The 288,358-nt window shown below is 38.7% G+C and overlaps 1 pseudogene; it reads right to left on the bottom strand.

Moving 5' to 3' along the window:
- Positions 1-277,235: 277,235 nt before the first annotated feature.
- Positions 277,236-288,358, bottom strand: part of LOC149244405 (ubiquitin-activating enzyme E1 2-like) — a 12,893-nt pseudogene continuing 1,770 nt past the window's right edge.

Genomic DNA, 288,358 nt, shown 5'->3' with positions numbered 1-288,358 from the left:
CGCCGGGAAAAATACTTTACCGCCGTTATTCCACTTAAAGCTATTATGATTTATTTTTAAAAGATATCGCATGCATAAAGTTTCAAAGTAAGTTAGGAACATAATATCTCTGTAGTAAAGATAAAACATAAGAAGAGGGCATTATAATAACTATTGATGTTGAAAATACGACTTCAATACCATCAGCAGAGCTTCTGTTGCCTGCAGGCGTCTATAGCCTCGACAAAGTTGCTTTCTAACCCTTTGGAACCATGGTCCTCTATATATAATTGGGGAAGTGCATCATGATATCAGAGTAGAGACCAATGTGCCGACATGGTAACCAGATGAACACATTGCGATTCACTGGGAAGTAGCGAAAGGTGGGCAGGCCGACTCGTAATGAGACCTCCTGTTCCAAGGAATTTATTTCTTGATGCATCCATTGGATCATATCCCTGGTGTGGTGGCCATAGTGGGAATGCCACTTCGCTGCTTCCTTATGGTCATGGTAGGCTGGCTCGTGATGAGAACCCCTATTCTCCATTTGTGGAAAAAAATCATAGAATTGTTAGTAAATATATGTATATGTTTCTATATTTTTTTTTTTTGGAACAACACTTCCTATTTATATATAGAGGGTGGCTCAGCACTCCTTAAGAGTAGGGATGGCGGAAGAAGTTTGAACATATCAATAGAAAAAAAGTATGCCCTTAACCTTATTGATGATAATGAACAGAGAGAGTTATAGGGGCTAGGGGAGAACCAACATGGTACAGATAATCAGTCAATTCGATTTATAGTGGAAATGAGGACAATGAAGTGATATAGATGGTTGTGTCCTTTCTTTTTCGATCAATACAAAGCAATCTTGTTAAAGATGATAATATTCAATATATTTTCCTGTTCCAGTAAACTCTAGATTTGTATCCTTACATATATTTTTGTACACTTGTGCCCTAGATAGGATCATAAAGAGTGAGCAGGGATGGTCATGCAAAGGAAAGAAAGGGTGTTCTAAAAAAAAATACTCACAAAGTGCTATTTCCTAAAGGAAACAACAAAAGAAAATTTCACACAAAAAGTGTTGTTCCTTATAGGGAACAACAAGGAAAGAGACACAAAAAGGTGTTGTTCCTTAGAGGGAACAACAATTGTTTCCTGTAAGGAACAACAAGTGAAAAATACACGCAGACGGTGCTGTTCCCTATAGGGAACAACAAAAAGATATATACGCAAAAGTGCTATTCCTTATAGGGAACAATCGCTGTTCCCTGTAAGGAACAACAGCTGTTCCCTGTAAGGAACAACAACTGTTCCCTGTAACGAACAACAAAGGTAATGCACATGAAAATTTCTGTTCACTGTAAGGAACAACAAGGGAAATACATGCTAAAAATTTGCTGTTCCCTGAAACAATAGTTGTTCCCTGCAAGGAACAACAGCTGTTCCCTGCAGGGGACAACAGCTGTTCCCTGTAGGGAACAACAAAGAAAACACACACAAAAATTGTTGTTCCTTATAGGGAACAAAAATTGTTCCTTAGAGGGAACAACAATTGTTCCTTAGAGGGAACAACAAGAAGAAAAAACTACATGCTGAAATTGCTATTCCTTACGACTATTCCTTAGAGGAACAACCACTATTCCTTAGAGGGAACAGCAAGAAGAAAAACTGCACGGCGAAATTGCTGTTCCTTAGAGGGAACAACGACTATTCCTTAAAGGGAACAATGGCTATTCCTTAGAGGGAAAAACGGTTGTTCCTTTCAGGAAACAACAAAACGAAAAATTGCATGCCTAAATTGTTGTTCCTTAGAGGGAACAACACAACAAAATTCACACGAAAATTGCTGTTCCTTGTAGGGAACAACAACTGTTCCTTAGAGGGAACAACAAAGTGAAATATACACAAAAATTGTTGTTCCCAGTAGGGAACAACAACTGTTCCCTGTAAGGAACAACAAATCAAAATACACATGAAAATTGTTGTTCCCTGTAGGGAACAACAGCTATTCCCTATAGGGAACAACAAAGGAAAAATAAGAAAAAACTAATATACAATCTATTATCCAAGAAAATCCAATCAAATAGAAAGAAAACAGAAAGATAAATTTATGTACAGGCTTCAAAAGAATAAATTCTTTACTGGACTGGTGTTGTGGGAGGGTTGCCCTCCTCAGCAAGAATTTGTATTGTGGGATCTTCACGTATGTGCTGGCAAAAGGACTCCCTTGTAAGCGGTTTATGGTAGAGGCGCACTCTATGCCCATTTTCTTTAAAAGAGTAACCGGACCCATCGATGGTGGTTAATGTAAGGGTGCCATTATCATGCACCTCCTTTATCTCGTAGGGACCTAACCATCTGGTCTGGAGTTTGCCCGAGAAATCCTGGAACCTAGAATCGTATAGAAGTGCCCAATCACCTTCATGGAATATCTTCTTCTTGATGAGGGCATCATGCCATTTTTCTCTTTGTTGTTGAATCAATGCAGTATGCTGAAGAGCTGATAGCCAAATTTCATCCAATTCATTAATTTGATGTAGTCTATTAATCTGTGCTTCATTCAGGTCCAAGCCTACTTCTTGAGCTATCCTCAATGTCTGAATTTCAAATTCTATTGGGAAGATAGGTTCTTTGCCAAACACTAACTGGTATGGGGAGTATCCTGTGGTATTTCTCCATGTTGTGCGATATGCCCACAGGGCTTCTGGAAATCGGGTAGCCCAGTCACGTCTATGTGATGCGACTGTCTTTGTCAGTATAGCCTCGATTACTTTATTGGTACTTTCTACCTGGCCGTTTGCCTGTGGGTGGTATGGAGATGTGATTCTGTGCATGATATGATGATTTTTTAATGTAGTAGCCATCTTATGGCCTACAAATTGTGGTCCTCCATCCGTAATTATTTCTCTAGGCAAGCCATACCACATGAAAATTTGAAAAAGAAAGTGGATTACTGAGTCCTCCGTTGCCCGTGGCAATGCTTATGCCTCCACCCATTTCGTCACATATTCTGTTGCAACCAGTATATATGTCTTTTGATTAGATGATGGGTTTATTGGACCAATGAAATCTAACGCCCATCGTTCAAAAGGTTCAATGACTAACTGTGGATGCAGGGGCATCTCGTCAGACTGTCTAGGGTGGCCCATTCTTTGGCAGCTATCGCATGCCTGGACAAACTTCTTGGTGTCCTTAAAAATGGTGGGCCAATAATAGCCCATCTGTAAGACTTTGTGACCAGTCCTACGGTCGTTAAAATGTCCACTGCAAGGTCCATCGTGGCAATATTTGAGGATGTCAAAGATTTCGTCTTCCTTGACACACCTTCGGATATGCATATCGGCTCCTGTGTGAAAGAGGTATCCTCCGATCCAGGAGAACCAAGTGCTGCGTTGTACTATTTGTTTTCTTTCACTGGGCATTAGATTCTTGGGTAATTTTCCCACTACTAGGTAGTTTGTAACATCCGTGTACCATAGTGTTTTCACAGTTACTGCAAATAAGTGCTCATCAGGGAACTGGTCTTCTACTGCTGCCAAGTCGTCTGTCTTTGGCACACGTGAGAGGAAGTCTGCCACCAGATTTTCCTTTCCTGGTCGATCCTTGATTGTTATGTCGAATTCTTGCAAAAGGATCAACCATCTTGTCACTCTTCCATTTGTAACAGGTTTATTAGCTAGATATTTAATAGTAGAGTGATTAGTATATAAAACCACAGGGTATCCTGTTATATAATGTCTGAATTTATTAATAGCGTAGATTACAGCTAGAAATTCTTTTTTCGGTCACAGTGTAATTCAACTCAGCAGGAGATAGATTTTTGCTGATGTAGTATATCACATAAGGTTTCTTATCTTCCTCCTGGCCGAGAATTTCTCCAATGGCCGTATTTAATGCATCGAAAGAGATCTGAAATGGTAAATCCCAGTTTGGGCCTCATAAGACTGGGGCTGTTGATACTAGCCGTTTTAAATCTTTAAAAGCAATGTCACATTTGTCAGTCCATATGAAATCGATAGTTCCTGTTAATGCATATAATGGTGCAACAATTTGGGAGAAATTCTTTATAAATCTTCTATAATATCCAGAAAATCCCAAGAAACTATGTACCTTAGTTAGGTATTAAGAGAATTATCTGAATTTTTGCTGGATCTACTTGAATTCCAGCTGCTGAGATGTAGTGACCCAGGATGAGGCCCTTGGTCATCATCATGTGGCATTTCTCATGGCTTAAACAGTGCCTGGTAGCAATGCATCTTTGCAGAATTTTTTCTAGCGTTTGTGATGACGGCTCAAAGTCATCTCCATAGGGTGTAAAGTCGTCCATGTACACCTCGAGCCCCTTGTTTATCAAGTCTGAAAAAATGCTGAGTATAGCCCTCTGGAATGTGGCAGGTGCGTTGCATAGTTCGAAAGGTAAGACCCTGTAAGGAAATGTCCCCCAAGGACAGGTGAAGGTAGTCTTATCCTGGTCTTGAGGGGCAATTTGGATTTGATTGTAGCCGCTGAAGCCGTCTAGGAAAGAGAATAATTTTTTTCCTGCCAATGTGTCCAAGACCTAGTCGATGAACGAGAGGGGAAAATGGTATTTTTGGGTTGCTTTATTAAGCTCTCTATAATCGACACATATACGCCACTTTCCATTCTTTTTAGGCACCACAACTAATGGAGAAACCCATTTGCTATTAGATATAGGATAGATGAAATTTACATCTAACAGTTTTTGTAGTTCATCTTTAACAATATCTTTAAGGTGAGGGTTTAACCTCTGTTGAGGTTATCGAATGGACCTCACATCTTTCTCTGTATAGATGTGGTGCATGCATAATTGGGGATCAATCCCTTTCATATCTAGGTAATCCCAAGCGAAAGCCTCTTTATATTTTCTCAGAAGTTGAACAAGCCTCTGCTCCTAGTCATCAGTCAGGTTTTTGTTGATGTTTAGGACTTTCCCTAGCTCAATTTCAATGGTTTTGCTGTTATAAACAGTAGTTGTTGGTATTGACTGGTCATTAATATCTTTTAAGGGATCTTCTTCAATCTTGTTATCCAAGGCTGCTTTGATCATGTGACATTTTAGATTAGATACAACATCTGGTTGGTTAAGGTAAGTGTTAATGATGTCATCTTCTGTTTGATCCTTAAATTCGAGAGCATCTTCTACAGTTAGCGGTGATCGAATGTTTTCAGTTAAATATGATATAGGTTGTTTTTTAGTTTTTATTATTATTAGGATTGGCTGAGCTGGAGGATATAAAGCTAGATTTTTCACATTACTTCCTCTTGCTATCGTCATATTGCCTGTTCGACAGCTTATGTAAGCATCCGCGGTTGCTAGCCAAGGTCTTCCTAGAATTAGGGTATGTCCATCTAGCTGGTTTCTAGGATTAATAATCAAGAAATCTGCTAGGTATTCCCAAGAATCACAGACACCATTACATCCTGTAATGTCCCTTCTGGTTTGACGACCGATCAGTCATCAAGTTCCAGTAAGGTCGTAGTTGGGTCCAAGGTTGTAATGCCAAGTTTTTGACAAGTTGTTGTTGTGAGTATATTAATGGCTGCTCCTAAATCAACTAATGCATTGGGGAATGAACATCCATTTATTTGTACTGTGACTATAGGGTTTCCTGGGTCCTCATATTTCATCGGTGTTTCTCTGCCTGATAGTAAATCGGACAAAGTTCTGACCACGTGGACAGTTGGGGTTGTTTTTGTTTTCCTCTTAGGCTTTTTAGTACACAATTCCTTAATAGTTTTTGCATAAATTGGAATGTCCTGAATAGCTTGGAGGAGGGGTATTTTTACACAAAGGTTTTTTAATTATCCTAGAAGATCGAAATCAGGATATTCTATTGGGCGGGGTATAATCAATCTCTTTGGGAATGGTGGAGAAGAGGTAATAGTTTGATCATGGCTTTTCTGTTTAACTGTATTCTCCATTTGAGGTGTTTGTTCTATAAGTATCAGATCTTCTATTTGTATGTTTTTATCCCCCCTCTGACTCAATTATCCATACATACCTTAATTTGAGTTCATTGCATTCCCTCAACTTAGTTTCTGGCTCCGGTCCTTCAATAATTTGTACAGGTTGGATGGGTCTATTGTTGGGATTTGGGTTGGGCTGGGTTGGGAACTGTGGTCGTAGATTGGTCTGAGGGTTCTGTTGCAATGTGTAAGGTGCTGGTAGCATAGGTTGAGACAGGGGGATTTTTCCTGCTCGCTGGTTTGTAGGTCTTTTCCAGCTTGACTACTAGTTCTGGTTCTGTGAAGTGGAGGGTGGCCATTGGGATGGATATGTATTATTCTACCAAAATGGTGGGAAGTAAGGGGAATTTGGCCAACTATTATTTTGATTTGATTGATTGGACCAAGGTGGCATAGAGAATGGTTGCTGTGACCAATTAGGAAAAGGTGGTTGGTTCTGCCACGTAGCTCCTGTGTATTGTTGAGCATTATATTGCAAAGGCTGAAAGAAAGAAGATGGGTCAGTAGGCGTACCTGTTTGTCGTGCTTGCCATTGGTGACGCTGATTTAGTAGGTAGACTGGTTCTGTTTCTTCCTCTGCCTCCTTGAAGACTGCTTTTAACCTTGGGAGCGATGGGCAACTTTCTGTGGCATGATCTTTAGTACATATGGCACAGGTTTGTACCATATCCAACGGGCATTCTTTATGACTATGCTTCTTCCTACATCTAGGGAAAAATATCACCAGGTTCTGTTCTGCTTCAGCCTGCTTCTGCTTGGCTTGCATGATGTCTAATTGCGTCATCAAAGTTCCCAAGATATCTGTTTTGAAATCCTCCAGCAGGTTGCCAATTTCTGCACGAGTGATGCTTCCACCAAAGATTTTGCTGTCCCTGGTGGTCATATCACGTTCTGCTGGTTTCAATCTTGTACTGCCTCTTGAGTACCTGATATACAATTTAATAATACTAGCATAGTCTTCTTGATATATATCACCTTTACCCATAATATTTAATGTCTCTATCCATTGGTCTTTCATCCCTTTAATCAATGTAGTTTTTAGCACATTATCAGGCAAAGGTAGATTTGCATAGGGATACCTTTGGAGGTTATATTGAAAGCACTCCACATACTCTTCCAACGTTTCACTAGGTCTTGCTACCATTTGGAATATTTCGTCTTTCAGTTCCCTAGATCTGCAATAGTCCTGATATTTTTTAAGGAAAGCGGTTTTCATTTGATCCCAATCATTTATGGTTCCCCCACCTAGTCCCATAAACCAACGCAAGGCTGCTCCTTTTAACGTAGAGGGAAACAACTTTAGTTTCTGGGGGTCAGTGGTATAATCATAACCCTGACATAATACATCAAATTCAAATAGAAATGCATCTGGATCCTCTGATGTGAGTCCATGAAAGGTGGGAATATTTTGTAGAGGGATAGCTTTCATGGGTGCGTTGATAGCTGTGTCAACGATGGGATACTATAATGTAGAGGTCTGGGGTGCTTGTGGATTGTTGGCCATTTGATCAAATATATGCCAGTACCCTTCCGGGATTTCTAGAGCTAGAGAGTTATCCCTAGGATGTCTAGAAGGGGTAGAAATGATCTTAACAGCACTCCCTCGGTCTGGGATACTGGGTGTCTTTTGCTCAGTTACTACCTGAGGGGATCTTGGTTCCTCTGTTTCCCCTGTTTCTCCTCCTCCTTCACGAATATTACACAAATTCCCTTCTTGTGAGGGAATTGGGCGCGAATTTTCAATTTCTTGAAAACTCTGTTCAGTTCCTTTCGTTTTACTGTGGACCTTAGCGTAGGCTACAGATGGTGAGCCTGTGGCCCGAAGGGAGATAGTAGGTTGTCTGGAAGCAACGGTTTGAGGACCTACTAATGGCTGAGATTCAGCTTTCTTTAAAATGTCGTCTATGAAAGTTGATCGTCCAAGTGTCACTGGTATCTTAGATTTTTCAGGTTTGGGTAGTGGAATTGGATTGTTTTCAAGTCTTTTCTTCTTAGTCATTCATGCAAAAAATTCAAATGTTTATCTCTACCCTAAGTTCCTAACAATTCTATTGGAAAGCGGGCAGGGGAGGAGGCATTTTACTTGCTCTGTACACAGGTTCTTACCTTCCGTTTTTAATACCCAGTTATTTCTCAACAGACAAGCATGAAATACCTACTTCAGTTTTATGTAATTGTGCTGAAAAGTAGGCAAAGGAGCAAGCACTTTACTTGCTCGTTACTAGGTTCTTACCTTCCATTTTCAATACCCAATTCTTCCTCAACAACAATTATCAGATATACATCACTCTTTTTAAATGGCTACACTCTCCCCGGTAATGGCGCCAAAATGTTGGTTGATAAAAGGTGCATTTTAAAACTCCTAATTATCCCACATTAATTATCAACCCGGGAAAGTCCTCTTATTTCAAGAGTGTACACAGTATGTGGATGCTATTAATTCAGAGAGTAAAGTTTCCTAAATTGCAGTATAGATCTTTAAATAAAAGAGTAAACAGATGCATTTAATAAGCTCCAATTGCAATCGTTAAAGGAAATATAACATCTAAACTTCAAGACTCGATCTTCTATCGAAATTGTAATCAATCCTTACTCAAGCAATTCAACTAGCAATGGCATCAGCTGAGAGTACAGTAGCAATAACTCATCTCTTCTTAACTGATTTAATCCAAATCAAATGCAATCTCTAGTAAATAATCCAAACAGCAACAATATCAATCTGAGAGTCCAATATCAATAATCAAACTCTTTACAGTTGATTACATCAATGCGATTCACTATCTAGATAATATTCTTTGTAATAAACATAACTGGAATCAATTGACAGCGCTGTAACTTATAAACAGAGCATACACTATTTTAGTCCAAGAAAGTAACGAACAACAAATAAAGTAAACTCACAAAAACAGGAAATTATCAAACCAACCAAACTTTAGAAGAATTAGAATATAACACAAGAAAGCAGTTAAATCCACCAGAGGCCAGGCCCTTAGCCGCCAGCGAACACTGCTAAGCTACTTCAGATGATGCGAGGGAACAACAACTTTGATTATGTATTAATCATCGAATGTAAGTAACATTACAATATAACCATTTTCTCTCAACAGCGAGAGTCTATAATTAAAATTACAATTCCAATAATGACAGAGATTCCCCCCTTTCTTCTTACAATCACCTACTTTTATAATAAGAAAGGGTAAAAGATAAAAGGTAAATGGGATTCCTCAGGATCTCCCGATCCCAATAATGACAGAGATTCCCCCCTTTCTTCTTACAATCACCTACTTTTATAATAAGAAAGGGTAAAAGATAAATGGTAAATGGGATTCCTCAGGATCTCCCGATCCTGAGGGATTCACAACCGATTTCTAACTTTAGACATCCTTTCCTTTCTCGTGCTGATCCTCTTGATTCGCCTTTAGCCTTGTCCGCAACTGCCGCGTTCCTTCCTTTGCTTGTTGGTTTTTACTGTTCCTTCGTTAGGGAACAATAATTGTCCCTTTTGTTGTTTTCCTGCATGAGGAAGGGTAAAAGTTAGCTAAATCGTAACTGCAAATAATTCCTTCATTTCTTACCATAATTCCTCAATATATTAACGCATTAAGATATAGAAAAGATAAGAATAAAGGAAAAGGATGATGAGATTAATAGTAACTACATACCCATTTCGTGACTCAACAGATTCTGCATTGCTTTGCATATGATAAATAGACACAATGGGTCAAATAGTTTCCCTCGGTAGAATGGTGGTGCAACACATCCTTCCATGCCTCATAAAAATTGTCACTATATATGGCAGTTTATGGATATATCCTCCATCCATCACAACACCCTTGAAAGGGAATATACAAGTTTAAGTAGTAGAGGACCACATACAACACCAATAAGAGGTTATCAAACTATTGAAAGACATCTTTGTTATGGCTCAAAATATAATGAAACAACAAGCAAATCAACATCTCAATTAAATGGAATTTGAAGTGGGGGATTGCGTATTTGTGAGATACAACCATATAAACAAATGTCCCTCGAGAAAAAAAATAAGGACAATAAATTGGCACCAAGGTATTATGACCCTTATAAGGTGTTGTAGAGGATTAGAAGTGTGGCTTACAAATTGGAGTTCCCTCTATCTATACGTGCACGTTTAGTCTTTCGTGTTTCTTACTTAAAGAAGGCAATGGGTGAAAAGTTTCCAGTTGAAACTCTTCTACAAGAGATTAATGAAGAAGGGGAAATAATACTAGATCCAGAAACAATCTTGAAAACAAGCACTGAGTAGCAGATAAATTGAGCAATTACCAAGTACCTCATTAAATGGAAGAACCTACTAGTGGAAGAATTGACATGGGAAGATGAGTTTTTCATGCAGAAACACCCACAGATAGTCAGGTGTTCAGGACAACACTTCCTTGAAGGAGAGGGACATGTTAAGCCTTATATAAACCCCATATTAACCCAAAAAACCCTTATTAGGCCCTATATATTGAGTTATTACATTTCTATTGTTATATTGTTATGTGTCTTAGAAACCCTCATGGTACCATATATATATATACACACACACACACACTAAGGAGACCTAGTCTTAGGATCATCAAATGTTGTCTTGAATATTGTATTCATTATAAAAGGATGTTTCCTCCTCAAAGTAGAATGTAATTATTGGGTTCTTATCATTTTTAAGTCACAAGTTTCATAACATGATATTAAGTCCATTTTAACGCTTTATGTGGATTAGGTTTAAGGTATTCTCTAGTGCATTTCCCTTAATAGTTTATGTGAATATGTGATTAAATATTAGAAAAATAAAATATTATCACCTATCTTTCAAAACTGAGAGCCTTGAGGGTTAGCTCAATTGGTCGAGTCCCCATCGTTAAAGCACATTTTCTATTGAGAGATCTTGAGTTCAATTTTGTTGACACGCTTGGGGCCAGGTTCCATGGTTAAGCTAGTAGGAAGTGATCCATTCCGGTGGATTTTCCTAGTACAAATATTCTGTGGATGTAGTGGTCATCGATATCTGAGGTCCATGAACCACATAGAAAAAAATATTTCAAAACCGATTTAGTTTGCCAATAATACAAGAACAAACAAACCCTATAATAATGTAGTTTTTTCCACTTTCTCCAAACATGTACTATCAAATCCGAATTTCTTCAACAATCATTAAAGAGTGATTAGATTTACGATTGTTAATGGATCATCTTAGATATTGAAAGAATGTTGGAGCTTTTGATAAGATTAGTTGTGAGTTGCTAACAATTATCTTAGAGTTATATTTGACTTGCTAGTTTTTAGCAAATGGTTGTAACAACATGACAAACTTGTGTATCTACATTTAATATTTGTTATTTCAATTTCAAAACAATTTTATGTATAAATAAGTGTGCCTCTTCATTCTAAATGTGAACTCTTTGAGCATATATCCAACTTATGATGGTATAGAAGAAAACTTCTTGATATTTAGATTGTAATTTCTAGTTTTATAAGTAACATGTTTTGATATGATTTTATGAAGTTATAGTGTAGTTCGTTGCCTTGATTCCTTGGAGACCAAAGCTTACTCCATGAGATCTTAATGATATTTTGCTTTATTTTACTTTATGCAATTTGGTTTTATGATTATATTTGCATTGCTAAAAGTGTATTTCATTTTGTGATAATTATTTTTAGCTCATAGATTAGTTTTATTTATTAGCAATGTTGGAATTTATAAGTCTAACCGTTAGAAAACCTTCATGTACTTTTTGATTTATTCCTACCTACTTGTTTTTTTAATTAACAAGTTATTTACCATGTAAATACTGGAAATAAATACAAGTACATGCTCAACACCTTACAGATTATCAACTGAAGGAAATAGAAACAAGCACACAAGTGACACTATTGTTTTTGGACTAATGTCCCTGAAAAACCCAATGCGGGAAAACTGGTGAAGCTATATGAGGGTTTGATTTATTAAGCAGTTTCAGAATACATTCTGAGTGCCAAATCTGGCTCACCTAATAGAGAAAAATCTCGGCAGTAGTACCTCTCTACTCAGAAGCAAATATTTCAGCTGAAACCCTGGATAAACACTCCGATAGCTCCACAGCTCCAATCTGCCCCACAAAACCCTAGTGTCAGCCTCTCTCTGGCTGAGTGTTAGCCTAGTGTCAGCCTCTGGAGGCACTGCGCAACTCCTGGCTACCTCTGCGTGAGCCCTGGCTGGCTTTGTGTGAACCCTTAGCTACTTCTACGTCCCTCTCTCCGACTAATGCGCTGATCCTCTCTGTGCTATCTATGCCTCTCTGCTTCTGTATTCACTACCCCTCAATTGCAACTTTGATTAGTCTCTCAACTTTCTCAACAAACCCAGCCCCATAAAGTCGAAATCTTGATCTCTTGGTGTGTTCTCCAAGTGACCCTTAAGCCTCCTCTTATACTTTTCTCGTTGACAAATCAAAGGCCAAGATTAAGTCCCTAATCAACAGCTAAGATTAGATCTAGCTTGATCCATGACTTTTGGACCATTCTAACATAGTTTTATATTAATTCACATTAATATTTTATTTTCCCTAAGTTTAGACTTAGGGACTCCATTAAATATTAATTATTTTAATATCTCCTAAACTGTTTAGAATCTGCGCAAACCCTTCCTAGGTATTGGATATCTCATGTGCCTTAGCTTCTCCACCAATTTTCGTGGCTAGAGTACATCTAATGCTACCCAAAATCAACACTCCCTCTTAGTGAGGACTGTGCTCTAGCAATACTCCTCACTGGTATCACCTTGATCATCCATCATCGGTCCCTGTGTTAATGTTAGGCCTGCTACCCATCATCTGCACTGCTGCATTCTATACTACTACCTATGGCCCTACCACTGCTGCATCCATACTACAACTCCCTCTGCACCCATGCTGCTGCCCATGGCCCTGCGACTGCCACTGCTGCATCTGCACTGCGACCCCTCTCATCATGCTGTCCATAACACTACCACTCCTAACTGCTGCACTGCAACTCAGTTACTGAGAAGTAAGTAACTGATCTCCCAACTCCGACATCTTTGTTAGGCTAGAGACACCCTCGATGTTGAAACTCCCTCTGTCGCTGACAAGTGTTCCATTTCTGACCTCAGCGCTGCTGCAACAACTCCATGCATCTCGCACCATTGCACACCTGTCTATGCCATAGTGCACTGGTGCAACACTCCTGTGCTTCTTGTACTGCTGCCTTCCGCTGTCCTGGGAATCCTGTATTATAGCTCCCTTTGTCGCTCCATCCACATCCGTCTCTACTAGCATCGCCAGTAAGGCTACTCCTCTTCGGGGCGCCCATAGCAAGGTATAATCCAAGAGGCTGGGTACCTTGAGGATCCTGCCCCTCATCACCTGTAGTCTGTCTGACTACAATTCAATTTCTCCCCACTTTTGCTCAAGTGGTGTGTGTGCACTCATGGCACAGTCATTTTTTGTCTCCACTTCGTTCTTTCCCTTGCTGGCACAACCTTGGTCTTAGAGGCCTCTCCCTTGCTCTTCTTCCTTAGACACTAGGTAATTACCCATCTCCCCACAATGGAAGCATTTGACCTTGGAGAGGTCCTTCTTCTTTTGTTTCTCCTGCTTTCCCTCAGATGCTAGGGCAACATCCACCTCCTCCTCCTTCTTGATTCTGATCCCCTTGCCACTACTTCCTGCTTTGCTTAGCCTTCTGATCTCTTCTTGGCAAAGAGCAACCCACATTTCCTCTGATTCTGGAAGGGTCGCCCTGCCCAGTATGCTCTGGACAAACACCTCCCAGTCTTCTAAGACTATGTTCAGGGTTGTTCTCACCTTCAATTCTTGATCCTACGTGGCCCCTATGGAAGTCAGTTGATCCTGGATCTCCTTCAATCGAGTGAGGATTGGGTCAATCTGTTCTCCCTTATTCATCTGGTATGATCGCATCTGATTTTCTAGTAACATCCTTCTTTGCACAGAAGTATGCTGGTACAATTTCTTTAGGGCCTCCCACATCTCATTTGCCATTTCCTTATCGAAAATATGTGGTACTACATGATCCTTGACCCTGTCAAGAATGATGCTCTTGGCCCTTGCCATTGCCTCCTCATACTTGTCGTTATCAGCTAGGTCAACTGGGATAGCTATCATCCTCAAGGCGAAGTGCTTGACAATATTCTTGTCTAGAATGGACAAGATTTTGGCCTTCTAGACTACGAAGTTTGAGGCTCCATCTAGTCCCTCCTGGTCTCTTACCCCATTCACTACCATCTCACTGCTCCTCTACTTCCCTCCTGGAAGTTCTCGGTTAGACTCCCTCTAAGCCTCGATTTCCCTCCTGGAAACCCCTATGTCAATGTCGAGATGCCCCACTCCGATCGTTTGTGCAACTACACCACTGATCTGGATTTCTTGGCTAGAAATCCTCGATAACAACTCCCTCCTCCTTGGTCTTGCCCTGTTAGGTACTGTTCTGACTACAGTACCCCACCAGCTTCACTCTGTAACTTACCCATAGCCTCCTAAGCCCTAGAAAACTGAAGGTTAGAGCTTCTAGGCTCTGCACAATCTCGACACAAGCAAAATCCACACCTCCTGGCCATGGGCGTGTATCCTTCCTGACTGAGAAAGATGACCGAGCACTATGTCTAGTCTACTCCCCTCTGCCACTGTGCTGATCCTCTTCTTGGCTCAAACTTGATGATGCAGGCACTGCGTCACCCCTTCCTTGCTGCTTCTATGCTACGAACAACTTCTATCACTCGGGACAACTGTTTTCTGCTGCTGTTGCTCTACTTGGCTGATGTCCTCAGTTCTCCTATGATCTGCAACCACCCTTTGATACCATGTTGGAATTTCTAAGTCTAACCTGTTAGAAACCCTTCATGTACTTTCTGATTTATTCCTACCTACTTGTTTTGTTAATTAACAAGTTATTTACCATGTAAATACTGTAAATAAATACAAGTACATGCTCAACACATTACAAATCATTAACTTGAAGGAAACAGAAACAAGCACACAAGTGACACCGTTGTTTTTGGACTAATGTCCTCGAAAAAATCCAATGTGGGAAAACCGGTGCAGCTATCTGAGGGTTTGATTTATTAAGCAGTTTAAGAATACAATCTGAGTGCCAAATCTGGCTCACTCAACAGAGAAAAATCTAGGTAGTAGTACCTCTCTATTTGGAAGCAGATATTCTCGCTGAAACCCTGGATAAACACTCTGGCAACTCCACATCTCCAATCTGCCCCACGAAACCCTAGCGTCAGCCTCTAAGGACTGCGTCAGCCTCTCTCTGGCCCAACATTAGCCCAATGTCACTCTGGATTGGCCTGCGTCAACCTATAGAGGCATCGTGTCAGTCCTCTGGCCCTCTGCATCACCCATGCTGGCCCTTTGAGGCACTGCGCAGCTCCTGGCTAGCTCTGCGTGAGCCCTGGCTGGCTCTGCGTGAACCCTTGGCTACTTCTGCATCCCTCTCTCTGGCTACAGTGCTGATCCTCCCAGTGCTATCTCTGCCTCTCTGCTTTTGTATTCACTTCCCCTCAGCTGCAACTCTGATCAATCTCTTAACTTTCTCAGCAAACCTAGCCCTAGAAAGTCGAAATCTTGATCTCTTGGTGTGTTCTCCAAGTGACCCTCAAGCCTCCTCTTATACTTTTCTCGTTGACAAATCAACAGCCGAGATTAAGTCCCTAATCAACGACTAAGATTAGATCTGGATTGATCCATGACTTTTGGACCATTCTAACACAATTTATATTAATTCACATTAATATTTTATTTTCCCTAAGTTTAGACTTAGGGACTCCATTAAAAATATTAATTATTTTAATATCTCCCAAACTGTTAGAATATGCCCAAACCCTTTCTGGGTATTGGATATCTCATGTGCCTTAGCCTCTCTGCCAATTTTCGTGGCTATAACACATTCGATGCTACCCAAAATCAACAAGCAATGATTCACAAAAAGAAGAATTTCCTAAATAATGTCAAAAGATAACTTGGTGACAACATGGTCCTAGTAACACGATCAATGTTCAAGTATGTGGTCATTGCCAGGAATGGTTAAGCTTGATTTTGATTGATGAGGAGTGATGTGTTTTATTTTTGTATTTAAATTATTTTATCTTATTGAATCCTAATATCTATTCATTGAATTATATTCAGAAATATAAAAATGGACCTTTAGATCTTGAATATTGAATACTTAACTACAACTTGGTTTACAACACTTATGGATATAGTTGGGCATCATTCAATAATGGATTTGTTTTTTGTTTACTTCATGTAATTGATTTCACAAGTTTAAGCATAAGTAGAATAATAATTCAACATTTTAGTAGATCATATTGCAGCTAATATAATTTTGCACATATTGTGTTAGCATTTCACAAGTTTATGTACTCTAGATCAGTAACAAAATATAACAAGGTATTTAAACATATAAATTTCCTAACATTTTTTGCAACAATGTGGGGAAATGCTAAAGAATTGGGTAGTTTGTGCTACACTATTTTATATGTTTTTTTTGTTTTGTTTGAGTTGGCATTGAAAAAAATTTCTGACTATTTTCTTTGAACCAATTCAAACAATGAGTTTTTATTCATATAGTTTCTTACATAAATTTCTTTTTACATAGTCTAGAGAGCATTTTGCATACATGGAAATAGAGATGCTAAGGTGAGAGATAAGAACTTGTGCATTTGTTATAGAACTTCTAATTCTATAGTGAGTCTCTATTTCACTTGCAATTACAATAATTTAAAAATGCATGAATGATATTAGGAATAAGAGGATATATTTTCTTGGTAAACTACTCTAACCATTTCAACTTATGGTGCAGTAAGAACCACCCCATCCACTAATCGATTGGCACATAAATCTATAGGAGGGGGAAAAGGAAGCAAGGATGCAAACACATTCATTATAGGACAATGAGAAAAATCAAGGATGATACTATTTCATTGCTTTCATTTTGCATGTTTTTAGCCTTTAATGATATTATGACTTTTGTGTGCAAATAATTTTTCTTCCTCACAATTTTTTGAAGTTTCTTTTGCACATCTAATTTATTCTAATTTATTTACATTGACCATTTTTAAGCGTAAATTAATTTTCACTTTTCATTTCACTCATAGCATTATAAGGTTTTTTTTAAGACCAATAATAGTTAATCCTCCTTCTATGCACCTAGATGTTCAACTCTTCACTTTCTAATTCAGCCATATGGTGCACTAAATGCAAGGAAAACATGGAGGCTTAATGCTATACACTTAGTCTTCCATGTTATATTATGATCTTAGGTTGCTTAATGGCATTTTGTTACTTCTTATGTTTGATAGAATTCTAAACCCTTTGTTGGATAACCTCCTTCATAATCTTAATTGCACTCTTCCATCTTTATATTCACACTCATTACTTTCTTTTACCTACACATCCAATAAAACTTCTTTCTTTTTGTTTTTTATTACTTACCCTACTTTTTTTTATCTACGCCTCTTTCTTCATCTTACTACTACTTCTTTCATATGTTACCATTTCCTTCTTATTATTTCTTCACCTATTTTGTACATCCATTGTTTTACCATCATTCAAACCACCTATTTTTTTAATTAAAATATAAATTTGTCCTTTACTTTTTCTTTCACTCAATGCTTCTTTCATCACAACTTTACTTCCTTTTATTTCATATTCTTAGTAATTCCTTTTTTTTTTTACCATATACCGCTTTATACCACCTTACCAATTTTAACCTTTCTTTCTATCTGACTTGTCTTTACTCCTTTCATTTCCAACTTCTTTGACTACAAGCGTCCATTGCATACCATGAACAACACACACTTAGTAATTTTGCCTTTTCAAGTCAATGTAATATATAAATTAATATATGCTACAATAATGAATTGAGCATCATCTTAATAAAGTAGAAACAAATGAAGAATAAGGATGCTTCTAAAAGAAAGAAAGGTAAACTATGAAAATTGAGAGTTGGAATTTCAATAATAAAGTGATAATGTAAAATTGTTATAAGTTGTTGCAAGTTTTTTTTAAAGCCATATTACAATATCTACGAGAGATGTATAAAATATTTTTGGGGATAGAATCATTATATCATCATGAATACACTCACTAAAAATTCCATGCACCCGAACCATAGTTTAGGAGAAATAATATGATTTTTGAACTCTTGTAGCAAATTGAATTTGTAAACCTACTAAAACTAGAGTTGGGATGGTCACAATTTGAAGGAACAAATCAACATATTTTTGAAACATGTTTCTAAAGGATATAGCCCTTGCAATCTAGTTTCCAACCCAATTTGAGAAATTTTATTTGGGTGTCAAATAGAAAAGTTACACCCAAATTAGTAATTCTTGGTTACAAAACCTACTTTGTGACAAATCTACATCTCCTACACTTAATCACAACATGTATGGTTTAGAATACCTCCTTTGTGATCTCCTACATGAGCTTAACTAAATTTTTGTTGGATAATGTGTTATATTCTTTGCATGACTAGCCCCACTCATGATTTCTATGAGTTGAGAGCAATGTGGACAGAGCTCTTGAAAAAACATGAAAGAAGGAAATATTGGGTGGTTTATTGTTATAAATATTGTTGTCATCGATGTCAAAGACATGGGGAGACTAGTTATGTCTAAGATAAATATTGGAAAATGAACACTGTTGAAAACATTGTTCTTGGACTTTTGATGTTCCAACTGGATACCCTATATTTGAAGGCATTTTAACTCAAATTTCCTATCTTAAATTGGAAAAATAGTATATATGGTTGGAATATTATTCGGATACCTTTGCAATGGTATATGACACCCCCTCTAATTCCATAGGTGTTATATCCCTTGGCTTGATAACTTATGTAATTAATTGTGCACATGTGTGTGTCTAATTTTAATGTTTAAATCTGAAGGACATTGGAATAATTTAATTGTCAGTGATTTATTATGGGTAATAACTAACTATAAATTTGTAATTATGATGTTTTATTTATGTAAATAAAGAAATATGGAAACATTATTTTTGTGAGTACATGTGGCTAAAAGAGATGAGACTGCAAAATTATTACTGAAAAATTATTACCCATCAATAAGTCCCAGACATATAATATTGATGATTATATTTATTGAGAAATTATGAAATTGGCCAATTAATTATTTCCCTAAAAGGAGGAGGTTGTCTTTTGGAGTGGGAAACATAAGCTCATTAATGAGATAGCAACTATTTGCCACTTTCTTGTGAAGTGGAGGTAGTTACTAAACACCAAAAGAGTGGAAGATGGGTAATGGATACAAATATTTTGTCTACTTTCTTTTGCCTCATTCTAAGAGGAGACTGAAGATAAGCAAGGAAAAGAAGACAATCAAAGATTTGTAGGCTTGTTATGCTCGGGGGAATACTAATTGGAATACAATATCATGGTTGGGAGGAGTCAAGTACTCAACTATTAATTTTCCCAGTCTACTGATTTTCAAGTAGGTTTTCTTACCTGCTATGTTTTTATTTAAAAAAAATAGATTATGTTTTTCATTAGCAAGTTCTGTGTAGAGAAAGAGAAAGGAAATGGTTAATTTTTCAATTAGAAATTATGTTTTGAATAAGAAAAGGAAGGTTTCTATGTCATCATTTACAATTTTCTGCATAACGAAAAGAAAGGAATTGGATATGTTTCATTATAGAATCTAAACAACAAAAAAGAAAAAAAAATAGTTATGTCTTTATTTGAAAATTATAAACTTTGAAGAGAAAAGAATATCTGTTATAAAATATTGATGTTGTTTAGTGAAGAATAGAAAGAAGGGAGGTTATCCTTTATATGCAAGGAGTAAATATGTTGTGTGGTAAACAATAGTAGTTATAGGTGTATGAGGAAGAAAAACATAAACATAAAATGATGGTATATAAATAATTATATATAAATATAGGTATATATATAGACTCACGTGAAGTCTCAAGTTTGAGATACTAAGTATATACATATATACAAACAAAACTCCTATGTTTATTTTCATTGGACATGACATGCAGATAAAAAAAAAAAACATGTATACACTGTATAGCAGAAAGGAAAAATATTTATATTTGTTACATATAGAGATGAAATTATTGAGTATATATATGGAAAACTACTATTCCTCTTTTAAATATATAGATATAGATAAATAGATGTATAAATTGTAACTATAATGAGAACATATATACAAGAGATTCTTCACGAGAAGTATATACATACATGTACAAATACACTATAATGAATAAAGGAAGGTAGATTTCATTCATATGAGTACGTTTAGAACATTATAGGAGAAAATTGCTAAACAAGAGTAAAGGTTGAAAGCTTGACCTAAAAAAGAGATGATATTTATAGGTTAAAACAAATATAACTGGACACAAGATGGTCCCATAATTGTGTGCATACTTATAAATTACAAAATTGGTTTATAACCATAAGTAGATACTTCCTAATTAGGAAGAAAAGCTTAAACCACAAAGAAAAACTTGTCTACAGGCAGTGCAACCATTCCAGGTGGAATGAGATACCAAGGAGAGTGGAATCTCTGACATGGTAGAGAACGTAGCCAAATAATTAGTGAATTTGTATAGGATAAATTGAACTAGAAACATTAAAGGAAAAAGGAACATATCCTCTAAAGCATCGAAAGGGTTACTAGTTACATGAAATTATGCGATTATAATATATCTCTAGAAATACTCTTTAAAAATTCAAAAAGAAAATTATAATAGAGGGATAAAAACTATATTTACCCTTAACAATATAAGGAGTCATAAATATTTCCATTCCACTGCCTAGAGAACAAATCGGTGAATTAAAAGCGAGAGTTGGAAAATTGAGCTATTAGATAGTAGAAGCGAAAAGAATAGATTTGTAAAATTTAGTATGAATAGATACTGGAAACTATCGATACATGTTGGGCTTTAAAAGTATCTAAACATAAAAGGAAAATTACAAAAGACATTGGCATGATAGAGAGTAGAAACTCGATACGGTTTCTACAGGTAAATCAATTAATAAACCTAAAAGAAAACAACTAGATAAAAAAGCAGTATAGGAGTATTCACATATTCCAGTGGCTGATAGAGTTTACAATCATATATATATATATATATATATATATATATATATATATATATATGGTCTAATAAGTAATAGAAGAACCAAAAATTCATATCATAGAATATATATAAACCTAGTGCTAAAGAAAACCTTATGAGACATAACTCCAATGCGAGCCTCAAAAAACTGTCAATAACCCTTAATAGGGTTTAATAACAAAGTATAAATTCAGAAGAAAAAGTTGTACATCAACAAAAGATAAATTATGTTATCTAGCTCAAATCTGAGACTTATAAGAAGTATTTAACTTAGCCAAAAACAAATTGAATAAATGACCACATTCAACAAAATAAACCCAAGATATGATTATATACTAAAATTATTAGTAACTGGTTCTTGTCGAACGAGCCATTATCTCCAAAGGCTTAATGACAGTGAATTATACAAGTTAAAAGCAAAACAAAAGAAATATCGAGAAAAACCAAGAAACAAATTAATAAAAGAACCCTTGAACACAACGAGAAGTTCAAAATTAGTAAACTACTAAAAGAAAACGTATGAAGCAAGAGGGTTTTATGCAATTACCTATACAAGGTGGAATTAACCCATTAATTCTCCATTATAACCAGTGAAAAACCAACAATTAATAAATAAAAGAAAGGTCGTGACCTAATGGAGAGTTACCATGCAGCAAGAACCCAAAAGAGAGTAAGAAGATCTAACCCCAAGCTCTTGCAAAATTTCGAATGATCTTTCTTTTGAAACTAGAGGAGTAAATGAGTACCATATTTTAAAACAAATAATTGATAGCTAGAAGAAGTAGAAATTACCAAGAATAGTTCTCAAGCGACCAGGTTTAATATGCCATGATAATGAAGGCGCAGAAATAATTGAGAATGCAAATTGGATAACATTCAATGGATATATTCACGAGCCAAGCCATAGAACACTAATATTAAATTAAAACCCTGAGAATGGAGCTATTTTTCATAGTTATGGAGCCCAAATGGTGGCATACAAAATGAATTATGAAACAACACATTGAGCGGAGGCGATAATAGTCATTATCTCACCAATAAACCTTAAGAACTATTATCACCGTCGATCTAATACGATCACGTAATCACCATTGATCTGGTAAGTCAAAAATACCTATGTGGATCATAAAAATCAGTCACGCATACCATAGAAAGGTTTCAATAGTAACTATGTATAGTACTATCAGAATAGTTCTAGGAAATTTGGAGTAAAACCCTATGAATGGTGGATGCTGCCGATTTGAACAAAGCTACAAAATAACCATTGGTTTGTTAGGTGAAATAATCTTTCATGGAAGTATTGCGAACCGACGTGTAAATGCATAGAAATTTCTGGACAAACATATATGTAATGTATTAATGTATTCATGAATGATGTTGAACCAATGTCTGAGCATTTGAATAATAAACCACATTGATAATAAGGAAATACAATGAAGAGTTTTATAAAGGAAGAGCGTCACACAAATTACAATAAGGTTTATATGTATAAGCATTGAGATGCGACCACAAACCATATAAAGAGTGTTGGGCCATGGAATTGTCATATTTTTGCATCTATTTTCCTATTTCGTTTTCCTCCTTTTCGATCAATAAGACCACATTTTACCATTGCAACAACCTTTTATCACCTACGTATGTCCTTTTCCATATCTCACTTTCTTAGTCTAATTCTTCTTATAATTTGGCATAAGAACTATTATCTTAGGAATTTTTTTTATCATAAAACTAATATGAGCACTGTTTCAGGTTTAAGTGGTCTTTTGAAGTTGTTGTTATAAGATTACACTTGCAGTTTCCTTTACCAATTTGGATCAAAGGCTTTGTGAGTTGTTGTTGTTTACACAAACAATTTTCCTTGTGCATGTTGTCTTTTTCTAATTAATCATATGGACGAGATCTAGGAGCACATCAAAGTCAAAGTTAGCTCAACTACCACGAGATATTCATGGAGCATACAGATCACTTAGTTGAGATTCTTTGTAAAATTATTGTAATTAAGGGACAATGCTACAACTTCACCCCTACCATGGAAGTTATTGTGTAATTATTAAAATATCTTTTTATTTTAAGATCACATGAGAACAAAAACATTCTCATGATGATCTTTTGTTGTAATCGAAAACTATAAAGAATAGAGTCTTTGTTCGCGTGAGCAACAAAGACTTTAGAAAGATAGGATTGGAAGGAAGGGGGAAGCACTAAAGCATTGTAATCCTGATGTTTTGTTATTCCAAATCTCAACCTTGTGGAACTATATATTTCTCTGAGTAGCTTGTGTGTTGTTTAGTGCACCAACCCTTGCTGAGGAGGAAGGGACCTCCTTCTTAGCAGGGATCACTAGTTAATTAGAGTATATTAATTATTTACATTACTTCTTCTCAGTAATTTGATTGTTGTTACTGTCAATTTTATTTATGAGAATTTGATTACAAAGATATTTTGAATGGTGTGATAGCATAAGTCCTGGACCAGTCCCTCTTGTTAGTGTAGCAACAAGTTATTTACTTTTATGTTACATATTGGATTGCACTTTCCTTGAATGTGTGTGTTCAACATTTGATTGAGTGATTGATGGGTTGCAAGAGTGTTGTTTCTGAGTGAGAGTGGTTGAGTAACAACGTGGTTTATTATGTAATTGTGTCTCTTTTCTGGTTGTGTTGAAGAGTGTAACAACTTGAATGTTTGTTGAGAGTGAGTGAACAACCAACCTACCCATATTGATAACTAATGTAAGAGTGAACCTGTTGCTCCAGTTTAAAGGAATAATTGTTTCGCTTGACATTTTTGGCATTGTTTCCAGGGAGGATATTAATGTGCATATGCGTGAGTAAATTATTTGCATGCATTGATTGGAAGTGTGGTAGACGTGTTCATGATTCTAAGGATTTTGGGCAGTAAGACGAGAGGTAAGAACCTGTGCATTGCTTCAACATATTGAAGCGGGATAAACCTCACGAGGATCGGGGAACATAGGATTACATTGCATGAGTAGTGAAGAAGAAAAGCATGATGTCACCAAGAAAACTAATCGTGTAGGTGGAAGAGAACGCGGAAGGAAGAAAATAAATCAAGATTTAGGAAGGAAAACTTAGATACAAGAAACTATTTTGAAGGTTGAAGCATAATCCTCTACTTGGGGAAACGTGATAAAAAGGAAAGAACGTATTAAGATCACCCCACAAAAGCCAGTGTCTCTTAATACATCTGTACTAGGAAAGGAGATAGAGTTTGAGGAATCTTCAAAAACAAGTCCTAGGATCTCTAGTCCTTCTGTAATAGCAGGAGGAGAGGATCAAATTTTGAAGGACGGTTACAAGGATACAAACTTAAATGATCAGGGGATGACTCTGGATGAACAATTGTTTAATAATCATACTATGGACTTTGGCAGTGCAGTGAAATGACTTGCTAATACATAAGATAATGAAGATTTGTTAGGATCATCAAAACATTCTGAACAACATGAGAAACCTGAACAACTTTCATCACTAAAGGAAGGCCACCTGTAACAACTACTCTGAATTTTCAACAAAATTGCACAGTAAGAAGTTTAATTAACACTTTTATTTTCCCATTGGGAATCTTCAAGGGCAGGATCCGATGAAGAACATGCCCTTATCCGCAATCCTTACTTTTCAAGGCATGGTCTCAGAAGACCCTGACACATTTTGAGTTTGATGTCCTCTGTAGAAGTTATGACATCATCACTGAGGAACAAAAACTGAAGCTTCTTCCAGTTACATTAAAAGGGGCAACATTGGAATGGTTCATGGGACTTAGTAGGGGGTCTATTGGTACCTGGGATGTAATGAAGAAATGTTTTCTAGAAAAATACTAGGATTATTGTCATTATAGGAACTTAAAAGATGAAATATTTGGAATTATTCAGACACCAAAAGAGGCTTTGGAAGAATATGTTGAACTACTTTAGTACAATTTGTAAAGGTATAAACACATAATTTGGACATGGATATAGTCAAAGAAATTCTAATTAAGGGGATGAGGGATGACTGCCTCAATATCCTAAATATTTTGGGGAAAGGAGATATATCTAAGGAGTCTTATGATGACATGGTTCAACTTTGTTGAAGGCTCCATAGGATCAACTAGAAATCAGACCATTACACATGATGCCTCTTCCAGGTTTTTGAAGTCAACAAATACTGGATAAACTAGTGCAAAAATTGGGAATCTGTTGGAGAAATTAAAAACTAACATCATGGGTTTAATGCCTTCTCAGCTTGATGTATTACAGACAAAGAAAAAATAGAGATAAGGTGAGTGAGAATTGGCCATTTTCTACTCTTAGTGTTGAAAGAAGCACCCCTTGAGAGAGTGCCCACTTAATAGTTGCACCATATGTGAACGAGATCATTCTATGGAGCAATGTCCTTCACTACCTAGACTCAAGGAAATTTATAAGGAAGCAGGGGAATATGTTGAAGTAGCTTACTTTATTGGATCTAAAAATCCATGGCACTCTAGATCACTAGGTATGATGCAAGACTCCTTCCCTCCTTTCAAGTCTTGGTCTAATGTAAATAATGTCTAAAAACCATCCCAAAAGTTTCAATATCCATTAGTTTCATGGAAACCCCCTAACTTTATGGTACAATATCCTATGCCTTGGACCCAATGGTTCATTTATTCATGGCATTAAACTTGGTGAGGACTTGCTCTCCCAAAACAAATGCCTGTGCAGTTACCAATGCAAAAATAATTACAACTCCCTTCCAATTTTCCTATGACTGCTTTGTTACTGCGCCCTCAACTGTTTGCACAACCCAGTCCTAGCCCTGATACTAAGACAATACAACAAGTAGAATACTCAAATTTTCTTATTGATCCAGATCTTTTACTTCAAAGATGCATACAAAATTTCATTTTAAAAGAGCATGTAACCAAGTTACATAAACGCATAAAAAAAGAAAAAATCAAATGCAACCATGAGCCTCTTTCATTAATTGGCAGTGAAATCAAATTACAAGCAATTAAAAAATGACACCTTATACCTCCACTTCCGTGGATGGCCTGAAAATATAGACCTCTACTGAAGAAACAGATTGCACAGTTGGAATCCTCAGGAAAAATCATGAAAAATTACTATAACGTTGACCTTGTTTTGTGCTGGTGACCTCTGGGGCTCTAGGAAATCTTTTAGATTCCTTGTAAGATTCCATGTGGGAATATTCCCCAATATTCCCTAGAAATATGTCTCAAAAAACATGCCCGAGAGGGGCTTCAATTCGACTCTGGTCTGCACACTTCTAAAATCAGGCTTCAGGCTCCACACATCCACTCTCCCTTTGGCACTGGGTTGAAATGGTTTAAATATACCTGCGTGGCATTACCAACAAGGTGGCACCACTTGGAGGAATAGTGGTGGAAAGTTGTGAAGTCACTGGGATGATGGTGGTCACGGGGTCGAACCCCCACCTAACCCACTTGCTGTGGTTAAAAACCGACTTTGGTTATTGGCGCGGGGGTGTTGGTTAATGGTGTGTTATCATTTTTGGTGGCTGGCACCGTCAGCGGTGGACCGACTAACAGACCCATGAGGTGGTTCGACACCCGTCGCCAGTGTTGTTTTATAATATATATATCGTTCTTGTCGTTGTCCGTTGGCTGACCAGCTAGCCATTCGACAGGGTTTGATTGCCCATCGGGCGATGACCATATATTTTTTTTAAATTAAAAAAATTATTATTCCCACCAATTTTGGTTTTCTCGTCATTTTTTAAGGGAAACCAATCTTTTTAAACATACAAAAAATTTGTCGCCGCCGACCACTAGACTGGTCCAAATTGTTGCCTCCTTAGTAGAATCCGGTGATGTTGACTGGACTACCATGTGTCACGTCCTGATTGGTCTGTAGGTTGACTAGGTGATTGATCATGCTACTGACGTCAGCTACCATGTGTCACGTTTTGGTTGGCTCTCCCTCATCCATACTACCACATCACCTGCTGACATCAACATCCGTATGATTGACGTTAGCATTTGCATTCTTGACGTCAGTGTCCCAAGTGTCCCTGTGGGTCCTGCTTGTAAAAAATTTACTTGTTTCAGAAAACCTTCAGTTGGCCATAACTTCTTCATACGATGTCGGATTGAGGTGTCATTCACGCCATTGGATTTCGAATGACAAGCTATTCGATTTGAGACTAGTTTCATTGCATTTGGAGGACCTTGAAATTTTGGCCTTTTAGGATCCTCCTAGATCACTTACTTATTGCAAATCACCAATAATGTAATGAAATTCAACTTTGCTCAGGTAGGATAGTAACCCCTACTTCTTCCCCTATAATAATAGAAAATGAGGAAGAAAACTTATTAGGGGAAGGAAATGTGATTCAAGGTTATGTAGGAAAACAACAACTTGTAACAGTTGTTGATACACATAGTTTTGAAACAGTGGATGAGACTATAACAATCAACACTACAATTAGTGCTCCTATAACAACTAATGCCACTGTAACAACATATATTTCCCCAGTTGTGAAACCTATAATAGTTACGAGAATTGAGACTTCTTTGAGCCCACCTTATTCTAAAAGACTAACTGAGGCCAAAAATGTTCTCCAAGTAGAATCTGACTTTCTAATAAAATTGAAAAAATTGCATGTTCAGATTCCTTTGCTTCAAGCAATTCAGAATGTCCCCATTTATGCTAAAATAGTTAAGGAATTATGTGGTAAAAATCTAGGTAGAAAACCTAGGGACCCTCCTACTATGCATGTCATTGGTAAATTATTTGAGTTGATATTAGGAAATTATGTGCCTACTAAATATGAGGACCCCAGGAATCCCACTGTGATTGTTCACATTGGTGGAACAACCCTTCCTAATACTTTGATTGATTTAGGGGTTGCCATCAATATAATAACTAAGGAAGCAATGGAACTACTTGGGCTTATTAATTTAAGACCAACTCCTACTATTTTAGAGTTAGCAGACAGGTCTAAATATAAGCTTAAGGGGTATTATAAGATATTATTATCTCGATTGATTCTTGGTAGTATCTAGTAGATTTCATGGTGCTTCAGCCCAAAACATGTTTAGGTGGACATCCTTTGATTTTAGGAATACCATGGTTAGCTACTATTTATGCTTATATAGGATGCAGATTTGGGTATATGACTATTTCAAATGGATATACAAGTTACGTCATGTAAATGATGCTAGTAAGACCGTGAATGTATGTAACAACCTAGGTATGCCTATTATTTTGGCGAGAGTTTCATCCTAGGAGGTTTTTCGTCTCACTGATTCATTTGTGTTTCACATGGATGGTTGGTAGAGTTTTTCCCTCTAGCCTCACCCCAAAGCTAGTGTGGAATTCTTCGTCAAAGTCTTAGGTGAGTCCTAGTGTTCTAGTCAAGTCTTATATAAAAGTGATTTGGGAACAATTTAAGCTAATTGGCTAAATTATTTTTATTACAAATCACTTGGTATACTAGATCATATTGTGTCGCAAATTGGTTATGTTTTTTGAGGGTCTAAGCCAAACGGGTATTCCCCCTTTGAGGGTTGAAATTGTAAATCTTATGTGAAAAATATTTTAATGCATGGTCCTTCATACTTAGACACCATGCTTAAAATATTAGAGGGTGTAAAAAATAAGCAATCCCCTCATGAGTTAATTAATTAAATTATCTCGCAAAATGAAATTAAAATCCTAAGCCATAAATTTAATTAATTAGAATCAAAATTAAAATGTATTAGGAAAAATAAATTCTCCAAGTGAAAAAATCGTGGGTCTTAAAATGATTAATTTTTGGAGGTCTTCCACCAAGGGAATATTGGATATTTCAAGAAAAATTGGACCCCTGGGCCTTGGTGGTTAAGTTTAAGTCAATTTTAAGGAAATTAACTCAAAATAATTAATTTTGAGCTAATTAAAAGGGAATTAAATGATAAATTCAAAAATTCCTCAAAAACAAAAATTCAAGGGCTAAGATTAAAAGAAGATCAAATATTTTTCGATGGCCAACATTATTTTGACAAGGATCAAGGAAGCTAACCATTATTTTTCACTTGGAGGATTTATCTATAACTTAGAGATTCATTTGAGTCTCTAGCCATATGATTTTTGGCTAAGAAATTGTTGTTGTGGCATTTGTGTAAACTATTGTCCTGTTGGGAACTATTTTTTCTATCATAATAAAGACTTTGGGGTGCAACTCGAGGTGTACTTGTTCATTGATTTGTGGTATGTATTGATTACGGGCTTCATATGTTGTGCTAATATATGATTATTTTGAGATAAATACACAGTGTTTGCAAGTACTTCAGTCCTTGGTCTCCAAGTTCACAAACTATGTGCAGGGATCAATTTTTCTTGGATCTTGAATATTTATGTGGCGGATTAAATAATTGCTAAGGCTATAGTGTGCATGAGGTTTTTGAAGTGTTTTTAGACATTTATCAAAGAAAATAGCCAAAAAAAATATTTTTCTCAACAATTTTAATTTTTAAAACTCTTGTATATTTTGTAATTTTGTGAATAATTTTGTAAATATAATTTGTAAATTATTTTTGCTAACTTAGGTTTTGGGGTTTTAAGAATTTTTGTATATATTTTGGGTTTGGGTGTTTTATTTTCATTTTTGTAGGTTGAATCAAGAGATCAAGTTGAATTAGAGATATATCTAGGCCCTTGAGGATAAGATCTAGTCTCTAGAAAATTTTGCAAGGCTACCACTGAAGATTTTGCAGCAGAATTCAGATCTAAAGGATAACAAATTTTCTAAAGAAAGGGTTTCACTTTTTAGGCCTCCTAGGTTTGGAATCAACCTCCTCTACCCAACATCCTCCTTATCTTGGTCAGCGTTAGCCTTTTTTTTTTGTTGTGTCATCCTTTTTAGCCCTTTTAGGGCATGCCATAGCCTCTAGAGGCTTCAATATCCTCTTCTAGGCCCAACATTAGGGCCTTAAGGCCTTAAAAGGCCTAGTCGTGGGCCCTAGCCCACACCACTGCCTTTCCTTGACCCTAATGACTGCCCTTTGGCTTAGCCGTGGCCCTTTAGGTCCCTAAATTTCCCCAGAAACCTTAGTGTCTAGACTTCAGATGCCTTCCTCCTATAATGTTGCCTTTCCTTAGGTTCCTTTGCCTCCTTTGACCCTTGATTTGACTTTCTACCCTCTTTAACCCTCAACGCTAACATCATTAGGCCTAGCGTTGGCCCTCCTTGGCCTATTTTTCCCTATTTTTCCCTTGTTCCATCTATGAAATTTTCAAGACTGATTCCTTGGTGGTTTTGTAGGAGAAATTTGCTCAAAAACTTGTGTTTTCAGGTGCAATATAATTGGAGAAATTTTGGGCTAATTGGGCAAGTTGATCTTCAAGCCATTGGGCCTAGGATTTGATTTCTAAACCCTCATTTTGCCTCTGTTTTATTACAGCAGTAATAGCAGTGATATAAAAGCCCTAAAATCACATTTGGATTGGTCAAAATCACTTAAAATTGCAAAATTTAAATTTTCCTAAATTTTGGCCACTTGTGCATCTTACATCTAGCCTAGATCTAAAAAATTTGCTTGCTGGAATTTAATGTGTAAATTACTAAATCAAGTTTGCAATTTTCTGAATCACACATCTAAAGAGGGCTCAAATTTTGTTTTTTGTTTTTTGTTTTTTTTGGTAATTTTTTTTCTATTTTTGGGTATACTGGGCATTGGTTTTAGCATCATTAGCTTGTTGATCTGTTGGTTTGTTTACTACTGTAATAAGTTGCTTCAGATCCAATATATTACTGAATACATCATCATAAATTGGGCTAAATACATAAATTTACATTTGCTAACCATTGGAAAGTTTTATGTTTTATATGTTGGGTAAATGCTATGATCTAAAGTGACTTCATTGCTGTTGTCATAAGTCTAATAAAGTGCTGAAATTTTCTGAAGTATTACTGTTGATTTGATTTTTGAGATTGTTAGCCTCCTGCTGCAGCAGGTATTCATCTTTCATGATCGACATTTTTACATGCCAAATATGTCATACTTTGCATGCCGCAATGTTCCATATTTACTACAGAGGCCAAAGAATTGTCCATGAGAGTGTGCTAGTCTAAGTGCCACTGTTGTGTTCCATTTTTGACGAGTTGATCCATTTTTGATGAGCTTTTAGTTAAGGGAGGGCCAAACAGCTTAATCTTGGTCTCCCTAGGTTTCAATTTCCTGTTGTAGAATATAGATAATAAACATCTGTCCAAACTGTTTAATCTTGGCAGATTTGTAGATAGGTAGAGAATCGTGGGCGCTCAACAGCTTAATCTGAGCCCCGAAAGAAATAAGGGTCGTTTTAGATAGGAGCACAAAAAGAAGAAAAGAATGAAAAGCTGGGTATGCTAGTTCAAGTGCACCCAAACCAAAAGAAGAGAAAATTCTAGGTGAGTAGGTCAGGTAGGTAGCTTTGTGGTTGCAGAATCATGACTTGTGATCCATTTCATATTTTCAAGTGTCATATCCATTCATATCATAAGTTTGAGGTAGTTTTCCATTTGGAGGAGCTCAAGCGAGGCATGTCTAACTTCCCCTTCTTCCTCTCTCCCTAATCACTCACTAACTTCTGTAGGAATTTACAGGGTAAGTTCCTCAGACAGAATACCAAAAGGACACCGCTCACAACCAGATCGCAGATCAATACACCAGTATTTTGACGTGGTTAAAACCCTCAAAGAGGGAAACAGTCCACAGCCTGAGCCAACACGGCCACTTCAGGCAATTTATTAATAAAAGAATGAAAATTTACATATGTTTCTCTCATGCACGGATTACCCTACAAATGACCCTCCATGCGCTTTAAATAGAATTCATGGACCAATCGGGTGTCAAGCCACGGATCAAGTGTCGGTAATACCGAGGAGAGAATGAACCGTCGGATCACTACATATCGTGACCGTCGGATTGTAAGTTACAAAATGTACAACGGTAAAGAAACACACTTTACCTAACTCTATACCTAACTCTACACTAGACCAAGTTGTACTTAACTATTTCCTATGTGTCGGAATATCCTAACATCCCCCCTTAAGAACAACTTGGGATAGGATTGAAGGATTTACAAATATGACACAATAGGAGAAGGAAGGAGGCACTAGAGCCTATCCCCCCTTAGTGACAACTTCCTGAACTCCAACCATAAATCGAAGTTTAGTGAATTTCGCCTCTGTGAGAGCCTTTGTGAAGATGTCTGCAACTTGATCATCTGTTGAACAATATTGCACTTCAAGAACATGGTCATGAATGAGCTTTCTGATGAAGTGCATGTGCAGTTCAATGTGTTTGCTGCGCTGATGTTGGACTGGATCTTTGCATAGCTGAATGGCACTTTGATTATCACACCAAAGTGTAGTCGGATGCTGCTGCTCAAAGCCAAACTCTGACAGGATCTGACGAAGCCACAAGGCTTCCTTACTAGCTTCTACGGCACCACGATACTCTGCTTCTACTGATGAAAGAGAAATGGCACCCTGTTTCTTGCAAGCCCATGTAATAGGTCCTGAACCAAGAGTGAACACATAACCGGCAGTAGACTTCCGATCATCAGGGTCACCAGCCCAATCGGAATCAGTGAAACCAACCAATAGAGGAGATGCTTCGGCACTGTAATGAATCCCAAACTGAACTGTACCTCGAACATAACGAAGTATTCTTTTAGCTGCTTTCCAATGACTTTCACGGGGGTTTTGCATGAACCGAGCAACAAAGCCAACAGCAAAGGAAAGGTCAGGACGAGTATGGGTTAGATACAAAAGTTTTCCTACAAGTTGACGGTATAAGGTAGCATCAACTTCAGGAGAAGTACAAGTGACTGAGAGTTTGACTCCAGACTGAAAGGGAGAAGGGGCTGGCTTACAGTCTTCCATGTGAAAATGACGTAGAATATCACAAGAATACTTGGACTGGGAAAGGGAAATACCCTCCTTGGATTGCAAGACTTGAAGACCGAGAAAATAGTGTAAGTGTCCTAAGTCTGTCATTTCAAATTTCCTTTTGAGGCTAGACTTCACATGGTTTATAAGGTTGGGATCACTACCAGTAAGGATAAGATCATCAACATAAAGAACAAGGATGATAAGAGAGTTGCCCACTTTCTTGGTGTAGACAGTATTGTCAGAATGACACCTAGAAAAGCCAGATTCTAAAAGAAAGCTATCCATTTTGGCATACCAAGCCCGAGGAGCTTGCTTGAGACCATAAAGGGATTTCTTAAGTTGACAAACAAGGCTGGAGTCTGTTTGTATGAAGCCAATGGGTTGTTCCATATAGATTTCTTCATGCAAGTCCCCATGCAAGAAGGCAGATTTAACATCCATCTGATGGACTTCCCATTTGAAAGAGGCAGCAAGGGAAAGAACAAGGCGGATAGAGTTCATTTTGGCAATAGGGGAGAAGGTTTCAGTGTAGTCAATGCCTTCAACCTGTGAAAATCCCTTAGCAACAAGACGAGCTTTATGTTTATCAACTTTCCCATCTGGTCCATACTTGGTTCTGTAAACCCATTTGCATCTAACAAGTTTTCGTCCCTTTGGTAAAGGAACAAGATCCCATGTATCATTTGCTAATAATGAATGATATTCTTCATTCATAGCTGCTTCCCAATCTGGATGGCCTGAAGCTTCATCAAAGGTGTCAGGATCATAATTTACTGGAGCTTGAGCCAGTAAAGAAGAGGCTCTCTCGAACTGAGAACGTGTGCGTCGCTGATCTGTAGGATCACCGACAAGATCACCTGCTGCATCTCGAGTAGCACGAACCCATTTTGGAAGCTCAGGAGCTGAAGGAGGATCCTGAGATGGTGGGGGAGGATTGTCATCCTCACTTTCATCATCTGAAGAAGAAATGTTTTCAAAGGTAGAAGAGATAGGGAGAGGTGGCACATCCGCCGGACTAGGCTCGCAGGCCGATATATTTTCATCAAATTTTACATCTCTTCTAATGATAACATTTTTGGACTTAAATGGAATAAGTCTATAGCCTTTGACATCTTCAGAATATCCAACAAAAGTACATTTTTCACTCTTAGGTTCTAAAGCTTTATGCTTTTCATCTGGAATATGGGCCCACGCTTCACTTCCAAAAACACGAAAGTGACTTACATCTGGTTTGATTGAGCTCCATGCTTCTTCTGGAGTGATATTCTTTACAGCCTTAGTAGGAGTGCGATTTATTATGTAATTTGCACAGTTAATTGCTTCTGCCCAAAAACTAAGACCAAGTCCTTTAGATTGTAGCATACAATTAGCCATTTCCTTTAAGGTGCGATTCTTCCTTTCAGCTACACCATTTTGTTGTGGAGTATATGGAACAGTATGTTGCATTTGAATTCCATTCTCAGTGCAATAGTTGATGAATGTGTTTTTAACATATTCTCTGCCATTATTAGATCTTAACTTAAGAATTTGATGTCCAGATTGTTTTTCAACAAAGGCCTTGAAGGCCGAAAAGGTGTTAAAAACTTCACTCTTGAGTTTTAAGAAGTATACCCAAGTGCGTCTGGAGAAATCATCAATGAAAGTTAAGAAATACTTGCAACCAGAGAATGACACAACTGGAAGTGGACTACATAAATCACTATGCACAAGCTGTAAAGGGGCTGAGGCGTGCCAAGAGGCACGTTTTTCAAAACTGTCCCGATGATGTTTTCCGAGTACACATCCGGAACAAACACCATCTCTGCAAGATACCATAGGAAGACCTGTCACCATATTTTCTTTACATAGATGCTGAAGGGAGCGATAGTTTAAGTGACCAAATCGCTCATGCCAAAGTTTGCTCACTTCATTGTTATGAGCAACAAATACTGAGGGAAGATTTGATGACCCAAAGTTGTGAAACTTATACAACCTTGTAGAATCATCAGCAATGCCAGTAGCCAAAATCTGTTTAGGATCTCTTAAGTCCTTGATTACAACATCATGAGGTGAAAATTCAACGATTTTACCTTCACCTGAATGAGTTATCTGATATACAGATAGAAGGTTGCAGGATAAGGTTGGAACACATAATACATCATTAAACTGACCATTGTCTAGATGAACAGTTCCAGTCCCTACAACATTAAGAGATCTATCATCACCAACATATATATTTTTGGTGTTACAATCATTTAAAGAAGAAAACATGGCTTTGTTTTTGGCCATGTGATAAGAAGCTCCAGAATCAATGAGCCACTCATGAGAATGAGAAGAAGAAGATACATTTAATGCATAGCCAGACCGAGATGCTTGACAACCACAAGCAAAAAGTGCCATTCCTGAAGATGAAGTTGAAGTTGAAGATTGCCCCAAATGGATGTTATGCTTCTTCATTGCTGCTTCCAAGGCTTCCATCTTCTTAAAGCATTTTGATTCTAAGTGCCCATCTCGATTACAAAAATTGCAATGTCTATCAGTCTTCTTCCCTTTGTTTTTATTTGTCTTATCATTTTGTTGAAATGATTTTTCATTTTGGGGCTGAAATTGCTTAGGACCCTTGTTTGGTTTAGGACCATTCTTTTTAGGATATGACTTCTTAGGATTCTTTGAATTTGGTTGCTGCTGGGCAGATAACGCTTTCTTGGAAGAATTTCCAAGATTAAGAAGACCAAGGTGTAAGAGTTTTTCTTGTTCTCTTATTAAAGAATCACAAAAAGAGTCAAAGGAAGGGGACTTGTAGTCTGTTCCTTGAGAAATGAAGGCTTCTCTTGTAGAATGGAAGGTGGAAACAAACACAGAGTAGGCTGGTCCCAACTTTGTAAGAATGGAATAGATAAGGTTACTATCTTCTTTCTTAACTTTAACACCTTCCAAAAGATATCTAAGGGTCTTGAACTTGGACAAGAAATCTTCAATGCAAGAAAAATTATTAGGGTCCAATGTAAGCAACTCATTTTCAAGTTGATGGGCTCTAATTTCATTTTTAATCCCAAAAATTTTATTGATTTGTTTCATTGCTTCATCAGGAGAATCAATTTCTGCAATATGGAATCTAAGATCTGGAGAAATAGACATCCCTATCAATCCACGTGCTTGATCTTGCCTATTTTCCCATTTAGAAGCCTTATCTTCATCCTTCGGTTTCTTTTCTTGGCCTGAGGCTATTTTGAAGAGACCTTTACTTCTAAGTAAATCCTCAATGTAAGCCAACCATTGAAAGTAGTTGGTGCTGTCAAGGGTAACTTGGTATTGACTTTCCATTTCAATGGAAACTGAAGCTAAATATGCTGAAAATAAGTGTTCCAATGGATAGATCTCGAAAAATTAGGCTGGTTTAAAAAAAACGGCTCTGAAAACGGCTTCCGGATGAAGAAGTTATGGCTTTTTGAAAAAAAGTTGTTGAAGTTGCCGACGAAGTGCGGGAATGTGCGGAAATGAAAAAGTCCGCCCCCACAAAATGGAGACTTGAACCCAAGACCTCTACTCTCTTAAAATAGCTTTGAACCAATTGATCTATACAAAAAATTTGAGAGAGAGAGAGAGAGAGGGTGGGGGTGGGGTGCTTTGGGTTGCGTGCTTGCTTTGAGAAAGCTCTTTTTCCCTACAAAACAAAAAACACAAAACCCAACACGGACATGCAAAGAAAACGAACCTTACGGCTCGAAGTTAGCTTTACCCAAAAAACTAAATATTTTCAAAAATGAACTTTGCGGCTCAAAGTTAGCTTTAGCCGAAAAACTAAATATTTTTCTCAATGTTTCTGATTTTCCGAGATCACACTAAGGTGTAGGGAAAAGAGCATACACATGAGAAAAATCCTTCCTTTCTGTTTCTGATTTGCCCAAATCGCACAGAGTCACAGGGCAAAGAGCATACGCAGAAATGAAAGGTATAGATCCGGTAATAAAAAAGCTAAATAAACCGAAACCGAAATAAACAGAGAGAAAGTAACAGTAAACTGCAAATAAACACTGTATACCTCTAGATCTTAGAAATGACGCAGCTAGGGCTACCAGAAACCTTTTCGCGTGAAACGAAAGGGGTTCCTCACTGGAACAGATGCTCCCAACACACCAGAGCAGTCCTCTCGGCCCGAAAGCAGTCAGAAATAGCAGATCTAGGAAACGACAGTCAAATGCAGTTCTACCGGCTTCATAATTGGATCACCAACGGACGCAACCCTCAAATAGCTCTGATACCATGTAGGAATTTACAGGGTAAGTTCCTCAGACAGAACACCAAAAGGACACCGCTCACAACCAGATCGCAGATCAATACACTAGTATTTTGACGTGGTTAAAACCCTCAAAGAGGGAAACAGTCCACGACCTGAGCCAATGCGGCTACTTCAGGAAATTTATTAATAAAAGAATGAAAATTTACATATGTTTCTCTCATGCACGAATTACCCTACAAATGACCCTCCATGCGCTTTAAATAGAATTCATGGACCAATCGGGTGTCAAGCCACGGATCAAGTGTCGGTAATACCGAGGAGAGAATGAACCGTCGGATCACTACATATCGTGACCGTCGGATTGTAAGTTACAAAATGTACAACGGTAAAGAAACACACTTTACCTAACTCTATACCTAACTCTACGCTAGACCAAGTTGTACTTAACTATTTCCTATGTGTCGGAATATCCTAACAACTTCCCCTAAAGAGGTCAAGATCTGCTTGATATCTCTTAGATTAATCATTGTTCATATCAGTTGCCTTGGTAAAGATCTGCTTTACTCAAGGAATGTTCATACTTCCTCTACAAGTCTCTTTTCCCCCTTGATAGCCTAAGATTTACATACTTAGCGCTCTCTCATCACATTTCATATTAACTACTAACTTTATTATGTAACTCCTTATCTATCTTCCCTCCCCCTACTAAAACTATGTTAATAACTCCCCTATATACTTATCCCCTCCCCCTGGTTGAAAAATAACCATAAATACACTTGGGAATTGCTAAGTTTATCTGAAACTTAGCAAGAGCGCTCATTGCCCCCCTCAAACCATCTTCTCATGTATCTTGGACTCCTTCCCATGCATAAAACCCTTCATCACTCCATAAAACCTCCAAATGCTTTTTGACTCCTTCACAAAGCCTAAAATTCCCTTCATATGTATAGAAAACCATCTTTTTGACTTATTTTCACCTTCTCAATGCATAAAATCCCTCCTTTTCGGGCTATCGGACCCCGTCCGATGCCTTAGAATCCACCCAAAACATTCAAAATGGCTCCTCCGAATTCATTAGCCTATGCATTTTTACAAACTTCATGCTCCGATGTGAAAAAGGGGTCTTTGGTCCCCCGCCGACGCGATATCACTGTCGGAGGTCGGGCAGTATCATGTGTTGGCGTTATTCCCATAAGCAACAGGTTTCCGAGCCGATGGCCCTTCGCCGATCGCATATCGGCGATCGGGCTTCGCAATGTTCCATGGCATATATCATATATCAATCCCCGCCCATACCGCCGACACAATATATTACATATATCGCATATATAACACATATATTATATCGCGCCACGTTTATAGCATATCACATATGTTAATATTTGTTAACATATCACAATCGCAATATACATATAACACTGCACTTCACCTCGCCGACTTCCGATCCGCCGACGGATCCAGGACCGTTGGATCGGGCCCCAGATCTGACGGTCCAGATCTTGTCGCATGACTCCGATCTTTTCGCATCGCTCCCATATGGCGGAGCCGAAAAGCAATAAAGCATGATATATTAAAATTTCGGGTCCGAAAACCAAATTTTTGTAAGTCCGCCGATATGACATCACCAAAATGTCGAACTCGAAATCCATCAAGAAGGAGCCTATAGCATTTTGGGTCTGCGACATTTCGGAGGCATAGTGTTTTGGGACTGCCGATCCGCCGATATGCGATTTAGCGCCAACCGTTGGATCAGCCCGCACCGGATCCAACGGCCAGAATTTAAGGTTTTGAACAGTGTTCGCCAAAGCACCATTTTCGTTAAAAATCATGTTTTTGATGCGTTTTGCGTGTTAAAAGAAGAAGGCAGTATTTTAGTGTTTATTCACGCGGTACCCGCGCCCGCCCAGGTATAAAGGAAACGATGGTTCCCTTGGCATTTTTGAAGTCGCTTCGGGCCAGAACATTGCCAAACGTAGGGTTTTCACCTCGGCGGGCCTTTAATGATCCTTTACTCATCCAGTTCGTGATTTTAAGTGTTGCTGAAGCATTTTTGAGTCGGCCAAGGGCCGATAGGCGCCCAGAAGTAACAGAGGGCTTCTCAACAGGGATTTGGGCCGAGCAGCGGCCAGTAATGAGATGATTTGACAGTTCAAGACCATTTTTGAAGCTACAAAGGACCACAGAAGCGGCAAAGAGTATCAGTCCAGATTTTCAAAGCAGATGAAAGCAAACCGGTCCAGCAAAGTCAACAATGCAGCCTTCAGCCTTTAAAGCTCACCTACTTGCAGTTGTTTGGCTTTAAAGCCACTTGAAGGCACAGATAAAGGTTTTCAAAGCAGATATTTGCAAACACAATGAACCGAGTCATATTTTTGGAGCAGCGCTGCTTCCTTAAATGCGCAGTTATCACACAGAGGATAGCGCGTGGCTCAAGGAACTCTTTCAGTCCATTTGTGAAGCTGCAGGACCATGCGCAGCCTTAGAAAGCCATTTTTATGAGGCTGCTACCTCATGAACACCTATTTTAGATATTTTATTGCATTTATTTCCAGCACAACTTGGCATTAGAAACAGTTATTGGCACAGATCTCATTGGGATCTGTTTTGTTAGATATTTTTCAGTGATTTCCCCTTGACATCTGTTCAAGGGCCAGGATGTAAATATTTTCTATTTAAACAACCCTACGAACTGTTGTAAAGGGTTGGTTGGTAAATGCACTCCAAGAGAGACTCGCTCTGTAGATCTGATATGTTTTCCTTAATCAAAGACTGCTGAAAGCTTGGAGAATGGACTGTGTGCTATGCATTAATGTTTGAAGAGTGAATTATGGAATTCTTGTGCTGCAACATGACTCAATGAGTGCCTCTTATCTCTGTTTTCATTGATATATGCTCATATTATACATGTATCACCATCTAAATAGCAGAAAGAAAGATTAGCTTAGAACTTGCTTGGCTGCACTCTATGCTCAATGTCTACTGTTTCTTTATGTTTTCATCTGATTTAGTAATGAATATGAATTCCCTTTGACTCATATTTCCTCTAATTCACACATGAATGACTGTTATCTAGGAATTCTTAGCTGCTCCTAGATAGAGCTCATTCACCTTCCCTCTGCTAACCTGAATGAGAGATTCTTAGTTGCCTCTCATTCCTTAGCCTTCAATCCATCTCCATTTAGCTTGAATGTTGTTTCATGAGCAGCTATCCTGCTCCATATTCCTCTCGTGACCAAGAAAACGCACCAGCAGTCCTACTCCATGACTCCATGCCCAATGGTTTGAAACTTACCACGCTATGCATTGCCTCTCTACTTGAAAGCATCCTCCTTCCCACCAAAACACAAACAAAACCCCTTGAACCCAATAACTAGCCTAAAATCACTATCAACAAAGCTAAATCCTAAAGAGAGAGCCCTCTCTGACTGCTGGTAGGCTAGGACCTACAGTCTAAAGATTGGTTTGTGGTTACCTCGGCCGTATTCCCTTAGGAGTCAAAGGGAACAACCTAAGTGATAACATAATGGCGACTCCACTGGGGAACCTCATTCATCTGGTTATTACTATAAATCCCCATTTTTTGACCAGTTTGCCTCTTGTATAAGTCTTAAAGCTGTTTGAAAAATCCCAAAAAATAAAAAAATCTCAAAAAATCTCAAAAATATTTTGTTTCCTGGAGAAAGTGCCCCTTTCTTCAGATCTATTTCATATTCAGCTGATCTGTGTTGGTGGACAGAGATCCGACACTTCAAAGTTAATTCATCCACTTGGCAACTCCACATCATCCTCATAATAAAGACTCCACTGGAGAAATGAACCCAAAAGAACTATATGAGCAGATCAGGCTTTTGACTTGGATTATCATCCAAGAGGTCATGTTCTTTCTCTTCCATAAAATTTTGCTGTGTATACTGTATTTTAAAGATGATTTCAGAATAGATTTTTATGATTTGCCTTTTGAAAATGTTGAGAAAAGCCCTCCTTGCACATTAGAACAACAGCTTTTAAATGCTGCTGAAGATCATCATGCAGCCAACGAGGAACCAAAAATCACAACCAATCATCCTATCCTTGTTCATATTGAGCCCAATCATTCAATCCCTATACATAATCCCGTGCCTCGTAAGGTTCCTGATAGATATAAGCCTCTTGTTTTGCCTCCTGTGCTCAATCCTTTGCCTAAAGATCATCCTGAGTATCTCCCAAGATTTGATGGAGAGAATGGTGTTACTGCCCAGAAGCATATCCAAGCTTTTGAAGACTATCTTAACATTTTTGAAGTGGAAGATGATGATGTTAGTCTTAGGCTTTTCACCCTTTCTTTGCAAAGTGAAGTTAGGACTTGGTTTAAAGCCTTGCCTGAGGCCAGCATCTCTAATCTTAAGCAGTTATTCAAACTCTTCCTTGATAGATGGATGATCAAAATTAATTTCCTCTCGCTCATTGAAGAATATAATCAGTTAAAAAGGCTTCCAGATGAATCTGTTCAGCAGTTTTCAGACAGATTCAATCAAGTTTATCAGTCCATGCCTTTAAATATAAGACCTCCCCCTGATTTAGATCTATTGCAATATCCAAGAGCTTTTGATTCAGAAATTGAATTTCGTTTGAGAGAAAGAGGCCCGTCCACCATGAAACTGATGCAGGACATAGCTGTGGATGTGGAGGCAAATCTGAAGAGGAGAGAGGAACAACACAAAGAAGAGCAAGAAGAAAGACTTCTTTATTTGTTAAAAGAAGCAGAGGAAAGGATGCAGTAGATCACAATGAGAGCTGAATGTTTGGAGCACCAAGACACATCCGTTTTGCAGAAGGAAAGTAGTGACACTCACGAACAAACCTACCACAAATCAGATGACATATTCATAGAGCCATATGTGAAGGAGCAGTCTCCTGATCTACTGTGTGAATATAATGGCTTTTCTTCTTTCAGCTGTCTGCCCAAATACGATCAATATGATGATGATTATGCTCCTCAAATCCAAATCAGCCTTGCAGAGGAATCAAAAGCTATTTTGGCAGAAAGCAATGTTCAGGATCAACAGCCTGAATTCGGTGATCGGCCTGCTCATTTCACCTATGAAGAGCAGGAGGAGAATGCAGAAAATTTTGAAGCCAGCGAAGGAACTTTACCATTTTGTTTTGAATCTTTTCAGTTTATCAGGGATAACTATCATGAAGTTAGGAATCAATTGTCAGCAAGCGTTGATATTGACCATCTAGAGGATAATCAAATTTTTGTTCATAATGCATCACCTCTAGTTTTGCAGCCCCAGAGTGCCACTGAATATCAGATTGAAGAAGAAGACTTAGAAGCAGCAGCATATGATCAAGAGATCCAAGTGGATCCCCGGCCACTCTGTTTTGAGTCTTTTGAGCTATATAAAGAAAAAGAGGAGCAGCAAGTGCCAACCAGTCAAATGCCATCTGAGCCTGTTTATAATGAATTGCAAATATCATTCCAAGTTCTCTGTGATCCATCTGCCGACAGGCTGAGTGATGAAATAAATCAGTGCTCTTCTCCATTAGCAAGCTGCAAGGGTCAATATCAAGACAAAAGTGATTTCCAGATTCAAAGGCATGATAGCCATCCTAAACCTTTGTACAACTCTTTAATTCATCTCAACAAATATGTATATATGTTGCAGGGCCCTTTTGTACAGTTTCTTGATTCAGCAAAGGAGGTCAGCAGTTTCCTGATCTTCTCAAAGATTAACAAAGCTATATCTGATGGCAAGATCTCCATTTCAAGCACCAGCAAGCACAAGCAGCAAAGCTCACTGATGTTCATATTGCTTAAGTGGCTGCACTGGCTGTTTCATTTCACCTAACAACAAAGTAAGTGCTGATTAGAGTAGGTAGGTAGGATTTCATTTTTTTGTTTGGATAGTAAGCTTGCTGCAGTTGAAGCCCGAAGTGAAGGCCCTGAGCTCTTCAAGCATGCTATTATATAGATAAATAAAGCAGCCAGCAAAGGGAAGTTTTCAGAGCACAACAACAATAGAAGATCAAGGCAGTCTGACCTGCTGTTCTTGGCTTTTCACAAGGAAAAGCCATCCCCAAGTGGAGCCACTGTTAGCCTCCTGCTGCAGCAGGTATTCATCTTTCATGATCGACATTTTTACATGCCAACTATGTCATACTTTGCATGCTGCAATGTTCCATATTTGCTACAGAGGCCAAAGAATTGTCCATGAGAGTGTGCTAGTCTAAGTGCCACTGCTGTGTTCCATTTTTGATGAGTTTTCAGTTAAGGGAGGGCCAAACAGCTTAATCTTGGTCTCCCTAGGTTTCAATTTCCTGTTGTAGAATATAGAGAATAAACATCTGTCCAAACTGTTTAATCTTGGCAGATTTGTAGATAGGTAGAGAATTGTGGGCGCTCAACAGCTTAATCTGAGCCCCGGAAGAAATAAGGGTCGTTTTAGATAGGAGCACAGCAAGAAGAAAAGAATGAAAAGCTGGGTATGCTAGTTCAAGTGCACCCAAACCAAAAGAAGAGAAAATGCTAGGTGAGTAGGTCGGGTAGGTAGCTTTGTGGTTGCAGAACCATGATTTGTGATCCATTTCATATTTTCAAGTGTCATATCCATTCATATCACAAGTTTGAGGTAGTTTTCCATTTGGAGGAGCTCAAGCGAGGCATGTCTAACTTCCCCTTCTTCCTCTCTCCCTAATCACTCACTAACTTCCCCTAAAGAGGTCAAGATCTGCTTGATATCTCTTAGATTCATCATTGTTCATATCAGTTGCCTTGGTAAAGATCTGCTTTACTCAAGGAATGTTCATACTTCCTCTACAAGTCTCTTTTCCCCCTTGATAGCCTAAGATTTACATACTTAGCACTCTCTCATCACATTTCATATTAACTACTAACTTTATTATGTAACTCCCTATCTATCTCCCCTCCCCCTACTAAAACTATGTTAATAACTCCCCTATATACTTATCCCCTCCCCCTGGTTGAAAAATAACCATAAATACACTTGGGAATTGCTAAGTTTATCTGAAACTTAGCAAGAGCGCTCATTGCCCCCCTCAAACCATCTTCTCATGTATCTTGGACTCCTTCCCATGCATAAAACCCTTCATCACTCCATAAAACCTCCAAATGATTTTTGACTCCTTCACAAAGCCTAAAATTCCCTTCATATGTATAGAAAACCATCTTTTTGACTTATTTTCACCTTCTCAATGCATAAAATCCCTCCTTTTCGGGCTATCGGACCCCTTCCGATGCCTTAGAATCCACCCAAAACATTCAAAATGGCTCCTCCGAATTCATTAGCCTATGCATTTTTACAAACTTCATGCTCCGATGTGAAAAAGGGGTCTTTGGTCCCCCGCCGACGCGATATCACTGTCGGAGGTCGGGCAGTATCATGTGTTGGCGTTATTCCCATAAGCAACAGGTTTCCGAGCCGATGGCCCTTCGCCGATCGCATATCGGCGATCGGGCTTCGCAATGTTCCATGGCATATATCATATATCAATCCCCGCCCATACCGCCGACACAATATATTACATATATCGCATATATAACACATATATTATATCGCGCCACGTTTATAGCATATCACATATGTTAATATTTGTTAACATATCACAATCGCAATATACATATAACACTGCACTTCACCCCGCCGACTTCCGATCCGCCGACGGATCCAGGACCGTTGGATCGGGCCCCAGATCTGACGGTCCAGATCTTGTCGCATGACTCCGATCTTTTCGCATCGCTCCCATATGGCGGAGCCGAAAAGCAATAAAGCATGATATATTAAAATTTCGGGTCCGCAAACCAAATTTTTGTAAGTCCGCTGATATGACATCACCAAAATGTCGAACTCGAAATCCATCAAGAAGGAGCCTATAGCATTTTGGGTCTGCGGCATTTCGGAGGCATAGTGTTTTGGGACCGCCGATCCGCCGATATGCGATTTAGCGCCAACCGTTGGATCAGCCCGCACCGGATCCAACGGCCAGAATTTAAGGTTTTGAACAGTGTTCGCCAAAGCACCATTTTCGTTAAAAATCATGTTTTTGATGCGTTTTGCGTGTTAAAAGAAGAAGGCAGTATTTTAGAGTTTATTCACGCGGTGCCCGCGCCCGCCCAGGTATAAAGGAAACGATGGTTCCCTTGGCATTTTTGAAGTCGCTTCGGGCCAGAACATTGCCAAACGCAGGGTTTTCACCTCGGCGGGCCTTTAATGATCCTTTACTAATCCAGTTCGTGATTTTAAGTGTTGCTGAAGCATTTTTGAGTCGGCCAAGGGCCGATAGGCGCCCAGAAGTATTAGAGGGCTTCTCAACAGGGATTTGGGCCGAGCAGCGGCCAGTAATGAGATGATTTGACAGTTCAAGACCATTTTTGAAGCTAAAAAGGACCACAGAAGTGGCAAAGAGTATCAATGTAGATTTTCAAAGCAGATGAAAGCAAACCGGTCCAGCAAAGTCAACATCGCTACCTTCAGCCTTTAAAGCTCACCTACTTGCAGTTGTTCGGCTTTAAAGCCACTTGAAGGCACAGATAAAGGTTTTCAAAGCAAATATTTGCAAACACAATGAACCCAGTCATATTTTTGGAGCAGCGCTGCTTCCTTAAATGCGCAGTTATCACACAGAGGACAGTGCGTGGCTCTAGGAACTCTTTCAGTCCATTTGTGAAGCTGCAGGACCATGCAAAGCCTTAGAAAGCCATTTTTATGAGGCTGCTGCCTCATGAACACCTGTTTTAGATATTTTATTGCATTTATTTCCAGCACAACTTAGCATTAGAAACAGTTATTGCCACAGATCTCTTTGGGATCTGTTTTGTTAGATATTTTTCAGTGATTTCCCCTTGACATCTGTTCAAGGGCCAGGATGTAAATATTTTCTATTTAAACAACCCTATGAACTATTGTAAAGGGTTGGTTGGTAAATTCACTCCAAGAGAGACTCGCTCTGTAGATCTGATATGTTTTCCTTAATTAAAGACTGTTGAAAGCTTGGAGAATGGACTGTGTGCTGTGTATTAACGTTTGAAGAGTGAATTATGGAATTCTTGTGCTGCAACATGACTCAATGAGTGCCTCTTATCTCTGTTTTCATTGATATATGCTCATATTATACATGTATCACCATCTAAATAGCAGAAAGAAAGATTATCTTAGAACTTGCTTGGCTGCACTCTATGCTCAATGTCTGCTGTTTCTTTACGTTTTCATCTGATTTAGTAATGAATATGAATTCCCTTTGGCTCATATTTCCTTTAATTCACACATGAATGACTGTTATCTAGGAATTCTTAGCTGCTCCTAGATAGAGATCATTCACCTTCCCTCTGCTAACCTGAATGAGAGATTCTTAGTTGTCTCTCATTCCTTAGCCTTCAATCCATCTCCATTTAGCTTGAATGTTGTTTCATGAGCAGCTATCCTGCTCCATATTCCTCTTGTGACCAAGAAAACGCACCAGCAGTCCTACTCCATGACTCCATGCCCAATGGTTTGAAACTTACCACGCTATGCATTGCCTCTCTACTTGAAAGCATCCTCCTTCCCAAAAAAACACAAACAAAACCCCTTGAACCCAATAACTAGCCTAAAATCAGTATCAACAAAGCTAAATCCTAAAGAGAGAGCCCTCTCTGACTGCTGGTAGGCTAGGACCTACAGTCCAAAGATTGGTTTGTGGTTACCTCGGCCGTATTCCCTTAGGAGTCAAAGGGAACAACCTGAGTGATAACGGAGATCTAACACTTTCTTGTCTCATTCTAAGTTTACAATTTTTTTTTGTAATTTTGCACTAAAATCACTCCTACAATTAAGCTCTAAATCTCTGATCTTGTGATTGTTATAAGTTGCTTTAACAATTGAGATCTAATCAAAACCATTGTGTTTGACATCTAATTGAGGCATTGCTAAGAAATCATTGGATAACTGCTCTAAGTTAGAAGATCATAATCTTAAGAAACTTTGATATCTTGGTTGTCTATCTTAAGCACTTGGCATCTTAAGTTTCATTGGTTGAGCACCTTGTGGAATATTGTTGAACATTGGCACTTATGTCTTTAAGCACCTATCTGGTCTTATGATTGTTACCTAATCATTGTTAAGTAATATTTCTACAAGTTAATTTACATTAAGTACTTAAATAAAATAAACAATCTTAAATCAAGAAGACTTCACTTAATCTATCTTGCATAAGCATTCTAGGATTTAGTTTGCATTAATAATTTACCTCCAAGCATAAGCTTGGTTGATAGAATCTTAGTGCATCCTTTTCTAATTAGCTTGAGGGATTCAACTCTTCTTAGTGCTGACCTTGCAGTCATCAGAGTGACAATCTCTGTAGCGCTGGAGGGACTGGGTGGTTGGAACACAAGGGGAGGTATCGTTAATCGAGCAACTTCCTGCTTCCCGTTGGCTTCCATTTCACAACCTACTTTGAAGATTGTTTCTCAAAATAGTTAAGGGAGAGGTTCAACTTAGACTAGGCATTTAAGCTAAAAATAATCAACATCCTTGCATCACACCTAGATCTTAGGAATTGCATATCATATAGGATAGTCTATGATATTAAGTAGCAAGTGTTCATTCGGTTACTTGGTTCCAATTTATAATAAGCAAGAATTGTGACTCCATAAGGCACATGTCTCATACTTGAAATTTAATCTAATCATTAATCTTACTAAAATTCTACTGAGTAACTAAGGCACTCATTCGTGTCTCCCAAGAAAGTTGGTTCCCAACTTATTTTCCTTCACCTTATTTCCATATGGACTACCCCCCATAGTCTGTTTTTGGGAGACAACTAGAACAGAGTGGGCGGGGATCAAAGTGACAACCCTCCCCCGTGAGTAGTTGTTGCAGTGGTTGTATAATCCAAGCGACAACATGGTTAATGAATGTTTAGAAAATTTTATGGATAATTTTACACCATATGGGAGTGGATTTGATGAAGCCTTGAACTGCCTTGAAAAAAGTACTTGAGCACTGCATTCAAACCCACATTTGTCTCAACACTAAAAAATTCCACATGATGACGAATGAGGGTATTGTTTTAGGATCATATCTTTCTGCTGTAGGTATTCAAGTGGATCTATTGAAGGTAAAGGTAATTTAAAAGTTCCTACTCCTAAAACACAAAAAGAGGTACACAATTCTTTTAGGGAAAACAGGTTATTAAAGGTGATTTATAGGGATATTTTTCTAAAATTGCATTTCCTTTATTTTACCCGTTAACAAAGGACAAGGAGTTTGAATGGACTGATAAGTGTAATAATGATTTTGTAGAGCTGAAGAAGCGCGTAACAATAACTCCTATTTTGAGAGGACCATATTGGAATTTGTCATTCCACATCTCTATAGATGCTTTTGATATAACCATTGGATTTGTGCTTGCTCAACAAGAAGGAAATACACCATACATCATCTATTACATCAACAAGAATTTAACTCTTACTGAGGTAAATTCTACTATTATAGAGAAGGAATTTCTTGATGTTGTGCATGTTATTAATAAATTTACGCACTAAATCACTGGTTATCAATCATTTGTGCATACATATCATTCAACTATCATATTTTTAATAAAAAAAACCTATTACAAATGATAGGGTTACTAGTTGTTTGTTGTTACTCCAAGAGTTTGATATTACTATCATAGATAAATATGGAAAAGATAATGTTGTTGTAGACTTTATTTCTAGGCTAACTAATGCTACTAATGATATTCGTATTGAGGATTCTTTTCCAGATGAATATTAATTTGCAATGTCCACTTATTCACCTTGGTATGAAAATATTGATAATTATCTCGTTGCAAGAAAGCTACCTCATCACCTTTCTCCTAGAGAAAGAAAGAAGATTGGACAACAGAGTTCCAGATATTTCTTGGTGGATGGAAACCTCTTTCACACTGGTTTTGATCAATAGATTAGGAGGTGTGTGAGGGAGGATGAAATCCATGATATCCTCAAGGCCTACCATGATGGACCTTGTGGAGGGCATTTTGCAGATAGGAGGACAGGTCATAAGGTGTTGCAAATGGGCTACTTTTGGCCCACTATATTTCGAGATGTAAAAAGGGATGTTTGGGGTTGTTACAACTGCCAAAGAATGGGTTAGCCTACATTGTTACAAACCTAGTTGGTGGTGGAACTTTTTGAGAGATGGGCATTAGACTTTATGGGACCGATCAATCCCCCATCTCAGCAGAAAGTTTACATTCTTGTTTGCATAAATTATGTTACCAAGTGGGTAGAGGCCATAACACTTACTAGGGAAACTGATCATGTTGTTTCATACTTCTTGTTTGAAGAAATTTTTGCTCGATATGGAGTGCCAAGGGAAATAGTAACAGATGGAGGAGCACAATTTACCTCTCAACTGATACAAGATCTTGTCAGAAAAATATGGAGTTCATCATAGGATTACCTCACCCTATCATCCTTAGGAAAATGGGTAGGTGGAAAGTACTAATAAAGTACTTGAAGCTATTCTTACAAAAATTGTGGTAGGACATAGAAAATATTGGGTGGAGAGACTTCTTGAGGTATTATGGGCTTACAGGACAACTTGGAGAAATACTATAGGATTTTCCCCTTATGAATTCGTTTTTGGTAAGAATACCATCTTCCCCATTAAGTTTAAGATTAAAACATTGAGGATTGCCTTGGAAGTAGATTTAAATATGATTGCATCTCAAGAGAATAGGCTGAAACAATTGAATGATTTGGAGGAAAAGTGTCTGGATGTTGTACAACAAACATATATTATTCAACAACAATGTTTTAAATGGTATGAAATGTTTATTAAAAAGAAGTTGTTTCAGAAGGGTGACTGGGCCTTACTCTATGATTCTAGGTTCAAGGATTTTAAGGGCAAGCTGCAAACCAGGTGGTTAGGTCCCTATGAGGTAGAAGCAGTCTTTGACAACAGGATTGTAAAATTAACAACCATTGATAATTCTCATGTATACTTTCTATTAAATGTATGTCATCTCAGATTGTATCATAAACTTACCTATAATGATTCATTTGTGAGTGTTGTCTCAATTGCAATTCCATACTTTGAAGTTGTTGGGGCACAGGAGATTCCTCCTATGTTGCCAATTACTTAGGTTTTTTTCAATAAAAATAATAATAAAAAAAGAGAAAAAATAAAAGAAAAAAGAAATAAATAATAATAATAACAATAGAGAAAAAAATGTTGAATGGTGAAAACCCCTTTGGGGTACTATTAGATGAGTGTGATGATCGAAAATCGTCTTGTTGGCAATCAACACCTTTTTATTTCTCTATAACAACATTGTGACAATTCTTCCTAATCATTGATTTATTATTTTAAGTTTTGTTGTTACATATTCGACCCAGGACTCATTTGGTTCATATAGTTCAAATTTGATTAATATTTTTTTGTTACAACTGAATATATGACCAGATGTCAGCTTTGTTTACAATTTCATATGGTTGTTACTGACATTGTTGTTATAGTCAAAGACCTTTTTGGAGATCCATTTCTGTTGCTTCAGACTAACTGTTTGGTCATAGAGCTAATACAATATATGTTGTCACAACATGGATCTTTCATCTCATCATACCAATAGAATTTCACTTTTGAATTTGTTCCACAAGGAGATCTTCACAACATCATTTGACCAGTATAGTCCCATGTCATCATAATGGTAAGCCAAGGACTGGTTTATTCATTTATCATTTATTTGTGGGATTTTTACTTAAGAAGTGACATCACTACCCTAATGTACATATTCCAAGGACGACTGTTACAGTAAGTGGGATGGAGGAGTGTATTGTGTCATTAAATGATACACTGTGGTTTCACCCTAATCATTAATCATCGATGGGCAATCACTTCACCTTATTATAATAATGTTTGATTGGACTTTCAGACGTCATTACCTTTTTACCCTCAAGTATAATTGGATCAACGTAACCACCATCATCTTTTCCATCATTACCCTTACCATTATTACCTTTATGGTCATATTTAGAAATTGATGCAATCGTGCGAAGTCCTTTCTATACTAAAAAATCCCAATTTGATAATAAAAGGGAGTAATTGTTGTTAATTACAATATATCAACATCCTCTCCTTAGAAAGTGTTTATGTGAACTGATGAAAATCTGTAATAGGTCTCTAATAGTGCTGAGTAGTTATAGTCTTAGGCAGCCATTGGAGGAGCAATGGTAAGGCATGAACCTGACTCTGTCGACGTGTTGTTACAATACTTGGAGGCTCTTGAATTTTTTTGAAATGCATGATGGTTGAGTTATTTTGAGAAGTTGTAGGGTTTTAGTGAATTGGTTTCTCTAGAGTTTGCTCAAGCCCTAACTAAACAACACTCTGAAGTTAGGGGATTTAGAATTGTTGATACGAAGGAGGTAATTTCAAGTGTAATAGGGTTGCCACATACAGGGGCTTAGTGGTTTTCAAGGAAGGTGGTGAATCCATCAGCCAAGGCTATGTTTTTGTAGGAAGGAGAATAATTGAGGACTAAGGGCAGGGGTTTTGATAGAACATATCTTCCCCACCCTTGGGAAGATGTAGCCCTTTTCATTTAAAAATTTATTACCTATGAGGGTCGTTTTGGGATCATATTTAATTACCATTTTCAACTGATGGCACACCTGAGGATAGGGAAACTGATAAATTTTCCATATTATTTGTTGAAATCCTTACAACATATGGCAGAAGCAGTGTGAGGGGAAAAACATAGAAACTTTCCTGACCAACCATGCACTTATTAAATTAATCATAATTCACTCATTATAGGAGAAAGGAAGTTCATGGCATGGCCTGGTAGCAAGACCTTGTGTTGGTGTAGAGGATGATGAAAGTGAGGAGCATGAGGAGAGTGTTGAAACAACACTCAAAAGTAAAGCAACCACACCTCCTAGGAGTAAGGTTGCTACACCCCCCCAAAATTAGAACAACTGCAACTCCTAAGAAAAGTATGGTTGATGCATCTCTTAGACTTGGTTGTCGTAACCCTAAGAGGTGGATCTCTATTAAAACTTATGTTGGTACATACTCAAGAGGAAAAATGGCACGAACAAAGGAACCTGTGGAGGTGTCTAGTGAATCATTGAAAAAGAGCCATCATGGGTGCCCTATTAATGAAGAACCAGAAGGAGAAACTGTTGAAACAAAAACTAAAGAAACCAAGGATGCTTCAAGAAGGGTGAAGGTTAAAAAGAAAAAAATTGAAAAATCCAATTAGTGGAAGGACCCCTAGAAAAAGGGTGCGAGTGGATGTTTCACGAAAATATACCCCAACATATGAAGAACATACTTTTACATTTTAATCAGAGAAGCCCGAGGAACAACAAGATCAGGGGAAACAAGAAAATCTTATAGAAGAATATGTACCCATATTTGAAGATGTTGATGTTACACAAAACTTTGAGGGATGATTGGAGGAACTACGTAAAAAAGGAGATTTAGTGACATAAGAACAAAAGGTTTCTTCCTCACCAGGTAAGACTAAATTTGACCCTCTTGTCCATCAAATTGAAAATTTGAAAAAGGAAAATGAGGAGTTAAGGAAACAACTTGCTCTAGTTGAGAAACAATTTCAATTTAAGAAGGATATTGGACTAGACACATTAGCAAAAGTAGTAGAAATGACATCATCCACTTAAACAATTGTGAAATTTTGTAAGGGGTGTCAACAAATTTTTAATGAAGCCGAGATTATGGAGTCTATTACTGTCTCAGTAGGAGCTCAAGTGGGAGAACAAGATGAATAATTTTGATCTGCTGCTCCATAAGAATTTGCTGATGATGATTTTGCTACACAAGAACCAACATTTGAAGCAAAGAAGGGAGAAGAAAATAGTCTACTGCTCCACAAGAACCTGTTTATGATGCTGCTGCTACATAAGAACCAACAACCGAAATTGAGAAAAATGAAATTAATGTGATTGTTGCCCCACAAGAACATATTAATGATGTTGTTATTACGCAAGAACCAATAGTTGAGATAATGCAACAAGAGAAGAAAAGGGATAAAGAAGAGATTTTTGAGTCTGAAGTTGTAACAAATTTGAAACAACTCAACTGAAACCTAAAGAATTATTGAGAACAACATTTTTGCTTGTAGAGATGGAAAAATTGAAGAAGTTAACAATTTTTCCCAAGGATGAAGTTATTTTCTTAAAATAACATGAGGAGATGGTCAACAGCCTTAAGAAGGAATGAGATGAAAAGTTGAGAATTCAAGATTTTATAAAAGTTCAAAAAGAGAGGAACCAAGCAATAGAACAAGTAAAGGAATTGCAGGAGGAGGTGCAACTGTTACAACAAGAGAAGGAATTAATCTATGAACTTATTAATGGTTTACTGTGTGGCATGATCCCTTCTCCATCTTATCCTTTATATCTTCAAGAAAGACATTTCCTCTTTGAATTGACAACTCTTATGGAAAAACGACCATATAAAACAAGGAAAATTTAAAATTCCTTGGAAACTTTTCAGAGTGCTAATTTCTTAGAGAAACATTTGTTGTGTGAGTTGTATATGCATGACCTTGCTTGTTTTGGAGATTAATCTTTTAATTTGACACCTTATGTGGGGGGTGTTCAATTGAGGGTTTTTGTATATTTTGTCCAAAATCAGGTAGGCTGGAAGACTACATATGGAACTGTAACATCCAATGAGGGATGAGTAAGGTTGTGCATCATAAATGCGCCCGGATCAACTGAAGTTGTTGCATACAAATACAACAAGATATGACAATTTCCAACCACCAAAACGTTGCTAATGGACTATCGAGATTTGATCTTACAAAGATGCCTTAAGAATATACAGGGGATGAAAGCTAGTGCATTAGAAGGGAGTAAGCTAAGATGGGATCTTTGTCGACAAGAGTTGAAGGAAGAGGACCCCTATTGCTATCAAAAATTTATGCAAGCTCTCTCCAGGGTTCATCAATATGTGGAGTGTATTAAGAGAAGTGGTGCAGGATGGATTGGACTTAGATTCAAGTTTCCTCTTGTTTGGCTTCCAACCTATCAGTATCAACATCCATACCATCTTTCTGATAAACTATGGGAAACAAAGTTGGTCCTTTCCCGAGGCTATAGGGCTAGAGGAGAAGATATTGTTGGATCTTATGATTTCACAAGACTACACTCTCAGCATGTCAAGAACCAGTCACAAGGGTCTACATGAGGACATGTAAATGCTTAAGCTGGGGGGAGATGTTGGGCCATGGAATTGTCATCTTTTTGCATCTATTTTCTTATTTCTTTTTCCTCCTTTTTGACCAACAAGACCACATTTTACCACTATAACAACCTTTTATCACCTAAGTATGTCCTTTTCCATATGTCACTTTCTTAGTCTAATTTCTGCTAATAATTTGGCATAAGAAATATTGTCTTAGGTGTTTTTTACTATACAACTAATATGTGGGTTGTTTCAGGTTTAAGGGGTTTGTTGAATTTGCCGTTATAGGATTACACTTGCAGTTTCCTTTACCAAGTTGGATCAAAGACTCTATGAGTTGTTGTTGTTACACGAACAATTTGGCTTATGCATGTTGTCTTTTTCTAATTAATCATATGGACTGGATCTAGGAGCATGTCAAGTCAAAGTCAGTTCAACTACCAGGAGATATTCATGGAGCATAAATACCACTTAGGTGATATTCTATGTAAAATCATTGTAATTAAGGGAATTTGTTAAAGCTTCACCCCTACCATGGAACCTATTATCTACTTATTAAAATATCTTTTTATTTTAAGATCACATGAGAATTGAAAGATTCTCATGATGATCTTTGTGTTGTAATAAAAAATTATAAAGAAGAGAGTTCTTTTCTCATGTGAGCAACAAAGACTTTAGAAAGATGGGATTGGAAGGAACGAGGAAGCACTAAAGCATTGTAATCCTAATGTTTTGTTATTGAAAATCTCAACCTTGTGGCATTATAGCTTTCTCTGAGTATCATGTGTGTTGTTTAGTGCACCAGCCCCTACTAAGGAGGAAGGGTCCTCCTTTTTAGTAGGGACCACTAGTTAATTAGAGTATAGTAATTATTTGCATTAATTTGCCTCAGTTATGTGGTTGTTGTTTGTAGAATTTTCTCTACAAATCAGCTAGCTCACTGATATCATGTAGAAATTTCACCTGCAGATCAAACTGATATATGCAATGTACTAAAGCATAATACTAGATCTACATCTACCATAAACTTAGCGGAAGCTTAATTGAACATGAGCAACATCAAGCATGAACAGATATAACTGAGAATGAGAAGTAATCAACCATAACACAGAATATATAACATGGGGAAAGAACCAGACTAAAACCCCATCTCTATATTATCAATCAAGTGGAAATCCTCAACAACATACAAAAAGAATCAACTCAAAAGCTATCCTACTCTCTCTGTACTCTGATGATGTAGCTCATGGACTACCTAGGCCTATATATATAGGCTACACAAGTCCTCCAAGCTCCTATTTCCTTGCGCAATTTTGATTGGGGTCCAATGTCATAACATGTGTGAATTGGCCACATCATACCTGCTGTAACCTCAGGTCCAACTACGCAATCCATAAGGAATAATATTCCTTCTACATGCAAGGAATATCCTAGCAACTAATAATACACTATCCCTCCATCTAATCTTAACTGGGTCTCTATCTAAATTGACATACATGAGTTATCCATGAGTAAATACTCAGTTATCTGAAATACAATAGTTACATGCATGCAAGCATTAACTGACCGAACTCTCATTAATTTAACAAACTGTTAAATTAATCTAACTGGACTTGACTAAGTTAAACTAAGTCAATTGATCATACTCAATATAGAACTCATCCTTATCTCTTTAACTGATGGTTAAATCCCTCAATCAAAGGAGAAACTGTTGAATGTCCTCACATAGACTTCAACTTTGTTTTTCCTTAACTAATTAACTCAAACTGAATTAATTAATTAATTTACAAACTGATGTTAATATCAAATTCGAATTTTACTTCCTATTTCTAGTCCAAGGACTGACTAAAATAGGAATCCACACTGAATTGCTAAAAATAGAACTTCTGTTTTTAGCACTTCCATTTTTCATTCCCTGTTGCCCAATCCAGCACTGATGCCCAAACTGCTATTTTTAACAATTTCTTGTTTCCATTTTTCAACACTCCCTCTCAACAAGAAAGGCTTCCTCTCGAACCCGATCCTGTACCTTTGGAATGTTCTGCATGCAACACTTCTACCAAGTGTGGTTGCTCCAACAACTCTCGGAACAAAAAAAAAAAAAACTCCCAACTGACCTCTTTGTTGGGCTAGAAACATACTCTGATGCTGAAGCTCTACCTGCTACTGACAAGTGCTCCCTCTCTGACCTTTGCGCTACTGCAACATCTCCATGCATCTCACACTGTTGCACACCTCTCTGTGCCATCCTGCACTGGTGCAACACACTTGTGCCTCTCGCATTGCTGCAGCCTGCTAGCTTTGCATTGTCTTGGGATTCCTGCACTGTAGCTCTCTCTGCCGCTCCATCCACATTTGTCTCTACCCAATCAGTCAATCCTGCTACTCCTCATCGGGGCTCCTGTAGCAAAGTCAAATCAAAGAGGTTGGCTACCTCAAGGATCCTGCCCCCATATCAGCCCCCGTGGGAGGATCACTCCACATCGCCCCACCTCATACCTAGAGGTATGGCTGCATGTGATCCCTCTACCCACCTGGCTCGAAGTTTCCCCATACTAGAGGTCTCTTCATGAGTAGATGTCTCTACTCAATCTCCTCTTAGCTTCCCCTGTTGTGGCTACTCCACAACTTCCTGAAGGTGCTGCACCAATCGTGGCTCCTCCACAATCATTTGAGACTTCTTCTGGCGCTGCATGTTGAGAGGTAATTTACTCTCCCTCTCAACCACCAAGTATCTAACCTTTGCCTTGATCCTCAAGGATTTGCATCCATCTTGAACCTCAAGAGCATACAGGTTCTTGACCCATGAACCGATCTGCTTCACCTGTCTAGTGATGATGTGTCTAAGGAAAACCTTTCCCTTACTGAAGACTACATCATAGCCTTTGTCTTCCAACATCACGATCGACACCAAGTTTCTCTTCAATCTTGGTACATACTTGACATCGGTTAAGGTAAGGTGAGCTCCATGCTCCCTCTGAAAGATAACCTTGCCTACACCTGAGACACTATACTTTTCATCATTACCCATCGCTATGAGTATCTGGAGATCTTTCTCCTCCAAAGTACTGAACAAACTGTTGTCACTGGTCTTGTGGAAAGAAGCTCCATTGTCAAGAAACCAACCACTTCCCACCATGGATGAAACCATGCATGCGAAGAGTGTGAAATCCAACTCGAACTGTGAAGCAAGTGCCTCACCTTCAAATCCTTCCCCAGATCCCTTCTTAGATTTTCTCTGTGGACAATTTGTAGCAAAATGGCCCACCTCATGACAACGAAAACATCACACTTTTGATTTGTCAAACTTCTTCCCACCATGGGAAGAACTAGACTTGGAAAGAGAAACCTTCTCCTTCCCCTTTTTTGCCTTACTCACTAAGGCACAACTTTGTTCATTGTCCATGGATGAAGAACCATCTTTGGTGCTTCTTCTTATCTCCTCTTACATCAAATCGACCAAAATCATTCCCAATTTGGCAGTTTCTCTCTACCATTAACCGAGTCCTGGTAGCTATTATAGCTCTTAGGAAGACTGAGGAGTGCAAGACTCACCATGTCATCATCATAGGTCATGCTCCCTACACTTCCAAGCTCACCCCTGCATGAGATGAGCTTATTCAAATACATAGAGATTGTGTCCCCACTTTCACACTTGATCTTACGAAGTTTGTCCTTCAGCCCAACTTCATTTGATCATTGCTATTATGATAAAGATATTTCAATGTTTTCCACATCGAAAACAGAGTCTCCTTCCCATGGAGGCTCGAGAAAATGTGATCTCGAACTCCCTCCAAGAGGATTCTCCTAGCTCTAGCTACACACTTCTTCCATTCCGCTAGTTGAGTAGCATCAGTTGGCTTCGGGATTTCTTGATCAGTGAATTCCTTAAGGCCATTATCTTCTAATACTGCCTCCATGCGATCCTTCCAGGCTATATAATTCGAACTGCCATCAAGGGCATATTCGAGTCTCAAACCATAGAATGCCATCAGTGAAATAGATGTGATAAGAACTCAATTCAATATTCAGAAACCACAAACTTCAACTTCTCCCTTCTTGTATACTGTTCTTCCTTGATCACCTGTGCTCTGATACCATGTAGAATTTTCTCTACAAATCAGCTAGCTCACTGATATCATGTAGAAATTTCACCTGCAGATCAAACTGATATATGCAATGTACTAAAGCATAATACTAGATCTACATCTACCATAAACTTAGCGGAAGCTTAATTGAACATGAGCAACATCAAGCATAAACATACATAACTGAGAACGAGAAGTAATCAACCATAACACAAAAGATATAACCTGGGGAAAGCACCAGCCTAAAACCCCATCTCTGTATTATCAATCAAGTGGAAATCCTCAACAACATACAAAAAGAATCAGCTCAAAAGCTATCTTGCTCTCTCCGTGCTTTGATGATGTAGCTCATGGACTACCTAGGCCTGTATATATAGGCTACACAAGTCCTCCAAGCTCCTATTTCCTTGCGCAGTTTTGATTGGGGTCCAATGTCATAACATGTGTGAATTGGCCACATCATACCTGCTGTAACCTCAGGTTCAACTACACAATCCATAAGGAATAATATTCCTTCTGCATGCAAGGAATATTCACAAGAAATATCCTAGCAATTGATAGTACACTGTCCCTCCATCTGATCTCAACTGGGTCTCTATCTGAACTGACATGCATGAGTTATCCATGAGTAAATACTCAGTTATCTGAAATACGGTAGTTACATGCATGCAAGCATTAACTAACTGAACTCTCATTAATTTAACAAACTATTAAATTAATCTAACTAGACTTGACTAAGTTAAACTAAGTCAACTGATCATAATCAATATAGAACTCATCCTTATCTCTTTAACTGATGGTTAAATCCCTCAATCAAAGGAGAAACTATTGCATGTCCTCACTTAGACTTCAACTTTGTTTTTCCTTAACTAATTAACTTAAACTGAATTAATTAATTAATTTAAAAACTGCTGTTAATATCAAATTCGAATTTTACTTCCTATTTCTAGTCCAGGGACTGACTAAAATAGGAATCCACACTGAACTGCTAAAAATAGAACTTCTATTTTTAGCACTTCCATTTTTCATTCCCTGTTGCCCAATCTAGCACTGATGCCCAAACTGCTATTTTTAGCACTTCTATTTTTAGAAATTTCTTGTTGCCATTTTTCAACATTGTTACCATCAATTGTATTTATGAGTTATTGATTGCAGAGAGATTTTGAATGGTGTGACAACATAAGTCTTGGACTGGTTCCTCTTGTTAGTGTAGTAGTAAGTTATTTACTTTTCTGTTACAGATTGGACTGCACTTTCCTTGAATGTGAGTGTTCAACATTTGATTGAGCGATTGATGGGTTGCATGAGCGTTGTTTTTGAGTGAGAGTGGTTGAGTAACGACGAGGTTTATTCTACAATTGTGTGTCTCTTTTCTGGTTGTGTTGAAGAGTGTAACAACTTGAATGTTTGTTGAGAGTGAGTGTGCAAGGACCTTGGTTTAAGATTCATTTTTCTAGTTAGCATTGCCACTACGTATACTTTGTGTGATAGCCTTAATTCCAGCCTACGCAGATTGATAATTAATGTAAAAGTGAACTTGTTGCTCTAATTTAAATTGTTTCGCCCAACAAAGAGCATAAATAATAGTCATGCTAGGTCGTATATAGACCCAATCACATAATAATTGTTTTATATCATAAAGTAGAAATTTAGTTGGTGAAAATTTTCATTACAAATATAATCATAGGTCTTGTATTGTGTAATAGTTATAAACTTATAAAACAAGATCACCATTAAGGAGTTAACAATGATGATAGCACAAAGGAAAGTGTGTGTTACTAATGTAAACATTCTAGAAGTAGGAAATAAACCAAGATTAAGCATAAGTTTAAACTTATATAGGTGGGAGATAAACATTAAGGACCATAGAGGAATAATGGTTTAAAATTGTTGTAAGTGACCTTTTATTGAGAATGAGGCAAAAAATGAAAGACTTTATTCTTTGAATATAACATCTAAACTAATGAATTTAAACTTATATATATATATATATATATATATATATATATATATTTTTTTTTTTTTTTTCCCTTGGAAAAAAGTCGTAATTTCTATTAATGTATAAGAAATTACATTTTGTAGATGCCTAAGCATATGCATGTTGCCTGTCAGATACAAAAGAACAAAAATGATCCAGTGATATGTTCTCCATGCAGGGAGCATTAAGTATCAGATACCTAAAACCTGGTGCTTGTCTCTTCACAGAGAGTATATACATCAAAATTGCTTCTGTCTCTTCGCAGAGAGAGAAATTTACTATAAACATCAAAATTGGTGACTATTCATCACAAGCTAAAATTGAAGTGTAGTAAAGATAAATAGCATAAAAATATATACAAGTGTTCATGCAGTATATAATGGGCCTATAGCCCATGATCATGAAGATCGATGAAGGGTCTGTGATATATATATAATTGACTATAAGTGAGGTACATTTCAATAGGAATGAGGAGATATGAAATATTTTGTCAAGATAAACCAAAGTACAAGCAAGCTCCATTTGGATACCCTATATTTGAAGTAATATTTACTCTAATTACCTAGCTCAAATGGGAGAATATGATATTCATGGAAACCTTATTCTAAGACCTTTCCAATGGTATATGGGACTCCTTCTACTTCCATAGGAATGAGGAGATATAAAATATTTTGTCAAGATGGCCCTAACAAAGTACAAGTAGGCCACACCAACCAATTTTATAAGCCAGACACATAATTTGACATAAAAATACTATAAATAAAGGGAATATGAGTTCATTTTAACCTCAATCCATCGAATAATGAATATGAGGCCGCAAGAGGAGTTTCAGAATAACTTTTGGAGTGATTCTCAGAGTCTAAAGCTGGAAGAAAAAATGTGATTTATAGAGTGAACGAGTCATCTTGGAATTTTTGCTATATCTTTTCACCTGTGATGTTTATGAACGTGAAACTTGAAGGAGTTATAGAGAAGATATTCATGTACCTTTGGTTCAAGTTTTATACCTTCATTCACTATAATTTTGGAGATATTACTGAGAAAGTAGTTAGGGTTCTTGAATGCTCTTGGAATCTTCTTCAAATAGGTCAGATGGGATTTTTTGTTATAAATTTTGTTCTAGGACATTTCAAACCATGAAAAATGGAGAAACTATAGAGAATATCTTCATGTACATATGGTTCAAGTTTCGGACCTTAATTCACAATAATTTTAAAAATATGCCTGAAGGAATTTAGGCTTCCTAAATGCTCTTGAAATTTTCTGCAAACAATTTAGTTGGGAATTTTCACTATAACTTTTGTTTTGGGAGGTTTTAGACCGTGAAACTTGGAGGATATAGATAGAATATATTCATGTACCTTTAGTTCAAGTTTTAGACCTTTGTTCTTTATAATTTTGGATAAATGATCAAAGAAAAGTAGGTTTCCCAATTTTTCTTGAAATATTCTTCAAACAACCAAAATCAACAAGTTTTGGGATAAGTAGACTTGGTAAAGGAAGAAGGAGAAGGTAGAACTAGTGAATGCAGAAACAACTAATAGAGCTAGTGAATATAGAAGGAGAAAGAAACTTGGTGAAAGAGGAAACAACTAACATACATCCAAGTAGGTTGGTGCCTACAAATCTTGCAGCAGAGGGTATTGGTATCTCTTATAGGTTGGTGCCTACAAAGCAGTAGAGAGGATTGGTGTCTTGTGTAGGTTGGTTCCTACAAAGCAATAAATGGGATTGGTGTATCTTGTAGGTTGGTGCCTACAAAGCAACAAATGATATTGGTTTCTCTTGTAGGTTGGTGTCTACAAAGTAGTAGAGGGGATTGGTGTCTCCTGTAGGTTGGTGCCTACAAAGTTGCAGAGGGGATTAGTGTCACTTGTAGATTGGTTCCTACGAATTGATGTAATAGTAGGTTGATGCCTACAAGGTCTTTCATATGAAGAAGTTTTGTGGTTTTCTCCCATAAGGGTTTCCACATATATCTTGTGTTACTAGTTCAATTTATGGGACTGATGTTTAATGATGGCTGAATGGAATTAAATAAGTAAGAATTGTCATTATATTAATTCACCCCCCCAGTATAATTGTCAATTCCAACAATTGATATCAGATCAAGTTCCTTTTAGAAGTAGTTTAACCACTAGAAGGTATATCTTAAAGAGACCATGATAGTTAGGATGAATATTAGAAAATTGAAGTTCCATTATTAAATGGATCATATTATGTTTTCTTGAAGATAAGGATGCAGACACATCTAATTTCTCTTGGTGTTGATGTTTGCCATTCAATGATAAAAAGTTATAAAGTTCCAAAATTTCCTCCAACAATGCAAATGAGAAGATAAATTATGTAAATAATTCCAAAGAAACAAATTCCATTTTGAATGGCCTTGATAAATTAGTTTTTGTCAAGGTAATGCACTATGACTCTACTAAAGAACTATGGGACAAGCTTCAAAGCATATATGAAGGAGACGATAAGGTAAAACATGCCAAAATTCAAACTCATAGAATACAATTTGAAAGTTTAAATATGAATGAAGAAGAAGGCATTAAATTTTTTTTACTTCGAGTAGATGACATTGTGAACACTATTGAAGGATTGGGTGAAAATATTGAAGAATCAACAATTCTTCAAAATTCTTGATATATCTTCCATTGAGGTTTAATACAAAGGTTTCAACTATTGAATAAATGAAAGATATCAAAAACTTGAATATGGATGAACTAAATGGAGTAATTAGTGCATATGCGATGAGAACAAGTAAAGATAAGTCTAAACTAAAGGAATAAACCTTCAAAGCATTAAAGAAAACAAAAGGACACAAGGATCATGATCACTCCAACGTTGAATTAGATGAAGAAGAAGCTAAATTTGTGAGAAAGATGAAGAGAGGATCTGGAAAATATAAAGGTAAGCTACCATTAAAATGTTTGAAGTGTGCTAGAATAGGTCATTATGCTTCAAAATTTCCATATAGAAAATTATAAGCTAATGATGTTGAAGAAGAACATAGAAATAAAGAAAATTTCATAAAAAGTGAAAATATATCAAGATGAAAAGTTTATATTCCAAGGAAGATAATAGTGCATCAAAATATAGCGATGAATATGCATTTTATGATGATAAAGAAGAATTCCAACTCATGACCGTAAGAAATCAAAAAGAGAAATCATATGTAGTGCAATCTATCTCAAAAGGAACCAACAAAGGAAAAGGTAATCTTCCATTATGTTTCAGTTGTGGTAATGAAGGTCGTTTTTCTTCTAGATGTCCATATGCAAAATATGAAAGCAATGATGATGAATATGCTTTTTTAGTCATGAATTATCAAAATTTTGATCAACAAAATAAAGATAACAAGGAAGAGAATACATATGTAGAGGAACAAATTTAAAGTAAGAAATATTTTCAAAGTGAGCTCTTTTTTTCCTTATAAGAGATAAAGAGACTCACAATAATAATAAAAAATCAGGAGGAGCTATTGCAGGAGTATGAAAATAAGGATCATGATGAAATAAAGAAAATTATTTTCATCCTTAAAACTCAATTAGAAGAAGGAAAAATAATGAAAGAATGGTGACAAGCCAACTGGAAGAAAAGGAAGGAAGTTGTAAGAAACTAGAAGCTTAATTTCCTTAAAAAATGATATTGAAAAGGAAAATTATCAGTGGAGGTTTGGAAGAAGTTCTGAGATCTTAGATAATTTACTTAGTTTCTAGACATATCCTATTGTTAAACCAAGTCTTGGATATCATGAAATTTCCATAGGAGAGCCAAACTCATTGTCATCAGAATAAAAATGCAAAAAGGAATCTGAAATCTATGTTAATTTGCTCAAAATATCTATCAATGAAAGCATCAACAAGAAAGGAGAGGACTAGAAAAGGTATGATCCTCAAATGAAAGAAAGAAACTCCAAGCAAGGAAGTGAAGACTAGCTGAGACCCAGGTATGGATTTAGGAGAATTATTCCCCCACTAAGGCATTTTACATCCAAATATCCAAATATCTTTTATGGCTATAGTTTTACATGTAATAATTTTGTTCATAAGGAAATAAATTGTAGAGCATATGTAAGAAATGAATTTATGAGGAATGGGAGCAAGAGATCATATAATATCTCAAGGAATGCTTGTCTAAGCAACAATCCTAGAAGTTTTATTGAGAATGCTGTTAGAAATTACAATTCATTTTCCCCCTTATTGGATCACATTGAATGTTTCAATTGTAACAATTTCTAACACAGCTCGTGATTGCAAAAGTAGTATATGAGGGCCTCAAGACTAAAAAAGAAAATAATACATCATCATCAATCAAAATTAAAGTATGAAGATATGGAGAAGAAAGAAAGTGCAGCATGAAGAATGCAATCTAGCTCTAGGTGTTCAAAACACAGAAAATAAATGGTGTATAGATAGTGGACGCTCAAATCATATGACAAGTGATTTCTCTCTCTCTCAAGGAAGTTAAAAGAGGTAGTGTCATCCTTGTAAATAATGATATAGGAAGAATTATTGGAAAGGGCACAGTTAGTCTTGATGATGGAAGAATCAATCTTGATGGCGGAAGGACAAAAACTCTAAATGTTCTACTTGTTGAAGCACTGAAGCACAATTTATTAAGTGTAGGTAAAATGGTTGATTAAGGGTATGATCTCACATTCAATTCCAAAGGATTTGAAAAAAAAAAAAAAAACCATTTCAGGAAGATTAATAGAAAATACAATCAAGTCTCCAAATAATGTATATGTCTTCAATGAAATTAAAAGAAAGAAAAACTCCTATATGGGAGTAATATCCCTAATACCTCATTAGTAAAAGAGAATATGGCCTCAAGTGAAGCAAGAGATCACAGGTCCATTAAAAAAAGGAATTTTTAGAATATCTCACAAACAAACAAAATGTCTAGTAAGTTTCATTAAAATTGGAGACAATCTTGCAAAACATTGGCAAGAACATATAATTTTTTTTATTTCCCTACCCACAAAATGGCATAACCATTATTTTAGCCAGCCACGAAGATACTAGTACTATATGCAAAATTCTAGCCCACCATATTTATGGCTCATTCATTATGAAGGGTAGTTGCATATTTGGCCACAATATGGGTATTGAAAAAGAGGCTAAGGAAAATCTCTTCCTTTTGCATAATATTTGGTCACCCTTTATTAGGATAAGAATTGTTGGCTGTGGAAATTGGCCAATTCTCAATAGTTGGTGATGAGAATTAGGAAGGTGAATCTTTCCATGTGGATTATAACCATGATGTTGTTCCTCAAATGATCCATGCATTATTTAAATCAATTACTAAGCTCGTCACTTACAAGAACTAAATGATTGATATCCATATTAATGGACATAGAAAGGAGGCTTGAAAATTGATTGTTAAATACAATCAACAAGAAGCAAGCTGAGTTAGTTCATATTTGGTATTGTTCTTAAATAATGTGTTCTTTCAGTAGGTGTTGTTTCTTTGAATACAATAATCATAGGATAAGCTAAACACAAACTTGCAAAACAAGGACTCCATTTGTTGAACAAATGGAATTGACAGGTGGGTTAATGTAGCAAAGTGAAAAATAGTGATATAGCCTAATTGAAGTGAAGAGGAAAGTACATAAAATTATTGTACAAGATGGATCACACCCTAGACAAGAACAATAAAAATGTGTATTAAGAAGGGAACATGAAAGGAGATAATAAGAAATAGATACCAAAATGCATATAAAATCATAACCAATTCATTGAAATGTTAATATCTTGGGATATATCTTTGCAGAGACACTTGATATGCAATTGAACCCATGTTGCAATGCATGAGAAGAGAAGAATGAGAACACAATAACCTAACCCTCATTATTTGTGCTTATTGGGAAAAGGTGCTAAAGGGGGACTGATCAACAAGTAAAATGGGTGAAATTATACATTTTGAACCTTTTGGAATGTGGCTTGTGGATTATGAACTAATTTAAGAAAAGAGGAAAGTCCCTAATGTGCTTCTATTGGTGAGCTTTAGAAGTTAATTATGATACAAATTTAGCGTAGTTCGCAAGGAAGATTTTCACATTGTAGTTGTCCAACTCTAATTCTATAAGTTGTGTCAAGAGCATGTGAAAACAAAATGGGAGATGTTGGAATTGAAGATTGGTGAAGCATCCTCTTTATGGGGATTTCATGACATGTGTGAAAGTGTGTTAGAAGAATGGACAAAATAGGAGAAATTAATCTTTTAGGATTATGTGAATATGAACCCCATATCATCAAACAACCTATTGAATTGGAATGAAGGTTTTTTGAACAATGTGGCATTTGAAAAAGTTGGTTTTAATACCCTTTCAAAAGATTTGGTAACATTTCTGCTTTGTTTAGTTCTAACAAACATCTGCTTGCACTAGATAAGAGAATTTATCTTATTTATATGGAAATATATATGGGAAATAAAGCAAAGGTGAAATCCCACATATGAGTTGTGATTATAAACATGCCAAATAAAGTATGATGATGGTAGTGATGCAAGCAAGAGTGTGATGATCATGTAACAATTGTCCCATAGCAGTTTACAAGTTGTGATTATACATGTATATAGATGCACTGAGAACAATGCATAAATAAGGGGGAGGAGAATGTAATACCCCCAAATTAATCCCAAAGTTGCATTGAACATATATATATGATATTTAAGCTAGTGATTTGATACATGTGAAATAGGTTAGCGAGCTAGATTATATTGATGCATGTGTGCCTATATGTATAAAAATGTGTTAGGATGGTGGATGAGAGTATTGATGAGTTTTTAAGACCAGAGTGCCTATGTAGTTGAGAGTTTGTATTATTAGGTTGGTGAGTTGGATTATGTTGGGTCTGTGTGCTTATGTTATAGTGCTAGTTACATGAGGCCTACAAGCCTATGCATAGATATGTTTTAAGGTCAATGTGCCTGTGTGGTTAGGCTAGAGAGCATGTTAAAAAGATAGAAAACTTATATAGTGCAAAGCACAAATATATTAAAAAGAGAATCATAATTGTAGGACAGGGGAAAAAAGAGTATGGGGGGATAGGACTCCATGAAAGAAATAAAATTCTCAATGTATTGTTGTTGGACACCTAATCCTGTAAGGGTTGGTGTGGAAGCTAAATGGTCTAAGGAAGTCTAAGAGACCTTGGAATATGAAACCAAAGGTCATGTGAATGTACTATAAATGTATATCATTTGTTGTTGAAAAGTGTGCAACAAGAAATGCTTGTTGAGAATGCAACAAGATGATGGAGCTTAGTGAAAAGGAGTCGCCTTCACTAAGTGGGCTGCAGGAAAATTTTGGTGCAAAGTCTATTTTTAGACATATGGATCATGGTCTATGAGTTGCAGGATGCTATTTATGGATGATTGGTCATGTTGGGAAAAATAGATGGACTTCTATTTTTGGATCATAGCGGAGTGATCAGAGTCTATTTTTAGACTGCCAGTTCAAACATAGAAAAGTCAAATATTATTAGCCCTTAATAATATTTGGACTATAAACATTATCTTATTCTCTTGGAGCACTTCAGTTCGAGCTATAGATGTGGCACATGCAACTGCCTAAAGGAATCACGTGGTTTCCTATGGGTTAAGTGAACTATTGCATGAAGGACTTCAGTTAGAACTCAAGTGATTGAGTTCTGTGGAGTTGGACGTGGAGTTGATGGAGTTGTGTTCAGTTTGACTTAGTTGAACTAGTTGTATTTAGTCTAACTGGCCAATAGATTAAGTGATGAGTTGTGTGAATTAGTTATTAATTAATTCACTAATTATTAAATCATAAAGCAACTAAAGAATACATCAGTTAACTCAGTGCATGGATAGTTCAGTGGAGACAGGTGTTAGAGATAAGTGAAAGGGTGAGTTGTGACTATCAGTTGTGCATGAGATTTGCACATGAAGGATTGAGTATGCCAATGAGGATTGCGCAGTACATACCCAATGAAATATAGCTTGTGCTCACATGATTTTCACTTGGGGATTCATTCATTCTCTTGCAGGATTGCGCAGTGGAGGCAGGCAAGCGGCGAGGGAGATTTGGAGATCAGATCTGAGCTAGTTTGTGTGTAACAGGTGGAGATAGTACTGAGTACTTGTGAAGAGTATTGTACTATGTATTATTACATGTTCTCAATCAATATAATATAAAGATAGTTGGGGGTTTTTAGCTGTATGCTTTCCCCGGGTACATACTGTGTTGATATGTGTGATTGATGCTTCTATGTGCGCATGTGAATGTTTTTGATTCTGTAAATTGATGATCGACGTAGAGGAGGTTATGTATTATGCATGTATTCTGCAAGTAATGTATAATCAGGATAATCTCTGTCAATAAGTGTCATATTATTCAAAATTTCTACATGGTATCAGAGTTATATTGATCATCAGATCTATTATTCAGAAAGTGTTTACATTTTATTTCTTCAGGCAGAGTTTGTGATCGGGCCAGGTAGCCTCTGGATTCATCCTTCTTTTGGAAGGTGAGATATCCGGTGAATTCCCGTACAGTCAATCTCTATATAAGAAATACTTTGTTCTCACAAATTTTAGATCAGAAGCGGTTGATTTTTGAGCTGGTGGAATTCGAATTTGCAGCAATGTGGATAGCATTGACAGATCTATTCCAAAGCAAGAGCGAAACTTAGAAACATTAAGTGTGAGAATGGAGACAGTATGCCCAGGTATCTCACGAAGTTCACCCAATGCCGGGATGAGCTTGGAAGTGTGGGGGTGACTGTCGGATGAGGATATGGCGAGTCTAGCACTCCTTGGCCTTCCTAAGGGCTGGCATAGCTACCAGGACTCGGTGAATGGAAGGGAGAAACTGCCAAATTGGGAATGACTATGGTCGGATTTGATGTAGGAGGGGATTAGATGGAACACCAGAGATAGTTCTTCATCTATGCATGATGAGGAGAATTGTGCCTTAGTGAGTAAGGTGAAGAAGGGGAAGGAGAAGGTTTCTCTTTCTGAATCTAGTTCTTCCAATGATGGGAAGAAGGTTGAAAAATTGAAAGTGTGATGCTTTCGTTGTTATGAGGTGGGCCATTTTGCTTCAAATTTTCCACGGAGGAAATCCAAGAAGGGATCCGGTGAAGGATCTGAAGGTGAGGCACTTGCTTCACAGTTTGAGTTGGATTTCACACTCTTTGCATGCATGGTTTCATCCATGGTGGGAAGTGGTTGGTTTCTTGACAGTGGAGCTTCTTTCCACATGTTTGGTGACAAAAGTTTGTTCAGTACTTTGGAGGAGAAAGATATCTAGATACTCATAGCGATGGGTAATGATGAGAAGTATAATGTCTCAGGTGTAGGCACAGTTATTTTTCAGAGGGAGCATGGAGCTCGCCTTACCTTGATCGATGTCAAGTATGTACCAGGACTGAAGAGAAACTTGGTGTCGATCGCGATGCTGGAAGACAGAGGCTATGATGTAGTCTTCAGTAAGGGAAAGGTTTTCCTTAGACACATCATCACTAGACAGGTGAAGCAGATTGGTTCACGGGTCAAGAACCTGTATGCTCTTGAGGTTCAAGATGCATGCGAAGCCTTGAGCAGCGAGGCAACTGATGGAGACTTGGTGGTTGAGAGGGAGCATATATTACCTCTCAACATGCAGAGCCAGAAGAAGTCTCAGACAATTGCGGAGGAGCCACGATTGGTGTAGCAACTTTAGGAGGTTGTGGAGCAGCCACAACAAGGGAAGCTGAGAGGAGATCGAGTAGAGACATCTACTCATGTAGAGACCTCCAGTAGGGGGAAACCTCGAGCCAGGTGGGCTGAGGGATCACATGCAGCCATACCTCCAGGTAGGAGGTGGGGCGATATAGAGTGATTGTCCTAAGGAGGAGGGGCAGGATCCTTGAGGTACCCAACCTCTTGGATGAGGCCTTACTACGGGACCCTCAATGTGGAGTAGCAGGAACTGACTGATTGGGTAGAGACAGATGCGGATGGAGCGGCAGGGAGAGCGACAGTGTAGGGAATCCCAGGACAGCGCATAGCTAGCAGGCTGCAGCAATGTGAGAGGCACAAGTGTTTTGCACAGTGCTAGGTGGCATAGAGAGGTGTGCAATGGTGTGAGATGCATAGAGATGTTGCAGTAGCGCAGATGTCAGAGAGGGAGCACTTGTCAGTAGTAGGTAGAGCTTCAACATCAGAGTACGTTCCTAGCCCAACATAGTGGCTAGTTGGGAGTGTTTTTGTTCCAAGTGTTGTTGGAGCAAGTGGACCGAGCAAATGTGTTCCATGCAGAGCATTCCATAGTTACAAAATCGGGTTCGAGAAGAAGCCTTTCTTGTTGAGAGGGAGTGTTGAAAAGTGTGCAACAAGAAATGCTTGTTGAGAATGCAACAAGATGATGGAGCTTAGTGAAAAGGAGTCACCTTCACTAAGTGGGCCCGCAGGCAAATTTTGGTGCAAAATCTATTTTTAGACATATGGATCATGGTCTATGAGTTGCAGGATGCTATTTATGGATGATTGGTCATGTTGGGAAAAATAGATGGACTTCTATTTTTGGATCACAGCGGAGTGATCAGAGTCTATTTTTAGACTGCCAGTTCAAAAATAGAAAAGTCAAATATTATTAGCCCTTAATAATATTTGGACTATAAACATTATCTTATTCTCTTGGAGCACTTCAGTTCGAGTTACAGATGTGGCACATGCAAATGCCTAAAGGAATCACGTGGTTTCCTATGGGTTAAGTGAACTATTGCATGAAGGACTTCAATTAGAACTCAAGTTATTGAGTTCTGTGGAGTTGGATGTGGAGTTGATGGAGTTGTGTTCAGTTTGACTTAGTTGAACTAGTTGTATTTAGTCTAACTGGCCAATAGACTAAGTGATGAGTTGTGTGAATTAGTTATTAATTAATTCACTAATTATTAACTCATAAAGCAACTAAAGAACACATCAGTTAACTCAGTGCATGGACAATTCAGTGGAGATAGGTGTTAGAGATAAGTGAAAGGGTGAGTTGTGACTATCAGTTGTGCATGAGATTTGCACATGCAGGATTGAGTATGCCAATGAGGATTGCGCAGTACATACCCAGTGAAATATAGCTTGTGCTCACGTGATTTTCACTTGGGGATTCATTCATTCTCTCACAGGATTGTGCAGTGGAGGCAGGCAAGCAGTGGGGGAGATTTGGAGATCAGATCTGAGCTAGTTTGTGTGTAACAGGTGGAGATTGTACTGAGTACTTGTGAGGAGTATTGTACTATGTATTATTACATGTTCTCAATCAATATAATATACAGATAGGTGGGGGTTTTTAGTTGTATGCTTTCCCCGGGTACATACTGTGTTGATATGTGTGATTGATGCTTCTATGTGCACATGTGAATGTTTCTGATTCCGTAAATTGATGATCAACGTAGAGGAGGTTATGTATTATGCATGTATTCTGCAAGTAATGTATAATCAGGATAATCTCTGTGAATAAGTGTCATATTATTCAAAATTTCTACATTTGTTAATAATAGATACTCTCTCATGCTTATCATTCGTCTACTATTTCTGCCATGTATGTGTCTAACATGGTATCAGAGTGAGTGTACTCCTTCCCTACTCCAATTTGAGCCACTTGTGTTGTGGTCTCTCTGTGCATGTCAGTTCTACATTCCTGCGGATAGAACTCCCATTATTGTGTGCATACCTATTTCATACTGCACATTGTGCGGCAGCTATATTTGTGCTGGGTTCTCTATCCGCTCCCTCAAATAGCAAAAACACACCGGCCTGGACTCTGCACTGAGCGCTCTGCCAAAGGTGTGCAGAATCGGAGAAGAAGGCATAGAAGAGTGTTACGGGTTTGCACACAGACAATATTGGAGAAAACCTTCAATGTTACAGCGAAGGTATAACTACATGGCTTCCTAAAACCTAAGGATTTATGAAGGAAGTGTAAAGGCACGAAGAAATGACGAAACAGAGTGGAGATTGAGATCAAAACAATTGAAGACCATAAGGCGAGAACAAATACACAGGAAAAAAGCTGAATAGGCTATTACACAGTAAGAAACAAAAGAACGTAACAGTGCACAGTAACAGTTGGATCAGCTGGATCAATGGACAAGGTTGATGGAAGATGAGCGACAAAGATCTTATCATAAGAGATTAAGTTAAGAAATGGATGGATCACATCAAGGCATGAGTCGACAAAAGGGTGGAAAACGTGCAGAATAATGGAGTGGCCTTCATAGGTGGTAAGCAGTATCTCACGTGCCCTAAAAGATGTAAATGGTATTCTACAATTTCACGCGATTAACTTGAGGGGCTGACACGTTGCACACGATGGAAAGAGAAAACCACTTTTCTCGCGCGATCTCGACCTGGTATTGGTCGTGTAATATTTCACTCAAGATTACGTGATCACCATTGGATTGAGATAGGAGAAATAAACCGTGGAGATTGGCTAGGCTAGTTGGCACGAGCTATTGTGCGATAACCGTCGGATTGAGGAATGAGATCGACGACGAAGATTTAATGCACTAAGGAGAGCATTGATATACGTGTAAAGGTTTGTGGAATGGAAGAAAGGTAAGGTTTAAGTGTGGTTTATGAAATATTTCTATTATATGGGAATTATAATAGAAATAGGCAGGATTAATGTATTATGGTTTAAGTTGAGTTTTAACCAAAGTTTAAAATCCATGGTATGGTTAATATGCGCGGGTAATAAGAATTAACCAAAGATTATGAAGGATTTATAAGGTTTCGCTCAAAGGTTTATAAAGGTCCAGACTTTGGATAGTTAAATCAAACGTTTTCCGCATAGAGTTTATTGAAGGAGCATTAAACCTTGACTTGTGAAGGTTTTACTAAGTATGGAATTTTAAAATTCCTGGGACATGTATATGACATGCATTTTATATGCATACTATGGGTATGTGTGGCTTAGGTTGCATCATTGTCAAAAGTTGCATTGTATGGTGATTTGTCTCCAGCTGAAAGCATTCTATGTCATGGAAAGCATCCGAGTGTCATTTTGGATATAGGTATTATAATCCTGGTGGATAGTAATGACAAAATGTTTTACATGTATTGAGTTTGAATCCACATATCTTCATGCCCATGACCTGTAAACAGGATCGACATCGCTAACACTTGCATAGGAAGCCACCACCGAGCTAAGGAGGAGTACCTCTATCTTGAAAATTGAAATCCTGACTGTTGTTGGTCTCTGCGAGAGCTTTTGTAACAAATATTGTAACAAAGAATATTGTCAACAAGGCTACCGGTATCTGAAAGCTTCCTATGTTTCTGCGCATGTGGGAAGCTTGCTCCATTAATGAATGGTCGGTGAGAGTCATTGAATTTAGAACTATTTAAATTGTTGAATTTGGTCTTATAAATTGTAACCTAAGATATTAAATGTAAGCTACAACGAGCTTGGCTTGGTTTTGATGCACTGAATACATTTGACTGTACCAAGAATTGTGGCAAGTTTTAGAGTGATCGTTGGTTATATTTCTAAATTTTAGTGTATTTTGGCCATTGTGAAAATTTATCTTTCTGTGTTTTGTTCACAGGGTATCTTTGGTTATTGTTGCAACTGTTAGAGCCTAGATTGACCTCAGGTTGAAGGAAGGCAACCCTAGGATAACCACAAAACCAAGCTTAACCTGGTAGCTAGCCCTACCAGATCGGGAGATGGCTCTCTCCTTATGAATCTCAATCAAGATGACTGGATTAGATATGGATTTTAGGCTAGGTATAGTAGCTCTAGGGTTTTTGATTGATTTTGTTGGGTTTTTTGCGGGATCAAATGTAGCCAGGCAGTTTTGGGTCTGGGAAATTAAGTCAGGATGCAGGGTGTTCTATGGGGCGAGGTAGGTAGATGTTTTGGCAATTGAAATTGAGTGAGATGATAGGTCTAAGACTCTTGATGAGCTAAGGAGGGCATGAAAAGATCATGTATCCTTCTCAAACAATAGAAAACATAGAAAACTGAATGGATTCCCAAGGCAGAGCACTGTAAACAATGAATACTGTAAACAATGAATTCTACCTATCTATCTTGATTTCATTCAGCTAGAAGAAATGAATTAGATTGTGGCATACATAAAACATGTGAAAAACTAATAACAAAAGAAGAAACTATGCAAAAACACCATACCACAAGTATCCCATAAAAATAGCTGCAAATCCTGGTTTATTTCCTTGCCAAACTATTGATAAAGGTGTACAACGTAGCTCAGAGCATCCAAGAGAGTCCAACCTTTGCTAATGATAGAAAAAATACATAATATAGATATAAAACCACCTATGCTAGCCATCAGGGGTCGAAACCAAGAGAAAAATAGTTGTTACAACCATTTCCAAACAGGGACCAGGAATATAGGCAATGGAACAACTTGCCTCTATAAGCATGGAAACTGATTCATTGACCCCAAAACCACCTCAAACTGATGAATCTACCCTCTAAGATCATTTCACTATTACATTTACATGCCAAGTCATTAATTACAATCATAAAATCATCCATGAAGAGAGAGAAAGTCAACTTGCAATGCAAGTAGGCGAAAATTTGATTTTTTGGCAAACTAGTCAAAAGCGCAGCGCCATTGGCCAAAAACGCAGCGCCACTTTCCAACCACTTTTGGAGGCCCCCCTAGCCAAATTGAGTCCAAGATATCTCATTGGAAAGATATTCCCGTCTAGTTTCTGGAACAACTTGAATTTTTTCATTTGGAGGTCATTTGCCCCCTCAAAACTGGAATCTCTCAAGGCAGCTTCTGTGTGTCCAAAAAGAGGAAAAAAAGGTCTTTTTTTTTAGTACTTTTTGGACCTTTTGGTGGGCCAGTTTTGCTCCAAAACTTTTGAAATTTTTTGGGGAGGATGCTCTCATCATGCTGAATCCAAAAATATAAAATTTTCCTCCATCAGATGCTCCAGGGAAAAGCGCAGCGCCTTCTGGGCCAATTTTCTATGTTGGAAAATTAAAAATTTGAAAAATGCCAAAACTTTCCAATATTTGTCCAAATTTGGCACAAGGCACCACCATCAATTGTTTTGATGGGCTAGTGAGGCTTCAACTAATATCTTTAACTTATCTTGCTCCTTTTTGCTCTCTAAAGCTTTCCTCAACCTAGCTTTAAGCTTCCTTATCCTTATATTACAAATTTTGTTGTGGGTCAAGTAGTGATATGCCATGTGCCGGAGCATCTTCTTGTCCCTGTTGGCCTTCTTAAGCAGTCCCTCAAGATGTATGTTGACCCTCTCAAGCCAAGTTTCCTGGTCTTGTTCAATCTCTCGCTCAATGGGAGTCAAAGTGACATGAGCCTCTTTGTCACTTTGCCTCTTCAGTTTCAAAATTTCAAGCTCCATAAGGCCCTGTTTATCCTCCAATTGTTTGTTCTCCTACTCTAAATATGTGACAATATATCTAGCCCTTGCTAAACTATCCATCAACATCTGAATGTGTGCATCCTTTTCCTTCAAAAGCATGTTTTGAGTTGAAGTTTATGCTTGATTTTCTAGATCAATGATCTGTACTCCATGATGGGTCTGGTGTTGTGGCTCATCATCATGCTCCTCCAACTGAAAGTCCCTCTCTTGGTCATCATCCAAGTCATCCTCCAATATCTTCTCCTTGCATTTGCCTAGCTGCTCAACCTGTACCTGTTTTGCTGATGAAGAAGGCAAATCCCCTTCCACACCTTGTGGAGATAGCATTTGCCTATGGACTGATGATGAAGGCAAGGCCCCTTCCACACCTTGTGGAGCAAGCACTTGCCTAGTAGTTGCAAAAAACCTCCTTGTGCCTCTCTGATATGTTACAAACATTGGAACTCCAACAGTTTCAGTCTCTTTGACTTTTTCATGGCTTGAAGATCCACCTTCTTCATGATGTACTGATGAAAAGATTTGTGGGCCTTTGAACATCTCATGAGAAATGAAAGTCTCCCATGGCATGTTAAGGAGGCTCAGGTGGTGAAGAACAATGATTTTGATCAAAGAGTAATGGTAAATGCTATTCAGTTGTTGGGGGTATGGTTTCCTCTGTACAATATGTGCCATCTTCTCAATGTTTCTAAACATGAAGTAAGGGAGATTCATCATCTTTACTCTAGTGAAATGAATGAGAAGTCTAATGTGGTAGGCATACAACTGGGAGAACCTACCTTCACAAGTGAAGTACTTGATAATTATTTTCATCAATGGGGCATACCTGTCTTCCAAAAACTTGAAGGGGAATACTCTCTTAATTTTGTCTTTGTATCTAGCCTTGATGTAAGGCTCATAGTACTCCTCATCAACATCTTGACCTTTGTACCAATTTTCACCCAAATCTTGAATTCCTGTAGCCTCTGAGATGAAAACTGGTGATATGGTGAAGGTTATTCTGGTAAGGGTTACTTCATTACTGTGCAAATGAATCACAAATAACCTAGCCAACTCGTGACGAAATTTGACTCTTTCTATCATTTCACAAAAATCAAAGCATACCTAGTGTTTAAAGCAAGAAATGGCAAGTGGACATGCTAGTAACTCCCTCAAACTAGTAGGCTCTTCTTTGATAATTCTTCCTCCCTTATGAGGCTTCCTCTGCTGCTTATGTCTCTCTATGGAACTATCACTGAGTGTCTCTTCCTCATAGTCATATTCACTATCTCTTTCCATTGTTTTTCTGTGGCTGCGAACACTTATGGTTTTATATGGATGATGATGGGATATGGTGAAGGAATGAAATGAACAGAGTGAAGATGAATAAATATGTGAGAGTATGATGTGTGAACAGGTTTTTAGGGATGAGTAGGGTTTTAGGGAGAGTGGGTAGGGTTTGTAGGGTTAATGGAGAGTGTAAGTAGGAATTTAGGGAAAATGTATGAGGGGAACGGGATTTAGGAAATATGACATGTGGGAATGAGGTTTAGGGAATAATGGAAAGTAGATAGGGTATATAACCACTGGTGAAATAAGGAAAACTAGGGTTTCACTCTAGAGGCTAGGGTTTTAGATTTAAGAATGCAAAACACCAAACTTGGCAAACAAAACCCTAAAAATAAGATATGATAGATAAAATTACTTGTAAGAGAGAGAAACTGAAAGTTTTGAGGTGAATTAGCAGTTTGGGAATGATTTGGGCTTGGCTGGGCAAAAATGCAGCCCTCACACAAGTGCGCAGTGCCACTCTGAAAGTGCAGTGCTTGTTTAAATTTGCATAGAGAAATGCTGCTAGGTGCACAATGCCATCTTCAAGACAAATTTTGAATACCTTCCTGGAGTCCAAAGTAGGCATGGGATAGTGCGTTGGAAAGCTTGTCAAGTATACTTTCCAGAACATCTTGAATTTTGCAATTTGGAGTTCATTTTCCCTATCAAAAGCTTAATCTCCCAAGACTGGTAAAAATGTGCAAAATAAGGCTGCCAAAATGCATAGTGTTGTTGTAGTCAACTTTCGAAGGTCTTACTCAACTCCAAATTGAGCTCATGATAGATCATTGGAAATATATTTGTGTCTACTTATCATTTGACTCATCAAGTAAGTCATTTGGTCAGTCCATCTAGGAGAAAAAATTATTTTACCAAGGTCATTCCAAAGGTGCATCAACCCTCCTGAGGCAAATGATGTTTTCAACATTTCTCCCAAACCATGAAACTTGTGTAAAAACTGAAAGAGGTTTTTCTTCTTGGGTCAATGATGGACAAAAACCTCTGTCGCATTTGTCTTGTTTTCTCATAAACATCATTTGAATAAAACCTATCTTGATATGTGGAACATGGGATTTGTAGAAATGAAGGGAAATGAAGGGGATAAGGGGCTTCTAAATTCTTGAGAAAATTTTGGAAAATAGGGAGGGATGTTAGGAAGTAGGGGAAAGTGGAATTTCAAATATTGAGTAAGGAGAAGGGGTCAAAAGGTCAAAACACAGGCCTAGCCTAGAAAATTGTCAAATTGTAGCAATGAGCTAGGGTTTGTGGGAAAATGACAAATTTGAGGGATATTAGTGATGGGAAGTGCTTAAGAAGGTATATTAAGGATAGGGGAAGGTGTATGAGCATCAAGATACAAGTTTTGTTGATGATTTGACCATCCAAGAAAAATTACCTTCAAAACCCTAGGAGAGGGAAATGAGCCTTACCCAAGTACAACTGAAGCATGAACAAGGTGTAAAATGACCCATTGGAACCTGAAATGATGATGAAAACCTTTTGAATGATGGTACACTCAGCCGAATGGTGACATGGACTGACATTTGGAAAACTTTGAAAGGAGTGAAAACAAATCCTAGACTTAATACCTAGTGACCAAATTTTACTTGAAGACTCATTGAAATGACAAAATTTGACTTTGACACCCTAAGACCACTTTGTAAGAGCATGTTTGATTGCTGGTGGAAGGCTTAAAAGACTGACACTAACATTGGCTCCATTTGGGATGGTAGCTCCTTGGAGGTGCCAAGAACAACGTAGACCAAGTAGCCTTATCCATTGGGCATGGAATCAAAAACTCAAGTTGAAATTATATGACTGAATACTGATGACTCAAAGACACAAACTGACTTGAAACTGACTCAATACTAAAACACAATTGACAAACTAGAAAATATGCTCAAAATGGAGCTTATTCAATAAAACCTACTCTAATTGTTCCATTCATCACTTGATCAAGTGAAATGAAAAACCAATGCAACCAAGTTAGCATTCTGGTTGTTTGAATTCTCCACAAGTGCTTGTTTATGAGAAAGAAGAGAAAACTACTGCAATGCAACTCCCATGAAAACTTGTAAATAGATCCAAATTTTCCCAGATTGAATAATATGGATGCTCTATCTGACTCCAAAAATACTGCATAAGGATCTTGAAATTCATGTGCACTGGGACTTAGCTCATCCAATGGATTACTTTGCTTCTTCTCCTCATACCATGAATGCAAACTTTCTTCTGAGCTTTGTGACGAGACTCCTACTAAAAATGACAAAGAAACCGACTGCTGGATCCAGTTTGTATCAATACTTGTTTCAAGCTCACAGTTAGCTAATGGAGAAGGACTTTGACTGTAGACATCATCCAACACATCAACTATTGGATCATGAAAAACTTGAAAAGATTGTTGCAACCCATTTTCTATTGTTTCCAATGAGATTGCATGATTTTCTACAGGTTGCTCATTTGAAGATATACTATGCAAATTTCCCTTCAAAAACTGAAATGATTCAAAACAAAATGGTACAGAATCATCTTGCATCATTTGATCATATGTTCCAGCTTCCAAGTCTTCATTTACAACCTGACATTCAATGGCATTCAGTGGCTGCAAATCTAGATATGAGAAGTCTAGAACAAGGATTTCATTGCCCTCTAGATGGTCAAGATCAAAACTTGTCGATGGTTGATTTCTGATTGCATGAAAGTTGTCTCTGATGAACTGAAACAAAGTAAAACAAAAATGCAAAGATCCTTCACTTACTTCAAAATTTTCTACACTTTCCTCCTCACTTCCATAGCTGATATGTAATGACTGATCACTGTATTCGAGCTGCTGAAAGTGAACTTCTTCCTTCCAAAAACGAGCTGTTGATTGTTTGCAAGACTAGCTTTTGTTTGGAGAACATAATCATCGTCATACTGATCAAACTTAGGGAAATCATCAGTATAAAAGATATCATCAAGCATACATGTCAGATCAACAGATCTCGCTTCTGCAAGCTGATCTATAAAACAATCATTATCAGATCTATGACAACGGGGATAAGAAAGAAAATGTTTTGGATCAGCCACTTATTCTTCTTCAATCAACGAGCCATGGTATTGAACATCATACTCATTCCTTGTGGTGATCTTTTGCATCATCTCTTCCACTGCACATACCAAAATGTCGAGCTTTACCTCTAAAGATGTCGATTTCTCTGGATCTATGTTCTTCATCTCTTCTTCCTTCAACTTTGCCCTTCTGATCAACAAATTAGCCTCTACATCTACTACACTATTTTGCATCTCTTCAAGTGTTGCAAGGTTCCTTTCTCTCAGCTGAAATTCCATTTCCAGATCAAAGGCATCCGGGTAGTGCAAGAGAGCAGATCCAGGAGGAGGTCTTATAGTAATAGGCATCGAACAATAAACTTGGTTAATCCTAGCAAAAAACTATTGTACTATCTCCCCTGGCTGTCTTTTCAGTTGGTTATACTCTTCTAGAATCAAGAAAGGGTTTTGTTTGATCACCCACTTGTCGAGGAAAACTTTGACGAACTGCTGGAAATTTGAGATGCTCGCATCAGGCAGGGTTTTGAACCAACTCTTGACTTTGCCTTGCAAAGAAAGAGCAAAAAGCCTAATACTGACATCCTCTTCATAAACTTCAAAAAGGTCAAGAAAAGACTCAAAATTCAGCACATGTCTCTCAGCAGAGATGTTGTCACAGTCACCATCAAATCTTGGTAGAGATAGGTAATGATTTTTAGGGAAAGCATGGGATATAGGAGGTAAAACCAGAGGCTTGTATCTATCTGGAATTTTACAAGGTATAGGAATATGTACAAAAGCTATAGAATCAGTCTTGGTATCTTGAGGCTCATCAGTTTGAAGACAGTCATCATAAGATTTAGAAGAAGGGTCTTGATCAAGATCAAAGGCATGCGAACATTTTGTATTCACAATCTTCAAAGGGAAAGAATCAAATGCAGGTCTAAGATCTTTTCTCGAATACAGTATACTTTGTAAAGCCTTCTTGACATTCTCGGGAAAAGAGAAGAAATAATTTATAACAACAAACATAATGTCTTGGATGAAATTCCAACTTGAATACCTGATATTTCCATATTGTCCTTTCATGTTTCTGCTAGTCAGGTTCATCCTCTAGTGGAGTCCTTGGATATGATCTCGAAACTAAATTAGAGTCACCACGTGAATGATTTCAGCCTTCCGGTGTCTGAACGTTGTCCACCATCAACAATCAGATCTGAACTTGATATGTTTTACTGAGGAACATAAAACTACTTCCCCAGTATGGTCGCCACTATGTTAGAGCCTAGATTGACCTCAGGCTGAAGGAAGGCAATCCTAGGATAACCACAAACCAAGCTTAACCTGGTAGCTAGCCCTACCAGGTCGGGAGAGGGCTCTCTCCTTGTGAATCTCAGTCAAGATGACTAGATCAGATATGGATTTTAGGCTAGGTATAGTAGCTCTAGGGTTTTTGATTGATTTTGTTGGGTTTTTTGCTGGATCAAATGGAGCCAGGTAGTTTTGGGTCTGGGAAATTAAGTCAGGATGCAGGGTGTTCTATGGGGCAAGGTAGGTAGGTGCTTTGGCACTTGAAATTGAGTGAGATGATAGGTCTAAGACTGGTGAGGAGCTAAGGAGGGCATGCAAAGATCATGTATCCTTCTCAAATAGTAGAAAACATAGAAAACTGAATGGCTTCCCAAGGCAGAGCACTGTAAACAATGAATTCTACCTATCTATCTTGATTTCATTCAGCTAGAAGAAATGAATTAGATTGTGGCATACATAAAACATGTGAAAAACTGATAACAAAAGAAGAAACTATGCAAAAACACCATACCACAAGTATCCCATAAAAATAGCTGCAAATCCTGGTTTATTTCCTTGCCAAACCGCTGATAGAGGTGTACAATGTAGCTCAGAGCATCCAAGAGAGTCCAACCTTTGCTAATGATAGAAAAAATACATAATATAGATATCAAACCACCTATGCTAGCCAACAGGGGTCGAAACCAAGAGAAAAGGAGCTGTTACAACCATTTCCAAACAGGGACAAGAAATATAGGCAGTGGAACAACTTGCCTCTATAAGCATGGAAACTGATTCATTGACCCCAAAACCACCTCAAACTGATGAATCTACCCTCTAAGATAATTTCACTATTACATTTACATGCCAAGTCATTAATTACAATCATAAAATCATCCATGAAGAGAGAGAGAAAGTCAACTTACAGTGCAAGTAAGCAAAAATTTGATTTTCTAGCAAACTGGTCAAAAGCACAACGCCATTGGCCAAAAACATAGCGCCGCTTTCCACCAACTTTTGGAGACCTTCCCCTTAGCCAAATTGAGCCCAAGATAACTCATTGGAACGGTCTTCCAGTCTAGTTTCTAGAAAAACTTGAGTTTTTTCATTTGGAGGTCATTTACCCCCACAAAACTAGAATCTCTCAAGACAGCTTCTATGTGTCCAAAAAGAGGCAGAAAGGTCAATTTTTTGTACTTTTTGGACCTTTTGGTGGGCCAATTTTTCTCTATAACTTCTGAAATTTTTTGGGGAGGATGCTCTCATCATGCTAAACCAAAAAATATAAAATTTTCCTCCATCAGATGCTCCAGGGAAAAGCGCAACACCTTCTCGGCCAATTTTCTGTGTTGGAAAATAAAAAATTTGAAAAATGCCAAAACTTTCCAAAATTTGACCAAATTTGGCACAAGGCACCACCATCAACTGTTTTGACAAGCTAGTGAGGCTTCAGCTAATATCTTTAACATATCTTTCTCCTTTTTTCTCTCTAAGGCTTTCCTCAACCTAGCTTTAAGCTTCCTTATCCTTATATTACAAATTTTGTTGTGGGTCAAGTAGTGATATGCCATGTGCCTGAGCATCTTCTTGTCCCTGTTGGCCTTCTTAAGCAGTCCCTCAAGATGTTTATTGACCCTCTCAAGCCAATTTTCTCGGTCTTGTTCAATCTCTCACTCAATGGGAGTCAAAGTGACATGAGCATCTTTGTCACTTTGCCTCTTCAGTTTCAGAATTTCATGCTCGATAAGGCCATGTTTATCCTCCAACTGTTTGTTCTTCTGCTCTAAATATGTGACAATATATCTGGCCCTTCCTAAACTGTCTATCAACATCCGAATGTGTGTATCCTTTTCCTTCAAAACCATGTTTTGAGTTGAAGTTTCAGTTTGATTTTCTAGATCAATGATCTGTACTCCATGATGGGTATGGTGCTGTGGCTCATCATCATGCTCCTCCAACTGAAAGTCCCTCTCTTGGTCATCATCCAAGTCATCCTCCAATATCTTCTCCTTGCCTTTGCCTAGCTGCTCAACCTGTACCTGTTTTGCTGATGAAGAAGGAAAAGCCCCTTCCACACCTTGTGGAGATAGCATTTGCCTGTGGACTGATGATGAAGGCAAGGCCCCTTCCACACCTTGTGGAGCAAGCACCTGCCTAGTAGCTACAAAAATCCTCCTTGTGCATCTTTGATATGTTACAAACATTGGCACTCCAACAATTTTAGTCTCTTTGACTTTTTCATGGCTTGAAGGTCCACCTTCTTCATGATGTACTGATGAAAAGATTTGTGGGCCTTTGAACATCTCATGAGAAATGAAAGTCCCCCATGGCATGTCAAGGAGGCTCAAGTGGTGAAGAACAATGATTTTGATCAAAGAGTAATGGTAAATGCTATTCAATTTCTAGGGGTATGGTTTCCTCTGTACAATATGTGCCATCTTCTCAATGTTTCTAAACATGAAGTAAGGGAGATTCATCATCTTTACTCTAGTGAAATGCATGAGAATTCTAATGCGGTAGGCATACAACCGGGAGAACCTACCTTCACAAGTGATGTACTTGATGATGATTTTCATCAATGGGGCATACCTGTCTTCTAAAAACTTGAAGGGGAATACTCTCTTCATTTTGTCTTTGTATCTAGCCTTGATGTAAGGCTCATAGTACTCCTCATCAATATCCTGACCTTTGTACCAATTTTCACCCACATCTGGAATTCCTGTAGCCTCTAATATGACAGCTAGTTATATGGTGAAGGCTATTCCGGCAAGGGTTACTTCATTACTGTGCAAATGAGTCACAAATAACCTAGCCAACTCATGATGAAATTTGACTCTTTCTATCATTTCACAAAAATTAAAGCATGCCTGGTGTTTAAAGCAAGAAATGGCAAGTGGACATGCTAGTAACTCCCTCAAACTAGTAGGCTCTTCTTTGATAATGCTTCCTCTTTTATGAGGCTTCCTCTGCCGCTTATGTCTCTCCATGGAACTATCACTGAGTGTCTATTCCTCATAGTCATATTCATTGTCTCTTTCCATTGTTTTTCTGTGGCTGTGAACACTTATGGTTTTATATGGATGATGATGGGATAGGGTGAAGGAATGAAATGAACAGAGTGAAGATGAAGAAATATGTGAGAGTATGATGTGTGAACAGGTTTTTAGGGATGAGTAGGGTTTTAGGGAGAGTGGGTAGGGTTTGTAGGGTTAATGGAGAGTGTAAGTAGGAATTTAGGGAAAATGTATGAGGGGAATGGGATTTAGGAAATATGATATGTGGGAATAAGGTTTAGGGAATAATGGCAAGTAGATAGGGTATATAACCACTAGTGAAATGAGGAAAACTAGGGTTTCACCCTAGAAGCTAGGGTTTCACCTAGAAGCTAGGGTTTGAGATTTAAGAATGCAAACACCAAACTTGGCAAACAAAACCCTAAAACATAAGATGTGATAGATGAACTTACTTGTAAGAGAGAGAAACTGAAAGTTTTGAGGTGAATTATCAGTTTGGGAATGATTTGGGCTTGGCTTGGAAAAAACACAGCACCTCACACAAGTGCGCAATGCCACTCTGAAAGCGCAGCGCCTGTGTAAATTTGCACAAAGAAATGCTACCAGGTGCGCAGCGCCAACTCAAAAACGCAGTGCCATCTTCAAGACAACTTTTGACTGCCTTCCCGGTGTCCAAATTAGGTGTGGAATAGCTCGTTGGAAAGCTTGTCACGTCTAATTTCCAGAACACCTTGAATTTTTCAATTTGGAGTTCATTTTCCCTATCATAAGCTCAATCTCCCAAGATTGGTCAAAATGTGCAGAATGAGGCTTCCAAAATGCATAGTGCTGTTGCAGTCAACTTTTGAAGGTCTTACTCAACTCCAAATTGAGCCCATGATATCTCATTGGAAATATATTTGTGTCTAATTATCAGTTGACTCATCATGCAAGTCTTTTGGTCATTACATCTAGGAGAAAAAATGATTTTACCAAGGTCACTCCAGAGGTGCATCAACCCTCCTGAGGCAAATGATGCTTTCGACATTTCTCCCAAACCATGAAACCTGTGTAAAAACTAAAAGAGATTTTTCTTCTTGGGTCAATGATGGATAAACATCTCTCTCACTTTTTTCAAATCCATCTTCTATTTCTCAGAAACATCATTTGAATAAAACCTATCCCGATATGTGGAACAGGGGATTTGTAGAAATTAAGAGAAATGAAGGGGATAAGGGGCTTCTAAATTCTTGAGAAAATTTTGGAAAATAGGGAGGGATGTTAGGAAGCAGGGGAAAGTGGAATTTCAAATATTGAGTGAGGGGAAGGGATCCAAAAGGGAAAAACACAGGCCTAGCTTATAAAATTGTCAAATTGTAGCAATAAGCTAGGGTTTGTGGGAAAATGACGAATTTGAGGGATATCAGTGATGGGAAGTGCTTAAGAAGGTATATTAAGGATAGGGGAAGGTGTATGAGCATCAGGATACGAGTTTTGTTGATGATTTTACCATCCATGAAAAATTACCTTCAAAACCCTAGGAGAGGGAAATGAGCCTTACCCAAGTACAACTAAAACATGAACAAGGTGTAAAATGACCCATTGGAACCTGAAATGACGATGACAACATTTTGAATGTTGGTACACTCAGCCGAATGGTGACATGGATCAACATTTGGAAAAATTTGAAAGGAGTGAAAACAAATCCTAGACCTAATACCTAGTGACCAAATTTTACTTGAAGACTCACTGAAATGACAAAATTTGACTTTGACACCCTAGGACCACTTTGTAAGAGCATGTTTGATCGCTGGTGGAAGGCTTCAAAGACTGACACTAACAGAAACCATTTTAGCCATATAATTTGTTATGTAAAAATTAGTTAATATTATATAAAAATTAGTTAGTGTAGTTTATTAAGCAAAAGGGCATGATCAAATATCATGCCCGTTCACCAAGAGGCACCTAAGGCGGTATATAGCTCGGGCCTCTCACAAAAATGTAATCATCATCATTCAATTATTAATAAAATATTTATTTAATTCATTTTATTATGGAAGTTTTATACTTCATCTGGTATTAGAGCACATTTGCTCCTCGGGCTCTATTGATCTGCTGCCATCAGTTCCTTACCCGCTGCCACAACGACTTCCATCTTATCACATTCACATTTCACGCTCACATATTCTGCTCTCCACCACTGTCCATACTTTCACTAACCATCCCCCACCATCTGCTGTCCTCTGCGCTGCCTGTCCACTGCATGTATAGCCACAACCCTGTTCTGTTTCTATCCCCATCCTCCGCTGACGTGGTCCACCACCAAAATTCGGCCTACTACTACCTGATCAAACGTGGCTCCTCCACGGTGACTTCCGTGCTATTCCCCACACCAATCACGTGTCGTCAAATCGTAGGATTGACCGTCACTTAGTTGAACCTTCCGCTGCAGTTTGGGTTAAGTTACTACTCATGTCCCAACCTTCCACACCGCATCACAGTTCCACGTTTGTCCCTTGTCGTGTCCCTTGCTGTTTCCGTCCTGTTAGCTCTGCCACATATTTTGACATTTTGAGGATCAAATACAAGCTTGGTCGTATTGTTCATGCTCAAAAAAGAACTCGTACCAGCCATCTTCCTCCTCCTTCACTCCACTTACTCTCTCATAACCTCGCCACCTCCATTTTTTCCTCCAAAACTCAGGGTAAGCCCTTGTTTCCCAAAGCCTTGAGTGCAAAGTTTAAGCCCCATAAGTCTGTATTCACATGACCCCATGCTCCCATAATCCATCATCACCTTTATTCGCATCTGTTGATTTCCGCCACCTCGATCTAACTGCTCTCATCGCAACAACTTACGCGACCATTTCCTTGCCATCTGATCATCCCTGCTGCGATCGAATGGCAGTCGCTCTCCCCGCACCTTCAAACTGCTAGGATGATAGCACGCGATGAAAAGTGGTTTCATCCTTTCCCCGCCGCCATGCGTCACACTCTGAGTGGTATCGCACTCCCTTGTACCTTTACCGCCCAACCCCCAATGCTGGCCTGATCAATGCCGCCTATCGGAAAAACCTCCATTCCCACCCATTAAGTGCCGCGCATCTCTGACGCCCGACGACCGTTGGATCTGTCCACCCGAGATCCAATGGCCCGCACTCACTCCGCTTCCATATTTCTCGATACCCTCCACCGAGCGATCCTCGCCATCTATCCTCTTAATCCGACGGCCAGTCTATCTCCTCCGTCCTGCTCGTACACTCGCCACGCTATGCACATCCATGAACCGTCCCGTGCACCCGAAGGACGAAGGTGACTAGTTTACCAGTACCCGGTGCATTTGCTCCTCAACAACCGCATTCAACAGACAATATGGCCGAGAAGGAGAAGGACAAAGCACAAACAGGTGAATGCATTTAACAGTTATGGAATTCCCTCCTATACAACACTCCACCTGCCTGCGAGGATAGCAGAACCCAGGAAAAGATCACATTCATCCACTATAGCAAGCAATTGCACCAGAGACTCCATCAGGTAGTTAAAGCGGTTGGTGGTCAATTATGACCCCTCCATACTTAGAATGGCTGAGTGCCTTTGTATTCAAACTCTATATATACCTAGAAACAAGATGTATTCAGGGTTGGATGGTTGTTATTTTGATGTAAGGTTCAACTTCTAGAGACTGTAACTACTTTGATACTTGCAACATCTCGTATTCATTTTTAGCTAATACAAGCTTCTTTTGCTGTTAATTACTCACTTTCCATTCTTCTTCTGTTCCAAGCTGTACTTAATACGATGCATTTCTGAGCTCTCGATGTTTAGCATTAGAGGATCTGTCATCCTACCTCTGTGTTAAAATATTGTACGTATCAGTGAATGAGTTATTCAGGTTTCTTTTCACTTAGTGCCAGAGAGTTGTCATCTTGTCTGTGCATTAGGGAATAGATTTGCAGATTTCTTTACTGGTTGCAGTCGGCCATCAGAGGGTCTTGTGCATCTACTGGTGTGGTCAATATTCTCCATATTCACCCAATCCTTAAACTGTGAGTAATTGGTGGTCTAAAGCCTTGTAGTCTGGGGGTGTTCACACATGTCTGGAGTCAAGCAAAGTAGAAGTGGTTATCTGGCTTAGACAAGCATCATTCCTTCCATTCATCCATTTGCAACAATAAGTTGAATTTGTAATGTTCTCGAGCATCTCTGAGCTACAACCTAGGAGAGTTTCTTGGGGTGATAACATTAATTAGCGCCATTGCTGGGGAGAGGAGATTGAAGCTTAGCTTCCCTGGGAAAATGACACAGTTCCAGCTTTGATGATAGACAAAGTCTGGAAACATTTCTGGTTGTAATCATCTATCTGGCGACTCTACTGGAGGACAAACTTGGTGGCGACTCCACATTACAATTCTGGCTCAGTTTGTGAGACATAGTCAGAGAAATCCTCAAAAATCACCAACTGACCCAGTGCCTGACCCTGAGAAGATTGTTAAGTAAAGGAAAACATCACAGAAAGGAGCATCAAGATCAGGTAAGCCCAAAAAATCTTATGTATCTCTGCAAGGGGAGATTGTAGCTGAGAATAGACAGTTTGAAGATATAGAGCCCAACATTGTTAGTGAAGAAATACCCACAGAGATTCATAAAGCTCCTTGTTCATTCAGTTCCTTGTGGATCTTAGTCCAAAGAAAGTATCCCATACAGTCCATCACATTCCTTTGTCTCTGTCATCTATTTCATTACTTCCTACCATTCAATCTGCCAGTATCCTTCCACATATCCCAATCATGGCAGGCCAACAAGCACCCACAAAGATGGAAAGGATCATAGCTGCTAGGTATGGACCCCTGGTCTTGCCTGTTCCTTTGGATGCCATGCCTGCAAAAATACATGCCTAAGTTCACTGGTACAGAGGGAGTAACAACTGAAGAACACCTTGAGTCTTTTTATAGTTACACTGATAACCTAGATATTAGTGAAGATGATGTGTGGATGAGAGTGTTTGTCCAGAGCCTTGATGGAGAGGCTAGAAAACGGTTCAGAGAATTGACCCCTAGATCTATAATAGACATTGAAGCATTAGATGATGCATTTTTGAAGCATTGGGGAGATAAGAAAGACCTACTATACTACCATACTGAGTTTGGAAACCTTAAGAGGGAAAATGGGTAATCATTGCCTGATTTTAATAAGAGATTTAATCATATGTATAGTAAGATACCAGCTGAAGTAAAACCTACTCCCACCTCTACCAAAATCACCTATACCAATGCTTTTGACTCTGATTTTTGTTTGCTATTGAGAGAAAGAAGTTGTGCCACTCTAGCTGATATGCAAGATGTAGCCTTAGAGGTGGAGTCGAATATGAAAAGATTAAAAGTCATGCTGACAGAAGGAGGCAGAGAGGTGAGGCTTCTTCTTCCTTTGCTTCATCCTCAGAACCTCGGTTAGAAAAAATGACTAAAATGATAGAGTCATTGGCTACTAAAATATCTAAGCTGAAGGTTGAGTAGAGCTTTGGGAAGGCAAGGCTTCCAAACACATTTGCTCCAAGAAATCCAAATCCCTTCAGAAGAGACAATGAGCAATTGCAAATCATTCAGAGGGGTAAAGAAGCTGGTGAAGAACAAAGAGTCAAGGTTCCTTTCCAGAACGCAGTCACGGAGGAGGAGCAGTTTAAAGAAGAGGATGAAATTCATTGCATGGAAGACAAAGGCTGTGCTGCCTTTTTGACATTGGCTGCTTATTAAGAATCATTGTTGCAAGACCAAACTAGTCAAAAGTGGGACAGAGAGGCTGTTCTGCAGACTGGTGAACAACAAAGATACAATCTGAGGTCAAGAGCAAACAATGTCAAGGAGAATCCTTCCCAAAAAGCTGCTGTCCCAGCAGAGCCATAGAATATTAGACAGAAAAGACCAGCAGCTGACCCAGTCATCCTCAAAGCACTAGCTCAGGAGGTAAGAGGTTCTGACAAGTCTCGTTCCCCTTTCAGCTTTGAATCAAAAGTCCAAAAGTTAAAAATAGCTATGCCTTTGATAGAATCACAAAGAGTGAAGTTTTTAGAAAGCCTATTCTTGATGCTCTTGAGCTGAAAGCCTCACAAACCTCCACTGACTATGTCAATTTGCAAGATGATAAGCCTGCAGTTGTGCTTAGCCCAATGACTGAACCTGCTGATGATAATTCCCCATCATTTTATGTCTCCTTGACCATTCATGATAAAATCCTCCACAATTTCCTGCTGGACACAGGGGCCAGCCACAATTTGATGCCTAAAGCTGTCATGGAAGAGTTAGGCCTTGATATCACTAGACCATATCATGATTTATTCTCATTTGATTCAAGAAAGGTAAAATGCCTAGGATTAATCAAAGACCTAGCCATTACCCTAACTCAGCTGCCCATGAAGAGCATGATGATGGATATTGTGGTAGCAGATGTCCCCCCTAAGTTTGGCATGCTGCTGTCTAGAGGGTGGATTAAGAGACCAGGTGGGACATTACAGAATGATTTATCTTATGCCACTGTCCCAGTTTTTGGAGGAGAAAGTAGGAGATTGTATAGAGAGGCACAACTGGCCTACATCATTAGTGATGAGAAGAATCCTTATAATCATCCCATCTATGCAGTGGACACCAACTTTGGAGCATGTATTTTCCAAATTGAAGAATCCAGAAGGCCTTATTGCAGCTCAAAAGACCAATAGCCCAGGCCGAGGGAGAGCAAGGAAGTCAGGTTTGGGAAATTTTCTTTGATGGAGCATGTTCAAGGGAAACTGTAGGAGCAGGGGTGGTGCTGATATCTCCAAAACAAGAAAACACACATCTGTCTTTTAAGATGGCTTTCCAAGTCACCAACAATATAGCAGAGTCTGAGGCTCTGATATTGGGCCTTAACGCAGCTAAAGACAGAGGAATCAGAAACATAAAGGTGTTTGGAGATGCTGATCTTATCATTCAACAAGTAAACAAAACATTTCAAGCAAAGCACTCGACGCTGAAAGCATATAGAGATGAGGTATGGAGACTCAAAGATTCTTTTGATAATTTTTGTATCTCATACATCCCTAGAGTCAGAAATCAACTTGCTAATTCCCTTGCCGTGTCTGCTAGCATGTTTATCCCTCCCATGCCCCCCAGACTAGTTTATGAAGTTCAGATGAAATATAGACCATCCTTGCCTGATAATGTCCAGCATTGGAAAGTCTTCGAGGATGATGATGAAATAATAGGTTCTTGCAAGTCATTGATGAATTCTCTGAAACGAAAATTGATCAAGGGAATGAAGCCTTGGAAGAGGATCCCCAGTCTCAGCTTAGAAACAAAATTGGTAAAGATTGCATTGTCCAACTATCTAGCAATCATATACCTAAGGGTTTAGTTCCTTTAGAAAAGCGGTTTGACTAGAACGATGTGCCTTATAAGGCTGCCCAAGAAGAAGACCAATCTACAATCCATAGGCATAACATAGGGAGTCCAGATCATCCAAGATATATAAATTTGTCCACTCATCTATCTGCTACCCAAAGTTTTGAGTACTGCAATTTAATGAAGCAATTTGCTGATGTCTTTGCCTTGGAATATAGTGACTTGAAAACATATGACAAAAAGATCATCCAGCATAAAATTCCTTTAGAGAAAGACACCATACCTTTCAAATAGAAGCTGAGACCAATAAATCCCTTGCTCCTTCCTCTAATTGAAAAGGAAATCAAGAAATTACTGACTGCCAAAATCATAGTCCCTCTCAGATATTCAAAATGGGTAGCCAATTTGGTAGTGGTAAGGAAGAAAAGTGAAGAAATAAGGCTTTGCGTCAATTTCAGAAACTTAAACAAATGCTTTAAGAAAGACAACTATCCTCTACCCAAGATGGAGCATTGGCTACAGGAGGTCTCAAGAGCCAAAGTGATGTCTTTCCTGGATGGATTTTCAGGGTATAATCAGGTTGCTGTACATCCAGATGATCAAGAGAAGACTGCATTAACCACTCCTTGGGGCACTTTTATGTATTCCAAGATGCCTTTTGGGCTGATGAATGCTGGAGCCACCTTTCAGAGAGCTATGGATATAGCATTTGTGGGAGAGAAGGATAAGTTTATCCTTATCTACCTTGATGATATAACGGTGTATTCCAGCAACCATCAAAACCATTTGCAGCATTTGAAGGAAGTGTTCCTGAAGTGCAGAAGATTTGGGATTTTAGTCAATCCCAAGAAGTCACAGTTTGCTTTAGAAGAAGGCAAGTTGTAAGGACATGTTGTTTCTACTGCAGATGTCAAAATTGACCCAGAAAGAGTAAGAGCAATACAGACCCTGTCTGTCCCGAGATCAAAAAAGGATATCCAGTCCTTTCTGGGCAAGATAAATTTTGTAAGGAGGTTTACCCTAAATTTTGTAGAACTTGTAAAACATATCACCTCCATGTTGAAGAAGGGGTCAGAAATCAAATGGACTAATGCAGCAAGAAGATCCTTTGAATCCATTAAGAAAGCTATTATGGAAGCTCCTACTTTAATCAGCCCAGATTTCAGCAAGGAGTTCCATATATTTTCATTTTCCTCTGATGACAGCCTTGCAACAGTTTTGATGCAAGCAGATGAGGAAGGCTCAGAGCATCTAGTGGCATTTTTCAGCAAAACCTTAAGGGATGCTGAGCTGAGGTATGATACCATTAAGAAACAAGCATATGCTCTTATAAAGTCTTTGAAAGCTTTCAGAATTTACATTCTGCATTCCAAGATAATTGCATATGTACCCTATGCTTCAATAAAGGATGTCCTAACGCAACCTGATGCTGATGGAAGAAGGGCTAAATGGATTGCAAAGCTGATTGAATTTAACATAGAATTGAAGCCCACTAAGCTTGTCAGAGGTTAGGGCCTTGCCAGATTATTGGCTAAAGATAATTGTAGAACGCTGGACATAAATCTTATGGGAACAATTTCAGAAAATGGTCAGACAGAAGAAGAAGAAGCAGCTGAACTGAGGAAAAATCAGTCATTGGCAGAAAATCTAGCTTCTTGTGAATGGTATTCTGCAATAGCTCAATTCTTGCTAAAGCTAGAAATCCCTCCAGGTCTTAGTTCAAGCCAAGCCAGAACTGTTAAGCTCAGAGTAGCTAAATATTGCATTCATGAAAACTTTCTCTACTGGAGGGACCCCTCCGGAATTCTTTTGAGGTGTATGGACAAAGAACAGTCCATGGAAGTGATGTAGAAATTTCATTCCAGCCTATGTGGAGGGCATCACTATTGGAAAACTACAGCTCACAAAATCCTCAGAGCTGGGTACTATTGGCCCACCTTATTTTCTGATGTCTTTTTATTTGTTAAATCTTGTGACAGGTGCCAAAGATTTGAAGGGAAATAGCAATTGAAGTCCCTGCCCTTAAATCCAATACATGCCAATGGCCCTTTTCAGCAGTAGGGCTTGGATTTCATTGGAGAGATCAATCCACATTCCAGTGGCCAGCACAGATGGATCTTAGTAGTCATAGATTACTTAACTAAGTGGATTGAAGCAATCCCTACCAGAAAGGCTGATCATCATGTGGTCATGAGGTTCTTAACAGAGAATATTTTCACCAGATTTGGTTGTCCACATAAATTAGTCACAGACAATGCAGCAACCTTCAGGGCAAAAGAGTTGGTGGACATGTGACTCAATGGGCATTAAGCTGGTTCATTCCACCTCATAGTACCCTCAAGGCAATGGTTTAGCAGAATCTTCCAACAAAAGCTTGATAAGGATAATTAAAAAGCTGCTGGAAGACAACAAAAAGAATTGGGACTCTAAACTCAAGTATGCACTGTGGGCTGACAGAGTAACCACCAAGAAATCCACAGGGAATTCTCCTTTCAAGCTGGTATATGGCACTGAAGTTGTATTCCCAATACAGTTGACCCTCCTTGTAGCGAGGTTCTTGTAGGAAGAGCAGAATGAGGAAGAAGATATGGAAAAAAGGATCACTGATTTAGCAGAGGTACATCAAATATGAGAACAGCTAGTTGAAAGGTCTGCAGCACATCAAAAGAAGATCAAGGAAGTTTTTGACAGAAGGACAAAAGCATATAATTTTCAGGTTGGAGACTGGGTTCTTAAGTGGATTCACTTAAAGAGAAGAAAGGCAACCATGGGAAGTTTGATGCTTTATGGAAAGGGCCTTTTATCATTTCTTAGATCCAAGGGAACAATACTTTCATACTGCAGAGTATGGAAGAGGAGGTAGTTTTTGATGGCCTAGTTAATGGCCGATTTTTGAAAATTTATGTTGTTTGAGGACTTCAGGCCTTAAGGTTGTAAATATGTTATTTCATTAGTTTTAGTGAAGACTCAGTTAGACTCCATGCCCAATGGAACACTAGGAAATTTCGCTGTTCTGATTTTCACAGGAAAGGCATTGATATGCAGTTCTTGAGACCTCACAGGGAAGATCTCATCCCCAGAAAGAGTCAGTGTTAGCTCTGCCACATATTTTGACATTTTGAGGATCAAATACAAGCTTGGCCGTATTGTTCATGCTCAAAAAATAACTCGTACCAGTCATCTTCCTCCTTCTCCTTCACTCCGCTTACTCTCTCATAACCCTGCTACCTCTGTTTTTTCCTCCAAAACCTGGGATAAACCCTTGTTTCTCCAAGCCCTGAGCGCAAAGCTTAAGCCCCGTAAGTCTGTATTCACGTGACCCCGCGCTCCCATAATCCATCACCACCTTTATTCGCATCCGTTGATCTCCGCCACCCTGATCTAACAGCTCCCGTCGTAGCAACTTACGTGACCGTTTCCTTGCCGTCCAATCATCCCTGCCATGATCGGATGGTAGTCTCTCTCCCCGCACCTTCAAACCACTAGGATGATAACACGAGATGAAAAGTGGTTTCGTCCTTTTCCCGCCGCCACGCGTCACACTCTGAGTGGTATCGCATGCCCTTGTACCTTTACCACCCAACACCCAACGCTGGTGTGATCAATACCGCCTGTCGCCAAAACCTCCATTCCTGCCCGTTAAGCGCCGCGCATCTCCAATGACCAACAACCATTGGATCTATCCACCTGAAATCCAACGGCCCACACTCACTCTGCTTCCATATTTCCCGATACCCTCCGCTGAGCGATCTTCGCCGTCTATCCTCTTAATCTAACGACCAATCTGTTATGAAACCAACTCAAGAAAAGATAGAAAAGATAGATCAACGCCTTAGAATTCAGCCTCTTCGAGGGGGCAACCTCCTTTACATTATATAAATGAACAATTCTTGGATGATACAAATGAAAATACCTACTTTCTATATATAGGAGTCTAAGGGGTCATAACATAATCAGAGCCGACATAACAATAATAATGTAAGGGCACAATAATAACAATAGTGGGCTTCTATGTGGCACAATAGTAACAATATGGGCACTACATGGGTATATCAATATAATAAGTGGGTTATACTAATAACAATAACAATAAGGGGTTACACTAGTAGTATAGGGGTCTAACATGCCCCTCTCCTTCAAAAAGCGTTGTCCTCAACGCTTGAGTAGTTCTTGATGCTTCTGTATAAAATTCTTGTCCTCCCATATGGAATATTCAGCGGGTAAGTTCTTCCACTTGATGAGATACTCTGAAATTGATCGATTTTGTAGCTGTCGGGTTGTTGTTTCTGTGACTGCTCCAGGTTCCAATATGATTTTTCCTTCCTCTTTAACTTCTGGCAATATTGTTTGAATTGGGATCTTTTGCAACTTTTGAATAAGTGGCCATACTTCTTCGTCCTTCTTCCATTCATCCCTTGCTTCGTTTATCTAATCTGGTTGGATAATATAAATAGCACAACACAATGCTTCCACATCCTCATCCTTGAAGAGTCTTCCCATTCGGTAAGGTCGCCATTTGTTAAGTGCATGTAGTATTGCCCACATTTCCTTCTCATAAATAGTTTTATTTATATGTAGCAGCAAAAATACCCAATCACCTACATCAAAACATTTTTCACTATGATGTTGATCTACCTGTTGTTTCATTTGATTTTGCACCAAAGTGGCGTTATCCTTTAAAAGTTGGAGAACTTGTTGTTGATGCTCGATGTGATCTTTCACTGCTTGAACCTTTTTCTTCTTGATATGTCCTTCTATCCTTAGAGTTTGAGGAGTAGTAATTTCTTCCAATCCTTTAAAAGATATGGTCGGATTCATTTCTTGATGCTCGATGTGATCTTTCACTTCTTGAACATTTTTCTTCTTGATATGTCCTTCTAGCTTGATAGTTTGAGGAGTGGTAATTCCGACCAATGAATTACAAGATATGGTTGGATTCATTTCTTCTTTCTTGACGTGATCTTTCACTTCTTTCACCTTTTTCTTCTTGATATGTCCTTCTATCTTGAGAGTTTGAGGAGTGGTCTTTCTTGCTAATAGTTTACAAGATATGGTCTGATTCTTTTCTTCTTTCTCTGGGGTTGAGTCCTGGCATATATCCTCTTCTTTTGATGTTTCTTGATCCTTTTCTTCCTCCTCTTCATACTCTATGTAAAATAATTTCTTCTCGGCACACTTATGACCTTTAGTGCATTTGCTATCACAATTGTAACAAAGCCCTTTTTCTCTTTTTTCTTCCAATTGTTGTGGTGTAACCCTTGTAGGTTCTGGAAGGCTTGGAGAAACAACACTTCCATCTTTATAGTTGTGAGGGGTAGACTTCCTTGTTGCCATAATTTTACTTTCCAATATGTCACAAAGCCCTTTTACTCTTTCCAATTGTTGTGGTGTTGCTCTAAAGAAGGTGTTGCTCTTTGTATCCTCATAATGTGCTATCATTTCCTCCGTGAGAATTGACCACGTAACAAGTTGTTTACGAGAACAAAGCCCTTTATACCATAAAAGTTGATCCGGTTCTAAATATGAAGATGCAATACATACCTTTTGTAACAGTGGTACACCATGTAGATCAAAATATTGCTCCATCTGAAGTATCCAATTTACCGGATCCTTGCCATCAAACTTCCTCATCTTGCTTTTTCTTGATTTTAGGATCTCGATCTTGCAACGACTATAACTCTGTAATTTCGGATATTTAAGTTCTGAAATTGCTACCTGTAGTAGCCCTCTGTGTCCTCTTTCCAATGCCACCAGTCTTATCCAAATTGGATTCTCCAAGAAAGAGTTATGCACAATCTCCCAAGATGACCTGATTATAGACCTTTCCAAAAGAGTGAACTTGTATGAAGTGCCACGTGTCAATTTTTCGACCTTGAGTTCTAAAAAAGATATAAAAGAAACTATAGTCCGTCCTCTTTCTATACCTTCTTACGAAATTTCAATCCGATGCTCAGAGAGAAAGTTATGACGATTTTCCCCAGGTCACCTGTTTTGAATGTAATTCAGGAGTCTGCAAAAAGACCAACTTCCTTAGATCATATCTCCACAAATATCACGCGAAACGCTCTGAAATTTGGACCCAAGGTTCAGCACGATTTCTTCTCAAATGAGTTTTTTTTGCGACTTCTGAAACGTCACAGAAAAAAAGTTATAGCGAAAATGCCACGATGACCTGTTTGGAGCAGCGAAACCCTAGAATCCAAAGCTCTGATACCAAATGTTATGAAACCAGCTCAAGAAAAGATAGATCAACGCCTTAGAATTCAGCCTCTTCGAGGGGGAAACCTCCTTTACATTACATAAATGAACAATTCTTGGATGATACAAATGAAAAGACCTCCTTTCTATATATAGGAGTCTAAGGGGTCATAACATAATCAGAGCCGACATAACAATAATAATGTAAGGGCACAATAATAACAATAGTGGGCTTCTATGTGGCACAATAGTAACAATATGGGCACTACATGGGTACATCAATATAATAAGTGGGTTATACTAATAACAATAAGGGGTTACACTAGTAGTATAGGGGCCTAACACAATCTATCTCCTCCGTCCTGCTCGTACACTTGCCACGCCATGCACATCCATGAACCCTCCCGTGCACCCGAAGGACGAAGGTGACTAGTTTACCAGTACCCGGTGCATTTGCTCCTCAATAACCACATTCAACAGACAGTATGGCTGAGAAGGAGAAGGATGAAGCACGAATAGTTGAATGCATTTAACAGTTATGGAATTCCCTCCTATACGACACTCCACCTGCCCGCGAGGACAGTAGAACGCAGGAAAAGATCACATTCATCCACTACAGCAAGCAATCGCACCAGAGACTCCATCAGGGAGTTAAAGTGGTTGGTGGTCAATTATGACCCCTCCATACTTAGAATGGTTGAGTGCCTTTGTATTCAGACTCTATATATACCTAGAAACAAGATGTAATCAGGGTTGGATGGTTGTTATTTTGATGTAAGGTTCAACTTCTAGAAACTGTAACTACTTTAATACTTGCAGCGTCTCGTCTTCATTTTCAGCTAATACAAGCTTCTTTTGTTGTTAATTACTCACTTTCCATTCTTCTTTTTTTCTAAGCTGTGCTTGATATGTTGCATTTCTGAGCTCTCGATGTTTAGCATTAGAGGAGCTGTCATCCTACCTCTGTGTTAAAATCTTGTACGTATTAGTGAATGAGTTATTCAGGTTTCTTTTCACTTAGTGCCAGAGAGCTGTCATATGTTTGTGCATTAGGGAATAGATTTGTAGACTTCTTTACTGGTTGCAGCCAGCCATCAGTGGGTCCTGTGCATCTGTTGGTGTGGTTAGTATTCTCCATATTCACCCAATCCTTAAACTGTGAGTAATTGGTCGTCTAAAGCCTTGTAGTCTGGGGGTGTTCATGCATGTCTGGAGTTAAGCAAAGTAGAAGTGGTTATCTATCTTAGACAAGCATCATTCCCTCCATTCATCCATTTGCAACTATAAGTTGAATTTGTAATGTTCCCGAGCATCTCCGAGCTACAACCTAGGAGAGTTTCTTTGGGTGATAACACGTCCACTGCCATCCGCTGTCCGTACCATTCCTTAACCTCATTATTGGGCCACGTCTGCCGCCAAACCATTGTGCCGTTTCATTTCAATTTAAATTCGATATTGAATTTTCATTATATATATTTATAATATATATATAACTAAAGTATATTAAATAATTATATATTATATAACTTATATTATATATAATTTATTTATATATACATATATTAATATAGTTTGAAAACTATATGTTATATAATTTAATTATTTAAAAAAAAAATTAAGCTGGCAAACAAATTTACACCCCAACAAACTCGTTCAATGTCGATGTCAATGGCTGATTTCAATAAAAAATTAGCTGATTTCCAGAATAAGTTTAATGGGCACTCTGACGATATCAAGAGGATTCAGGACACGAGAAATCAAATAGAACTATGGATGGGGCAAAATCATAGCCAAACCAAAATAAATCAAAAACAGACCTTGGCATTGCTGAACCACTTGTGTAGAAAGCATGATATTACACCCGAACAACTACTCCAAGAAGATGGAGAAAATCTAGAGCAAAATTCATCAGACTTAACAAAATCAACAGATTCTCAAAAACCTGAATCTCCAAAAAAATCAGCAACACCCCACCAAGAAAATAGTAACGCAATTTTTTCAAATAAGCAACTCTGGGATACATTTACCAATCAACATCCTTTTTTCGCTCAATCATTAGTGACATATCAGCGAAGGGCAAAAGTCGAGATGCCTAAATTCGATGGAAAAGAAAAATACAGTGTTGCATGGATAAATAAAGTAGAAGAATACTTCAAGATTTATGACATCAACGATGATGACAAAAGGCTTAGGCACACATCCATGAAAATGGAAGGAGAAGCATTTAATTGGTATATGTGGTGGAAGAAGATGACAATCGTCATCAGTTGGAGGAAATTTAAAGATGCATTCTCTAAAAGATTCCAAGGTGTAAGGGAAGAAGAGTTTTTTTCATCACTCATCAAATTATGACAAAAAGGAAGTGTGGATGAGTACACTCAAGAATGGGAAAGTCAGAGTCTCGTTTAGTTCAATCATACATCTCTGGACTTAAAACTCATTTACAAGTAGAAATCGACCTTCATGACATTAAGATAATAGAAGTAGCAAGACGAAAAGCAAAAACTGCTGAAAAGAAATTTGAACAAATATTGTGGTCAAGATCGGAAAAAGTATATTCAAGACGAAGAGTGCCCCAGTCTGTGGATTCAAATAATACAAGATATGTTCCACCACATCATCGTGAAGGTGAAAAATGTAATGTGGAAATACAAAGGATAAAAGAAGGCAAATGCAAATGCTGTGGTGAGAAGTGGGACCCAAACATAGGTGTGCTAAAGGAAAAGAACCAAAGAACCTATATAAATGTGAAGCAACTAACGATTCAAACAGTGAGGAATTTGACATAGAAGAAACAGAAGATGCCCTAGAATTCTCACCAGAATTAGATGATGGAAGTATTCTGCAAGTGTCACTATCAGCTATGACAGGTATATCACAACCTCAGACCTTAAAGTTGAAAGGACATATAAAGAAGAACAACGTAGTGGTTCTCATCGACTCTGGTAGCACACACAATTTTTTAGATGCTACCGTGGCGAAGAGACTCAATATTTTTTCATTTCCCTTACCAAACATGAAGGTGATGGTAGCTGACGGTAAGAAGATTGAAAAGGTGGGGAAATGCCATAAGGTCAAATTGCAGATTCAAGACTTTAATTTAGAATCTCCATTCTTCACTGTACCATTAGGTGGAGTAGATGTAGTCTTAGGTATCCAATGGCTACGAACTCTAGGCACTTATGATGTCAACCATCAAGTACAATTCATAAGATTTAAATGGGGAGGTCAAAGGTACAAATTACACGGATTCCAAGCACCAGAGAATCAAACTGTATCATCATCTCAGATGATGAAGATGATTCGAAAAGGGGCACCCGCTTATGTAGTACAATGTCACAAATTCGAAATGTTATCTGCAAATATGATTGGTGAAGAGTCACCAGAGATACAAGATCTAATTCAGAAGCATGAAAAAGTATTTCAAGACCTACTAATGAGCCCAGAAATGGGTAACTATATGGGCTCATTCTGCCTATTCTTTTCATTTAATCCACCATTCTCAATAGTTTTGTGCATGTTTTTGAATATATTTATGTCAAAAGAGTGAATGGGGATAGTCACTTTGCCACATAATCTGATGAGTGTTTATTACAGATTTTTGGACATTTTTGGACAAGGACAAGGCATTTATGAGTAGATTGGCAGCCAAACTTGAGGAAACAGGGCTGAGGACTTATAGGAGGGGTGTCTCCTGCATTAATGACCCCTTCCTCAAGTTCTCCACCAGCAGCTCGGAGTACAAAGGCCCACAATGATGATCAAAAGGGGCAGCCGAGCAAGTCTAGTAGAGCTGCTGTTATCTTTAGTTTAGGCAGCTGAGTTCCTTAAGTTTAGGAGGACTGTTGGGAGTCCCCACTTGTATAAATAAGAAGGCTTCAAGTCTCAGCATGTTAGCCATTTCATAGTCTATTTCTGCACCGTTGTGCAGCCTTGTACTCAGCTCATCTTTGAGCTCTTTTTGCAGACAGTTTTGTGATGTAACTATTATTTTTTTTTATCAATGAACATGAATCGAGCTTTGAACCAACACTGATCTTTTCTAGAGGGCTGTAGCTCTTGGGTTAGGGCCCAACTCAAGTGCCCAACACCTCCTTTGTGTATTTATACGTTTTTTTCTTGCATTCATATGCTGATTTCTATTGTTTAGGTTAAATCTTGCTTTGGTAAAATAGGTTGCTTTTGATGGTTAAATTAGTTGTTCTTGCTTCAAGTTGCTTAAATAGTTCGTTGTAGTAACAGAAAAAGATCCAAAAATGCTACTAGGAGGTCTTGATCTCCTTTCTCCCTCCTTGGGACCATGATTTGAGGTCAAGGCACTACTGCTGCCACCAAAAACACAGTTTTTGCCTTCCAATGCAATTGCTAGTGTGATATTTTGAGTTGGAGAAGCTGATATTAGTTTGGATTCACATGCTTAGATCATTTCATGCTCATTTACCATGGATTTCTCGCATAAATTTTTATTCATAAAAGTTCTATTAAGCAGTACTATGTTTTTAGGTCAGATTTTAGGTCAAAATAAACAAACTCTGTTTTTCGGTTCTTGCTTTGGTCAATTTTGAGAAGTAAGTGTGCAGCTCACTCGTAGAACATTATAGCTTATCATTCCTCCATAGCACAACCTGTACCAGTTCATATTTCAAATATTTCTCCACTCATTCGCCTCATGTTGCCAGATCTGCCCTAATTCCTGCATTTTTCATAAAGTCGCTTTCTTACCCTTTGAACAAATCCAGCCCTCTCTTTCATTCCTGATCTTCATCAACAGAGTCCTAGACCCTTCAACACCTTCATCCAACCTTCATTTCCCTTTTCCTATCATTTTCCCACCTTCAAACCTCCAAAAACCACTTTCAGCCTCCTCTTGTAGATCTTTCTGTAGATCCCCTGCAGCCTCCTGTAGAAGTTCATGCGAGTGATTTTTTGAAGTCTGATCGCAATGGAAGTCTCCAAAAGGGTACTAGGGACTTCTTAGGACCTCTCCACACCTTCCTCTCCATCTGCAAAAGCCAACTCCATTTTCCTTTGCCACCAAACCTCTGCACAGTCACAACCAGTCAAATCACAAGCATAATAAATCCACATAAAAATACTCAAAAGTGCAAAAAGATGATTTCTTTCCATTTCTCTTCAGAAGTAGCTTGAATAAATGCAATTTACCTTTTCAGTAATCAATGGCACCCATTTCAGTAGTTTCCATCTCTTTTCTTGCAAAATTAGGGTTTGCTAGGGTTTTCTAGGGTTTGTGTTTCATTTCAGTTTTCCTTCTCTTTCTGCAAGTAGAATAGCCCCTGTAGAATTAGCTCTCTTCCATCACAGTAAAAGATTCTTTTGAGAACTCATAGAAGTTGGCTTAAGCTCCTAGCAAACTTGTGCCAGCTAATCAAGTGACAGCCTGTAGTAAGAGCTAGTACTTGTGCATACAGCACCGTCGCTTCCAAGTTTGTTACGAACTACCGGGTTGATAAAAGTAAAGAAGGAAGCCCCAGGAGTTGCAGCATTATTGCTGCAATACTAGAGCTCACCACTCTTTTTGGCACCGTTGCCGGGGAAGTGTCAGAGTATTTTGTGATTACTGCTTTTCTTCTATTTTCTACTACAACATTCTGCTAAGTAGTTTATTTCAGCAAAAGTAGAGTAGTTGTTTCATTTCAATTCTGCAATTTCATTTCAGCAAGCGTAGATTAGGCATTTCCTGCTTTCATTTCAATTCTACAATTTCATTTTAGCAAAAGTAGATTAGACATTTCCTGCTTTCATTTCAATTCTGCAATTTCATTTCAACAAAAGTAGATTAGACATTTCCTGCTTTCATTTCAATTCTGCAATTTCATTTCAGCAAGGTATTTCAGTTAGTTGCAATTTGTTGTTCAATCCATTTCAGTTTTGCAGGTACAAGCAGAAAAAGAAACACAAAAATCACCCAAAAAGAGACTTCCTTTCATGCCTCGTAGGAACAGAGACAACTACGGAAAATTCCTACCCAACACCCCCAACACATCACTGAGTCACCCTTCTCTCTTCTTTGGTGGCAGTGATCCAGAAGATCCTATACGCGAACCTCCAGAGATATACGAAGATCCTATAACAGAAGAAGAGTAAGAAACCATTCCTCCTGAGACCATGGTTGAAAACAGAAACATTAGAGGGAATGGGGAAAGAATAGAAGGTGCCTTTCCTATCTGGGAGACCGATGGGGACACAAAAATTAAAAACATAAGTCCTTCAACCCTACCTCTCTTCCATGGACTGACTACCGAAGATCCTGATACTTTCTTGTTTGAATTTGTTGTTCTCTGTCGAACCTATGACTATGCAGAGGACGAGCAAAAGTTGAAACTATTTCCTTCTACCCTCAAGGATGCAGCCTTGCACTAGTTCATGGGGTTACCTGGAAACAATATCACAACTTGGGCTCAGATGCATCAAGCCTTTAACAACAAATACTGGGACTATTGTAGGTCAAAGGAAACTAGGGAAGAAATCTTCCAAATGACCATGGGTAGTGATGAATCTTTAGAAGACTATGAAGAGAGGTTTCAACTTAGTTATAAAAGGGCCAGGTGCACACTTGACCCTGAATCTTTGAAGTTGGTTCTGCTCAGAGGAGTCCCTGAAGACCTTCTAGATACCCTCCATTTGCTGGTTGGGGGAGACATCTATCAACTACCTTATGATGACATAAAGACTGTGTTTAGAAACCATTCCAGGTCAATAGAAAGAGAGGTAGGGGAAGTCAATCTTTAGCCGGTACATCCTCATCCAGTTCATCCCTTAGAAATGAACTTGAGAATCGACTGGAATATTTCAAGAGCGAAGTAAGGCGGACTCTTGCCATGCAAATGGATACCTTGCATATCAAAAGGAAATAAGAGGAAGCCGAGAGGGCTTTGGCCTTTTTTTGTCCCAGGTGCATGAGAAATCATCCTAGGAACAAATGTCCACTGCACTCTATAGAAGTGTGTGTAGTCTGTGAACAAGACCATCCTACGAATTAGTGCCATTCCTTGCCCGGAATCAAAGCTGCATATCAAGGGGCTGAAGGAGCCACTGAACCACTCTATTTCATGAACCAAAGGAGGCCACATGGACCTAGACCTTACCAGCAGGAATGCAAGGGACAACCCAGAGCTATCACAACCCTAATCAAGCCACTTCCATGCCTTCTTGGGGTCCCCTTGCTCATCCTTCCTGGTCCACACCCCCTCCTTGGTCATATCCTCCTCAATACCAGGCCCCTCCAGTTGCTCATTCATTTCATCCTTATGCTCAGCCACAGCCTCAGTGGAGTGCACCTCATTAGGGGTGGAGGCCCCAGTATAACTCTCCTCCCACTCTTTTGCCTCCACCACCTGCTCAACCACAACCATTACCTCCTGCTCCTCCAAGACAACCCCAAATACCTGCTCAACCGAACCCAAACCCCAACAACAGATAGGCCCAATAGGTATATAGTGGGGAAACATCATGCCCAACCTATGCTGTGGAGATTCAGGAGATTAACCTACGATCTGGGAAGGTTCTCCCAGATAGCCAACCTCCTCCTAAGGAGGATGAGGAAGAAAAACAGGAAAGTGAACCCAAAGTCATTCCACCCTTTCCTGAGAGACTAACTGGAACCACACAACCGACCCCAGAAGAAACTGAACTTTTGGGAGAACTGAAACAGCTATGTGTAAAATACCACTTCTCCAAGCCATAAAGGATGTGCCTATATACAACAAGATGATCAAGGAGAAGTACTTTAAACACCCAGGCAGGCAAAAGAGAGATGCCCCAACTATCAATGTCATAAGACAACTATCTGACTTGATGTTGGGGCAGGTAATTTGTTCGAAATATCTAGACCCTGGGAGTCCTGTAGTCGATGTCCACATCAATGGCACCATAATCCCCCATACCTTGATTGATCTAGGGGCTGCCATTAATGTGATGACCAGGGACACTATGCTCAAACTCAACCTTCAGGGTTCCCTAAGAAAGACCTCAACAGTACTACAGTTAGCAAACCACTCCACTGTGACCCCTGAGGGGATTATGGAAGATGTCATGGTCTCTCTTGATTCCTGGGAGTAACTTGCTGATTTCCTGGTTCTCCAACCAAAGGCAAAGCTCACTCGGTATCCTCTCATCCTGGGAAGATCTTGGTTGGCTACTGTAGATGCCTACATCCGTTGTCGAGCTGGGAACATGATAATCAAGAATGGGCATATGTCCAAGCAGCTAGTCCTCTATCATCTCGCCCAACCTCTGCTAGAACATGATTTACCTCTATGGTTGGAGGAGCAAGATGAGGATGAAGTCTATTCCACACCATTGTGTACAGTAGAAGCTACCATGGGGGGTCCACAAACCGAGGATGACCTTATTGAGAACCTGATTCAGAATTCACCCCCCAGTGTGTTGCCCTTAGAAGAGCTGGTGGAAGAAACCCAAGCTAATCCTTTAGTTGATCTTTGTGTGGCTGATCCAACCTCCCTCCGAGTTAAGAACGTGGAATTTGGCCCAAGAAAAACTTTGAAGATCAACTCATCTCTATCCACCTCTCGGGAGAAAGAACTATGTAGCTTATTGAAGAATCACTTGGATGCTTTTGCTTGGAGTTATAAGGAGATGAAGGCAGTCCACCCTTCCGTCTGTACTCATCACATTTACATTAAGGAATATTGTAAACTAGTTAGGTAGCCTCAAAGGAGGATGAATCCAGCCCTTAAAGACATTGTCAAAGAAGAACTACAAAAGTTGCTGGATGCAGGATTCATCTACCCCATCTCTGATAGCGAATGGGTTTCTCCTTTGGTGCTAGTACCAAAGAAAAACGAGAAGTGGAGAATCTGTGTAGATTATCGGGAACTAAACAAGGCCACCAAGAAGGACCATTTCCCTTTGCCTTTCATAGATCAAGTGTTAGATGGCCTGGCAGGGAAGAAGTTCTTCTCCTTCCTAGATGGGTTTAGCGGGTACAACCAGATCCAAATCAGCTGGAAGACCAAGATAAGACCACTTTCACTTGTCCATGGGGTACTTTTGCATACCGGGTCCTTCCTTTTCGGTTTTGCAATGCTCCCGCCACTTTCCAAAGAGCAGTACTGAGCATATTTGCTGAACTGGTTCATGATTCAGTGGAGATCTATATGGATGACTTTACCCCTTATGGTTCTAACTTCCAGGAAGCTTTGACTAACCTGGGAAAAGTTTTAGCCAAGTGTATTGAAATGAACCTGTCCCTCAGTCTTGAAAAATGCGAATTCCTGATGACTGAAGGGACCGTGCTAGGTCATACAATTTCTCAGCAAGGATTACAGGTGGATCCCAACAAGATTGCTATCATCCAAAGGGTCCCACCTCCTCAAAAGGTAAGAGATGTTTAGAGTTTTCTAGGCTTAGCAGGGTATTATAGAAGATTCATTAAGGATTTTAGCAAGCTAGCCTCTCCATTGTTTGGTCTTTTGGGAAAAGATGCTGAGTTTATATGGACTGACAACTGTCAAGAGGCTCTGGATGCCTTGAAAGGTAAGCTGGTAAGTGCCCCAATATTGAGAGGTCCAAACTGGGCCCTACCTTTCCACATTCACACAGATGCCTCGAACAAAGTGATAGGAGCAGGCTTAGGGCAAGTTAAAGAGAAGCTGCATTATGCCATATATTTTGTCAGTAAAAACCTGTCCAAGGCATAATTAAACTACACTGTAACTGAAAAGGAGCTCCTAGCTGTAGTCCATTCCCTAAACAAGTTCAGACACTACATCACTGGCTATCAAACATTCGTACACACTGATCATGCTGCAAGTAGGTATTTGATGAATAAATCAGATGTAAATGCTCGTATCATTAGATGGTTACTTTTATTGCAGCAATTTGATTTGACTATTGTTGATAAGCCAGGTAAGGAAAATGCTGTTGTTGACTTTCTGTCTAGACTAGATCTGCCTGCAGGTGAAGAAGGAATGGTGGATGATCAAATGCTAGATGAACACCTATTTGCTATTTTAGTACTCTCTCCATGGTTTGCTAATATAGCAAATTACTTGGTTTCAGCACAGTTTCAGCCACACCTGTCCTCAAAAGAGAAGAGCAAGATTGTGAGGAAAAGTGCCCCATTCACTTGGATTGGGGGCAATATTTTTAAACTTGGCCCAGATCAGGTTTTGAGGCGATGTGTCAGGGAGGAGGAAGTATTTCACATTCTCCTAACCTGTCATGATGGGCCTTGTGGGGGCCACTTTGCAGCAACAAGGACTGCCTTCAAAATTTTGCAGGCAGGTTACTATTGACCCACTCTTCATCAAGATGTCAGGAGATACATCAGCCAATGTGACCGATGTCAAAGGATGGGGAAATCGACTCCAAGGGATGAGATGCCCCTGCAATCTCAAGTGACTTTTGAGCCATTTGAGAAGTGGGGCATGGACTTAGGACCCAACCCTCCTTCAAAACAGAAATCTTACATCATTGTGTGTACTGATTATCTAACAAAATTTGCAGAAACAAAGGCGATCAAAGTAGCAGCAGAAGAAAAATTAGCTGAGTTTTTGAGGGAAAATATCTTCTACAAGTTTGGCTATCCAAGAGAATTAGTGACAGATCATGGGAGTCAGTTTACCTCCAATTTGGTTGAAGATCTACTCACACACCACAAGATTAAGCACAGAACTTCCACCCTTTATCATCCACAAGCAAATGGACAGGTGGAAGTCACCAACAGAGCTTTGGAAGGGATTTTGACTAAGGTAGTGAGCAACAGCAGAAAAGATTGGGCAGATCGATTGGTTGAGGCCACCTGAGCCTACAACACCACCTGGAAAACCACCACAGGGTTTACACCCTATGAGCTGGTCTACAAGAAGAAGGTTCTGCTGTCAATAGAATTTGAATATAACACATTAAGGATGGCAGCTCAGCTGGACCTAGATCTCAGCCATGCACAAAAGGAAAGATTGCTTCAGCTAAATGGATTGGATGAACAGAGAATGTAGGCCCTACTCCACTCAGAGGTAGTCCAACTTTAGAGAAAAATATGGCATGACAGACACCTCAAAGAAAAACAATTCTAGCAAGGAGATTAGGCACTACTGTATGATTCAAGATATAAAGATTTCAAGGGAAAACTGAGGACAAGATGGCTGGGACCATATACAATAGAAAAATGAAATGATAATGGTTCAGTCCTTATCTAGACCATAGATGAAGAAGCCATCCCTATGCTCGTTAATGGGCATAGATTGAAGATATATAGGAAGCCCCTTTCCAAGCAAAAGTTCATTGAGAATCTGGGAAAAACAATGTTGGTAGTGGAGCAGGTTCCTATCTCCACTCCACCCACACCCTAAAAAAAAAAAAGAAAAAAAAAGGACTAAAAGATCCTTCGGTGAAAACCTCTTGGAGGCACCCAAGGCAGGCAGTGAGGGTGAAAACCTCCTGGAGGCACCCCAACTGTCTCAAAAAAAGAAAGAAAAAAGAGAACAAATAAAAAAGAAAAAAACCAAACTTCTTTTGGATGAATTGCAGGTTGCAGGAGGGTCACACAAGAGAAAAAGACATGGCCAGGCTGCATACACCCTTCATAGTCCATCCCTTCATCACCGTTATCCTTTTTCAGGCCTTGGTTTAATTTGTTTTGGAAATTGCACATCCTACAGGAAACTCTGTGTGTTCTACAGGAGGATCCTGTAGAAACTACAGAACGGCCAAAATCAAGTTTAGAAAAGAACCCGAGGGCTGAAAGTTTGTCTAGAAGGCCTGTGAACCTCCCTACCACCATCCATCTGCCTAACTCTCCATTTCATCCCTGCACACCCACATTTCCACTCGTTTTTTCCTTTCCTTGCACAAACAAAATACAGAAATTCTGTTTCTTTCATTCTGAAAACACAAAAAATGATGACAAATAAAGTAGTAGCATTTTTCTTATTCTTATCTGATACCTTCCAGCTACTATTTCTTCTCATTTGAGACCCTCTTCAACAGTTTTTTAGCCTTGCTCAAGCATCAACCTGAATTTCAAAAGGAGAAGCAACTACAGGAAATCCTGTAGGATTCCTATAGTAGTTGATCCCTTTGAAAAACAAACTCCAAAGACTGGGTCAGCGCAGCAGGATGTATGAAGCATGTAAGGAGCAGATGTTGATCGAGAAATCATTAGCATAAGCCGAAGGTCGAGCATGTAGAGCACCAGTAGCAAAAACAACAAGGAAATGAAGTGCCAAAGTCCGAAGCATGCATAGCACAATAGCGACTAAGCAGATAAGTGGCTAAACCTATTCCTCGATTGCATGAATATTATTTCAAAATTGCATGAACTTTGGGAATGGTCACGATTAAGCGAAATTGGTGGCCAGCTAACTGGACACCCTCGTTCAGTTCACACACCCTCGTGGAATTCAATTGAGCCACGTCCAATTCAAACTGTCGATCAGATACGCAGTCAGCACGTGTGGCATGTCAACTCGAGAGGAAAACATTCAGAACCGGTAGTGGTGGCGGCGTATAACGGGAGTAAGGGAGGTGATGGCGGTCAGGTGACATGAAGAACCATAATTACACTGGCATAGGACCAACGGTCCAGATGGGGATAACATACCCATCCGGCCACCTCATCTCCTCACCGTGGATTACGCCATCAGTTAAGTACAGTGCGGTCTAAGCCTCCACCACCATTTGTTTCATTTTCATTTACAAAGTTCTCGATTTTTGTACTCGTTTACCACCTTCAGAATAGCAAACTAATAGTTTTTTGCCATTTTTTCAAAACCCTCCTGCCTATCGAGTTCTACAGGAGCAGGAGCACTGTCTACAGGAGGATTTCTACAGGAAAAACAGAGAGCAGCCCTGCAGCAGAAAAAGTAGGAATTTTTTTCAAATTTGAGCTGGGAATGAGGTAGGCTCGAAAACCTGCTCTGCATACGATATGTTTAGATAAGGCGGTGGCTTAAAAATAGAGTAGTGGTTGAAGAAAGACAAGGAAAGAGAAATTCAAAAGTATGCTGTGTCTTTTCTGAGTTCTACATAGTCTCCTCGTTTCCTTCTTTATGTTCAAAATTTTCCTTTTTCTTCCTCACATTCTGTTGTAAAAAAAAAGGGATGCAATCATAGAAATCAAACCTAGGGAGGAAATGAAAATTGCAAGTCTGTTTACTCTGTGAAAAACCACTGTTTTATATAGTCCTTGTTCTGTCAAAGTATTGATTTCTTCCAAGAACCAAGAAGCAAATTTAGGTTGAGAACAATTTGAAGAAAGGGAAAATTGAAATTTTGTGTTGTGAAGAAGGAGTACACGGGAAATTCCTCCTACAGTTTCAGAAAAAAAACAAAACTCAGTTATCCCTCTATTTCTGATTTTGGAAATTGTTGTTTTTTTTCCTCACCTGAGCACTTCAGAAACCACTAAACACCATGCCAGGAGGTTTTATGAGAAAGGAGCCTTTGAACTCCAACAAATTGCATGAGCACCCTGAGGTGGTGGCCCTCTTCACCGGGGAAAATTGGATGTCTTTCTTTGAAAGAATTCATGGATATGATGATGAGGTGACTGAATAATTTTTGATGTCCTTAAGACCCCATTCGAAAATGCATGCTATAGTCAGTTTTAGGGGTCTGACCTTAGAGCTTACACCTAATTTTATCAGTAGAATCAAAGGTCTTCCACTTGGGCTCCCTTGGAGCAAGGAGGAAAAAACATTTGGATAGGTTGCCAAGAAGACATTTTTTCAACCTGAGGAGCATCCTGTAGAGGATAAAAATGGGGTTAGAAGAACAAGCTTACCTCCTCCATGGAGTGAAGTTAGCTACCAGATAATGAAGTATATCACTTGTGAAGGAAGGTTCAGTATAATTTATGGTTATCACTTCAGGTTATTGCATGAATTGAGATATGGGATGGACCTACCTGCAATTAGAAAACTTAGTCTCCTATATTTCCTCCTCCAGTCTTTGATAGAATGTGGCACCAAGTTGAATGCAGGGGTCCCAGACCAGTTGGCCCACCATGGCCTCATTAAATTATTGGTGGAAGATGCCCTACACACATACACCATCCCCATAGCTTGGGAAATTTTTAGAAATATGTCTAGAGAAGATGACATCAAAACTTTGACTGAGGACATTAGCCCATCTGACAGTGAGGAGGAGGAGCAGAAAGAGGAAATTGAGAAAGAAATTCATGAGGAGACATAAAATATTCAAACAGAGGAGGAACAAGAAACAGAGAAGAAGCAGAAAGAAGAGTAGAAACTTGACAAATCCATTGTTGTACCTAAGGCAGAAAAGAAAACAACCTCAAAAACAGAGAAGAGGAAAAGAACAAAAGTTGAGAAGAAAAAGCCCAAGAAAGCCCATAAAAAGACTGCCACAGGAGAGGCAGTGACCCAGCAAGAAAAAGAAAAGACACCACCAGAGATAGCAGAGACACAAGCAAAAACAACAAAAGATGAAGGAAAAGAATAGCAGAAAGAAACATCCCCTGAAACATTAGCAAAGGAAGCAACAACTGTGCTTGCTGCATTGAGCAGTCCATTAAAACAAAAGGGAAAAAGAAAAAGACAAACATCCATGTATTTCAAAGCCAGGAGGAGCACTAGGATTAAGGTGGGCAAGCCCCAACCACCATCCAAAGAACCCATTATCATTGAGGATGCAATTGCTGAGAAGGAGGAATCTCCCTCCAAGATCTCTATCACCTATGAGAGAGGGAGCCGCAAAACCTTCACTTGGAAGGAAAGAATCAAATTGATGGACTCCAAAGTAGTCCTACAGGAAGCTCAAACCTCTCTATAGGAAACCCTGGCCAAGCTGAAAGAAACTGAAAAATTAGAAGAGAAGGTAGCAGGACAGTCACAAGAGGAAGGCAAGGCCAAAGAGATAACTGAACCAAGCCCTCAGCCTAATTTAGGCTCCTATTACAATCTTCTAGAAGGTGGGAAGATCATCCCACAAAATTTTTTTGTGCCTCTTTTCTTTGAATTAGAAAAAGAAAGGGTCAGAACCCACACCTGGATGCAAATTGCTAAATCTAAAGGAGTTGAAGATATAGGGCACATGGAAGATAAGTTGAGAGAATTGAGAAGGGAGTTGGGCATGGTAAGGCACATAGAGAGCATCAAAAGAGCCCAACTACAGGAAGAAAATGAACTGTTGAAAAAGCAGTTACAGCAACAGGAAACTCAAGGGGGAAACAAGTTGCCAATCTTGGAAGGGCAACAACAGCAAGAAGGTTCCCTAGCAGATAATGAAGCAGCAGAGAAACAACAGCAAGAGGAAGAGCCACAGACTGATGTTGAAATGATGATAAAGTAGAAACAAGAAAAAGAATCTCAGGTAGCAGCTGAAGTGCTGATTTTGAAACAGCAGTTGCAGGAAAAGGAAGCCTAGATGGCCTGCATGGCCAGTTGGGCAATGGAGGCCTTGCAGTGTAGACAACTAGCTAGATCCTATGCACTATATGTCAAAGACCAATGGCTCCAATTCCAGATTAAAACATTGGCCCAGAGGGGCACAATCCCATTGTAAAATTATGGCCAGTTTATGCATCTATGTGATAGTAGTTCAGCCGAGGATAAAGCCAAATTAGCATAATTTTACTTACACAATATGGCACTCCCTGATATGAATTTATGGGATCCAAATGCTGCATTGGGAGACCTATAGCTCATGGCTATGGCTTCTTGGATGAGCCATGAGGAAAAGAGAGCAGTGGAAATTCAAAAGATCATGGCAAAAGAGCTAAGTGAGCCCCTGATGATAAGGGCCAAACCAGAAGACCCCTCAGCTCTCATATATGCTCATCAACACCTTGCAAGCAATCCTCAAGTTCTCCCTGATTATGTTGATAGGAAAGCACAAGCTATTGCTCATTTTGAAGATATGGAGAGATTATTTGGCGATGACTACCTTCATGCTTGCATGAGAAGGTGGAATACATTGTCATATAGCTTAAAGATCAGGGAGTATCACTCCCCAACCAGAATGAGGGAGGCTATGGTGAGAGTGCCCCTGTATAAACAATCAATGCAAAACTTGAAAGCCAATTGGATTGGCCTTAAGTTTAGTTGTCCACTACTCTTAGGACTATTAGATGGGGTTAAGGAAGAAGAAGAATAGAAGCAATGGGAGGAAGTGGACAGAAAGGTAGGTTTTCATGACATAGAAGAGGACATCACCTCAGAGGCTTGGGATGTTAGGGAAGCTATTAAAGCTATCAAAGATGAAGAACTGGATTAGTTGCTCAGAGGATGAGCAACCCATTCAGTAGGGGGGTGATGATGAGCCCCAGAAATGGGTAACTATATGGGCTCATTCTACCTATTATTTTCATTTAATCCACCATTCTCAATAGTTTTGTGCATTTTTTTGAATATATTTATGTCAAAAGAGTGAATGGGGATAGTCACTTTGCCACATAGTCTAATGAGTGTTTATTGCAGATTTTTGGACATTTTTTGGACAAGGACCAGGCATTTATGAGCAGATTGGCAGCCAAACTCAAGGAAACAGGGCTGAGGACTTATAGGAAGGGTGTCTCCTGCATTAATGACCCCTTCCTCGAGTTATCCACCAACAGCTCGGAGTACAGATGCCCACAATGATGATCAAAAGGGGCAGCTGAGCACGTCTAGTAGAGCTGCTGTTATCTTCAGTTTAGGCAGCCGAGTTCCTTAAGTTTAGGAGGACTATTGGGAGTCCCCACTTGTATAAATAAGAAGGCTTCAAGCCTCAGTATGTTAGCCATTTCATAGTCTATTTCTGCACTGTTGTGCAGCCTTGTACTCAACTCATCTTCGAGCTCTTTTTGCAGACAGTTTTGTGATGTAACTATTATTTTTTTTATCAATAAAGATGAATCGAGCTTTGAACCAGCACTGATCTTTTCTAGAAGGTTGCAGCTCTTAGGTTAGGGCCCAACCCAAGTGCCCATCACCTCCTTTGTGTATTTATATGTTTTTTCTTGCATTCATAAGCTGATTTCTATTGTTTAGGTTAAATCTTGCTTTGGTAAAATAGGTTGGTTTTGATCGTTTAATTAGTTGTTCTTGCTTCAAGTTGCTTAAGTAGTTTGCTATAGTAACAGAAAAAGATCCAAAAAGGCTACCAACAGGTCTTGATCTCATTTCTCCCTCCTTGGGACCATGATTTGAGGTCAAGGCACTACTGCTGCCACCAAAAACACAATTTTTGCCTTCCAATGCAATTGCTAGTGTGATGTTTCGAGTTGGATAAGTTGATATTAGTTTGGATTCACATGCTTAGATCATTTCATGCTCATTTACCATGGATTTCTTGCATAACTTTCTGTTCATAAAAGTTCTGTTCAGCAGTACTCTGTTTTTAGGTCAGATTTTAGGTCAAAATAGACAAACTCTGTTTTTCGATTCTTGCTTTGGTCAGTTTTGAGAAGTAAGTGTGCAGCTCACTCATAGAACATTCCAGATTATCATTCCTCCATAGCACAACCTGTACCAGTTCATATTTCAAATATTTCTCCACTCATTCGCCTCATGTTGCCAGATCTGCCCTAAATTCTGCATTTTTCACAAAGTCGCTTTCTTACACTTTGAACAAATCCAACCCTCTCTTTCATTCCTGATCTTCATCAACAGAGTCCTAGACCCTTCAACACCTTCATCCAACCTTCATTTCCCTTTTACTATCATTTTCCCACCTTCAAAACTCCAAAAACCACTTTCAGCCTCCTCCTGTAGATCTTCCTGTAGAACCTCCTATAGATCCCCTGCAGCATCCTATAGAAGTTCATGCGAGTGATTTTTTGAATTCTGATCACAATGGAAGTCTCTAGAAGGGTACTAGGGACTTCTTAGGACCTCACCACACCTTCCTCTCCATCTGCAAAAGCCAACTCCATTTTCCTTTGCCACCAAACCTCTGCACAGTCACAACCAGTCAAATCACAAGCATAATAAATCCACATAAAAATACTCAAAAGTGAAAAAGATGATTTCTTTCCATTTCTCTTCAGAAGCAGCTTGAATAAATGCAATTTACCTTTTCAGTAATCAAAGGCACCCATTTCAGTAGTTTCCATCTCTTTTCTTGCACAATTAGGGTTTGTTAGGGTTCGCGTTTCATTTCAGTTTTCCTTCTCTTTCTGCAAGTAGAATAGCCCCTGTAGAATTAGCTCTCTTCCATCACTGTAAAAGCTTCTTTTCAGAACTCATAGAAGTTGGCTTAAGCTCCTAGCGAACTTGTGCCAGTTGATCAAGTGACAGCCTGCAGTAAGAGCTAGTACTTGTGTATACAACAACGTCGCTTCCAAGTTTGTTACGAATTACCAAGTTGATAAAAGTAAAGAAGGAAGCCCCAAGAGTTGCAACATTATTTCTGAAATACTGGAGCTCACCACCTACCTATGAAAATGCCTTCTAACAAGGAAATTGAGCATAAAATAGAAGTCAAAGCAAGATCAGACCCTGCCAACATCGAGAAATACCGATATCCACATCACCAAAAGACGGAAATTGAGAGATTAATCCAAGACCTTTTAAAGTGTGGGATCATCTCGAAAAGTAAAAGTCTGTATGCTGCTCCAGTGGTATTGGTAAGGAAGAAGGATGGTTCATTCAGGCTATGTATTGATTATAGAGGATTAAACAAAATAACAATTAAAAACAAGTTCCCAATTCCCTTTATTGATGAAATGTTGGATGAGATACATGGCGCAAAATACTTCTCAAAATTGGACTTAAGGTCAGGCTATTATCAAATCAGAATCAGGTTGGAAGACATACCAAAAACGGCATCCCGAACACACGAAGGTCAATATGAATTTAAAGTAATGCCGTTTGGGTTAACCAATGCACCAGCAACGTTTCAAGCAACTATGAACGAATTATTTCGTCCATATCTTAGGAAGTTTGTATTAGTATTATTTGACAATATTTTAATTTACAGTAAAACTTGGAAGGAGCACTTACAACATCCAGATAAAGTTCTTACACTGCTAAAAGTGCATCAGTTTTATGCAAAAAAATCCAAATGCACCTTCGGAAAGGAAGAAGTAGAATATCTTGGACACATTATATCCCATGAAGGTGTAAAGGTGGACCCTAATAAAATCAAAGCTATAAAAGAATGGACCAAGCCTGTTAACATATCCAAGCTAAGAGGGTTCTTAGGTTTGACTAGATAGTACTGAAGGTTTATTAAAAACTATGCACATATAACTGCGCCTTTGACAAACCTTTTAAAGAATAATTCATTTCTATGGGATGAGGAAGCAGGAAGGTGTTTTGAAAAATTAAAGGAAGTTATGTCTAATGCCCCCATATTGGCAACACCAGATTTTTCTAAACCATTTATCATTGAGTGTGATGCTTCCAGATTCAGTATAGGTGCAGTGTTAATGCAAGAAGGGCATCCAATAGCTTTTGAAAGTAGGAAGCTCAATAAAAGAGAACGCCTCAAGTCCACATACAACAAAGAAATGCGCGCTATTATGCATGCACTAGCTAAGTGGAGGTAGTATATTTTGGGAAGTAAGTTCTCCATTCGAACAGAACATAACAGTCTCCAGCACCTCCTTCAACAAAAAACACTTTCCGAAGAACAACAAAAATGGATTGAAAAAATTGCCACCTTTGACATGGAAATACTACATAAAAGGGGGAAAGACAATGTAGTAGCAGATGCCCTCTCCAGAAAAGACGAAGAACCAACACTACTTGCAATCTCGATTGTTGTTCCTGAATGGCTTAACGAGATTCGAAGTGAGTATGCCAAGGATCTAGAAATAACAACGATAATCAATAACCTTCCCAACAACTCAAAATTTGAATGGAAGAATGATATTCTATGGTACAAGGGAAGAATCTACCTAAATGCAAATTCCAAGTTTAAATTTAAGATACTCAAGGAGTCACATGATTCATCGTTAGCCGGACATGTAGGATCCTTTAAGACTTACTACAATGCATGTCAATCCTTCTATTGGAAAGGAATGAATCGCGATATTCAGAAGAATGTAGCAAAGTGTGACACATGTCAAAGGAATAAAAGTGAAAATATTATGACACCTGGATTACTTCACCCTTTAAACATTCCGAATCAGAAATGGGAAGAAATTTCGATGGACTTTATTGAAGGATTACCCGTATCTGAAGGCAAGGACAAGATTTTCGTAGTGGTCAACAGACTCACCAAATATGCTCACTTTATGGCAATAAAGAAATCATACTCAGCTAAACAAATCGCTGAAATATTCTGCAAAAATATATATAAATTACACGGTTTTCCGAAAGTCATTGTGAGTGATAGAGATGCCAAATTCAAGGGTAATTTCTGGAAAGAGTTGTTCAACACATAGGAACCTACCTAAATATGAGTTCTGCTTATCACCCTCAAATAGATGGACAAACAGAGGTTGTAAATAAATGTTTGGAGGCCTACGTACGTTGCTACGCTATAGAAAAACAAAATAAGTGGGCTCAATGGTTGCATCTCGCTGAGTGGTGGTATACTTCTACTTATCATACGTCAGCAAAAATGACGCCATTTCAAGCTTTGTATGGTTATGAACCCCCAAAATGGAAGGATCTAGCTATTTTCTAGACAAATCTACCTGCTGTTAAAAATTAACTAGAAGAAACCCAAAAAATCGTCCAAATACTGAAAGAAAACTTGAATAATGCAAGGAATCGTATGAAGCAACAAGCAGACCAAAACAGAACTGAAAGAGAGTTTGAAGTCGGAGAATGGGTGTTTTTCAAGCTCCAACCATACAAACAATTGTCCTTAAAACAGAAAGGAAAAAACAAATTGGCACCAAAGTTCTATGGACCTTATTAGATCAACAAAAAGATCAACCAAGTTGTGTATGGTTTAAGCCTTCCAGAGAAAAGTCGTGTTCACAACATCTTCCATGTCTCTTGCGTTAAAAGGGCACTAGGCAACCATCAATTTGCAAAACAACGCTTCCATCCCTAGATGATGAAGGGTCATTCTAGAACCAGAAGGTATTTTATCTACTAGAAAAAGGAAGCTTTGACATCGTACAATCAAGGAATACTTGATCAAGTGGAAGGACTTACCCGAAGAAGAAGCTTCTTGGGAGACCGAATCATTTTGTCAACAAAATCCATCATTAGGTATGCTTTGAGGACAAAGCATTCTTTTGAGAGGAAGGCAATGTTATGTAAAAATTAGTTAATATTATGTAAAAATTAGTTAGTGTAGTTTATTAAGCAAAAGGGCATGATTAAAGATCATGCCCGTTCACCAAGAGGCACCTAAGGTGGTATACAGCTCGGGCCTCTCACAAAAATGTAATCATCATCTTTCAATTATTAATAAAATATTTATTTAATTCTGTTTATTACGAAAGTTTTATACTTCATAATTTGAGAGACTTATATGATTTGTTCAATGAAAATTACCATAATTAATGCAATATTGGAGTTCTTGAAAACTCTTATACTATCTACTTCTGATGACAAACTCCAAATCAACAAAGGCTCTCTCTCATAAATTCAGACTTGTCTACAATATGCACAAGAACATATTGTTTTTTTGCAGCTTGAATCTCAACTACAACAGGAATAATTACAGCAGTGGAGTCATCATTCTGAACCTGTTTTTGTTCAAAATATTGAAACAGACTCCCATAAACAACAAGACAATAACGTTACAGTTGATTTAGATCTAGTGCCCAATAAAGCAGCAAGGTAACATATAGATGTAGAAGTTCAGTTTGCACTTCCCAAGCCCATCATCAGACCTTGGGAAGAGATTGTCAGCAACAAGCACAGAACATGTCTTAGATATGATAAGGAGGTTTCCTTTCATATTCTAGATTACTCAAAGCCCATTCAGTTTCATAATGCTGGATTCCTTCATGACAATTCACCTTCAACTATTCCATATTCTACTCCTCTCCCACAGCAACAACAACAGATTGTGAAATGCCAACACTATGACCAAGTTGGCCGTATGAAAGATCACTGTTTTGATCTTCATCCATGTAAGCACTGTCATTAAACTAGTCATTCTTCAAACAAATGCTTCAGAAACAAACCTCCTATAAGAACAAAGATTCATCTTGGATGGATCGCTTCTTGGCAATGGGCATCAACAACGAAGAAGATATTTCAGTCATATGTCCGAACTTGTTCTAGAGTATTGAATAGTCTTGCAGTTGATTTTTCTCCATCATCTCACCTTGTATCTGGCAGGGGGGGAAATCATGGTCATCTACAAGCTTCAAAGCCACATCAAGTGAGCCTACCATACCAGATTTAGAGTTGTAGCCAGAGACAAATATTCCCCTGAGCATGCCTTTAGTCGGTGATACCTCTTCAAAGAGTTGGGAACACTTTGTCTAGTAGAAGACTTCAGCTTCTTGCCAGACTTGGAAGAGTTCAAGGAATTGCATTAAGCATTCCATAGTTGTTGGTCATCCTTAAACCATCACAGGTTGAGACCTCCCTTTTCAGGTTGAGGTTCTCCCTTTTATGTGGGGTGGGACCTCCCTTTCATGGTTGAAGGTTTCCCTCTTCAAAACATCATGAGAACTTCCTCTAGCAGAAGACTTAAGCTTCATGCTAGACTCGGAAGAGTTCTGGGAACTACACTAAGCATTCCAGTGTTGGTGGTCATCTTTAAAGCACCTCCCTTATACCAACATTCCATAGAGCACATTTAGCGTAGTGCTGCCATGCATTTTTGCACATTTTGTATTACAACTCTCTTCTTGGACTCATACATAACCCTTTGGATTAAGGGGGAGAATGTTGGACACCTAATCCTTTAAGGGTTGGTGTGGAAGCTGAATAGTCTAAGGAAGTCCAAGAGACCTTGGAATACGAAACCAAAGGTCATATGAATGTACTATAAATGTATATCATTTGTTAATAATAGATACTCTCTCATGCTTATCATTCATTTGCTGTTTCTTCCATGTATGTGCTAACAATAATATTATAATATATAATTAAAATATAAAATAAGGGGAACCATGTGTATAGAAAATTGGTTTCCCTATTTAGTTGATTATCTATGTGGAGGGTAGGTGTCCCTGTGTGAGGGCCTAGAGGGAACCTAGAGACCCCTGAGGGCAATAGGAACTCCTAGAAGCTCCAAGACTTTGAGATGTCTCACCCCCTTCTCCCTACCTAGAAGCGCACTTGCCAACTCTCTATTATTGAGCGAAGAAATGAATTCTGAATTGTGAGTTGAGAGCTTCAATGGCATTGTGAAGTGTTTGAATGTTCAAATATATTGCAGAAGGGATAACATTGAGAGTTAAAACTCCTGGCGCGTTGGCTCATTTCTCTTCAAGCTACCTACTTCGACCATTAATGTTATGTGCACCGTGAAGTCTAGGTGCAGTCATTGTTGGGTGCGGGATCCCCCAAGGCAAGTTTTAGGACTTAAAGCCAAAGTTTTGACTAAGTCCATTGTAAAGAATCTGCGATTTGTGGGCGCAAAGCGTGAAGTTGTAATTGAGTCATAGGGTTGTCCGCCCTTACTTTTGTAATATAATGTCGGCTTGAGAGTTCTACCCACGGTCCATGGACCATGGGATTGTATAAATAGAGCGAGGCTCTAAGTTTTAAAGAGAGATCTAAGAAATCTAATTTAATATAAGAGAATTAAGAAGAAGCGAGTCTAAGTGGAAGTGTAAAGTCGTGTCTTTGGGTCATAGAGTAGGAGAAGGATTTGCATCTGAGTGCACAGAGGCCTAGTAGTCTGGAACTGAGTGTGCAGACCCCTGCAGCTGAGTGCGTAGGATGAGTTGAGTCTGTAACCGTTGGGGAAATAATGAAGAGAAGTTTCTTATCATTTTGTGTATCTTTTTCATGTTTTATGCATTGAAGTATATTGGGTATGAATTGCAAGTTTACTGTTTATTTGCTGTGTGAAATCATATGAATGTGTTGAACAATTGAATATAGGATAAATATCTGTTTACGTGAAGTTAACTAATAGTTATAAGAAGGTAAGTAAGATCCATGATGTACTTGGGGGAGTAGAGCAGATCACTGCCTTAGTAGCGCGAAAGCATCTCAGCCCTTGGTTAGGGCTGCGCGAAGGCGATTATAGCAGAGCGCGAAGGTCTCGCAGGTTAGGGAAGTGCACGAAGTGACCTGCTCGAAGACATTCCTAGTTGGACTAATTTGACCCCTTAGACATCTTAAGGGTGTGGAAACTTGGTTCCAACATCCCCCCATATTGCTTCGCGTGAGAACTCAGTCTGCGCTTTGCGGGTTGTTGCCGAAAGGGCCAGTAGTACAGGGATTTGTTTGGCTAATTAACTCAGAACTTGGGTCAGGCCCCATCAAGCCAACAAATGGTTACATTGACGGGACCAGAATCTGCATAGAGATGTTTGATGTCATATCATTAGAATCCAACTAAGAAGGAAATTGAAGGTTGGTTGGACAGGAGAATTCATGAGTTCGTGGCGCAGGAGAACAAGAATATGCGACTAACAAAAGAAGAGTGGTTAGACTGCTACCTGTACATGGAGATCCATGAAATATTCTTCACATATTTCCCTACTGAGCTGTACGAGTGGATTTCGAAGCTAATATATAGCCAAGGAAGGTGGAAACTCGACAATCCCATTGTGTGGACCCCAGAGCTGGTGCGCAGATTGGAAGCATCGGAGGATAAGATTGTGCGCATTATTGATCACTTGCTCAATCGGATCATAGGAGGATTCATTACTAAGTTCGCGGTAGATACTTTAGTCAGCTATAGCAAGGAAGAGCGACGCTTTCTCAAAGGACTGCGAGGTAAGTATGTAAAGTCTCTGAACACTTGGATTAAAATGCTACTATGCGAAAAGCGGATTATGCAGTTACATTGATGTTCGGGGCTACGCGAAGTGGGAAAATTTATAGAAACGAAGGAGGTGCAGGACTAGAGACTAACCCCTTGATTTCACCTTCGCAAGAGGACGAGGAAGAGCTCGCGAGGGTCTCGCTACGAAGTGTGATCCATTTGATAAGGCAGAGTATTCCATGCATACCACCTCCACCCACACCACCACCAGTTTGACCACCATCACCTCCATCTTCGCCCGTACCACCTCTACCACCACCGCATTTTAACATGGCGAGCACGATAAAGTTGCCTGTGTTCAAAGGATTGGGAAATGAAGATCCGAACCAGTTTTGGTTCATTGTAAAGGCTGTATGGGAAGCGCAGGGAGTTACAGATGATAATATCAAGAAAGCGATGTTGGTTAGCGCTCTGTAGGATCACGCGCTGACCTGGTACATTAAGCACTCAAGTGATAATCCAACTGCGGGAATCACAACTATCCAAGGTACGCTAACTAAAGAATCCAGCAAACCAAAGTTAGAGGCGCAATCGATCATTGGGTTCAAGGAGATCACGATGTTACCAGGTGAGACTCTGTGGGAGTTGGATCAGAGGCTGAAGTGTACGATTCACAAAGCTAATATGACTTTGACAGATGGACAACACCGTGAATGGTTTGTAGCATCACTAACGTCGCATTTGAGGAACGTGCTATCACAACAGAGGTTAAAAACTCAGGCAGAAGATTTAGAAATCGCAATGAGGTTGCATGAGACCCCAATACAGGATCCTAACTTGGGAGTTCAGCAAATCCACGTGTAGTTGAAAAACTTATGCCTTGAGATGCAAAGTCTGAAACAGGATAGGACAGCTCGACCAAAAGTGCATGAAGAAGTGTGGTGCGTGAAATGGAAGGGTCAAGGTCATGACAACGACCACTGCCCGGTGTTCGCAAACTACCTCGCGGGAGGAGGACCAATGCCATAAGATCGAAAGCACAAGCAAGATCGAGTGCAGTGCCTGCTCTGTGGTGTGCGATTTGTCAAATAGGAGGAAAGCATGCTATGAGCAACTGCCATTTGTTGCAGAAGTACACACAAAATTCACAATAGTTGTTCTATAATTTTTGTAGATCGGTGGGACATGATGAGTGCACATGTATAAGTTATGAGTTGACTATGGATAGAACCCCCCACCTACAGGGTTCAGGTCGAAACGCGGCCCCTAGAATAGGGTGCAGGGATGGTGTGAACTGAATTCCAGGGGTTCAGACGAGGCCAAGGTGGAGGAGGACCTGGAAGAGGCTGCAGACAGCTAATATGCTACAATTGCGGAGGGCCAGGACATTACGCTCACGATTGTACGAATCCAACGTGTCCATCATGCTTGTACTATACCTTGTTTGATTATGAGACGAAATATTGTCCTACACTGATAGCTAGGATACGTGACAAGGGAGCACTACCACCTCCCCTGACTCAGAACCTACAAATGATGAGGTCTGAGCCGTGCGAGGAAGAGCCAAATGTGAATATTGCGCTCGAAGTGGAATTATGACGGGAGATGATAAAGGCAAACAACTTGAAGAAAGTGCTTGGGTTTGCAAAGCTCCAGCAAAGGAAGCGGAGTTTGATTTGGAGTGCACTTGGGAAACTTTTATGGAAGCTAAGAAGAACTTCACTGATGCCTCCACTTCAGGAAGAAAAAACAGACTAGAGCCGGAAATGGACCCATTGATGCTCACGATGTTCTTGGAAACATGTATGAAGTTACTGTGCAACAGTAAGGCTATAAGGGGATTACAGGAACTCATTAACAGATGCGTTGGGACCACGCTGAGAGAACCACACGTAGTCCAGAATATTGGAAAGCATAAGACAAGAACAAGAAGAGAAATGAGGTTAACCTCGTAGATTGGAGAATATGTGATGGACCAAGTAATTTTTGATTTAGGGTCGGACGTGAATGTTCTGACAAAGCAGACATGGGGAGGCCTACGCTGCAGTGGTCTCCTATTCAGCTGCGCATGGCGAACCAACAGAAGATAATACCCTTGGGGCAATTGCAGGGAATCATAGTGGATATTGAGGGAGCGAGTGCGCTAGCCGACTTTGAGGTGATAGAGATTGTTGATGAAAACAGTCCCTACCTCACGCTCTTAGGAATTGATTGGGCCACTGACATGAATGGGGTGATTAATGTAAAGAAGCGTAAGATGATTTTTGAAAAGAAGTCTCTGCGTGTAGTTATACCCTTGGACCCTACTGAGGGATCACGCTACACAAAGCCAGTGCGAAACTATGAAAGTGATGACAATTTGGACTGCATCTACAAGATAACTTGCGGGAGGAAGACTGGGTAAATCCTATCGCGGATGGATGAATTTCATGGGAGCGTGAAAGCTCATGTACTTCAGATTCAGATGAGGAGATAGAGCGATGGCAGAACCAGTTACACGAGGTAACCACGTTAAACTGTAACATGATGACAAGATCAATGCACTGTGTATCAACGAAAATGAGTGATTTACCTACTTATGATGGATTGGGTGAGGTAGATGATTTCCTGGACCAATTTGAGAGGGAGGTGCCAAAAAAACAACATTTTGAAGCCTTGAATTGGGTACTGCGCGATACGCCCGCGAGGTGGTGGGGCATGTACAAAGGAAAATTTGATGACTGGCGTGCCTGTAGGAGGATGATGCGCACACGGTTTGGGAAACCTATAGGGCAGTTGACAGGTAGATACAATGGTTGGGATAGTTTGCACGCACATCTGTCTAGGTGGGTACATGCATATGATAATCAACTTGTGCAGATGCACATGAACTCCGCTATGGGAAATACAATCAATAAGCATGTTGATCCGGATTTAAACAGGAACGCAACAAATTATAGAGATAACCATATACACAAAGATGCAGCGGAAGTAATACTTCATTTCATTAATGGAAAATACTGAAATATGCTTACAATCAGAAATGGAAATAAACCAGCTAGGGCGATGGTAGCTTATCTCTGAGAAGAGATGTGATGGCTACATGCCTCTGAACTGTGTTACAATGAGGCTCGAAGGCCTATTTATTGTTGAGAAACAATGGAAAACCCTTAACATTCCAAAACCTAACCCTAGGAGATGAAACGCCAAACTGTGGGCCCCGTTTGGGGTAAATTGGTACATCAACTTCCCGGGGTCGTAACTTTGGCATATGATCTCTGTTTGACGCATATAATAGCTCGTTAGAAAGATCTATCCGAGCACTACCATTGTTGGAACGGGCAACATCGGTCCATTCCATGGACCCATGTTGCCCCGGAAAAAAAACGTCGTTTAGGGCCTCAAAACGGCTCCGGAAGTTCAGGACCTGAAAAACTGCTAAAAATAGTAAGTTGTGCTACAATTAAGGAAACTGAAAATGCTGAGAAGGACAATGGTGGGGGTCCAGGTGGACTTGGCAGGTGGCCACCAATATCCACCTGGATCATTCCTCCCCCCTTAGGAAGCAATGGTCCCCATTGCGTTGAGCTCCTCCATGAGATGAGGAAACTTTTGCTGAACTTGTTCCCTGGTGAGCCACTTGCCCTGCTGAAGGAGTTGGCCTGCTTTGACAACTCGATACAGTTGGATATTCTGTTGGCGAGTGTTCTTGATCTGTGTGTCCATGATCCGATCAGTTGCAGCTTGTTCCATGCAATCTGGATTTAATTCTGTGGGTTTGAGCTGTTCTGCAATGTCGGATGTGTCTAGCAATGGTGGAAAGTATGGCCGAAGGCGGTCCACATTGAACACTGGGTGCAGGCCAAGGAATGGGGGAATGCTGAGCTCAAATGCATTGTCTCCCATAGCCTTAGTAATGGTGTAAGGACCATATCGGAGTGGTCTCAATTTCCGATAGGCTCCAGTAAGGCGTTCCTTTTGCAAATGCAACCAGACTTTGTCGCCCACCTGAAACTTGTGTGGCACCCGATGTTGATCATGCCGCTGCTTGTACTTGGCATTTGATTTCTCAAGAATGTCATGGACCTGCTGGCGAATATGTTGGATGCGCTCAATGAAGCTGGTGGCCTTATCTGTTTCGGACTGGACATGAGCTGAATTCATGTGAGTAGCTGCAAGTGGCATGGCCACATCAATGGGGCATAGTGGCTGGAATCCCAAACCCACCTGAAAAGGACTATGGCCAGTGGAGCTGTGAAGAGCTCGGTTGTAGCTGTGTTGAACATAGGGGAGGCTCTCGTCCCATGTGCGTGGATGCTTTGAGTTATACATGCGCAGAATGTGCACGATCATCCTATTGACAACCTCTGTCTGGCCATCAGTTTGAGGATGGAAGGCTGTGGACTTCGTGAGTTTGGTGTCCAACATTGACCAGAGACTGGACCAAAATGTGCTGAGAAACCGACTGTCCCGATCTGAGATGATAGACTGTGGGATCCCAAAGTGCACCCACACTCGTTCAAAGAAGAGTTTAGCAGTGGCTTCTGCTGTGATATTCTTCTTGCAGGCCACCATAATGGCCATCTTCGAGAACCTGTCGACGACCACAAAAACACAGTCATTTCCATGCTTAGTGGAAGGAAGGCCTGACATGTAATCCATGGAGATGGATTCCCAAGGTCGACTAGGGGTAGGCAACGGGGTATAGAGGCCGTGCTTCTTAATGGTCGGTTTGGCAATGGCACAGGCAGTACATGATTTGATGTACTTCCCAACATCCTGTCGAAGATTCGGCCAATAGAAATAATTTTGCAGTACTGCCACTATTTTCTCGACCCCGAAATGCCCAGCAGCCCGACTGTAGTGTGCTTCCCAAATCATCTTGGCACGCTCGCTTGAAGGAACACAAAGGTGACCGAGGTGGCATAATAGGGCATCCTGGAGGTGAAAATCTGCAACACGCCGACCCTCCAAGAGTGTCTGGTATGTGTGGCCGAATTCTGGGTCGCTCTTGTAGAGAAGTGGCCAATCAGAAGTCTCGTGCCCACAAGAGTTGAGCACGGTGGTTAACGCCATGATCGGTGGTCGACTGAGGCAATCTGCAACATTATTGGTGCTGCCCTTCTTATACTTGATATTCAAGTGGAACTGTTGCAGGTATGTAGACCACTTCTGATGGCGATCATTCTGCAATTTCCCTTGGGTCTGTATGAACTGCAGGGGTCGGTGGTCTGTGTGGATGACCGTTTCCTTCCCCAAAATGTAATGCTTCCATTGTCGGCAGGCCTGTACAATGGAATACATCTCTTTATCATAAGTGGGGTACTTCCGGACTGTGTCTGAAAGTGTTTCACTGTGATATGCCACTGGATGTCCATGTTGAGTAAGGACTGCCCCAATAGCATAGTCAGAGGCATCTGTCTCGACCTCAAATGGTTGTTGTAAATCTGGTAACGCGAGCACTGGTGCCGTGCAGAGGCGATCCTTCAACTCCATGAATGCCTTCTGTTGAGATTCAGACCAAAGGAATCTTGCTTTCGCCCCTCCCTTGGTGACCTGACTCAAGGGCCAAGAAATATGAGAAAACCCCAACACAAACCTGCGGTAGAAGTTGGCAAGACCTAGAAAGCTGCGGAGCTCTGTTAGAGTGGTTGGAGAGGGCCAATCCCGAATGACTTGGACCTTGGCTGGATCGACATGCACCCCCTGTTCATCAATGATGTATCCCAGATACTGAACCTGGGTCATGCCAAAAGTGCATTTCTCCAAATTGGCACATAGCTTGTGTTGCCGCAGTGTTTGGAGAACCTGTCGGATGTGGTGGAGGTGCTCTTCCCAACTCTGGCTGAAGATCAGAATGTCATCCAAGTATACTACTACAAAGGAGTTGGTGAATGGCCGCAAGATGTCATCCATTAGCCTCATAAAGGTTGCAGGAGCATTCGTCAATCCGAAAGGCATGACCAACCATTCGAAGAGGCCCTCCTTGGATTTGAAGGCAGTCTTCCACACATCAGAGGGTTTGATTGGTACCTGGTGATATCCTGACTTCAGATCGATCTTGCTGAAATATTTCGCCCCCTTTAGTTGGTCTAGGAGGTCATCAATCCGCGGGATCGGGTACCTATTATGGACAGTGATCTTGTTCAGCGCCCGATAGTCAATACAGAGTCTCCACGTCCCATCCTTCTTCTGTACCAACACGATCGGGCTCCCACAGGGCGATGAACTCGGACGGATGTGACCTTTCTGCAGGAGCTCCTGAATCTGCCTCTTGATTTCATTGTTCTCCAGAACGGAGCGCCGATAAATTGGTCCATTGGGTAGCGGCGCACCTGGGGTCAGATCGATGGAGTGCTTGACTTGACAGTGCAGAGGAACTCCTGCCGGAGAGGTGAAGATGTCCTCGTACTCCTCCACAATCTTGTCCATTTGTAATTGTCGTGCAGAGGGACCCCGTCTGGAGGCCGCGGCCACTGTCTTCTTCTTTCCTTGAGGGCGTATCATCAGGAAAACAAATTTCCTGGTTTTGGAAATGATCTTACTGCATTGTTTTGCAGTAATCAAAGAGATGGCGGCAGGTGGTGCTACCTCTGGTATCCTGAACAACTTATTTCCCAATGTAATAATAACAGCATGGGGTCTTGATTCATACACAGCATGTCGCTTCCACAAGTATGGTTGTCCTAGTAATACATCACAAACTTCAAGGGGAGCAATGTCACACAATACCTCATCTGTGAAGGGCTTGATGTTGTATGGAAGGCGACACTGCTGGCTCACGCGAAGATCTCGTCCTTGGTGCAGCCACCCAATGGTGTATGGTTGTGGATGTGCTGTGGTCGGTAAGCCCAACCGCTTCACGACCTCTGCCGAAATGAGGTTCTTTTGACTCCCGCTATCAACAATGAACTGTATCGGGGAGCCCTTTACCCACATCTGAGAGTGGAAGAGACGCTCCTCCTCCTCTGGATCTTCGGGTTCATTTTTCTGGATCTTTGTGGTAGCAACAGTGGCGCTGGGATCCGCATCAATGATCTGCTTCCCTTTTTCATACCCCTTATCGGGTTCTGACTCAGAGTCGGAACATGCATCTGATTCTGAAACCTTTAGCTCAGCCACCAGTGACTGCTTGGCCCGACACTCACTTGTGTTGTGAGTGGAGCTCTTATGGAATTCGCACCATTTTCCAGTGTCCTTTCTCGGCTTCGCGGCGCTGTTCTTTGCTTGCAGCTTCGGCTGGTTGTCTTGGGCTGTCCCGCCTTGGCTTTGTCCTTTGTTCTGTGGTTTCGGGGCACCTTTCCCCTGCTTTGGATTCGCAGATCCAAAATCTCGCTTCTTTTGTTTCAACTTCTGCTCGACCTTGACGACATATCGGTATGCTGCGCCGAGTGAGGGGATGTTTAGGAATTGTATTTCTTCCTGGATGTACTTGTGCAGGCAGCCACGGTATTTGAGTATCAAATGTTGCTCCGAATCCTTGATACCCAACTTTGTGCGAAGGGTATGGAAAATATTGGTGAACTCCGGCACGTCTTGGTCCCTTCCCTGCCGCAGCGTGGTCCACTTTATGTATTCATCCTCATAGCTTCCAACTGGGTAGTACTGCTCCTTGATGGCATCCCGGAACGAATCCCAGGTGGGTGCGGCTGAAAATAGTGAGCCAGTACTTTCATCCTTCTGCTCGCAGTAGGTTTCCCACCAGTCCTTGACGTGGGGGGCTGCTTTGAGAAGAGCAAAAACAATCTTTTCCCGACTCGAAAAATCATGAACAGAAAAGTAACCCTCTAGCAGATTTAACCATTTATCTACGGCATCTGCGTCTATCTGACCCTCGAATATGGGGATTTCAAAATTAACTTGTACCTTAAAGGGTGTGGCGTTTCCAGAGTAGCTGCTGGAAGCCGATGCGTCGCTTCTGGGTAGCCGCTGAAGGATCTGGGCAAAGCTGTCCATCATCGCGTTCCGTTGTCGCTCGAGGGCTTCTTCGAGCAAGATTTTGATGGGATCTCCTGCCCCCTCGTCTTTCTTCTCGTCCGCCATGGGAGGCCGTCGGGATTTGCGAGGCTGGTCTTGCAAAGGTTCAACCAGTTCAAGCCCTAACTCCTTATATCCCGACCTTGTTGGGGACATGCAAAGAAAAACAGAGAAAAAGCAGACCGCTCTGATACCACTGATCCGGATTTAAACAGGAACGCAACAAATTACAGAGATAACCATATACACAAAGATGCAGCGGAAGTAATACTTCATTTCATTAATGGAAAATACTGAAATATGCTTACAATCAGAAATGGAAATAAACCAGCTAGGGCGATGGTAGCTTATCTCTGAGAAGAGATGTGATGGCTACATGCCTCTGAACTGTGTTACAATGAGGCTCGAAGGCCTATTTATTGTTGAGAAAAAATGGAAAACCCTTAACATTCCAAAACCTAACCCTAGGAGATGAAACGCCAAACTGTGGGCCCCGTTTGGGGTAAATTGGTACATCAACTTCCCGGGGTCGTAACTTTGGCATATGATCTCCGTTTGACGAATACAATAGCTCGTTAGAAAGATCTATCCGAGCACTATCATTGTTGGAACAGGCAACATCGTTCCATTCCATGGACCCATGTTGCCCCCGGATTCCCCAAAAAACGTCATTTAGGGCCTCAAAACGGCTCCGGAAGTTCAGGACCCGAAAAACTGCTAAAAATAGTAAGTTGTGCTACAATTAAGGAAACTGAAAATGCTGAGAAGGAAAATGGTGGGGGTCCAGGTGGACTTGGCAGGTGGCCACCAATATCCACCTGGATCACATGTGTTGGGGGGGGAAATAAGTGAAAGGCTCCTCAAATTGGAACGACAGAATGTGGAAAGAACGAGCACGCAGAAGGTTATCCACGTGGAAGCATTTAATAAAGTGTGTGAAGCATTGAACAAGGTATGTAATACGCAGCGAAGTGATTAGGACTTGCGCGTACCAGTAGTCCTATGGGCTTATAGGGTGATGTGCAAGAAACTGATGGAACATGTTGTAGCGTATATTGTGTTTTTAGCTTTTTTGATCAGTTATATCACTATCAACAGTTCAACTTTAATGAAACTTCTTTATATTCTTTAACCCTCCGCAAAGTATAAAAGACATGAAGTATTTATTTATATCATAGCGGAATCGCTAAAAGAACAAGTATAAAAGAATCGGCCCCAGGAAGAAACATTTGAATATATCTTGAAAATAACTAAGGCACAAAAGGAGCGATGCAATAATTGCACATTGAAAGAAAACAAGTATTAAAGAGTCGGCTATAGTTCAGCGATGCGATTAAATCACAATCGCAAATCACAGCGGAAGCAGTTACATATGAAGTGCTACCTCTACTGATTGCGATTTATGATGGGTGGACCCGAAACAGATATACATTATGTTTAATAGTCTCGTTGGGTCCACTTATCGCAGAGTTTATGTACATTGGTTTCGCCGATTGTGATGAGCGATGATGTACCGGAACCGAAATATTATATGTTGCATTTTATAAGCCTGTAGGGTTCGCGATTATCGTATAACGTTTATGACTTATGCTGATTGCGATTTGTGACGACGATCCGGACCCGATATTATATATACCATGTTTTATATTTCTAGTAGGTCCGCTAATTGCAGTTTGTTAAGGTTTTGGGTTAATACCCCAATTGAAAGCGCTGATTGTGATTGTGATGGGTTTCGGACCCGTTGAATTGTTAAATACAAATCTATGTATAATTAAGTCCATAAAGGTATTAAGGCATATTTAAAAGGAGAATGGGCGGATCCGATAGTTTATGCAACAGATTTAATTCATTTTAAGTTCCACAATTATCAAAGGTTTGCATTAATTTTGCTGTGTAGAAGGAAGAGTCAGTGTTAAAGCCGAATTTGAAGAAAAAGCAGTTGGGCATGTTTTCTTTGTGTTTGGCCAATATAAGCGCATCTGATATACACGTAAGCCCCAATTTATGCATAAGTAAAAGTTTAATGCAGTTAATTATGGTTTAAATGGATGAAGCGTTATTAAAGCATCCACAGAGGAACTCAAGAGCCGATTAACAGAGTCGAAAGCCAACAGTCATTGTCATCTTCTATGTTCAATTATTTTCCATTATTTTATGTTCTTTGAGATGTCTTTACCCTCTGGGTAATATTTTGTAATAATTCTTACTTCAGATAGTTAGAGAAACAGTTTAGTAGTTTGACAGTTTCAGAGTTCAGCAATTGTTCCACAATGTATAAAAAGAGGAAAATTTATATAGAAAGGGTTGGTTGTTCAAATTCTGGAGAACCCAGACACTAGGCCACTGTATTCCTGATATCATCGTTGATTAATGAAAGAATCAGAAGTTTCCATGAGTTGTTGGGTATAATTTTGTAACCTTCTCTGTCATGTATCATGTTATGTTTTCTTCTTTCAAGCATAGTAATGAAGCTGCAGGTCTTTATTTGCTTATGTAGATAAAGTTAAAATCCCTAAAAGAGCGCTCCTATACTTGAATTTTCCACCTTCATTTCTAAGTTATAGATAATAGTTTCTGTGAAAGACCAACATATTATCTTTAACTTCTTCAAGAGTCACAGATAGTAGTTTCTGTGTTAAGCAGCATATTGTCTATGATTCAGTTCTCATTTTCATAATTCTTCTAAGTTACAGATAGTAGTTTCTGTGAAAAACCAGCATATTATCTTTAATTTCTCCTTCAAGCTTTCTTCACTCATCATTTATATCTAGCAACAAATGGCATTTTGAGATGTTCCAGTCATACATGTATTAAGGGTTAAATACCAAGTTTTCCAGGTCCTTCATTTGAGAACACAACAAACAATATGTGACTGTAAATAATATTTATTAATGTCTTAAGCACAATTTCTCTACAACCAGGAAATTGGTTTCTTAAGGTACAACATTAATTGGCGTCGTTGCTGGGGAGAGAAGACAAGAACACTTTTCCCTGGGTTTTCACTATTTTCCTCTGGTTGTTCAGTGAGGAGGAAATACTTGGCTGTTTTGAATAAAAGCAATAAAAGGTGACTCCATTATAATAAAGACGACAAACTTCAAAGAAATAGAATAAGAACACTTTCCTTGAATTTATTAAGTTTGAAGCTGATTTTTGAGAATGACAAGTTTCAGCAATGGGTTATACATTCACACCTGTGATTTTCACCTACAAAATTGATTGGCAACTCCACTGTATTTTGAAGTCTTCTTTTCTGGGTTTTAATGGCTCTCCCTGCATTCTTAGTCCATAAATTTGATCCATTTGATTTGACTAGGATCACTAGCTATCCTCATGATATGCTTGCATTTTCTGTGTGGAATGAGTATCTTCCAAAATTCAGTAGAAAGGAATATGAAGATCTAGCTCAGCATCTCCAAGAGTTTCATGAATGCATGGAGCAACAGGGCATCATTCATGAAGATGTTAAGATGAAGTTGTTTAGGTTTTCTTTGGACCTAGAAGCTAGGGATTGGTTCAGGTCTCTGCCTCATTCAAGCATTTCATCTTTGAAATATTTCCATTCAGTATTCAATTCTTCTTGTAGAGTTTATTATCCACACAAGTTTCTTTTTGAAAATTGTTGTGAATATTATGATTTTAAAGAAACTTTAAAAGCTCAAGATAATCCTGTTGAGGAAACTGATGATCTTGTTGATAATATATCAAGCATTCAGAGAGATTATAGCCAGATTAACTATGAGCAAGTCTCTGAAAGCGAGGAACTATCATTTTCTCAAAATGATGCAGAGAAGTTTATAAAGCATTCTTCTTCAATAATCTCCCAAGCAAAGAATTGGTTGACTATGTTCCAAGCAGATCGAGCATCATTTTCTCAAAATGATATGGAGAAGTTTATAAAACATTTCTCTCCAATGATATCCCAAGCAGAGAATTGGATGACCTTGTTCCAAGCAAATCAAGAGAGTATTCAGATGGAGGAAATTTCAAGCATGCATCAAGAATTTATGCTCAGCAGTCAAGAAGAGGAAGAAATAATTAAGTTGCAAATCAATCCCCAGAGTTCCTATTTTGTTAAATTTGATGATCCTTCTATTTATAATGAAAATGGTTTAAATGGGGAACATGATGAAGTTCTTCAAGTTCATCAGTTGGGTGTTGAACATACAGGAAGAAACCAGCAAGTGGAATATGTTGGACAGAAATATATTGAGCCATCTATCATAGAAAAATAGGCCATCTTATGTAAAAAGGAAGCTGATAAAGAGATTGCATATCAGTGCATTGAAGAACACAATGATGCCCATTGATCAGAGGTAAATAATCTATTTGAAGTTGATCATATGTCGTATAGTAATGTGAAAAAATTCCTTTTTTCTTCCGCGAAGTTACAATTACAAGTTATTTTCAATCAAAGCTTAGAGATGAAAAGTGGAGACATGAAAGTGACATAGATCATTTTCTTAAAGATGTTGCTGATTGCTTTGTTGAACATATTATCCCAACAAAAGGTTTAATTGAGTAGGAACCTTCATACATAGAGAATTTCTTTTTTGGAGCTGATCAAGAACATATTTTTTCTCATACTTTTGAAGATACTGTGGCAGATTACATGGAGAAATTTATCAACAATCTACACATGTCATTTTGTGGATATACTTCTAATTTTTGTTGTGAGCTGCCTTTATGCATAATTTATTTTTTATTCAGGATGAATTTCATTTTCAAGATTCACTAGGAGAATGATTCTAGATTAAGCACCCAAATGATAACTTGGTACCATTGGAAGATTGACTTCACCTGATGGAGATCAATCATGTTCATATGTAGGAACTTGTACATAAATAAGCTTAGATGTTGAGCATTTGGTTTCCAGTTGCAGTTCTTCAGTTTGATCATTAGTTGATGAATAAGGGTAACTTTCCCAATTGGAAACTAGTTTGTAGAGGTTTCAGACTTCAAGATTATCACTTTGTCAAATTTCAGGGTTTTCACAGTTTTGGACTCCATGCCCAACTAAGGCTACTGATCTACGATTCTCAGTATTTTGCTATCAAAGTGCAAGCATTTTATCACTGCAGATATGGGCATGGGTTAACTATACAAATTTTCACATAGTTAGGCTTGGCGAAGCAATATATGACTCCAGGTCTAAGGAGAAGGCACTGATCTGCGGTTCTTAGTGCTTCTGTGGTAGAAGCACTATCCCTAGTTGGAGCCAGATGTTGTAGCTTATATTGTGTTTTTAGCTTTATTTATCAGTTACATCGCTATCAGGGGTTCAACCTTAATGAAACTTGTTTATATTCTTTAACCCTTTGCAAAGTATAAAAGACATGAAGTATTTATTTATTTCATAACGAAATCGTTAAAAGAACAAGTATAAAAGAATCAGCCCCGAGAAGAAACACTTGAATATATCTTGAAAATAACTAAGGCACAAAAGGAGCGATGCAATAATTTCACATTGAAAGAAAACAAGTATTAAAGTTTCGGCCATAGTTCAGTGATGCGATTAAATCTCAATTGCAAATCACAACGGAAGCGGTTATACATGAAGTGCTACCTCCACCGATTGTGATTTACGATGGGCGGACCCGAAACAGATATACATTATGTTTAATGGTTTCGTTGGGTCCGCTTATCGCAGATTTTATGTACATTGGATCCACCGATTGCGATGAGCGATGGTGGACTAGACCTGAAATATTATACGTTGCATTTTATAAGCCCGTTGGGTTCGTGATCATCGCATAACTTTTATGACTTATTCCGATTGCAATTTGCGACGGCGATCCAGAATTGATATTATATATACCATGTTTTATATTGTCGGTGGGTCCGCTAATCGCAGTTTGTTAAGGGTTTGGGTTAATACCTCAATTGAAAGCGCCGATTGCGATTGTGATGGGTTTCAGACCCAATGAATTGTTAAATACAGATCTATGTATAATCAAGTCCGTAAAGGTATTAAGGCATATTTAAAAGGAAAATGGGTGGATCCGATAGTTTATGCAACACATTCAATTCATTTTAATTTCCACAATTACCAAAGTTTTGTGTTAATTTTGTTGTGTAAAAGGAAAAGTCAACGTTAAAGCCGAATTTGAAGAAAAAGTAGTTGGGCATGTTTTCTTTGTGTTTGGCCAATATAAGCACATCCAATATATACGTAAGCCCCAGTATATGCACAAGTCAAAGTTTAATGCAGTTAATTATGGTTTAAATGGATTAAGCGTTATTAAAGCATCCACAGAGGAACTCAAGAGCTGATTAATAGAGCCGAAAGCCAACAGTGATTGTCATCTTCTATGTTCAGTTATTTTCGTTATTTTATGTTCTTTGAGATGTCTTTACCCTCTGGGTAATATTTTGTAATAATTCTTACTTCAGATAGTTAGAGAAACAGTTTAGTAGTTTGACAGTTTCAGAGATCATCAACTATTTCACAATGTATAAAAAGAGGAAAATTTACAGAGAAAGGGTTGGTTGTTCAAATTTTGGAGAACCCAGAGACTAGACCACTGTATTCCGTATATCATCGTTGATTAATGAAAGAATCAGAAGTTTCCATGAGTTGTTGGGTATAATTTTGTAACCTTCTCTATCATGTATCATGTTATGTTTTCTTCTTTCAATCATAGTAATGAAGCTGCAGGTCTTTATTTGCTTATGTAGATAAAGTTAAAATTCCTTAAAAGAGTGCTCCTATACTTGAAGTTTCGTCTTTCCTTTCTAACTTATAGATAATAGTTTCTGTGAAAGACCAACATATTATCTTTAACTTCTTCAAGAGTCACAGATAGTAGTTTCTGTGTTAAGCAGCATATTGTCTATGATTCAGTTCTCATTTTCATAATTCTTCTAAGTTACAGATAGTAGTTTTTGTGAAAAACCAACATATTATCTTTAACTTCTCTTTCAAGCTTTCTTCACTCATCATTTATATCTAGCAACAAATGGCATTCTGAGATGTTTCGATCATACATGTATTAAGGGTTAAAGACCAAGTTTTCTAGGTCCTTCATTTGAGAACACAACAAACAATAAGTAAAAGTAAGTAATATTTATTAATGTTCTAAGCACAATTTCTCTACAGCCAGGAAATTGGTTTCTTAAGGTACAACAAAAAATACACCTTCTAGGTTGGTTTATGAAGCAAACACTGAAATACCGATGAAATATATCATGCCTAGTCCATGCATGGTAGCGCCTATGGATATGACGGATCGCGGAGCCTTGAAGGGATCACGCAGTTGAAAGAAGAGGAATTCTTGGGACATGATGAAGAGATCCAGCAGGGTGATCTTAGGCTCCAACAACTTATGAAGGAAAAAGTTCGCTTGAGGGAGGAAAGCGCTATGGTGGAAGAAGAAGTCAAAAAGCTGGAGGAAGGAATAAAAAGGGATTTTCTTGATAAAAAGGTTGTGGTGATACAACAAGATGCACATGATTACGATGATAAATTTGGAGACTACCACCGAGAGTTGATCAGTTTGATGCCTTGGATTGGACCATGTATTACTAAGGGGATCACAGATAGTGGTGTTGGCTTGTGGGGGCATGACCTAGGTTCGGAGGTGATTTAGCCAAACAAATCCTGGTACTACTAGCCCTTTCGGCAACAGTGCACAGAGCGCGAACTGAGGTCTCACCCGAAGTAGTATGGGAGGGTGATAGAACCAGGTTTTCGCACCTTGGAGATGTCTGATCGTTTCAAGTGGTTCGCGGTTCGACCTTGCGAGCATGTTGCTATGCACACTTACCCATACTTTGCAGCCTGAGATGCTACCTTCACGCAGCCCTACTCGGGGGCCGAACCAGTGTTATTACCCAAGTTCTTACTGGTAGCCCGATATTAGTTGATTAACTTAGCTTATTTGTATGATTTCAGTTATACTTGACAATATTCACAATTCATACAAGTGCTCACAGTAAATAAACAGTATAATTGCAAATGAGATCAAACATGTAATAATTTAGAACAGATGCACAGAAATTGTAACAAAACCTTTCTTTATTAATCTTTTCTCTGGTTACAGACTCAACTCTACCCTACGCACTTAGCTGCAGGGGTCCGCGCAATCAGCTGTGGACTCTACCAGGCCTCTGCGCACTCAACTGTAGAGCCTCTTCCTACTACTACAACCCAAGACGCACTTAGACTCTTCTTCTATGCTTTGCTATCTTATTCTATCCATTAGATTATGTGATTATCTTTACAACTTAGAGCCTTTCTCTATTTATACAATTCCATGGTCCACAGACCATGGGTAGGTCGACATTACTTTCAAACTTAGGGCGGACAGCCCTACGACTCTAACATACATTCTGCGCCCGCAATTCATGGAGCTTTACAGTAATATCACTCAAAACTTGGGCTTTAAGCCCCAAAACATGCTGTGTGTTATAGATCTGATATGAAAACATATGATAATAGAAATAAACCCAAGAAATAATAAGATTTGAATATAGATAAATGCTTCTTTATTGATCAAACCCTTAAGGTAGGGCAACACCATACATTCACTCCTTAAGGAAGGAGAACACTCCACAAGCCATATGCTTGTCCATAAAATAATCCTTGACATCTCTCAATGGGGAGTCCCTAGCCTCTATACACGCCTCATACATACTATACCATGGTTTCCTCAATACCATCTATCTAATACCATGGGCTTGTTACATTATTCCTAACCACTTGTGGTCCCTTACATGATACGTGTTAACCACCTTATTTATTACTATGGCCCATCCCATTATTACATTATTCCCTTGGGTACCTCCCTCTGTACCCCATACTATCCCCCCTAGGTATACTACACTGTGGGGGAATTCCATTCCCAACAGGCCCCCAACACAAACATCGTGACTCACCCTCAAGTCACTCTGTTAACGCGACGATCTTAGCACAGAGTCCCTCCAACTGGTCTCGAACGTTCCTGATGTCCACAGCACATTGAGTTGCTGCTTGTCGAACCTGCTGCATCCGTTCCTATGACACCTCTGTGTTCGGCATGTTGTCTTGCATCTGTGCATGCATCCCTTGAATGTGCGCGAGCTTCCCTTCGATATTCGCCGTGATTGTGAAGGCCTCATCAATCCATGGCTGAACGCGTGCTTTGAGAACTGCTTCCTTATGGCACACCGCGTCCACCTGTTCTTTTAAGGCCTTGGCTTGTTGCATCCTCACAAGCCGCTGAGTGAGGACTACTGTCTACGCAGTTCCTTTGATACTATTGTACTGTTGCTGGAGCTTGCATGCCTCTGTCTCCAACCACTGGATGTTGGGGTCCCCATGCAAAGTCGTGAGGACCCAAGTGCCTATTCCAACATGTCGGTATAATCGCGCACTGTACCTCCAATTTCTTCCATCCTTGCTGCAATAGCGCTAGCGTGCTTTTCTCGGACTTTCGGGGGAGTGGAAGGTTGTGCCTTCAACCGCAGATCGACAATCTGGAGATTCAGCTCTAGCTGCACCCTTGTCGTCTCTTCCCTGGCCTCGTGGACCCTAGTTGCCAAACTGTGGATCTGCACTTCTACTCGTAGATCTGCTGCGATGGCCAACTCCGGGATGTGTCGGCAAGCATCATCTACCTTGTGAACCAAATGTTGATTCTATGACACCAATTTGTCGCGCTACAAGCTAAGCTATTCTATGTTTATTTTCTGCTCGCTAAGAACCTAGATTGTGCAGCTCTCCTTGGCCCGCAACTCTACCATTATCCCATCCTGTAACTGATACAGTGTTTCTTGGGGAAGGGCAGCGAGGTTAAGGCCCAGGTCTTTCATCATGCTGAGCGACAACCGGTCCATCGCATTGGATGATACTAGGGCTCCCTCTGGAAACATTATTGTGTTTTCCATCCTTGCGTGCAACATCTGCTCTACGGCTGAAGTTTTGGCTGTGACATGTGTTGAAAAGGTGCCTTCCTAAGGGGGCCGTACCTGTAACTCCTGCAGCTATGCCCTGAGGGCCCCCAACACAGTCTGATGCTCCTGCATGAACTCCTGAAGAGCTTCACTTGTGACATCACGAACCGTCTTGCCAATGTCATGGAGATCACCTTCGGTTAAGGTGATTGGGTCAATGGCCAACTTTGAGGCCTTGACCTTCTTTCTTGGGCTCGATCTCTCTGCGATGCACGACCACTTTAACTGTGTGGACACGGCTCCTGGGTCTGCGATCCCTTCTACTGTTTCTGTTTTGTCTGCCTCGTGCCCTGAGTACGTTGCATGGCCCTCGTCTGCCTGTGCTGTTGCTGCATCTACTGCCTACGCTGCTGCTGCTACTTCTTCGGCCTTCTGTGCCTCTTCACGCCTTGCCCTTACCTCAGTAGCTGCTTTTTCGTTTCGCCTTTTCTCTATTAATTGAGTGACGTGCAACTTACCATCGTCCTTTTTCTTTTGGGTTGCCGCCTTCTCCAGTTTTGCCAAGTCTGGAGTGTGCCATTCAGGATGCCATGTCTCCAAGACAGTAAAAATCACGTCATCAGTGGCTACAAATAGTAGCTTCGTCCACTAATTCGTTGGATCCTTTCGTGCGTTGATATAGATGTTGTGCATATTAGCTTTCAAGTCTGCAAAACTCTGCAAACTATTGTGCACCATAGGTGACAGGCGCAGCCTCCTATTGATCCACATCCGGATGCTCGCCTCCATGAGCACCCAATTTTTTTTCGTGTCGCGAATCCGTTTCGCGTCCTTAATGGCCCAAAGCGAAGCATACTTTGCGGCCTTTGGTAACTCTCTGTCAATGTTGGGGAACTGACTGTCCTCCAAAAGTTCTCCTGCTACCAAAAATATGGATAAGAGAAACCACACGTAGTGGAAGGTCTTACCCTACTCCTGGGCTTCGCAACAGTGTGTCAAAAATTCCTCGCAGAGGAATTCGACCCAGTTGAACTGGACCCCCTTCGTGCACTACTCGGCCAGTGCAACCACCGGCGCTGGTTCCTCATCAATGAAGCATTTTTCTCATAATTTTACCGGCCAAGAGTTGAGTTGCTACGTGCACCCCCTTGTCCTTGATGCTGGAGATGGCGTAGCCCCTCTTCTTCTTCTCCAGCTTATACTTTGCCTTCATGGCTTCTGCAAGAGCCAAATCGCTACCTTTTCCAACTATAGTCATAAGGTCCTTTCCCTTACAGGGGAGCTGAGAGATATGGTGAATGAGGTCTGCCATGATGGGAATAGGCTCCTCCAACCATAGATACCCATCATGCACCAGGCAGAGTAGCTTCTTGATGACGAAAATGGTGATGGGCGCGCGGTCAAAATGTGGTATCCATAACAAGTGCAGTAACCTGACCTTTTCCACACCGCGCAGCCATTTTCGTGGCTCTAATGTTATCACCACCCCTTCAGTGTTCTACTTCATTAAGTTCCCGATCTCTAGGTGCAGGAACTTCTCACCGTCAACAAGGTCCTAGTCTTCGAATTTCATGGTTGGCACACGGCCTAGGTGCATGCCCTCAAATACAATGCAATCAGGGAGGAGAGGGGTCTGAAGTGAGCTTTTTGTTTCGTTCAGGCCCTTCGGCACTTTGGTTTTCCCTTTCCGTGAAGGGACATATGCTGGTAGTTTTGTTGCAGAGCGCAATGGTTGGATATCCTCCTCCATGTCTTCTTCTTCTTCTGTTATGGCAATCAGGGCCTACAAGTCTTTTTCTTCCTCATCTGTCTTTATTGTGATTGCTTTCCCCTTCTCTTCCATGGATAGTTTGTTATGCTGCGGATTCCTCAGGGACATGTGTACCAGATCCATTACCTTTTATCCTTCTTGGGTTGCGGTGTTCGTGGTGATTTGGGGATTTCTGTCACCATCCTGGCGCCTTCTGGGACATCTCCCACCATTTGGATCTGTATGGCCGCGCTGATGGTTACCTCTTCAATTCCCAACCCATCCTTAGTGGCCGTCATCATCTCTAGACTGTGTTCTGTCTCTCGCGAATGTAGGGGCTCAATTATCGCTCGGCTCTCAACACTCTATGCTATGCTCAAATGCTCAATTCTCAAATGACCAAGTGTTGTTCGTTGGCTAGCCCTGTGAGTTTTATAGCGCCTTTCGAATTCAAATTCGACTGTTCCCCCCAATTTCGGGCCATTAATGCTTTCTTGGCAGCATATTTTCCCAAATCTTGCCCATAACTCGCGTCTTAAATTCCCACCGCCCACTCCATTTGGCCTCAAATCGAACATCCCATCATGAATAGTGACACCAATGATCACTTCCCAGCCAACCCATGCGGCAACTCAGCCCTCCATGCGCGGTTGCAAACTCTGTGATGTTCTGATTCTGCATGTATTTCTAATATCGCGTAGCTCCTAGGCAGAATATTTTATAGTCCTGCACTCCCTTTCAACTTCCTGGAGCACTAAGATTGTTCTTACTATGACTAGTCAGGTGGTCGCACCACCCATGCGAGGCTCCATCCTGTCCTCTAGCATGGTTCGCAGAGAATCCTTATCTTCCATTGTGGTGATCGGCATCGCGCACTCTACTCTTTGCAATGCACTACCTTGGTCACTCCATTTGGCGATATGCGGTCTTAGCCACGGCAGTAGACTAACCAGTTCATGGCGATAATCCTCCAACTTGTCAGTACGATCGTACGCACCTTGTCTCGCCATCCTTGGTTTTTTGACGAGAAATTCTTCCTTTATTTTGTGTTCAAGCTTCTTGACCTCTACATCCATTAAAGCACTTTTCTCCCTTAGCCGTACTCAGTCTTTTTCAAGTTCGTGAAGTATAAAGTTTCCCCGTCGAATTTCTTCCTCCAATCTTCTATGTTTTGTTTTGCGTAGCTGTGTGATTTCTTCGTTACGGTCCACGCGGATCGTCGTATATACGGGTGCTGTTATGTGCAGACTCGGATTTGCATGCTCCATAGGGATTTTAGCTCCTGTTTCATACTTTAGCTTTGGAAGCGCTTGCGTGGTCAGAGTTTTTCACATAGTCCTATAAGCCCATATGATCGCTGGTACACGCAGGTCCCAGTCGGTACGTCTCCCATGGAGGACCCTATTCAACACTTTGCACACCTTGTCAAAGGCTTCCCCGTGTATGGTTTTTGGCATGCTAGGTTTTATCATACTTCGTCATTCGCGCACTTGTCTTGCCTGCTTCTTCTTGCTGTTCCTGTCTCCTATTGTGAAAGTGGTGTGTGTTTGCGCGAGCTGCATACCATACGTCGGTACCCATCTGGAAAGGAGGGCGTGTTGGCTGTTTCGTCCCTCATGCCCAACTTCCACCCACATCTAAGGCTTTCCAATTTGTAGGTGCATCATCCTTCTACATTCGTGCCAGTCCCTGAGACTCTGCTGGTGCATACCCCACCATCTCACGGGTGTAGCGCGCAATGCCCATTTCAGAGCTTTGAAGCATTGCTATTCTAGCACTTCACTTTCAAATTTGTTCAAGAATTCATCCACCGATGTAAACCCATCATACATAGGTAGATCACTTGTCTCTGTTGCTACACAACGTAGTGACTTTATCATCATGTTGCAGTTTAGCGTGGTTACCTCGTGTAATCGATTCTACCATCTTTCTATTTCTTCATCCGAATCCGAAGTGCAGGAGCTCTCGCGCTCCCACGAAATTCTGCCATTTGCTATTGGATTCATCCAATCCTGTTGTCGAGTGGTTATTTTGTAGATATAGTTGAGATCGTCATCATTATCATCGTCGCGCACCGGTTCTGTGTAGTGTGATCCTTCCGCAGGGCCTAAAGGTACCACTATGCATAGTGACGTTTTCTCAAAAATCATTTTGTGCTTCTTTAGATTTATCACTCCATTCATATCAGTGGCCCAATCTATTCCCAGTAGTGCAGGATAGGGATTGCTGTCATATAAAATCTCTATCACTTCAAAATCTGCAAGCATGCTCGCACCTTCGATGTCTACTGTTATCCCTTGCAATCTTCCCATCGGTAGGATCTTCTGTTGGTTCGCCATTCGCAATTGAATAGGAGACCATTGTAACGCAAGCCTACCCATGCATTCCCATGTTTGCTTTGGCAGTACATTCACGTTTGATCCGAGATCCAGAATTACTTGATCCATTTCGTACTCTCTGATTTGCGCAGTCAATCTCATTTCCCTTTTTGTTTGCGACGTGTGCTTTTCAAGCTTCCAGACTATGCGTGGTTCTCCAGACCCAGCACACCTAGTGATAAGTTCCTGCAGTCCTTTCATAACCTTGCTGTCATGTGGCAGCTTCATACAGGTCTCCAGAAAGGTAGTGAGCATTGAGGGATCCATCCCCGGTTCTAGTTGATCCTTACTACCTGAAGTGGAGGCCTCCGTGAAGCTCTTCTTAGCTTCCATGAATGTCTCCTTCGCGCGCTCCAAATCATATTCAGGTTCCTTTGTAGGAGCCTTATGAACCCACGTATTTTCTTCAGGCTACTTACCTTTGTCATATCTTGTCGTGATACCACTTCGAAGCACGATGTTTACATTTGGGTCCTCTTCTCGCGGCTCAGACTTCTTCATTTGTAGGTTCTGAGTCGGGGAGGCTGGAGTATTCATTTATCGCGCAACCTTGCTATTAATGTAGGGTAGTCCTCCATCTCATGATCAAATTGGGTACAATATAAACATGATGCTCTCATTGGATTTGTACAATCATGAGCATAATCCCTGACCCTCCATAATTGTAACAAATCAGTTTTCTGCGACCCCCTCCTGGTCCCATTCCACCTCGACCTCGTCTGTGCCCCTGAAATCTAGCACACACCATCTTTGCATTTGGATTGAGGGCTCACATTTTGGTCTGTACTCTATAGGCAGGAGTCTGATCCATCATGAGCTTTTTAACTTCTGCAGGTGTGCTCATCATGGCCTATCGACCTGCAGAAATTACAAAACAGTTGTTGGGACATCTGTGTATACTTCTGTAATAGGTGACAGTTATTTGTAGTGTGTTTTCCTCTTATCTGACAAATCACACACCATAATGCAGGCACCATGCTCAATCTTTCCTATGCCTTTGGTCTTAATGGCATCGGTCCTTCTCTTGCCAAGTAGTTCACGAAGACTGGATAGTGGTCCTTGTCATGCTCTTGGCCTTTGCATTTTATGCACCATACCTCCTCACGCACCTCTGGTCGAGTTGTCCTGTCCTGTTTCAAACTCTGCATTTCCAGACACAAATTTTGCAGTTGCGCGTGGAATTGTTGGACCCCGAGATAAGGATATTGTATTGGGGTCTCATGCAGTGTCATTGCAATCTCCAAAGCTTCGGCCTGGGTGGATAGCTTCTGTTGTGACAGCACCATCCTTAAATGTGGTGTTAGTGACGCTACAAACCATGCGCGGTGCTGTCCATCCATCAAGGTCATGTTGGCTTCGCGAATCATACTCTTTAGTCTCTGGTCCAGATCCCATGGGGTCTCACCTGGAAGCATCGCGATTTCCTTAAACCTGATAATCGATTGTGTCTCTAATTTTGGCCTGCTAAATTCCCTATTCAGCGCGGCCTGGATATCTACGATCCCCGCATTTGGATGGTCATTAGAATGCTTAATGTACCATGTTAGTGTGCGATCCTGTAATGTGTTTATTTACATTTCCTTCTTTATATTGTCATCCACGACTCCTTGTGCTTCCCATACAGCCTTTACTACGAACCAAAACTGGTCCGGATCTTCGTTCCCTACTCCTTTGAATACCAGAAATTTTATTGCACTCGCCATATTAAAATGTGGTGGTGGTGGAGATGGGGGTGATTATGGTGAAACCAGTGGAGGTGTAGGTGGGGGTGGTATGCACGGAATTCGTTGCTTTATTAGACTGATCGTGCTTCTCGAAGAAACTTTCGCGAGCTCTTCCTCACTTTCCCGCCGTGGGGAAATCAAGGGGCTATTTTCTATCTCTACGCTACCTTAATTTATATAGATCCTCCCACTTCACGTAGTCCCAGACATCAATTTATTCACATAACCCGCTTTTCACACAATAGCATTTTAATCCAAGTGTTCAATGTTTTAATGTACTTACCTTGCAATCCCTTGAGGAAGTGACATTCTGCCTCGTTGTAGTTGACGGTTGTATCTACTGCGAACTCAGTGATAAATCATCCTATAATTTGATCGAGCTAATGGTCCATAGTGCGTGCGATCTTATCTTTAGATGCTTCTAATTTGTGCACCAGTTCTAGAGTCCACATAATTGGTTTGTCAAGCCTACACCTTCCGTGACTGTCTGCTAGCTTCGCGAACCACTCGTACAACTCAAAGGGGAATGATGTAAAGAAAATTTCATGGATTTATGTATATAAATAATGCTCCAACCACTATTTCTTTGATACTCGTAGATTCCTATTTTCTTGCGTCACGAACTCGTGAATCTTCCTGTCCAACTACCCTTCAATTTCTTTCTTTGTTGGATTCCAGTGACACAACATCAAACATCCCTTATGCAGATCTCGATCCCAACAACAAACCATTTGTTGGCTTGTGGGGGCTTGACCCAGGTTCATAGGTGATTTAGCCAAACAAATGTCGGTACTACTGGCCCTTTCAGCAATAGTCTGCGGAGTGTGGACTGAGGTCTCACCCGAAGTAGTATGGTAGGGTGCTAGAACCAAGTTTCTGCACCCTGGAGATGTCTAATGGTTTCAAGTGGTCCGCAGTTCGACCCTGCGCGCACGTTGCTGCGTGCATTTACCCATACTTCGCAGTGTGAGATGTTGCCTTCACGCAGCCCTACTGGGGGGCTAAAACAATGTTATTACCCAAGTTCTTACTCGTAGCCCGATATTAGTTGATTAAATTAGCTTTGCTTTCAGCTATACTTAACAATATTCACAATTCATACAAGTGCACACGATAAATAAACAATATAATTGCAAATGAGATCAAACATGTAATAATTTAGAACAGATGCACATAAATTGTAACAAAACCTTTCTTTATTAATCTTTTTTCTGGTTATAGACTCAACTCTACCCTGTGCACTCAGCTGCGGACTCTACTAGGCCTTTGCGCACTTAGCTGCAAAGCCTCTTCCTACTACTACGACCCAAGACGCACTTAGAATCTTCTTCTATGCTTCGCTATCTTATTCTATCCATTAGATTCTATGATGATATTTACAACTTAGAGCCTCACTTTATTTATACAATCCCATGGTCCATGGACCATGGATAGGCCGACATTACATTCAAACTTAGGGCGGATAGCCCTATGACTCTAACATACATTTCACACCCGTAATTCACGGAGCTTTACAATAATATCACTCAAAACTTGGGCTTTGAGCCCCAAAACATGCTGTGGGGGGGATTCCATGCCCAACAAGTGGCACGATGCAGGTATTAAAGTTAAAAGGCGATCTTTTCCCAGAAAATGTAAGTGATAGTCGGTCGAAACTATATACAAGTGGTGCGCCCACTTGAATAGCCATGGGAAGCACAGTCTTAGCACTCCAGGCAGTTGAAAGGAGGCGCGGGACTATAAACTACTCTACTCGAGAGCTGTGCAATGTCATGGTTGTGCGCAGGAGTGAAGTGTCACAGGGTCCGCAACAGCGTAAGGATAGCTGCGTTGCCATGCGGGTTGGTTGGAAAGTGACCGTTATAGTCACTATTAACGATGTGATGCTTGGTTTGAGACCAAATGGAGTGGGCACCAGACATTTAAGGTGAGCTTTATGGGCAAGATTTGGGAAAATCTGCCGCCAAGGGAGCATTAATGGATCGGATTTGGGGGAACAGTCGAACTTGAATTCAAAGGGCGCTATTACAAAGGGCTACCCAGCAAACAACACTTGGGCATTTGAGAATTGAGTTGTCATGCACCCAGAGTATTCTGAACCAAGACCTATTTAACCTATTGAGAGCATTGTTTGAGCACTCGGTTGAGCAGTTGAGAGATTTCTGGACAAACAAATGGCAACATCTGAAGAAGCCAGGGAAATCGGAGAAATGACTGCCAAAGAGGCCACACAGGCCATGACAACAGAAGATGCCCCTAAGAGCGTCAGGTTAGTTGTGGAAATCCATAAATCACCGCGCATGCCAAGACCCAAGAAAGATAAGCAGCCCATGATTCCAGTGCGCATGTCCCCTCGAAACCCACTGTGAACTAAATTGACCATAGAAGAAAAGGGGAAAGCAGTTAATTGGAAAACGATGAGGAGGAGGAAGACCTTGAGGACATCCTGATAGAAGAGGACGAGGACGAAGACATGGAGAAAGAAATCAAGGGCGTGAACTTTCTAACTAGGCTGCTCGCGTATGTTCCTTTGTGGAAGGGAAGGTGAAGGTGCCCAAGGATATTGATGAGAGTAAAAGGTCTCTAAAGACTTCGATGCTACTTGAAGATATCATTTTTGAAGGAGCGCACCTGGGATGGGTGCCGAGTTTGAAGTTCGAAGATTAGGATCTCGCTGACCACGAGAAATTCCCTCACTTAGCGATCACATAGCTCATGAAGCCGAAGAAAAACACCGTAGCGGGAGTCATAGAGTTGGAGCCACACAAGTGGTTGTGCGACATCGAAAAGGTAGGGTTGTTGAACCTGCTCTAGATGTCGCATTATCATCATGCCCCAGTTACTATTTTCGTCATCAGGCAGCTACTCTACCTGGGGCATGATGGGTGTTTGTGGCTGGAGCAGCCCATCCCCATCATGGACCACCTGATTCATAGAATTACCCGACTCCCTTGTAAAGAGGAAGACCCAGCAGACATTTCAGAGGGTAAAAGTAGTGACTTGGCCATCACGGAGGCCATGAAAAAGAAACATAACATGGAGAAGAAAAAGAGGGGCTATGCGATCTCCAGTATCAACAACAAGGAAGTCAAAGTCGCGACTAAGATAATGGCCAGTAAGGTCATGCAGAAGTGTCGCGCGGATGAGGTGCCCGTGTCAGTGGTTGCACTTGTCGAGCAGTGTGCAAAAGGGGTCCAGTTTCACTGGTCTGAATACTTGTGCCAGGAGTTTCTATAGAATTTCCACGAGGCACAGGAATAGGGGAAAACCTTCCACTATGCATGGCTTCTGCTGTCCATAGTGTTGGTGGCTGGGGAATTGCTTGAGGACAGGCAGATCCCCCCAATTGCGAGGGATATCCCGGAGGCCGCGAAGTACGCTTCGTTGTAAGCCACTAAAGATGTGCGCAGGATTTGAGACAGTAAAATATTCTGGGTGTTCATGGAGATGAACATTAGAATGGGGATTAACTGCAAGCTGCAGTTATCGCCCACTGTCTATAACAACTTACAAAGCTTCGTGGAGTTTAATGCGGACTTCCATCATGTCTACATCAGGGCACGCAAGGACCCTATGAAGAAGTGGAATGAACTACCATACCTGGCCACAGATGATGTTATCTTCGACGTACTTGAGGTGGCCACCGGAGTGGTGCGCTCTAGCCATCTCCGCGGTGGAAGCAGGCAAGTCTGCTGCACAGAAAAAGAAGGAGGAGGCAAAACTGCGGGTAGCGCAGTTCGCAGAGAAGAGAAGAAAAGAGGCAGTAGTAGCACAAGCATAGGAGGCGCAAGACGTCGTGAATGCCACAGCAGAAGCACAAAAGGCAGCAGAGAAGGAGCGCGAGGGCTGGAAGTCGCCTTCACCTGAGCAGGAACAAGAAATGGAGACAGAGATAGAGGAGGGTGGCGCAGACCTACAAGCAATGTCGACATAGTTAAAGCACCAGTGCCCGAGAGAGATAGGTGGGGCCGCAAAAGAAGTCGAAAGCGTCTAGGACTTCTTTCGACTCGATCAACCTCACTGAGGAAGATCTGCTCGATATAGGGGAGACGGTGTGTGACATCACCGTGGAGGCCCTCCAGCAGTTAGCAAAGGAGAATCAAATCATGTTGGGGGCCCTTCGGGCAAAAATTCAGGAGTTGCAGGTGCACACTCCTCAGGTTGGTACTCTCTCGACCAACCTCGTAGCAGGAACAATCGCGGCTGAGGAAATGCTGTGTGCCCACACGACCAACACAATAATGCTGCCAGAGGGGGCACTGGTTACAGAGAACGAGGCTGACAGGCCTACAGTCAGTGCATTGAAAGGAGTAGAAATCAACATGGTTGTGCTCCCTCGGATGTATGTTCTGCAGGACAGAGTTATTACAGAACTGTGAGCTAGGGATGGTTGTGCATTACAGGTGTTGAGTGAACAAAGAATCAACATGGAACAACTGAGCCTGCAGTGCGATGAGGTAGTGGCACAGAACTGACAGATGGTGCAGGTGGTTGAGGAGGCCTACCAGATGGTCCCTGAGTTGGCCATCCTAACAGAGGCACTAACAAAGGCACGCATCCACAGGTTAGCAGCAGGGGTGCGTGAGGCGTGAGAAGAGATGGTCAAGGTTCAGCTGGAGCTAAACCTTCAGACAGTAGAGTTGCGGTTGAAGGCGAAACCTTCAACTCCTCCAGAGGTGAGGGAACAACGCGCCAACACCATCACAACATGCATAGAAGAGATCAACAGTACAATGAAGGATTGCACCAAAATGTTGGAAGAATTGTTCGAGGTCCTCATCACTCTGCAGGAGGACCCGAACATACAATGATTGGAAATAGAGGTGCGTGAGCTACAAAAATAGTATGAAGATGTCAAAGGGACCGTGCAGATGGTGGCCCTTACATAGAGGCTCGCACGAATGCAACAGGCAAAAGCACTTAAGGAGCAAGTAGATGCGGCACGACACAAAGAGGTGGTTTTGAAGGCATGCGTCCAACCATGGATTGACGAGGCCTTCTCATCATAGCAATGATTGAAGGTAAGTTGGCACAGATGCAGGGGACGCAGGAGTAGATACAAGGAAGCAATTCAGATACCGCGGTCTCTGAACAACGCATCCAGGAGATACAACAGGCAGTCGTTCAGTGCGTTTTTGACCTTGCGATAGTTCGATCAGATTTGGGAGGTCCCCGCGTGAAGATCTTGACACCAACAAAGTGACTTGAGGGCGAGTCACGATGTTTCTGTTGGGGGCCTATTTGGCACGGGATATCCCAAGGCAAGTTTTGGGGCTTAAAGCCCAAGTTTTAACTAAGTTCGATGTAAAGACTCTACAATTTGTGGCTGCGAAGCGCGAAGTTGTAATTGAGTCATAGGGTTGTTTGCCCTTACTTTTGTAATGTAATGTCGGCTTGAGAGTTCTACTCATGGTCCACGGACCATTCGATTGTATAAATAAGGTGAGGCTCAGAATTGTAAAGAGAGATCTAAGAAATCTAATTTAATCTAAGATAAAGAAGAATAAGCGAGTCTAAGTGGAAGTGTAAAGTCATGTCTTTGGGTCGGAGCGTAGGAGAAGGCTCAGTAGCTAAGTGCACAGAGGCCTAGTAGTTCGCAGTTGAGTGCACGAACCCCCGCAGCGGAGTGCGCAGGGTGAGTCGAGTCTGTAACTGTTGGGGAAATAATAAAGAGAAGTTTCTTATCATTTTGTGTATCTTTTTCCTGTTTTATGCATTGAAGTATATTGGGTATGAATTGCAAGTTTAATGTTTATTTGTTATGAGAACTCATATGAATGTGTTGAATAAGTGAATATAAGATAAATATCTATTTACGCAAAGTTAAATAATAGTTATAAGAAGATAAGTAAGATCTGCAGTGTACTTGGGGAAATAGCACAGATCGTTGCCTTAGTAGCGTGAAAGCATCTCAACCCTTGGTTAGGGTTGCACGAAGGCGATTATAACAAAGCGTGAAGGTCTCGTAGGTAAGGAAGTGCACGAAGTGACCTGCGCGAAGACATTCCTAGTTGGACTAAGTTGACCCCTCAAACATCTCAAGGGTGCGGAAACTTGGTTCCAGCATCCCCCCATACTTCTTCGGGTGAAACCTCAATCCGCGCTCCGCGGACTGTTGCCAAAAGGGCTAGTAGAACAGGGATTTTTTTGGTTAATTAACTTTGAACCTGATTCAGGCCCCATCAAGCCAACAATCATATTGCTCGTTGATTCATGCATTGACTTGAGCTTGAATTCTAAGCGTAGTTCATGGTGTTTGAAGGCATATATCTCCATATGTTGGAATGGAAAATTGATTTTCCTCACGTTGTGTCTTTATATGCTGGTCAAAGGAATTAAAAATGTTTGAATGTCCCTGTTCACAGTTATATCCATGTGTAATTCCTGCGTTGGTGTTGAAGCCTTACTAGGAATAGAGCATTGAAATAGTGGTGTGCATTTTGAAGTTTATATGCCCTCTCCTAATTAAAACTCTATATATGTTTTGGTCTAAATATTTATATATGATTGAATTCGTTGTATATATTCATGTTGGGCATATGTATAATTTTTGGTGCGTTGAATGAATACCACAATGTGGTGTATGGAAAGCATTAAAATAGTGTGAGCCAGATGCATTGGTCTTATTGAGCCTGATGCATTGGTCCATATTTAAATATGTAGCATATGCCTTGGACTGTGGAATGTGGTTATAAATATGACCTATGTGATGTGTTGAAGGTCGTGCACAATGTGGATGTTCATTCTATGTTATTTATCCAAGTTTAAATTTTGCAAAAATACCCTATTGTCGACTCCATATATCTTCTCTTCTGTGTTTTCTTTGTTGGTATTGTCTTAGCATTGAAGAAGCATATCTAATTACCACACAACCTAGTAATTGAGATGAAACAACAAGTTTGAAGGGAAATAGTTCAGCAATTGGGATGGATACAAAGAGCCTCCGAGGGATTTGAATAGTCATAATCATATATATTTCACCATCCACAATTTTCATTGTAATCATCTGAATAAAGGTAACCATTTTTTCAAACTTTGTTGTTGAATCAATAAGTATATTGATATCAAGATTGATTTGTGCTGGGACATTTTTTATTGGCCACATTGTGTAGCGAGCTGACATGTATTCCATGAAAAGATTACCACAAGGTTATTCCTTATTCTGGCATTGTTAAGTTTTAACAGTGTATTTCCCGGAGGAGATGATTTTGTAGAGTTGTGGTGGGGTTTGCAAATTCTGTGTATCATATCATATTGTAGGGTGAATCTATTTTATTATACATGGAGTTGCAACCTGACATGCTTCCTTTTATAATAGTAAGGGAAATCCCCTCCAACATACTTGTGTAATATCCACCTCTTCCTGAAGACCAAGACCAAGTCTTACCAATCCCCATCGGGAAAGGGTGCAATCTCAACTAGAGCAGGAATAACAATCAATGTCCCTATCAGAAGGTCGAGTGCAGTACCACATATTGTTGGAATTGGAGGACAAGTGTAAGGAATAACATCATAAATAGAGCTAGAAGTCGAAGAACACAATGTGCTGGTATCATAGCACATTGGTACCAAAGTTTTTCAAATATTGATTAAAGCTCTAATTCTTGCGATGAGTGGAAATTAAATGAGGTCCTATTTCGAGAGTAAGACAAGGTGTAATTTTTTATAGAGCTCCATTGTCATTATTTATAGAGTTGTGTTGTTTACAGGCCATATGCTACTCGTGGGTGAGAAATTATTTGTGAGATTCACATGATTTGTTCAATAAAAATGGTCAAAATTAATGAAGTATTAGAGTTCCTAAAGACTCTTATATTGTCTACTACTCATGATACATTAAAAGTCAGCAAAGTTTCTCTCACGGACATTCAGATTTGTCTGCAAAATGCACAAGAAAAGATTGATTTTTTGCAGCTTGAATCTCAACTACAACAAGAGGAGCTACAACAACATAAGCATCATTCTGAACTTGTTTTTGTTCAGAACAATTCTCTTTGTAAGATTGAGACAGAATCCAAGAAGCTGCATCAAATCAATAAACCTGAGGTTAATTCAAATGTAGTACCCATTTCAGGAGCATATGTACAAAAAGATGCAGAAGTTCAGGTCCCACTTCCCAAGCCCATCATCAGACCTTGGGAAGTTCTTGTCAGCAATAAACAAATAATAGGTCTTGGATATGACAAGGATGTGTCCTTTCATATTCCAGACTATTCCAAGCCCATTAAATTTCAAAGTGTTGGTTTTCTTCATGGCATTTCATCTTCATATGTTCAAGATTTTTCTCCTCCACATTTGCAGCCACAACAAAATGTTAGATGCCAACAACATGACAGAGTTGGCCATATGAAAGATAATCTTTTCTATCCTCATCTGTGCAAACATTGTGGTTAGTGTACTCATTCTTCACACAGATGCTTCAAAAACAAGCCTCCTGCAAGAACAAAGATTCATCTTGGATGGATCTCTTCTTGGAAATGGGCTTCAATAGCCAAGAAGATATTTCACTCATACAATAGGATTTGTTCTCGAATACTGAAAAGTCTTGCAGTTGAGATATCTTCATCTTCTCACCATGTATCTAACAAGAGGGGAAGAAAACATGAGCATCCCATTTTTAGACGTTCTCATCATCAGGAAAGAGGATGGCTCCCTAGGGCATAAGGTTTTCAGGAAGTCAACCCACACAGAAAACTACCTCCATGCTGATTCCCACCATCACCCAGCCCAAAAATTTGGTGTTCTAAACACTCTTGCTATCAGGGCCCTTCGAATTCCTGACGTTGAGCATCTGAATGAAGAAAAGAAGCATTTAGTCTCAACCTTTAAGAGTATAGGCTACAAAGAAAATGAGATTAAAAGAGCAATAGAGAAAGCCGAGAGAAGGATGTTATCTCATGAACCAAAGGCATGAAGGGTTTTTCTACCTTATATTCATGGAGTTACTGATAAGATTGCTAAAATCCTAAGGAAGAAAAACATAAACACGCAATTCTCAGCACCTGGAACTATTAGGCAAGGTATGAGATCTGTCAAGGATAGTATTGATAGACATCAACTTAAGGGAGTCTATAAAATAGATTGCTCATGTGGAAAAAGCTACATTGGTGAAACAGGTCGCTCCCTGCAGACCAGACTCAAGGAACATGGAGCTGATATTAAGAATGAAAGGTCTCGTACTTCGGCCTTGGCAGAACACTCCTAAAAAACTAAGCATCATGTCTGCTTGGAAAGCACCTCAATTATTGCTAGAGAAGAACAACATCATAGGCAAAAGATTAGAGAAGCTCTTGAAATTATCAAACATCCGCATAATCTCAACATAGACAATGGTATGGAGATTAGTGGAAGCTAGCTTCCCCTAATCAGAGAAATTAAGGTCACCAATACTTCTCAGGTTTAGCATTCTGTGGTAGAATTACCTCTCGCCCCCGTCCCTCCGGCCTCCCTCCCCCCCCAACTCCTTTCTAATCTTAGTAAGTTAGTAACCTCGCTATAATAATTTAAGTATAATAATAATAATATTTAGTACATAATTAAACATTTACAATAGTAATTATGATAATAACTATTACTATTATCATTAACAGTATTATAAATCGTGATTATTGAGTATTAATTAAAATCTATTAATTAGTTAAACTATTTATAAAATTGAACATTTACTATTTTAATTATTAATATTAATTATTATCAATATTAATATTATTAATACTAATTATTATATTAATAATAATATTAATATTTACAATTAATATTAATAATAATTATTATATTAAATTAAAAGTAACTAATTATTAAAAATATTATTTATAATTAATTAATAAAAATTAATATTAATTTTAATTATGATAATGATCAACATAATAATAATTTATATTAATTTAAATCAATTAATTAGCTCATCATTAACTAATCAAAATTATTATTCAAAAAGAATGCTGACATTCATCTCAATTTACTCTCATCAATAATTAATCAAAAAAGAGAGTCGACATTCATCTCAATTTACTCTCCTCATTACCATTTAATCTCTCAATTAAGCTCTTCTTCTATCAAGCATTCAAGTAGTCCCGATGATGGACCCCGGTTGGGATTCGAAACGTTGACAGAAAATGGTTCTTACTGTGGATTCTCTGGTAACTAAGTCAAAAGAGGGGAAGTGATGGTCATATACAAGCTTCAAAGGCACATCAAGCGAGCCTGAGCCATAACCTGCCATACCAGATTCAAAGTTGTAGCCAAAGACAAAGATGCCCGTGAGCATGCCTTTAGTTGGTGGTCAACCTTAAACCATCTATGTGGGGTTGAGACCTCCCTTTTCAGGTTGATCTTCTACCTCTTCAAATAATTAGGGACACTTCCTCTAGCATAAAACTTCAGTTTCTTACCAGTTCTGGAAGAGTTCCAGGAATTGCATTAAGCATTCCAAAGTTGGTAGTCATCCTTAAACTACCACAGGCTATAGACATCCCCATTTCAAGTTGAAGGTCTCCCTCTCCAAATCATTAGGCACACTTCTTCTAACAGAAGATTTCAGCTTCTTGCTAGATTTGGAAGAGTTCCACGAACTGCACTAAGCGTTCCAGTGTTGGTGGTAATCCTTAAACTATCCCCTTATGCCAATATTTCAGAGAGCACATTTTGCCTAGTGATGCCATGCATTTTTGCACATTTTGTATTACAACTCTCTTCTTGGACTCATACATACCCCTTCAGATTAAGTGGGGGAATGTTGGATACCTAATCCTCTAAGTATTGGTGTGGAAGTTGAACAATCAAAGGGAGTCTAGAAGACCACTTGGAATATGAAACCAAGGGTCACTCAAATGTAATATAAATATGTATCATTGTGAATAATAATTTATATTCAATGCTTATCCTTCATATTTTGTCCCTTCCATTATTGTGTTTAACAAATGGCATGTGAGGTGAACTCTAACCAAGGGTGACTAGGAATTGCCGCCAGGTAATAGACACAAAAATATGGTTGAGGATCTTTTTCCGAAAAAATATTTGTACACTTGAAAAAAGAATTCAAAATTGGTCTTGGATAAACAAAAATGGAGACAGGTGCCCCAGATGTATAATTTCTTGCAAATTGTGCAAGAGAGTAGCTGCAGAGGGTGGGGGCCTCATTGGTCTTGGTGTGAGGTGAATGAAATGCGGTGATCACATAAATGGTCTACTACAATGTGGGGGTGTGAGAGGCCAATTGCAAAATGTGGTGGTACATTCATGATGATCAAAAGGTAATAAATTACTGGAAAGGGTAGCAAGAAATGACATGAAGAGTGAGAAATGAGGTATTCCTTGAAGTTATGCAAGTGAATGGTTCCCATGCAAAAAAAAGATGGTCATGGATGCCAAGAATGAAAAGGTGCTACTTGATGAGGATATCCATGTGATTGGAGAAACTATCAACCAATGTGAACATTTACTGAGCGCAAGATGAAGGTGGAAGTAGACGTGGTTGAGAAGATGGGCCTTATGGATAGTTCAAGAGAAATGATATCGGGATATGTAATGTTTCAGGGGAAACCTATCATGCCACTGAAGAATAATACCTTAGAAGTTCATTAGCGATTGCAAGGGTCTAATCTCATGTTGAATAAAAAATTTGCATGCAATCTTGAAACTAAGACCACAAGTGAAAGTATCACCAGAATATAGAATTGACATAATCTAGATATAAAAATGAATATAAAAACAACAAGGCATGCCTGATGAGTATCCTGGATGTAAAAAGGGGCAATATTTCTTCAACTATGCTAGACTGGGTCAAGATATCCCCCTTGGTGGTAGGTGAAATGTTGGACATATTACCTTCTTCGAATGTGCCTGGCTTAGGAATGGGATTTCTAAACCATTTGAAATGGCCTGTAGGGATGAAATATTTGGTTTCCACTATATAAATGGTGTTCGCTGATGATGAAAACAATTTGAATGTTATTTCTGGGAGGAATAAAGAGAGATGATGAATGGAATCCAAAGGTAACTTAGGTGCTATCATGGCCTCAATGATATCTTGATCATAATGAAAATGCTCGAAAAGGGTGATGCAGGCGTCACTAGGTCATGAGGCATTGGTCGGCACATGGAAGTGGTAGTGGACAAGAAGGTGTATGATATCATGCTTTTTGTCGCAGGACCAATAGACATGGAAGAAGCATAGACTGGTTGAGTCCACGAGGTCTTCGTTGGTGCTACCTTCACGTTAGGTGAAGTGACCTTAACACTATGAAATTATGAGATGACAACTTTAATCATTGTTCCTATGGAAGAATAAATGAAACAGATATGATGCTATGTGTTTTCAGCACTAGGGGGTGGAAGTATCTCCTGTATGTTCGTATATGGTTTATTGGAGGAGGTTTTCGAAGATTGGATCGGTGCCATGGAAACCATGTTGGAGGAATCATCATGACTTGAGATTGGTAAGGGATGAGAATTCTTTGGAACAATGCTTGCTGGGTGTTGTGTTAAGTGTTGATAATATTGACATTGGGAAAATATTATCGAGGGTCCTAGAAACATCTTCTCGGTATTATTGACGAAAATATTGGTAAAATATTAGAGAATATTGACAAACATTAAAAAATGCAAAATATAACCATTTTTCATATTTTTTTTTAATTTAAAAATATCAGCAATAGGGTGATTGCCTGACAATATTTTGCGCTATTGTGCGATATTTCGGTGATATTTTCAAATGCGAAATTATTGTGATATTTTCCAGGCAATCTTTCATTTCCCAGAAAAAATCACAATATTCACGATATTTCACAAACATTGTTGATATTATCAACATTGGTTGTGTTCGAAAAGTGAGAAATTGTTGAAATACCCTAAGGTATGGACATGTTGATGAAGGGTGAGTGATTTCAGGATAAAGAACACAAGGGTGAGGTGCATGTCAATTATCCTCAGAAGTAATGTAGTAAACGTTTTTAGGTGCATCATCCGCATATGGGGTGGAAGGAAGAGGAGGTGCCATCATGGTAGCATGTTGTAATGCAACCAATGCATCGCAGTATCTTGGGAGGTCAGAAAGATAGTGTGCATAATGCCCATGTTGTGTGCAAATGGAACAAGGATGGTTAGTGCATAATCTTTTGTTATGAGATGTGGTGGCTATGTCTCTTAGAGGTGGAGAAGAAGGTACATGTGTTGGAAGGGCATGAAGAATGACCTTTATTTCTTCCAATGAGAGAAATTGATCAGTAGGGTGTCCTGATATGTCACATAAGGCGCAAGGGGGAGGTACCCTAGGAGAGAGTGTGGTTGTGGGGTCCTTCTTCTTATCTTTCTTCTTATCCTTTACTGTGGTGGCTTTTGGTGTCTTCGTAAGGTTTGGTGTGCCCGTAGGTGGTGGGGCCTTGCAAAGAGTAATCAAGGAAACCTGTCTGGTAGGCACAATTCTTGACGTAGCTAACATAGCAAGGAGTGTGAAATACCAAACGGGCAGTGCCAGAGCCATGTTTGCGAAGGTAAAAGTCGCCATCACTTGGTGTGAGACAAAACTAGGTGGAGGGTATAAGAAAGGAGTTTGAGTGATCGCCTACAGAAGGAAAGGGGTATCACTTGCCATAAAATTTTAGGTTCTCGACGTGGCGATTGATTGTCCTAAGTTTGTTCACCAGAAGAGGTGGTTTCTATGCATACGAGAGTAGTGGTGGTAGGTTTGTCTCCTAGATATGTTCCAAGGAGTGTATAGTTATTGAATATTCCTGGGCCAATCTCAGTCAAGGAAGGAATCACTTATTGTTGGGACCTTACATAGGGAAACACACTATCTAGTGAGGAGGAGGTCCTTGATTCATAGTGCATCAACTAGTCTATGGTGATTATTTTCCTGTTATGAGGGGAACTCATGATACGAAAAACTGATGATGCAACAACCTTCATTGTGTACATGTAACTTCATCCAAACAGGATATTATAATCAAGAGGAGCATCAAATACTTCAATGTCAATGAGAATTGTCTTGCTAACAAGTTCAAATAGGACATTCTTAAAGAGTCCTACAGGTTACCATCATATGCCCTCAAAGTAATGGAAGAAGTACTGAGGTAAGGGGAGCCTAAATTTTGCTAAATTGATTTTGACATAATTCATATGGATGCCTCCTCATCAATGATGCATCGATGGATAGTGACATTTTTAATATTCATTGGATTTTGGAATGCGACTAGAGATGGTAATTGTATTTCTGAGTTGTCTAAATCAAAGGTGATTAATCTTGAATATTAAGGATCAATAATGCCTAATGTGGAAAGGAGGGATTTCCTTTGACTTTGAAAAGTTTGAAAAACATCCAAAGCTGACATGATAGATGGAGATTGTGTAAGATGATCAACAATGCTATAATTATATGTCGCATCTGTATTATGTGATGTTCACCATAATCGTCCCTCGACCATCTTAGAAATAGTTTCGATGGGAGGTGACAAGATTGTTAAAAGTGGTGTAGTTGTATTTGTGGGAATTTCTTCAACTGTCTAAGGGTTAGGCTCCATAATCTCATCGTCATGTTTAAATTAATACGTATTCAACCTACATATAGATGTCATGACTAGCAGGGTTAGTTGAACTTCCCCTTGCCTAGTTCTAATATTGCATAGGACCAACCTCATGTTGTGCAACCACAGTTCCTTGATGGGGGAATGGGTTCTGCAGCATGACTATTGGTTGATTGGCCCTAACTTGCCACCTAGCCTCTCTCATGTGTTTCAACTTTGGGAGTTGAGGACAAATGTGCGTGTAGTGCCCATATTCTCTACAAATTATGCAAGCATGGTTAGTTCAAAGATCACTATTTTTGTTTTGTTTCTGCATATTGTTAGTACCTTGGTTCTAATTGGGGGGATTGGCCCTAGTCTATGCATTCAGTTGTTGTTGTTGTTGGTTTCTCCCTTGTCCAATATTCCCTTTTTGGTTTGTTCTTTCCTTTCTCCTTATTTGTGTTGGGTGGATTCACAATATTGAGTTGTTCAAATTACTGTTGTTGTTGAGGGAAAGAAGGTTGGAAACAATCAACACTTGAATTTTTTTGGGGTGTAATGCTATTTTGCGGAGGTCTAGGAAAGGGAAAGTACATATTTCCTTGTGGGGGATTTCCTTAGGTAGGTTGGGAAGTTGACCTTCCATCCGATGTGTGTGTTGGGTACTAACTCCCTTGGATTAGAGGGTTAGGAGAAGTTGCAAGAGGATTGGTATAATATCTAATGGGAGATGGTGTTGGCACTGCGGATGTATCTGTAAAGTGGGAAAATTATGGTGGTTGACCATATGTATTCCCATGATATGGTAGAGGGTTCCCAGGTTGAAATTAGATGATGATCCTGATAAAACTATCAAACAAATTAGATGCCCTCAGTTTCTCATGATTAAAATATTGTATTCGAGGAGTATTTAGTGTGATAGAGTAGAGATACCCTGATTACGTATAGATATGCTCTAACTATTGAGCCTTGCTTATGGCTTCTCCTTCATTTTGAGGCATGATGGTTGCTATCTCTTTTGCAATAATGGGCAAAAGTGATTTTAGGAAGAAATCTAAAATAAGGGAAGAGGTGATGTCCACCTTACAAAGACTACAACGTTTATGTCATTTGTGGATATGGTCTGCTATATGTGTGGTGGTAGCTTGCCAGAAATGGGTCAATAATTCCAACCTAGTGTCATGATGAAATGGGAGTTAAAAAAAGGTGAGGAAATATTTGGCCAAAGATTCAAAGGTGCGATGTGATCCTGAACTCTCGCTGACATACCACTTTGTTGAAGGGCCAATGAGAGTACGCAGAAAAATTCTTAGAATAACTGAGTCCTTAATGATGCTTTTGGAGGAACCACATAAGTGAAAATATATGACATGGTTAGTTGGTTCTTCTTCCTATTTACCTTCAAATTTTGGAATATCGGATGGTAATTTAGTTGACATGGCTAGCCATGTAGGGTCATGGGCTATGGGATCATTTGTTAGCTTCGACAAATCTGGGAGGTTCAGTGAAGCTACAAATGCAACAATCCATGCGATTTTGACCATTCTGGTGTGATCTTGTTGGGATGCATTAGTGTTTCTTTGAGAGGAATTGGTTCCTAATAAAGTGGCATGAAGAATGGATGAGCCTAACAAAGTGGAAGGAATCTGATGTCCTAAAGTGGAAGGTCGAGTAAGGTATGGTGCAAGACGAGGAACTTTGAAGGTGCCTAGATTGGAAGGAAGCCCTGGGGTCCCCTATGGTTCCCTAGTAAATGTGTGAATGTATTGTGACGAGGATTTAATAAAACCAAAGTATCAACACATAAGGCAAAACAAAAAATAAAAGGTAAAATTTTCATTTAAAATGTCTTAATGTGTGAAAGAATCCAAAAAGTTTGGCGTGGGGGTTCTATGTATGAAAGAATCCTAAAATACCTAACATTTGTTGGTTGTAGTATTTGTTATCCCAATGAACCAACATTTAATCTCAAAATGAGGTTTGTGGAATTCAAGACACAACACTGAAAATGTCAGAAAAAGACTCGAGAGACCTACAAAACCAAAACCCTAATCTAGTCTTGGAAATTGTCTGATCACACCTTCAAGTTCTTGCAAACACTAGCTAATCCCCTGTTTTATTCCTGCAATCAAAGGAATTCATTAGAAACAAAACCCTAGTTACTACAAACACTAATATTGCAGTTCTATCAGCAATTGAAGGCAAGCCCTAATTAAAGCGCAAACCATAACTATTGGCAATTAAAGAGAAAAACCCTAAATATTGACAATTTAAAAGCAAACCCTAACTAAAATATCTAACTATTATCATGCAAACCCTAGCTACCAATCAATTGGAAACCTGCCTTTAAATTGAGCAAATGTAAAGACTATCTTTAAAGGGCAAAAGGATATAGACAATCCACACATTATCAAAAAGAGTGACTGATTATGTTTTCAACAAACCTATTGTAAATTTACACTTACTCCTATTGCCAACTATCTCTATGTGGAAAAGAATAAGAGAAGGGTTTTAAAATCTGCTCAAACACTCATCAATCCAATGTTGGTGTACTTACTCGAGCTTCAGATGCTACACAATAAATTCTAGAAATATTATGATACTCTCATGAAAAGTCAAGGAAAAAGAAGTCTCTCTGACCTTGTTGACAATTACTTGGAGATAAATTAATCCTATAACTCCAATCCTCATAGAACTAATATCTATCAAAAGGATACAAAGCAATGTATTACAAGTATCAATATATCTTTATATGAATTTTGTTTTTAAATGCACAATGACAAATGAATTAAGAGACAATATTACAAGCTTTGCAACTTATTATTTAATTTAACAACAGGCTTACAAAAAACACTTCATTCAAACATCTGCCATGTGTAGTCTTCACCCAATGGTCATAATGTGTATGGTCATTGAGATTATAATCCACTCAATAGTTTTAAGCGCTTAGATTGATTCCAAATCAAAGTCTCAGCTTATGATACAAATTCATTACAATTTTTTTAATATATGCAAAACCTTCAACACAGAGTAAATCAAAGATTGTATGTTCTATTCTTACGAAGTTTTTTTAGTGATTATGCTTCAGAACTTACATTGGAAATCGTACCCTTGTCAAACATAACATCGATTACAATTTTGCTAATAATTTCCCATGATACTTAGTGATTTCGAGTTCACTTAGAATTGGGAATACACATAGTTCTAGATACTCTATTCCTACTCAAACAAAGAAATCATTCTTCAGAGCTTTTTAGACCTATATGTGCATATTGTAGTCATAAAATGTTTGGTAAAATTTAACATAAACCATGAATACTTGCTTCATATTGTAGCAAGGATTGAAACCCAAGGACATAAATTTATGAAACAAAGTATCAAACTTCTCATTTACAACAATGTGTTTAAACAAACCTTTCTAAATGGCACTTGTGTAATGATTGATCGTGCATGTAAGCACTATATTTATAGATTTATACATAAAGGAGAGATAAACATAAAAATAAAGGATCATAACAAAGGAATGAAATGTACAATATTTGTTAATGGCATAAACAATCATAAATCTTGGAAAATGCACATAAGTGAAGCTATTTGATAAAAAAAAAAAAAAATTCCTTCCAACTTTTAGATAAAACACAAATGGAGCATAAATCTTCACTATTGCATCAAAAGTGTGTGGACATGTGAGGTAGAGCTTCGAATTGGCGAAAGAAGGGAACAAAGTAGGGTATTATAGGTGAAAAAATATGTATGAAATATGACAATTCTCAGGCCAGACAACATCCTTTCGCTCAATTTGTAACTGGGATTTTAGAAGGTTTTTACAACAGTGGGGTCTCAAGCTACCAACCAAAAAACAAACAAAGGTATGGATAGAGGGTTGTAATGAGGGTTACTAGGGCCGCATCCCAAAGAAATTGATGATACTTCCAGTAGTCATTCGAAATCCACTCCAAGTGCAAGTGCTCCCATGCCTACCACCTAAAGTGAAAGATGCCCTAGGTTTTGGCCACTAAGCTACCTCTTTCCAGTGAGGGTGAGAGAATCTCAACTTTTGGTTGTCAACAATGGACCTACCAAGAATCAAGAGATTCAAGGAGGCCCATGATAGTCCACAATCTAAGCCTAACCCCTTCATAGGTTTCCTCTCATCATTGGCTTTTTGGCCACCAGATTGTGGAGGATTTTAGGCTCGCTAAAAAGACAACTTCTCTATTTTAGTGTGAAATAACTAGGGGAGGTTGTCGAGATACTTACTCCCATTGTCCTAACTTAAACTATAAATTGTTTTGTGACCCTTGTGGGGAAATTAAATGAGTTTAAGTTAATGTTTCCTTTTAGAAGTCCTGAGAATGAAGGAGGATGGTTTCATTCAATTTTACTTAGGGTGTGCAAATGAAATTCAAATAAACCAAGTACAAATTTCTTTATTCCCTTGCAAAATCACCCAGGTGTGAGAAGGGAAGAGCATACTCTTTAGACAAATTTCAAGTGAACTCAATGTGTGAAGTGATGTGTGTGCAAGGTGTGAACGGTGAACATACAAAGTGTGTTTGGATTGAAACAAAGATGGATATCGTGTGAGCCTTTACAATGTCCTCCTAATTACATTAACTGTGTTCTACCTTACAAAAAATAGTGGTGTGCATATAATAGTATGCTTAGTCATCTTAATTAAATTGTGTGTGAATTTCCAATCCTATAGGGAGATAGAAGTTATTGAATTTAGAAATGTTTCTGATTCCCTGCAGATCATCAAAGGTGCAAGAGGGAAGAGCATGCTTTATTTCTTACAGACACTACTCATGGTCCCAATCTACAAACTTAAATCAAATAGACAAGCCATCCGCATGGAAAAGAACTTGAAAAAAATTCTCTACTTAAGTGGCTAATGGAGAAAAGAAAGCCTATCTGATATGAAAAGAAAAATTGCAGGAGTGAAGGAAGATCACTAAAGGCTACCTTCAACTCGAAAAGAATGACAATTACAAGTAAAAATGTGTTGTATGTAATTTGCATGGTTTATGTCCGCACAATTGTAGGTTTGACTATGTCTGTTTTTTCGTTACTCACAAGGACGGCCTGAAAAAAAAAAATGTGGTAAGGCCTAAGGGCGGCCTACAAATGGGATAGAATGTTAGCACAATAAAAACCAACGGAAACAACATAGAGAAAAATCTTGCAAACAACCAACAAGATTAGAAAAACAATTGTTAAGTTGCCATTATTGTAGTATGGAACTTATAGCACTGGTGTCCCAAATTCTTTTCTCTTTGCAGGCTAGATGCTACCTAAAAGGATTCCCATAATAAAAAATGCTAGAGGTTAAACATGGAACAAAAATGTAGTGTAATCAATGGGAAAACAAAGCATAGATAATACACTAGAACAATTAAAGAAAACAACACAAATGAGAAACAAACTAGATAAAGAGAATAGAAAAAGATCCTCCTTATTAGTTGCTGGTAGAGATACAATATGTAAGTGTGAAGACATTTGAAAAAAACCAATATGAGAAATGGTGCTCTCTAGTTCTCAACAAGGGGTTTCCTTTCTCCAATCCTTTGTAAGCACCTATCTCTCTCAAAGAAGCATGTAGAAAAACATTCAAAGATTGGTAATTCTTCTCAGTAATGTAATGCTAATTACTAGGGCAATTTTTGGCAGCATAAAAATGCATTCACTTCTTCCTGTTTTTGGCTCTCCTTCTCCTTGTATTTATACATTCAAAATCAGCTTATGCCTCCTCCTTAGCTCATTAATGAGATAGATACTTGGAAGGGGAAATGAGGAGTCCTTTTGGGGCTCCATAGCTTCCACTTACAGCTCGTGAGGCTCGAAAAGGACTATTTGACTTTATACTTTCAGAGAACTTTGGTGTATTCAATGTGATGTGGTCCATGGATTGCTGAGTTGTTGCTTTGGTGGATCAACATGTCTATCAAAGAAACAACAGTGCGGATATGGGCAAATATTAATTAGCATGCTCATGCAGTTTTATTTTTTAAATGGACCTTTAGAGAACCTTTGATTTTTGGGTTCTGTGATGCTTCCAAGAGAAATTAATGCACTAGTACATTTTTATTATTAGTATTATCTATATATATATATATATATATATATATTTACGCTGAGTGCAAATTGACTTGTATAATTGTGTGTATGATTTTTCCATAATAATAATACAATATTTCATAGAGATTTAAAATGATTTCATTTATTCAATATCATATAGAATCATAGGAGAACGTTCACGAGATTTGAATGGGTAAAAGTCTATGAAACCACAGATGGCATGAACTTCCAAAAAGAGCTCTCTGTGAGAGTCAAAATAATATTACAGACTTTAAGTTCAAATAGAGTAGGTGCCTAAAGCACACTACAAAATTCTTGATACTTAAATGTAACTTGAATGCATTCATCCATAAGGGACTAGGACGAGGCTCCAATGAATGGAATGTAGTGAGGGATTGACTTTACAAATGTGTAACACAATTTACAAAGCTAGGTGATCTAAGACCGGGGAGAAAGAAAAGGGAATAGATTCAAATCAGATATAGAACACTCACAAAATTACAAAAGAACAAGCAGAGGAATGAATCATCTCTATTTTGCAGCATCATATGTTGGAGTATATATCGGGCTTCACATATTTGTTAATCTAACCATGGGGTTGTTATTCAGGATTAATAATTTCATTTAAAGATTTCTTAATCAATTATTCAATACACTTCTTCATAGGTTGGACGAGTATGTCTTGGTTTACCCTTAGTGCAAGGATGCCCTATTTTATTTTCTTTGAATATGAACGTAATTTCTCAATGATTGACAACCAATCTTTATTCTAATTAACAATTGTAGCTAATTATATTTTGATTTCTTCCTCTTGAAAATACATTAAATTTTTGAATTCATTACCACATGATGTCTTAATAATTTACAAGTCTTCTTGTTGCACATATTTTCAAACTATCATCGAGTCTATAATCATTCTCGACCCTTGAAGATCTTCAACAACTTTTAGAAAGGAAGAAGGCAATCCCAATACCAATATGAAGACTCCAATTGCATATATAAGAAGAAGGCAATTTGAATTAAAACTCGTCAATAACAACTTTTAGAAAGGAAGAAGGCAATACCAATTCCAATATGAAGACTCCAACTCCATATATAAGAAGAAGGCAATTTTAATTAAAACTCGTCAATAACTATATGAGATTTTGACTGTCTTATATCTAAAACCATTGTAACAAGAAAACACACATTAAACATAGTAAATACTAAGTAATAACATGTATTTTCCTTAGTAGTTTAATATGAGAAAAACGCATAAAAACATTTTAAGTACTAAGTAAAATCATTTATTTTCCTTCCTATTTAATAATAGGAAAAACATTAAAAAAACAAAAAAAAAAGGAAATACAATAACAAAAAGGAGAAATTAGTCTAATATTTAAAGCATACTCCTTTAATGTATTTAATAAACCATATGATATTGTGTATGCAAATATGATTCAATATAAACACAATAAATGAATAAGTACCCATATTTTCTTCTAAATAACATGTATTCAAGAATACTTCTAACTGGTGTTGGCTTACCAACAACACCCTACATTTTTAGTTGAAATGAAGGGGCCCCCATTAGAAATTTTACCCCTTTAAATTGCACTTGATTGGTCAATGGATTATCCTATCTTCATTGAATGGATTTTTCGCTTCTTGCTCCTTCAGGGTTTGATTATCTCTTATCTTTTGTTATGATCTTTGGGATTGTCACTTTGATTGCTTGATCTTAATTGGTTTTCTCATATTGATTTTGATCATGCTACTTTGCTCTCCTCTCCCACAACCTTTTTGATTGCACGAAGGTCATTGGCCTCCCCTATATGATGCCCCAACTCTTATTATATGCTTCTCCTTTAAGTGGAAAAACTCCCTAAAAGACATGGTCATCTTGATTCTCGGTTCCAATGCATCATACTCCTCAATCACCTCTGAGAATGATCTCATCAGAGATATGAATGAGTCTGGTTCTCTTGAGGGCCCATATAAAAATTGGGGCATAGTGGGACAACTAGAAGGACCAGTTATAGGTGTGGTGTCCTGATGGTTTTTGTGTGCACATGTTTGGATCCCTTTACTAGTTCGATATCCACCTTCTATGGTGCAGGTAAATTATCAATGTAGACACAAATAATTCCTCTAGCCCGAGAGAGCGGGTCTAGCCACAAACAAGAAATCTATGGAAAATCTCCTTAAGCTAGAATAAATTAAGAGGGCCTACCTCTTAGAACGTTATTCTGCTTGGTGATGATCCTGCTTCCTCACTCCAACTATCTTATGTTTCCTTCCTTCGAATACCTGAAACAAACAAACAACAACAACAACAAACGTGATATCATACAATATTGTATTCATCCTACTTAATAAGTCAAGGAACATTAAGCCATAAAGATGTAAAATGCCACTTCATGTAGGAAATCAATCAATAGTTGCATTTATATAAATCAAAAGAGATTACAACCGTTGCCTTGACATTGCTGGTCTCCTTCAATGTATCTGGGTTCCCACACTTCTACTAGCACTTCATGGATAGCCCCAACAATGGAAGTTTTAAGGCCTCTTTCGCTCTAGTCTCAAGCGAAACCAAAATCACACTATTCTCCCTCAAACATACACTAGAAAGCTACAAGCTATAGATGATTTGTTGGTTATTCAAACTTGCTCCAAAACTCCAACTAGGTTTTGCTTGGGAAAAAGAGAGGTTTATATAGCTTGGATGGATGGGAGATGGTTCCTCTTATCATGGGAGAAGGTCTTATCTCTTAAGGTTATTCCATCATAATAGGGGAAAGGAGCCCAAACTGATTTCATCACCTCTATCCAGCCCAACCATCTACCAGACTTCCGTTACGAAGCTTCTAGACATGGGAGCTTCGACTCCTTATTTAAAAAACCTTCCAAAAGGGGATCGGTGTGACTGGAAAAGGGCTCAGTCACTTTGATCAGCGCAAGGAGAAAACTGGTCAGTACCACTGGTCTTGTAAACTAGGATAGAAGGAAGATTCTTCAGAAATGATGCAAAGGGGAATTATTTTTCTCATGAAGAGGGACATACTGGGAGTTTCTTCATGATGGGAAAGCATGTTGGGTACACTGTAGAGGTCCTCCAGGATCGTAGACAAGGAGTACAGGGACAGTGACAAAATGTTGTATAACACCTTTGCCATGATTGTCTTATCTCCCCTAGTTCTACAAATGCACGCCAACCAATTCTGCTAGTATTTCCATCATAATCTTATGCTACCTCACCAACTTTTCCAACATCAACTCCTTACCTCCATGTTCAGTTGCTCCATCGTTCTCCATGTGCTCTTCGTCCCAGATATCATTCTCTCTAGTGTGCTCTACTTTAGTATTAGAAAAAGGGTCGGGCCCTCGACCTCCACCACATCTCTTTTGCCTCAGCCCCTGCCTCTATGAAATACTACACCACCAAAATGAGCTGCATCACCAATTCCTAGTCCCACAGTTGGCTAAGAAAATGTTGTGATACCACTGTAATATTTCTAATGGAAAATCAACAATAGATACTAAAAACATATACTTGGAACATCAATAAATAATTAACAATAATCACCAATTCAGTACACAAATATAACCAACAAAATAAACTAAGCCATTTTATTGATAATGGGAACTCAATACATAAAATGAGTTGGAATAATAGAACCTGGGCTTGCTAAGAAAGTTGAGAAAAACCCAAAAGATGTCTCCAACCCAAGTGAAGAATAGCCCTAGAAGAGAAATGTGCACTACTCAAAAGATAGTCTATTGTTGGATACCAGCTAAAAGGAGGATTTATACTCAAATACCATTTGGATCTGTTGGAAAATCAAAGTATTTACATTAGTGTTTGATTCTCCTTTCTTGATAATTACTTGTGAGTGTGTTGGCTTCTTCTACTTCTTTATTATCTTATCTTTCATCAAGCAATTACCATATTATGTGTGTATGAAGATCACAAAACAAGAGACATAAGATATAGGCACTATGCCAGGGCAAAACTCCCCTCAATTGAAAAACCCACTCAAGATAATTCTTCCTTTAAATAGTTTCTTTGAGAATCTTCACCCTAGACCAAGGCCAAACTTTCCCTCCACACTAAGTCAGCCTCCTAGATCTTCGACCCCTTCCAGCAACTTCGATTAGACAGCAGCTTCTGACAATAGTGATAACTTAGGAGACTTCGATCTCCCAATCCAGAACATGAAACAAAGAGAGAGAGGCACCAAAGGTTTGGTTTTCTTCCTCTCCTTAGACTTCCCCAAACTCACACACCTTTCAGCTTCCCGACAACATGCTTCACACTTCTTCAACACCTCTTGAGATATCTAACTAGATTGAGAGATGATGCTCCAAATGACTTCGACTAGCTTGTATTTATAGGCTTCTTGTGGGTCAAATTAAAGTCCTTTAGACTGAATTGATATCTCTTAGGCCAACTTGAGGTCTCTTAGATCGACTTGATCTGGAGGATACATAAATCATATTTGACTCAATAATAAACCATTTTACATGATTCAAAAGCCCAAGAAGGGTCTCTTTGAATGTACAATGACTCTATAAACTCAATATTAATCCTTGGAATCCACAATGGGGACTTTGAATAATATAATGATGACCCAAGAATGAAACCTATGCTTTAATAAGTCATTGTTACAATAATAAAAATTATTTTCTTTATTCTTTTGGCAAGTACATTACATGATGACTCAAGTACATTAAATGAAGACCGAACATAGTTACATTTTCCAGCACTCCTTTTTAACTATGGAGGTATTCATAATGTACAAATATAATGGCAGATATCAAACTATATGAGCCATGAATAACTTTAAGCACTACAATTCCATGGACTAGATTCCTAACCAGGGCAATCAATCCATTTGGTCACTCAAAAATTTAGGCACCGCAATGCCATGAACTAGATATCTGACCAGGGCAATCTATCCAAGTGGGAATAAGGTGGACTCAATATTTCAACCCATCTAGGTACCACTAGGCTTACTTGCTAACCACCAACCCAAAAATGCAGGTGTATATCCAAATCAGCGCTCAATAACCAACACCACCTTTCCAACTTCGGGATCTAAACATCAATGCAAAGTGTCGACCAGATGTCTTCCCAGGCAATGCTTCACTGACAAAGCCTCAAAAAATCTCTTCACACTCTTATCATCAATATAATCAACAATATTTACCAAACGAAGCAGGTTCCTTAGATATTCAAACTTCTTATTAGGAAGAGCCTTTGTCATTATTTTTGCTACATGTTCATCTATTGAGACATACTCCAACTTCACGATCCCATCCTACACCAAGCTCCTAATAAAGTGGAACTTATTATTGATATGTTTTGTCCTCGAATGAAACACAGGATCTCCAGACATCTTGATACAACTTTGGTTGTCACACTTAATCACAATAGGACCCAGAGACTTCTCGAACAAATAGGTCAGAAGCTTTCTTAACCAAACAACCTCTTTTCCTACTTCACATGTAGCCACATATTCTTCCTCAACACTACTCAATGCAACGAGATATTGCTTCCTACTCATCCATGAGATCATAGAAGCTCCCAGACTAAAGCATCCTCTAGTAGTGCTCCTTCCATCAGTCTCACTACCACCCCAATCAGAGTCTATGTAGCCAATTAGCTTGACTTCCTTACTATCATACTTTAGGCAGTGATGTGTAGTGCCATGAAGATACCTCAATATATGTTTGGCAGCTATCCAGTGATCATGACGAGGCTCCAACTAAAACTGACTATGAATGTTCACTGCAAAACATGTATCTGGCCTAGTATTTACCAGATACATTAGGGAACTCGCCAATTGTTGAAATGAGGTAGGATCCACGAGACTAGAGTCAAATCTCCCCAACTTCTTGAGGTTGGAGATCATAGGAGTAGTCATCAGCTTGGAATCCATCACCCCAAATTTTTGCAATAACTTGATGATGTACTTTCCTTGCCCTAATTACATCTCCCCAAGTCTCTGCCATACTTCTAGACTTAGGTAATAGTGCATTAGTCCTAGATCCTTCATTTCAAATTCAACTGCCAACATCTTCTTGCATTCTTGAATTCTTCGCTCTACACCTATGATGAATAGATCATCCACGTATATTAGAATAATGATGGGCTCATTATTCACGACATTGATGTAGAGATTCAGATTAATATAAATCTTCATGAACCTAATTCTAAGTAAATATGCATCCATCCTTGCATACCATGCCCTAGGTGCTTACTTAAAACCATATAGGGCTTTCTTAAGTCTGCAAACATGAGAGTCCTTATTATTCACTTCAAAGCCCTCGGGTTGTTCGATGTACACTTCCTCATCAATGGTCCCATCCAGAAATGTGGTCTTAACATCCATTTGATGGATATTCCACCCCATTGTAGCAGTCAATGACACCAATGATTTAATGGTAGTGTACCTTGTAGTAGATGCAAATATTTCTTCATAATAAATGAATTCCTTTTAAGAGAAACCCCTTGCAACGAATCTTGCTTTGTACTTGTCTATACTTCCATCAACAACATGTTTAATCTTATAGATCCACTTAGATGTGACAATCGATTTGTCACTAGGTCTAGGAACGATTTCCCAAACTCCATTCTTTGTGTAGGATAGATATTCTTCCTATGTAGCTTTCTTCCAAACCTCTTCATGCGTACCTTCCTTGAATGTAGATGGTTTGGATTCAATTAACTTATTCATGTATGCAACATAGCCAGAATGTCTCTTTGGTTTCTTACTTTCCCTGAAGGAACCTTTCGCAGCTTCATGTCCTTCAACATCTTCTAATGTAGCTTTCAACCAATTTGGCCTCTTCCTCGTGGTTGGGACAACCACCAATTGAATAGGCTCACTTGGTCCTCCTTCTTCAAGAGTTTTAGTAGAGTTTTCATGATGAACTTCTTCTTCTTGAAAGATGAGAACTTCTTCGTCATCAAAATCAATAGGAATATCCTTTGATATATTGTATCCTTTATTTTCATCGAATATGACATTCCTACTTACTTCAATGTGTCTTCCTTCCTTTATGTAGATTCTATATGATTTTGAGGAAAGATATAACTAATGAATATTCCCTTGATACTTGTAGATTCCAACTTATTTTGCTTGTCTTTCAAAACATGGATATATGTTGGAATTCCAAAGATTCAAAGGTGATCCACACTCAGCTTATTTCCTGTGAATACTTCTTCGAGTGTTGTATTATTAGGTCTCTTATGGGGACTTCTATTTTGAATGTATATGACAATCATCGTTGCTTCTCCCCATAAGAACTTCTGTAGATCTTGATCAAGGATCATAGTTCGAATGCCCTCTTCAATTGACCTATTCTTCCTTTAGGCTAATCCATTTTGTTCGAGATAATAGGGAATAATGAGCCCCCTCATAATTCCTTCTTCCTTACAATATGCAATCAATTACTTAGAAGTGTATTCCCCACCATTGTCAGACCTCAGAGTTTTTATCTTTCTTTTGGTTAGGGTTTCCACTTCAGCCCTAAATTCCTTGAACTTATCATATACTTCATCTTTAGTTTTGAGGAGGTAGAGCCATGTCTTTCTAGAATGGTCATCAATGAATGTCACATAGTAGAGATGACTTCCAAGTGATTTGTCAGACATGGGCTCACATAAATCGGAATGGATGAAGTATAATATCTTCGTAGACGTAGATTCACTATTATGAAATGACTTTTTAGTAAGTTTTCCCAAAGAGCATCCCTTGCACACACCTTCATGATCTAACTTCATATTAAGAATACCATGAACTAGTTGACTAAGAGTAGGGATGACCTTGTCATGTAGATTACCATACCTCCTATTCCATAGCTCAATGGGACTTATTTCCATATGAACATGTTGTAGGGAAAACCCAACACCCCCATTACTTCAAATAATGGTGACCATTTCCTTTAATTTTTGGCTAAGCATCTTTTATGATTTTCATTTAAGATAATTGTCTTACAATTTTGTCATTTTTTTGTTTTCATCATATTTCTATTTTGATTGTTTCATTGAATTCGACTTTTTATTAGCTTTCCATCGATACATGTTTCGCTTCATTTTGTTAACATGTTTGTAAATAGCACTCCTTTGAAGTTCGATCATTTTCTCGCCTAGAAATGTAAATAAATGTATAATATTTCGATTTTTGTATCTAATTAAGTTCAATAGTCATTCATTGTAAATATTCACTCTTAGTTAGTTTTTACTAATATTTTTCATTTTTCACTAACGGTCCTACAAAATGAACCAGCTAAATTATACGTTAGTTGGAAAACGTTTCGGAATCTTGATAATTTACTCCAATTTTTTATTTTTAAAACAAATTACCAAACCCAAAACTCCAAAATTGCAAAGTCGTTGAAATCCAATTTATAGGATTGTCAATTCACATGGGCCTCACTTCACATCTCTTCTCTTCCTTCCAAAAAATGCAATCTAAAAAATTTTGTGGTAAAATTTTGTGACTACGATTCACAAATCAACCAACTCAATTATTCATTTGCGATTCACAATTTGAAAAAATATAATAAACTATTTTCAATTTAACATAATTTTTAATTAATCTCCTTAGAACTCTTATACCCAGATCATCATGACCTCACCTCACTCCTTATTCCTCCACCTCACTCACCCTCACTCTCACGGCATCCTCCACTCACGTTACTCACCCTCCTTATTCCTCCATTAACATTCGCACCATAACTCCTCTATTAACCCTCCATCATTCCTCATGTATTTGGTTTGAGATTATTTATAATATTTTTTATTTTTTATTTTTTTATTTTTATTTATTTTTTATTTTTATAATGTGGTGGAAAAACCTATCAAACTCAGTCAGTCAAACCAACAGTGAGGACAGCCATCTCTGGCTGCTATCCGCGATTGTTGGCTGACTCATCACTGTTATCAAGGAAAACCACGCCACCTTTTTAATAACCCCTCAGGTGGTCCCCACGGGAGCAGGCTCTCACTCCTGCCAGATGCCTCTGGGTCATGGGTCGTTAACCTATTTCCTTACGTCCGAGGAAGACAAGCTCTTAGCCAAGCAGAAGCAGTTTTTTATAATATGTTATTAATACAATTAAAATGTTATATTAATATTATAATTATTTTATTTTAATTATAATGTGAATATATTGTAATAATATTTTGAATTAATTATTAATTTATTTTTAATTAGTTTAATTTTATAGTTAATTAATTTCTTTTTATTAATTAAAGTTTATAATTATAATTAATATTAATTAATTAATTAATAATTATAATTTAATTTAGAATTAGATTTTAATTATAAAAAAAAAATTGATATTTAGCCTAGGTAACAAAAATTTCAGAATTCTCGCAATTTTAAAACACCAACTTTAGAAGCTCATAAATGGAGTTTTACTCGACCCAAGACGGCCCATTGGAAAGATAAAATTATGGAAAATATTTTTGAAGTAGTTTCATATCCATATTTTTATCATTTATTGGGTATAAAATCCAACAAAAGATCAAGTTCCAAATTTTTAATAAAATTAATTTTCTGCATTCTCATTTTACCCACGACTTCTTCTGAGTGCAGATCCATTTGTCAATGATATCCTTAACCAATTAAATCCTCAAATGCATCAATAGAAAGCTCAAATTTCCGTTATTTTAATTATATAATTAAGTTTTAATTAGATTTGTTTTAATTCCAGATTTGATATATTGATTTTATTTTCTCATTTTAATTTAATTTTGACATGTTTTTCTAGGAAAACAGTTGAAGAGATGAGGAGAAGAAGATGTCAATCAATGAAAATGTTCCAACAATAGAAGAATATAATTTTGAGCCAATAAAAATTGATGAAGCGGATTTATTCTTCAACAAACTTTCTTGTTGAGAATTCCTTTTAAATATTATAAATAGTAGATTGTAGAATGTATTAAGGGCTTCACTTCGCTACAATTCTGGAATTCTTAAAGGATTACTATAATACAGATTTAGAGTTGTAGGTGAGAGGAGAGAAAATCTCAGATCTGAGGATTATTAAGGATTTTTCTTTTACATTATGAATTATGTATGGAGAATAGAACTTGCACCACTGCATCTCTTGTTTTAAAAACATAAGTTCAAAACATTGTAAAGGATTGTTGGAGACGAGAGCCAGAGAAATAGGTTCAATAAATAGGTATTTAAAATACTATTGTTTTAAACACCAGTTTCATTTTATGATGGCAGAAATGTGTCATTTTATTCATGTTTGTGCACTATTGTCAGTATGAGTAATTTGTCTCAATTATATGTTATTATTTATCTCTTCTCTTATGGGTTGAATTCTGATTTCTGAGTAATTATTTATTCAGAAATATGGCTTTTAATACTGATTCAATAAACAACAATATGTTGTGAACTATTTCCTCATACTATTGTTTGATTATTTGAATTTCTGATTTAACAATCAATATCATTTTGTGTACTACTTCTTAAATGTTGTTGTCTAATTATTTCAGTTAAGAGGTTTCTAAATAGAATGTGTTTTGGTATTCATAATGTCAGTTAATTGAACTACTTCGTTAGCTTGATATTCATTATAAACAAGATATATTTAAATCCCAATCATTTAAATATCTTGCTCTCGGTTAGGTTAGATTTATATCTGCCTAATTGAGATAGGATTAGGATAATTTTCCTTTTGCTTGTATTTTAGGATAATTTAACATTTGGATTTATTTCTACATTCCTAGAAGTCCTCTTCCCAAAGATGCAAACTTTAGTTGTGGTTTGGTTGAGCCCCAGATCAACTTAAGGATCACTTTCTTACCTAATCAACAAGAAGACTAATATGATGTTTCTCCTCTATTGGTAGATGAAAGTCATATTTTAAACCATTAGAGATAGAGAGAAGGTAACTTGACATAGTTAAACCAGTTGGAACCACCATTTCAATGAAAATGAGGTGCTTCAAGGTCTGAACCGGGTGGTCTCCCTTATAGTGTTGTAGGCAAAGAATTTCGAGCCTTCAACGCTTTTGGCACTAGGAGGAGGGCCGAAACTTGTCGTCTATTGGAGTCTTTGTATTCTAACATTTTATTTCTATTATAATGGCTCCTCTTAAACTTCCAGTTTAGAGTTATATTTCTGGACATGCATCTGCCAATACTCCACTAAAAGTGGTAAGACTCTCGTCTCAGATAAAGTTTAATGGTAAGAGGAATTCTTTTGTTTTTAATGATGCCGCCTTTCAATTTATTCAAAAAAATTCAAATTTTGATTTTCATGATATTTATGAAGGTATTTTATGCAGGGTCTTAGCCCTTACATTCGTGGAAAAAACCAGAAACTGATGTCAAACTCTATCAGTTGCCTCAATTCACTATTGGGATCAATTTATTACAATGTTCCTTTGTAAATTTGATGGCTATGACTATGAACAGGTATGTAACGAAATCAAAAATTTATGAAGGTTTGAAAATGAGTCTTTTATTGATTTTTCCATTCAATTTCGTTTAAATTGCTTGAGATTTAAAATTAAAGAAAAACCTTCAATAGATGAGTTATTAGATTGGTTTGAATATATTTACTCTCTTCCTCCCATTGATAACCCATGTCAATTATTACAAGCTTCGATCAATCCTCTTCAAATTCTATTAACATAATTAAGAATTCCAACATAGAGATGTATACTAATCATGATGAAGTGGCTTGGGCCATGTATGATAATTTCTTAAATTTAGTACACACCTCTTATGGTATTAATGACAACCATGTTAATGAACCAATATTGCAACGCTTGGAAAATTTCGCTAATCAACCGCAAAATATACAAGCAACAATCTTGAAGAAGATACCGCTTCTGAAAATTAGTGTGCATTAAATTAAGAAAATCAGAGCATAAATTAGCAAGTACAAGCAGCAATCAAAGTTTCCAATAACGCGCAATTTTTTGTACAAATTTCTGAATTCTTTCATGATGAGAAAATACCAAATTCAGGACAACAAAGCAACATTCTTCAAAAAAGTCAAATTAGCCAAGTAAATGATCTTAAATCTGAAATTTGCAATGAAAAAAATGCACACGAGTTCTCAAATAGAGACATTTTCAAATGCATTGTTTCGGATTCACATCTTTCCCTTTATCCTGATATTTTGGTTGATAGCAATTTATCCCCTCTTAACATTAACGTTATTCTAGAAAACAAGGAGGTTGATAGAAATGAATTGCCAATCATTTTTAATCAAGATAAAAAATGAAGCATAGTTCATTCTTCTAGCATTAATATTTCTTATTGTTTTGATACATTGGATGAGATCGAAGGGAATTCTAATGAATGTTGCAAAGTCATTTATGATAGTTACTTTGACATTGAGGATGTTGATTTTTTTTCTTTTCAATTGAACCCTCATGATCAAAGTCAAATCATATGTGAAAATGAAGAACACTTTAACTCAGAAATTGTCTCAAATAGTTCCCATTTTCAAACAATCAACCATAATCATGATTTCAGAATTCAAGAAACATTCCAATTTATAATTTATATCACAATCAAGCTCTCATTCCTATTTATAGTCATAATTATCTCTCTAATTCATAAGTTGGTATTGGCAATCATTCGAATTCCATTATTTTGGCCAATTCTTGTGAAGAGAAAATTGTTTTAAAACAATGTCAATTTTGTTGTGACAATAATTGTAACACTAGTGTAAACTATGATTCAATTTTGTTATTTTTCCTTCATTTATTTTGTTTAAATTTAGATTTGTCTGAATATGAAAATAAAGTTTCACACCATAATCATAAACATTAAGATCTATTAATCTTCCACTTCCAATTAATGTTCATCTCTTCTTAATTACTTCTATATTCTCAAAGGCAGTATCAACAAAAGAGTGTATTTTTATAATATGACCAACAATCTAATCCGATTAATAATCTTCCATTAAATCTATTAAACTTCCATCCATATTTCATTGACTCATTTGTAAGACATTTGGAAAGTTTTCCTACATTGAAGGTTATTAATAATTTAACATATGCACATAACATTGACAAATTTATGCAGACCATTGTATCTAAAAGCTCATTTCCACAATCTGGCATGGCATTTTTTCTTTTGAACATCTCCTAATCAATAATGGAAATCCATCAAGATTTCTATGATCCAGTTGAAATTCAGTTGGAAAGGGAATTTCAAGATAAGGTGATTGTAAATAAGTTGTTTTTTGTAAATATATTAACAATAAATGTACATTATGCTTTCAAATTTAGTTTTCTTAGTTTAATTATATTTATATTTTTGTTACTAATGTTTGACATGTACATGCATAGATGAATTAAAATGAGAGAGTGGTTACATTGGAAATATGACTATACCTAGTAATGTTTCCTTCATTAAAGTTAGAATAGGAATAGATTAACTTAGATTAAATTTCTTTTATGTTTGCATTTATTTTATTATTGCAGATTTTTAATAAGCAAGTAATGAATCCGGCTTCTTCTAGGCATCCCCTTTCATTTTTGGAAAAGCATCTTAGAATATTTTAGAAGCTCTTGAATATTCAGATCATACATATTTGTGAAAGTACTTGATTTTCCTGTTTTGCAAAAAAATCATTAACAAATTTCAAGAATTTGCTACAACTTAGCAATTTTTTATTTTCAAGAATTTCTGAAAAAGAGTTTATTCTCACCACTTTTGTTCTCCAATGTAAATTTGAAGTAGATGCAATTTGAAAATTCATTACTTAGCATTTGAAATTGAATAAAAAGATGGTCTTGAACAAATGAAAATTTTAAGAAATGCATGGCAGAATTCGAAGATTCATAAGGTAAACTTACAGTCAATATTCTTCCATGTATGCATTTTACAAGTTCATCTTTATCTATTGTTTGATTTTCTTTTTCATAGTTCATTTCTTATTTACGTCTTGTTTCTTTTGCAGGTATTTATTGACTTGATTATGGAGACCTAAGATAAGCAAGCAACCAATCCTTTTTGAAATATGCAACATGATTCAAGGAAGTATTATTTGTTATTCGTTAGAATTTGAGTGTTCCTTAATTTTTCTTTCATTCATTAAAACCCCGATATGACTTTAAAACAGTATCAGAAAATTCACATCAGATCATTCTAATAGCATAATTCTCATCATTCGAGAGCTCCGATAAAATTATTCCCCGATTCAATATTTTCGATAAATATTAAAAGGGGCTTCCTGTTTAATAAACTAAATGAAAACAGGCACTTCATTTTAATTAAATACTTTAAGAAGTTATCGAACCTATAAAATGCTACATCATATATCGCAATTTGCATATCGGAGATTCTCAAATAAGCATACTTCAAATATCTCTGATATCCCGAATCACTGATTTCTAATAGATGATTGCACCAATATTGCGATGTTCATACAACCCTCAACTCGATATGATATTTAAATCCAATTTTAAAAGATACCACGTCCACTCATAAATCACAATTTTGATAGGGGCGTAGGTTTAAAAAGTTCTGATGTCCCGGATCCAATATGAAATTAAAACCACATAATAAATCAATTGGGTCAATTATTCATCGGACATCGGCGTATCAACAAGGCTACGTTCCATACACAAATCTTTCGATCGCCGATATCTTATAAAATCCAAAGTCGGTCCCACCAATGAGCCACGTCATCTATCACATTTCCACTATCGCAAGAATAATATCGACGTTTCCTTTTATTAACAGTTCTGATCTCCCAGTATGATTATTCTCTGATATAGCAATCACTCCATCACAGTTTTCCATTGCATATGCTCATATCGCAACACTTATATCACATTTCAAAACTCAAATGAAGCCTTGCTTTAAGATCGTTCGATGAGATAAACTCCGATATATGTCTCTCTTCCATTCTCTTTTAATTTTTATATAACATTCAATCACATATCGGAAAAGCTAAATCTCGTAGCTTGAAAGTTATACATCGAAAAGAAACTTGCAATGCAAAACATCCGATGAGGCATTATCCAGTATAAAATACTTTAAGGCACTCTTGGACAACCACTATGGTAATGAAGCAATTGATAAGAAATTTGGAACATGGTTAAATCATTTTTTATTTCTCTTATATTTGAATTTTGATATATCACTCTATGTTCAATATACAGAATTCAAGACTTCTACATCCACATATACGTATTACATTGTCTTGGATTTGGTCTTGATTTTGAACAATTTATGAAAATCATGAAGTTGATATCGAACTTGTAATATTATGAGAACAATCCTCGCTGTGATTCATTAATAAACATATTTACATTCTCATTTCTCATGGATTTGGTGTATTTATGATTCCTTGAACATGAAGCATTGCTTTCTTAGTTTACTGCTCGCTTTAGTATATATTTAATAAATGGTGATTTTGGGTTAATAATATTTCAGTTAGTTCAACTTCTTCATGCTTTTAATTCTAATTAAAAGAAAAAGTTATTTATTATTGGAGAAAATGATACCTCTCAGGTAAGATTAAATGCAATTCTCCAATGGAAAGTTATGTGTTCATTTTCGTTTATTTACTTTTGGTTTAGTTTGTTTTTAGTTTTTGTTGATCTTAAACTTTGTTTTTACAGGTCTTCATGAACCTTTCACACCTCTACCAAATCAATTTTGAAGTTCATTATCTTTTGTTCAGTTTGCTTTGAGAAGTAGTAATGACCCTCATCAAATCAACTAAACTGGGCAGTTTCTAAACCTTTAGTTTGTTTCTTTAAGCATTACTTTTATCAGAAAATGGTTAAAATGTTTTTTGTAGGTTTTTGCTTCAAAACGAGAAATTTTGCAGTGGACCGAGTCTTCTCATTTAGCATATTATCTATCATCACTGCTATTCACCCTCTCCATTTTGAGAGCTTCATTTCTTATAACTCTGCAAGATAAACAAATTTTAATCTCAACATAGGAAGGAACATGCATATGCTTATTTTCTTTTATCTCTTTTGTTGAGACATTTGTATAAATAATCTTGTTGGAGTTTATCTTTTAAGTTTGAATTTTTCTTTCACCTTTCGCCTTCTTCATTTTTATTTTTGTTTGTTAATTTATTTTCTTACTTTAGTTTAGGAATTGCTTTCCTTTTGATTTTAGTAACTCTGTCATGATTTATGTGAAAGGACGTTTCCTCGCTTGACAACGATTAGCATACATGGGAAATCTCTTAACTCTATATATTTCAGTGAATTTAATTTATCATTAAAGGCATATCTTTATGGAACCATAAGACCATTTTGCTTCAAATATTTTTCATGGAGGAATACACATCCTTACTAAGTGATTGAGTTTATATTTTCAAGAAAATCACTGATTTGAGTTTAACACAATGAATCTCTTCCAACCCTCCACATAAAAGCCTCTGATTGATAGTTTTAGGGAAAGAATTTGGATTCAACATTATGAAAGTATTATGTCCATTAAACATAAATCTCTATTATCATCCCACCTCTTTCACTCAAATACATCATAAACTAAAAGTTTGCAAATGTGTTTATCAAAAGAGTGACTAAAAGAGGAAGCATGGGAAATACAAGTAAACTTGTCGGAACTAGGCTTGTATGGCATAAAAGACAACTTATTTCGGGTATTGTTTAGGCTCGCTGGCAGCAAAGCGATGCCAGAGACCAATCATAAAATTGATAAATGTTTTATCAAAAACTCCTATTTGTACCTCCTATTTTTCATATGAGGTAGTTTTAAAAACAAATTTTCCCAAATTTGGATTCATGACTTTTACTTGAATTTTTTTTAGTACTTATCTTTACAAACTCATATTGCTTAATTTATTTATGTGGGACCTATGGAAATGTTTTACTGTTAGATAGTTTCATGAACTCCATTATTTTTAACATTTGGGTAAATTAAAGTTCGTTATCTTTAACCAGAGATAATTGGTACTTCCTAGTGTGTTTCCATTGTTGTAGGAAAAATCCAACACCCCCCATTACTTCAAATAATGGGGACCCTTTCCATTAATTTTTAGCTAAGCATCTTTTATGATTTTCATTTAAGATAATTGTCTTACAATTTTGTCATTTTTCATCGAATTTCTATTTTGATTGTTTCATTGAATTTGACTTTTCACTAGCTTTCCATCGATACTTGTTTCGCTTCATTTGGTTAACTGGTTTGTAAATGACACTCCTTTAAAGTTTGATCATTTTCTCACCTAAACTAAAAAATGTAAATAAATGTATAATATTTTGATTTTTGTAACTAATTAAGTTCAATAGTCATTCATTGTAAATATTAACTCTTAGTTAGTTTTTACTAATTTTTTTTTTTTTTTTCACTAACGGTCTTACAAAATAACCAAGCTAAATTATACGTCAGTTGAAAATCGTTTCGGGACCTTGGTAATTTACTCCAATTTGTTATTTTAAAACAAATTACCAAACCCAAAACCCAAAAATTGCAAAGTGGTTGAAGTCCAATTTGTAGGATTGTTAATTCATGTAAACCCCACTTCACATCCCTTCTCTTCCTTCCAAAAAATGCGATCTAAAAAATTTTGTGATAAAAATTTACAATTACAATATCGCGATTTAATTAACCATCTCAATTATACATTTGCTATTTGCAATTTCAAAAAATACGATAAGCTATTTTTGGTTTAACATGAATTTTGGTTAACCTCCTATGACTCTCATACCCACATCGTCATGACCTCACCTCACTCCTTATTCCTCCACCTCACTCACCCTCACATCATCCTCCACTTAGATCACTCAACCTCCCTATCCCTCCATTCACACTCTCACCATAACTCCTCCATTGAGCCTCAATTCCTCCTCTCATATTTGTTTGAGATTATCTATATATATGTTTTTAATTTTGTTATATTAATATTATAATTATTATACTTTATTATTATTTTGATATCATTAAATTATAATATGAATATAATATAGTAATATTTTGAATTAATTATTATTATTTTTTAATTAGTTTAATTTTGTAATTAATTAATTGAAGTTTATAATTATAATTAATTAGTAATAATTATATAATAATTGTAATTTAATTTAGAATTAGATTTTAACTATAAAAAAATGATTTTTAGCTTATGCAACAAAAATTCCAGAATTTTAGCAATTTTAAAACACAAACTTTAGAAGCTCATAAATGGAGTTTTACTTGGCCCAAGACGGCTCATTGGAAAGATAAAATTACGGAGAATATTTCTGAAGTAGGTTCATATCCAAATTTGATCATTTATTGGATCTAAAATCCAGCAGAAGATCAAACTCCGAATTTTTAATAAAATTAATTTTCTGGGTTTAATTTTCTGCATTCTCTTTTTTCCCACGACTTCTTCTGAGTGCAGATCCATTTGTCCATGATATCTTTGACCAATTAAATCCTCAAAGGCATCAAGAGAAAGCTCAGATTATCGTTATTTAATTATATAATTAAGTTTTGATTGGATTTGTTTTAATTCCAGATTTGGTATTTTGATTTTATTTTTCCATTTTAATTTTGTTTTGATTTGCTTTTGCAGAAAGCAGTTGAAGAGATGAGGAGAAGAATATCTCAATCACTGAGAATGCTCCAGCAATAGAAGAATTCAATTTTGAGCCAATAAAAATTGACGAAGTAGATTTATTCTTCAAAAAACTTTCTTGTTGAGAATTCCTTTGTAAATATTATAAATAGCAGATTGTAGAATGTATTAAGGATTGTTCTTCTCTACAATTCTGGAATTCTTAAAGCACTATTGTAATAGGGATTTAGAGTTGTAAGTGAGAGGAGAGAAAATCTCAGATCTGAGGATTATTAAAGATTTTTCTTTTACATTCTGAATTATGTATGGAGAACAGAGCTTGCACTACTGCAACTCGTGTTTTAAACGCAGAAGTTCAAAGCATTGTAAATGAATGTTAGAGACCGGAGCCAGAGAAATAGATTCAATAAATTGACATTTATAATACTATTGTTTTAAACATTGGTTTCATTTTATGATGGCAGAAATGTGTCATTTTATTCATATTTGTGCACTATTGTTAGTATGAGTAATTTGTCTCAATTATATGTTATTATTTATCTCTACTCTTATGGGTTGAATTCTGATTTTTGAGTAACTATTTATTCATAAATCAACCTTTTAACACTGATTTAATAGAGTGATATGTTGTGAACTATTTCCTCATACTATTGTTTGAATATTTGAATTTATGATTTAACAATCAATATCATTTTGTGAACTACTTCCTAAATGTTGTTGGTTGATTATTTCAGTTAAGAGGTCTATGAATGGAATGTGTTTTGGTATTCATAATGTCAATTAATTGAAATACTTCATTAACTTGATATTCATTATAACTCAGATATATTTAAATCCCAATCATTTAAATATCTTGCTCTTGGTTGAGTTAGATTTATATCTGCCTAATTGAGATAGGATTAGGATAATTTTCCTTTTGCTTGTATTTTAGGATAATTTAGCATTTAGATTTAATTCTACATTCCTAGAAGTTCTCTTCCCAAATAGGTAAACTTTAGTTGTGGCTAGGCTGAGCCCTAGATCAGCTTAAGGATCACTTTCTTGCCTGATCAACAAGAAGGTTGATCTAATGTCTCTTCTCTATTGGTAGATGAAAATCATATTTTAAACCAATAGAGATAGAGAGAAGGTAACTAGACCTAGTTAAACCAGTTGAAACCACCATTTCAATGGAAAATGAGCTGCTTCAAGGTTCGGATTGGGTGGTCTCCCTTATAGTGTTGTAAGCAGATAATTTCATGTCTTCGAAAAAACCAAATCTTGAAGAGGTGGTGTAATGACCCTATAAAGACTTCCTTCACGAATTCCAATAACTTTAGATTTATCAATGCTAGAGTCTTTTCCCCAAATCAATACTTTTCCATCAACAAAATCAACTTTTTCCCCTTTATATTCTAAACAAGAAATAGAAAGCAAATTCTTTTTCAATCTTGGAATATATAGAATGTTGTTGAGATGCAACTTCGATCCATTATCCAGCTTCAACGATGGTGTTCCCATGCTTCTAACATCATAGATTTTGTTGTCACTCAATTCCATTGCATGAGAATGTTGAAAATAGAAACAAGAAATGCTAAAAATAGCATTGTTATAAATAGCATTTCAAGATATACTCCAACTCTGTTGGAAATAGCAAAAAATAGAAACACTGAAAATAGCATTTCGGGATAGGTTCCAATTTTAATTAGTCCATGAATTAAAATTCAAATTTGATCTTAGTAGTTGTTTGTAAAATAATTAATTAATTCATCTTGAGTTAATTAGTTGTAGAAAATCAAACATGAAGTCTATGTGAAGACATGCAACAGTTTCCCCTTTGATTGAGGAAGTTATCCCTTGATTAAAGGAGATCAAGATGAGTTGTACCTTGAGTTGTAATTAGTTAGCTCAGTTAACTGAGTTAAGTCTAGTTAGATTAGTTCCAACAGTTTGTGGAACTGATTGTGAGTTCAGTTAGTTAATACATGCATGCGTGTAACTGCTGCACTTTAGATAACTGAATATTCTCTCATAAATAACTCATGCATGTCAGTTCAGTCAGAGACCCAGTTGAGATTAGAGAAAGGGACAATGTACTATCAGTTGGAGGATTTTTCCTATATAGGAAACTCATCCATGCAAAAGGAATTATCTCCTTCAAGATGGCGTAGTTATTTCTGAGTTTGGTGAGCTGTGTGAGAGGTGAATTCACACAGGTGGCAACCAGAGGACCCAGGAGAAACTGCACAAGGAAATAGGAGGCTTGGAGGACTGAGGGAAGGCATATGTTGTGTCTATTCAGTCTATGAGTAGTATTGAGGGATTGTATTGAGAGCTGGATATCTTGTGAGCTAAAGCTTTGTGTAATCTGGACATATTTCCACTTGTATGATAATACAGTGATCGAGGTTTTTAGCTAAGGCTTTCCCCAGAGTATTCTTTTGTGTTCATGTGTGATTGATTTCTCATTCTCTATTATATGTGTTCTGTTTGATCTTGCTCATAATCGATTAAGCTTCCGCAAGTTTGTTGTAGAAGTAGATAGTGTATTTTGCTTTAGTATATTGCATAATCTGTTGATCTACAATGGGAATTTCTACATGGTATCAGAGCAAAGGTGATCAAAGAGAAGAACAATATGCAAAGAAGGGAGAAGTTCGAAGTTTGAAGTTCCTAATTATAGAATTCAAATTCTTATCACATCTCAAATTTCACCAATAGCGATCAACAGTTTGAGGCTCGAGTATGCTCTTGATGGTAGCTCGAATTATATAGTCTCGAAAGATCGCATGGAAGCAGTATTAGAGGACAATGGTTTGAAGGACTTCATTGATCAAGAAGTCCCCAGCCTAGCAGTAGCTAATGCTACAGAATTGGCGGAATGGAAGAAATGTGTGGCTAGAGTGAGGAGAATCCTTCTGGAGGGAGTTCAAGACCACATAGTCTCAAGTCTCCATGGGAAGGAGACACCATTTTCAATGTGGAAAACATTGAAAGATCTATATCAAAACAACAATGATAAGAGGAAGCTGGCACTGAAAGACAAGCTTCGGAAAATCAAGTGTGAAAAGGGCGACACGATCTCTACATATTTGAACAAGCTCACCACCTGCAGGGATGAGCTTGGAAGTGTATGGATCATAACAACCGATGATGACATGGTGAGTCTTGCTCTCCTCAATCTTCCTAAGAGCTGGCATAGCTACCAAGACTCGGTAAATGGAAGAGAGAAACTGCCAGATTGGGAATGACTTTGATCGAATCTAATGCAGGAGGAGCTAAGGAGAAGCACCAGAGATGGTTCTTCATCCAAGGAGGATGAAGAAAATTGTGCCTTAGCAAGTAAGGCAAAGAAAGGGAAGGAGAAGGATTCTCATCCCAAATCGAGTTCTTCCTATGGTGGGAAGAAGTTTGACAAATCGAAAGTGTGATGCTTTCATTGTCATGAGGTGGGCCATTTTGCTACAAATTGTCCATTGAAGAAATCCAAGAAGGGATCCAAGGAAGGATCAGAAGGTGAGGCACTGGCCTCACAGTTCGAGTTGGATTTCACCCTCATCGCATGCATGGTTTCATCCATGGTGGGATGTGGTTGGTTTCTTGACAATGGAGCTTCATTCCACATGACCGGCGATAAGAGTTTGTTCAGTACCTTGGAGGAGAAAGATCTCCAGATACTCATAGAGATGGGTAATGATGAAAAGTATAGTGTCTCAGGAGTAGGCACAGTTGTTTTTCAGAGGGAGCACAGAGGTCGCATTACCTTGATAGATGTGAAGTATGTGCCAGGATTAAGGAAAAACTTGGTATCAATCGCGATGTTGGAAGACAAAGGCTATGATATAGTCTTTAGTAAGGGAAAGGTTTTCCTTAGACACATCACCACAAGACATGTGAAGAAGATCGGTTCACGAGTCAAGAACCTGTATGCTCTTGAGGTTCAAGATACATGTAAAGCCTTGAGGAGCAGGGCAACTGTTGGAGACTTGGTGGTTGAGAGGGAAAGTAAATTACCTCTCAACATGCATTCCCAAAAGAAGTCTCAGATAACTGTGGAGGAGCCACAATTGGAGATGTTGAGAGGAGACTGAGTGGAGGCATCCACTCATGCAGATACCTCTAATAGGGGGGAATTTCGAGTCAAGTGGGCAGAGGGATCACATGCATCCATACCTCTAGTTTAGAGGTGTGACGATGTAGAGTGGCAGTCCCAAGAAGGTTGGAATAGGGGCATGATCATTAAGGTACCCAACCTCTTTGATTAGACCTTGCTACGGGAGCCCTGACGAGGAGTAGCAGGACTGGCTGAGTGGGTAGAGGCAGATGCAAATGGAGCAACAGAGAGAGCTATAGTGCAGGAATCCCAAGACAACGCAGAGCTAGCAGGCTGCAACAATGCAAGAGGCACAGGAGTGTTGCACCAATGCAGGATGGCACAGAGAGGTGTGAAATGGTGCAATATGCATGGAGTGTTGCAGCAGATCAGAGGTCATAGAGGGAGCACTTGTTAGCGGCAGAGGGAGCTTCGGCATCAAAGGGTGTTTCTAGCCCAACAGGGAGGTCAGTTGGGAGATTTTTTGTTTCTAGAGTTGTTGGAGCAACAACACTTGAGAGAAGTGTTGCATGCAGAACATTCCAAAGGTTCAGGATCGAGTTCAAGTTGAATGCCTTTCTTGTTGAGAGGGAGTGTTGAAAATAGCAACAAGAAATGCTAAAAATAGCATTGCTATAAATAGCATTTCAGGATACACTCCAACTCTGTTGGAAATAGAAAAAATAGAAATGCTAAAAATAGCATTGCTATAAATAGCATTTTGGGATAGATTCCAATTTTAATTAGTCCCTGAATTAAAATTCGAATTTGATCTTAGCAATTGTTTGTAAAATAATTAATTAATTCATCTTGAGTTAATTAGTTGTAGAAAATCAAACATGAAGTCTATGTGAAGACATGCAATAGTTTCCCCTTTGATTGAGGAAGTTATCCCTTGATTAAAGGAGATCAAGATGAGTTGTACTTTGAGTTGTAATTAGTTAGCTCAGTTAGCTAAGTTAAGTCCAGTTATATTAGTTCCAACATTTTATGGAACTGATTGTGAGTTCAGTTAATTAATGCATGCATGCATGTAACTGTTGCACTTTAGATAACTGAATATTCTCTCATAAATAACTCATGCATGTCAGTTCAGTTAGAGACCCAGTTGAGATCAGAGGAAGGGACAGTGTACTATCAGTAAGAGGATTTTTCCTATTTAGGAAACTTATCCATGCAGAAAGAATTATCTCCTTCGGGATTGTGCAGTTATTTTTGAGTTTGGTGAGTTGTGTGAGAGGTGAATTCACACAGGTGGCAGCCAGAGGACCCAGGAGAAAGTGTGCAAGGAAATAGGAGGCTTGGAGGACTGAGGGAAGGCATATGTTGTGTCTATTCAGTCTATGAGCAGTATTGAGGGATTGCACTAAGAGTTGGATAGCTTGTGAGCTAAAGCTTTGTGTAATCTGGACATATTTCCACTTGTATGATAATACAAAGATCGAGGTTTTTAGCTGAGGCTTTCCCCAGAGTATTCTTCTGTGTTCATGTGTGATTGATTTCTCATTCTTTTTTATATGTGTTCTATTTGATCTTGCTCAAAATCGATTAAGCTTCTGCAAGTTTGTTGTAGAAGTAGATATTGTATTTTGCTTTAGTATATTGCATAATCTGTTGATCTACAGTGGGAAAATCTATAGAGAAGAGGGATCCTTTGATAGTGTATGAAGTTGCTTTCTTTCACCTATCATGTGTCTCGATGCTCCACTATCAATGATCCATGCATTGTCATGAGTAAGAGAACTTGTAAGGACAGTCAAGAATCATTGACCCTTGACCATGTTGAACAAGCAGTAGATGACCTTCTTGATCCAACTTCCAAAAGTGTTGCAACCCATTCTTATGTAGTTCATCATAAAGGAAGAATCCATGCCAACAAATTGATCTTCGACTCTTCCTGACCTTAGCTCTGATACCATGTTGGAAAATCAAAGTAATTATATTAGGGTTTGATTCTCCTTTCTTGATAATTACTTGTTAATGTGTTGGCTTCTTTTACTTGTTTATTATCTTATCTTTCATCAAGAAATTACCATATTATGTGTGTATGAAGATCACAAAACGAGAGACACAAGATATAGGCACTATGCCAGGGAAAAACCCCCCTCGAAGGGAAAACCAGTCAAGATAATTCTTCCTTTCACTCTTCACCCTAGACTAAGAGTAGACTTTCCCTCCACACCAAGACAGCCTCCCAAATCTTCGACCCCTTCTGGCAACTTCGACTAGGCAACAACTTCTGACAATAGGCAGATTCCGGCAATAGAGAAAACTTAGGAGACTTGAATCTCCTAGTCCAGAACACGAAACAGAGAGAGAGAGCAACCAAAAGTTCAATTTTCATCCTCTTCTTATACTTACCCAAACTTGCACTCCTTTCAGCCTCCCGGTAACAAACTTCGCACTTCTCCAGCTCTTCTTGAGATATCGAACTAGCTTGAGAGATGATGCTCCAAATGACTTCGACTAGCTTGTATTTATAGGCTTCTTGTGGGTCGAATTAGAGTCCTTTAAGCCGACTTGATGTCTCTTAGGCCAACTTGATGTGGAGGATACATAAATCATATTTGACTCAATACTAAACGTTTCCACATTATTCAAAATCCCAATAGGGTCTTTTTGAATGTACAATGACTGTATAAACTCAATATTAATCCTAGGAGTCCACAATGGGGACTTTGACTAATATAATGATGACCCAATAATGAAACCCATGACTTAATAAGTCATTGTTACAATAGTAAAAATTCTTTTCTTTATTCTTTTTACAAGTACATTACATGATGACTCAAGTACATTAAATGAAGACCAAACATAGTTACATTTTCCAACAGGATCAAGTTGAAACTCCACCCCTAAACTCCTCTCCAAAAAAAAAAAAAACTCAAAAATAGTTTGGCTCAACTCCAAACAGGGAGGGAGCCCACCAAATGGTGTGAATTTCGTAGCTGGCCACTAGTGCGTACTGCTAGAGAAACTCTCTGTTGAAGCAATCCTCGACCCCTCTACTCAAGAATCCACCTGCCAAATCAAAATCTCCCTTTCATAATTCCAAATCCTTCAACACTTCTACCCTTCGAATTATCCCACTCTCATGCCTGCATAGGCTTGTCTAGAGAGGCCCACGCACTGCCAGAGAGGATGAACTTGGCCCTCAAGAATGGCCCAATACTGACCCTTCAAAATTCATCCAAAATCCTAGCACCAAGTTGGTAAATTCTCCTACAATTTTCTACTCATCCAAATCACTGAAGTTGCCCCGATAATTGTTGGTTCCAATTGCCTCTGTGCCCAGGTTGTGTGCACTACTAGTTCAATCTACTGGAAATGATGCCCTGTGGAATCCCCATAATGAAATCGCCAAATTCCTAGCTAGGGAGACACTCAAGTTCTCTGAAACTGGTGTGGATTCACTTGAAATTCCTTGCGCTCAACAACACTCCAACCCTTGCACTCAACAGCTCCAAGAGAGGTAAAATTCTAAAGTATGATAGTAAAAATATAGTTGGAAATGCCTCCATTTTTGCCTTATATACTCCTAGCCCATGGATACCCCTTGATGGCCCCCACTTTCCACTAATTCGCACTCTTTCTCTAAGAGGTGCATATTGCCTCCTTTTCTTGAGTGTGAGACCCATCTACCCACTTTTCCTAAGTCCAAAATGCCAAAATTGTCTCCAATGCCAAAAATTACAAAATTGTGCTACACTTAGCAATTTAGGGAATAGGGGATATCACATATAGTGTGCACATTTATCACACACACCATGATAATAATGAAAGGCTCAAATTGGAAACCATTACAAACCAAAATAATGTATAGTCTCATTCACAAGTATAGTATACAATTATCCAATGGAATCATTAATGTGTAAGTGAAAAAGATAACAAATAAAGGAGAAAATAAATTATAATGTAGTGTGCATGTTTATCACATTAAATTTTCCATGCCATGATAATAATAAAGGGTTTCAAATTTCCCCATGATGGGTGAACATTTAATCTTTCTAGATTGTAATCATGCTTTGGCATTGTATAAAAAGGTGGGGGATCAAGGATCCCACCACGTGGTACAAGTATGAGATGGGTACACATACAAGTTCAAATGCAGGTTTAATGGCTTGATTTGCAGTGATGGTCTTTATATGGTTAATTCATTCGGTGTCCCTTTAATCAATGAATCAATAGATTTCTCAAGGGGGGTTTGATCACAATGTTCTCATGGCCAGTGTAGGAGATGTTGCATGATTTATAGGCACATAGAGGAGCTAGCTAGTCAAACAATCCACCTCAATTGAGCATTATTGCACTTGGTCCAACCGAGTACTTTGGCTTTTAATGTTGTGGATGTTCATATATGTCAGTCTTCTAGTTCGCTCACGGATGGTGATTGAGCCTTGTAATAAGGCTTTTGGTTTTTTCGAAGCTTCGAGATGGGGTTTTGTAGTTTGTTCTAAAGAGTTTTAGTGGGTAATTTGGGAGTGGACTGTCTAGAGTTTGGTCTCTATCTATCATTGGTTGGTCAGTGCCTTCTCTTCTATTGAATTCTTGTTGTGTTCTTGTTTTATGTTGGTTAAATATACCAAGAGGAGAAGTTTCTAGTGGCAAAACAAGGCGTTGCAATACTAGAATCCCAACAATCTCTCAAGTCTAGTTAGCAGTTGAGCAATCTGCTACAACATACATAAGGAACACCCCTCTAGCTATCTGAAAATATATTGAGGAGACCAAGAGAGAGGCTCAAATTCATTGAAGTCAAATGCCAATGTGAAGGCAGGAAGTTGGGTACCAAACAAAGGAAGTACAAGAACAAGGAAAACAAGGTACACACAAATGATAGACATGTGCTAGCAGCTCAAACCAATCTGGGTTGAGATCTGATTGAAAGGTCAAAGGAACAATAGGAAATTATGCTAAGTGTTGATGAGGTGCAGAGCCAAATCAAAAAAATGGATAGCAAGCTAACAATGCTAGCCGAAAAGCTACCCAATTTGGACTCCATAGAATCAGATGAGGAGACAACACCACCGGATGCAATCCAGGTGGATTCACTTACTACCTAAATGTTGTCAATTGTTTATGTTGTTATGATATTTAGTCATAGCTTTGTTGAACATGCTGATCAAGAAGGCTCTCAAGCCTTTAACATAAGATGTAGTATTTTTTGCTTATGGTACCTGAAAGACTTTGTTATTTGGTTTAGATTATTTACTCAATCTAAGACAATATTTCCATGCCACTAATCTCATTTCCCAGTAGCAAACCAATAAGCACAACATGACTAGCTACTCATGTATTTTGGATATGATCTAATATAAGAATTATACCCAATTCACACCAAAAAAATATGAAGGGTTTCAATTTAAAAATTGACATAGAATTATCTAATAACATTATAAAGGTCTAAGTAAAGAGATATCAAATTTTATGGAAAATTGTCCATAACAAGAAAAATTGATTATTGATGAGATTAAACAGTTATAAAAAAGGTACAATTCAAAAAATTATCAATTTTGAATTTTGCAATGGAGTTAATAAGGAACCATTGGAGGCTGGAAAGTTTCTTAGCATGAATTGGTGCTCTGCTACTACAAATTCCATCATTTTGTGTTCCCATGTCAGGCGTCAAAGAAATAAAGTGGTAGACAGATTAGTTAATGATGGTTTCCAAAGCTCTTCTTCCCTAATCAATAGCTCTTTGGAATTTCTCCCAGCCTCCCACCTTAAGGAGGAATGCTTAGCTCTGGCTTCTAAGGACATCTCCTCCCTAATGGGGGAGCTCATTGTCAATGAAGACGTAGTAACCAAAAGGCAGGTTGCGGCTCTGGGAAACAACCCCCGACATGCCACCCCCTCAAACCGTAATTAATATGCGCTTTGGATGTGATGAATGGCATCACCTCACATGTCATCCGCATTGAATTCGCTCATGCCTCAGTGCCTCTAGGTATTTCGTGGGGAGGAATTGTTAGCCTTGTTGGCATTTGGCCCAAAAATGGATCCAAAACACTCTTGAAGTCTTCAAAATTTGCTTAAGATCATCCATATATTGAAACAATCACATGCCAAGAGCCCTTGGAAGGGCGGAAAAACACTATCGGGAGGCTAAAACACATGAAAAATAGTGAAATACCATGTATTGAAGGCATACACAGTCCAACGCACAACAACCGTCAGATTTGGCCGATCAACGGCCCAGATCTAAGCAGCAAATCGCAATCGGCCAAACAGAGAGAATGACTTAAGGTTGGGCACAAGACACCCCCGATCAGCGATCTTCGATGATCAGATCAGCGGGTCACAATCAGGGGAGGCAGGTCGGCGGAGTAAGCACAGACCGAGTGGACTTGCGATTGCAATCAGTAATGCAATGTGGACCGTCGATCAAGCTCACAAATCGACAGCCCACACCACGTCGTAGGATCGCTATCGGGAAAAACGAAGATCTCTAACCATGGCGCAGGGCCTATGCACAGGTATATGTGCGACCTGATGAACCAGACCCGACGGTGTTCAGAGTAATATTTCATAAAATTTGAAATCCACAGAAAGGCCTTTTTCAATGCATTTTCATTGTTTTATATGTATTTATAAAATACAAAGGGAACCTTGGACTTGCGATATGCGACAATACTTGGACCCGAAAGGGTTCGGGAAGGGAAATATATGATATTTGAAGTCCAGAGGGAGCCATTTTCATGTGATTTTCACGATTTTTGTATTTCTAGAATACAAAGCAAATACACAGGGAATGGGCCACTAGTGACTTGCGATAGTGACCCAGAGGGCAGGCCCGATTGAGAAATAGGCCATGTTTAAGGACTTTTGAAGTCTGGAAGAACAGAGATGGGAGGGATTTCTCATAGTTGTAGCGTTTTCTGTTTAAAACAGAAAACAATCATTATTTTTGGCGGAATTCCACAATATTGCAGCATTCCTCTGTGTTAACAGAAAGGGGTTGATTGAAGGGATTTCAAAGGCCAAAAACCCATTCGGTTATAGTACAGGTGGTCAACCAGCCTTAGAGGCATTGTGCAATAATATCTTCATGCCAGAAGAGGGATTCGGTTGGGAGACAGTGGCCGGCGGACAGAGGCCAGAAAGGGAAAAAGCACAGTGCAACACAACCGAATCAACCCAAAGAGATCATGGGGCATATTTGGCACGAGAGAGCTCCCTGCCAGCACAACCAAAATACCAAAATGCGGTTACTCTTCTGTTGGAAGAAGAAACCTCCGAGCCATGCTTGCCTAGTCATGGCATCAAATAGTTAACAAGACAGAGGGATAGATTAAGACCTCTCGAGCCTCAGAAGGCTCAAGAGCATTGTAAACAGGCCTATAAATATTTGTAAGATCAAAGTAACAAGGGTTCAACTTCTGGAGACTATTAATACTTTGCTACTCAAGCTTCTCATCTTCATTCTAGCAATATAAGCTTCTTTTGTTGTTATGTGTTCAATGTCCATTTTCTCTCCTGTTCTAAGCTTGCACTTGAACAGGTTGTTCATGTTTCTTCTGTGTATAATGACAGATAACTGTCATCTTATATCTGTGTTGATAAATTAGATTTTCAAGCTTCTTTTACTTCCTATAGATGGCCATTCATATGTGTTTATATATGCATCTGTTGGTACAATCGGTATTCTCCATCTATTCATTGAATCTACAAACTATTGAGCATTAGTGGTCTAAAGCCTTGTAAAGCTGAGGGTGTTCATGCATGTCTTGAGTAAAAATAGAGTTGAAATGGTTATCTGGCTTGATCCAAACCATCATCCATTCCAATAGTTCAGAGAACAATATTGAATATTATATGTTACCAGGCATCTCCAAGCTGCAACCTAGGAGAGTTTCCTAGAGTGATAACATAATTGGCGTCGTGGCCGGGGAGAGGAGACTGAAGCTCAGTTTCCCTGGGAGACAACATAGATCCAACTTTGATGATAGATAAAGTCTGGGCACTTTTCTGGTTGCAATCATGTATCTGGCGACTCTACTGAAGGACGAACCTCTTGGTGACTCCACTTCATAGTTTTGACTTAGTTTGTGAGGCATACTCGGAGAAATCCTTAGAAGTCACAAGCTGACCCAGTATCTGACCCTGAAAAAATCATCAAAGAGAGAAAGGTATTGCAGAAAGTAGCATCAAGTTCAGGTAAACCTAAACAATCTCCTATATCTCTTCAAGAAAATCCTCTAATAGAACAAATACATGTTGAGATTATAGCTTCTAATACTAGCAGCGAAGAAAAAATCTTAGAGATTCATAAAGCTCCTTATTCTTTAGGTTCTCCTTTGTTGTAATCCCAAAGGAAACCTCACCTCCTATCCATCATACTCCTTCAGCCCTATCAATCACTACTCAGCCCTCTGTCATTTAGACTTCCAGTACCCTCATAGCCACCACAGCTATGGCAGGTCCACAAGCACCTATCAAAATGGAAAGAATCATAGCTGCTAGGTATGGACCTCTAGTACTGCCCACTCCTTTGAATGCCATGCCTACTGGAGAATATCAGAAGTATATGCCTAAGTTCACTGGGATTGAAGGTGTTACAGTTGAAGAACATCTTGAGTCATTTTATAGCTATGTTGATAACCTGCACATTAGTGAAGATGATGTGTGGATGAGAGTCTTTGTCCAAAGCCTAGATGGAGAGGCTAGAAAATGGTTCAGAGAACTGACCCCAAGATCTATAGCAGATATTGAGGCTTTAGATGATGCATTCCTAAAGCATTGGGGGGATAAGAAGGATCTCCTTTACTACCACACTGAGTTTGGGAACTTAAAGAGGGAAAATGGTGAGTTGTTGTCTGATTTTAATAAGAGGTTTAACCACATGTATAGCAAGATACCAGCTGAAGTAAAACCCACCACTACCTCTGCTAGACTCATCTATGCCAACGCCTTTGATTCTGACTTCTGTTTATTTTTAAGGGAGAGGCGATGTGCTACTTTGGCTAATATGTAGGATGCGGCCTTGGAAGTAGAATCAAACATCATGGCTGTAGAGAAGCTCAAGGGGAATGTTGATAGAAGGAGACAGAGGGGCGAATCTGCATCATCTTTAGATCCCAAGATAGATAAAATGACCAAGATGATAGAGTCATTGGCCTCTGAAATCTCCAAATTAAAGGTTGAGCAGCACCCTGGGAAAGGAAGAGTTCCTAATACCTTTGCTCCTAGAAATCCAAATCCAAATCCATATAGAAGAGCTAATGAGTAGTTGCATATTCTGCAAAGAAGCAAAGATGCCAATGAAGACCAAAGGGTGAAGAACCCTTTCCAGAATACAATCATGGAAGAAGAGCAGTTTGATGAAGATGATGAGATCCATTGTATGGAAGACAAAGGCAGTGCCCCTTTTTTGACCTTAGCTGCCTATGAAAAGTCATTATTCAATGACCAGATCAGCCAAGAGTGGGATGATGAAGCTGTTCTAAAAACTGAAGATCAACACAGATATGATCTGAGGTCAAAGATGAATAATTCTAAGGAAACGTGTGTTCAAAGAACTGTTGTCCCTACAGTACAACAAGCTAATAAGAAAAAGTGAGCAGCAGTTGATCCTATCATCCTCAAAGCTCCATCCCACGAGGTAAGAGGAATTGACAAGTCTCCTTCTCCTTTCAGTTTTCAATCAGAAATTCAGAAGCTAAGAATACCTATACCTCTGATTGGACTAGTGAAGAATGAGTCCTTCAAGAAATCTATCCTCGAGGCCCTTGAGCCTAAAGCCATCCAAGCCTCCACTAACTATGTAAATCTGCAAGATGACAAACCAGTTGTTATTCTCAGCCCAATGATTGGAAATTGTGAAGACAGCTCCCCATCATTCTATGCCTCTCTCACTATTCATGACAAAATCCTTCACAATTGCCTTCTGGACACTGGAGCCAGCCATAATCTAGTGCCCAAGGCTGTCATGGATAAATTGGGTCTTGACATTACCAAGCCTTATCATGGCTTTTTTTCCTTTGACTCTAGAAAAGTGAAATGTCTGGGATTAATCAAGGACCAAACCATCACTTTGTCTCAGATGCCCATGAAAAGCATGACGATGGATATTGTGGTAGCAGATGTACCCCCCAAGTTTGGCATGTTACTTTCCAGAGGTTGGATAAAGAGATTAGGTGGATCATTACAAAATGATCTGTCCTATGCTACTGTCCCAGTGTTTGGAGGTGAGAGCAGGAGATTATACAAAGAAGCTCAGTTGGCTTATATAATCAGTGATGAAAGGAATCCCACTAGTCATCCCATCTATGCTGTTGACACTGATTTTGGAGCTTGTTTTCTTTAAATTGAAGAATCTCAGTTAGCCTCCATGCAGCTTAAAAAACCAGTTTGCCAGATCACAGAGGAAGAAGGCCCACAGATTTGGGACATGTTCTTTGATGGAGCTTGCTCTAAGGAAGCTACAGGGGCAGGTGTAGTCCTTGTGTCCCCCACACAAGAATGCATTCATTTATCTTTCATATTAACTTTGCAGGTCAACAAAACTTTCCAAGCAAAGCATCCAAGGCTGAAAGCATACAGAGATGAGGTAAAATACAGACCATCTCTGCCTGACAATGTCAAATACTGGAAAGTTTTTGAAGAGGATGATGAAATTAATAGGCTTTTACAAGTCTTTGATGAATTTGCTGAAAGTCATCAAAAGAAGATCAAAGAAACCTTTGATAGAAAGGTAAAATGGGACAATTTTCAGTTTGGTGACTAGGTTCTCAAATGGGATGCATTTAAGGAAAAGAAAGGCAATCATGGTAAATTTGATGCCTTATGGACAGGTCTGCTTGTCATTGCTCAAGTTTAGATGAGCAACATTTTCATTCTGCACATTCTGGAAGGAGAAGATTTTTTTGGTAGCCCAATCAATGGGATGTTCTTCAAACTTTATTTCATTAAAGGCTTTAAAGCCTTAGTATTGTAAATATGCTTTTTCCAGTTTTTATTTCATTGCAAAATAGACTCCATGCCCAATGGAACACTAGGAGGAAGATTTGATTTTGTTTTTACAGGAAAGGCATTGTTCTGTGATTCTTGAAACCTCACAGGGAGGATTTCATCCCCAGAAGGAGCCAATGTTAGCCTTGTTGGCATTTGGCCCAAAAATGGATCCAAAACACTCCTGAAGTCTTCAAAATTTTCTTAAGATCATCCAAAGATCGAAACAATCACATGCCAAGAGCCCTTGGAAGGGCGGAAAAACACTATCAGGAGGCTAAAACACATGAAAAACAGTGAAAAACCATGTATTGAAGGCATACATAGTCCAACACACAGAAGCCATCAGATCTGGCTGATCAACGGCCCAGATCTAAGTGGAAAATCGCAATCGGCCAAACAGAGAGGATGACTTAAGGTTGGGTGCAAGAAACCCCCGATTAGTGATCTCTGATGATCATATTGGCGGGTCGCAATTGATGGAGGCAGGCTGGTAAAGTAAGCATGGACTGAGCGGACTTGCGATTGCGATCAGCAATGCAATGTGGACCGTCGATCAAGCGCGCAAATCAATGGCCCACATCGCGTTGCAGGATCGCTATCGGGAAAAATGAAGAGTGCTAACCATGGGATGGGGCCTTTGCAAAGGTATATGCGTGACCCAATGAACCGGACTCGACGATGTTCTGAATAATATTTCATAAAATTTGAAATCTGCAAAAAGGCCTTTTTCAATGCATTTTTGTTGTTTGATACGTATTTATAAAATACAAAGGGAACCTTGTACTTGTGATATGTGACAAGACCCGGACCCAAAATGGTTTGGGAAGGGAAATATATGATATTTGAAGTCGGAGGGAGCCATTTTCATGTGATTTTCACGATTTTTGTATTTCTAGAATACAAAGCAAATACACAGGGAACAGGCCACTAGCGACTTGCGATAGCGACCCAGAGGGTGGACCCGATTGAGAAATAGTCCATGTTTAAGGACTTTTGAAGTCCGGAAGAACAGATATGGGCAGGATTTCTCACAGTTGCAGCGTTTTCTGTTTAAAACAGAAAACAGTCATTATTTTTGGCGGAATTCCACAATATTGCAACATTCCTCTGTGTTAATAGAAAGGGGCTGATTGAAGGGATTTCAAAGGTTGAAAACCCATTCGGTTACAATACAGGTGGCCAATCAGCGTTAGAGGCATTGTGCAATAATATCTTCATGCCAGAAGAGGGATTCTGCTGGGAGACAGCGGCCGATGGACAGAGGCCAGAAAGGGAAAAAGCACAGCGCAACACAACCGAATCAACCCAAAGAGATCATGGGGCATCTCTAGCATGAGAGAGCTCCCTGCCAGCACAGCCAAAATACCAGAATGCGGTTACTCTTCCATTGGAAGAAGAAACCTCCGAGCCATGCTTGCCTAATCAGGGCATCAAACAGTTAACAAGACAAAGGGATAGATTAAGACCTCTTGAGCCCCAGAAGGCTTGAGAGCATTGTAAACAGGCCTATAAATATTTGTAAGATTAGAGTAATAAGGGTTCAACTTTTGGAGACTGTTAATACTTTGCTACTCAAGCTTCTCATCTTCATTCTAGCAATATAAGCTTCTTTTGTTGTTATATGTTCAATGTCCTTTTTATCTTTTGTTCTAAGCTTGCACTTGAACAGGTTGTTCATGTTTCTTTTGTGTATAATGCCAGATAACTATCATCTTATATCTGTGTTGATAAATTAGATTTGCAAGCTTCTTTTACTTCCTATAGCTGGCCATTCATATGTGTTTATATATGCATATGCTGGTACAGTCAATATTCTCCATCTATTCATTGAATCTACAAACTATTGAGCATTAGTGGTCTAAAGCCTTGTAAAGCTGAGGGTGTTCATACATGTCTTGGGTAAAAATAGAGTTGAAACAGTTATCTGGCTTGATCCAAACCATCATCCATTCCAATAGTTCAGAGAACAATATTGAAGATTATATGTTACCAGGCATCTCTGAGCTACAACCTAGGAGAGTTTCCTTGGAGTTGATAATGGGAACTATCTCCAAAATTTTCAACATGACCTCCTACTTTGAATGTGTAATCCTCTCCCTGTTGTTTCCTCCATTCATCATGAATCTCGAATGCAACTCCTCCCTTTTCTCACCTCCATCTAGATTCCTTTCCCTGGATTTCCTCTCGCCCTTGACGAATTGTCTGTAGGCAATAAGAATTTACAAGTTGTAGCAAACTCTATTTTCATCTTGCAAGAAGGTCTTAATCTCTTTTTCGGGCTTCATTTTATTTGTCACTTGGCCTTGGGGCTTCCCAATCCAACCCCGCTCTTCCTTCCTATGGAAATAATGACACGCCAGCATGCTCGAAGCCTTCAAGGTTATGGTGGAAGTGGGGATATTGAAGGCTCACAAGCTTGGTTCCATGTTGAGGATTTTTCCCATCACATTCAAGCCCATACTCTTCCTGAGATACAATAAAAAATTCATTCTATGAAGGATGAAGTTCATCATGGAAGATAGGGTATTCTAGAATCTGAGTTTCTAGATGTTAGTGTTGCCTAGACTTCAGACGCAAGGGACAATGGGATAAAATAAAGTGTTGGGATGCTCGGAACAATATTGCATAAGCTGGATGAATTAAATTTGTTGTTGATGGATGTATAGGGTCATCTTACTCGCCTAGAAATGGGCTCGCCTTTAGGCCTGACTGCGACAACTAATTGTAAAGATGCCAATCATCCCATTGAATTGGACACTTCTCTATCCTTATGACTCTCGTGTCTTTCTTATTTGATGTTTTTTTTTTCACTAATCAAAACTTTAGTTTATCTTGTTGTTTTATTGGTTGGTTTTCTCACTTACAGGACAACCATATACTTCAATGGTCTTTGGTTCATAGACAACCATATACTTCAGTAGTCTCTGGTTCATAGTTATAAAACTGGGACCAATTTTTTAACCAACCACTTATCTAACTAGGATTCAAAGCGAAATCAGATCAAACCACGCCAAACCAACTTCAAAGAACCAAATATGAACAAAAATACATAATATAATTATTTTTAAATGAAAAAATAAATTTAAGATTCCAAACCATTAGAGACAAAATATGCAAATTTTGTTCATTTATATACCATGTAAGGGTGAATATATCAAAATGGCATAGAGTGCAATACATATCAACAAAAAATTACATAATCAATGAGGCTCTAAGTGACCTCTAGAGTCCAAAAACAATGCTACAAGTTATTGGGATATTGGCCTAATACAAATCATTGATAAACATGATCACTCATCAAACTCATCATTGATTCACTAGTACTAGAAATGGAATCATCAACAAGAGCTATATAAACATCATCTAGCTCAAAATCTGTAGATTTGGATTGCCCGACCTTATAATATGGTAGAAATTGAAAAAGTTTAGTGTGCCTAACCAATAATTTTGGTTTGAGTGAAGAGTTCATCTCCTCAACCTTATAATATCGTAGAAAAAAACTTAACATGCATAACCAATTATTTTGCTTTGAGTGAATGGTGTATTTTTGTTAAGGCCATGGTAGAGGAGTTCAGCAATCAATACCACAAACGTCAATAAAATTCAACAATCAATACCACCAACATCAAGGTACATAAAGGGCTTCATACTCTTGATCAAATGCCAACCCCGCACCCTCACACATGAGGAATCAAATGGAAACATTGCAATCCCCCAAATCTTGAAATCCTAAACACTATTAAGTCTATTGGATTTTGAGTGAGATCTAAAATTCTAGTTTCTCCATATGAAATCCATTGACGTTGAAACCACTCTCAAACATCTTGAATCAATTCATGCTAATGTTAAAAACTTAAGTAACATGATGAGAAAGATAAAGGAAATGTCACTTTTACTTCATTTTTTCAAAGGATGAAAATGAAATATAAAGGAAATCTCACTTTTACTTTAAGAATTTAATATTACCATTGTTTGTTAGCATTGTTAGGGTTGAGTTAGGATTTTTGCTTGATTTTAGGGTTTAAGAGGGGGAGGTTGGTTTTATGGCCAAGTGGGGCTCTTTTGGAAGGAAAACAACGCTAAGTTTCCTCTAAAACCACCATTGGTGGTCCTAGACCCCCACAAATGTGAGATCTACCTAGGCTGGTTAGGGTTGGCACTGGTCGGCTAGGGTCAATTTGTACCAATTAGGTGCCTAACTAGCCAGTTTGGTACATAATCAGTACAAATCGGCTCTTCAACCAGGGTTTTCTACTTGTTTGTTACCTGGTCCTATCTAACCAGCGTGACTAGTTTCAAGTTTAGACCAACCAATTTTTAAAACTATATGGTTGTCTATTTGATACATGTAGTTGAAACTTTGGTCTCTTGTTTTGTCTTACTCTCTGCTGGTTTTCTTGTCATAGTGATAGCTCTAATATTTTGTAGTAATATGCTCCACCCTAAAGCTCATTTTTGGACAACATTTGATAAGCAATTATTCTATCTCTAATATGGTTTTCCAAACAAAAATATAGAGACACATAACAACTTGTGGCCTTTGTCATTTTGTGATATATCAATGAAAAAATTAACTTACCAAAAAAGAGCATTAACTAGCAACCACTTAAATTAAAAATAATTATCTTAATATTTTACATTGATTAAAAAAAGTATGCTTAATATAGCCATAAAATTAAATTAAAATTTATTATATTTAATAAGTTAATAAAAATATAAAAAAATATATTTGATGTGCATGTATCTTAAAAAAAATGTGCTGTAAATAACCATCAAAATTAACGAGTATTTAGTTTTATATTTACGTTAACAAAGATGAACAAAGCAAGCTCTTCTTCAACAAAAATGTGAATCTTCATAATTTTCTCTCTATCTTTATATTTTTTTAGGTCATCCAATAGTTTTCATGGTTGGAGCGGCCTCAAATTCAATTGAATGAGCAAAACTTTGGCATAAAAAAAAAAAGGAAAAAGAAATGCTCTAATAAAGTCATAATTAGCAAAACTATTCAATCAAATCATATTATTGGTGATTTCTCAAAGCCAATTAATCAAATCTTATCAATACTTGATTGTTGGAGTAACGTCAAATTCAATAAATGAACAAAACTCTTACATAAAAATAAAAAGAAAAAATAAACACTTGAATTATCACATTTCATTTGTGTTGTGAGTTTGTTTGTTGTTGTTCAATTAGAATGTTGCATATTGCATAGTTAAATGCACTAACCTATGATATATGTTATAGATTTTTTGTTTCACTAACAAAATGACCCATGCACATGAGCATTGAGTATCTATTTATAAATTATTATTTTTTACAAGTAATGAACCGTGTCTTTTGAAGATTGAAAATGAATTTCACTCTTGAAACTTGATAAATCAAAGGATAAGATATTCTTCAGACTATTTGATTTAAGAGTGGTATAATCTTTGTATAGGATGAATTGGCAATTTAGAGGGATAATTACATAATGAAAAGCTCATAAAAGGAGAAGTCTGAGAGCCTAACAATAGTGATGTAGAGAAAGTAGGTTGAAATGGCCTCCAATATTACATTTGTTTAGTTTTTGTTGGTGTTGCAAATGTAACAAGGAAAACCTAATTTAATTTTGTCCTTGAATTAAATTGGGAATAAAATTGTAATTCTACATCTCATGCAACTTGTATTAGTTAATTAAGTTAATTTGACTTAGTTGGCTCAATTAATTCGAGTTGAGAGTCTAACTTGAGTCATGTAGAGTGTCTCCTATTTTATAGGAGCTCTGGTTGATTTTATTTTGAGTTGTAATTAATTAATTCAGTTTAACTGAGTTAAAGTCAGTTTAACTAGTTCCCACTGTTGGAGGAACTAGTGAGAGGTTTAGTAGTGTGTTGTTGTCTGCAGTGGAGAGTGGTGCTACATGCAGTGATCAACCAGTAAATTGATGATTAATTCATAAATAACTCATGCATGTCAAATATGAGAGTTACCCAGTTGAGATTGGAGTTCAGAGACATTATACTATCAATTGTATAATCAGTGCACGCAGTTAGAGGAAGGCCTATGAGGATTGTGCAATTCCAATTAAGGAATTTCCCTAATTAATAGGGGCTAATTCCCAAGGAAATAATGCAAGGAAATAGGGACTTGGGCAAGCAGAAAATTGGTTAAGTATTGGCTTGGCCTATTCTAGAAAGTTGTGAGACAGATAGCGATAGTGCAGACGTTGCTCAGGCTTGAGCAAAGCATTGTAATCTTCTCATATTTTCTGGCTAATGCAATATACATATAGCAGGGGGTTTTAGATATGGATTTCTTCAGGAAATCATTGTGTAATGTGTTGATTGAATTCTTTCTCTTGTATGCTTCGTGATTTCACGATCGTTTAATTATTTTTTCTCATGAGTAGAGTAGATTCAAGTCTATTCTTTTAGCATATTACAATTAGCAGTTTGAATGTACAAGGAATTTCTACATGGTATCAGAGGAGAAATCACTATAGAAGAGGATAATGTGAGTTTGTCTTTTGAAGGTGAAATCAAATTTGCAGTATCATACTTCAGAGCCAGTAGTTTGTCATTCTATGGATTGAGACTCAATTATGCCCTTGAGGGTAGTTTGAACTATATTTCTTGGAAGGACAGGATGGAGGCAGTGTTGGAAGACAACGAGCTTAAGGAATTCATAGGCAAAGAAATTCCTAAGCCTCCAACAGTTGATTCCCAAGATCTGACAGAGTGGATAAAATGTGTTCCAAAGATGAGAAGGATTATCTTAGAAGAAGTTCGAGATAATATTGTCTCGAACCTCCATGGTAAGGAGACTCCATATGCGATGTGGAAGGACTTGATAGACCTGTTTCAAAATAATAGTGACCACAAGAAGCTGGCACTAAACGACAAGCTCAGAAAAATCAAGATGGAGAAGGGTGACACAATACCAAATTACTTGACCAAGTTCACCCAATGTCGAGATGAGCTTGAAAATGTTGGTGTTACATTTTCTAAAGACGATCTGTTCAGCCTAACACTTCTAGGCCTTCCCAAGAGCTAGCATAGCTACCAGGACTTAGTAAATGGGAGGGATAAGATACCAAAGTCAGGATTGTTTGTGGTCTGACTTGGTGCAAAAAGAGATTCGGCGGAACACCAGAGATGGATCCTCATCAAGGCATGATGATGTGGAGAACTGTGCCTTAGATGGAAGGGCGCAAAAAGGGAAATGGAAGTCATCCCATTCCAAATCATATTCAAGTCAGGGCGGTGTTGTAGTGGCTAAATCACCCTCCAAAATTTTGGCTTGCACTGAAATTTCGAATCCTTACTTGGTCTTTCCCTTTCTGGTTGCAAACACTTGAGCTCATTCCATGAGCTCTCTTAGAGTATTTTCACCCCTTTTGCTTGTTTGGTCAATTGTCATCTTTTGGCATGTTGATTTTTTTAACTTACTTGCATTCCTTTTCTGGTGATTTCAAAGGTTGGTCTTTGCTTATTTGATTTGTCCTAGCTATGAAAACATCTATTGCACTCATACACAAAGTTTTATGCATTGTCACACAGGTGTCGTCAACGTTGTCATAAGTTCATCTCAAGTGTCACACTTGTCGCTTTTGTTCTAGGACAGTCTCATAGAGGGTAATGCCTTGTCTTGTTGTTCTAGTGGTCTGTGTTTTCGTGTCGTCGAAGTATGCTAAGTGTATGATCACAAGTTTGAGTTCCTCACAGGTTCACCTCTATCCCACACTTAGCCATTTCTCCAAAATTCTTCCAACTGGGCAACTCATCTTCACCAGACCCTGACTGAACTGCACACTGCGTAGTCTCAGCCCTCAGTGATGAAACCTTGTTCCCTAGAACTGTGTAGTGTGTAGTCACTATCCCAGGGCAGTTGCACTACGCAATTCCGAAGCTGAATATCCTGCCTTCATCCCCAGAACTACACAGTAACTTCTCCCAATCTTACATGAACTGTGCATTTCGCAAAATTAGTCATCAAGCTCCTTCCCATCCTGTTGGAACCCCGCAATGCGTAGAATACCAAGTGATGAGCGCCAGTATTGCAGCAAGAATGTTGCAACTCCCGGGGCTACCAACTTTACTTCATCAATGTGGGGTTCATACAAACTTGGAGGTGACAATGTTGTATACATAAATAGATGTAATGGTCTACTCTTGTCACTATTCAACTGGGGCAATAGACCACTAGGGTTTCTCAAACCAGTCTTCTATTGACTAGAAGAAGTCTCACTACCAATTTGAGAAGGGAAAATTATCCTAAATGAAAGAAAAAATATGTTGCCTATTTTAAGAATGAAAGACTGAATTGGAAGATGCTTGTAAAGTGACATGAAATCCTCTATCTACTGATTGACACATTTTGCTTGCAAAAGAACCCTAGATTAACCCTATTTATCACATTTGATGATTCAAACTACTGAGCATGGAATTTGATCTAGGGAATATCAATTGTTGCATGCATGTGTTAATTAAGAAATAAAAGAATTATTTTTCTTTATCTTTTTGTTCAAGAATGTAAATGCTAATCTTCACTTGTTCTTTGTTAGGCAAGATAGGTATAGAGGAAGAGGGTTAGAATGGGCTTAATGGTATGGAGGTCAAGTAGAGGCCTAATCCTAGCTTCAGTGATGATTTTTCTAATTTCGGGCTCAAAACAGGCTGCTATAGGATTTCCTAAAGGAAAACTACAGGATATCCTAGTTCTCCTACAAGATCCCTAGTTTTACTACAAGAACAAGCTGAAAGCTTAGGAAGTGGTTTAGAAGGTGGAATGAAGCTTGGGAAAGGTAGAGAATGGGAAAATAAAGCATGGAGGAGGTGACCAGTATCCATAGTTCAATTAAGTGCTTCAAGATGGTTGGATTTGCTCAATGGAAATGGCGATTTTCGCTTATAAAACAAGAATTCGGATTGAGATTTTTGTGGATTTTGGTGACATGCGTGGATAAGGCTTGGATGATGAAAATGATATGAGGTTTCCCTGCAATGTAGATGCTCTTGCAACAACACACATTATTGTATGCATCTATACACAAATTCATCTATACATAGGAAAGATTTATTAAATGGAAGAAAACATATCTATTACCATCTAATGGCTAAGTGCATGAATGGAAGTGATTTGAAATCAATACAAGACCTAAGAGATCATAAATGACAATTGCAACTTATCCTAGGAAACTTAAAGATAATGACCTACTCATCAAGAAACCCTAGATTATGCAACAAAGCAAGAATTTTGTTTTTGGGTTGTATGAAAGTGTCCCTCAAGTCATGATCCCAAAAGAGAGAGATGAGGTGAAAACCACTATCACCAAATTTTCTGAAATTTATTTTGTAACTATGATACCACTGCTCTAACTATCCACAAATGGAAGCAAAATAATTAATCATACCAATATTTGCAAACTAACAACACCAAAATCAGTTCATAAACTAACTATGAATGTAATCTAAGCATACATCTACAAAAAGAGGAACCTCTACTACTAGGGTTGGGCCTTAACCAAAGAGCTTCAGCCCTCTAAGTCAAATTAGTGTTGGATCAAGGGAATGCTTCTCATTTTCATTAAAATATAAAAAATACACAAGAGTGATCAGTCATAATGTTTCAACTCGAAAATTCTTCTTGGCTACAATGAACAAAAATCGAATCCTAATGAGGCTCTAGGCCTTCTTATTTATACAACTAAAGTTACCAACAACTTCCTTAAATTTAGGGAGGCTTGGCTCCCAATCTCGAGATCAACTAGTCTTCAACTATCACTGGCTTGGCTGCCAATGATCTTAATGGCTCGGCTGCTTGCAACTCTGAGCTGATGAGATTCAATGGAGGAATCTTCGAGTGAGTGAGGAGTTAAGGAGGGAGATCCCATCTCCTAAAATCCCTCTTGCTTGTCTCCTTCGAGTTCCTGCACTTTAATTAGAAAAAAATTTCTCCAAAACCTACAATTAATGCACATTAGACCACTAGACATAACATCTCATCTTTACCCGTCTCATTAAGCAAAATATAACAAAACATGTAAATACTTATGAGAAAAGTTGATTTTAGTAAGATGGAGAGTTATATTAAGGTCCACATAATTTACCCATTGAGGAGCCTCATCGCCAAGCTTTCCTTACCTCTAAAAACTGCCAGACCTTCCTCCCAAGGTCCCATCCTGCATCAGTCATTGGTTGTGTCAACTACGCAATCTTGTCTCCCCGTGGTTGTTGCGCAATTTTTCCCGACAATGAGGATTGTGCTTAGGAGTTTCTCAGCCAAGCCTAAGCTACGCTCTTCATAGTCTCAGTGACCAACCTCCCTTCCTGTCACCTTGAACTATGCAATGTGCAATTATTGGGTCGTATTTTCCATCCTATCACTTGGAACTACACAATGTGTAGTTACTGGGTCGTCTTTCACACCCTATCACCTGTCTTGGCCCCAATCCATGGATAACAAAGCTTCAACTTAGACTAGGAGATTTTGGATTTGATGTTATATAATCATGAGTGAATTGTAGGAATAGGTAAACTATTGGATCATTGCAAGACGATGAAGGAGTAGAAGGAGTGAATATTCTTGAAGACTCACATATAGTTGGATGAACAAAGAAGCCTATCAAGAACAAGCAAAGGGAATACATTCATGCAACGACCTATCAAGACTGAAGATCATTGAAGACCCCGCACCATCAAGCCATACAGAGGAGAGAATAAAACACATCCAAGGACACATCTATCACTCAGAGGCAACAGTGGCTTGACATTTCCACCTCGGCAAGCTAGTCCATGTCAGTAGTGTCATGTCATAAGTTGTCAAAGGCCACATCACAATTATGAGCCATATGTATATTGTAAATAAAATGTATTGTAAAGTGGAAGTCCAATGGACACACATGAATATAAAGAGTCATGTCAGTTGAAAATTCATAGGAAGTTAAACAGTCATGAGGGTAGCCAAAGAGTCACAAGGGTCCAACATCACCCCTTGGTTATATATACCCCCTCATTGTATGAGCAAAGGACTTTTCACCTTGGCTCCTCCCGCAAAGCATAGAGAGTTGCAATCATTTCTTTGAGGAGAAAGGAGTGGCTCCAATGTTCCACTACTGCAGCTAGTGATGTACAATGTAAATATGTGTCTTGGAACTTTTTCTTAATACAGAAGCCTTCTCGAGCCAGACATTTTCCATGCATTAACTATGGATGTTTGTAAGACTATTCTGTAAGAATTTATATTTCATGTTTGTTTCACATGTACTAAGATAGTTGAACTATTTTTGTTGTTTTAGTGCTTACCTTGTTGGGAATGTGTTGTTTTGGTTTTCGTTGTTGTCTCATCCTTATGGACTACTCCACATGATACTAGACAAACATTTTCCGCTCATTGGTTATAACGACCGTCACATCTGCTGTGGACTATTCTGCTAGATGGTAGACAGACCTTTCCTTGTTCTTTAGTTTAACGACTGCCATATCCATTGTGGGCTATTTTTTTGGATATCGGACAGACCTTCCTAGTTCATGTGTGTCTCTTCCTGGGTAGTATTATTACCTCTCACTTAGAGGCTCACTTTTTTTCCCTCTTTTTGCAGTAAGAGAACCTAGACATGGTTACGTTGCATACTCACCAGGTACACTCACTTTGATTTTTGAAGGTACCATTGCAACACTCTCATGTGATGAAAGTTAGAGCTGAGGAAAATCTCTAAGTGTACGGAAATCAGGCCATTATACTGGAGGGACTCCTACACCAAATGGTGTGAGGTCTAATTGGGACTACATATCAGGGAGATCCCCTTAATGTTGGCAAATCTAGCACCATCAACATTTTTGGCGCTAGAAGGAGGGCCGCCAGTAGTTTATGGTTGATTGTCCCACCAACCCCATTAATCCATTTTCTGGTCAATGCAGTAACATTCACTCCCTCTCTCCTGTCCGCAATTCTGAATTTGGTAATTCCTCACATCCCAGGCCTGAACGTGAAATCTTGTACCATTAAATTTGGGCTCTCCGTCCCACCATCTGTCAATTTTCAAATTTTGTTGGACTGATTCTCGGAGTGTATGCTCTTCCATACTCTCAAAAGAAGAACAAGACTACCCCCATGGGATTGGTAGTTACATCTGTTGAAGAAGCGATATTTTCCACCCTTGAGGAGCTGGCAGAAGTCATGGAGAAAGAAGAAGATCCCCCGCTCTTTTGAAAGGAAGAAGAAGGCAACCTCTTACTCTCGGGTTTAGGTTCCGGCGGAAGAGGCAGAGGGGAAGGAAATGAGGAGGAACCAACAAATTCATAAGAGGAATAATCATATTCAGAAGAGGAAGAGGAGGACAATGAAGAAGAAAACATGGCATACCAAAATCTGGATTGGATGACTCAAGGCCCATTGGCACTTTTGGGTGTCTTGCACAAGATGCCAAGACATGCGGAGAAGCTCTTAACGAAATATGACCCTGACAAGACAGTGAAGGCATAAGATCACTTAGACACTTTCTACCTACATCTGCAGACACTCGAGGTACATTACGATGATGTTGCATGTAGATTGTTTCCATGTACCTTGGATGGCAGAGCAGTTGTATGGTACCACAGCCTTCCTCCAAACTCCATCTAGAATTGGAGGGTATTCAAAAGGATCTTTCTTGAGAATTTTGTTGAAGAAAAGACCCCTGCCATGTTACTGAAGGAGTTGGGTAGTCTCAATATGGAGCAGAAAGAAAAGGTCAAAGATTTTAATCAAAGGTTCAACTGAATTTTGAACAAGTTCTCAGATGACACCAAACCTCACGACTCCATCATTGTTGACTACTACACTTTTTCCCTGTCGACTAGTATTGTGCAGTTTGTCAAGTGAGCTGCGAAACCATATTTAACAGAAAATTATGAAGAGGCTATTTCCATAGAGAAAGATCTACATGTTATTGGAGTCATTGCAAATGATGAACCCACTAAGGATTCCAAAGACATGGGTAGGACGTATCTGACCTCTATGAGTAAGGCTAAGGAAAAGGAAGCAAGTGATATTGAGAACCTTACTCATCTCATCAAGTCCCTGACTACCAAAATGGCTGAACTTAAGCAAATTACAAGCGAGACTACCATGAGCAGCAGGCCTCCCAGATACCCACAAAAGAGGAATGTAGCTTCCAGCAGCAGCATAATCCATCCAACCAAATTTGCACAGGGCTCCAACGTGGCTCTGAACCTTGAGAAGATCGCTACATATTCATATTGCACGTTCCATCACGCACATCATTCGGAAAAAACGTGCCCACAATGGAACCATGGAATGAGTAGTATGGTTGTGCAGTTGTTTAACACAGCAATGGTTGAGGAACAACCTAAGCCTAATGATGAAGAAGAAGAAGTTGCTACATCTGATGAAGCTTCAAACACTGGGAATGTAGTAAATATGTATAAGTATGCTCTCGCAGCCTAGAAGACCACTATTGATAAGGAGCTTTCGAGTGACGGTCCAACCCTGAAACAAAATAATCGATATAACTTGAGAATTCAAGGGGCCACCATTGTGATTGACATACCAAAGTGGAAATTCAAAGAAAAATTGTTAGGGAAAGTGGATTCTCCAGTCGACTCAACATAGAAAACTAAGAGCAAGTCCGAGAAGACAGCTTCAACAAAAAGTGTTTCCACAAGCAGCAAAGATTAAACCATCCCACCGGAAACCATGAATTTAGTTTCACCCCCAGACATCACGGTGAGTCTTCCCGCAATAGACTATAACATTGTAGAATACATTAAGAAGACTTGTGCAAATATCTCTATGTTTGAACTTGCAAAAATCACGAGTCATCGGGACATTCTTCTACAAGAACTTGGGGAAGCCTCTGCCAGCCATGCCACCTCTTCGAATAAGGGATCTAGTAAGTCTCCTGACACTCTCGCATCTGTGCTTAACACACTCCACATGGAGGAGGAAAACTCACTCTACCCACCATTCTTTTTATCATTTGAAATATTTAACTTCAATGTTCACAACTGCTTGGTTGATTATGGTGCATCAGTTAATGTCATGCCACTCTCCATTGCCAAGAAGATCAACGTTCAATGGAGTAAGAAAAGTGCACAGATCATCCAATTGGATAGAACTTGTGTGCCAGCAATTGGTGGGCTCAAGGATGTGATCATTTTCCTATCATCGGATGGACAAGTTCATCAATACATCAATATTGTAATTGTGGACATCTCGGAAGCATACGGGGTATTCCTTAGTAGAGATTAGTCAAGCAAGCTGCAAGGATACTTTGCCACTGATTGGTCACACTTATGGATTTTGTATAAGGGCAGGAACAACCAGATCTAAGTGTTGTCAAAGAGATACATGAAGCACAACGTGACTCCCTTGGATGGACATAATGAGTCGTTGGCTTTCGTGGAACTTGTTTTCAACAATTGTTTTCTAGAGATGCAGTTGGGGTGCTATCTTGTAGAGCCATCCCCTGTCCCACCAGACACATAGTTGGACCTCCTTCCATGTCTAAATGGTAGAAATGAATCGTGTACAATAAGTAGTAGTAGTAGTACTAGTGCGGAAAGCGGTCCCTGTATAGATGATATGTGGACCATGTACTTTGACAGATCCAAAACGCAGGAGGGCTCTGGAGCTAGTTGTGTTTTAATAGACCCACTACAAAGGAAACATTTAATCTCTAGTCGCTTGGAATTCGAGTGCATGAACAACACTGCAGAGTATGAAGCACTCATCTTGGGCTTACAGAAATCCATTGACCTCAAGGTTGTTGTCCTAAAAGTGGTAGGTGACTCCGAAATCGTGGTGCGTCAAGTACGTAACGCTATAAATTGTGTGTCACCTCCTCTTACGATTTATCAACAAGAGGTATGGCAACTCATTTCTCATTTCCAAGCTTTCAATATTATTTTAGTGCCAAGAATGTGTAATGCAGTTTCAGATTCCTTGGCAAACGCAGCTGCTAGGATGTTACCGTTAAGGGACAATTTTACTATTGAAATTTTGTATAAACCATATGTCTCATACAACATCACTAACTTACGTGTTTTTTATGATAATCAACATATAATACATTTCATGGCCAACGTTGACATCTTCAAGGAGACAACGATAAACGAGGAAGAACACGAACAGTCTCTGCACAATGCAGCTAGTACAAGCAAATACATCCTCATCCCCAAGGGCGTGGTATCACTAGAAAAGTTGTATGACCTGCAGAACCATTTTCAGGGACCTGTAAATGCTAAGACCCATAGCTCCACATTGTTGCATGCACAGATCAACCTAGGAACAGAAGTATGTGAATCTTGGTACTTGTTGTACACCACAAGAATGACAAGCCTTTATCCGCCTCTTCAATCAGTACCCATATGTCTTCGTGTGGACTGTATGGTGATCTTAAGATATATGCATGCGAATAATCCAGAACATAATACCAATCAAAGAAGGGGCCAAGCCTTTTCAATAGAAACTGAGAAAAGTTCATCCAACACTTGAGCCCCTCATATAGAAAGAATTGACCAAGTTGATGGATGCTCGGATCATCTATAAAGTGTGACATTTGACATGGGTGTCTAACTTAGTCCCTGTCAGGAAGAAGTCTGGGGAGATCCGCTTGTGTGTAGATTTCCGCAACCTCAATCACGCCTTGGACAAAGAAAACTACCCAGTGTTTTCCATGGAGCACATATTGCAAACAATATATGGAGTAGAGATGTTTTCTTTGCTAGACAGTTTTTCTGGTTACAACCAGGTTCTGGTAGCGAAGCCTAACAGACTCAAAACTACATTCCCTACCAAGTGGGGTACATTCGCGTTTTGAAGAATGTCGTTTGGGTTGGTTAATGCATGTGAAGCATTTTAGTGTGTAATGGAAATCACTTTCCATGGACTTATCGGACAAAGTGTAGTGGTATACCTTGATGATATAACAACGTTCTCAAGACAACGGTCAGACCACCTGCGTCACGTCAAGAAAATTTTTGAGTGATGCCAGAAATAAGGGATATCCTTGAATCCCAAGAAGAGAATATTCACAGTGTCTGAGGGTAACCTACTTGGACACATTATTTTTAAAAGTGGGATAAAGGTAGATCCAAACAGAGTTCAAAAAATCACACAAATTCCCCACCCCGTGAACAAGAAATCCATGAAGTCTTTCTTGGGGAGGATCAACTTCCTCAAAAAGTTCATCTCCGACTATGCAGATAGTCAAACCCATACAGGAGATGATCAAGAAGGACACAGTCTACAGTTGGGGAAAAAGGGAAAAGGATGCATTTGCCCGTATACAGCAACCAATAGCATAAGCACCAACGTTGTACATCCTAGACTTCAATAAAGATTTCTTGCTCTACACTTTTGCTTCTGACACTTCTCTCACTGTTGTGCTCACTTAGAAGGCATTAGAGAACTTTTGAGGTCTAAAATGAGCCTCCTAAGAAAAATGTACAACCAAAATAAACTTTATAAGAACTAATAGGATTCAATATGATGATGTCAACCATGGGGGATGATTCACCATTTTTGGGGTTAAAAAGTAAAAAGATTAAAAAATAATAAAATAATAAAACTATTTTTTCAACTTGTATTTTCAACTTATCTCTCTAAGGTTTTACTCAGATTTTGAGTGGGAGTACTTGTTGGATGCAAAATTTAATTCCTCATCCAAGGAGTACCCATATTGCATACTTTCAATGGACCCTTCTATACGAAAAATGAGAAATACGTGATAAAACGTTATTGCAATCACGTTTTTCATGTATTTCTCATTTTTCGTGTAATAGGGTCCATCGAAAGTATGCAACATGGGTACTCTTTGGATGATGAATCAAATTATGCATCCAACGAGTGTTCCCGCTCGAAATTTGAGTAAACCCATAGGGAGATAAGTTGAAAATACGAGTTGAAAAGTAGTTTTTTCTTTTTTCCCTTTAAAATTTGATGATGTAATCTAATGTTATTTTATTATTTCTACTATTATTTTATAGTTTCCTTAGGAGGCCCATTTTAGACCTCAAAATTCCCCTAATGGATGAGTTTAACAACGAGCGACCCATCTCCTTCATGAGCGCGAGCCTGAAAGGACCAGAGCTCAACTATCCAAACGTGGATAAATAATCTTATGCAATATACAACGCAGTGAAGCACTTCAGACCCTATTTGTTGAAAAATCATTGCATTATCTTTGTTCCACACCTAGTAGTCAGATCACTTCTTGTTCAGCAAGAGTTGGGTAAGAGAAGGGTGAATTGGATGACAGGACTACAAGAATATGATATTGACATTAAACCAGTTCACACCATCAAGGGTCATGGTCTTTGTAAGTTAGCATCGGAAGCAACTCATGCACAAGAGGAAGAATAAGAGTTCGCAGGCTGGGAGCAAGAAATAGAAATGTACAACGTTTAGTAAGCCTCTCTTGCTTCAGACAAAAACTCTTGGTACGTTGATTTGTGTCAGTACCTTGAGCATGCCAATGTGCCCTCTCATTTCTCTTTGCGGCAGAAGAGGGCACTCTAACTCAAAGCTCTTTCATACCAACTAGTGCATGGGCTTCTATACTAGAAACACCATAATCAGATACTGCTCAAGTGCCTGGAGGCATAGGATTCAATTAAGGTTTTATGTGATCTCCACAACAGACCAGTTGGGGGACACATCGTGGGTAACACCACAACACACAAATTCATGCGGGTCAGTTTCGACTCGACGGATGCTCATGCCTACGCCCGCAAGTGTCTAGTCTGTCAAAGGTGCGTCGACAAAAATCAGAAGTTAGAAGTCTTGGTGCAGCCTATTGTAGTGGAACATCCATTCCAATAGTGGGGGTTAGATATCATTGGGGAAATTTTCCCTCATTCATCGAAGTAACATCACTATATCTTCACTACTATAGATTACTTCACACGGTGGGCAGAGGTAGTTCGGCTGAAGCAAGTAAATCAGGGAGTCATCAACTTTCTATAGCAGAATATCATTTACAGGTTTGGCGTTCCTATGTCACTTGTTTTTTACAATGAAATGTACTTTTATTCGTTAAATATTTATAAGTTTTCATTTGAAAATGGTATTTTCTTGAAGCATTCTTCTAACTATTATCCATAGGGGAATGGTCTTGCCGAATCCACAAATAAGAACCTCATTTGCATCATCAAAAAGACCATATTCTCTAAGCAACGAAATTGGCACTCCGCTTTGGTGAACGCTTTATGGGTTGACCAAGTTACACCTAAGCCTTCTCTGAATACCTCCCCTTACTTCCCAGCGTATGGAAAGGAAGCCATCCTTCTGCTGAACATATACTTGCCTACTCTCCAAGTGTCCCAAGAATCCTAGGGCAAGCCTTGTCTTTTAGTTCAGCATAGAATGGACACTTTGCACAAGTTACAAGAAGAAAGGTTGAAAGAAAAATAAAAAATTTCACTCCACCATAACTGTATCAAGATATGGTTTGACAGAAAGTCTGCAGGGAAGACTAGTTTTAGTGTGGGAAACTTAGTCTTGAAGTGGGATAAATCCTATGAAGACAAAGGCAAGCACACTAAGTTTCAATCCATGTGGATTGGTCCATACACAGTCCACAAAAAGCTTAGCCAATACACATATTGTCTTCAGTCACTTGACAGGAAGATTGAATCTCTCCCTATCAATGGCCAAGACCTAAAATATTATTTTCAATGAAGATTTGGGGTTGCGCCCCACACTATGTACATAGTCTTTTGTTGTTTGTTGTTTATGTTTTATTTGGTTTTCTGTTGTTTTACTTATGTGAATAAGTGTTGCACCTTACTATGTTCTGGCTTCCAAGTATGTGTGTAGCTGAAGTTCAAAGAGTCTTGTGACACTACAGCCCTTGGCTAGTCTTATGTCTACCTTTTTTGTTTTGGTTGTAACCTTTGTTCGATGAAGTTATGACGGAAAATATGATCCGTCTGTAAGGAGAGTTTTGGCCCAACCATGAACCTGTGTCCAGTTTGGCAACCTCATGCCTATACTCAGTTTTCTGCTTTGGTGTTTTCAAGCTTATTCAACTAGTATAAATAGAGAAGGGTAAAATCTCAACGAGAAAACCTAAATCAGAGGTATTTATATGCTTCTCTGAAGGAACAACCTCTATTGCTCTCAATAAATTGGGATCCCTCTTCCGTCCGAAAATAAATAAGTGTCCATGCACAGTTCTCTTTAAATAAATAAATAAAGGTGGAAGAAGAGAAAGGCTTCCTGCGCAGAAAGGTGACGCATGAAACTCCACCAAGGTGCTCTCTAGGCTCGCTGGCTGTGGAGAAATGCTTTTGTTCCTGCGTGACTCTGTCAGGGTACTATCCAGGCCTGTTGGCAGCGAAGCAACACCAAAGATGAAAACTATACTCTGAAAATCATAAGCTCGCAAGCTAAACTACCCTTCCCAATTCGAAACATTGTGATCTGGCTTCATCTTATGTTGTGTTCAACTAAGAAGGTACAAATCCAACCATGTTTACCCATGGGTTAAGTGGGGAAGCCAAATTAATCTGCACAATGAATCAATATTCCCTAAAGGACCAAGGCCCTGCACTAAAAAATGAACCAAGACAGAGAAGTTGGTATTCAACAAGTGTGTCGCCAAGTGTTGTAGCTGCCACAACACCTGCCAAAATTTTGGCTCACACTCAAATTTTGGAGTCTTCATTGGTCTTTCCCTTTCTGGTTACAAACACTTGATTTCATTCCATGAGCTCTCTTAGAGTCTTTTAACCTGTTTTTTCTATTTGGTCAATTGTTGTCTTTTGGCATGTTTGATTGTTTTACCTTTCTTTCGGTCCTTTTCTGGTGATTTCGAAGGTTGGTCTTTGTGTATTTGAGTTTTCTTGGCTATGAAAACATCTATCACACTCATACACAAAGTTTTAAGCATTTTCACACAAGTGTAGTCACACTCATCCTAAGTTCATCTCAAGTGTCGCACTTGTTGCTTTTATTCTAGGATAGTCTCACAGAGGGTAATGCCTTGTCTTGTTGTTCTAGTGGTCTATGTTGTCGTGTCATCGAAGTATGCTAAGTGTGTGATGACAATTTTAAGTTCCTCATAGGTTCACCTCTCTCTCGCACTTAGCCATTTCTATGAAATTATTTCGACCAGGCAACTCAACTTCACTGGACCTCGACTGAACTGCGCACTACACAGTCTCATCCCTCAGTGGCGCAACCTTGTTGCACTGTGCAATGCACATTCACTGTCCCAGGGCAGTTGCACTATGCAATTCTAGAGCTGAGCAGCATGCCTTCATCTCCAGAATTGTGCAGTAACTTCTCCCAGCCTGACCTGAACTGTGCATTTTGCAAGATCAATCATCAAGCTTCTTCTCTAGCTGTTGGAACCCCACAATATGCAGACCTGCCTACCAGGGTCCTATCCTGCATCAGTCACTGGTTGTCTCAACTACGCAATCTTGTCTCCCAATGGATTTTGCGCAAGTTTTCCTGACAGTGAGGACTGTGCTCTGGAGTTCCTCAGCCAAGCCTGAGTTGCGCTCTGCGCAGTCTCAGTGACCAACCTCCCTCCCTGTCACGTGGAACTATGCAATGCCCAATTACTAGGCCATCTTTCCCAGCCTGTCACTTATCCCGGCCCCTATCCATGGATAACAATTCTTCAACTTAGACTAGGAGGTTTGGATTTGATGTCATCCCGTCATGAGTGAATTGCAGGAACAGGTACACTATTGGATCATGGTGAGATGATGAAGAAGGAGAAGGAGTGAACATGCCTGAAGACTCACATACAGTTGAATGGACAAAGAAGCCTATCAAGAACAAGCAAAGGGGATACATGCATCCAACAACCTCTCAAGACCGAAGATCATTGAAGACCTTGCATCATCAAGCCATGTGAAGGAGAGGATAAATCACCTCCAATAACATATATATCACTCAACAGCAGCAACAGCTTGACATTTCCACCTCAGCAAGCTATTCCATGTTAGCAATGTCATGTCAAGTCGTGTCATGAATTGTCAAAGGCCACATCACTATTATGAGCCATATTTATATTATAAATCAAATGTAATGTAAAGTGGAATACCAATGGACACACATGAATATGAAGAGTCATGTCAGTTGAAAATTCATAGGAAGTTGAGAAGTCATGAGGGTAATCAAAGAGTCAAAAGGGTCCAGCATCACCCCTTGATTATATATACCCCCTCGTTGTATGAGAAAAGTAATTTTCACCTTGGCTCCTCCCATAAAGCATAGAGAGTTTCAATCAGTTCTTTGAGGAGAAGGGAGTGGCTCCAATGTCCCAAAACTGAGGCTAGTGATATACGATGTAAATATGTGTCTTGGAACTTTTTCTTAATATAGAAGCCTTCTCGGTCAATCACTTTTCCATGCATGACTTATGGATGTTTGTAAGACTATTCTATAAGCATTTATATTTCATGTTTGTTTCACATGTACTAAGATAGTTGAACTATTTCGGTTGTTTTAGTGCTTACCTTCTTGGGAATGTGTTGTTATGGTTGTCGTTGTTGTCTCATCCTTGTGGACTACTCCACAATATACTAGACAGAACTTCCTCGCTCATTGGTTATAACAATTTTCATAGCCATTTTGGACTATACCGTTGGATGGTATATGTACCTTTCCTTGTTCTTTGGTTTAACGACTACCACATCCGATGTGGACTATTCTGTTGGATGTTGGAAAAACCTTCTTGGTTCATGTGTGTCTCTTTCTGGGTGGTAGTATTACCTCTCGCTTAAAGGCTCACTTTTCTCCCCCTTTTTGCAGTAAGAGAACCTAGATATAGTTACGTTTCACACTCACTAGGCACACTCACCTTTCTTTTCAAAGGTACCATTGCGACGCTCTCATGTTCTAAAAGTTAGAGTTGAGGCAAATCTCTAAGTATATGGAAACCGGGCCATCATACAGAATGGGACTCCTAGACAAAACGGTGTGAGGTCTAATTGGGACCTCATATCGGGGAGATCCCCTGAATGTTGGCAGATCCAGCATCACCAACAGGCGGCAAGAATAAGGACATGTCGAAGATTAAATGTTTTCACTATCATGAGTTGGGACACCATGCCACGAATTGTTCGCACAAGAAGGCTGGAAAGAAGCCCTCAAGAGGAGCGTTAGGTGAAGCTCTTGCTTCACAATTCGAGTTGGATTTCACCGTCATTGCTTGCATGGTGAAATAGGTGATGGGTAGTGTGTGATATCTGGATAGTGGAGCCTCATTCCATATGACCGGCAACAAATAATTTTTCGGTGACTTGGAGGAGAAGGACCTCTAGATGCACATTGAAATGGGAGATGATGGGAGGTATAGTGTGACTAGCATCGGTACTATTAACTTTAAGAGGGATTCTAGTTCTCCTCTCGCATTAAAATATGTCATGTATGTTTCGTGTTTGAAGAATAATTTAGTTTCAGTTTCCATGTTGGAGGATCATGGCTAGGATGTGATATTTAGAAAAGGAAAGGATTTCCTTCGTAACATAGCCTCAGGACAAGTGAAGCGAATTAGGGTTCGGTTGAAGAACCTCTACAAATTGGATGTAGAAGATTTTGTTGGTTTGACCACAAAGGCAGAGAAGGTGCAAAGTCAATACATCGATGAGTTGTGGCATAGAATATTGGGTCACTTGCACCATGAAGCTTTGAAGATCATGCAACAAATTTATACAGGACTTCCCAAGGGTACACTAGAGCAGAGAGACACATGCAAAGGGTGTGCATTAGGGAAGTACACCAAAGCTACCTTTCATGATAAGGACAGTCGAGCATAAGTTATCCTTGAAAGAGTTCACGTAGATGTGTGTGGACTATTCTCGACACCCTCCACATCCAAGCACAGGGATTATGTAATATTTGTAGATGAATTTTCTCGTAAGTACTGGATTTTCTTCATGGAGAAGAAATATCAAACATTCGCTAAATTTTGTGAATTTAAATCACTTGTTGAGAAAGATACTGACAAGAAAGTTAAAGCTCTTAGGAGCGATAACGGTGGAGAATATGTGTCGAATGAATTCAAGAAATCATGTGCATCAAAAGGAATTCAATGGGAATTAATAGCACCCCATAACCCACAATAGAATGGGGTGGATGAAAGGAAGAACATAAGTATTGTGGGACTTGCAAGCGCGATGTTACATGATTAGGACCTACCGTTTCACTTGTGGGTTGAAGCATGAAATGCAGTTGTATATGTGAAAAAAAAAAGTCCTCATCGGATTCTTAGGATGAGTACACCATAAGAAAATTTTTCACGTAAGAAACCAAATGTTGCACACTTCAGGATCTTTGGTTCATCACTTTATTGTCATGTTACCAAGGATACAAGGAAAAAGCTAGAACCAACAGTTGAATTGGGCATGTTTGTGGGGTACATCAGTACACCTCACAATTATTGGGTGTACCTTCCATCTCACAGGATGACAGTGGTTCGTAGAGATGTGAAGTTTGGTGAAGAAAAGGGCATGAGATGTTACCTTGAGAGGGAGCTTCAGTTGCATGGAGAAGAGGAGCTTTTAGCTCCAAAGGAAGAAACTCAGGGTTGTGTGGAGCAGACACATGCAGAGAAGCAGAGAGTGGAAGCACCCACTCATGCAGAGACTTCCATAGATGGAAGGAAGCGCACTAGGGAGGTTGACAGATTGATGCATGATGTTAGAGAGAATGTGGGAGCACCTACATCACAATGCAGGCAGAGGAGGTCACCAGATCGGTACACTTGCTACATGGATCTGATGGGCGAGAGTGTAGATATTGATCCATCCCCATTCGAGGAACTAGTGCAAAAACTAGTACGGTTTGATGCCACAATTAAGGAATATGACTCCATTATCAGAAAGAGTGTTTGGGAAATGTTCCCAAGACTAGTAGACAAGTTAGTGATGAGTTCTGATGGATTTACAAGGTAAAGCAAGTAGAAAATGGGAGTATAGAGAAACACAAGGCCATATTTGTGGAGGGAATTGATTATGAGGAGATACTTTCTCTAGTAGAAAGGTACTCTTCAATCAAATATATTCTAGCACTTTTAGTGCAAATGGGATGGAAGATACATCAAATGGATGTGAAGACATCATTCCTCAATGGTGTGATTGAGGAAGAGGTGTACATTAAGCAGTCGAAAGGATTTGAGACCTTCAACAGAGAGTCGCATGTGTTCATACTCAAGCGAGCATTGTATGGATTGAAACAAGCACCCCGTGCTTGGTACACTAGTATTAAAAGTTATTTCACCAAGTTGGGCTTCACCAAACCAGATGCAAACTTTTACCATATTGTAGTTGAAGGTAAATTGTTGATTATAGTATTATATGTCAATGATTTAATTCTAACAGGTGATGACAATCTGGTAAAATCTTGCAAAGAGGATCTTACAAGAGAATTTGAGATGAAGGACCTAGGGCTCATGGATTATTTCCTTGGTATGGAAGTATGGCAAGGAGATGAGGAAATTATTGTCTCTCAGCGCAAGTATGTCAATGATATATTGAATAAGTTCCACATGGAGAGCAGCAAACCCATGGAGACTCCTCTAGCATGGAATTGGAGGAAGGAAGATGCTACTTTAGGTGAAGTAGTGGAGGTTACTATTTACAGGAAGTTTGTGGGTTCACTTACGTATTTGGTGAAACAGGACCAGACATATGTTTTGTAGTTAACCAGCTTATTCAAGCAATAGTTAAGACAACCAAACTCTATTGGAAGGAAGTTAAACATGTGTTGAGATACCTCAAAGGCACCACCCAAATTGGTATTTGGTACAGACAGAAAAAGGGAGTGAAGCTTCAAGGCTTCACATATGAAGATTGGGCAAGGATTCCATCCGACAGGAAGAGCACATCAACGTGGATCTTCAGTATTGGGTTAGCAACAGTTTATTGGTGCAACAGGAAGCAGAGATTAGTTGCACTAAGTTCAGCAGAAGCAAAGTACATGGCTGCTAGTCGAGCAACTTGTGAGGCTATCTGGATGAGGAAGGTCCTTGTTGGGTTATATGGTCAACAGATGGATCCTACAGTGATTTACTGTGACAATTAGAGTTGTATAAAACTCTCTGAGAATCCATTTTTTCATGATCGGTGATCTTAAAATGAAGGAGGTAGTAAATTTCCTCTTCTCCAAAAACAAACAAGGATTGTTCTGACGCTTTTCAAGGAAAAAAGGGTCTTAACATAAAATAGGTTTTCCCAAAGGTCTCTTCAATTTATCAGTTAGTTTTTACATGTAAACTTAATTATAAGTAATACAACATCCCATAACTCATACACGCATACATGAAGAGTACAACAAAGTATTTGTTGACGGAGTTCACCCCTCCTGGGCTACATCTCTGGGCCTGCCAACATAGATAGACTGCTCCATATATTCAGTGGAACAAGGAGTACATAAAATTTTGCTGATAAACATGTGGCTATTTCCCCTATGGGTAAATGTTATCATGCAAAGAACTCTCACATAAAACAGCAACACAAGGTGTCTCCTACAAAGACCCTATACTCCAACTGAAAATGAGCTTACATGAGCATGAAATCACTTCAATTCCACATTGAAGAGAAAAAACAAAGTTTTCCTCAACATGACATAGTGAGAAAAGTAAACTTGAGCCAAACCCTGCAAGTAACAACTGCTGCAGTAGACTTTTGAAGGTAAGAAAACCCCTACAAGGCCTTCTTCATGCTCAAACACCTTCAATAATTGCGCTCCAAAAACCTTGATTGATCCATACACCCATGAACTTGAACCTACCAAAAGCTCCTTTAGATGTGCTCAAGTCATAAAATAGAGGTCACCATTGGATCCAAAATGTCCAAAAACCCCTAGGTAGACTCTTCTTGAGCTCCAAAACATTGAGAAATCCAAAAGATATGTCTCTACAATATCTCCATGTAGTTTTGTTGTTATCTATCCTACAAATCGGACCAACAAACTAACTGTCCTACACTTCCACCCTATTTTTCACTAACGAGGTGACAAATCCTCCTTCCACTGGTGCAATTTTTTGGACAATTAAATTTCCTAATAACCCTTAAGGGCGAAAAATCAAGCTACATGGGCCCATAAGGTCGCAGGTTGGGCCTTAATGCCCGCTCCCGTCAACCTAGCACCTAAAAAGTCGAGTTATGGTCACGTTGGGTGCCATGGGATTGAGGGTTGGGCCAATGGCCGACCCTTCCCGTCGGGTCCCCGTAAGTCATGCGTGCCAGTCACATGGATGGTCATAGGACCCTAGGGCTGGACCCTTTGTAGCGCCTACCTCCGAGCTCCCAAAAATTTGCCTTCAATCTCGTGGAGGGTCAAGTGACTAGGGTTGGTGCTTCCGCTAAGCCCTCCTCCCATCAACACTTTTTAATTTTGCACCAAGGTCTTATGCTGGAGTCGTGACTAGGGGTCAGGCTAATGGTAAGCCCCCCTTCTCCAACGCACCTTCCATCGGTTCTATGCCCTGGATGGTGACCACGAGCCGGGCCAAACCCAGAGACCCTCCCTTCGGCGCCTTCTCCAAATCGTCGAGGTCATATGAAATAGATGTGATAGAGGGCCAGAGCTAGCAGCCCAGCCCCATTCCCCCAAATAGCTTCGTTTGAAAACTTAAATATAGGTTTTGGCCTATACACAATAAGAACCATCGCGTGGCCCATTGGAAAATCCTTGTACTTTGAAGTCGGAGGTCATGGGTTCGAACCTCCCAGACTTGAGTTCTGCCATACCAATATTTTGGACGCCTCCAGGGTGCCACGTGGTAGCCCATGATTGAACCATGTGGCACTCTGCCATTGCTCCAAATCAAACCATCGCAAACTAATCAAAATCAACCAAAATTCAATGAACCAGAACCTGCCACTTGGAGATATCTAGTTGGTATGTACCTGCACAATCACCCTAGGTGATGTGAGAAGTACAGAATCACAGTCAGCTGCCCAGTCAGAAACCTGCTCCTTTTTTAGTTGTTGGGCCAATCGATCAGAATGTAATAACTTGAGAATACAGTGTCAGATTGAGGTGAAACGAATGTCTTTGGATTTAGAATGACGAGCACTTTGAATTGACGCTAGTTTCAAGACTTTCTGGGCACTTTCATTTTTGAGCTAAAATTTGATCACTTGATGATACCTCCCCACTAGGAAATTTTGGACTCCAAAATTTTACTTCTACTAGTAAATAAAATGAGGCTAAAACTCAAAATCACCCAAAAACTCAATCCAAAATGCTTACTTTTCAATTGGTGCCCTTCAAGCCCCAATCAAGGCACTTCACCTATCTTCTTCATGAAGACCTACTGTCATGTTAAGAATCGAGCCAAAAATTATTATCGTTGATGCAAGAAAAAAACATTGATGAGTGGAATCTAAACACATTCTTTAATCTCATCTTTGCATGGCTCAAAACAACTTCATCTTGAAGTTAAATTGTTGAAGACAAACTCGACTCCATCTTGGAAATCAAAAGCAACATAAAATTGCTTTACCGTCCTCAAACTGAGCTTGTACACAAAGTTACACTGCTGCAAAAATTCAATGACATAATTGGCTTTGCCTACAAAAACATAGTCATCTTGTACAATCTTAAAACAAAGATTCTATTCACAACAAGTTTCATCTTGAACAATTGCATCAGTGAGTACATGACAAACTTGGACGACAACTTGTACATTCCAAAAGTCCTTGAACATGTGGACTTATAACAAGGCAATACATAACATCGATGAAAAAAATGCATACTTGTTGCACATAGTGACTATTATTGTTCACTTTACAACAGTACTCAAACAGGTAAACAACAACAAGTAATTACAAATTTACAAATAGGTTATCCAATCTCTGCCTATCTTAGGCATATGGGTTCTCTTTTGCATCAATTTTGCCTTGAATGTTGCTTTAGGATTGTTGTGAGTCCTCTTTGCCACCTCTTGTTTCCATTGCATTAGGTTGCACAATCTCTTTTCCCTTGTTGGAACGAATCTTTGGATGTTATTTCCAACATCGTTCATTTTCATGCGTGTGTAGCTTGCAATGGGTACAAAAGAACTTTCTCTTGCTTGCTGACAAAGAAATCCTCTCATGCGAAGGAGATTCATTATGCTTGATGCCTAGAATCTGATCCATTCTTTTAACCATTACCATGTGTTTCTCACAGACAACCACACAATGGTCAAATGCATCACAAAAAGTACAAGGGTACATATTCCACAAGTAGTCAAAATTACCATGCATTGGAAAACACCCATGAGATTTATACATGTCTCTTGGGTTGCAGCTTTGACAGAGTGGAGTGGACGATGACATGAAAGGTCCCTTCAAGCATTCATATTGCTTGGGAGACAAATTAACATTACCATCGCCATCTTGGTGTGACATCTCATCCTCAGATGGTTGATGTGCCTCAAACTGTTTAGAGCATTCTCCAAACTCCCTTTGACCATATGTCAATCCCTGATAATTTGGTCTCTTCTGAACCATGATTGGATTGGTAATCTCTTGGCCATTGATGTCGAGGACTCCTCTTTCATAACCCATTTTAGAAAGAAGTTTCATACCAATGTCTTTGGTATGTTTCTCAAATGCTACAAAAGAGGTGTTATGCACATAAACAGAAGGAATTGTACTTGAAATGCTTATTAACTCCCTAAACTTTCCATTCATCTTTTCATCTTATAATGATGATGAAAAAATTGCAGATGGCTCTAGCCACCCACTTTTACCAACTGACATATGGTGAGAATCATGTAGATGCTTGCAAAATGCACATGCATCATCTTCCTCATACGGTCCATAACCACTGTTTGAACCATGACCACATATTGGTTTCATTTTGGAGGTGTCTTTTGTTGTCACAGGAAGTGGAACTTCCAGCAACTTGTTCCTCAAACACATGCTGCAACTGAAGGCGCATATGCCTCTTCTCCTCTTCAACCATCTCTGGCATTATTCTCAACTCAATGTTCTCCATACAAAGAGCCAAATTCATCTCCTCTAGCTCTTGGAGATTCTTCTTTCCCATTCTTGCAACTTGATCATATTATGCTCTGATACAAATTGATCTGAAAATGGAGGTAGTCAATTTCCTCTTCTCCAAAAACAAACAAGGACCGTTCTGACGCTTTGCAAGAAAAAATGGGTCTTAACATAAAACAGGTTTTCCAAAAGGTCTCTTCAAGTTAAGATTTAGTTTTCACATGTAAACTTAAGTGTAAGTAATACAACATCACATAACTCATACAGGCATACATGAAGATTATAACAAACGATTTGTTGATAGAGTTCACCCCTCTTAGGTTGCATCTTCGGGCCTGCCAACATAGCTAGACCGCTCCATATATTCAGTGGAAAAAAGAGTACATAAAAGTTTGTTGATAAACATGTGGATATTTCCCCTACAAGGAAATTTTCTCCTACAAATAACTCTCACATAAAACAACAACAAAAGGTGTCTCCTACAAAGACCCTATACTCCAACTGGAAATGAGCTTAGATAAGCATGAAATCACTTTTATTCCACATTAAAGAGAAAACAAATCTTTCCTCAACATGACATAGTGATAAAAGTAAACATGAGTTGAACCTTGCAAGTAATAGTTGCTATAGTAGACGTATGAAGGTAAGAAAACCCCTACAAGGCCTTTTCCATGCTCAAACACCTTCAAGAACTTCTCCAAAAACTTTGATTGATCCATACACCGATGAACTTGAACTTGCGAAACTCTATTCTATATGTGCTCAAATCAGAAAATAGAGGTCACCATTGGATCTAGAATGTCCAAAAACCCCTAGGTAGACTCTTCTTGAGCTCTAAAACACTGAAGACTCTAAGAGATATGGCTTTACAAGCTCTCTGTATAGTTTTGTTGTTATGTGTCTTACAAATTGAACCAATAGACTAACTGTCGTACAATTCTACCATGTTTTTCGCTAACGAGGTGATAAATTTGCCCTCCGTCAGTGAAATTTTTTGGACAATTAAATTGCTCAATAACCCTTAAGGGCGAAAAATCAGGCCACATGGCCTCATAAGGTTGCAGGTTGGGCCTTAACGCCCGCCCTTGCCGGCCAAACACTTAAAAAGTCAGGTTATGGTCAAGTTTGGTGCTACGGGACCGAGGGTCAGGCCAATGCCCTGCCTTTCTCGTCGGGCCCCCATAACTCTTGTGTGTAGGTCACATGGATGGTCATAGGACCTTGGGGCTTCCCCCTCTGTAGTTCTTACCTCTGAGCGCCCAAAACTCCACCTACGGTCTCGTGGAGGGTCAAGTGAATAGGGTTGGTGCTTTCACCAAACCCTCCTCCCATCGACACTTTTCAATTCCACGGCAAGGTCTTATGCTGGAGTTGTGACCAGGGCCAGGGATAATGGTAAGCCCCCCTTCTCCAACATGCCTTCTGCTGGTTCTATGCCCTGCATGGTGACTAAGGGTCACGCCAAACTCCGAGCCACTCCCATCGGCGCCTTCTCTAAATCATTAAGGTCATATGACATAGATACGACCGGGGGACGGGGCTGGAAGCCCATCCCCTTTCCCCCAAACAACGTCGTTTGAAAACTTAAATATAGGTTTTTGCCTATACATAATACGAACCACTGTGTGGCCCATTGGAAAAGCCTTGTAAGATGAAGTTAGATGTCGGGGGTTCAAACCTCCTGGACCTCAGTCCTACCATACCAAAATTTTGGATGCCTCTAGGGTGCCACGTGGAAACCCATGATTAGGCCACGTGGCACCCTACCATTGGTCCAAATCAAACCATCATGAACCAATCAAAATCAACCAAAATTCGATGAACCAGAACATGCCACTTGGCGATACCTGGTTGGTCTATACCTGCACAGTCACCCTAGATGATGTCAGTAGTACGAAATCCTAGTCAGTTGCCCAGTCAGCAACTTGCTCATTTTTTAGTTGTTGGGCCAATTGATCAGAACATAATAACTTGAGCATACGGTGGCGAATTGAGGTGAAACAAACATCGTTGGATTCAGAATGGCGAGCACTTCGATTTGACGCCAGTTTCAATACTTTCTAGGCACTTTCATTTTTTTAACTAAAATTTGATCACCTGATCAATCGATCCAAGCATATCGACATCCAGGGTCACCATCTAAGAGATTGTGTGCAGAGGAGAATCATGTTGCTATAGTACATTCCTACAGAAGAATGGGATGCAGATATTTTGACAAAGGCATTGTCAAGATGCAAATTCGAGTTTCATAGAAGCAGGATCAGGGTAGTAGATAATTCATTTCTTGTTGAGAGAGAGTGTTGAAAATGCAACAAGAAAATCCTATTTTAATTTTGTCCTTGAATTAAATTGGGAATAAAATTGTAATTCCACATCTCATGACAACTTGTATTAGTTAACTATGTTAATTTTACTTAGCTGGCTCAATTAATTTCAATTGAGGGTCTAACTTGAGTCATGTGGAGTGTCTCCTACTTTATAGGAGCCCTGGTTGAGTTTATTTGAGTTACAATTAATTAATTTAGTTTAACTAAGTTAAAATCAGTTAAACTAGTTCCAACTATTGGAGGAACTAGTGGGAGGTCTAGTAGTGTGGTGTTGTCTACAGTGGAGTGCGATGCTGCATGCAGTGATCAACCAGTAAACTAATGATTAACTCATAATTTATAACTCATGCATGTTAGATCTGAGAGTTACCCAATTGAGATTGGAGTTCAGGGACAATGTACTATCAGTTGTATAATCATCTGAATTGTATAGGTGGTGCATGCAGTCATAAGAAGACCCATGAGGATTGCATGATTCCAATTAAGGAATTTCCCTAATTAAAAGGGGGCTAATTCCAAAGAAAACAACACAAGGAAATAGGGACTTGGACAAGTAAAAAATTGGTTAAGTATTGGCCTAAGCTTGTCTAGGAAGTTGTGAGACAAATAGAGATAGTGCAAAGGTTGCTCGGGCTTGAGCAAAACATTGTAATCTTACCATATTTTCTGACGAATGCAATATAGAGATAGCAGGGGTTTTTAGTTGTGGCTTTCCCCAAGAAATCATTGTGTAATGTGTTGATTGAATTATTTCTCTTGTATGCTTTGTGATTTCGCAATCGTTTAATTGTTTCCGTTGATGAGTAGAGTAGATTCAAGTCTATTGTTTTAGCATATTACAATTAGCAGTTTGAATCTACAAGGAATTTCTACAGTTGGAATGTATAATGGTTCATTTCAAACTCCCCCCCCTCCCCTTGAATTCATGGCTCCTACTCATCCATCCAACTCATATGGGCACCTCTATGGACTCTGTGTCTCTTATCCTACCTCGAACTTTTATGGAGTGTGTTGTTGCTCACCCAATTCAAGAAGCTAGACTCCCACATACCAATTCAATAGCATCTATTGGCACACCTATTGTTATAGATATTTTTGGGCCCTGCAACCCCAGGGATAAAATGTCCATAAACTAAGGGCTCCTAAGTCCCTAAAAGTGTTGTTCCAATCCTTAAAGGAACAAGGTCAACTGATTACAGCTTCTCCCAGAAGTTCTCCATGAAAAACTACTCAGAACTGGTCAAAACAGGATCATTTCACTTGCTCCATGGCCAGGGTGCGATGCATCTCACCTAAGTACACTCAGTGGGTGCGTTGCATTTCAAAAATCCCTTCTATGGGGTGCGATGGGCGAGAAGAGACAAATGGCAGTGTCAATCCGCGAGGTGGAGAAGCATGGAATCTTCCAAAACTTCTCCTGTGACACTTGCCTCTCTGAATTCGACCAAGGATGAGTAAGAGATCATCAATCTCCAAGTGGAAGCAAGAACTATCAGAGGGAAGACACTAATCAAATCACAAGCTGACTCATCTCCATTACAGATATCTATATATGGATCCCTCATCCCAGAGATCCAGAGGCTGGAATTTTGCATCTTGTAAGGAATTGCTGTTAGTTTCTTGAGGCAACATCATAGTGTTGGGTGATCTAAGCTTTGTATGAGGTGAAGAAGGGCTTACTTGCTGAGAGGATGATGCTGGGTCAGAACAACTGGTTGTAACTCTCTTGGCTCTTTCTTGATTATCAATAAAGCTATTCAAGTTTTCCTCCATACTTTTGTGTAATCTATATTTTGTACATTTGTATGGTCAATTTACATCTGACCCTAGATTGTCTATGATAATAGATCCATGTTCTTGTATAGTTTTATGCTACTTTGATCCTACAGGTACTCTGTGAAGCTGGGTATACGAGAAGGCAAGTAGCAAAGGACTATCAGAAGAGAGAGGAACCGAACAAGGAGTCAAGCGCAAGACAGAGGTTGGTCTCCTTTATTCTTCTCTCATCTATCTTTCATAAAGGAAAACGAAAGTAGACTTTACTTTGTTTATTTCTAAGGTAGCTACCACACCTTAGTGGGATGAGCAGTTCTGTATAGACACTTTTCCCTGTAACAAAATGGCGACTCCGCTGGGGAGTGAATAGATTGTTTGTTTATCTGCATTTGTTTACTTTATAAACTTACAGACGGAGCCTGAATCCAAGCCAGCTAACCTTTGAACCACATTTGTTTTACAAATGCAAAGTAGATCAATGCTGCTTCAGTCAATCTCCGGGTTTGTTTATGAATTAAACACTTGATCTACAAGCTCTCTAATTTCCCTTGTGGTAGCTTTAGTAACCTCATTAGATCTACCCCTGTTGTTGATTTACTGATTACCATTTGCTCGGCCAAAATCCCTGAACTGAACTGCAAACTGTGACCCGGAACCCGTTCAAAGTCTCATCCCTGGTCCATCGCACCCTCTGTTCTGAGAAACTAACATTCAACGCACTTCCCGAGTGTAGCAGGTGCGCTGCATTTCAGTTTCACTGTGTTACAGGTGCGCTGATCAGACTAGGCCTTGTCCTTGAATCTTGGTTTCTGTATTCATTCTTTTCAGCTCTATTCATGAATTTTGCTGCCTGTAATCAGTACACCTCTGTTTGAAACCCTTTTCCTTGCTGTTATTCCGCCTCCATTGTGCAAAGAACTGTAAATGTTTTTGTGTATTTTTTAAGTCATTTTTAGTTCTCCTTTGCAAAAAAGTAACGTAATCGAGCTGTCGTTCTTTGAACTGAAAGTGTCATAGCTATCGTTTTCAGCCATAGAAGACAATCCCCTGTTTTGGTAGTCGATTATATGAGTTACTATTGCATATGATTTGAATTTGTGAGTTTTAAAGTGTCGAAAAACAATATTTCATTTCAAAATCGTTAAGTGTCTCTCTTGCCTTCACTTCGTTTTGGAAAGAAGATTGTTAAGTACTGTCGCTTTAAAAGTAATTCAGATTTGCACATAAACTTTCTTTTTATCATCTACATATTAAGAAAGTTGAAAACAACTACATGCATGTGCATTTTGCATTTAGACTGTTTGATTGGTTTGATTTAGGACAGTGCATATAGTGTGTGCTCTTTGCTCTTTGTCGAAAGAATACTGTCTATCTTTCCTTAGTAGCTAGGATTTTCATGGCATAAAGAAGATAAAACAATTGTTTATCATCTTAGATTGCATTTTAGGAATTGTGTATATACATCACGCGGTGAACCTGAAAGACAAATTTCTTAAACAAGATCAACTCTAAAATAAATTGAAAGAACCTAACAATGCTTTGGAACCTAACGCACAACATCTAGAGGTCTAGGATAGAGACGTGTTCCGGCATCGTAAAACGTGGTAACTGTCGCTTTCATTGTTGGTTGGGTGATTTCTCCACTTTGAGACGACAAGTGCCAATACGGACTTGTGCTCCCACGTACCGTCGAGTATATTTTGGGAGACCACAATAAGCTTTATCCTTTATCCATAGGAAGTCGTGTCTACCACCTTATCGATCGCAATGCACTGAACACAGCATTCGGGAAGATTGGTTGTCGTACCATAAAAATTATTCTGCAGTTTTGTGATTGGTTTGGTAATCCCTCTACCTAGATTTCCAGAGCAGTCCCTTTCATTCCTTTTCAGACTCCTTAACGGAAAAGGTCCATCTGAGCACTTGTCACTTCAGGCTCATTAAAAATCGAAGGCGACTAGAGTCATCTTTTGTTTTTTCTCGACTCTTAAAAATTGAAAACAAGTTGTGTCAAAGCGTCTAAAAATTTATTTTAATCGGAATAACGTCACTGTTCCCTTGTTGGTCTTAGAAGTTAGACTCCCTTCATCACAAGTTCTTGTAGAATCGCTAGGAAATATTTTGGATAGACTAGGTATGTCTGAACAACCGTCAACATCTAGGACTGTGTCATCAGACGCAGCAGTGGCAAAGCCTCCTGCTGCTACTCCAACAATCTTCGCCGGTATACCATTTGTCTTGGCAAGTTATCAACAACAAGCCGGAGTCCAATCAGGGACTGTTTCAACGACATGGTTAGTTCCTATTTCTTCATCCGGATTCTCATCTGGTATTTCTCATGTTGAAACTCAAAAAATTGATCCAATGTGTCTTCAAAGGCCAATCTACCCTTTAAGTACTGGATTGCCACCATATGGAGGACAGTATGCCTTTTCATTGTTCCCTCCCGGAGAACAACCATATGGGAGTTTACAACAAAGTTTAGGTCAAACTGGAATGAAATCTAGCGGTTGGGCACCAATACTGCCTCAGCAACCAAGGGTTGTATATCAACCAGTCCATCCTGTGTCGAATACTCCCACTATACCTGCTATTGTGACTGCATCGCAAGTACAAGCGCTACCTGTTGTATGTCAACCCCAAGTTTCTCAGGTTGCAATACAACAGCCTCTCGTCTCAGCGATTCAATCACAACCTCAGGTTAGTGTCTCCTTATCTGGAGCGACTCAGGCTCAAACAAGTACTATGACTCCTCGTCTTGGTCAATCATCCAGTATTGGGCAACAACAAATGGTCCAACAACCATGGCTGGTTCAATCTCAACAACCGCCATTCCAGCAATCATATCAAGGACCTGAGCCACAAGTCTTTGTAAGTAATGGGCAACCGCATTTCCAAAGCGGTTATCAACAACCATATTATAATGGTTATGCCCATCAACCTTATCAAAGTTACCAGCATCAAATACATTATGCTGGTATGCAAAGACCCACTGCTCAGGCGATTCCATCTTATACTGGGTATGCTTCGCCTAACCTGAATCAACAGTTGCCCTTTGTAGCAACTCTAGAATTACCAGATCTAAACTGGCTGATGAATGATCCAATTGCTTATGCCCCTTGGTGGCCAGCGATTCCGCATAAACTTCCGTCAGATATTCCTAAATTTAATGGAAACTCGGGTGAAGACCCATCGAATCATGTGATGACATTTCATCTGTGGTGTTCATCAAACACCCTAAACAATGATTCAATTAGGCTTCGCCTTTTTCAAGGACATTAACTGGTCCGGCAGCAAAATGGTATATCAAATTGCCCAGAGCTTCGTTTGACAACTTCAGTACCCTAGCCACAACCTTTTTAACCCATTAGGTACGAAACGGGAACAGAACTTCTTACCAATTTCAAACAAACAGCGGCCACTCACATATCTGATCATATTCATGAGTGGCGACATCGTCGTAGAATGGTAAAAACATATGTTCCTGATCAGCTTTTAGCTGAATGGTTTATTAAGTCTTTGTTACCTTCCATCACAGAAGATGTGGCAAAAGGGGGAGTTGTCACCGAAGAGCAGGTTATTGCTCGTGCGCAATATTTAGACTTGTTTTATACTCAGTCTGTCACGCTCTACGATAAAATACCTGACACTCCCAGACCAGAATTCTCGGTCCCTCCTCCTCCTAAATCAAACAATGACTCTCATGTCGGCGATGGCGTGATTGGCGCAACAGACACGAGATCGACAAAGGCTACATCTAAAAAGGCCCGTAATATTTCTAGTCAAAATGCAAAAGAGGAATTTCTCGCCTCGGAGGTAAATGCCGTGTCGATCGACAAGGGCAAACAACTGAAGCAACCAAGGGGCAAGAAGAAAAAGAAAGGGAGAAAAAAGAAGCAGGATGAGTCATCTCCTGAAAAACCTTCTGCAAACCCTTCTGGGCAAAGGAAACCCCCTGTGGGGTGTCATATATGCGATGAGGATCATCGGACGAGAGATTGTCCGCATAAAGTTGAAGTTAAGAGACTCTTTAAGAATTCAAAAACCTCAGCGGTATTGACTGATCCGTTTCCAAACCTAGGAACCAAACTGGTTGCTAATCAAAATGCTTCCCGATCCCAAGTGCTTATGTTGTCTATCTCAAAGCAGCAGAATGATGCTTTGACAAGTAGTAAAGATTATGGGAATCCACAGCTGTCGAATAACAAGGCTAATGAACAACCTAGTAATTCGACAACAACTTTGACCGAAGTTGTGCCAACGGATTCCAATCTTGTATCCTTTAATCACAAAGGATATGACCCTCAGTTACCAGCTCAACTAGCTTTCCTTATTCAAGTGAAAGCCCTCAACAAAACTATTCATCGAACAATTATTGATGAGGGGGCATCTACATGTATTATGTCGATGAGTTGCTGGAAAAATTTAGGCTCACCACCCTTGTCGCGGTCGTCAACAATGTTAAAAGCATTTGATGGACGATCATACACTCCATATGGGATTTTAAGTAACTTGCAAGTTGAACTAGGGGGCAAAACAGTAGAAATTGATGTTGAAGTAATCGACGGAAACCTCGATTACAACATCCTACTGGGAAGGCCTTGGATATATGCCATGGCCATAGTTGTGTCGACCTACTTTAGGAATATTTCATTTCCCTTTCAAGGAGGGATTACAATTGTCGACCAAAAAACATTTCTCCCCAACAGTTCACAAGTTACGGGAAGCATTCCAATGATCCATGGAAGCAATCATTCGCTTCAAAATATCGGAGTAGGTCTCCTAAAAGACCCTGCCTTAATGGGTACTTTTTCCCTACCGCCTCCGAGTAATCTGGCGGAAGTGGCCACGGTGGAAACCTGCAATATGAAATCTTCTATATCTAATGGATTCGAAAGATTCCTAAACATTTTGTCAGCATGGATCATCGCCCTAATAGAAATATTGTAGCAATCAATTTTCTTGGCCTAGGGGGCAAACCCAAATCAATGCTCATTGAGTGTTTGGATAGATAGGTCTAAGGAATATGGTACCTCTTCAGATCCTTTGTCGCATGTACATTCTACAGACAAAGGAATCATTCAATCAATGATGTTAGAGAGGCACCCTGGGAAGATTACCACCATCGTTTCCCATCTCCCGGATTACAACGAAGATTATTCCAATGACCTTAATCATCCTTCAGTTTTTTATTTTCCATCAAATACTGTAAATACGGTGGATTCCGAGGAAAATTCTTATCTCGTGTCGACCTCATTAAAAAATGAAACAAAGAGTCAGGAGGATAGTTCTTTTACTGTGTCAACCTCATTAAAAAATGAAACAACTCCTATCAAATCGAGTCTTTGATTATGGTCTCGTAAAATCCAAGTCGGGACTTTCAAAGATCTCGGAGGTAAACCTTCATTCCAGCCACCGAGTTGAATGCAATGAAGCTTGGGGGGCATGCACCTCGATTTGCGTTATTATGCTGGGGGCATGCAAACTTATCACGAGCAGTGTTACCGCAAGATTCAAGCTCGTTAAAAAATAAACCTGCCTCGAGCAGTTTTAGCACATAGTTCATACTCGTTAAAAAATAAACATAAGACATGAGAAAATGTTTCTTCCCGCGTTTAAGCTCATTAAAAAATGAACAGGTAAATAACCATCGTGAATGTAGTACTTCAGCCTTTAAAGCCTTGGTCGTGTTCTCGCCACCACCTCCACTCTGTATTGGCCAATCATTCACCTCCATTTGGTTGCTTACCCCTTTTGAGGAACAGCTGCAAAGAGTGATCCTATTAGCCATCCTTGTAACACTGCCGTGATTGGAAAATTCCAAACCTTACCTGGAATCAGTTGCTACCCAATTTTATCACTCGTTCCTCAAAGACGAGTCTCCTTTAAGCTCTTTTCAACTGACTCGTAAAATATGAAAATATTGCCGAGCCATTGGCCTCTCCAGCTCGTTAAAGTGACCGGAAGTGCTATCCCTCCTTTAGATTTTAATCTTTTTGGACCTGAGGGATTATTACACAAAAAGATCGAGCGCTTGTTTTGTTCGGCTCGTTAAAAAATATCGAAAATTCATCCCTTCTGTATTGTTTTATACTTTTTCAGACTTAAGGGATTAGATGAGGAAAAAGGAGTTTTGGAGTTCTCTTTACGTCCCTTTTCAGACTCTCTAAAATTGAAAAGGACCGAGTTATCTTTGTCGTTAAACTCGTTAAAAACCTAATAGCGACAAACTTGTCCATAGCAGACAAGAACGAGTTTCACTATCGCTAGGCTCGTTAAAACATAGCGATGGGTTTGCCCGAAGGGCAAATTATAGAACAAGCATATGTTATCCTCCTCAAGCTTGACAAAAATAAAGAGGTACTGGTCAGCAATGACTGGGGAAAAATTGGGAAGAAAACTTGAAGAAATTTTGTTGGTAGCAAGTCGCTCTTGAACATGACACTTTCACTCCGCATCCAAGTTGGGTTGGGTTGTTTCATTCACCGGTCACATCACCATGGTCACGTCACACCATCCACATTTGGGGTTAATGCTACCAATCCATCATGTCAGTGTCGCCGATATGTTCAAGAGAAGTCACTCAGAGAATTCACCTGTGTCTCACCCACTGCAATACATTTACGCTCCATTCTTTCATGACCGCCACCTTGAACCTTATATCACCAGACCGTTTTCACCTCCATTAAAATCATTTGCTCCGTTCCGTGTCATCGATGTGGGATTCATTAAGGCCCTCCTATGATGGATCGCTTCTAGTCGACATCAGCTCATTATCCAAGAAGTCGATCTAGGAACACCCCTTCAGTGCTTTGAAGCTTGCATGCCTCAATGGCAAGTTTCTCACTTCCGGAGAAAGGTTTACATCAATGGCCTTCGACCAAAAGATTTTGCGTGGTGTTCGATGCCAAGTCCTTTATTCACACCACGTGAATTGTACTACAGTACCTTGAGGGTCATTATCATTATCGGTGATTCTTCTCGCGCTTGTTAACAGCTTACATTATTGGCTGGTAATCAGGCGATGTCTTTCCATGTTCGACTCCAGAACATCTCTCACATGGATCAACTTGTACTTCGAGTGAAGATTGAACAAGATTGAAGACCCTGGATCTAGTTTCATCCATCCGGGCTGTGATATATATTCAGGAAAATAAAGACATCAAATGTACATCATTGATGCACAGATAATCATCCAATCAAAGGGATGATGGCTCTACCAGAATCATCAGTCTACACTCAGACGATTGTCTATCCTATGTACATGAAAATGAATTTATAAAGCTGAGCATGGGAATGCCCGCCTCAGCTAGATCATGAAAATATTATGAAGATAATGTATTGTATTGTATCTTATTACAGGTCTCCTCCCAGCTTGAAAGAACTTCGGATCCTCATGATAAAGCATTTCACCCGACATCAAAAAAGATTAACGACCTCATGCTTTAGGGGGCAACTGTTATAGATATTTTTGGGCCCTGCAACCCCAGGCATAAAATGTCCATAAACTAAGGGCTCCTAAGTCCCTAAAAGTGTTGTTCTAACCCCTAAAGGAACAAGGTCAATTGATTACAGCTTCTCCCAGAAGTTCTCCATGAAAAACTACTCAGAACTGGTCAAAACAGGATCATTTCACTTGCTCCATGGCCAGGGTGCGACGCATCTCACCTAAGTACACTCAGTGGGTGCGTTGAATTTCAAAAAGCCCTTCTATGGGGTGCGATGGGCGAGAAGAGACAAATGGCAGTGTCAATCCGCGAGGTGGAGAAGCATGGAATCTTCCAGAAACTTATCCTGTGACACTTGCCTCTCTGAATTCGACCAAGGATGAGTAAGAGATCATCAATCTCCAAGTGGAAGCAAGAACTATCATAGGGAAGACACTAATCAAATCACAAGTTGACTCATCTCCATTACAGATATCTATATATGGATCCCTCATCCCAGAGATCCAGAGGCTGGAATTTTGCATCTTGTAAGGAATTGCTGTTAGTTTCTTGAGGCAACATCATAGTGTTGGGTGATCTAAGCTTTGTATGAGGTGAAGAAGGGCTTACTTGCTGAGAGGATGATGCTGGGTCAGAACAGCTGGTTGTAACTCTCTTGTCTCTTTCTTGATTATCAATAAAGCTATTCAAGTTTTCCTCCATACTTTTGTGTAATCTATATTTTGTACATTTGTATGGTCAATTTACATCTGACCCTAGATTGTTTATGATAATAGATCCATGTTCTTGTATAGTTTTATGCTGCTTTGATCCTACAGGTACTCTGTGAAGCTGGGTATACGAGAAGGCAAGTAGCAAAGGACTATCAGAAGAGAGAGGAACCGAACAAGGAGTCAAGCGCAAGACAGAGGTTGGTCTCCTTTATTCTTCTCTCATCTATCTTTCATAAAGGAAAACGAAAGTAGAATTTACTTTGTTTGTTTCTAAGGTAGCTACCACACCTTAGTGGGATGAGCAGTTCTGTATAGACACTTTTCCCTGTAACACCTATGGAATCTGAATACCTATCTACCAAGGTGGACCATGAAGGGGATGCCCTATCTAGGTAAAATTGATGTTTCATGTTTTATTTAGATGTTTTGGTTTTATGTGTCTGTTAGGATAACGTGTATGATAATACATTATGGCATTCTACACCATTTTTCTTGAATAATTGCATGTCTTTAAATTATGTGGACTTATAATACTAGAAGAACTAGGAGCCTAGCATTATGTCTATCCCCATTTTGTAAACTTTCCAATGACACGATTTGACTAAAGTGGCTTACAGTACAAACCCTTATCTGTTACTATGAAAATAAATAAATGTAAGAGTAAGATGAATCTAAGCCTACCTTGCTTATTGTGTCCACATAGTTTATTTATTAAAAAATTGATTAATATCAATGTTGACTAAGAAAAATATGTTGATGAATATCTACATATACAAGAAGAGAAATATAAATATCATATATACATAGTTTGTCTTCCTTCAAAGTGTTACACATCTACATATATACACACACAAAATATTAAAGATCTCTCCCCTTATCTATCCCACAAAATCACCTCACAATGTTGCCATTTGTTGTCATAAAGGAACTCTACATTGTCATAATACCATCTCATAAAAAACAAAACAAATTTCATGGGATTGTGGTCTAATGTTTGAGATGGAACATTACCACAATGATGACACAAGTTCAAACTCCAACAATATTATGAACGGTGTTATGATACCTAGTGCTTATGTTGAATAACAAACAATACACCCAAGAATATACAAAGAAAGTTCAAATACTTTATTAAATGCAAAACCTTTAAAAGGTACAAAAACATTATATAATAATCATTTTAATGAAGGATAAACTCATGTTCATGTGACTCTTTGATGGGGCATCCTCCAAATGATAAATTCTCTAATATGATGATAATTAGTTCACATATCCCATAAAAAGGACTCCATCCTTATTTATGGCTACCTAGCAATCCCTAACCTTAACTATTATTGGCCTCCACATTAATTAATGGGTCGTATTGCATTTATCAAATATTAACTACCTAATGAGTCTCAATTAATAACAACTAACATAGTGGACCAAGTCCACATTACATTAAATGGCCACCATACCTATCATATTTTTAATTGTATTGGTCCCTTAGGTCCCCATTACATCGCTAGGGGGATCCCACTATTCCACCCTTCCTTGAAAAGCATTTCCCCAATGCTTATAATAATTAGATAACACCATAATATAAGGTCCCATATACGAGTGCTAGCCCAAATGTGTATAATGAATAATTCCATGAAGTTCATCCATAAGCTAAGATCCCCTGTATTTGGACTCCCTATGGATGACACATGAAACAATGAATGGCTAAGCGCTTTGCCCAAGATGCTCAACAAGCTCATATGGATCCAAATATTATCCCACCTAGATATTAGGACCATCTAGTGCAATATATATATATATATATATAGAGAGAGAGAGAGAGAGAGAAATTATCATCCTCACAGTCACAAAACTAAAAACATAAGCTAAGGTCGAATGTATAGGAGCACATTTGGACTCCCTGTGGATGACACATGAAACAATGAATGGCTAAGCACTTTGCCCAAGATGCTCAACAAGCTCATATGGATCCATGAAATATTATCCCACCCAGATATTAGGACCATCTAGTGCAATAAAAATTAAAAAAATAGAAATAAAGAAGAAAATTTATCATCCTCACAGTCACAAAACTAAAAACTAGTAGAAATAGGGTCCCATGTACTAGTGCGCATGTAAGCCGCCTACAAATTACACATGAAACTAATAAATGGCTAAGTGCTTTGCTCAAGTTGCTCACCAAGGTCATATGGATCTAACTACCCTCCCAACCAAATATTAATATCATCCAAAATAAAATATCATCCATATAGTCGCAATTTGCTTAAGGTTAGTTCTGGTTTTAGAGGGTGTTACAGCAAAATCTAGCACCTGAGTGCAAAGCCTCACTAGACAATCTAGATTGAGTGAAACAATGGGAGTGTTATCATTGTCACCTTAGCAACAACTCCTCGTGTTTCAATGATGGACACAATCCAACACAATGGATAATTCCCTTGTAAGATTTAGGGACCAAGTAACGTAAGGAACTTACACTACATGCCCCCTAAGGATCCTACAATGAAAATCCACTAGATATAGGTTAGTCAGTTAGGGTTCGAGGTGGAGGTTTGTAGATTTTAACCCCGTACAGAAATTATCTGCATACGAATTCTAAAACATAGAAAATAAACAATTCGAGAGCATAACACATATACACAAAGATTTTCCCCTAGATCCCAAAACCGGGACTACCAGCTTGATTTTTCATTATGTTCCTTTCAATGTTACAATACCTATTTATACATGTCGAAGCATCCAATACCATGGACTAAAAACCATCGTGTCCAAAACCATGGACCGAAAACCATCGCATCCAAAACCATGTGCGAAAACCATGCACAAAACCATAGGTAAGTCCGCCCAACCTAATATAGGGTCCAAAAAAAAAAAAAAATCTCGGGCCGCTGCCCCAAATCCGGTTGGAAGGGGACTACCCACCCCCGCTACGCAATCGGTGCAATGAAGGGGGGCTCTGCCCCCCTTCTAACCCCCCGGTTAACTACATCATCTAGTCATGGAAAGAATATAACACAACCCAACATTCTCCTACTTGTTGTTTTCTTTCCAAAGGGGGCCACAGGAGATCTTAGTCATTTATCCAGCCCTGCAACGCCCATTGTTTCTCTACACCAAGAGAACTTCTCAGAGCTCACATATTTTGTCAATGCATTTGCATTATTCTTCAAAGTGTCCACCTTTACCAGCAACACCTTTTTGTCTTCTATCATATCCCTCACAAAGTGATACTGAACATCAATGTGCTTTGTCTTTGAATGGTAAGCAAGGTTCTTTGCCAAGAAAATTGCACTTTGGCTGTCACATTCTATCCTTATAGCTCCTTGTACTAACCCCATAATTGAACACAACCTATGCAACCAAACTGCTTCCTTGCTTGCATGAGTGGCTGCCATGTATTCTGCCTCTGTAGTTGATAATGCCACTACAGATTGTTTCTTACTCATCCAGCTCACTGCACCTCCAAATAGGTTAAACACATACCCACTAGTAGATCTTCTCTGATCCAGATCTCCAGCCCAGTGTGCATCAATAAAGCCATAGATATCCAAAACTCTGTCCAATCTTGGTCTTACTTGGTAGCACAAACCATAATCACTAGTGCCACGCGAATACCTAAAAACCCGCTTCACTACTGTCCAATGCTCCTTTCCTAGTTTGACATAAACTTGCTCATTACTCCCACTGCATGTGCAATGCTTGTTCTAGTACAAACCATTGCATACATCAGGCTACCGACAGCACTTGCATATGGAACACAGGACATGTCCTCTTCCTCTTCTTGTGTCTTGGGACACTGTTCAGCAGATAACTTCACACCTACAAGAATAGGAACCTTCACCGGTTTACTATCCTGCATATTAAACCTCTGCAATATTGTTTCGACATACTTCCTCTGGTTTAACCAGAGCTTCCTCTTTGCCTGATCTCTTTTAATTTCCATGCCTAGAATATAGTTTGCAGCACCAAGATCTTTCATGTCGAATTTGGAGGACAATTGGGTCTTCAAATCCTAGATAATTTCTTTGTCATTTCCAACCAGCAACATATCATCCACATACAAGACTAAATAAATAACACGGTCACCAATTAATTTAAAATACACACAGTGATCTGCTTTCCTTCTGGTGAAGCCAAGTCCCTGTATAAATGTATCAAATGTCTGATACCACATCCTTGGTGATTGTTTTAACCCATACAGAGACTTATTTAACTTTCATACCAGTTCTTTCTTACCCTTCACCAAAAAACCTTCAGGTTGCTTCATGTAGATCTCCTCTTCTAGATCCTCGTGAAGAAATGTTGTCTTCACATCCATCTGTTCTACCTCAAAATAAAAAGCAGCGGCAACAGATAAAAGTAATCTAATAGAAGCTACCTTGGCAACAGGAGAAAAAATATCACCAAAATCAATTCTCGGCACCTGGGAATAACCTTTTGCTACCAACCGAGCTTTGTATTTCTCCACCTTTCCTTCTGCATTTGTCTTCTTCTTGAACACCCATTTTCTGCTAATGGGTTTCCTTCCAGCCGTTAACTCCACTAGATCCCAAGCCTCATTTTTGTGCAAAGATGCCATTTCATTAACCATAGCTTCTTTCCAGAGTTTTCCATCCTCTGAATCTACTGCTTCCTTCACAGTTCTGGGATCATCATCAATAATAGACAAAGCAAAATTTGAACAGAAAGAAAATGGACTATACCTTTCTGGCTACCTTCTTTCTCGAACTGATCTTCTCATAATTGGAGTTTATGGCTCTTCATCTTCTAATTCCTCTTCTGCTATAGAGTCTGATTCTTCCTCCTTTAGCTCAAACTCTATCTTCTGAGGTTCCTTTGATGGGACTTCATGTTTAATAACATCTTTAACCTCTTTAAACACCACATCTCTGTTGTACACAACCTTCCTTGTTACTGGGTTCCAAAGCTTATAACCCTTTAAACCATCTTTGTACCCAATAAAGATGCACTTTTCAGATTTACTATCCAACTTGGTTCTTTTCTCCTTTGGAACATGTACATATGCATCACATCCAAATACCCTCAAATGTTAAAGAAAGGGTTTCTTACCAGTCCATACCTCATGTGGAGTCTTATCCTCCAACGCTGATGAAGGTGATCTGTTGACCAGGTAACATGTTGTCTCCACCGCCTCTGCCCAGAATTCCTGTCCTAACCCGGCACCACTGAGCATGCTTCTTGCCCTTTCCATCAATGTCTTGTTCATTCTTTCTACAACTCCATTTTTCTCAGGTGTGTATGGAGTAGTCTTCTGTCGTGCTATACCACACTTCTTATAGAATTCTTCAAATTCCTTGCTGCAAAACTCTCCACCGTTATCTGACCTCAACACCTTTATCTTCTTCTCTATCTAGTTTTCCACCAGAGCCTTAAATTCTTTAAACCTGTCAAAGACTTCAAATTTATTCTTAAGGAAATATATCCATGTATTCCTTGAGAAGTCATCTATAAATGATACATAGTACACAGACTTACCCAGTGATGGAACCTTCACAGGTCCAAACACATCACTGTGCACAAGCTCTAATATTTGTTTCGCCCTCTTACCACCAGAAGGGAAACTCACCCGATTCTGCTTCCCATATACACAATTTTCACAGAAATCAAAATCCAGAGAGTTATTAATCATACCTTCTACCATACCTTTACCATGAAGTATTTGAAGGCCCTTCTCTCCAATATTTCCAATCCTTTGATGCCACAGCATGGTCTTCTCTCAAAGACCACTATATTTTTTGTTCCACTTTCAGGAACCATAGAACTATTGCACCCATCAACAACAGTGCTACCTTATAGCTTGTACAGAGTTCCAATCCGAATTCCCCGCATCAATACCAATGCTCCCTGAACCATCTTGCAGGTATCCTTCTCAAACATTTTTTTTACACCTACATCATCCAACTTGCTTACAGAAATCAGATTTCTGGCTAATGCAAGAATATGCAGAACACCCGGAAGTGTTCTAACCCTTCCACCTTGCAACTTCAACTTTACTTTTCCGCGACCAAAAATTCTAGTCTTCCTGTCATCTCCCAAGAAGACATCACCACCATCATATTTCTCATACTCACAGAACCACTCTCTATGGGGAGTGAAGTGAAGGGATGCACCTGAGTCAATCAACCATGCCTCATGATCTACATGTGTACTTGAAGAAGCCAAGTACACATCCCCACATTCATTTGAGGTCGTTTTCGCCTTTGCAGAAGGAGCATCATCATATCCCTTTCCTTTGTCAGGAGCTTTAGATTTACAGTCCCTTTTGTAGTGCCCTTCCTTTCTGCATTTCCAACAAACCACCTTTACAGGTTCTCTTGGAGATTTAGATCTCCCTCTAGATTTAGATCTCCCACTCGATGACTTATTTTTGTTTCTGTTTTGGGACCGTCCTCGTACAGACAAGGCATCACCATTCTGGCTCTCCATATTTTTCCGTCTCATCTCCTCCGTTAGCAAGGATGGGACTATTTCATCAAACTGCAAGGCTGTTGCATTGCTACCTATTGCAATAAACAGACTATTCCACGAATCTGGTAAAGAATAGAACAAACTGATGCACTTATCTTCAACTGAAATTTTAATATCAACAGACAATAATTGACTTACCACAGTATTAAATGCGTTTAGATGCTCTGTCACCGAGTCTCCATCTTTCACCCTCAAGTTATACAACTTTTTCCACAGGAACAGTTTATTCACCAGAGACTTAGATTGGTACAAATTCCCTAACTTGTCCCACAAATCCTTCGCCGTAGCTTCCCCTGATACATTCAGCAATACTGAATCTGAGACACACAATTGTATTGTGCTCTTTACCTTCCGATCCAACTTCTTCCATTCTTCATCGAACAATCCTATTGGTTTAATACCCGAATCTACTGTGATCCACTGATCTTTATCCACCAACAGATCCTCCATCTTGAGTTTCCACAACTCAAAACTCTGACCATTAAATTTCTTGATCTCTATCTTTCCACTGCTCGCCATCTTCTTTCACTACCAAAATCGATCCCGCAGATCTCCCACTGAACAGAGTCTACCATAGGCCTAAGCGAAACCCCTCAGCAACAAAGAAGTCCCCTTGAAGCCAAAATAACTCTGATACCAAATGTAGATTTTAAACCTGTACAAAAATTACCTACATACGAATTCTAAAACATAGAAAATAAACAATGCGAGAGCATAACACATAAAACACATATACACAAAGATTTTCCCCTGGATCCCAAAACCAGGACTACCAGCTTGATTTTTCATTATGTTCCTTTCAATTTTACAATACCTATTTATACATGCCAAAGCATCCACTACCATGGACCGAAAACCATCGCATCCAAAACCATGGACCAAAAACCATCGTGTCCAAAACCATGTGCCAAAACCATGCACAAAACCATAGGGAGGTCCACCCAACCTAATATAGGGTCCAAAAAAAAAATTCTCGAGGCGCATCCCCGAACCCCGTAGAGGGGGGCTAGCCGCCCCCTCAAACCCCCCCGCTGCATCATTGGCGCAACGAAGGGGGGGCTCTGCCCCCCCTCTAACCCCCCGATTAACTACAAGGGCTAGTCGTGGAAAGAATATAACACAACCCAACAACGTTAATTTCTAGATTTGGGTTCAAGGTGTTAGCCTCACTCTCATAATAAAACAATTATAAATCCAAAAATCATAATTAAATAATTCAAATCTTGAGAATTAAGAGTTAGTTCTTCAAACTAGGGAGTTTAGTTAGGATGAGAGATTCTCTCCAACTAGTTCTCCTAGATTAGTGTTTTGTTGAGAAAATACCTCAACCATAGTGTCCAAGATAAATGTACTATCTTGAGGCCAACTTCCTCATGTATTTATTTGTACTATTATCATGCTTTGTACATTGGATTGATTAATAATGAGAATGTGAGGAATGTTGTAAGGCTGAGGCCTTTTCCGCCATGTCTAGTTTTTCTATATTTCCGATATTTATTTTATGAGTGTGAGTGTCAATTATTATTAGTTTGTTAGTTTTCTTCACAAGGTTGCTATGGCTCAATGTAAAGGCTATGTTTGACCTATAGAGGCTAAAATAGGTTTCCTAAACATGCCAAACAAGAAATTACCCAAAACTACCATAAACTAGGGTCTAAAATCAGCAAATTGTAGTAATACAACAATTTATGACAACAACAAATTTAGCCTTTAAAACTATGATAGAGAGGTGTCAAACAAAGGATAAATATACAAGAAGAAAATAAATTACATCACTATTTGACAATTATAAAAGACATATAACAAGAATAAATTCTTTGACAACAACCCTAGAAAATGATGACAAAGGAGATGGGCGAACGATGGAGGGAAGGCGCAGGGTTCGATCGTGGGTTTGGTTAGAGCCGGGGCCTGACTGAACAGGGCATGGGCCACCTTTGGCGCGAGGACCGGAGGAAGTAAACAACGCACACAGGCTTCTGCAGCAGTCAGTCAAGGCGGAACGGGCAGATGTAGGTAACCCTCTTGGGATCGGGCGGTCAGCAGGGAACAAGGGTTAAACCCTTTTTGTCAATAGCGCTGGCGACAACACATTTCCGTTTTTTCACTGTAATCCGCCATAGTAACCATGGTAAATCCCAAGGAGCTCGTGGATTTGGAACCGGTTGTGGAAGACATTTTGTCTGTTTGGGGCAAAGACCCGACCGCTAAAAACATTGAAAGGTATTTCGGAGAGTCGGGGTCATGCAGAACGGGTGCCCTATCGCCAGAATCACATAGGATTCAACAATCGTTCTATCAACTGACCTCAGGTTTTCCAGAGAACGAGTTTCTACAGCAAGGGCTTTTCGACGCACCGCATCCATCCTGTCCGGGCGAAGGTACTCTACATGCAAATATCGGCCATCTGAGCCATGGTAGCAAAGGAAACTCGACCCTCGAAGAGCCAGTTCTATCGGGGGGTCTCGAAGACATTGTTAACTTCATCACAAGTGCAGAGCGGTCGGGTGAGAAAAAACCGTAGAGTTTCGGCTATAACAAGGGCTTCAATCGGGAAAGATTTTGTTACCCCAAAAGGGTATGCTGGAAGGCCGGATAAAGCGAAAGCAGGTTCCTCAGTGTCTCAAGAGGGAACCCATACAGAGTCCCCGGATGTCCAGGTAACCCTTCCCCCTTCTGATTTTACTTTTCAAGAGTCCGAGTTTCCTCCGCTCTCTCAAGCAACTCTTCCTTCAAACCCTAGTTCACAAAGGGTAGAAGCAGAAAGAGAGGCCCGGGAGGAGATATTATGTGGGAGAAAAAGGGGCGAAAAGCGCAAGAAAAACAGGCCTATTGGTGAACAGGAGCTGGAAGGTAACTTGGTTTTAGGAATGGAGGTGAGTATAGAAGCATCTCTGGAGGTGGCGGACTGCACAGTAGTGGGAAGAGCTAGAGGGAAGAAGTTCACCTCTAGCTTTCTGCAAGAGTGGGGAAAAAAGAACTGGTCGGTAGGAGAAGAAAGGATTTTCAAAGCTTCAACCCTGGCAAAAGGATGGTTTCTATTCAGGTTTGAGAGCAAAGATGCGGCCGACTGGGTTATTGCTAGAAATTGGGTGATTGGGAATATCCCAATCCTTTTAAAGAAATGGACACCTTTGTTCGATGCAAGACGTGAAAGAACAGATGTATACCCTGTGTGGGTAAGGGCTCCGGGCTTGCCCTTTTTCCTATGGACGGAAGCGGTTTTCAAAGCCATAGGGGATAGATTGGGAACATTTCTGGAAGCTGACATGTCCTTCCTTCAAACTGGGGACCAAGCCATGGCACGAATCCTTGTCAGCTTAAACCCCGGCAACGGTCTTGCAAAGAGCATTAACCTGCAATACAAGGATATGGTTTTTGAGCAGTTATTAGATTACGAATATCTGCCCTTCAGGTGCCATAGGTGTCACGAGTACGGGCATCTGGCAAAGGATTGTCCCCTTGGAAGGCGAAGGAGAAGATATCCAAAGGAGCCGGCACAGTGGGAGAACTTTTATAGCCCTTACCATCGCTTCCAAGGTCAGAACCTCTCTTCGGAGATGAATGGAGTCGACGCGGAGATAAAAGCCCAAATGGAAATGCCGACGACGGACCATAACCAGCTGGATAATCAGGTCACCCCGCTGGATAAAGAAATCGACCCGGAGAAAGAACCTGCAATGGAACAGCCAGCTGAAGGGCCTCTGCAACCTTCTGAAGAAACAATGGGGACAGCAATGATGACACGGACAAGCTTTCTAAGGAAGGTTTGCAGCAAGTTCTGGGAGGGTGGAAAATAGCTGAAGTCTGTCAAGGACAGACAGTTACATCAGTTGTGCCGCCATATAATTAACTTTTCAGCTGCTGTTTTTGCTTTATGTTTATTAGCCTTTATATATTTTTTGCATAGACTTCGTCACACAGACTTTTTACTTTACAAAACTCGTTTACATATATTTTTTTTGTGGGTTGTTTTCCTCACTGTTGAGGAGGCTCAAAGGTTGATCGGAATGTCTGTATACTCTGCTGTTTTGATCTGTCTCTCAAGACGAGTTCATCATGGGTTAGCTGTTGCATCAGCTGTCTTTTATAGCAAATCTGCTCTGATTTCTGTGTTTCAACAAACAGAAAGGAGACTTTTTGTGTTTTGTATGCTTGGTTCAGCAAGCAGCTACTTACGGAAATGCTCAGCATCTGCAATGTAACTTTTTATTCTCTTAATAAAAAGTTCGCTTTTTCTTCGGAAAAAAAAAAACAACCCTAGAAAATGCAAGTAAAATAATATTATTACTTCTTTAATGCTCTTTTCAACGTCTAACCCTATGATATATATCAATAAATCATTTAATGTTAAAGCATAATATTTTGCTATAAATAATCCTAAAAAATATTTTTATAATTTAGGTGATTGCCACAATAGCGATGGACTAGTGCCTTCTCAATCTATGGCATATGGAGTCTAGGAATCAAACTATTATAGGGTTTCCTTGAATTGAAAGTAATATTTGAATGAAGTAGAGCAAGTAAACTAACTTACATTAGGGTTTGAGATCAAGGTTTTCAATTTTTAAGATAATTAAGGGAAGGAGCAAACTAGCTATTTCGTCAAATACCTAGATGAAGGGTTAGTTTAACAAGGATCATGCATCAAACACCAAGGAAACTAGAATAACACATGAAACATCCATCTAATAAAACATGAAACCAAGATAAAACAAGTAAACTAACTTACTTCACCATGCATTCATCCAAGATTCACCATAACCATCCATGAAAAGAGATCACTTCACATCACTAGTAAGCCCAAGAAAAGTCACTCAACTAATGCTCCATAGCACATAAGAGAAAAAGATATTAATCCAAGAGATGAATGATATCAAGTATCACAATGAATCCAATAAATGAATCGCATCCCTATATATATGAGGGTAACTAAGCAATTTATCCTTAAATTAGGCTAAGACCCCCTAAAAGTGCATCATCCATGATACAAGGTGGATAGGTTGTCAAGTCAACCCCCAAAGATAGCCTCTATAATGAATAAACATGAAAAATAACCTCAAAAAACCTACATGAGTGAGTAATTTCACCTTCAAAGGGTAATGTGATCCTCATAAGTGATGTCTCTCGGTGAAATCAAGTGAGATCAACATGATGGCACATACTTAAGGAATCAAGTGAGATCAACATGATGGGTACTAGAACCATAGGAGCATCAAAGTGGACTATATTTAATGTCAAAGCCATCAAAGTACTTCACATTAGGTATCATCTTCAAATGTATCACTAGCTTATGAATGTATACAAGTTCCTAGATTTAGGTTTGGGAGGGTTATCGTATGTCCCTGCTAGTTGCTTCCAACCCTAGGGGGGAAAATTCCTAGGCCGACCCTTTCAAATGATAGGTGCAAGTGATAAGTGTTATGGTCTGGAGTTTACTTCATGAAAGGTGTCATACATTTATACTAGGTTATGTAAGACCATCATCCATAAGCACTTTGTAGAGGGAGCACTTAACTGCTTGAGTTACTTTCACTTGCCTTTGTTTTTCCAAATCCCTTGATTAGCCTTTTTCTTGCTTTGATTGGCTTGTTTAACAAGCTTCATTATTTATCATGTAATAATAATGATATCCCCTTTAATGATGGGCAGTTTATTGCTTCATCGAGGTCGGGTTGTTTCTTTAAAGTTCCTTTTACTTTGATAGGTTGAAATATGCATGGAACTTAGGGGTGAGTAGTTGTATAAGACGGGGTAGAGCTCAAGTGATAATTTCCTTTTTATTTGGTTTACATCCCTTGCCATTCTTTTTCATTTTATCATTTGGCTTATGAATTTTCTTTCCTTTTTTTTACAGTTGCATCAACCTCAAGCATGTCCAACCCTTTCTTCTCATAAGAGGTGTGCAGGGAACCAATATGAGCAACTAACAACAGCTAAACAAAAAATGGGGGAACGAATAAGGAAATAATGGAAATTGTTGAGTTTGAATATCATGAACATGCTAACACAATCAAAGACTCCTATTCATGCCCCTCCTAGAGAATGAAAGACCCTAAGGAAGGTCACACTGGACTAGAAAAAAACGATAAACACCAAGGTGAAATAAGGAAACAAGCATACATTCCAAGCATCATGATCTATTATCTAATCTCAACTAATGATCCACACTAGAATGCCAAAAACATTAAATGAAAGTACTCGTATGAAAAAATGGTTAATGTACCTCAAAATAGATGACCCCACATTCATCAAATGAATAGGATCATTAAATGAACAAGTTGATCAAACAATGAGCATGAGGCATCTGAGGCTACTATCCATGGAGCATGGTGTGTTCTTGGCCAGAATATTGCGTTAGAGAAAAAGATTGCCCTAGGGTTACACATGTATATGGATGGATAACAGAGGGAACATTACAGATTGAAAACTAGTAGATACAACCTACTGATGACTTCCTTTAATGAAGATCACTTCAAATCAAGAAGTATGTTTCTCAAAGAGAAGCTAAATGTAGTTGTCTTCCCATAAATGAAAATTGCCCATATACCATTCCTGGCCAGCATCCTCTAAATAACACAAGGCTAATATTTCACTTGTATACTCTACTTTAATTACTCCTTTGAAGTGAATTTCTACACACCTCTTCAGAATATTTTCACAAGATTCTCTCTATTTATGCAATGCTTCCATTGCTTCCCTCCACATTTTTTTACAAGGATCCATCACGTCGTTGTCTTCCTTAATTTTTCTCAAAATTGCCATTTTTTGGTTTCGCTAGGGTTTTGAGGTTGTGATTTAAATAGGTTGTAAATTCTTCAATATTACTTAGAATCACTATATGAACCCAACTCGAAAATGGCACGACGACTCTACTTTTGATGGCACCGGTGTGACTATAATTCGATTCTTGTATAGATATAAAATTACCATTGTGTAGCTACAACTAAAATGGGCTATAACTCCCACTATATTTGTCAATTTGATATTATAGCTACAATTTAGAATTTGCTCTTGATGGCATCAATGTAGCTGCAATCCAATACCTTGCTAGAGAGAAACTTATTGTTCTAAGGATGCAACTAAATTGGTTATAACTCCTGAAATATTTTTTAAAAACAATATTATAATGCCAATTTAAAATGGCATTGCAACTCTGCTTCAAATGGCATTGGTTTAATTGTAATGGTAGAGAGGAAAACTTGCTATGAGAAAATCTCAAAAGGAAAAAGAAATTCTTCCGCTTTGCCCAAGAAAGCAGTAAGATACCACTCCTTGTGATCCTTGATGTTGAAGATGGATAACCAACAATATATTCAAGAATATGCAAGATGTTCCAAAACCCTATTAAATCCAAAATGCTTACGTTAGTGTAATCCTATACCATACCCTTTATTGAAACATAAACTCATGCCTCTTCGAGGGAGAAACCTCTTAATGAACAATGATCTAATACAATGATAATTACTTGACATCTCATAAGGAAGACTCCATCCTTATTTATATTTACCTAGCAAACCCTAGCCTTGATCATTAGTGGCCCTTACATTAAATCCTAGGCCATATTACATGTTTATTGAATAATAAGTACCTAGTGGACCTTATTTTATAATAATTAATATATTGGACCTAATCTGCATCACACTAAGTGGTCACCATACCAATCCTAGCATTAACTCTAATGAGCCCTTGTTCCCTCATTACATCACCAGGGACTATTCCACCAAACAAGCTCCAAGCGTAGAACCCTAACCATATACTTGAACTAGTCATCAAGTTTAACACATCCCAAGCATAGAACCTTGATCATATGCTTGAATTAGTCAAGTTTAACACACCCCAAACATAGAAACCTAATCATGTCTTTAACATAATCATGTAAAAAATTTCCATCCAAAAATCTTAAATGAGATAAAGTTATCCACTATAATTATAAGACCTCTAGTGAAAATATTTGTAATTACAAATTCCTAGACTTTTTTTTGTCTTTGGTTAAACTCTTTGTAACTGCATACTCCTAGCCTTTTCTTTATTTAGTCATCATATATAGTTTATAAAATTTACAATTAGTTAGTCAAAGATAAAAGTTTTTTCTATTCTTTTAATTTTGTGGAGATGATATCAGGCTATAGCCACACTCAATTTAAGAGTATGATGTGATCAATGAAATTAATCACAAAAATCGTACCTACTACATGTGAAGCCCCATTATTTTCTGTTCATATTATAAAATACTGAAAAACTTTTTATTCCATTCAAGAAAACATGTTGACTGGTTCCAAATTTATCACATGCAAAAGAATTAAATCTATGAATATTACAAGCATGACTTCCAGCGTTCCTAAATTTCAATAATAATAAAATAGGTGTGATTTTTCAAAGAGTCTGTGTCCAGTATCTAAAGGATGCATTCCAATCCTAAATCCATGTGACCATTATTTCCCTCATTTTTGGCTGACCTGTTGAGTTTCAAAAGCATAAATGTCATAAACGAAGGTAAGGGCAGAACTACTGATCGTTTCTTGGGATTATTTGAATTTCAATTAATGGAGTTAAAATTCAATAAAATCACAAACATAGCCCCAAAAACCGGGTGCACAAGTTATTTGTCGCATATAGCCACAAAATATGAATATACCAGTACCACATTAGAATTAAAATCCATGTGTTAGTATGTTTATGTTGAGCTTTTTGAGATTCTTCGAGACTGTAATGATCAAGAGGGCCTATTCTCCATAATCAAAGCTAAATTTTCTCGAATTTAACAAACTTCAATCAAAAGCATCTAAATTTATCGATCTAGTTATCTACCTATTCTTCCATAATCAAATAAATGAAATTTCTTCAAACTTTGAAACAAAATTTACCATCCTACTTTACACACATAACGAAACATTTAACATTTATATAGTATTGGATTCCAGCAGATATCCCTTACAGTAAAGTAATATGCACTGGAAGAACCATCCACAGGGAAAAATGTAATAGAAGAAAATTCAGCATCTTTGTGTAGTGGATCAAGTACACCAGATAGCTTGGTTCTACTCAACAGGAACCAAATTTAGATTTCAGTTCAGAATTACGATGCCGTTTTATACTCTCTCTCTCCATCTAGTATTGGGTTCGAACATATACCAACGGAGCAAAGTAATATGCACTGGAAGGGCTGTCCACAGGACAAAATGTTGGAAATTTTTCAGCACCTTCTGTAGTGGATCAGTGATGCCGGGTGGCTAGGTTCTGCTCAACAAGAATCTCGGTTTAGAATTAGACTGTTGTTGTATGCTTGCATGCACGTATGGATAGAATGCATAGTATTGGATTTCAAAATCAATCCACTGAGGAACGTAATATGCCGTAAGGTGTGTTCAGAGGACAAAATATAGTTGGACAAATGTCAGCATCTTTTGTAGTGAACCAGATACACCACAGTCTAGTTCTACTCAAATAAAACCCAACGTAGATTTTGGTTCACAATCGTGATGCTGGTTGAGACTGCGGAGCACCAAAAAAATTCCAAAATATTTCAGAATCAAGTAAATCAATTCTAAAGCTGTTTAAAATGTGCCAGCCGATTCAGCATTGCATTTTGGGCCAAAACTCCAAACTCCTGTAGGTGATAGCAGAATTCAGCATCAATCCAAAGGTTGCACTTTGGAAAAATAACTGGGTACCAGTGGCAATGTGCCAATTCAGTAGGTAATCCAACACAGTTTGTCCAAAAGTTACAATCTTGGGCAAATTTAGCATCAATGACACTTGGCAAGGATTCAACCAAATTCAATTCCAAAAAACAAGATTTGGATAACCAGTTGGCATTACTCACATTGTTTCATTATTCAACTCAGTGAAATTCGTCCAAGAATATTGCATTTTCAGAACAGATATATGTGATTAGTTTCACTGGCCAGGAAACAGAGCCAGCTATGAGGACATACCATCTTGTAACACAGAAGAGGCCTACAACAAATGAATTGAGTACCAACCACATCCAATCAACATTAGCAATCAGCAATCTAGCATAGTACAGCGTTAGAGTCATATTGTTTGTGGAACTTTAGTTTCACATAACAGTCTGTGACAAGGTTACAGGCATTTATCTGACAAAACAGCACTGAAAATGGCACTACATAATAGAGAACCAATGATACCAACATGCCACATGGCACAAGGTTTAATCTTTAGAAACGTCTAACTTAACATAACCCCCTCACAAAACCCAAACCCATGTAAAAACGTCTAACTTAACATAACCCCCTCACAAAACCCAAACCCATGTAAAAATGGATAAAATGTATTGAAATCAACCTAAGAGAACATGACACCTTATCACAGCCATCCTATATTTTCCCAAAATTCATTTTCACAGAAAAAACCACATATATATATATATATATTTCCACTCATGTACCAGCTGCTATTATGGTTAGCAGTTGAGCTGCCCTCCATCCATCCCCTTCTTTCTCATAATATATGGATAGATGGCGGCTCAATTGCCAACCACACTACCAGCTGGTACCTGAGTGACAATCTGCCAAACTAGAACCTCAGCTGGGCTGGTACCAGAGATATCACAAGAAGCTCCAACTTGAAACAGTCTGTTGAAACTAAATAAAAAGGATTAGGCTCAATCAGTCAAACCATCCACCCAAGACATGTTGCAATGGGGAGGCCATGGTTCACATACTCAAATCTGATTGAAGCCCTAAGGATTACCAGACAATAATGTGGCTGACAGTGGGGCCAACCTCCATCCAAGTATTCCAGGGAAGGTGAGGGCCCTAACAGAAGCTTTCTGTGATATCCCTACTAAATAATTTTGCTTAGTATATTTTAGGAGACAATTTTGGTGATTAGAAGAATTAGGAAAAGTGGGTGGTGTAAACCCCGCTTTGATTTTGGAGACAGAAAGGCTATGCGAACTAAGGAGAGGAGAAAATCAGATTGATAGCGGGATGTGGGGGCCACAAGAGGGCATCGAACTACGGGAAGGAAATTCACAGTAGAGGAGAGAGGAAAGAGAGAAGAGGATACGAACTAGTGGAGTTTGCGGCCACCAAGGGAGTAGAGTCCAGCACTATAAATATCTCGGAGGCTCTTATTTTGAATCTTTTGCCTATCTATCATATGCATATTGAACTCTCTTGAACTGTTGAGCACAAGCAGAGCGAAGCTTCAACTTTATTTCGGAAAAACTTCGAGTGTCTCTGTAGTTAAGAGGTTGGGGAGTCTGTTTATTTTGGAAAATTTCGAGTGTCTCTCTGGTCCCCAAGGGAGTAGAGCCCAGCACTATAAATATCTCGGAGGCTCTTATTTTGAATCTTTTGCCTATCCATCATATGCATATTGAACTCTCTTGGAACTGTTGAGAACAAGCAGAGCAAAGCTTCAACTTTATTTCGGAAAAACTTCGTGTCTCTGTAGCTAAGAGGTTGGGGAGTCTGTTTATTTCGGAAAATTTCGAGTGTCTCTCTGGTGAGGAGGGGGGAGTCTGTTTCAGAGGCTTCCATAGGGATTATTGCAAGCATTTTCACTCAGTTGTGCGAGTTAGCTGGGTGCAGAAGACAATCCGCACTATTCAGTTGGAGCAGCTACAATTGGTGTAAGGTTTCAGACTTTTGCGGAGCTATTTGTCGTAGTTGAGGCTGGAGTTTTGTGGTAATTTGCAGGGCTGAGATTGAGGGATCTCTTGGGACAAATTTCTCACATTTTGTATTGCGCGGGGCTCACTGATTAGAGCTTTCGGAGAGAGGATCAACTAGTTTCGGGGGAGTTTGGGCCAGAGAGAAAGCCAGGGGGAGTTTGGGCCAGAGAGAAAGCCAGCTTCCGGTGGATTTGGGGCAGATATGAGCAGAGCATTTCAACAGTGCGCAGAGCCTACCAAGAAGAGCCATTCGCACTTTTTGGGATCATCCAAGTCCACCAGAATTATACCAAAACCTTGTTGGGTTTTAATGGGATTGGTGGGATCGTCCAAGTCCACCGGAATTATACCAAAACCATTTTGGGTTTTAATGAGATTGGTGTGTACAGGCTAGGATTAATTTTGCCGATTTTTCTAAGCAGTTCTGAGGGCAGAAAATCCAGTTCTTCTTTAGCGGCAGCAACGGTATTTCCTGGGCAGTGCGCAGATATTGAGGGAGGCATTTCCAGCGCCTGAGCCATCACTTTCTCACTTGGGTTTTGCATTGCTTGTTGTAGCAAGCCCAACTTCTATCTCTCTTGTTATATTATGTACTCAGCGTTCACATTATTAATAAAAAGGCTCGATTTCCTTGCCCAGTTTATTGAGTTACTGATTGTGTTGGCTTGTTTTAAATTTTAGTTGCTTTATTTAGGGCATGCCTTTGATTGTCATTTTTATTTTTTAATAGGAATATTACATTTTTCTTGGAAAATATATAATAACTATACATGTAAGAGAACTCAGTGTAACAGGATATAAAAATTTATCAGAGCCATTATCAGAATTTATTGTCGAGGTCCAAAATATTCAAATTGTATCTGAAAAAATATTGGAAATTATCAAAAATTATCGAGAAGCTTTAAAAAAAAATACAAGAATAATAATAAAAAAATTCAATTTTTTAACTTTTAAAACAATATCAACATCAAACAAACTCACTGTTACATAAATATGAAAATAAAATTGATTAAATGTATAAGATGTTTAAGTGATACATCAAATGTTGATATTGACATATGATGATTGTCCTAAGTCATAAGATCTAATAGAATGCTACAAAATCATATCAAAACAAAAATAAATATATCTAATGTTGATATTGACATATGATAATTGTCCTAAGTCATAAGATCTAATAGAATGCTACAAAATCATATCAAAACAAAAATAAATGTATCTCATGAGATGAATCATGCCAATGAAAACAATGAATTTCCCCTTGTTTGCTTGATGGAAAATGGTCACATCATCCTCAATAATGTTATCACAATTGGACCAAAAGATTGGTCAACCAAAAATTACATAAAATATTCAAATTTTGAAAAGAACATATAATTCATGTGCATCCATATGAATCCAAATTATTATACACAAATATGTAAAATTTCTAATGTGTATAGCAAGGGTGCATATAACCAAAATATCACCGAGTGCAATCCATCTCTAAATCAAAATAAATCAAGAGATTGAGAGGCTCTAAATGGCCTCCGAAATCCAAAGAAAATCATGCCACAACAAATAGCTACATAACATCAAAATCATTTCCTATATTGGGATCCTACTCATCAAGATCACCCACTAATTAAAATAAGATAGAAAAAGCTTAATATCCTAATCAATTATTTTGCTTGTGAAGTGTACATTTTTACTAGGGTCATGAAGGAGGAGCTCAAAAGTCAATGCCACCAACATCGAGGTACATATAGGGCTTGGTGATATTGATTAAATATTAGTTTCATGTTGCATACATCACAGAATCCAGTAGAAATGTTGTAATACTGCCAATCCTGAAATCCTAAAAATTGTTAAGTCTGTTGGATTTTGAGTTAGATCTAAAATTCTAGTTTCTCCGTATGAAATCCAATGAGGTCAAAACGTCTCTCAAACATCCCAAGTCAACTAATGGTAATATTAAAATTTGAGTAAAAATGATATTTTCCTTTAACAATTTAATATTACCATAAACTACGAGGGTATGTATCTCATGAGATGAATCTTGGGAAATGAAAACAATAGATTTCCCCTTGTTTGCTTGATGGAAATAGGCAGAGTGTCCTCACAACTCAATCTCCTAACTCACTTTTAAAAAATTAGGGCTAAAATAAAAAATACAAAAAAAGAGGCAATAATTTGCAGTGAACAAAGACAGGGCGATAATTTCGAAATTATCGCGATAATTACCCAAGTTATTGTGATAAATTCAAATCATCATGATATTTTAAGGCGATAATATCGACAAGAGGCGGTTTGGTGATAATTTCAATATTATTACAATATGTGCAACACTGATCAAAACCTAACCTAGCCTTAAACACATAAGCCATGATATCCACTACTTAGCTTAACATAATGTGAGAACCCATCATAAACATCAATGAAATTATTCAAAATTAGCTCCATAATATAGTGGATATCATGGCTTCTATTTTAATGCTAGGGTTGGTTATCACAAATTTGATTATGTTATGTGTTCTCATGTATGTTGTTAGGGTCTTATAATTTATAGGACCAAATGATCATTGAATAGTTTAGCCAAACAGTGTAATCTTGGCTAATATTTGATAGGTAGACCGTAGGATAGGTGAATAAAGTTCATCCAACAGTTTAATCTGGATTACTTAGTTGAGTATATTAGTTTAGTGTTTGAAATAAATATTCTTAATCTCTTTAGAATGAAAAAAATTGACAGGGTTTGCACACTTAAATGCACCCTCATTTGCTTTAAAAATGCATTAGAATAGGAAAATAATGGTTTTTCGATGTAACAGTCTAAATGGTTCATTGTCCAAAGTATTGGACTTTGGTGTGTAACGCATACGCCTGAAATATGTTGTGGGGCCCATCAGTGTTAAACCATGCATATATCCCCCACTCTCAATCATCCATCACACTGATCCAATAGCCCAAGATTATTTTCAGACCCCCCCCCCAGTGATAATGTTTAACAGCAGGGGGGTCCAAAAAGCAGTTTCCCGGTCCCACTACATGTCAATATCGTAGGATTTCGGACCCCCCCCCCCCCCCCCCCCCCCCCCCGAAAGCAGTTTCGCCTCCCGCTGCAACCCGCCTTCCCGCCAATTGTCACCTCCACATCTCGTCTCAGCCACCATTCCCATCACACCACGTGTCCCTCCTCCCGTCACTCCCGCCAATAGTCCCGCGCCATTCGCCCACCAATCCTCAACTGCCACGTCCGCGACCATTGCACCCGCCATTAAGGTTTTTTCCGTTCACCCACGCCATTACATAAATCAATGCAATATCAAGACCATTAATCCAATGGTTAAGCTCGGTTTGCGGCTAATAAAAATTGAATTTTCATCTGCAATTACACCTTTCCTTCCTCGCTTAATGAATATTGCTCTTGCCCCTGTGTGCTCTGATCTCACAGTAGCATTCCCATCGCTTGTCTCTGATCAGTTTACAAAGGTGCTGCCACCGAATTCCCCTGAATTATTGAAACTTACTACAAATTCCTTTTGTTACATCCTTCCCCTTTCGTTCTTCTACTACAATGGCACCCAAAGTCGCCCTTGTAGTGAATCCTATGCTCACTCCCCCTATGGACTTAGACCACATTCCGCTCACTAACAGAGACTACAAGATAGCCGAAACACAGTGTGAATTCGACCTCTTCGAATTACGCTGTTGGTTTCGGGATAATTTCCTTGATCAATCTGATGAAATAAACCTTTGGCAGTCCAGACTTCCTCTGTTTGTTTTCCCCCAGTCCTATCATTTTCCTGAATTATTTTTAAAATGCCAAGCCTCTTACCTTTCAAGTAGGAGGGATATTATTTCTCCAAATGGTGAAATTATCTTCACCATTACATCTGATAGCATAAATCAAATGTTGCAGGTCCCCCACAGTGATTCCCTCACCCATTTTTCCCTTGAAGCTCTCAGAGAAATTTATCAGAAATTAACCTTCCCTCATAGAGCTAGAATCTTTGAAGTTTTCCTCCCTGAAGACTCTCAACTCCCTAAGAAAAGCCCCCCTTATCCCTCTTGTATGTTCCCTCAAAGGACCAGACAAATTATCTCTGTCTTGTCATCCATTCTTGGTTACTATTCAGATGAATGGGTAGATGAGCCTATTCTAGGATTTTTATCCACCTTTTCTTCAGAAGAAGGACTATCAATCACCTTTGACTATGGTCACTTCTTAGCAAATGTAATTCATGAACAATTCCTTCAGTTTCTAACTGAAGGAATGTTCAAATATTCTTCAATTCTCATGTACATGTTTATTTTCTTTCAAACATATAAGTTTCCCTTTGCAATGCAGAAGCTTGATCAACAAGGAGAGCCACAGTCTATTGTCTTCTGGACTTCCTTAATCAGAAGACAATCACAAGAATTCAGCTTCACAGACTTCATCGATTAGTTTGTGTATCCAACAACTTGTTTGCTGAGTGGCCAGTAGGTTCCAAGGATTAGTGAAGACATTCAGAAGATTTTACAGCTCAATGAATAGGTGAAAATAGGGGACTGGTACCTTTACCAATCATTCACAGAAATTAGAGTGTATGGTTCAGAGTTGCCACCATATAAGTTGCCTAAGTATTTGCCAATGAGAATATTTGCCTTGGAGTACATCAGGCAAATAATTCATTCTGACAACATCCATTTCGTGGCAGCCAAGAAGAAATCTCAGTTCTGGATCAAAACACAGATAGGACCTTTCATCTGCAACAGTAGAGCAACAGAGGAAGCAGACCTCCTGCTAAAACAAATGAATTTCCCTCTCAGTTTCACTTGGTCCTATGACCCCTTTGGGGTAATTTCCAAGTTAAGAGTGGAACAAAAATCTACACCCTATGTGCATACTCAGAGGCCAGAAATAGAGAAGTATATGAACCAGCACACTTGGGTAGAAAATACATTGCAGGAGGCCGAGGAGCAGGTACTTTCCAGGACAGCTTCAGAGACTCCCATACCCAGAGAAAAGACAGATAAGAGACTGAGAGAGGATGATTCTCCATCAGTTATAGAAGTCTCAGCCAAAGAGTTCAAAATATACACAAAGAAGATTAAAACAGGTTCTAAAATAGACTTCCCATCACTGGAGGACACACCAGACACTATTGTACTCTCAGGTTTTCAGACTTTTAAGTTGGACAGTGGTACCACAGAGTCCCCATCATCCTCGGCTACTAAAGAGATTCCAGCTACTATACCTCAGACACCAGAATCATCCACAGAGCAGAGGTAGCTAGATATTTTTCAGAGATATAAAGAGATTAAGTAGAGGAATGAATCCATTCATGATAATATATCTGCTCAATTCAGGAAGCAATCTTCCTCCATTCAGCACAGGTTTATTTCAGCATATGATTCAGAAAAGGGAAAGATGCATATGGAATTCTTGCAGACCCAGGTCCCTCAACCAAAGTCAGCCGCATATTTCAAACAAAATACTTTTGAATCTGAGGCAAAGGATGTCCATCCTTTAGAATAAATAGATATGCACGGGAAGGCTGGAGAAATCCTTTAGATTAAATAGATATGCACGGGAAGGCTGTAGAAATGGTATACTCTACTTTCACATAGACTTCTATCATTGCTTCCAAACTACAACTTACTTTGAATAATGTGTAGTCTCAGCTTAAATTGGAGAAAGTGTCCTCACTTGCCAAAGATACCAGAATCAAATACTTGGAGGATAGATAATTTAAAATACGTGGAGGAGATAATCAGGGAGAAAAATGCTAACATAGCAGCCCTAAAGAAGAAATTGAAGCTGCCTGCAACAGAAGACCCCAGGCCAAGGAACTTGGAGAGACAGGGTTACAAAAGGAAGAGATGTTGAAGCTTCTAATGGAACAAATTGCACAGATCAAAGAAATGGACGCAGAGATGGACAAGCTAATAAAAGAAACAGAACAGAGTTCACAACTTGCAGTGGTTCCTCTTGATGCAGTTCCCATTGCATCTCTATGTCAAACTGGTGTCCCTACAGCAACCATGACAGTAGGAACATCATCTTCTACCATGCTTCCCACATCAGTTGCAAATGACTCAATGAAGTTGGTTGAATACATGGAAAACATGTCTATACAGGGAGAAGAGCTAAAGAAGCTGAGGCAGGAGGTGAAATTCCTACAGGAACAGAGTACAAGATTTGAAAATTCCTTCATGACAGAAACACAAAAGTCCCAAACATTGTCCCAAAGATTGCAGAAGATGGAAAAAGATTGTGCCATGGGCAATACATTGGCACAAGTAAAAGAGAATATCTGGAAAAGGATCAATGAAGACATGGAAGACATTTGGCCTTCAATCCAAATTATTTTTGAGCAATAGGAGCTGATTGAACAGTCCAATGAAGCCATCGAGCAGGTCAGAAAGCAATTGGGAGATAAACCCAATGAAGCCACTGAGCTCATCAAATTTCTTAACTCCAAGAACAGTCAGGAATTGGAAGAGTTGGAAATTGAAGACAAAACAGAAACGATTTTGGAAGTCAGGAAAGTGTTGACTAAAAGAAATCTAATGAGACAGCTTGAAGAGAAGGGTTGAATTATGAACATTGGTATATAGAAATTCTTCACCAAGCTGGAACCCCTCTACAAGAAGGGACTTCCAAACTTGTTAGTTATTAATGATAAGCTTAGCACGTGGTCAGATTACAGTTAGAAGATTCAGTATGACAGGAAAGGTGTTCCTAGAAGCAGTGGCATACGATCTCGACATTCAATATGCAATCAAAAGTCTATTCATCACTAGGCCGAAATTTGCCAAATATATTGAAGTCGACGAAGTGTACAGAAAGTTGATGAAGATGAATATCCCGAGTGAACAACGTTGGGATAAACTTCGTGAATTACTAGAGTAAGAAGTAGTTTCGGGGGCACAGCTTAGAGTTACAGTACATGCAGAATTTAAGCGCCAGACAACCAGCTATTCCACCAATTCAGACAATTCGAATTTCCCTGATTGATTTAGTTTTATTATTTTTAGATACATCCTAGTCATTCTGACAGGATATTTTTTGTAAATTAGTTATAAATACTTCAATTTTTAAAGTAATAGAGGTTGGTTTTTGTACGAAGAACACTATTGTATATTGTTGAAGCATCAACAGATTTTCCAAGTAATACAGAAGCTCTTTCACAGGATTCATGTGTCAAGTTGTTGGTGAAGTGCATCTATCTTCTTATGTGTTTATATTTCTCTGTTTATAGTGCATATTTGTTTTCCAAATCTAAATTATTCAATAGATAAATAAAGTGTAGAATTTGTTTAAATCTACACTCTGCACCTGGCTACGAATAATTTCTATGTTTTCTTCTTATATTTAAATATAGAATTCAGGTAACAATGCTCTATATTTGAAGTGAACCTTAAATCTGTTCTTCTTCTCCATTTCACAAACCTTAAAGAATCCATTCGGTTTGGCTACCCTGCCCTGTGAGATCTATCTGTAGATACTGTTGTCAATCTATATTTTATGTAACAGACTCCATAGCCCAATGGTAATCTAGTTATCAACCAACCATTCAAATACAAATCAAACCTTAAACTTCATAGCTAGCCTAATATTCAATCCAACAAAGTTAAATCTTACAGAGAGAGCCCTCTCTGAAGCTGGCAGGGCTAGATCCCAGCTTCCAAAGTTGGTTTGTGGTTACCTTGGTGATTTTCTTCTGCAACCTCAGAAAATTATTGAGTGTTAACATGTGTGCACATGCTTAAAACAAAGTTATAAGCATATATATATATATATATAGAGAGAGAGAGAGAGAGAGATTCTATGAGGAGGAACCCACATATTAGAAATTTAGAACCATGTTCTCTATATATCATGAGTTCAAGAACCCATATATTAGAAGTATCTCTGGAGAAGGAAGGAATACCTTTAGTGGAATGGTCCTAAGTTGCTAATCTGAAAAATGTTGGAGGTTGTGCCTTGAAAATATTCATACTTTCAGTTGAGTCCCTGTAGCAAAAATTGTGTGGATATTAATCTCCAATTAAGGTATTTGGGGCAAAGTTATGAAAAATAAGTATATGACAAGGATTTCAGTAATAGAGTGGGAAGAAAGAAAGTGCTCAAGTGGGGTTTCAATTGTATGGAAAGCATTGGTGAAAGCTTTCCCATTTATTGGAAATTGGTTAGCTTGAAAGGTTAGAAGAGGAACAAGTGTGAGAATTCGAGAGGAACCCTAGATTGGATGTAAAGGAAATTACAAGTTTTTTGAGGAGTTGGGAACTATTACCTACCAAAAATTGGTTAACCCCTAGAAGAAAAATTTTCTCCTCCTTTGACAGCCAACTAGCCAGCTCCGTCCATTGCTCCTATTAGATTTCTCTCCCATCTGGAATTCCTTCCTGAAGGAAGGTGGGTCATCCATTGGTAGGTACTTTAATCATTTTTGTAATCATGTGCTTTCACTTAATGTTATGGGAAGGTTTATGTGGATCACAAAGAAAAACTAGATAATTGACAGATCTAGATTGTATTCTTGTTCCTTTACATCACCTAGGAGGTTAGTCTTTTGACTCTAGTCTAGTGGGGCCTCCATTGAGGCCTTAAGGTTTTAGGAACGACATTATTGGGGAAGCAATGATTGATATAGCATGTCAAAGATAATCCATACTTACCACTTTCCATCCTTCCTTCTTATCCATCTCCATTCTTTAGGCTACTAGTCTTTGGTCACCCTTTATCCACATCCTTAAGTCTAGGCCCAAAAACTTGGCTCGGAGGTTGATGCAACTAAAAGAAAGTTACTAGCATAAAAATCCACAATGAAAGAAAAATGTAAATACAAAATATGACTGGGACGTAATTTAGTGCATGGGAAAAAGCCTAGCATTAGTTATACCCCCTCATTAGCCATCACTCAATTCATTAAGCATTTAATGCTTCGCCTATACGAACTCTTGTATGTCCCAACATTGATGAGCGATAAACTGCTTCATCTTCAAGGGGTAATGGAAAATCTCAAAAGAACACTTGTGCTCCTAAGTTATGCACCTAATAAAGACAAATAATAAAAATAAAAAGGCGCACCATAGGGGTAGAAAAAGCAAGCCAAGGAAAGGGGTAGCTCATGCCTCCACGGTTGCTCCCTCCTTACACCAATACACTCAGGATGTTGGACCCCCCTTAGCTAGACACATGGCTATGGCACCTGCCCTGAAGTCTTTCCCACTCCGCAACCATCAGTGTGATACGTACCTATGTTTTATTATTGATGGGATAACTCGGAAAATGTCACTCCCCTTAAGGGCTAGAAACACTTAACACGATTTTCGTTCTAACTATCCATAATATAAGTGTGATAACTTGTTTACATCTCCTAATCTAATTAGAAAGTGAACAATGTGTGAAGAATTCTTGTTCCCCTAACATTAGATATGGTCCACTATGATGCATTCATGGTTATTGTCCCTAATGATTGTTGTTTTCACTTGATCTTGAGAGGATTTTTCCAATTGGTGTCATCACAACAGTAAAGAACCCATGAGAGTTGGTCTTCATTCCATTCAGCATCACTCCAGAGGTTGTTGTATCGTGTCCAGAGAGTAGTTTTGACCCTAATGATGTAGCATTGCCCCTCCAAAGATGAGTATTGGGCTATGAGATGACTCCACATGATACTTGCCTCCCATGAGTACCCACAGATGATAAAACATTGAGCCATTAATGGTTTGGTGTTGGACTAATTGATAATGTGCCTAGGTGGGCCCAAGAAGCCCCCAAGCTAGCCTTAACATTGTTTGATGGGTGTTGCTTCTTCCAAAGGTTGGATGATGATTAGCTATGAGATGACTCCACATGGTACTTGACTCTTAGGAATACCAACAGATGTTGAAACATTGAGCCATTGATGGTTTGGTGTTGGACTAATTGATAATGAGCCCAGGTGGACCCAGGGAGCCCCCAAGCTAGCCTTGACACTGTTTGATGGGTGTTGCTTGTTCCAGAGAGCAGATGATGATTTGCTATTGTTGAGATGACATGGGTAGGCTTGCACATCACTTTTAGACCCCAACCATTGAGCTTGATGGTGTTGCTCACTCCTTTTTCCCTTAGAAAGGTGATGCGGGAAACTATGGTGATGATGTCATTGTTTTGGAGGCATACCCATTGTACTTTGAGTTTTCCTTAGAGTATGGACCACCAATGATCCATTTGTCATTGTTTGTGGCATATTGAGAATTTATGGAAGATGGCATTATTTCCCACACATGTCAATTATTTTGGCATTTATTGTTATGTTTTTGAGCTATTTTGAGGTTGACTTGTGACCACGCACTTGTTGAATAGTTGAAAAAACTTGTTTTAGGGCTTTTCTCATAAAAATAGTGGAAATAAGAGAAGACCTTATTCCACTTTTCATCATTACTCATCTCTTGAAAAAGAGTGAATCAGTCTCTTACCACTATTTTGGAAAAAAATGTGATCTTTTTATGGTGTGAGTTCTCTTAGAGATGGTTTTGTTTGGACATGTTTTCCTGAGATTGATTGAAGTGTTTCTCTTGGAGAATTTTGTAAGTTTAATGTGTAATTTCTATATTTTGCATATTGTATTTATGTAGTAGGGTTTCTATTTTGTGTCATCATATAATTGATAAATCTATCTTGAAATCTTGCTCTTTTATGGCATGAAAAATTGATTTCCTAGAAACCTTTAAGGGAACTCCGATTGTACATCCCTTAAATTTAAAATCTCCCCTCACCAGGGAAATTGCTAAGGTTTTAAAAGTGGATGCCCCAGTCATCCCGCGTTACTCCAACAAGTCCATTCTCATTGAATTTTGCCCTAGAAGACTCCATCAAGCCCATTTAGAACAAGGCATTAGTCATTAAAGTGTTGATCAACCTCATTATCTTTTTTTTTTTTTCTTTTTTCCTTATTTTTCCCAAATACCTAGGGTTAGGGATTGGGCTTTATGTGAATAAAACATTAAAAAAAATATGTTTGATGTTTATGGTTCTTAAAGTAGGAATTGCACTTAATAGCTAGCAAATGAACCACATGTTGCAAAGGAAACATTGTAAGGTAGTAGCTTCAAAAAGAGTAGCATAGAAGAACAAAGTGAAAATTTTATGCAATTTTGTTTTATGTATTGGCATTTGTTTGAGAAAAACTTTGAAATTTAAACTTCAAAAACTTGAGATACAACAATTAGGAAGGACGATAGTTTGAGGAATCCCATCAATATTTGTTTTTCAAAAGTATGTTCACTAATAATGTGTGCTACTTCAAAATGTCTCTAGTATGTATCTGCCAAATGTAGTCACTAGATTGGATAAATTCTAATCTATATTTTTTCAAACTTCGAATTTCAATAAGCTTTCATTTTTTTAGGGAATTCATCTTCTTGTATTGGTTTCCTATTTTATTTTCATCCTTAATAATATGGGGCATTTGGGTGCTCTCAATTGGTTCCTTATATTGGTGATTGTGTTTATTTTCAAGAACAAAATACTTGCTCTATGTGATTTTAACTCTATACTTGTTACTTATTTCAATGAGTTGTAATTTAGTTGAAAATAGTTGACCTTTTATTGTGAAAATTTTATTAGTATATGCTTTCAAATCAACATGAAAAAAAAGGAAACATTTTACTGTAATAAACGAAGCTACCTTGTTTTTCATTAATTTTAACTCAAATTTCATGTCTAAAACCAAAAAGAATCATAACATTAAAAAACAGAATTATTAAATTATTCTTTTAACAAAACAAAATTATATTAAATTAAATAAATAATCAATTGCTACTTTAAAATAATCATTTTAAAAGAGAAATCCATAAGTAAAGAATGCAGAATGTCATAGTTATTAAAATATAAAATATATAGATATTGACTATTAATTTTGATTTTTCTAATTTTTCTTTTCTATTTTGAAATCAGTTCTACAGCAAGACCTATATTCTTTTCATGAATATTATAATAATAATAATAATCATAATCATAATGATATATCGCAAAAAAAATTATATGCTTAATATTTTACATTAGCAAATAAATAAATATTTATAATGAAAGGCAATGATAAATCAATTGCTTATGATACACAATCAGTGATGAATCAAATGTTATAATCCTTTGTCTTTGACAGAAACTAACAAGTAACCAAAATGTATTACACAACTAGGATATCACTAATTTAAAATGCTTAGTAGTAAAATAAATATTTATAATCAAAGTCAATGATAAATCAATTGTTTATGATACACAATCAATGACGAATCAAATGCTATAATCCTTTGCCTTTGATAGGGACTAACAAATAACCAAAATGTATTACACGACCAGGGTATCACTAATTTAAAATGCTCGGTAGTAATTTAAAATAATAGCAATATCTCTCACGCAAAAATAGAGAACAAAGAATCCTACAATATTGTGGGTTAATTGAGGACTTAGGAAAAATACACAGATATTGTAGGTATAGTAATGTCATCTCCATCTTCATCTGTTGAAAAGTGTAACTAGGTTTGGTCTTCATAATGACATGTGTAATTGTGATTTTATGTAATTGATGAAAAGAAGAAAAATAAAATTATTATTATAATGCTTGTCTCATGGGTTTCATGAGCAAGGAATTTTATTTTTAATAATGGCTTCCATTGTGAAACTTTAGGTTTTGTCATCTAGTCATAGAAATCAAATTAAGTCAATTTCATGTATGAAGGACCTGTTGACCACTGCGTGTCAATGACCCATAGCAATACACCCACTTTTTTCGCAAAAGGAATAGCGCGTGATTGACGTGTCTGTGCCGTTCAGCGATCATCATCAATCTGATCATCATGTTATAATGTAAACCCATTCTGCATGTATGTAATGTAAATAATCTCAGCAGATCTGTGTCGTGTATGTAATTGCCTAGGTAAACCTACTTTTCTGGTGATGATCTACATTTTAGGAGGTTTTTTGTCTCACCGATCCATTTTCGAATGGTCGACAGAGTTTTCCTTCAGCCTTACCCCAAAGCCGAAATGGATTTTATCACTAGGATCTTAGGCGATTCCTAGTGTTATAGATTGAGTCTATGTAAAAGTGATTTGGGAATAATCCTGACTATTTGGTTAGGTTATTTTATTACAAATTGCTTGGTCTGCTGGATTATATTTGTGTCACAGAAATTGGTAGTCTGCGAGGGTCTTTTTCAAATGGGTTTTCCCTCTTATGATGTAAAGTGTCTCGAGGGTTGGAAAAAATAATTTATCCCCTCATAGTTTAATTAATTAAATTTTCTAGGCAAAAAATTAATTAAAATCATAAGCCATAAATTTAATTAATTTTAGGTCCTAGGTAAATTTAAATTCTCCGAAGGCAAAATTCGTTGGTCCTTACAAATCAAAATTTGAGAGGTCCCAGGACTAAGGTAAATTGATTATTTTTCTAAATTTTAAGCCTTTGGTCCCTGGGGTTAAAGTCAAAGTCAAAATTTTGAGGAAATTAATTCAAAATTTTAATTTTTGAATTAATTAAAATATGTTTAATTGAAAAATTCGAATTTCCTCAAGAATTTAAAATTTCAACGGATGAGATTAAAAGAAATTTTGATCCTCATCAACGGTCGAGATTGTTTTAACGAGAATCACTCGAACTAGCCGTTGAAAGATTTATCTTTAAATAGGAGTTCATTTGTTAGTCAATTCATCCGACCTTTGAGTCGTGTGCTAAGCGAAAAGCTCTCGTGTAATTTTTATTCGGATAATTAAAAAAGACTTTGGGATTCATTTTCGTCGGTGTTACTCTTCATGGAAGCACTGTAAAATATGTCGTTTTTCACTTGTAAATTTTTTTTAGCCATTGATAATAGCTTCTGAAGAGTGATTTGAGTACAGGTATCTTGCTCAGTCGTTGGGGTTTAAGTGATAACTTAAATTTTGAATGTAATAGCAAGTGTCTCTATTTATCTGAATTTTATTATCATTTTCTCGCTCTATTTTTATGGCTGAATTGAGTTTTGCAGGAAAGTCTTCATTTTTAGATCATCGGGCGTTCGGGGAAATCTTCAGTTGGACTAGCCAACTCCTAATCCGTGTTTTCTGAAGAGCCAAACTTAATTTGATCTCGGGCTTATCATAAGATATTTTTCACTGGTGATGCATGAAGGGTTTTGAGCTCAACACCTCCTTTAAACTTACAAAAAAAAAAATATACGTGTGAAATTGATGAATCTGGTTGTTGAGAGCCTTAGATTGTCATATCTGAGAGCGGACTCAGACTGACACTCCCTAGATCTGATAGATCTGCCATTCCTGTGCATAGATCTGATAGATATGCCATTCCTGTGCATAGATCTGTAAATTACTTTTGGTTTTCTGACTTGGGTTGTTCTGGGTTTTAGTTTTATCATTGTATATATCGTTTGGGTGTTTCTTGTTGTCTTACAGCTACAGATCTGAGGAAGAAATTTATGTAGAGTCCAGATCTAGGCCCTGGAGGGTAAGATCTAGATTTCTGGGATTTATCAACGTGATTTTCTAGGGATATCATTCAGATTTTTTTTGTGCAATCCAGGGGTTTAAATCTAAATTTTTATTTTTAGATCTGGAAATTTCGTGAGGGTTTCACTGCAATCTTAAGCAGGAATATATCATTTTAATCAAAATTTTCCGGGAAATTTGAAGCAGGGCTACCGTTTTTTGCTGCGTTTTTTTTTTTCTCTAGAAAAATTCTAATTTTTTTTGTTGGGTTTCCCTCTGCGTTTTGGGGTTTCCCTTCATCTCTGCACCTATACGCTGACCTCAAACCCTGCAAGAAAAAAGGAAACCCTTAGTCTATTACCCGCTCTCATCACAGCCTCCATTATAGCAGCTCCTTTGTTATCCGTCTGCGCTTTCCAGCTTTCCATTTCACCATCGAGCAGCCATCCTACGCATTGCATCCTCTTTCTGATCTCCAAACCCTCGTAATCTGTCTGCTATACCCGTGGCTCCCTGCTCAAGTTTCGTCCTCCCTTTGCATTTGCCTCATCTGGCTCCTCACGCTGCGTCCATTTTCAGGTTGCCTGTCCACAGCGCTTCCCGTCGAACCCTGCAGTCCTTAACCTTCACTCTCCTCCGTTGCCATACCTGCAAGAAATCATTGCAGCTCATCCACTCATACCCACCTCGCTCTGTCCACGACTTCAAACGCTGCTTTGATCCCTCACTTGCGTGCTGCCACAAGCATCCCTCTCCTCACTGCAACTCGAAACCTTGCCGCCGCCAAACCTGCAGAAGCGCACACAACAAATACAAAACACTCGACTTTTCACTTCATTTGTATTTTCGAACAGTTAGGGTTAGCGTCTATACTCTCTTTTTTAATTTGGTTTTCGACTTAGTGCGTTTTCATTTGATTTTTGGTTATTTGTTTTGATTTATTTTAATTTAAATTTTTTTTTGTTTTGTATTGTTATGAGTTTAGGTTTGATTTTTATTTTTGTTTTTTAGGTTTGGTTAGGTTTCAATTCCATTTGTTTTTTTTTGTTTTTTATTTGATCTTTGTTTTGACTTTTATTTTTTATTTTTATTTTTATTTTCTCTAGATCTCCTTTTCATTTTTATTTTTAACTTATGATTTTAATTTTAATTTTTTTTCATTTTTTCATTTCAAAAAACATTAAAAATTTCTAAAATTTAAAAAATCTAAAAATATCTAAAACATTTAAAAAATCTAAAAAAAAAAGTGACTAACGAATTAAACTAAAAGAGGATTTTCCCTTTCACATTAAAATTTTTAATGTGGCCCATGGCCCATTAAAATTTCGATTTAATAACCCTTTTAATTTACCTTTGTCATATTAAAAATTTAATTTCTTCATTTATCACATTAAATTAATTTCCTAAGGAACAATTGAATTGATTACATAAATCTCCTTGGTGTCATTTTGTGGTAATATTTCTCTATGGTAAAGTGTGATTAATGTTTTAAAATTTATATTGGCTATAGGAGAAAGTTAATTAATTCTAGATCTGGGCCATTAATTGAAAATTATTTTAAATCTAGAATCTCTTGCATATTGCAGTTTTGGGCATTTACATTAATTGTTCATGATCGTCGCTTTGCCACATCTATAAGTTTTCTCTGGATGACTTCTTATTATTTAATCTATGGTTAATTCAAATCAAAGGCATTGATCTGTAGTCATTTTTATCTTATGATCATGTCTTATTTTAATCTATCTATCTCATTTGACCCAGACACGCTATAGATTCATCAAGTTGTCCATCATTAAAATCTCCTAAAGCCTGTGTTTCACAGACTATCCTCATCCATTTACCTTAGGGACTACCCCCCTTGACTTGTCTAAGAGAGAGTCTAAATGGAGTGAGTAAGAATTAGAGTGACAACCCTTACTCTGAACGTTGTCACAGTGCCTAAACGCTTTGTGCGACAACAGGACCCTTCTTGGGTATGTTACATTTTGTATGAGTCATTAGATAAGTATAAATAGCCCTCCAAGACAAGCACAAGCTTCTCCCTTCAAGTGGGTTTCAAAAGGAATAATAACATCTCTCTAAATGACATGTTAGCGTAGCTGGATGACAAGTTGGCTTATTATGATAGCAAACAACTATAAATAGGCCACTCGACCTCATTTCAGAGCACAAATTCATTGAAGTAAGTCTAAAGTTAAGTAGTGCGAAGGTGATAAAGAAGAAGCCCTATAACCAGCAAGGAGAGAGGAAGAAAGAGCGAAGTGTTTCAGCACTGTTTTGGGACTGTTTTGAGCTAAGTAATCTCCACACATGCGAAGTTGCAGACCTGTCTATTGTAGCAAGGAGGCCGAGAAGGTTACAGTCATCTAAAGGTAACCAAGTTGGGTGAAGGACAAGTCAAAGGGAAGCTGAATTAAAAGGAAGGAGTCTCTTTCTAAAGAGAGGCTAGTTAAGGTTCAAAGTTGGTCATCTATACAAACTAGGGTTTCTGATTTGGAACCAAAAGTTGCAGACTGAAATCAAGGGGTCGAAATTCTGAAGGAAAGCCAAGAAGAAGAAGAAGCAAAGGGTTTGACTATCTTTGACTCAAGGAAGAGGAAAAGGGCTTTGTGTCTTGGTCTTGGAGTGGAAAATAGGTCAAGGGTCTTGGTCTTAGTATTCATCAATTGAAGACTCTATAAGAAGAAGAATTTGTTCGGGTTTTCCTCTCAAGTGGGAGAGGTTTTGGCCCTGGTGGATAGCCTACATTTTGTATCTCTTCTCTCTTTATTGTTTATGCATTGGTAACTGTTTGATGAAGAAGAACTCTAATAAGCTAAGTAAAAGAAGATCCTAATCTAAAGAAGTAGAAATCACTCACAACCAATTACTAATAGAAGAGAAATCGCTTAATTGTTATGCCCTAAATTTTTCAATAGCATCAACGTCTAAATGATAATGAGTATCTGTAGTTATCTCTATGTTTGGGATGTCTTTTACCAGGTCTATCACCTTCTTATCCAATCTTTCTCTGTGGTTGGGAAATAAGTTGTTGTAAATCAATGTGTTGCAGAATGACACATTGTAGGCATCCAAGCCTTTATCTTGGAACCAGTCCAACAGGGCTTGCACAGTTGGATTTCCATGTATGACCCATCGATCCCATTGAGACCAAGTCAAATTCCCATGTTTAGTTACCTGTGGGGGAACAGGTTCAACCATAGAAAATAGAGGGAGTGCCAAGTTTGCAAAATTGTTGCGATACTTTTCAACCTTGTGGCCTAATATAACCTCGTAAAGTTCCAGACACACTAGACCAGTGGCCATGGCAGTGGTAGTTGCAATAGCAGGAATTATTCGTCCAGCTATGAACTTGGCCTTGAGCTTATCCACTTCAGGTATGCTATAGTTCCTTGCTCGCATATTAGCAAGTCCAGAGATAAGATCCATGTGATAATTTGTATCGTCATCCTGCATGGCAAGGAAGCAACCAAAATTTTAGACACAGTTTTCTTGCCATGGATAGTGTTGAATTGGAACATCAAAACCCTCCCAACATGATATTTTTGTGACAGAGGAGAACCTGTGTAATTAGTAGAGCATAATAGGAATCTTTAATGAGCAAAGTTAGAGAATATAACCTTTTCAAACTTAATAGGATTCATGCGAAAGCCTGAGGGCAGATTTTGAACCCCACGTTGCAGTGTGGTGATCAATTTGTCAATCTGTTCAGCATCATCATCATATAATGTAGAAGAATGGTTCACATCTGTAGCTTTCTCATCTGTGACAATCTTCACCCCTTCTTTTGGCTCGAAAACTGGAATATGCACTTTGTCAACCACCTGCGCCAATATGCTTGAATTTGGATTTGAAGCCCAGTCGGGAATGGGAATGCCATATGTATTAGCTTTTAAAATTGAGGCTGCAAGAATTAGGGACATGTGACTGGGATCATGGGAAGAAAAGTCGATGGCTTTTGGGAAACGCTTGGGAGCAGACCAGAATGGTGCACCTTCTCTTGTAGTTGCATCCTCGGGGAAGATAAAAGTAACCTACTTCACAAGATTTGAAAAATAATCCTCAAATGAGTCAGTGATTTGCAAATCTAGTTTAGTGAAATTTGAACTTTTTGTAAATAGTAAATTGTGCTAAGATTTGTTGGAATGCAAGATGGAAATGAAAAGTATATAATCATAGAAAGGGAATTTAATTACTTACTTGATTCTAGCCCAAGAAACGCAATCTTCAAATGTTAGACATCTATGTGAAACCAAACAATCGACAACGGACTCTAGAAGTTGTCGGGCCTCCGCATCCCCTGCAGACTTTATTGTGTTGAAACACTGAGGGGGGGGTGAATCGGTAATTTTTACAATGGTTATTTATGCCAGTTAAGATTTTTTTCACAAATTTAGCCAGGCATTAAGGAACAAAAAGAAAGGTTTTATTAACAAGAGATTGAGGACATCAATCTTTTACAATGGTAGCAAGCTCCAACTTGCACAAAAAAATATGTTCCAAGTCACCAACCTTGAGGACTTTGATCCTTCAACAAAACTTAATTTGTGTCAAAAAGCTCCAACCTTGAGGACTTTTTTAAAATAGAGATTTCAAAATGACTTGCAGATTTTATCACAGATCTAATAATTGTAGCTTTCACGGGTCTCCAATAATGGGTCAACTTCTGACCAACTATTTATAACAAGTTTGTGAGCTTCCAAGTTTCTGTAACTTCAACTAGAACTATAACTCGAATTTTCCAATGTGATATTGCAATAAGGAGCAGCTACAGGTCAATAGACTTGAGGAATTAGTTTGCAACAAGTATTCATCCAATACATGTCTGCAAAAACGTCCAACAAGTCCGCACAAGTTGTCAAATTCTGCGACGGGAAGACTTCACAGGTCCGCAAATCTTCACAAGTCTGCAACTGAGGCACAAATCTTTCAAAGTTTGCAACGGATAAGACTTCACAGGTCCGCAATCTTCACAACTCTGCAATTGAAGAACAAATCTTTCAAAGTCTGCGACGGGTAAGCTTCACAGGTCTGCAATCTTCACAAATCTTTTAAAGTTTGTAACGGGAACACTCTACAGGTCTGCAATTTGAGTTTGATAATCAAAAGTATCCTTTCACAAATCGGCAAGGAGTTGACACCTTAAACAATTGTTACAGGACCACAAGAGCAGATGCTTATTACAATTTCACAAGCGTATCACAGATTCGCAGGAGTAAATAAGGTCTACACCACCAAAGGTTTGATTTATGTTCTTCAAAAATACGTCTTCAAATACTACACATCATCTAATCCCTAAGTTCACGAGATGTGAACTTACCCAAATTCACCTGTTCAATTTTGTCTAATCTCCTCATCAACGAATGAACTTCATATATATATATATATATATATATATATATATCATTTGTAAAAAGTTTAGAAGGGTTGTGATAATTCGATAAAGTCGACATGGGAGTGTAAGGTCGACACAATAAGCATGGTATATGGTTTTTACTTGTATTTATTTTTATAAGAATAGAGCATGATTATGTGCATAGGGTATCAAGGAAATTTTATAAAGGGATTTTATAATAGAATACTAGAATATGATAGGGATCTTAGAATGGACTTATATATGGCAAGGTTTTTAGAGCATATATATATATATATATATATATATATTAGGGCTAGGGTTTCATCTTATATTAGGGTTTTTAGAGCAAGGTCTTTATCATCTCCAATTAGGGTTAGGATTAGTCTTGACATCAATGACAACCTTATCCCACAATCTCCCCCTTTGTCATTGATAGCATTACTTTTCTTCTTCTTGCATTCCTTTGACATCAATGGCAACCTATTCATATGATGCTCCTTTTGTCATGGTGTTGCTCCCCCTTTCTTTTTATAAACAGAATGCTTTTAGTGAGATGCAAGAGAAATGACCCCCATCTTTTGGCAAAGATATTCAAATGCTTCTCGTGGTAGGGGTTTTGTGAAAATATCTACAATTTGTTCCTTTGTATTGACATATTCTAATTTGACATTATGTTCTGCAACTTGTTCTCGGAGAAAATGATATTTGATTGGGATACGTTTTGTCTTTGAATGCATCACTGAATCTTTTGAAAGACTGATAGCGCTAGTGTTGTCACAATAAATAGTGATTGGTTGATTAGTTTCTATGTTGACATCTTTTAGAGCTTCCTTCATCCATAAGATTTGTGTACAACAATTTGCAACAGCTATGTATTTGACTTTGGCTGTAGAAAGAGATATAGATGATTGTTTTTTGCTGAGGCAAGATACAAGACAATCTTTCATAAAGAATACCCAAGGAAAATTCCTTCATCAACACGAGAGTCAAACTCGCCTGGTGAATCATCATTAATCTTTATGAAGCATTTACTTCCAAATATTCTGAAGTATCTCAATGAAGCAGGTCTTCCTTTCCATAATTCATATGGAGTCTTGTCACTATTTACTCGGAGTTGTTCCCTGTTCATAGGATATATTGTTGCCCCAACTACTTCTTTCCAAAATTTTGCCTACAAATCAGCTGCAAGCAACATTGTTCTTGCCATTTCTTGTATAGTTTTGTTCCTTCTTTCAACTAGTCCATTTTATTGAGGAGTTCTAGCTACAGAAAATTCTCTTTTGATTCCATGTGTTTCAGAAAATTCATTGAATTCTTTTGAAGTATAATCTCCACCTCTATTTGTTCTAACACACTTGCTTTTTTATTCTCTTTTATTTTCCACAAGAGCTTTGAAATTCTTAAAACATTCAAGTGCCTTTGATTTAAATCTTATAAAAAATATCCACATAAATCTGCATGTATGACCTCCAAAGGCTTTGAGGTTGAGCATTCCTTGGTCTTGAAGTTGATCCTTGTCTGCTTGCCATGTTGACATGGTCCACAAATGATCTTTTCATGTTTTGAAATTTTGGGCAAGTCTCTTACAGCTTGTGCTTTGTTGATCTTCACTAAGTTATCAAAGTTTAGATGTCCTAATCATTTGTGCCATAACCAGCTTTCATCTGTTTGACTCAAGATTTCTTCTTCAATTTTACTTAAAATATATACGTTATCTGGAGTTCTTACCCCTTTTCCCACAAGTTTTCCTGAAGAAGACTTTCTTATCTCACAATTCTTTGCACTCAAAATAACTTCATGTCCTTGGTCACAAATTTGATTGATGCTTAGAAGATTGTGCTTGAGTCCTTTAACTAGTAGTGCATTTTGTGTTTCGCCTTTGCCATTAATGAGTCACTGTCCCTCTACTAGCAATCTTAGCAAATCCACTTCCAAAAGACGCATTTCCATCCTTTTTATTTAGCGAAATAAGATTATTTTGGTCACCTGTCATGTGTTTAGAACATCCACTATCTACAAATCATTGATTTTCATCACTTTGTGCACACAAAGCTAGACCACATTTATCTGTAGTAGATTCCTTTCTTCTCCAAACTTTTTCCTTTGACATAAGTGTACAATTTTGTGCTTCATGACCTAAATTATTACATTTTAGGCATTCTAGACTATATTTTGACAAAGGATCAAATGAATTATAGGTCTTGATTTGACCTTGTTTCTTTGAACCAATCAACTTATTTTGATAATTGATCATATATCTTCTTGAACCATTATCCTTGTAAGCCTTGCAATGCTTAGCTTGGTGACCAAAATTTTTACAATAGAAACAATGACCAAGAAAGATAGTTTGATACTTGTTTGGGTAGCTTTGGCTTGATGTAACATTCTTTTCTAGAGATGGCTTCTTTTCATTCCTTAGATTGTTGTAAGTGAATCTTTGTCCTAGATTGAACAACTTTTCTTTTTTTGGATAATTGCAAAGGATGTCAACATATGTTTTTTTAATTTTTTCATCAGTATTCTCCTCTTAATTTGATGATTCACCTTTGAAACCAAGCATTTTTTTGTCATGATGAGGTCTTTGAGTATTGAGGATGGTATCAAGAGTTTGAGAGCTTTGTAAACTTTATTGACCTAACTTAAATCCTTTTTAAGAGAAACAACTTCTAGTTTCTCACACATTTCTTCCTTTTCTTTTAGTTTGTTGTTCAAGATTTCTTCTATCATTTTTGCTTCTTCTTTTTCAGTTTTGAGGGAAATGATCTTCCTCTTTAGTTTTTCATTTTCTTCAAAAGCACTAATCAGCAATTCATCTACATTTCCTTCCTCTACTCCTTTAGATTCATCATCATTTGTGAATTCTATGAATAACACTTCACTACTTCCAGCATAGTCATCTTCTTCATTAGAGTCATCACTATCCCTTTTTAGAAGGAAGGTCCTTTTGATTGAATTTTTCTTCTTTATCTTGAATTCATCTTCATCAAAGTCATCTTGTTTGGAGAAGAAATTCTTTTTGTTTGGTCCCTCCTTCTTGAATATTTTCTTTTTGGGTTCATTTTCATCATCACTATCATCCTTGAAAGGACATTTTGCAGCATAATGTCCTATTCTACCACACTTAAAACAAATGAGAGGATACTTACCTTTGAGTTTGGATCATTTCCTTAGCTTCTTCACAAATTGTGCTAATTTTGTTTCAGTGTCAAAATCATCACTGCTACAATTACAACTTTTCCCTTTTCTTGATGCTTTTGAGGCCTTGAATGCAACTTCTTTAGGATTTGAGATTCCTTTTCTCATTTCATATGCAATGAGAATTCCATGAAATTCATCCATTGACAAGGTGTCCAAGTCTTTTAATTCTTCTATGGCACTGAATTTGGAATCAAAACGCTCTGGAAGTGATCTCAAAACCTTTTGGACAACTGTTTTTTCTTCAATGTTTTCACCTAGACCTTTGAGTGAGTTGACAACTTCATCCACTCAGAGAAAATAAGCAGCAATGTCTTCTTCTTCATTCATTTTTAGACTTTCAAATTGTCTTCTAAAAGTTTGGAGTTTTGCCTTCTTGACCTTGGTATCTCCATCATAAATGCCAACAAGCTTGTCCCACATTTCTTTAGCATATTCACAATTCATAACCTTTGTAAATTCTAAGTCAGATATTCCACTTGTTATAGAATTTAGAGCTTTGGCATTTGCTATATAAACTTTCCTTCCATCCTGATCTGTTGGTGGAGAAGGTGGAACTTTATAACCATCTAACGTTGACTACCATACTTCTAGTCCAAGAGACATCAAATATAATTTCATCCTCACTTTCCAAAAGGAAAATTTGTTCCATCAAATTGAGGCACCTTTCTTGCATCCTCACTGGCCATTGTGATTTAAAATCCTTCTTCAAGTTGTTAGGTTGATTATGAAGAAGTTGGCTCTGATACCAGTTGTTGAAATACTGAGAGGGGGGTGAATCAATATTTCTTACAATGGTTATTTATGCCAGTTAAGATTTTTTTCACAAATTTAACCAGGAATTAAGGAAAAAAAAGAACGATTTTATTAACAAGAGATTGAGGACACCAATCCTCTTTTACAATGGTAGCAAGCACCAACTTGCACAAAAAAATATGTTCCAAGGCACCAACCTTGAGGACTTCGATCCTTCAACAAAACTTAATTTGTGCCAAAAGGCTCCAACCTTGAGGACTTTCTTAAAATAGAGATTTCAAAATGACTTACAGATTTTATTTTATGTAATCTTCACATCACAGGTTTGATAATTGTAGCTTCCACAGGTCTCCAATAATGGGTCAACTTCTGATCAACTATTTATAACAAGTCTGTGAGCTTCCAGGTTTTTGTAACTTCAACTAGAACTGTAACTCGAATTTTCCATAGTGAATCTACAATAAGGAGCAACTATGGGTCGACAGACTTGAGGCATTAGTTCGCAACAAATATTCAGCCAATACAGGTCTGCAAAGACGTCCAACTAGTCCGCACAAGTTGTCAAAGTCTTCAACAGGAAGACTTCACAGGTCTGCAATCTTCACAAGTCTGCAATTGAGGTACAAATCTTTCAAAGTCTACAACAGGTAAGACTTCACAGGTCCGCAATCTTCACAAGTCTGCAACTGAAGCACAAATTTTTCGAAGTCCGCAACAGGTAAGCTTCACAGGTCCGCGGTCTTCACAAATCTTTCAAAGTATGTAACGGGAAAACTCTACAACTCTGCAATCTGAGTTTGATAATCACAGGTATCCTTTCACAAATCTGCAAGGAGCTGACACCTCAAAAATTTGTTACAGGACTGCAAGAGCATATATTTATTACAATTTCACAGACATATCATAGATCTAAGTTGCAAGAAACGTGGGGGTAGGGGTCATTTCCCCTTGAAACGGAAACGAACGCATACCGTACGGCCTGGAAACGCGTTTTCGGCCGTACTGGCACGTTTCCCGAAACGAAAACGTGGCAGTACGGCCGGAAACGCGTTTCCAGGCCATACGAGCCACGTTTCCCTAATTTAATGTGTTGTTTTTTATTTTTTATTTTTTTTAATTGGTTTTTAAATTTTTTTTAGGTTTCCGGAAAATTCTAGAAACCTATTCTAAAGTTATAAAAGAGCAGTTTGTCTCATTCTCTCATCACACTATTCAGCAAGTCGTTTCTCTTGGAGACTGGCAGTGGTTTCAGCTAGGGTGTTTTGAGCAGTGAGCAAAGTAGATTTCAGCAGCAGGAGAAAGAGATTTCAGCAGCAAGAGAAAAAGATTTCAGTAGGAGATTTCAATAGCAGGAGATTTGGCTCAGCTACAGCCATATTTCTCTTCTCTTTTCTGGCATTTCGGGGTAGTCTCAGCCACAGAAAATTAATTTGGGTAAGCCACATTCATTTTTTTAGTTTTTTCTTACTATTTCTTCAATTTTTCTAGGGTTTAGGCAGCCAAAAATATGAAAAACGTTTTTTATTTATAGATTTGTTTTTTAAATTTATTTTTGCAGCAGATTTGGCTCAGCTACAGCCATATTTCTCCTCTTTTCTGGCATTTTAGGGTAGTTTCAGCCACAGAAAATTAATTTGGGTAAGCCACATTCATTTCTTAGTTTTTTCTTACTATTTCTTCAATTTTTCTAGGGTTTATACAGCCAAAAATATGAAAAACGTTTTTAAATTTTATTATTTACAGATTTGTTTTTTTAATTTATTTTTGCAGCAATGGCTTCCAGCCAAAGTGCAGCTGCAAGTTCAAGCCCTAGGGCCAACCCAAGGGCTGAATATTATCCTCTTTGGAGGCATGTGACGAAGCTTCAAAGATGTGGAGGTGGTGGCTCATGGGAATGGTGATGCAATCTTTGCAATAATACGTACAAAGGCTCCTACCCAAGAGTGAAGGCGCATCTATTGCATGGAGGAGGACAGGGGATTTCAGGTTGCACAAAAACATCAGATCCGTTGGCAAGGAGGGCATATCAAAGAGAGCAAGATGAGGCGGATGGTACTAAGAGAAGGCGTGATGAGCTTACTCAAGCTCCATCTAACATTGAGCCAAGGATTGTAGCTGAAGTAAGAAAGAGGAGAGCTAGTCACACTCAACAACATGAACAACCAACACCCAAAAATACCAGAGGCCCAGGGGCATCCCCTTCAGTTCAGGATAGCAGAATTGCTAGATTGGTGAATGTGCAAGCAAGAGAAGAAACTGATTCCAGAGTGGCTAGGTGCATTTATGCATGTGGTATCCCATTCAATGTTGTTCGCTCTCCTTACTGGCAAGATATGATAAGGGCGGTTAACAAAGCTCCTCAAGGGTACAAGGGGCCCAACTATGAGAAAGTCATAACCCAGCTTCTCAAAAATGAGAAGGACCTTGTGGAGGACATTTTAGCTCCAATTCGTTCTTCCTGGAGTAGCTCTGGGGTTACCATAGTCTCAGATGGTTGGACAGATATGAGGCGCAGATCATTGATAAATATAATTGCCACTTCCCCCAAAGGAGCAATGTTTATCAAGGCAGAAGACTGCTCAGGAGAGGTGAAAGATGCACAATACATTGCTGATGTTATTATAAAAGCTATTGAACAAATAGGGCCTAACAAGGTGGTGCAAGTTATCACGAATAATGCACCGGTTTGCAAAGCTGCAGGTTTAATTATTGAGGGGAGGTATGACCACATCTTTTGGACACCATGCATTGTCCATAATCTGAATCTGATCTTAGAGGAGATCGACAACAAAGTTTCCTGGATAAAGGAACTCACAGGGGAAGCAAGGGAGATTATCAAATTCATCACCAACCACCACCAGTCTCAGGCCATATTTCAAGAGTACTCCAAATTGGAGTTGTTAAAAGTTGCTGAGACAAGATATGCCTCAAACTTCGTGATGTTGCGCCGCCTTGTTGAGGTTAAGCATGCATTAGTTTCTATGGTGGTGAGTCAACTTTGGATTGAGTGGAGACAAGCAGATTCAGAGCGGGGATCTATAGTGCGTAGATTGTGCCTTGATGAGGATTGGTGGAGCAAGGTAGATTTCTTGCTAAAGTTCACAACCCTGCATTTGAGCTTCTCCGGAGTGCTGACACTGACCAACCTTTCTTGGGAGAGGTATATGATGGCATGGATTCCATGGTTGAGAAAACTATGGAAATCATTTCGCAGGAGTCTCCACAACTTTTGTTTGTTGATGATCATTTTGCTGGTTTGATCAAGAAAATCATTGTTGACAGGTGGAACAATTTCAATACACCATTGCACACTTTAGCACATGCTTTGAACCCCAAATTTTATGATGAGGAGCTTATTGCTAAAAGCAATGGGAAGAGGAAGGCACCCCATAAGGATAGAGAGGTGGCTACTGGGGTGAAAAAAGCACTTATGAGAATGTTTCCTTCTCATCTACATAGGGAGGTAAAGGAGGAATTTGCCAGTTTTGCTGCAGGAATAGATGATTATGCAGATATATCAGCTTTGGAGGAGAGAAGCACCATGAATCCAATTAGGTGGTGGATTTGTCATGGAGCAAATGGTGTACATTTGCAAAACCTTGCCATTCGTATTCTTTCACAAGTGGCAAGCTCTTCATCAGCAGAAAGGAATTGGAGCACTTATGGTTTTATTCATTCTGTGAAGCGCAATAGGTTGGGCTCACAGAAAGCAGAGGATCTTGTTTATGTGCACTCCAACCTTCGCCTTGCATCTCGTAGGGGTCCAGAATACAACAGTGGTCCTTCTAAAGAATGGGATGTGGATGCAGAAAATCCTGATTTGGATCTCTCTCTTGCTGCCCTGAATATTGAGGCCGAATCTGGAAGTGGAATTGGTGCATCATCTTCTTCAGCACCACCATCCACTGTTGAGCATTGTGCTGCTTCTATTTTTGATGAGGATTGTTATGATGAGGATTAGTCTTTTGTGACTTGTCTCTATAGTTCTTGCAGCCTTATAGTCTTTATTGTACTTGCAGCCTCATATACTAATATAAATAAAGGTTGATTTTGGATTTTCCTATATTTTTATTTTCATTATGTGATCATTCATGACTCATGAGTAAATGTGATGTAAATTTAATCTTAATGTTTAAATGTAATAAATTATAATCATATAATGTAAATGTATCATTAATGCTTTATGATTGCACACACACACACACATATTATATTATAATTTTTAAATATTTTTAATATATATATATATATATATATATATATATATATATATATATATATATATATATATTCGTGTTTCCCCGTTTCCAAAATTTGGGGAGGTCGCGTTTCGTATCGCTTCCCGTTTCGGAAACTCGTTTGTTTCCCCGTTTCGTGCAACTTAGTCATAGATCCACAGGAGTAAATAAGGTCCGCACCACCGAAGGTTTCATTTATGTTCTTCAAAAATGCGTCTTCAAATATTATACATCATTTGTTCCCTAAGTTCACGAGCTGTGAACTCACCCAAATTCAGTTGTTCAATCTTGTCCGATCTCTTCTCATCAACGAATGAACTTTAGTATATATATCATTTGTAAAAAATTTAGAAGGGTCGTGATAATTGGATAAAGCTGGCATGTGAGTGTAAGGCCGACACAATAAGTGTGGTATATGGTTTTTACTTGTATTTATTTTTATTTTTAAGAATACAGCAAGGTTATGTGCATAG

Source organism: Pinus tabuliformis, chromosome 8 (genome assembly GCF_031772625.1).
Source record: "Pinus tabuliformis cultivar Carrire ecotype Pingquan chromosome 8, CPIR1, whole genome shotgun sequence".
NCBI lineage: Eukaryota > Viridiplantae > Streptophyta > Pinopsida > Pinales > Pinaceae > Pinus > Pinus tabuliformis.
Note: the sequence above shows the minus strand (reverse complement) of the source record. Positions and strands in the feature narration are given on the sequence as shown.